Source organism: Mus caroli, unplaced genomic scaffold, assembly GCF_978045245.1.
Source record: "Mus caroli unplaced genomic scaffold, Mus_caroli_1 scaffold_15, whole genome shotgun sequence".
NCBI classification, from domain to species: Eukaryota; Metazoa; Chordata; class Mammalia; order Rodentia; family Muridae; genus Mus; species Mus caroli.
The window spans coordinates 96,410,141-96,671,614 of record NW_028227270.1 but is presented as its reverse complement, the minus strand read 5'-3'; the positions used below and the strand labels follow the sequence as shown (position 1 = coordinate 96,671,614).

Here is a 261,474-nt window from a genome sequence, read left to right as displayed (position 1 = left end):
CTTCCTTCTCTCTGGCTTAAGCAAAAGTGGAATCATATTTGGTAGGCATTTTTCATATCCTTTAATGAAGTTTAAAGGAAATGTCCCCTTTAGTAATGAGATACAGAAAGGATTGGCCAGGGCGGGAGGGCGGGAGGGAGGGAGGGAGGGAGGGAGGCCTAGGCTGGCCTTAAATTCCTGTCCTGCCTTTTCCCCAGTGCCAGATCACATGCCTGTGCTAATCATGTGCCGTTCATGTGTGCCTTTTTTAGTACAAAGAGTGACAGAGCCACAGAGAACGTACAGTCTTTAAATAAATAGCGCTGGGTGACTTGGATGATAAGGGTGGGTAGGACTAGGACTCACTCCTAACCTAGATAGAGGCAAGTAATATATATATATATATTTTAATATGAACGGAACCTGTCACTTCTAGGCAGACAAAATGACAGCATTTCTGGGACAGAGTGGAAAGGAAAAGCTCTGAGCCCTGAGAAGATGGTGCCCACCTCTGGCGGCCGTGTGTGCACAGCACAGTACCATAGTATGTCCTGGCTTCCTAGAAGAGACGCTGTGAGCAGTAGAACTCCCCACCAAGACTCTGGAAGCTTGTTTGTTTCATTGACATAACTGTCGATTTCTACCCAAAGCCCACTGTGTACATGGATTCATAGCAGGCTCTGAAATAAGATGTGTTCCTACTCTTGTTATTCTCCTTTATCCACACTTTAAGGCAGGCATTCATCTCCCATCCACCCATCCACCCATCCATTCATTCCTTCCTCTGTTTATGTAATGCAAGCTGGCCTTGAACTCCAGATCCTCCTGCCCCATCCTCTCAAGCATAGTGATTTGTGTATAGACTACTACACCCCTTTTCAAAGCTATTGCACATCTCTATAGTAACTTAAGATAGTTTGTCCTACTATGGCTTATTTTTGAATATCATGGGCTACTGGGATGGCTCAGTGAGTAAAGGCTTGCAGCCAAGTCTAATCCTCAGAACCAACATGGTGGAAGGAAAGAAACAACTCCTAAAAATTGTTGTCTGACCTCCACATGTGCATCTTGGCATGAGCAAGCACACATGTGCTCCTGCACGCGCGCGCGCGCGCGCACACACACACACCATATCAAAAATTTTAAAAGAAAATTGTAACAGAAGTTATTATTAGCAACTGTTTACCTGTTTGCATGAACCTAGATTGAGGATCTGAGAGTGGTGACAGAAGCGAGGAGGCAGGGACTTCTAGAGAGATGGCCCTGAGGAGGGCACCCACAGACATGGTGTGGGGAGTTTTAGTCAGTTTAGAGGAACAGAACCACATGCACAGGGACACATATAAATGAGCAAAACAAACAACCCTAGACACTAAGAACCCAGGAGTCAATTCCTAAGGCTGGGTAGTCACAAAACAGAAGTCTCTCACTGGAGGAATGTCCTGTCCGGTAGCTCAGTCCACATGCAGGGTGTTTCAATGGAGACCAAAGGGGTCTAGAGAGCTGCTGGTCCTAGCCCACAAGGAATGCTGGGAGAGCTGGTTCTACTGTCAGAGAAGGAATCAGAGGCAGCAACAGAGCATGTACCACTCTGCAGCAAGAGGGGAGGTCATGCGAGCAAAAGGTCACCTGACCTTCGTTCTGAAAATAGCCCCTTTTATTTAGTTTCCTTCCTAAATTGTGGCAAGTTGATACCAGAACCAACCACAACATAGGACATTCCTACAAGCACTTTGTGGAGTCTCCACAGTTCATATGCTCAGCCAATAAAGTGAATGCCATGCATACATGAAGAACCGAGTTCAGATTTCCAGCCCCCATGTAAATCCCTGCGGTTATAGTGTGTGTCCATGATCCCACCTGGAGGGAAGAAGGGATGCAGAGATGGGAGGAGTCCTGGAGCTCATTGTCAAGCCAAGCCAGCTGAAGTGATGAGCTCTAGGTTCAGTGAGGTACCCTGTCACACAAAATAAGGTAGAGAGTAATTGAGGAAGGTGCCTGACATTGACCTCTGACCTCTCAGCATACAGTCACACATCCAACACACACATACACACACACACACACACACACACACACACACACACACAGAGAGGTCAAGGAAAACCTGCAACTGAAAGTATTTACACTGATGCCCTGGCTTTCCCAGGACTCACACCTGCCATGAGCTCTGCTTCTACCAGTGGGGTCACAGCCATCGTTGTCTAGAGCAGTGGTCCTCAACCTGTGGGTCATGGCCCCTTTGGAGGTTGAATGACTGTTTTGCAGGGGTCACTTATGTCCATCAGAAAACACAAATATTTACATTATGATTCATAACAGCAGCAAAACTACAAAGATGAAGTAGCAATGAAAATAATTTCATGGTAGGGGGAGGAGTCATCACCAAATGAGGAACTGTATTAAAGGGTCCGAACATTAGGGAAGTTGAGAACCACTGCTGTAGGGAAAAATACAGGGATTTCTTCTTCTCTCCCCACCCCATCCTCTTCCTCCCCCTCCTCCTCTTCCTCCCCCTCCTCCCTCCTCCTCCTCTTCCTCCTCCTCCTCCTCTTCCTCCTCCTCCTCCTCCCCCTCCTCCTCCTCCTCCCCCTCCTCCTCCTCCCCCTCTTCCTCTTCCTTCTTCCTTCCACCTCCTTCTTTCTTCTAACTGCATTCCTGGCACATTAGAGAAATCAAACCAATCTTTTGATTTCTCTTGCAGACAAATTAGTAGCCTAGTAGACATCATTTTTGAAGTATTATACTTTAAAAACTGACATAATTTCAACTGGTAATTATCTCCGTTAAAATGTATTCCTCTTGTACAAATAAACACTGTATTGTGCCATGTAAATAATAAGTATACAAAAGTAAAATAACAAATGTCGCCACCCATGAAAACAATGTAGGGTTTTTTTGTTGTTTACTGATCCAAAAAGGTATAATGTTTATTTTTAGAAAATTATGTTATAAGAAATATAACTTTTAGGCTGGTACATGCCTTTTCTCTCAGCACTCTGGGGGCAGAAGGAGGCAAGTCTCTGTGAGTTCCAAGAACGATCTAATTTTTATGTTAAAATAAGAGAATACTTAATAGTGTGTGCACGTGGTTTGTGTGTTTATGCAAGTATATGTGAGCATGCCTTTTCTGTGTGTGTCTGTGTGCGCACGTGTGATACATTTAGATTCTTTCCATTGGCTAGAATTCCTGAGGCTGGGTAACTGCACTGTGGCTTTTGCTGACACCTGCTTAGTCTTCCAAGGCATGGACAGGCCTGCGCGTGTGACCGCCCTGGAGTCTGTATTTACATAATTTGCATATGCTCCTATGCCTTTGCTGATTTTCCATGGAGTTCCACAACACTGATTCTGCAAAGACTCCTCCCTCTGCTATTTGCAATATAGACTAAGTTCTGATCACATTCTTGCTGCGATAAAATATCCTGACAAAGGCGACTTCAGAGCAGGAGACTTGTTTGTCTACAGTCACAAGCTACAGTTCTCCGTGTTGGAACAGTGAACCCAGGAACTGGCAGCAGCCTGTCACGTCCACAGTGAGAGTAGAGCGGGAACAAATGGATGCCTGCTTTTGCTCAGCACCCTTTTAACATTTATCTGCTCCTCGCCCCAAACCCTGGGAACAGTGACACCCACAATAGGCAGATCTCCCCACATCAATTAATGGGACCAGAATGATTGCCCCCCAGATGTGCCCACAGATATGCCCACAGATATGCCAACTTCACTCTTCTGCACAGCCCCTCTCTGAGACTCTATTTCCAGGTAGATCTAGGATGTGCCAAGTTGACAAGCAGACCCGACCATCACAGACTATTTCTCTCTTAAAATTCCTTCAGAGGTTGGGATATAGTTCAACAATACTACATCAGTCTATACAAGCCCCAGGCCATCCCCCAAAACACCACCACTGTGAATACACTCTCTCGAGTGCACACACACGTGCACACATGCACACATGAATGTACCTATGATTTCCTAAATGCCTTATGGGTGATCATATTTTATGAAAAAAAAAAAACCTAACAAATGCTTTAAAATATCCAGTACTTATATCTATCACAAGGCATTAAATTACAAAAAAATATAAGACTCTGTTTGACATGTTATTTTGTTTTTAATTAATACATGTATTTCTTTTTAGATAGTATTTTTATTTATGCAGATGTGTTTGTGTGGTTGTTTGTATGTGTACCACACGCACGTGCCTGCCGAGGCCAGAAAATGGCAGCAGATCCTGTAAAGCTAGAGTTACGGGCAGGTGTGAGCAACTGGATATAGGCGCTGGGTATCAAACCTGGGGTGACTGCAAGAGCAGTGAGACTCTTAACCACTGAACCATCTCTCAAGCCTGATTTATTTACTGGGAGGAGGGGCCACACATGCCCTGCAGGGTAAGCTATGTGGCAGGCACATCTCTACTCAGCCATCTCTCCAGCAACATGTATTATTATTTTAGCAGTAGAAGACCGAAGACAATTGACAAAATAGGATAGATAGCTGTCCAGAATTTAAGGATATTTACTTTTTCCTTTGGACACGATGAACTACTCTAATTTGAGCTGGATAACACACCAAGGCCTGGGAAACTGCAATGAGCCAAAATTGTCAGTAGGTGGCGGAAGAGCACTGCACAGCACGGCTTGAGCTCTTTGAGGCTGTTGAGCTGTCTGAGGCTACTGAGCTGTTTGGTTGAGAGACTCACAGAGAAGCTATTCTCTTCAGGAGCACCTAAAGGGAGGAAGGCTTCCTTCCAGCACATTCCGTTCCTGGAATCACCTAAGACATTCAGGTTACATCTTGTAAAAGAAGCGCTCTTGTGAGAACATATGACATCTTCATTCCTTCTGCCTTTCAGATTGAGGATAATCAAATCATATATTTCTTTTCTAAAACAAGATGTTGGTATGTAACCTGGGATGCCCTCAGACTCTCAGCTCTCTTCCTCCCTCCATTTCACAATTCTGAGCTTATAAGAATTACAGGCAAGTGTCTGTAATTGTCTCTGATTGGCAAGTGTCTATTTTCCCTGCAAACTCTGAGAAACTTTGTATAGCTGTATCCAAATAAAGTGGTGTTTTCATAATGCCATAGAGAACAGTTTGAGTTTTGCTTCATTAGACAAAGCCACGTTTCTTCTTGTCTTCTGGGTTACTGCCTTCTCCTGCCTGCTCCTTTTCTAATTGTACATCTTTGGGAGACTAGGCATCAAAAGAAGCCTGACTAAGGCCTTTATTTATGGATGTGCTGTCCAGTGAATACAAAAACACTAGAGTACTAGAGTCCCTGGCTTAGTCTGTTTTTGTCAACTTGACACAAACCTAGACATTATCTGAGAAGATGAGCCTCAAATGAGAAAATGCCTCCTTCAAATTGCCTAGAGGAAACTCTAAGAACATTTTCTCCATTAAATATTGGTGTGAGAGGATGCAGCCTAGTGGGGGGCGGGGGTCCTGGGTGTGTAAGAAAGCAGACTGAGCAAGCCATGGTGGGCAAGCCAGTGAGCAATGTTCGTCCATGGCCTCTGCTTCAGTTCCTGCTTCCAGGTTCCTGCCTTCAGATCCTGTACTGATTTCCATTTATTTCCATTCCTTCTCTAGTTGCTCTTCATGGTGTCTTATAATAGGACTAGAGACCCTAAGACACAGGGTTCGAGAGATGGCTCAGTGATTAGGGGAACTGAGTATCCTTCCAGAGGACTTGGGTTCAAATCCCAACATCCACATGGCAGCTCACAGCATCTGTAACTCCAAGATCTGACATTCCCACATAGACATACAGGCAGGCAAGACACCAACACACATAAAATAAAGTAAATAAGATTTTTTTAAAAGATGAAATAGAGGAAACCAAGACACTCCTCTAATGCTGAAAACTTTTGTTTTTTTTTCTTTTTATCTTCCTCTTTTCTCTTCTCTTCTCTTCTCTTCTTTTCTTTTCTTTCTTCTGTTTTCTTTAGAAAAGAGGGCAGTGGATTCTTAGTGTGTTCCTAGCCCCAGCCCATGGATGGTCAGGAAGTGGAGTTTTTGCTCATAAACCAAGCTAGGTGGTGTGGCCACAGATATCACACTGTCAAAGGGCACAGCCCTGAGAGGCCTTGTGTGTTAGTGATCCTCTGATATGCCAAAGGATGGGCCCTGCCTAATCGACTACCACAGTGTATTTGGTTATTTGGGGATGGTCCTCTCAGTACAAATTTGTGAAGACCTTTGGTTCATTGGCACATTTATGGAGTCTTCGTTCAGTAGCTGTAATTGACTTGTGTCTCCAGGCCCTAGCCAGCAAGAGAAGAGCTTCATTTCTCTCTCTTGCATAAAAGAACCCCTAAGGCCACAGTGAGCTGCCTTCCTAAAATAGGTCAGATTCTTGCAAGGCCAGGCAGCAAAGTGATGTTTCTAAGGACTGCAGGCCAATGCTTTCCTGGAAAAATTAATTAAAATATCAGCGGCTTCACAAGCCAGGAACAAGCATCCTATTGCCCTCTGGGTAGGAAGATGCTATAAGTATTAGGTTCAACTAGACTTTGGAGTCACAGTGACCAGGACTCTGGGACCATTACATCAGTGAGTCCCCATTGTCCTCCCCCTAGCAGTTCAAGTCCTGCAAACCCTGGTGCATCTCCACGGCACTTATGGTGGATTATGGCATGTCTGTCAGGAATTATTGTCACTACGTTAGCTTTGGACACAGCACACAGAGGACTCATGAAGACAGACTGGCTCCGGCACCATTACCCAGCAAGTGTGGCATCTGTGTGCCTGTCCTAGAAGAGACCTATTCTGAGCTTAGAATTTCCTTTTCCCATCAAAAGGAGAAGGCTTCAAACTTCAGTCATGTCTCTCAAGAGTGACTTGGGACAGGAAAGAGGCAGTTGGGAGATAGTTGAGTGTCCCGAGTAAGAAGAAAAGACTGCACTGGGAAACTGAAAAAAAAAAAAAAAAAAAAAACAATAAAAGGAGGGGTCCCTCCCAGGGAATTCAGCCCAGGCTGTAAACTTCACAGAGCTTGTTAGACAAAGCAAAAACTGCATAGAAATAGAAATGCAAACCCCAACTTCAGGAGAGGAATAATTGTGGATGGCGAGGAGAAAGGAACTGGGTCTCCAGAAAAAAGCACAATCCCTAATCTGTGCACAGGAGCCCACGCTCATTGGCACAATCAGCTTGGGGGGCGGGGTCTCACTGACTTATGCTGTAATCGCTGGGCAGTTCCCGCTGGGCACTCATGGCTTCTGGAGCTTGTAATGCACAGACGATGGATTCCAACTTTAAAGGGTTTGACTTGCAATTTTTAAACTTCACAGTGGTGCATAAGTGTACTCATTCTATCTTTCCCTTTCATAATACTTTTCAATACGGACACTTTGAAGTTTGGCTTTGTATTAGGGGTTCACTCAGTTCCAGGCTAATGTAATCATTAGGGAAACTAGACCAGGCTGGGACATTCCACTTGTTAAGTTTATTTTGTTTGTACCCCTGATTGGCCTGCATATCATCATACAGCCTAGGCTGGCCTTGAACTTGCAGTGATCAGTCCTCTTGATTCATTGCCTGAGTACTGAGCTGACAGCCAACAGCCAACAGCCAACAGCCAACAGCCACACTGGACTTTGCTTTGGTTTTTTGTTTGTTTTGTTTTGTTTTGTTTTTGTTTTTGTTTTCTAATGTCTTAATAAATATATTTCCTGGGATTGCAAGCTTGTACAACCACTCTGGAAATCAGTCTGGTGGTTCCTCAGAAAATTGGACATAGTATTATCGGAGGATCCCACAATACCTCTCCTGGGCATATATCCAGAAGATGTTCCAACTAGTAAGAAAGACACATGCTCCACTATGTTCATAGCAACCTTATTTATAATAGCCAGAAGCTGGAAAGAACCCAGATGCCCCTCAACAGAGGAATGGGGAAAAATGTGGTACATTTACACAATGGAGTACTACTCAGCTATTAAAAAGATTGAGTTTATGAAATTCCTAGGCAAATGGATGGACCTGGAGGGCATCATCCTGAGTGAGGTAATCTAATCACAAAAGAACTCAAATGATATGTACTCACTGATAAGTGGATATTAGCCCAGAAACTTAGAATACTCAAGATATAAGATACAATTTGCGAAACACATGAAACTCAAGAAGAATGAAGACCAAAGTGTGGACACTGCCCTTTCTTAGAATTCGGAACAAAACACCCATGGAAGGAGTTACAGAGACAAAGTATGGAGCTGAGACAAAAGGATGGACCATCTAGAGACTGCCATATCCAAGGATCCATCCCATAATCAGCCTCCAAACACTGACACCATTGCATACACTAGCAAGATTTTGCTGAAAGGACCCTGATATAGCTGTCTCTTGTGAGGCTATGCCGGGGCCTAGCAAACACAGAAGTGTATGCTCACAGTCAGCTATTGGATGGATCACAGGGTCCCCAATGGAGGAGCTAGAGAAAGTACCCAAGGAGCTAAAGGGATCTGCAACCCTATTGGTGGAACAATATGAACTAACCAGTACCCCCCGGAGCTCTTGACTCTAGCTGCATATGTATCAAAAGATGACCTAGTCGGCCATCACTGGAAAGAGAGGCCCATTGGACATGCAAACTTTATATGCCCCAGTACAGGGAAACGCCAGGGCCAAAAAGTGGGAGTGGGTGGGTAGGGGAGTGGGGGGGGAGGGTAGGGGGGACTTTTGGGATAGCATTGGAAATGTAAATGAGGAAAATACCCAATAAAAATATTAAAATAAATAAATATATATATTTCCACGTTCATTGCATTGTAGCCCATAATAAGTGACGATACATCAAGGTAACTGGGAGGGACCTGATGCTAAGTCTCATTCCAGACATGGATTCAATTTTCTGTACTGGTTTTCATAGCTCCTGGGACCTGCCTTACCAGAGGCATGGCTGACTTTTTAGGGACAGATCAAAGGAAGGTATCCTTTCCCTCTGCATTGTTGTGTGCCTGCTTCCCAAACACTCCTGCCCCAGCCCCATCTAGTTCCCAGCACTCCTTTCTTCCTTTGCAGCCAAGGATCCCTGGCCTCTCCTTCCTGTATCTTCTGCATCCATCTCACCTCTTCTGAACCTCAGAGCACCAGGCACCTGAGCATCTACTCGGTAGCCAGGCAGGGAATGTGAATTGCTCTTGACTGTTAGCTCTGGAGATCAGGGACAGCTTGTTGTAGCCTGTGGTCACATTGCCTGATCCACCCATGCTTTCTAGGAGCTCTTATTAGTAATAACAGCTAAGACATACATAGCCCTATCATGTACTATATATTCGGCCATGCAATACAACACACATTGATTCTGTCAGAATCCAAATGTGTTTGCAATCCTATTTCAGCATCAAGGAAACAGACTGTCAGGGATCTGAACACCTTTGGATCCAGAATCTGCACTTGCATCTTTCTACATTCAAAGCAGGTGTCCCTAGTGTCCTGTCCGAGGTACAATGAAGGGATAGAGGAAGTGGACCCAGCACCTTTGCAAGGATTCTAGGCAAGTTTGTAGCTTGTACCCTGTCTGACCATGAGATCCATAGTTTGCAGGGATGAGCCCCTAGCATGCAGTCGTGGTGTAGAGAAAGTGGGGGTGGATGATCAGAAACCATCGAATGGTTCCCGCCCCTGCCCACCGTGCCTGCTGACCTCCCTGGAGAGGATGCCTTTCTCCTCTAGATGACTGTCTGGGTTTTAAGGGCACATCTGCATATTTTCCCTTCCCCGGGTGCAGCAGCGACAGCGTGGATGTTTCAGATTCTTGGTGCTTTCAAAGTTGGGTTATGTCAACAAGGCTGTCCTCTGAGGATATTAAAGAGTATGAGAGGGTTTCACTTGCCGGAGGAACATGAAACAATATGACAACTTCCAAATTATTAACATTAGGTAAAAATAATTCTGAATGTTCCAGTACCAGTATAGACACCTTACTTTTATCCACGGCTCTCCGTTAAAATGCAAAACTTTTTAAATGTTTATTTTATTTTAAAAATTATGTATGTGTGTGTGCACGTGTCTGGGTGCTCTGGGGCCATTGGAGTCCAGAGGAAGATGTTGGATGGTTTTAGAGCTGGAGTTGCAGGTGGTTGTGAGCCACCCAGTGTCAATACTGGGAAATGAACTTGGGTCCTCGGCAAGAACAGCAAGTGCCCTTAAACCACTGAGGCATATCTCCAGCTTCCAAATGCAAACTATTCTTAAAATAAAATAAGGAACACTTCATGAATTTGCATCTCGTCTTTGTTCAGGGGCCATGCTAATCTCCATATCATTCCAGCTTCAGTATGCGGTGCAGCCAAAGTAAACACAGATGTAAAAATTTTAATAATCACTATTATTTAATTGCCAGGACCAGGGGAGATGGTTTCCTTGGCAACGTGCTTGCTATGCAAGCATGAAGACCCGAGTTCAGTTCCCTAGTACTTATGTAAAAAGACAGGTGATATTGCATATCTGAACTCTCCACATCAGAGAGAGGGAGGCAGGAGAATCCGTGGGCTTGCTGAAAAGTCAGGGTATCAGGACAATGAGTGCCAGGTTTAGTGAGACACTCTTTCTCAAACACTAAAGTGGAGAGAGACAGAGGAAGACACCTAACCTTGAACTCTGGCCATACACACACACACACACACACACACACACACACACACACACACACCATTTAATCACCAGAACAGCCCCCACATAAAACACTCACTCAGATTGTCCCAGCTCATCCATGTTATTTTGTTCCACTGAGCTTCAGTGCCCTGGGCTGCAGAGTAAGATGGGGTTTCCCTGCCTCATGACATCACTACGATGAAGGCAGGAAACGATGGCAGTGCTTAGCACAGTGCCTGAAATGAGACTACAGCTCAGATAGAGCTCACTCTTATTCTGGTTTTACATGGGGGAGACCTGAAACCTGAAGAAATTGTCTTCCCCCAAGTCCCACAGTCAACACCAAAACCTCCCAGTGAAAACCATTAGCCACTTGGATTTACTCCCTTCTCTAACTGTTGGTTCAAATAAGTAAGCTGTGAATTGTTTAATCTATGGGTTTTCTTTTTCAGACTATACTGTGACAAGATAGAGCTAACTCAATTAGAGCCTAGAGTTCTGAGGATCAAAAGCTGGCTAATCCAGCCTCACCCACCCCCTTGCATCACAGAAGAGGCTGGCGGATGGAGAGGGTGTAGATGAATTTCTTTAAGCCCATCACTGCTGTTCCCTTCAAATTGAGCCTTTCTCCATTGGAAGAAGAGGGGAAGGCTCATGAGATACAGGAAATTAAGAACTGAGTCATCACCGTGCTGGGTGGGACTTTCCAGTGGTGTGCTGCCTATTAGCCAGCCACCCATGCTCCTGCATGTGACGCTAATAAACTCATTGGTTTATAAAGTGAGCCTTGGGTGAGATTACTTCAATGTCAGTCATTGGTATCCCATCTGAGGTGAAGACATTGGTTTGTGTCTTCCCAGGAAAAATCACACAAGAAGAATAAATCAGAGCACTGCTGTCAGTAGTTTCCTTAGGATAACCCCAAGTCCTCGAGTGGCTGCCCAAGCCAGTGTCTCTATGTTGTAATTCTGCTATATGATTGATTATTAACAGTGACTGCCTTAGTAGGGTTTCTGTTTCTTTGATGAAACACCATTACCAAAAAACGAATTGGGGAAGGAAAGGGTTTATTTGACTACACTTCCACATTACAGTTGATCATTGAAGGAAGTCAGGACAGGAGAGCAGGATCCTGGAGGCAGGAGCTGATGCAGAGGCCATGGAGGGGTGCTGCTCACTGGCTTGCTCTGAAATGATTGCTCAGCCTGCTTTCTTTCATCACCCCCAATGGGCTAGGCCTTGCCACATCAATCACTAATTAAGAAGTGCCCCACAGGCTTGCCTACAGCCCCATCTTATAGAGGCATTGCCTCAACCCAGGCTTCTTCCTCTATGATGATTCTAGCTGGGGTCAAGTCAACATAAAGCTATCAAGGACAGTGGCATTTCGTTTCTCAAAATGTCTTGGTCTTACATTGCTGCCTTGCCCATAGCGGCAGCAGCTTTAGCAGACAGTACATGCTTGTCTTTTAGCTTCTTGCCCTTGCACCAACAGCCATGTCTTGAACACCTGGGGTTTTCTTCATCTCTTATTGTGGATTGCTCTACAGTTCAAACATTTCTCCTTAAAGTGACTCTCTCATTCCCCCTTCCTCCAGTTTTCCTTGCAGAGAGATGCTCAGCTGGGGGACAGAGGTTGGAGATGAATGACTGGGAGTTCTGTGACCCAGTCTGCTGACTGGTTATCTCACCCACTGGCTGGTAAGTCACTGGGTCTCCCTCCAGAGCACACAGCATTCATCCGCAGATTGGAGGAGTCAGGGTTGTAATGGAATACTTGGAAAATGTCAACTGCCTCTTAGTCACATTATTCGTCCTTGATGAGAACAGCATGAAGAGATCGTAAGAGTATAGCAAACAGGACAAGGGTACTTCCTTGTTTCATTACAAGTTGTCCTTGTTAGTTACCAACATACTCCCTGAAGCATGGCTAAGAGTCCTTGCAACAATGATGCTGTTACATGCTGATGAGGAATACGACTTAAGGATGGATGCACTTCCAGTATTAGTAAAGAGAAGGCTCTCGGCATGATTGGAGAACGGCAGTGCCAGTTCCTCAGCACCTCAGGCGCTCCACTGCTTGCTGCCACATGACCTCAAAAAGTAGCTCCTACATCTCAGAGCCCTTGAGTTTTCCCCTAGCTCCTAAAGGGATCCTAAGGAGCATCCCTTCATCCCGCCTGCTTCCCAGTGTGGAACCGGTAGCCGGCTCATCTTTATCATGTCTGCTGTGCCCCCTCTTCTAGAATGCACTGCTCCACCAGTTATGATGTTGGTGGTGTAGACACTGGTATGCATGGTGAGCGGGTGTCCATTTTGCCTTTCTGACTGCCCTTTTCTCCGTGTCTTTGCTGAAAGTGTCCTTGGATGAGGCTGGCCCTTCTCCCTCCAGTCTTTGGTACCAACTGAAGCTTTATCTATCAATCACAGCGAGTGACCCATGGATGGCCACCACATGCCTCATCTGCCAAAGAGAAACTATGCCGAGATTCGGGCTGGGGTGAGAGGGAAAGAGCTGCCCTCTCCGTTGGGGCTTTGGAGGCCATCTTTGTTCCCTGGAGATGAAACCAGCTCAAAGGGAAGAGAAGCCGACAAACGAAAGAAACATTTCTGATAAGAGTGTTCCGGTACATGATCCTTCTCTGCTCCCAGCCGGTCTGTGGAGATTAGCTAGCCAACTGAAGCCTCCTTCAAGCTCCAGCTGCTTAACATTTCTGCCACTTACAGTAAAAATGAGTCCTTGTTAAAGCAACAAGAAGATGTGCTATCCTTCTTAGAAGGATTGCAGTTTAGCACTAGGTAAGCCTTTACCCAAAAGAAAAAGATGGATTCATGTGGCAGAATTCGTGGAAGAATGGTACAGCTGTCCCATTTAGGGTCAAGAACTCTACAACCTCTCACTGTCAATTTTCCCCTTGGAAATTGCAGGATTCTGCGTAAACTCTACTGTGTGTGTACATCACATTTCCATATGAACTGGACTAGAAACTAGAGATGTTCAAACCCCACCTTCCTGAGTCTCCCATCCGCCCCATTCTCAGACTAGCCCAGATCAATGACTGTCCCCATTGACCCCAAGAAGCTCCTGGCTTGATTCCAGGCCTGAGAAGGCCCGGCAGGTGAGCAGCAGTCAGAGTGCTTCTCCCTTCAGCTGCAGCCGCAGGCCCTGCAGTTAGACGTAGGAGCCTCACCAAGGGAGGATCAGCTGAGCTGGAAGCGTGTCCTAGAAACTGCCATCTCTCAGCCATCTCCCCTTACAGCCCTCTCACCCTGCCTTTCAGACAAGCGCCACCCGTGGCGGCTAGAGTCTTTGTGTGCTTGTTTTCTTCGGTGATTTAAAATGGCTTTTCAGCCATAAGCTGCTGAGTTCTGAGAATGTCATGCAGAATCTAATGCATAGCTAGCAAGAGCAGATAAATAACAATACGCTGAGCAATTAGGTCTTCAATGTTCTTATCAGCCAAAATAAAAAGGTACAGGCTGTGTTAACTAACTTAACTGATGATCTTTCCATAATATGCACGTGTCAAGTCCCATGATGCACCATAAGTTCGTAAAATTGTTCTTGGGTGTACACCTAACACAACGAAGGAGAGCATACAACAGACAAGTTGTTGACCATGTACGGGTAAACAAATAAGCCAGTGGCTGCAGAGATGTGTTTGCTAAATGACCACATCTTTGTAGACATACATGCATTAGTTACTGTCCTCTTCACTAGGACAAAACATCTGGCAGCAGCAAGTTATGGAGGAAAGGGCTGGTTTGGGCTGGTTTCAGGGGTGGCAAGGTTGGTAATGGGAGGGTAAAGTGACTGGTCACATCCCATCTGCAGCCTGGAAGCAGAGAGCAAGTGTTCTAGACCATGAAGACATTTCTCCAGCCTCTTGCCTTCTCCGTTTTCAGTCAGTGTGATACCCCAGAGGAGGATTGCTGTCATCGACATCCCGATTAGCTCTTTCCACCTTAGCCAAACCCTCCTGGAAATTACCCCTCTTCTCACCCAGAAACTTGTTTTATAGGTGATTCTAATCCCATCAGTTGACAGTGAGGATTTACTATCACAATATATAGAACATGTGTATGTGCTCATAAATACTAAGTATTTATACACACATATTCATGTGTGTGAATAGATAGAATCTAGGAATAAACATGAAAATTCTCTCCCAGCAGGAAGGGGAACCAGAGGGGAGCGGGGGCATTGACGATTCAGTCACATACCAGACAAATTAAAGCCAGACAATGGGAACAGCAGCCAGGAGAGTGGGGCTCCTCACAGCCTCTCAGTGGATGTGACCCAATGAAGATGAGAAAGAAACACAGGATCAAACTTCCAAAGATCTGTAGGTGGTTTTCTTTGGAGAATTTCCTATGTTCATTCATGGATTGCAGAGAGTTCAGGCCCAGCCAAGAACTGTAGCATTGCAGGAATGTTCCCAACAGAGATGCAGAAACCTGCTTTAAGAACAGGATCCCTGTGCAGCTCATTAAGGTGATATCGGGGAAGCATAGGTGGGAAAGAAACCAAGGTAAGTTCCAGCCAAGTCCAGGCCAAGCAAGGCAGCTTTTAAGAGCACAGTACATTTCTAATGTGCTCATGTAGGAGCAGGGCTGCCAGACTCCCTCCCTGGCAATAGGCACTCTCTCAGGAAGGCCTGCCCTGGGGGGAGGGAGGGGCCTTCTACCTCTCATGACCTGTGCTGTGGTTCTTGGAAATGGAAGGCAGAGATACAAGAGCACCGCACAAGTATGGTCTCAGAAGCTTGGAAGGCATCTCAGTTGTAGTTTAAGTGTGAGTTCCCACATCAATGCATGTAGTTGAACACCTGGTTGCCATCTTCTGGGACTCTTCTGGTGAACTATGGAAACTCTGTGAGGTGGTTCACCAGGGAAGGAGGTGAGGATGCTATCCATTTCCAGTTCCTGTCCAAGCTCTCTGCTTCATGAAGATATACCAAGTCAAGCAAAGCCCCCACCACCACCACCACCACCACTGCCGCAGGCCCAGAACCATAACTGCTGTGTCTTTACCACCATGATGGATGGACTAAAAACACAAGCCAAACTAAATCCATCTTCAAAGCACTTCTGTCAGCTCTTTCATCACAGTGACAAAGTAACTAACACACTGGGATGAGCAAAAAGAAGAAGAGCTACGCTAGTCAGGGATGGGTGGATGCAGGCAGGCAGCTAAGTAGATAAATGGCAGATGATTAGCTAAGTAGAGTGCTGACAGTCGGGTAGCCAGATAAGTTGATAGACACATAGGTGCAGGTAGATAGGTAGAAATATAGATATGTAGATGGCAGATGATGGCTAGATGACAGGTAGATAGATGATCTATACATTGTAAGGTAGATATATAGAAATAGACACATAGACATATAAAGAAGTAAATAGTTTATAATATAAATAGTTTATAATAGGAGTGCCCCACAGTCCATTACCTCTGAGCCAGAAGCTCAGGAAAGACAGAGTTGTAATGAGTGTACCGTAAAAGGCTTGGAAACCAAGAGCTGTGCTGTCTGCCTCTTTGTTCTCGTCAGGCCTGAAATGGATTGGGTGGTACCGTGTGTGCTGGATGCTGCTGTGCACGCCGGTGAGAACATATCTTCTTTAGTCTACTGACATCTGTGCTAATCTTTTCTGGAAACATCTTCACAGACACACCCAGACATCATGTTTTGAGAGCTATATGGGCAGCCCATATCAGCTTGATCAACAAAGTTGACCACCATAGTGACTACCAAACCACCACAAAACAGTGCAAACTGCACAGTTGCTGGGCTCAACCATTGCAGGAAGATTGGCCAGCCCATAAGGGCAACTGTTTTCTTTGAAGAGTCATACTATCACCTTCCCCCACCCATCACCTCCCCTATCACCTCTCAGTGCCATGTTCTTCCCTCTGCAAACACCTCCCCCACCTCCACAGCCCTCTATTACCTCTCTGCTCCCATCACCCCACTTCATTTTCCCTGAGCATACCTTCCCACCTCCACCTCCTGCCAACACTTCCCTTATCTTTTTCATCTGCTAACACTCCTGATCCATCACCACCACCTCTGAGTTTTCTACCTCTTGAAACAGCGCCCTTAAAATAAAGTATTTATTTTATTTTATTCTTTTATGTTATGAGTGTTTGTCCACATGTGTGTCTATGCAACTTGTGTGTACCTGATGCCTACAGAGACATCTCTGCAGAACTCCTGGAACTGGAGTTACAGATAGTTGTGAGCCCCCATGTAGGTGCTGAAAATTGAACCACGTCTTCTGAAAGAGCAGCCAGTGCTCCTAACAGCCAAGATATCTTTCCATCTTTGACAGTGTCCATCTTAGAAGGCATGACTCAAATGCCACATCCCCAAACCTGCCTTGATTTCCCTCCTCTCTTTCAGCCTAGTTCTCCACTTCTTTTGCTTGCAATGGACTCGCTTCTGCTCTGACAGCAGTCGGTGGACTTCTGCATCTGTCTACCTTCTCTGCATTGCCAGCCTTCTGGGGGCAAGACCATGTATTCCCGGTCTATGTATGTTCAGTGGTCACTGAATTGGATTATCCTGACACTAGAGAACGCTTCTAAGTTTCTTGGACAGCCTTTTTGGAGCAGGCTGGGAAGATAGATTCCCAGGTGTATAGAACATTTGGCAGAGACATCAGGGAGAGCAGCCCCTTTCCTGCCTTCCTTAATTCCCTGTCTTCACCTCCTCCTCTCTTTCTGGAAATGCACAAGAACATTCAGCAATCCCAACCAGACCCACACGAGGAGCAAGCAGGATGAAGCACTGAGACTCTGGTTTCATTGCACAATTTTGACGAAACAGTCCTGGCTGTGCTATATGCTCACATACAGAATGCAATGTCTAAACATTGCTGGAGAAGATAGAGATGTTACAGCCAAGGGTTGTAATGGTTTATGATACAGAAACAGTCCTGAGCAGTAAGACAAGCAGCCTCTGAGGTTGCCTTGGCAACTGGCTAGTTCTGTGATGACTGACACCCCCTTCCAGTTTCTACTTCCTCTTCTGTGAAATGGCTGTGGGTTGTGACGTCTAAGTTTGCTGGCTGTGCAGTTCTAGATAATTCAGATTTTTTTTTTTGATCCAGTAAAAAGTAAAAGGAAGGGAAGACTGACATTGAATCGTGGGACCTTTCACCATCTTGTCTTCTGGCAGTGCTGAGAGTCAAAGAAAAGCCGCTCTAAAGTAGTTAAAAGAAAATATGAGATGGCTCAGCGGTTAAGAGCGGTTGACTGCTTTTCCAGAGGTTCCTAGTTCAAGTCCCGGCAACCACATGGTGACTCACAACCACCTGTATTGGAATGCCATGCCTCCTTCTGGTGTGTCTGAAGACAGCTACAGTGTACTCCTACACATAAAACAAATAAATAAATCTTTAGAAAAAAGAAAAGAAAATATTCCCTTTTTGTGGTTTTTCTTTTTCCTCCTTCTTTCATATGTTTGAGACACAGCCTCCACTCTGTAGCACAGGCTGACTTGTAACTCACTATGTAGCCCAAGTTGATCTGGAACTCACAGCAATCCTCCTGCCAATCAGGTACTGAAATTACAGATCTGAACCACCAGACTGGACTCTGCTATGTCTTGAGATGTCTCTGGAGGGAACTTCTTACAGAGGTGAACTGTTTTAAAGTCCACTTCCCTGGTCAATCAAGGCTGTGCCCTAGAGTTGATGAAATCAGCCAAGAAAGCTGGCCTCGTCCTTTCCCCTCTATGACACACAGGACAATACCCATCCTCTGATGCCACTTGCTCTTTATTCCCATAGCAAATTAAGTTACCTGGCCCTTGTCCCAGAGGAAAATAAAATTTTCCTTAAGATCTCACAGAAATTTAGAAGACTCTCTGGGAACAAATCAGGAGTGACCTAAAGGACATGTCCACAGCCAGCTGTTCCCATAGTGTGTCTCCCTAGACAGTACCTGTCTCCCACATCTGAGAGACCAACTTGGAATTCGAGTGCCTTCTTTTGTTCTTTGGTATCCGTTCCCACTCAGTCTCATCTCCTGCACAGCTCATTGTACTCTCTCTTCCAACAGTCAACCCTGATGTATTAGGTGTGTGTGTGTGTGTGTGTGTGTGTGTGTGTGTGTGCTTCCAAGCAAAACTATATGGTCCATCTACTATAGCCATGAAGGTTCAGCAATAAAGGTTCAGCAATGAGCGTTGCCTGTGACTGAGGCTCTTATATCACCAGCAGCCAGGAAGATGGGTCAGTACAGAAGAGGGCCTACAAACTTTAAGGCCTGACTCTCTACACCCCAGCTGATCCACTTCCCCCAGGTAGATCTCACTAAAGATCTATAGCTCCCCAGAAGAGTGCCACATCTGGGGACTATGTTTCCAGATGCATCCCATCCAAACCATAAAGATCACCAGTCACACTGGGGCATCTGCCTCCTCCCTCCCACAGTGACTAGCTTGTGGTTGTAGGTAAGAGATTGGGGTTTTATTCCCAGCAATAATTCGTGTTACAGAAAGGCGCCTGGTGACCAGGAGCTCATTATTGTTACACCACTGTCACCAAATGTCTGACAGAAATAGCTTGGGGAGGAAAGGGTTATTTGGTCTCTTGTTTTCACAGGGGTTTGCTTGTCATGCTGAGAAAGCCCCAACAGGAGTCACTGGGTCCTTGGTATTGGGAGCAGAAGGTGCCTACTTGTTGATGTCAACGCAGACAGGACCAAAGAAAGGCCCAAACTAGAAACATTACCTTTTGAAGCCTGTTCCTGCTTCTCCTAAGAGGCCCCCACATTCCCAAGGTCCCACAGCCCCTGCAGGACAGCTCCATCATCTGTTCAAACCCATGGGTCCAGGGGACATGTCACACTCAGAGCTGCATTTTCACTCTGGCTATAAACACTGGTTAAGGTGACAAAACTGAGTCACGAAGACACCTATTAGGAGCCTATAGAGGGGGTGTCGGTGATGGGTGATGACGATTTGAGTCAGGTCTGTGACTGTAGGGACAGCCAGAAAGAAGAGCTGGGAGGTAACTAAGTGTAAAATCACCTGGACCCAGTGTTGGTCTGTGTGCATGTCCTGAGTTCAGGGATTAGGGAGGCCACCAAGGACTGGAGGTCTGAGAAGATGAGCTATTTACAGAGATGTGAAATGCTGGAGTCACTGGATTAGGGAAGAGACAGAGACAGGCTGTACTGGCTAGGGGCGTGTGTTAACTGTAAGCACTAACCTCTCTTTGGCCTCCTGGCTTCTTTCATGCTCCAACTCAAAGTCACCCATCTCTCTCTCACACACACACACACACACACACACACACACACCTTCCTAACATGTTCTACACCTAAAACTGCCCACAAACTCTCATCTGAATGGTGATGAGAAGAGTGAGGTGTTGAGTTTGGGAAGAGTGCGGGCTGAGACTTGGCCCCAGTCCACAGACCTGTGACAACTTGAGTGGCTCCTAATCTCTCTGCGTACCAGTCTCACTTTCTTTCCATGAAATGAAACGTTTGGACCTGCTGTCATCTAAGAAGAGCTGTCTGGTTCTCTCATTCTTTGTTCTTCATTCATTGGCTTTGTCAAATCCACAACACATATCTAAGACAAAACACTACTGCCAAACCAAAGCAGTCTTGCCCATACAGGGCACCAGAAGTGTCCTTTGCTGTGGAGCATATTCGTTTCATTTGAAGAGTTAGTAAAGATTGTAGTTTAGTACATGGGCTTTAGATTTTAGATTTATTTATTTTACTTTATGTGTATGAACGTTTTGTCTGTGTGTTTTATGTGTGCATAGACTATCAGGTCTCCTATAACTGGAGTTTCAGAAGGTTATAAGCCATGATGTATGTGCAGGAAATTGAACCTGGGTTCTCTGCAAGAGTCGCAAGTGCTCTTAACTTCTGATCCAGCTCTCCATTGTCTGGAGTACAAACTGAAGGAGGGAGTATGGAGTTATATGACCCACCCTCTGTGATGCACGTGTTATGTAATTATCATCTAAAGTAACGACTCTTTAACCTCCACCATTTTTATCAGCAGGCAACGTCTAACAACGTGTGGGAGAAAGGAAACAAGAGCTCATATCTACATAAAGCACACCCGAATGGCTCTGTAAACGTACATAGCTGGCCCAACAGCTGCGATTCACACCTGCTTTGAGGTTTTTTTTCCTACCCTACAAAGACTACGGTGAGCATCTATGCCAAGCGAGCAGTCTTTCCAACATTGATGACAGGAAAGAAGTCAGGTGGAGAGCTGCCATTTTCCCCTGGTGTTTGATAAGCTTTAATTTCACAATAATAACAAGTTTTCCACAGTGACTTTCTTTTAAAAGTCTGCCACGTGCCTTGGCCCAGCAGGCCCCCTTCTTCACCGAATAATTGAAGGTCTCTTTCTCCCCAGGGCAGTTTTCAAGGAGAAGTCTACATACTGGTGTGCCTTTTCCAGAGGCCAGCATCCAGCTTCCATTTGCTGAAAATGAGTTGGAGAGGGGAAAAAGGAAAGAATTCTACAATTATACTTTTTTCCACCCATATTGTTCTTAGCATCATCACTCCCAGCTGAGTCTATGAAGTTTTCACCATGAAATTCCATGTCTTAAGATCATGTACTAGCATTTGTGGGATGTCACGAGGGATTAAAAAAAATCAACAGCTTACACTTTATGCCTGGGGGGGGGGGGTAACATTCTGCAAGATAATTTATTTGACACATTTATGAGAATGTACACCATCAACAAGAAGATAAATGACAGAAGTTCCCAAAATGGGGCCACAGGACCCAAGCCTTGGCCCTAGAGCACTGAAGATCTGAAACAATCCAAGAAGGTTCAAGAATCCTGGACTTCATACCCTACCTCCCAGCCTTGAATGATTACAGAGAAAAACTGGTGGGTTTTGATTCAGATTCCCAAGAGAAGCTTGGCACTGCAGCTCACATCGGCAGTCCTATTACTTGAGAGGTAGGGGCAGAAGAGTCACGACTTCAAAACCAGCATTACTTACATAGAGGGTTAGAGAAAGAAAAGGAAACTTTCATTGGCCTCTCTGTAGACGACTGTGCTATCCCCTGCCAATCTTGCTCTTTGGGAGTCCTTCCTCTGCCGTTGTCAACTATGAATGTCAGAATGTGGCTGACACACACTCAGTGGAGGCTTTAGGAAATGTGTGGGTTAATTAGAGGGAAAGGAAGGAAGGTAGGAAGGAAGGGAGGGAGGGAGGGAGGGAGGGAGGGAGGGAGGGAGGGAGGGAGAAAGGAAAGTTTAGGAGTGAAAAGAAGTCTTGATCTAATACCACATTTTCATATTCTAATTTTCAGGACCCAAGAAGGGATAGAAGGCAGAAGGTAGCCCTGAGACTGACTTCTCTCGTGTCAGATTTGCATAGTTGAGCCCTGACCTCAGTCAAGTGGCACAAGATAGCAAGGTGTAGCAGAGAGAAGCTGTAGGGGATGGTGAAATGATCCACTCGAGGTAGTTATTGACAACCACACTGATTAAGCCACTTAAAATTTTTAGTCCTTTTTTAAATGGCTAGACCAAGAGTGGGTTTGTACCTCTGAAAAGTCTCTTATTTTCAAAGCTCAGGAGACCAGTATTTTAAAAGATAAAACACAATGATGTCAGTATCTGAGGCTCAGGGTGGGAGGTTATATTGGGTGAAGAGTTTGGGTGACCCAGTAACATCTGCTTTCTTTGTAAAGCTCAGCTGTATTTTCCAGATGCCACATGGTACGCTTGGACCATGGTCAAGGCCGTGCATTGACAGTCTCAAAAGTGTTGCTGCCAAGGCGAATGTGGCTATATGGGGGTGGAAGGCTGAGAAGTGACCAAACAGACACAAAATAAAGTTAGGGCAGGATGACATTACCTCAGTCACTTCACCGGAAAGGAGACTTGCAGCCACACCTAGTCCTATGTATCCTGAGCAGTTTCTGTGGGCTGAATTTGCCATCCTAGGGGATTTTGCTGATGTTATCACCAAGAAGACCTCATCTTAGAGGGATTACAGGCTACTCTTGATCTCTGACATACCCTCTGGTTCTAAAGATGGACCTTGGAGCAAAAGCACATGATGAGGCTCCAGGGTACAGATCGACTCTCTAGGCATGCTGCTACCGTTTGGGTAAAGGTTCAGAGTGGTGACTGCTCCTGCTTTCGAAGACAGACTGGGAATAGACTCAAGCTTTACCAGCTGCCACTAGAAAATGGAAAAGTCTAGAAGCAGATCCTTCTCTGGTCTGTTCAGAGAAATGCCTCTGCTGACATCACAATTTCAGATGTGGATATCTGGAAGCGTAAGGTGATAAACTAACAATACTCCAAACCACAAACCTGCAGTGGCTCTCTATGGAGGCAGAGGGAAATTAATACCTGAGACTCTTGGTTTCTTTAGTGAAGGGAGAGAGAGACAGAGACAAAGAGAGACAGAGACAGAGACACAGAGGGAGAGATAGAGACAGAGGCACAGAGATACAAAGAGAGAGATAGAGACAGAGACAGAGAGATGGAGACACAAAGAGAGAGACACAGAGAGAGGCACGCAGATGTCCATGGAGACCAGAAGAGGGCGCCTGATCTCCTGAAGCTGGAGTTAAAGGCCATTGTAAGCTGCCCCACATCAGGTGGTGGAAACCAAACTGCAGCCCTCTGCCAGAGAAACTCGTAATCACTCAGCCAACTCTCCAGCTCCCACCATCTCTATTTAGTCTATGTTAATAAATCATGGCCGCTGACAAGAGAGAGTGAGTCCTCTGTGCTGAGCACAGCTCCTCATTCTTGGTGTGAGCACCAGCATAATCCTTAGGTAACAGCTCTCATACATATCACCATTTTACAGGTGGAGAAACTGAGGCACAGGATGCTATTGTTTTGTGGCTGCTAAGTTAGCTGCTGAGAGTTTACACTGGACATGCCAGGACTGACATCCAGGGACTGTGTCAACTACATCCTAAAATGGCATCCCATTCTAGCCCAACAGCTCCAAGGGTCAACAGCTACGCTCATCTTAAGCTAAAGAAAACTTGGTACAGAGCCTGTGCTACACCTGTTCCCTGTCTCTGCCCCTCTGTTGTTTCCTCATATCTCTTCCCTGCTAGGCACCATTGTTGCCAGAGCATCTGAGATCACCCCCGGGAGGTGCTCAAGAAGTTGTGCACTCCTCTGGAGGGAAGGATACAGCTCAGAAAACCCCTTCCTTCCCAGGAGACAGGCAATGGTAAACTTGCATGCTGGGTGGACTTCTTGGTGATGTACCTATCGGAGGCCCTCATGCTCTTGAAGGTAATCTCTCACCCTCACTCCTGTAGGTTACCCCTCACTCACCTCCTGTAGGTACACTGAGTTTGATCCCCATCACCCATGTAAAAGCAGGGCAATGGGGAGACTGGAGAAAGCTGGAGAAGGCTTGGAGCTTACTGGTCAGCCAACCTATGCCTTTCAGCAATCCCAAGTCCCAGTGAGAGACCAGTCTCAAACAAACAAAGCAACATGGACAAGTGACCTCCACATACACGTGTGAGCATGCGCGCGTGCACAGACACACACACACACACACACACACACACACACACACACACACACACGGCTAAAGAGGTAGCTCAGAGAGAGAGCATTTTCCTCTTATATGCACAGCCCTGGATTCTCTGGCCAGCACTGCAGCAACAACAAATTTCAATGTGAATGGACTCTTAAGTATCGGGAAAAAGAAGAGTGAGAAGGTTCAAATACCCATATCGAGGGCAACTCTTCAGGATCCAGAGATGTGGCTCAGTTGTTAAGAGCACTGGCTGCTCTTGCATAGGACCCAGGTTCGTTCTCAACACCAGCGTGGTGGCTCACAACCATCTATAACCCCACCGAGTTGAGTTCGCATAATCCATGTATTCACTTAGCAACTATTTACTGCCCACCTACCAAGTGCCACGACTATTTCTAGGTCTTCAGAACTCTGTAGTCAATAAATTGTGTGGTTGAGTGTGAGGTGTAGTAGGGTCCCAGGAGCGAGGCCAGCCTGCGGTTGCAGTCTGCAGATCAGGTATTCCCATTTCAAGTCACTCCTGTGCCAGCAGACTCACCTGCCCTCCCCCAGCCGCTGTTGGCTCCTCTGACGCACAGCAGACAGAGGAGCTCAGGGATCGGGCTCTGCTCGAATAAATTACCACACCACAGTGTTCATGCATAAAACATGGTACAGAAGACTGAGAGAGGCTGGGCCCCAGGGAGCTCAGCCCAGCAGCCGCCTTGGGGCCAGTCGGGAGTTAAAGGAAGGGAAGTAAAGGAAAGCTAGAGATAAAATAAGCCAACGGAAACCCCAGACATTAAAAAAGAGAGAAGGGGGGAGAGCAGCTTAAAAAAAAAATTGTCATTTTTATGCATCTGGACAGACTTCCGGATTTGCTGTGAGACCTTTGGTGGCGTGGTCATGAGGTCTTAGGCCGCTGTTTGGGGACCATGGTGTTGCCTTCGCGATTGCACTGGATCAGAAACAGGCCATGGAGAGACAGGATCCGGAGGCGGCGGCTCCACCGTGAGTGTCCCCAGAAGAATGGCCCACACTTTTGTCCCCACTCGATTTGCTCTACACACTTGTCTTCTTGGGGTTTTCTCTTCTCGCCTCCCTTGTTCTTCTTGTACCTACTTCCAGGGAAATTTCTCTTTACCAGTCCGGCCTCTCTCTTCCGTTTCTTCTCCACAGCCTCATCCCTGTTAGAAGTAACTAGATACAGCTTGCGCAAAGTGGCCAGCAGGGGAGGGCCTCTTTACTCCCCCGTCTAGATGGGAAAACACACATTGTTTGTGGTGTTGTGTGAACTGATCTACATGTTAACCTGAGTACAAGAATGGAATGTCTGAATGTAGAAGGTGTCCTGGGAATGGAGCTAAATTCAAGGATCAATGAGTCCATTTCTTTACAGCGCGGTGTAGTGCGGTTTTGTGGGGTTTTTTTTGTTTTGTTTTGTTTTGTTTTTCCAGTGATCAAACTCACAGGGAGGTTCCTGTTAAGTTGGCACTAATTTTGACCAAAAATGAAATTTTAGTGTGGGAATAATCAGAGAAAGTAAAAGCAATTCAAATACACACCAAGATCATTATTGTCAACAGGTAATAGACAATAGGTTGGACAGTGTGGCAGCGTCAAGGGACAGGAGACTGTGGGTGGGGAAAAGAATGAGTCTGTTTCTATGAGGGAGAGAGCCTTTGCTTTCTACCTATCACTGACGAAACTGTGATAGCTTACAGTTGACCTTTGGCCCCTAGCATGCATCGACAGTAAAGAGCATGAGAGACTGTTGTAAGCAAGACACCATGCCTCCCTCGGAAGAGTGCCCACCAGTCAGTCTCATCATATGGTCGGCATATTTTAACAACTTTTCAAACTCAAGTAAAAGATAATAATTTCTAGGCAAAAGCTTTCAAATGTCCATGTTGACGTTTAACTCTTTAAACATAAGCATGAGAATCAACAGTGGTCTGGGATAAAATGGCATACCTGTTGACCACCAGCTACCAAGCCATTTTATCTGTGTGATGTTGTTCTCACTAGAGCTCTGACCCATCCTGTTATTTGTACCTAACAGCACGTTGATGGCTCCTTCTTGTGTGTTAAAAGGCCCTGATGCAGATAGTTAAATTAAGATGAACGAGTGCTTTAGGACAATGTCAAATACACGGTCACAGTCCGCTAGTTGAGGAGCTAACAGGGTCGGTTGGAGTCTAAATAGCATTCGCATACAAGGAAATATTTTGCACTCAGAAAAGTATTTCTTAGTATAGCTGCAGAAGCTATTAATAATTTCCCTGGCCTTCAGCCCTTGATCAGCTGCTTTTTTCAATGGAGTCTTCCTTAGGCTCAAATGAGAAAGAGAGAGAGAGAGAGAGAGAGAGAGAGAGAGAGAGAGAGAGAGAGAGAGAGAGTTAGATGCTAAGAATGGAGCCCAGGACCTTGTGCATGCTCGGTAAGCACTCTACCACTGATCGATAGCCCCAGATGTTTAAACTATGTTTTTGTTTTGCTTTATTGTTTTTCTGTTGTTGTCGTCGTCATCATCTTGCTTCATTCTGTGTGTGTTGGGAAGCAGCTGCAATCTTGCAGTTTTGAGACAATACCACGACCGGTTGTGGAGGTATGTCACTAGGAAAAGGGGGAGGCTGGACTTGCATGGTTTCATCAGTATGGGTGCAAAGTCAAGTTCACACCCTAAAAGTTGTGGCAGAAGATTGCTCTACTCCAGAGAGGATACTTGAATTGTGAAAGTGATTTCTGGGTGCTGTGCTGATATCTGCACACAGTTTCAATATGGAATGTCAGTAGACATTACATCTAAGCTCAATGCTAAGCAGTTACCAGTAAAATAAGTATACATTTACTTATTTTGTATAAGTACAGTATTACTTATGTAAGAATATATACTTTTACTGCATGAATATATACTCTCTATATATACACACACACACACACACACACACACTCTTTGGAATAAGTGTTCCGGGAATTCTGTCATTCCTTTGGGATGGTCATGAACCTTGATGTATTATAGCCCTAGAGAGAAGTGCAGAATTGAGCAACATCTTAGGAGATGTATTTTGCAATTTAGGGGAGATCCGTGCATACTGAAAGGGGTTAAACTAAAGAGGTGAAGAGAGAAGGGGTGAGAACAACTAGGGGAGAGCAACGAGGGAGCTTCTTACTGCCCACCCTGCCTACAAAACTATCCTGAGATGTTGAAACTGCTATAGCTTACCTTGATAACTTCTCTACTCTTCTGTCTGGGAGACGTTTCCTACAGCACAATGTCCCTTCCAACTGAAGACTTAAGACTTTCTGTCCTATAGTGTCACTGAGAAAAAATAAGCTAATTAAGGTCAGTTTCCTCCAACACATAAGGGACATTGAATGGTAGTAAAAGATGCATGTGCTATGACTTCCTCGTCCATGCAGACATTACTAATCAATCACATCTCCCCCTCTAGCTCCAAGAGCATCCCTAGCATCCTTTATTACACGGCACCCAAGGCTACTAGTCTAACTAATCAGTATTGGCTCATTGTTGAAACCTAGTTTAATGTCCTATTGCTTCATAAGTTGATCGATCGCCTTAGTTAGTTACCTCAGTTTCCATGAGTGAAAAGTCTGGGATAAATTAGCTGAAGCATCTGCCAATTCGTTGCCCGCCGCCCCACCCCCCATCCCCCACCCTCCAATCCTGAGATCAGCATGTGGCCATATCATCTGAGTTCTTATCTAGAAGCAGAATTGAGTTCTGTGTAGCAGTAGGTCTGAGGACTTCACTAAGCAACAGCTTCCCAGGGTTCTCTGCCCACTCCTCCGGGCGCTTTCCACTGCTTGCCCCTTGGCTTCTTCAAGGCTTAAGAGTCACCTGTTGCTGCCATGCTCTCCTTCAAAGGGCTTGACTGATCAGGTTAGATGCCAATACCCAAGATAAGTCTCCTGTTAATTAGCTCAGAGTCAGCTGACCAAGCACTTCTCAATGGCATCTCTACAGCCCCTTATCTTTGCCTTCTGGCAGAGTCTGACCACGGAGGTGAACATCATGATATCCATTCACAGATCTCACCTACACTAAAAATGAGAAAATTAAACAGGGCTTGTGTCCTAGGGATAAAAACTCAGGGCTTTCCTAGAATTTTGTTTACCAGGAAACCCAATGTCATTCTTACCGTACAACCTGGAAGGTTGTTTTGTTTTGTTTTGTTTTGCTTTTTTAGCACTGAAAAGCTTTGATTTTTTTTTACATCTTTTTTGAGAAATTTTAAATATACAGACAAGCTGATAAATGGTGTCATGCATCCCATATGCCTGTCACTTAAATGCACAGTGTTAATAATTTGTCATATTTACTTCATTTATTTCCTAGCTGAAACATTTTAAAATAAATCATAGACATTATAACATGTCAACCCTAAATATTTTGGTTAAGTGTACCCAAATAATGTCATTTTTCTGCCTTACCATCTAATAAAATTCATCATGTCCTGACAATATTGAGTGCAGGGTCAGCACTCAGATCTCCCTGGTAGGAACCTACTTTGTGCCACATGGCCATAGGCCTTAGTAAAATGTGCCTCTAGTTTGGGGACTTGTCTTTGTTAGAATTCTATTACTCTGATAAAGCACTATGACTCAAAGCAACTTGCAGAGTACAGAGTTTATTTGGCTTACAGGTCACACAGGTCACCACTGAGGGAAACCATGACTGAAAGTCAAGGCAGAAGCCTGGAGACAGGCACTGAGCCATGGAGAACCCCTGTTCACGGGCTTGCTCCTCGTGGCTGGCTCAGCTTGTTTTCTTAAACAACCCAGGACCACCTGCCCCGAAGAGGCACAGTCCAAAGTGGGCTGGGCCCTTCTACATCCATCCAGAAAAAACGCCACACAGTCTTGCCAACAAGATCTGATGGAGGCATTTTTCTTGGTTGAGGTTCCCAGAGAACTCTAGCTTGAATCAAGTTGACAAAAAGTAATAAGGCAGGATCCTAAATCTTTAATGTCATCTGTCATTGTTAGCTCCAGATTCTGAAACACATAAAGGGATTTTGGATGGCAGTGAGAAGTGCATAGCTTATGACAGCCAAGGCAATCCAAACATTGCTAGTCAGTGTCTCATGTGCTCCCCACAGGCCACAACTGGCCCAGCCTTAGGATTAGGTTTGAGTTGAATCAGAACTACATTCAGGCTGGGGCTTGTGATTCAACAGATGGGGTTGTATAGCTTAGTGGGTTCCATCTTGGCCCTGAAAATGAAAACAAAAATAATAACACAGTCAACAGCTGATGGGAGGCATGTCATAGGAAAGGCACTCTTGGCCTCTCGGGACATGCCACCTGTTCTTCTGGGAAACAGGACGTGTGTCAGCCACCACCGTAGTAGAGTGTTGGCTGCTCAGACACGTGGATGCAAGCAGGCACTGGAGCTCACCAGGAGACCTGCCGTCCCTTTCTAGAAAGGCAGAGTTTGGATGGAACAGACCACAGGGTGCTGACCTCTGTGGGCTCAGCCAAATGAAGCGGAATGGCTTCCATGTGTGCCTCCAGAAGCCAGCGACAGCCAAGCTCTGCACTGAGGTGAGGAACACAGGCATCTCAGTGACAGTTGCTGTGGCTCAGATGACTTGCTGTGCTTCGTTCATTGCCCATGCTCCTGCCTCAGCATGGCTGTAGTCTTCTTTGGGGGTGGGTAGGTGTTTTTTTATCCATGTACGTAAGGATATATGTTTACCTTAGCACCCACATGTAGAAGCCAGAGTCCAATGTTGAATGTTTTCCTACATCCCTCTCCACCTTATTTTTTGCGATGAGGTCTTTCCTCGAGCCTGGTCATTTCAGCTAGACCAGCTGGTCAATAAACCCCAGGAATACACTTCTCTCTGTCTTCCACCCCAGCCTAGGAATTACAGGTGTACCCTGTCTACCATGCCTGGCTTTATGTCAGTCCTAGAGATCCAGACACAGGTATGCAGGCTTGCATGGCAAATACTTTACACACTGACCCGTCCCCTCCGCCTTAGATAGCAGTGTTCTTAGTGTGGCTGCGTGAGAAGGGGAACTCAGCAGGCAGGGAGAGGTGTGAGTTGGATAGACTAGCCTCTGTACTGTGGCTGGGGTGCAGGCATAAGTGTGAAAGGTGAGAACACACTTTGCTCTTCCCAACCCGCACAGGGCACAGGAGCAAGGCCTAAACCAAACCTCGCGCAATTCCTCTGTCCCCAGCGACGAGCAGACCTCCAGGAGATGAAGTGGCCTGGGCAGGAGGAATTGCCTTGAGCTAGTGGCTCTCCCAGCAGCCTCTGAACCTGGGTCTACTGCTCGGACAGATGTTCCCGCTCTCTGGGAGATGCAGCATCAACTTACAGAGCAACCCAACTTACTCTTGCCTTTCTGTCTGCTGACCTGCTCCTGAGCAAGACTGGCAGGCCGACACGTTGCTTCAATCCCACTCAAGTTTCTCCCCTGACTCCTCCCCACGGGACTTGATGGGATGTGGCTGTGGCTGTAGATTTAGATTTTTCTACATGGAAGGAGAAACACACACATGCCAGACCATGGCAGAGGCTGCATGGCTGACTTTCGAGATGCTGCCCCCGGGTCTTACTGAGTTGCTTGTAGCTGGCGTATTCCTCAGGCTGCAGGTGCTGGCTTCCGGCTGGCTGCTCTGCACCACACAGGCGCACTCCTCTATTTGTCTGTTTCCTTTGAAGTCATGAGAGTGGAGATTTGGGGTGAAGTCAGAGAGGTCATTTCAGCAGGTATGAAAACAATGAGACGGACAGCCTCTCAGAGCTCTAGGGCCTTTAGTTTCCTGCATCCAGTCCCAACAACCTGCTCAATTGTTCATCAACAGCCTTTCTAGGGACTGTAGGTAGCTGGGTTCTCCTGGGTTCTCAGATCTGCATCGCCCTCTAGTTCTGTATCTGGTTTTCCAACAGCTCTGCCTGATGTAGAGATTGAGTTTTTTTCTTGTTTGTTTGTTTGTTTGATTTACACTGATGTAAGAACTCCTTCTATAGGGTCAGACTTCCTATTTTCCTATCAGCATCTTCCAAAATAATTGCCAATGGACAAGCCCTACACCCCAACCCCTCCCATTCCCAACCCCTACACACACACACACACACACACACACACACACACACACACACCAGAGCGATTGAAGACTGACTCCTGCAGTTGCCTTATGTCCAGTATCAGCTCCCACTGCCAAGGAAGACAAAAACAAACCAAGCAAACAAAAAACAATTGGAAACTCGAGAGAGGGGAGATACTTTGAATAATTCAAGGGACCTGTGGATGAGAGAGTGTCCTTTGTTGTGAACATTGATCTGCACAGATATTTTAGCTGTCTCCAGCCAAGGCCAGACAAAATGAAGGATGTGGAGGGAAAGAGAGGGAAGGGGCAAGGCTGCAGGTAAAAGCGAAGGCAAATCAAGCAGAGGCCGGCTGCGGTGGGCAGATGCTTGCTGGGATCCCAGAGCCCTTCACTCTCAGGTTGGCTGCTTATAACAGGGTTACATTCGTTACTTTTCTCGGTGCTCTGATTGGATACCTTACAACAAGCAACCTAAGGGAGAAAGGGTTCATGACGCCTCACATAGTGAAGGGATACAGTCTACGGCAGTAAGGAGTCAAGCCATAGATGAGTGCTTGTACTCTGCTGCCTTTCTGCTTGGTTCAGTGTGGGACCCCAGCCCATAGCATGGCAACCCTTACATTCAGAGGATAACTTCTCTGGAAACACGGTAACAGACAAGCGCAGGGGTGTGTCTTATGTCTCCTAAGAGAGTCTAAATCCAATCAAGCTGATGAGAAAAAACGAACCATTGATACATCAAAGAGAAAAAAAGACTAAAGAACCAGAAAGCTCGTCACCAGAATGACAACACCCCTGGTTAGAAGCAAAAGGTCAGCTGAGCTGTAAAGTTTCTTGGAGGCATAAAAATACTATGTGAAGCTGGGAGCAAGGGGCTCATCGGAAAGACAGCATCTTGATATCTGTTAGCCTCACTTCATGTCACACTGTACCAGGTTTTGTTTTGTTTTGTTTTGTTTTTCTCTAAGCTATCATCAGAATCACTTCACAGCCTACGAATATGCTAATTATATACACACAAACAAACACAGAGTTGTCAAAATTGTAAACTACAAGACTTGCACTAAGATACAAAGCCCTTGGTTTTGTTTTGATCTGACACAAAGCTAATGTCTTTGTGGCTGTGTAAAAATTAAACAATACAAAAAAATAGGAGTACAGCTTAGTGGTGGTCATATGATTAGCATATAGGAGACCCAGGGTACAATCCCCAGCAGGGAAGGGATTTCACACACACACACACACACACACACACACACACACACACACACACACAAGTACAGACCCTGTATAGTAAAGTACTCTCATTTCCTCTTCGAAATATTCAAAATTCTTTTCATATCATATTCCTACCACATCTTGCAACTTTCTCTTTCAGTTGAGAGCATAGCTTTAGCCCCTCTTCATGTTCATGGATAGATACTTTTCTCATTGCTGTGACCAAACCAGCATTAGCAACTTAAGGAAAGAAGGGTTTGTTTGGGCTCCCAGTTCCATGGCAGAGAAGCCATGCTGGCAGCGGGTCACTTTGTGTCTGCAGAGACTACTGTTCTGCCCATTGGCTCCACTTTAATCCGTGCAGGACCACAGCCTTGCTGTTCTCCACATATTTCTTTCTGCAGTTAAACCTCTCTGGAGACACCCTTATGCATACACCCAGAGGTGTGTTTTTTGGGTGCTTCCAAATCTTGTCAAACTGACCATGACCTTAGGAAACAACGACCACATCTGTACAACCAAAGGCTTGAGCATTTAACACAGTTTGAATGTTTCTAATCTGATTGACTTCAAAGGTATCAAATGAGCCTACAAGGGGGATTGCGATAGGTAGAAACAGAAGCAGCCATGAAATTATCCACACAGAGTGATACAACCTGCCCCTCCCCCATGTCGCTCCAAAGATCACGTGGCTGTTCAAAAGGCCAGGATAGTATGCAGAGGGTGTGTGGATCTACTATCAGGAACTACTGCTCCTAAACTCGTTCCAACAGGGGTAGCCTTTTACCCCTCATCACATGAAGACATTTGGAAACTCCATTTCCAATTTCTGAGGAGCAGTTGTACTGATTCCTGTCTTCTCGGGTGCTAGAGATGTCTCTGTGCTTGAGAACGGGTCTCTTGGCACCTGTTTCCATCACCAAATGGAGTGGAGAGCAGCGTGAATGTTAGTCAACTCTCCACTACTGTAACAAATACCTTCAGTAAGCCATGAGTAGAGAAAAAGACTTACTGTGGCTCACAGTGTTGGAGACTACAGCTGAGGGTAGGCTGGCCCTCTTGTTTTATGCTGTTGAGGGGCTGGGAGAGCATCGCCTGGGTAAAAACAGAACTGAGAAGGGGCTGAGAATCTGGGCTTGGTGATACATGCTTGTAATCTCAGTCGCTTGGGAAGTAGAAGCTAAAGGATCCAGAGTTTAAAGTCATCCTTAGGCATGTAACAAGTTTGGGGCCAGCCTGAGCTACATGATACCCTGTCTCAGGGGTAGCTTGATGTCCTATATACCTCTTCCAGGGCTTTTCCTTAACTATGTAAGTACCTCCCATCAGGCCTTTCCCTGGGTTCTACCATCTCCCTGAACTACCAACCCAGCAGGCCAAACCTTTAACGTTCGACTTTTAGAAATCTTCATGAACTGAACCGTAGCAGCTCAGACCTGAGCTTTGGAAGAGCCATCCAGGGCAAGGAAAGAAAAATCTGAGGTGTGACTCTGTGTGAACATTTTATTATATTTGATGTATCAAAGATATACATTCCTAGTAATCAATCTTCTGATGAATTTATTTTAATTTTTAAAATTGCATTGATTGGTTGATTGATTGATTGTGTTCAGGGGCATGTCATGATACCAATATGGAAGTCATATGACATTGTATGGAAATCAGTTCTCACCTTCCACTTTGTGAGTTCCAGGGGTCAAACTCAGGTCCCCCAGCTTAGGAGCAAGGGCTTTTACTTGCTGAGCCATTTCACAGGCCCTTATTATATTTTATTACATTTAAATTTTTCCATTAACATGTATTAATTATGCATGTTAATGTGGCTTGGCATTATATTCCCCATGTGCATGCAGTGTGTAGTGATCAAAGACCCCATCCCATCCCATCCCACCCTCTCCCACCCTTCCCAATCTCAAGTAATCAGTATTCTATTTCCAGGTAGACTTTTGTAGCTTTCATAAGTGTGAGAGGACATGTATTTCTGGGTCTGGTTTATTTTAATGGCCTCTGACCCCCTGCATTTCATAGTATATAACAACTTAACTATGTAAGTATCTCATTATTGTTTATGGCTGAATAATATTCCGCTGTACGCACGCACACTTTTAATTTGGCCTTTCATCTGCTGGTTAGACTGAGTTCACAATTTGGCTCTTTTGAGTTGTGATGTGATAACCTGAGTATATAGTATTTCCTTGCTATGCTGAGAAAACCTGGTTTTAGTGCTTTCAAAGCTGTAGATGCTTGCACACTTCTCTATTTTCCATCCAACCTTTGTGACAATCCTCTAATTTTTTTCAGCCCTATCCATGAGGTATCAGAGCAAAATTCACTTTTGAGTTTCAGCCCTGAGAACTGACAAAACATCTGTGGTCACAACAGGAAGGGTCTGGGTTCTCTCCCCTCCCCTCCATACTCCTCTGTGGCCGTCAGTGGCCACCTGTCTTCAGAGCACTCCTCAGCCGATGGTCTGTTTCCTGTGTGATACTTCTGCCTTTGTTTCATGGCTAGATTATTACAATCTATATTTTACAACAGATACCTTATTAGATAGAGTGAGAATATTGGATATGTTTTATATTGAATTAGATAGAGTGGACATATTTAATATAATTATGCGCGGGTAGTAATATCGAAGAGCACAGCTAGACAGGTACTGTCATAGTGAACACCCCCCAACATTCAGGCACCTCCATTCTACTTCTGGTTCTGGTCCTGTCCAGAGGGAGTTGTGGGCAGGTCAGTGACTAAATGTCCCTAGAGTCCCACCACCCTTCACAGATACTGTGAGGTCATCATTGAGACACATCGAGATGGTTCAGTTAATTAGTAGCAAATGACTGCAAATGACTGTGCTTCATGACGTATTGGACTTGACTCCGTGTGCATTTTTCCGTGTGACGTGATGCAGTTACATAGCAGTGCAGGAGAGAGCTGAGTAGCCTGGAGCAGGGCTGACAGAAAGGCAGAGAGGGAGGGGCACTGAGGCCCCCTCAGAGGGAGGATGCAAAGCTGAGGTGGAGGATACAAAGCAGGAAGAGTCATCCTGTACTGGAGGCTGACCTAGCCCTGAGCGTCATGGACACTCCGAGGCTGCAAAGCGTCTTCCCCCTCCATTTTCTCTCCTTAATTCCTGCTGGGATCTATTGTATGTTCTCTTCTTAAACAGTTACAGCCTGCACCCAGAACAAAAGAGCACGAGAACACCATGATTTCCTGAGGAAAGCTTGTAGCTAAGCAAATCTTTGCTTCTAACCCAATGCTCAAGTGAGGAGCCTGGCAAGGTTAGAGATGCCCAGAGGACACCTCTACTTGCTCTCTGCTATGAAAACGAAGTTGTCTGTTAATTTTAAGATGGGAGCCACCATCTTCAGGATGAGATACACAGTTCTCCTCTTTCCACAGCAGCACCTGCTTTTGCATTGCATGAGAAGGTAGGAGGAGGCTGTAAGCACACTGGTCAGAGCCCTGATCCACTCCCTGCTCTGACACTAGGCCTCTGTAGGACATCAGCCAGGGGCCTCATCCACTTAACACAGTCAACTATGTTCTTTTGGCTACAGCTAGAACGAAGCTGGATGGCTAATTTTAATTTTCTTATTAACACCGTCTAGAATCACCTAGGAAGAAAGCTCCCCAGATCAGGTGGGCATGTCATGGTGGGCAGTGTCTCTTGATTATCTTAATAGATGGTGGAAGACCTGCCCTGAAAATCATCAGCACCATTGCCTAGGTCCACACCCTGGAGTGTAAGAGTAGAGAAAAGAACTAACTATGCGTGTATTCTCTGCTCTTAACTGGTGTGACTGTTTTAGGTTTCTGCTGCCTTGACGTCCCCATATGACGGACTGTAAACTGGAATTGTGAGCTCAGCAACCTTTTTCTCTTAAGCTTCCTTGTGTTGAGGTATTTTATCACAAGGCAGTCATGAAACTAAAACATTTATCCATTTCTCTTCTGGTCAAGTCCTCTCCTGCCCCTGCTGGCTCTCGTATTAACCTGCTTCCTCTCAGTCCCGGACATCCACCCTCAGTCTTTCCATTCTTCCTCCTGCATGGGGTCAGCCTTGTTTTCCCCCCAGTTCTTGACCCCAGTGTGGACCAGATGGTGTGGCCTAATGTGTCAACCTGAAAGTAAAAATAATTAAAACTTGCTATCTCTGTCCTTCATGTGTGAACTCACAGATTACAAAGCTGGAAGTCTTGCTTGGTTGCAGCGCCTCCCTTTTCCTCATGTGAAAACTGAGGTAATTAATTAGTTAGTTAATTAGAGGCTCCACCTTCCACTCACTGGCAGAGTCCAAGAGCCCTCTGTTTTTCCCTAGGGGTGGTCCTGTGAGCAGGTCAGGAACAGATAGTGTTGTCAGACCCTAAGAACAGCATGGGGAAGACTGGCCACCGGTTTAAGTCATTTCAGAGCATCTAGTCTGAGGCCAGGGATTTCTTTTAGTGTGAGGAGTGGGGTCCACTGAGGAAAGAGCGTGGTCACTCAGCAACTCAGGCTGGGCTCAGCTAGTGCTTCCTCCTTTCCTAAGAGAGCCATCTGTGTGATCTGAGAGCAGGTGGGAAGGCTCAATCTCTGCGGAGCCAGTTTACCAAGGTCTCTGGCTAAGCTCCTTCTTGTGCCTTGGACCCATCACTTCCAAGATCTGCAAAGGCCCATCCCTCACATTGAGCAGGGACCCAGTTCAGTGTCCAACACTGCATCTGAGCTCATGGGACCTCGTGCCCAAGAGTCCACGCCTAATGTACTTTTTGTAGCTTAACCAAGGATGTGATGACCTACTTCCTTCACAACATATAACCCGGAACCGTTTCTTCTGTGATATGTTGGAGGAAATGGAAGCCCCAGCACAGTTGTCTATACTTTACTAGGCCCTGGGCCCCGACTCTCCCCAGGTAGGCCTTCCTTTCCAACTTTGGGGTTATTTGCAATTTACCCTTGAACTCTGCCCCTTTGAGACCTAGAGAAGGCTGGAGACTGCTTGTGTTCAGGGTCCTGATACTTCATGTCACTTCTCTGGGCTTCTGATGCCTTGTCAGTGCAGCCAAGCACATGGAGTAAGTCCTTGCATGAAGATAAAGCACGAGGAAATAGTTTGTCAGAGCCATTCAAATTCTTTTTAAACTTTCTACTTCAAAAGTAAAATATGGGCTGGCAGGAGGCTCAGTGGTTAGAGATGCTTGCTGGCAAGCTTGACAACCTGAATTTGAACCCTGGGACCTGAGGGACTAGGTCTTAGTTAGGGTTATTATTGCTGAGATGCAACACCATGACCAAGGCAACTTACAGAAGAAAGTATTTCAATGGGGCTTACTTAACAGTTTCAGAAAGTTAGTCTATGGTCATCGTGTGGCAGCAAGCAGGCAGGCAGGCATGGTATGGAAGCAATAGCTAAGAGCTTACATCCTCATCAGCAAGCAGGAGGCAAAGAGAGTGAGACTGGACCTGTCTTGGGTTTCCTAAACCTCAAAGCCCACCCCCAGTGACATAACTCCTCCAACGGGCCACACCCTACGCCAGCAAGGCCATGTCTCCTAACAGTGTTCAAACATTCCCACTAATTGGGAACCGAGCATTCGGCCATGAGACTATGGGACCATTCTCATTCAAACCACCACAAACTAGGCATTTGATGCCTGATAGACAGACAGATAGGGAGAGGAGCCATGACTAAGACAGATAAGTAATAAGGATAAGTCAACTTCCAAGATGGTGGCTTCTTCCTTGCCCTTCTGACCAGAGACCAAAGCCTGGCAGCTTAAAACCAAAGACTAGCAGGCTTTTTTTCTCCAGCCAGTGAGGTCAGCATGCTGAAGGACTGGTCAGACAAGTTCAAAGCCAGATGTTTACACCAAAGTTGTGGACCTCTCAGCTACCCTGTCATTTACCCTGACCATCCCTAGATTAGGAGAGGAGGGCCCATCAAAGATGCTTAAACCCCAGCCCCAGATGAGAGACTGCATCTGAGCCCCGTCCCCTCTGCTTTGCAGAGAGGTTTTTCCCTCTGTGTCTGCTGTACCTGTGAGTTTCCTCCCCCCAATAAACGTCTTTCTTTAACCGCTGACTCTGTCTGCTACTCTCTGCTGTGTTTGCAATGTCTCTACCTCTACCTACTGTGCTCAGACTTTTCCTGCCTTTTAATTCTTTATCTTGCAGAGAAAGTCAACCAGTTCAAGACTGGTTGTCCCCTGAGGGAGAATCAACTCTTACAGATTGTCCTCTAACCTTCATCCATGCAGTGACACATACACACACACACACACACACACACACACACACACACACACACACTCATGCACACACTCACGTACGCACACACAAGCTGAAAGAAAAAGAGGAAGTGTCTAATGAAACTGCCCTCCTTAACTATGGTCTCCTGGAGATTCAAACCTTAGTTGGCTCCTGCCCCCTCTAGCCTTCAGCTGCTATTCTCTGGGTCTCAGCCTCTAGACTAGCTCCTAGCCTCCAGTCTCCACCTCTAACCTTTAGCCCAGCCTCTAGGTTCCAGCCACTGGCCTCTGGCCCCTAACCTCTAATCCCTAGAATTCACCCTCTAGTCTAGAGCTTCCTGCTTCCAGTCCTGACCTTTAACCTCTATCTCCCAGCTTCCTGCCCACCAGCCTCAGCCTGCAATCTCCAGCTCCCAGCCTCCAGCCTCTTGGCTCTCGCCATCTTCATTTCAGAGGCAATCTTGTTCCATATCCTTAAGACTTTCCTCTCTCTCTATTTTTTTCTATTTGAAATTGTCCAGGGCCTTTTAAGATGAGGGCCACTGTTTTACAGGGAATGGTCACCAATTCGAAAATCACTGTGTGACAATTCATATTATAGAATTCATACAAATGAGGTTTTGAGAAGTATGCATATGTTTGGGTTTTTTTAACTTTAAAAAATGTAGCCGGGTAGTGATGGTGCACGCCTTTAATCCCAGCACTCGGGAGGCAGAGGCAGGCAGATTTCTGAGTTCAAGGCCAGCCTGGTCTACAAAGTGAGTTCCAGAACAGCCAGGGCTACACAGAGAAACCCTGTCTCGAAAAAAAAAATGTAGAGCAAAAAGAGAAGACAAATGTACAGCAACCACCATAGAATAATGAGTTTTTGAGAGGTTCTGGCAATTCTCATTTTGAAGGAAAGCCAAGGATTTATAGTGACTGCCTCGATGGCTGCCATGCTGAACTTCTAAAATCCTTCAGAACACTCATGTCTGCAATCTGCCTTCTGTCCTTTCTTTCTTCTTCTTCTTTTTCTTCTTTTCATTCCATTTTGGTTTGTTTTTATGAGACAAGGCCTAACTCTGCAGCGTTGGCTGGACTGGTCCTTACTATGCAGCCTGGGTTGACCTAAATCTTAAGATAGTCCCCTTGCGTGAGTCTCTTGGACTCAGTATTACACATGAACCTTTCACACCTAGCCCTGCGGTTGGTTTTCATTTGCTTAGCACAGATATACTCTAGATCACCCATGTACATTATCATAAGCCTTACCAAGGGAAACCCAACCCTGTCTTCTCTGCATATTGTAGCTATGCAAATATCTAACAGAAGGACCCCCATCACCATGTCAATAAATGGAAGTAAAATAATGCCCCCCTTTTCTGCACACAGTAGCCTGAAATTAAAGCTTTTATGGAGTTCTGAGTGGTTTTGTTCAGTCTGTAACTTGTAAGTAACAATCATTTATAGAACTATCTTGCTGAGTAAAAGGCTTTCAAAAGTGGCTCCCTTGGGGCTGGAGAGATGGCTCGGCTGTTAAGAGCTCTGCTGGCTGCTCCTCCAGGACCAAGGTTTGACTCCCAACACCTATATGGCAGCTCAAACCATCTGTAATTCCAGTCCCTGAAGAGACAATGCTCTCTTCCACAGGCGCTATAAACGTGTGGTACACAGACCTGCATGCAGGCAAAAATGGTTCATGTGTGGGCTGGGGATGTAACCAGTTCCTTTGGTAGAGTAGTTGTTAGCCTACTTATATATAAGGTCCTGGGTTCGATCTCAGCACTGTATAAACTGGGCATGTTGGTTGGTATATGTCTATGATATAGCACACCAGGAAATTAAGGAAAAATCAGGCTTTAGATGTTATCCTCAGCTACATAGAGAATTCAAGGCCAGCCCTGGTTACATGAAACAAACAAACAAACTTGTTATTTAGAAAAACCGAGCATCCCTGTGGCTTTTAATCCCACACAAGATAAGATGTCTACACTTAACAATTTGTTTTCTGAACGCTGGCATTGAGGGCAAATGTAGCATCCTTTGGAAACCCAGAAGCCCATGGATTGAACCAACACCTCAAAACCCACCCCTGCTTCAGTCCCCTACAAAGAAACACAACTTCCCACGTGCCGGAACTCACTAAAGGACCACAGGAACTGGGGATGACTGACGTCAAAAACCAACGTTTCCAAAGCCGGGAGGAGTTCCACAGATCACCCCCTCCCAGGCTGTCCTTCAGATGGTTTAATTTGCATAGTCTTAAGCCCAGGGTCCAGCCTTGGCTTTAATTTATTTTTAGAAGAGTGAAACAGCTTTCCAGCTCAGACATTCAGGTTAAGACATACGGACCTTTGGCTTTGACCTGCCTGGGGAGCTTGTGGGGGCTGGGGAGGGGCGGTGAACTTCCTCCTCTGTTCTCCTCCTTTTGTGATTTTCTTGTTCTGAGACAGCAATGCAAGGAAGACCTTCAAGTCCTGATCTTTGGCCTCCAACTCTCAAGTTTGGGATGACAGGCATGTACCACCAGACCAGGCTCATCTTGACAGTGGTCCCACTGTCAGTATCCTTAGTGCCCCACCCTCCACCCACCACCCCCACACCCCCTCCCCTGTTTTCCAGAGCATTCTTATTCAGTAGAGAATTTCTATAGAAACTTCAAGTACTATTTCCAGGTAGGAGAAAATGTAAATGCCAAGGGCATTTCTTTCCATTTCTTTGTCTAGAACAATTCTAAAGCTAAATAAATAGAAGCTTTTGAATCACTTTCTCATGACTGTACCTTAATCAGATCTCTTAATCAGAACTCCCACCAGCCCCAGGAACACCAGGATCTGTGAATGGGGATGGCCAGGAGGCATGGAGCATGCCCTGTGCTACTCACCACCACCCCCAACACACACACACCACACTCATACACAACACACACACATACACAAACAACACACACCCCCCACACTCATACACAACACACACACAACACACACACTCATACACAACACACACATACAAACAACACACACACACCACACTCATACACAACACACACACACACAACACACACTCATACACAACACACACACACAAACAACACACACACACACGACACTCATACACAACACACACACAAACAACACACACGACACTCATACACAACACACAAACAACACACACACCACACTCATATACAACACACACAAACACAAACAACACACCCATACCACAAACACACACACACCATACATACAAACACACACAACACACATACCATACATCACACACACATACACACCACACACACACACACAACACACACACACACACACACACACACACACACACACCCCTCCATCCCTCTTCCTGATCAAGATCTAATCTCAATGGAGATCTTACTACTAATTAAAAATTATTAGGGATACAAGTTTAAAAAAGAAGTTAAACGGCACGTGAAGAATTAATTAGCATAAGCTGACTATGGCAACTTTTGCAGAGCAGTGGCCAGTTTTATTTAAGAGACAGTGTGGACGTGCAGCCCAATGATGTTGAGGGAAATCTCGCAACGAATATCAAGTACAAACTCTAATTTTACTTTCATGGTAACTATTATGAATCCTCACTGGGTTCACTTCAGCTAAAACTTGTAAAAGCTCTCTCTAGATTTAGGATTTTCCAAGGCTGTATTTCACTTTATTTTTTAAATATAAAAATATTGATGTGAGGAGCCAAGACCTCTGTGATGGTCAAGTACAAGATTCTGTAAGCGTTTTGGGTAGTGGCCACAAGGTGGCACCACAGTGGTATTTCACAAACCTAACAAGGGGCATAGCAGTTAAGGGAAATTGATGTCATCCCCAAATACATGAATGCGATACAATGGCTTCCCTGAGTGCAATGGGAACTTTAGTCACAGACTTCTGCTTTCCAGTGACTCTCATACGTCCATGTCGAAGCAGAAATGCGAGTTCGAAAGATTCTATGACTTCCAAACCTCACAGAGAAGAGCTCTGGAGTTTTCAGAACTTTTAGACTTTCTTATTTATTATTTACTTATTCACTGTACATCCTGATTGCAGTCCCTTCTCCTCCAAGTCCCACCTTTACAGGTCCCTCCTTCCATTATCCTCCCCCCACCCCTTCTCAGAGAAGGAGAGCCTAGCTTCTGAGCAGTTTCATCCAGCAGCAGATGGACACACAGATGCAGAAGCCCACAGCCAAACATCAGGCGGAACTTGTGGAAGATTAGGGGATAGGACTGAGGAATCCAGAGGGGCTGAGGACACTGCAAGAAGATCTACAAAGTCAGTTAATCTGGGCCCATGGGGCTCACAGAGACTGGACCATCAACCATGCAGGGACTGGACCTAGGCCCCCCTACTCTTTTGGAGCAGATGTGCAGCTTGGTCTTCATGTGGGTCTCCTAACAGTTGCACAGGGGGCTGTCTCTGACTCTGTTGCCTGTCATTGGCTCCCCGTCCCCTAACTGGACTTCCTGGTTGGGCTTCAGTGACAGAAGATGTGCTTAGTCCTGCTGAGACTGGGTGCCCCAGGGCAGAGTGGTAACTTTCAGATTTTCTATTAGTGCTTGCCTGCCCATCAGTGGCTGGGTGAAACCCACTGAGCTCATACAGTGGTGTCCATTTCAGCAGATTCCAGCTCTCAGGAGTTAGCTATGTGGTAACTCTTCACACTAGATAGAGTAACACCGGAGAACAAATAATGTCTGACAGGGAAGTCATGCCCAGGTGACATGGTGTGGAGGGAATTTTGTGAAGGAAGGGCATCTGAAGACATCTTGAGAAAGGACTTGATAGATAGCTACCAGCGGAGAAAGCGATGGAGCATCTCAAATGCTCGCACTTGAACTGGCCGCAAGGTTAGGGAGCAGAGGCAGCCGCTGTTAATAGACTGTGCACACAGACGCCTTCCATTTGGTCTCCAGTACAGAATAAAACTGGGCGTGGTGTCATAACCTGAAGTTCCAGCAATTGCAGAGGTGGATCAGATATTCAAGGTCCCCGCTTAGCTGCATAGCAAGATTAAGAATAGCCTGAACTACATTAAGACCCTGTCTCAAAAACAGAACAATAATATAAACAGGGTAGATGTAATACAGAGGAGAACGGGAACCGAGACAAGCATCAGAGCTTTTTTTCTGCCTAGAAAGGGTCTGTGTCTTTTCCTCTAACACCACTCCAGGCCCTATGCTCTGCCCCAACACTTGACAGCTGGCTGGATTTCCTTTCCATTCGTCTTCTAAAGCAGGCTCCTTTAGTTCTTTCCTTGCACCATATGTATTTACCAAATCCAACTGTAACACCAGGCATACACAATGAGAGTATCTTTCTCCCTAGGTTTTAAAACTTTTTCTAGACATCCAAAATTAAAACTGGAATTAAAAATTTTGGCTAATCACAAGACTGAAAAAATAGAACTGAGGGACTGGGATCTTTAACTTCAGAGAATCTAGACTCAAATATTTATGGTCTAGAGAGGGAAAAAAAATGGGATGAATCCACTATTACCAACAGACATGGGACTTTGATTTTCGGGTTGCTTGCAACGCTGGCTCCATCTCTAGGTACAGAATGTTCCCAGCTTCAAGAAGACCTTATCATTTAAGACCCAGGTGCTTTCTCTACCTTCCTTCCTCTCAGGTGTTTAGTGCCAATTAAGTCTTGCTGTGGAGCACTCACCGCCACCGCTAATGTCACAAAAATGGAACTGGAGGCTAATTTTGCTTCTCATGAATAGGTCCCTGTGGTTTCATTTCAAGCCTAATGGAAGGGACACGCTCCACCCCTTCCCCTCTGCTGTAACCTGCTGAGGCTCACCTTCAGGAATTTAGCTTCCGTTCCGCGTGCGCTATTCTCCTGTGTGGGTTTATTGTTGGCTGTTGTTTTCACATATGAGTTCCATTCTATTGTGGATACTCCATTCCTCAGGAACTACCAGAGTGAGTGATGACTTAACTGCTCAGTTTGGGACCTTTATGTTCCAAGGAAGGCCTCCTAGTCCTGCTCAACTTCACTTCCTGCTATGGTGGGCTTCCTTCCGGCTCGTCCATGTTCCCCTTCAGTGTAGGAGAGCAATACCCCAAACCTCTGTGGAAAAGTACGGAAAACATTTTGGGAAGGAGTAGTCATTATTTTGCAATCAGACATTGCTGTTTGGCATCAATTTCACAGGGCTTGAAGGAAAACTGAGAATTTGGTGACAGTGAGCGAGCTAGACAGGGTAGCGTGCCCTGTGACACCACACCAGGGTCCTCAAGCACCGTCCCTTCTGAGCGCGTGGATAAGCCAGCTTTGCCTTCCACAGCCCATCCCGTTGGGAAGGTAGTATCATTTCAGAAGCGGGTGCGTGTGTATGTCTGTTGCCATGACAACCCAGCAGCTTTTGGTTCAGGCTTCTCAGCCAAAGCATAAATGTACTCTTGAAGTGATGCTTGTCAGAATTTGCCAGACTATTTTCCAGCACCCCTGGATTCACACAAAAGGCTTAGAAGGTTTCCAACTCCATTTAGGGGAGAGACAGGATGAAATTAGTGGTTGGCTCATAAGAGTGGCGAGGGCTGAGAAGTTCTACTCCCCTGCGGAAGGCAGCATGTTCCAGCCTGCCATTTCAATACTTTGGGCAGTTCTGCATAATTAAAGAAAAAGACCAAAATCAAATACCACAAAAAAAAAAACTAAAAAAAAAGCTAATTACCGGAACTGAGGCTTTCTGTTGACTTCTTGTGACTCATAACTATCTCTGCATTTAATAAGGGGTCATTGTTCCTGCCCGGACTTTATTCTTATTTGGGCTTGTCAAATATGTGTACGTACTACACCAAAGAAAGCAACTAAAAAGTCAATAGCAGGAGCCAAGAGCATAATCTCGCAGCCAACTCCATGGACTTGTCAGGTCCTGCTTTTGTCTTCATGCCCACTAACCTGGCTGAAAGGATTAAAGCCTGGTCATTTTGCAAGGAAATTATACAGGACATTCAGCGACTCTGGAACAGACTAGCTAGACCTGGTGGCTGCTTGGTTCTTCCATTTCTCCTCCTTCTTTCCCACCTTCTGCTGCTCCCTGCATCCCTTCCAAATGGATGCAGCAAAATACCTGTTCCCACCAGGCACTTATGAGCGGCCATCAATAGGATTCCATTACGAAGAGGGACACAAGGGGATGTGATCATGTCCCCAGGTTCACACCATGCCTGTCTCCAGGAGCGTGGGTCTCCAGCTGACTGCCATTACAGATAACTTATGTGTGTTATCTCGTTATTCTGTTAAAGTCATTCTGAAGTCAAACAAATCCCTGATCCTTTTGATTTAATTTCTCTTAGTCATCATATATCTCCAAGAACTGAATTCTGTGAGTCACATAGTCTCTCGAGTCCTGAGAAGGAATCTGGGCTGTGTTGAGATTTAGCCACAAACACTAGCTATTCCTTAATGGAATACTTCACTTAATGTAGGTCTTCACTCCGTCCTTGGTAAAAGGAGCCACTTTTGGATATAAATTCTGAGTTCTGCTCCCAGTGAGAAATTTTGTTTCCTTCAGGGAATTCTGGAAACCTTGGCTCCAACTTTGCTCATGCATTTTAACAAATTGTGTCTTTAAAAAAAAAATACTACATGGTGGGGCAGAGGTTGGGAAGATGGCGTTGCAAGGTTGGGTACAGCGAGGCTGGCGCTGCGGTCCAGCGTGGGCGCCTCCCTTGGGTGGCGGCTACCGGGAGCTCTCTGCGACCCAGGCCCCGCGGCTGCTTGGACGCAGGTTTAACTTGTTTGCTCAGCAAAAATGTGGATTTAGAAAAGCACCCAGGAAGGTTGAACCTCGAAGATCAGACACAGGGTCGAGTGGAGAAGCATATAAGAGAAGTGCCTTGATCCCGCCTCTGGAAGAAACAGTCTTTTACCCTTCCCCCTATCCTATAAGAACTCTCGTGAAGTCCTTTTTCTTCACCATTGGGTTCACAGGCTGTGCATTTGGGTCAGCTGCTATTTGGCAATATGAATCACTGAAATCCAGGGTTCAGAGTTATTTTGATGGCATAAAAGCTGACTGGTTGGATAGCATATGGCCACAAAAGGAGGGAAACCTCAGAAAGGAGATTAACAAGTGGTGGAATAGCCTAAGTGATGGCCAGCGTACTGGGACAGGCATCATAGCTGCAAATGTCCTTGTCTTCTGCTTGTGGAGAGTGCCGTCCCTGCATCGAACCATGATCAGATACTTTACATCCAACCCAGCATCCATCGAGAGCAATCATGACTGTGCTTGCAGCTGTCTATACCAAGATCCCAGAGGGGAGGCTCGCTATCATCTTCCTCCCCATCTTCACCTTCACAGCGGGCAATGCCTTAAAAGCCATCATTGCCATGGATACAGCTGGGATGATCCTGGGATGGAAATTTTTTGATCATGCAGCTCATCTTGGGGGAGCTCTCTTTGGAATATGGTATATCACGTATGGACATGAAATCATTTGGAAGAACAGGGAGCCTCTAGTGAAAATCTGGCAGGAAATAAGGACTAATGGCCCCAAGAAAGGAGGTGGCTCTAAGTGAAGCGGAGCTGGCCAGTATGATGGTGCGTCTGATCCTTGCTCTTTGGAAAGTCTCAGCATCGGTCACCCCAGTGATTTAAATGTCCTCAGTACATGTCTCCTTAGCAAATTATGGCAAAGTTGTGAAATAAATGTTTATATCTCTAAAAAAAAAAAAAAAATACTAGCGTCTCAGCAATAGAGAGCATCACTCCAGAGCAATGAAACAAGTGAGTTGCCATGGAAGTCGTTCTTGGTTCATGTCCTTAGGCACACCCCTTAATCCATCCCACCCACTGGTTCATACCCTAAGCACACCCCCTTGGTCCACCCCCTCCTCTGGTTCATATCGTAGGATCCTGGACTTGACTCATCCCATCCCCTCATCTGGATCCCCAGCCCACAAGGTTGTTTATTTGTTTGCTTATTTCCAACAAAGAAATAGTACGTTTTTGGTTTGAATTACTAACATCCTTAAATTCAGAATGTCTGTGTGTTGCAGAAGACAAGACAACGCAGGGTAGGAGCTTAAACTAGACGGATTCCAAGTATCGTCTCAACATTAACTGGGATTTTTATGTGAATTGTGCCAAAGATCCAGGGCAGAAAGCCCCTATGGCATCACTCACACACTGCAGTCTGCGGTGTGAACTCGGCCCACAGAGGTTTTGTTTAGTCCACATATATAAAATCATATTTCATATGTATATATAATTTTAACAGACAGCAAATGTCCAGTTTCCATGTCTAACATTGGGAAAGCTGGCTAAGAATTGTCATGCTTGTAATCCTAGCAATTAGAGAATCACAGTGAGATTAAGGCCAGCCCAAGCTAGAATGAATTATAGGCTAGCCTGAGCTATAGTATGAGACGAGATGGGGGGGGAGGGGAGGGAAGAGGAGAGGAGAGGAGAAGAGAAGAGAAGAGAAGAGAAGAGAAGAGAAGAGAAGAGAAGAGAAGAGAAGAGAAGAGAAGAGAAGAGAAGCCAATGGGAACAGCTGGCCTTAGGTGGTCACAGTCCCCTAATGCTGGAGGTACAGCCCTTGTGGCAGGGCAGTTGCTACCCATCCAGTCTATAGTCTACTGCTACCTCATGCATCCCCCACTCACCCTATGCACAGTGGAGTAACAGACATGTGACCTACTGGCTTCCCAAGACCACCCATTGTCTTCAGACCACCAAGGAAGAGCCTCTGAGAAAGAAATCACTAACTTACAATCAAACGTTCTGGCTTCCTTCCGGGTGTCTGTACTTATTTAGCAATTCTTAAAAAAAAAAAAAATAGAAAACAAGAAAGTAATGTGAGCGTTGCTGACAGCTCTGCAGTAAGTGGGATGTAATGTTTTTTTTTTCTGTTCTAATGAACACTTTACCCATGCCAGAGAACATACCCCAGCTGCTCACCTCTGGGGAGGAAAAGAAAAGAAAATAAATAAATAAAAAATTCTCAGTGATTGACGACAGACTGCTACTTAATTGGATCGCCCTTGGATAAGTGAGCAGCTAGCAGTCTTGAAACTTCCTCTCTGTGGATATAAGATATGGAATCTTTTAAAGAAAAAATATGGTTTTATTAAAATATAATTCAGGGACTTAGCAGTTGAGAGCACTTCCTGTTCTGCCAAAGACCCAGCAACCACCTTGGGTGGTTCATAACTGTCCCACCACCCCCATCTCCCCACAACCCCAAACTAAAGTACTAGTGAATCTAATGACCTCTTCTGGCCTCCAAAGGCACCTGCACTCAAGTGCACATGCAGACACAGACAGACAGATCGACAGGCAAACAGACAAGCACACACATAAATAAATAAAAGTTAAAAGATGAATTCAAGCACTATATAGTTTCCCTTTTAAAACTTAGTGGTTTATGCATGGCTTATATTAATATGGCTGCTAGAATTACTGAGCTGATGGTTTTTCATCACGTCCAAACTAAAAGAAGCCACACCTCTGTTTGTAGCTCCTCCCCATTCCTCCTTCCCTTCACCTCAACTGTAAACCACCATTAATCTGCTTTCTGTTTCTATAGGCTTGCATATTTTGTTCATCTCATATAAATGAAGTCATACATTTCAATAAGTGACCTTTTTGTCTGGTTTGCATAATAGTTCACTTTGCATAATATTTCAAAGGCTCCCGGTCATAACACACGGTTGATGGCTTTAGCTTTCTCCTCACTAACTAGTGCCCTATTGTATCCAAGAGATACTATGCGGTTGTTTCCATTTGAGGGAGGGCTTTTAGGAGAAATGCCCTATGACCTCAGCTTTCCCTCTTTTGTGTGAGCATGTGATTTTGTTTCTCTTGGGTACCTTTAGGGAGGGAATTGTCTGGTCCTACTGTGATGCATCTGGCAATTTTGCTCTTGAAGAAAGGTAAACTTGTTTCCCTTAGTGGCTACGTCATTTCACTTCCACTCTAGCAATACAGGCTCTTCCAATCTCCCACACCTGCTGCCGCTCGTTACTATTTCAGTCTAGCCTGGCACTGGGTGTTGACCAGCACTTTCCTGCAGACTTTGACATCAATTCAGCATCCATTCTTGCTCTTCAAGATGTCTATTCAAATTCACATTCAAGTTAAAATCGGATCACATCTTACTGATAATTACAGAGTTCTCTTTCAGATACGCAATTTGCCAATAGTATCTTTCTGCGAGCTGCCCTCTTGTTTAATAGTGTCCCTTGAACTGCACGTTTTTCACTTTGTTGACGTGTATTTGTTTTCTCTTGTTTTTCCTTTGACATGTGTTTTGGTGTCATCTTCAAGAAACACTTTGTGATCCACTCTCTCTCACAAAGACCTATCTCTCTTTCCCCTATGGCTTTGTAGCCTCAGCTTTGAGAGTCAGGTTTTCAGTTCATTTTGAGTTCATCGTTATACAGTGTGTGCAACTTTTTAAAAGGCTTGTTTTAGATCATATATGCTTTATATTGTAAGATTCCAAAGACATAAAAGTGTAATGCTCATAGAGATCTAGTCTCAGGAAACAAGGGGCTGTGCTGGATGCAGTTAAAACAGCCAGAGTACACAGTTCCTTCCCCCACAGCAGGACGCAGACCTGACGACATTCTGATGACCTGCTTTGCAGCACAGCAAATGTAGTTCTACAATGGTGATGGATGTGGTCCTAGCCACCCCTGTTTTGGGGGCCAAGTTTCCAGCATATCAGATTTGAGGACATGTTCAAACAGTAGAAGAGACCACATGTGTTCAAATATATGTATGTATATGAATACCCAATTCTTAATTTACAATTTTTTCCAGACAGGGTTTCTCTGTGTATCCCTGGCTGTGCTGAAACTTGCTTTGTAGACCAGGCTGGTCTCAAACTCAGAGATCCACCTGCCTCTTTTTCCCTAGTGTAATAATTAAAGGCATCACCATGACCAGCCTGAAATTCTTCCTTTTTAAGTCATTGTTTAAAGAGACAAATAAAAACAATAAAGCAAATTTCAGAAAACAAGGAGTGGAACTAATGGAAGTGGCTTCCAGGAACACCTGGAAAGCAAGAAGCTGACTGTAGAGAGAGCTAACCCAAGTTCCAGCCCAGCAGAGACAGCCCTCCTTTCTCTGTGTTCCTGTGCATCGTGTGCACACACCCATTCTAACGCATCTGCACCTGTGTAGACGGCCATCGTTTTGTGTGCATCAGTGTCTGCCCTCGGACCCATGTGCTCCTCAGTGGCAGGAATCCTCTTACATCCACCTCAGCCCACCCCATGTTTCTCGTAGCACTAGATAGAGACTTGGCAAGCGTTCCAAAAATGCTGGTCCAATTAATGTATAGAGAGCAAAAATGGGAGGAAATCTTCTGTTTTTACTTTCTTTCTTTCTCATTTTTGCATGATTCATACGATCTCCTCCCTCCACAGTCTAGGACATAGCATTAAATTTAAGAAGTCCAAATAAACCCTGAAACTCACATGGCCCAGACCCAGTAACAAGGTCTACCAAAAATCAATCCTCCTCAAAACCTAAAAGCTGCAGTAACAAAAATAACTTAGTCCCAACCTCCACTCGCCTCGGTTGAAAATACTGAGATTGAACTCAGAATCCCACCACCATATCTGCAAAACTTGCCTGCCTTGCTTCTTGCTCAGTTTTGACTTGAAATGTTTTGGATTTTTGATTGTTCTGTTTTAATTTGAGATAGGGTCTCTGTCTCTGTCTCTGTCTCTATCTCTGTCTCTCTCTCTCTCTCTCTCTCTCTCTCTCTCTCTCTCTCTCTCTCTCTGTGTCTCCTTCTCTCTGTGTCTCCCTCTCTCTGTCTCTGTCTGTCTATGTTTTTGTCTCTCTCTGTCTCTTTGTCTGTCTGTCTGTCTCTCTCTCTCTCACTCGCTCTCGCTCTCTCTTTCCCCACAAACTCTGGATTCTCCTGTCTCAGCCTCTTGAGTACTGGGGTAACTTACCTATCCCCTCAACCTCTCCCTTGACCTCTCTTCTCACCCCACCCCCTCTCCTGGCCTTACCTCACCACTCAGGCTTCCATGGGGAGGGGCAAGCCCCGCCTGTACATCTCCTGCCTGGTGACAGCTGGGCCCCGCCCACTCCCAGGAGCCTCTGTCTTTCTTTGCTTTGCTCCCAGGAAATAGTCTCTGGGAATTTCTGGGATTCCCTACTGTGTTAGCATTTCTTGCTATCTCACATGCTAGCCAGGCTCCTTGGGAGACCTTGATGGCTTTATCACTGTATAAAGCATGGCTTCTGTGGAAATGCCCACCATGCATTCCAAACAGTTGATTTACAAATGAACTTTGGAAGTTCAACTTACTCAGATGCTGCCGTGAACTTCCGAGCTCATTCTTTGGAACAAAGTTGAGACAAAGGGAATTGATAGTGTCCTACCAATTCACTGGGATTTTTATGAATCTGATAGCTAAGCCTGGGACTGGCTCGAATGGTGGGTCTACAGTTAAGAGCACTGGCTGCTTTTCCAAAGGACAGGGGTTCGATTCCCACACCCACATGGCAGCTCACAACTGTCTATAACTCCAGTCCCAGGCTTTCCGACACTCTTTTTTCTCATTTCCACACTCACTGTACACACGTGGTGCACTGACATACATGCAGGCAAACACCTGTACACATAACAAATAAAAAAAAAGAAAATGAAATTAAATTTAAATAAAACTGAAACAGACAAAATTGAGAGCCACTGTCCTAGGGCACTGGATGAGATGGGCATACAGAAAGTAGTTTGACAGCTGTAAATCACAGTGCAAATTAAAGAGGAAATTGCCTGTTAAGCTGAACCTCATAAAGTACTTTCTGTATGTGATGAACTATCCCAGAGGAGGTAATCCTAGATGAGACTATTTGTTTCTTTCCATCTTGCTGTGAAAAAATACACAATGAAAGGAAGGGAAGATTTATTTTAGCTCACAGCAGCAGTCCATGATGGTGGGAAGGCATGGTGACTGGCCCCTCTCTGTCAGTGGGATTTGCAGCATTGTGGTTGGAGCCTTTATCTAGCAGCGAGACCTTACAGCATGGTGGCTGGAGCCCCTGTCTGTAAATTGGAGGGCTGCCTTCTGAAGGGGAGGGGTTGCGTGTTGAGACATGGCTGCTGGGGCCATTGTCTGGCAGTGGGAAGTTGTAGAACGATTTTTTTTTTTTTTACATACTGCTGAATAAGAAAGCAGAAAGAACAAAAAGCGGGATTGGATTATAGCCCTCAAAAGCCTAGTGATCATTGTCTAACGACAACATCCTTCACCCAAATGGTCCCATAACCTTCCCCCAAATGGTGCCACCTGCTGGGGATCAAGCATTCCAATATGTAAACTGTGGGGGCATTTCACATTTAGTCCCCAAAACAGAAATTAAATCTGATCTTTGCCATCAGAATTTCCCAGACCAGCAGCTCACCATAAATAATGCCTGTGCTCTGCTATCTTTTAAGGGTGTATCATGAAGGTGTGCCAGGAGTCAGGTCATTGTGCCCCAAGGCTGCCTCTGTCATATGCTGGTATAAACCTGTATGAAGTAGGTGTCAGCTGCTTGTAGGTGTCTAGACTCAGCATTCCAAGGGTCCTCAGGCCAGATGCCACATCACTCCTCTATTGTATCCCAGCACGCAACACAGTGTCCAGCTCTGAACATGAACACACCGACAGGTCTCAAAGGAGAAAGTGAGGGAGACAAGATTTGCCCTGAAACTGGTTAGGCCTCAGAGGAACTGACACTCCCACTGGGGGCAACAGGAGGACTTCCGCAAAGACCAAGGTATGCTAAGGGAGGGGCACAGGGCAAAGGACCTGGCAGAAAAGACAGCAAAGGAACCAGGGTGGATGGCAAGTAGCAAGTGTCCAGGTGGCCAGGGTACAGGGGGCCTGGTGTGAGACACGGGGCCTGAAACTGTGACGGACCCTTTGCACCACACTGAATATCCAGACCCTCGTTCTTTAGATACCAAGGAATTTTGAGCAACACATGGGTGTTGAGGAAGAACCTTCAGTAGCCTCTGCATTGATGTTGGACTAAAGTGGCGCTATGACGACAGGGACACCCAGTATCACATTCAGTGGTGGGACCAGCAAGAGGAATGGCATGTATTCAAATGCACCTTCAATTTCTCTCTCCTGTCCGCACTCTTTTTACACTTTATCGGGAAGAAGGGCTCTTTTTCTTGTCCCTAAAGTATAGGGCCTTATAGCTTTCCCAACAGCCTTGAGGCAAATCTACTTTTTATTATAAAAACCTGCCGCGTTGAGAAATTAGAGCCATCAATGCTGTGTAATAGGCCACAGTTCATTTCACTACGGATTGCAACCCCACAGGTGCTAATGGAGCTCAGAATGGGGTTGTGCAAAGTGAAAGACTTCTGAAGGCACAAGGAACCAAAGTTAACAGCAAGTCAAAAATGAGGTGAGTGCGAGGGGTTTCTGCGTTCACCACCTTGCCTCACACGGCTTCACTGCAGCCCTGGGTCTCCACAGGGGTGGGCATACCATACAGCACCAATGCTGCTGCTAAAATATCTGGGCATTGAGACCTACTGTGTGCTATGAGTGCAGTGCTTTACTGCAACATGAGGGTCTCTGCTCTTAAAGAAACAGAGCACTTTCCTTACAGAAAATGAAGGTGTTTAATATTTCCCCGCTGACATTCCCCAACACGGACCACACTAGTGTATTTTTAGATTGTACTGTGCTAGAATGTTTAATTTGAAAGTTTGCTGCTTTAATTACTGACTTGAGTTTCATAAGTAAATAAACCAACAAACAAATAAGTACTGAGCTGAGTGGCAGCGGCCACACCTTTGGTCCCTGAGTTCTTCAGGAGGCAGAGGCAGGTGAAGTCTAAGTGTGAGGCCATCCTACTCTACAGAGTGAGTTTCAGGACATCCAGGACTACACAGAGAAACTCTGTCTTGAAAAACACAAATAAAAACAAAAGCAAACAAATTCTGTTCGAAGACTTTTGACTAAGGTAGTACAGAATTCCAATAATTTCTGAAATGGCCACAAATATACCTCTTCTGTATATAAACCTATATAAATTGGTGCTTTATCTATAAATCTCTATATAGGCTTGCTATATAAATTGGCACTCTTACATTGATGATGATAAAACCAAAATATCAATCTACTCTGAAAACTATTCAACGTCCTCTGTATGTGTAGGCTCAGGTATGTACCAAGATTTCATTTTTTCTATGAAAGTAAACAAGTACACCCTGGTCCTTAGTGTGCAACATTTCTTTTGTCTTTAATAAATAGTGAGAAACAATGGATTATTTTGAAGTAAGTTTTTTTATGTTTTATTACCAGTTAATGTTTGGTGTTTACACTTGCTTTCTATACCTATGTCCCCAAGATCAGGTAAAAACATCTTGGGAGGGAAAGGTGAGTGGAGACGTTTTAGAAGTTCTAGAATAAGCATGCCTCTGAGAGGGAAGAAGTGGAGCAGGGTCTTTCCACAGCTGGTTACGCTGCTGTAGTTGCTGTGCTTGGAGGATCTTTTTGAAGACAAGGGCTCATGTATTCCATCCAGGCCAGCCTCAAACTCACGATGTAGCTGAGGGTGACTCTGAACATCTACACAGTGAGTTTCAGAACAGCCAGAGCTACATAGGAAGACTCTATCTTGAAAAATAAATAAATAAATAAATAATAAATAATAGTATTTCTAGTTAGCTTACAAAATAATAGGCTCCACCATGAGGATTTTCATATGTATCTATCATTGTATAGTTTCCCTACTTCCCTTCTATTGGTCCATGCCTTGTTCAAAATAGTTCCCCTGCTGGTTTTATAGTACATATGCACTCATGCATACGGATAGATAGGAGATAGATAGATAGATAGATAGATAGATAGATAGAGTATATAAAATCAAGATCCTGCATATGAGATAAAACATGAAATTTTACCTCCCTTCCACTATTATCTTCTCTTGTTCCTCCCCTCCCTTTAGATCCCTTGCTCTCTTCACGTGTTCCCACTTCTACATGCATGGCATATGCATGTGTGTTTCTTATATTGGGGAAAACAAACAGGATGTTGATTTTTTTTTTTTGAGTCTGGTTTATTTTACTCAACAAAAACCCCCTGTAGTTCTATCTACTTTACTGGAAACAATGTAATTTCATCCTTCATTCTGGCTAAATAAAATTTCACTGATCCATGTACCACATTTTCCTTACCCACCCAGATCTTGATGAGTATCTCAGCTGGTTCTGCTTCCTGGCTAGTGGAATGATGGGTCACTAACTGTGGGTGTGCAAGGTTTCTGTGCGATGATGACATGGGGTATTTTGTGTGTATGCCCAGGAGTGATATAGCTGGGTCATATGTTAGTTCTATTTCTAGTATTCAGAGGCACCTCCATACTGATTTTCATAGGATGGCACCAGGTTCATATTCCCACCTCGGTGTGTGTATAAGGATCCTTTTCCCCCTCTGTCGTCACCAGCATTTGTTGTTATTTATTTTCTCTATAGCAGTCATTCTAACCTGGAAGGAATACAGGGCAGCTAGAAGAATGTGTCTAGAGTCTGAATGTAAAGCCTGGGTGTGGGTATGGATTTTAGTCCGTAGAAGATGCCATTGAAGTTATGCGTTACCTAAGACTACAAAGAAGAGAGGTGGTCTGGCCAAGAAGAAAGAGGCCATGAGGGAATAGAATTCAAAGGTGTGAAGGAAAGAATAAGACAAAAACGCAGAGGACTTGTAGAGAATCGAGAGGTCGATGAAGTTACCGTGCATCTGCTTCTTGTGTGCAGGGGAGAAGTCACAGTCACAATGCATACAGTGCCATGGTTTGAATGCAAATCATCTCTACAGGCTCCTGTGTTTGAACACTTGATCCCCAGGGGTGGCAGGTCTAGGTGGGGCCTAGCTGGGGAGAATAGGTCACTGGAAGTGGTTCTTTGAGATTCGTATCATAGCCCACATTCTGTCATCTTTCTGCTTTCCTACCACAGACATGACATGAAGCACCGCACACTGCTGCCTCCATGCCTCCCACACTCTATGACAGACTGTAGCCCCTAGCTCGCGTATACACTCAAATCTACTCTTCCCCTTTAAGTTGCTTCTTATCAAATATTGGATCGCAACAGAGACAGTACCTAAGATATCCAAAAAGGATTGTCAGACTTAAAGTGCCTGTTGTGGGTGAAACCAGTCTGAGGGTGCTGGGCCTCAGTCCTTCAACCTCCTCTGGGGAGTGGGCAAAAGACCTGCTACCGCAGGAACAGGAAAAACTAGGCCATATCTCATTTGAATTGGTAACAAAGGTTTATCAGTTTTAAGAGGGGTGGGCTGGAGAGGTGGCTCACAGGGTGGCTCGCAACCATCTGTAACCCCAGTTCCAGGGGATCCAACAGACCCACACATAGTGTGCATACATGCATGCAGGCAAAACATTCATCCGCAAAATGTAAAAATAAACAGATCTTTAAAACTATTTTAGAGTAGAGAATGTTTGGAATTTTCATGGTTAGTTGGTAACATTTGAAAGGCAGGTTGAAACCTTAGGGTCAAGGGGAAATACTATTTACTTTTGCAAAGAAAAATTAATAATTGTGTTAAGATCTTTTTTTTTTAAAGCAGTCAACATGAGGAGGCTAGGTCACATTACGACACGGTTGCTACCTCAGTACAGTCATTGACAGGGCTGTCTTGTCAATAAATGCTTAGTGGATGAATGAATGAATGAATGAATGACAAGGATAAATACAGAACGCTGAGAAGAAAATTCTTCACACACAAACACACACACACACACACACGCACACACACACACACACCCCACAGACCACACACTTGAGACAGAAGTTCATGTAGCCCAGGCCTTGAATTTGCTGTGTATCTGAGAATGGCCTTGAGCTTCTGAGCATCCTGCCCCCATATCTCAAGTGCTAAGACTGCAAATGCCAGGCTCAGAAGTTAATTCTCCTAAAACCACAGGTACATGGAGAGAGACAAAGCACTGGAGGTGTGTGTTAACGATGCTGTCTCCGTGCCCTGACCATGGCTTGTCCTAACCACGTGCCTTATACTGCCTGTTATTCTTTCATTTTTTTCTACAAGTTTTTTTTAAACATTTGTTTAACAGAAACACCTTTTGTGTGAGCATCTAACATCTTGAATGACCATAAAAGAATGTATAAACTTAATGGCAATGTTTTGCTGCTCATGAAGATATAGTTTTATTTTGTTTTCCAAATATGCTATGATTTGCAACTTCTGAAAACATTTTTGACATGAAACATTAGTTGCATCTGTCATGTTAGGATGAAGAGACATGGTCAAGTAAAGGAGAGAAGATGGAAAAGACTTGTGTCGTGACATAATTTTTAATTGGTGAACGGATGTGTCCACAGTGATCTTGTTTTTAAACTCTCCTTTGATAAGACCAGTCACATCATCAGATACTAGATCAGCCCTGCAAACATCTTCTTTAGAGAGCCTTCTGATGTTGGCTCCATGGCTGTGGCGATTACTCTTGATCAGTGACTTGTCTAGACTTCAAAAGCATATCTAGGCAGTGTGTATAAAGGTATTCCTTCTGGGCAGCACCTTCCTGTGGGGTAGGATCTTGGCCTAAATCTGGAGGAAGTGAACAGAAAGCCAGCATCCATATCTCTGTCTCTGTCTCTGTCTCTGTCTCTGTCTCTGTCTCTGTCTCTGTCTCTGTCTCTGTCTCTCCCTCCTTCCACACTGTGAACTCGACATCACCAGTTATTCACGTTCCTCACGATGTAACCTCCTTACCATGATGAACTGTAGCTTGTAACTGTGAGTCATAGTGACTGCTTTGTCAGGTATTTGTCCCTGCAGTGAGGAAAGGAACTAACTCAGTGACTAAACATAATTGTTTTTCAATGACTAAGAGTCTCTCTCTCTCTCTCTCTTTCTCTCTCTCTTTCTCCCCCTCCTCCTTCCCCTTCCCTCTCCCTGCCTTTTTTTTCTCTATATAATATTTTAATACAAAACCCAAGCTTGCCTGGCCTAGACTTGTGATTCCCAGCTTTGGTTTCCTAAGTATTAGGATTTGAGGTATGCACAAAATGACCGCCTGGGCAAACGTACAGGTTTCTTAGGCTTCATTCAAATGAAACAAATAAGAAGGCAGAAAAGCCATATGCTGTTGGATGTATGCAGTGTTTCTTATGCTTATAGGTGGATGGCGAGTCTTATCTGAGTTGATTTGCTTTGAACCATGTCTCTGCTGACTAATATGGAACCTTGTCTGAGTGTAGGGACACTGCAGTGAGACTCAGTCTTGAGAGAGAATAGGCTCAGGGCCTTCTTCAAACCTCTGGACCAGCAGAGGATGAAGGCCTTGATGGAGAAGTAGACGCTCCAGGTCCCACTAGGAAACAAGATAACAGAGAAAGACTCTAGTTTCAAAGCTGTCAGGTCCAGCTTGAGTGGAAGAACTCTCTAGTGAACTTAAGTTCATGGAATGGATGGTACAGAAACAGGGGAGGGTTATCTGTATACATCCAGAGACTCAGTTTATGACTTGATTCCTAAGATTGAGGTAGTAGTCTGTTAGTCCATTTTATGTTGCTCTAACAGAATACCTGGATATGGATGCTCCACTACAGTTTACTTAGCTCACAGCTCTGGAGGTTGCAGGGCAGGACACAGGCATCCCAGTAAGGTTGTCCTCACTGTCACCATGGCAAAGGACAGCAATGGGCATCAGGCATGTGCAGCCGATGCCAGAGTGTGGAGCAGCCTCAAGTTCTCATAACCCACTCTCAGGAGATCTCACACATCTGTGAGACCACCATTCATCCCTTTTGAGGGTGGTGTCCCACTCACCACCTCTTCAAGGTCCCCCCCCTCCTCTACACTCTCACCATTTCTCCATGGAGAATCCACAGGAGCAACAACATCTAAAAAGGACTCAAGCCACTTCTGAAACAGAAATGCCTGCAGACCACAGAAGGGGCTGGCAGCTGGCATTTCATCTTCCTCAGCTTTTCCGTGCCCAGGCAGATCCAGCAGCAGCATTCAGGGGCAGGTCTCCATGGCTCCTGGATGTGTCATTCCCCACCGACATCATGTGAGGCACAGCAGGGCCCCATCATGTTCTGATTCCTTCTCAAGAGTTCTGTGGCACAAAGTGGAATGTTATTCAGGAAAGAGTAAAATGCCATGTGCCCAGAGGACTGTTTTCAAAGAACACCATTGCGTCTCTGGGTGCTTCTATAAAAAGAAAGCACAAGCTAGGGATTAGGTTGTTAGTTTCTTTGTTTGTTTGTTTGACTGTTTTGTTTGGGGTTTTTTTATTTGCTTGTTTAAATTTTGCTGTTTTGGTTGTTCTTTTTGTATTTGTTTTTGTTTTTACATATTTTTGAGTACCAGGTGATGAAATCTAGGACCTCACACACACTAGGCCAATGCCCTACCACAGAGCTGCATACCAAACCCAGATTTCATTGCCCCTGCCTAGGAAAGCCAAAAATAAATAGATAGATGATAGATAGATAGATAGATAGATAGATAGATAGATAGATAGATAGATAAAATAAACCTTCTGAGAGCTGTGGTTCCTAGAGAGCCTATTTTCTTGACCATTTTAAACACTGTTATTATAATTGTTAAAGATGGGAAATGAAGAACATATAATATTTTGATAGGACTTTTTTTCTGACAGGTGGTTGTACTTTAGTTGTTTTTTATTTATTTATTTATTTATTTATTTATTTATTTATGTGTGTGTGTGTGTGCATGTGTGTGTGTGTTTTGTACATACACACGCATACAAACTAAATGTAATTTTAAAAATTTAAAGGCAATCCTCCAAGTAACTATATTAAATGGTTATCCTTAACTTCAGGGTAGATCTTGTGTTGGATGCTGTGTTAGTGACTTTTCTTGTTCCTGTGACACAAACAAATTAAGGAAGGCAGGGTTTACTTTGTCCCATGGTTCATCATTGTGGAAGGCACAGCATCAGGAGCATGACTGGTTACAGTGCCTACACAGCCAGGAAGCAGAGGGGCGTTTGCTGGGCTTCAGGAGCCTTTTTCTCTTGTCTCTTTGTGTTTAGTCCAGGGCACGGAGGGTGCAGCCCACACTCAGGGTGGTCTTCCCTCTTCGGTTAAACTCTCTGGAAACTCCTCACACGCACCTAGACATGTGTCTCCTGAAGACGGGCAGTGAAGCTCAGCCATTATTAAGCCAAGTGTCCCATCATACCTGCGGTCTAAGAACTGTTTCCCAAACTGAGGCTGATGGACCTAATCCAAGCCTGGCTCTGTTTTGTGAATGTTTCCCTGGAACACAGCCAACTCATAGCTATTTTAAACACAATGACACGACTGAGTCACTATATCAGTGATGACAGAGCCAGCAACACCTCCAAAACACTTGACCCTTTACAGAAGATGTCCGTTGACTCCTGACCTAAGTTATTAAGGATATTATATATCCATCTTTAGCACTGCAAGAACCAGATAGCATAAATTGTTTATAGTCTTTAAATTTAACCATGTATATATATACATTTATAAGGCTTATATTCATATGTACACATATGTAAATATATACATAAATATGTGACAGGTTTGATACACAAGAGTTCATGTGAGAGTACATGGACACTGTGCATTTATATGTATGTGCATATGTATATGTGTGCATGTCCTCAGTGTTTACTGAATTCTTTATGTAGAGCATCCCTAAGTCATGGCATCTCTGATTGTCCTGAACCAATAGAACCAGTTGCCCACTTTCTGAACTCACTAACTGGTCCCCTGCCATGGAAGTGGAAAACATTGCCTGAGGAACACAAGAACCCATACACTTTGTCTCTTTATGAAGGTGTTTATTGTCAAGAGCTGGACCTTGTGTTCCTTTGCTGCTGGTCCAGGAAGCTGGGGAACAATGGACACCTTCTTCAGGGTGCTGTGCTCATCAGTTAGGACCTGCTGCTCTCCTGCAGAGTTTCTCAAAACTATAAAGAACAAGAAAAAAATCAGCAGCAGAGAAGAAAGCAAAGGGAAAAATAACACAGGGGAAAGAAAAGAGTCTAAATATACTTTACACATAAATAATATATCCAACATTGCCCTGTGATGTGTATAGGTTAAAATACAAACTAAAGGCCCCATCATCTCTGTGTTCATGCATTCATAATTCATTTCCTAACTGACTAAGTGAACACTTGCTAAGTGTAGGCTGCCCTGGGTTTGAGGCATGTACATAGAACAATGTCCCAGACTTGAAAGATGTGACAGTCGAGGAGGACGGGAAATGAAGAGGCACCTGTATTGGGAGGGGTGACAGCTCAACATGAAGTCCTATGAATCACAGGAACCCAATCTTGAAGGCTTCCAAGGTCAGGATTGCTTCCTAGAGGAAGCAACCAATATCAAAAGTAAAAAGCTTTGCCCACTCAAGAAGACACAGTGAGAATCTTCTATTCAGAACCAACGTGTGCAAAGCTCTAGAGAGGAGTGAAGTACAGAGCAAAGGAAGTGAGGTCTGAGACCAGGATGCTCAAGTGGCAACCGTGTGAGGCAGTTACAGCCAGAAGCCGGAGGCAGCCCCTGGATCCCGTCGAGGATCCTGAATCTCTGCGATCGGTCTTCATGGGAGCTCCCAGAGCAGTTGGGAAGGCAGGACTGGCTGATGCAATGCTGTGTGTGTCCCATCCAGGAGCTGGAGGCAGAAGGAAAAGCATGTGTGTCTATATGCATGGACCACCCGTAAAGGTGAACCCAGTGGAAGACCTTAATACAATTCTGCAGTCAGAACACAGGACTTCAGATCGGACGCAGCTGGGGCCGGAGTTTTTGCCTAGCATGGCCAGCATTCTGGGTTCATTCTAGAAAAGAAGAAGGCACATGTGAACTTTGTGGAATCTGCTATAGAATAACCCAGTGTCAGAAATCAAACAACAGGCTATCTGTACTTTGTTTTTGAGACATTTATTCTGGGTTGCCCTTAAGCATGCTGTGTAGTACAGAATGCCCCTGAACTCTGAAGAGCACTGCACTGTAAGTAGCGCTATCTCACCTGGCTTATATGGTGCTGAGGCTGGAACTCAGACCTTGTGCTTGCTAGGCAGTCATTCTACCACCTGAGCTGCATCTCCAGCCATCTAGCTTTTTATTACTTTATTTGCTTTTTTTTTTTTGGTCCACATTTTAGTCTAAAGACAAAGCTGGAAAGATAAGTATGAATTTGTCAATGAAAGAAGCAAAAAGAAGGGGGGATGGAGTTTAGACTTTGCAATGGGAACACAGAGAACTACTAAAAAGCCTTAAGCAGGGAAACTTTGACCATGCCATGCGTTATAATAGAATCTCTGAGGCTGGAGAATTTATAAAGAAGAAAGGTTTATTTCTTACACTTCTGGAAATTGAGAAGCCTATGGCTGAGAGTTCTGTGTCTGGTGAGATTCTTCTTGCAGCTCATCACACAGCGGAAAACGGACAGAACGACAAAAAAGCTGATACGCGTGAGCAAGACCGTGGAAGTCACTTCTGAGATACACCTATTCTCAAGACACACGTCTGAATCACGTCGTAAAGCTCCTTCTCCTCGCCGTTGCATAGAGAATTCAGAATTTGATGCCACTATATAACGGGATCAAGTTTTACGGTTTAGAGGTACATGCTAGCTGCAAGTGCAAGTCCTGATATGAAATATTAAATATGCAATTAAAAATTGGAGTAATCATTACCAAAATACCAGAGGAATTGTTAGCAACTTTAGAAAAGGATACATAAAATCCCTGCCTGTAAATGAGAAATCTGTATGGAAGCATGTGTGTCCATGTCTGTATGGGAGCATGTGTATCTGTGTCTGTATGGGAGCATGTGCATCCGTGTCTGTATGGGAGCATGTGTATCCGTGTCTGTATGGGAGCATGTGTATCCGTGTCTGTATGGGAGCATGTGTATCCGTGTCTGTATGGGAGCATGTGTATCCGTGTCTGTATGGGAGCATGTGTATCCGTGTCTGTATGGGAGCATGTGTATCCGTGTCTGGTATGGGAGCATGTGTATCCGTGTCTGTATGGGAGCATGTGTATCCGTGTCTGGTATGGGAGCATGTGTATCCGTGTCTGTATGGGAGCATGTGTATCCGTGTCTGGTATGGGAGCATGTGTATCCGTGTCTGTATGGGAGCATGTGTATCCGTGTCTGGTATGGGAGCATGTGTATCCGTGTCTGGTATGGAAGCATGTGTATCCGTGTCTGTATAAAAGCATGTGCGTATTTCTACATGTCTGGTGGTAAACTTTGCATTCTTCTTTGCATTCTTTGCATTTGAGTTTGCATTCTTCAAAAACATACTCTTGTAATTTTGCTAGCATTACCCGTTTTCTTTTTCTTTTTCTTTTTTCTTTTTTTATTAGATATTTTCTTTTATTAGATATTTTCTTCCTTTACATTTCAAATGCTATCCCCAAAGCCCCTTATACTCTCCCCCCACACTGATCCCCAGCCCACCCACTCCCACTTCCTGGCCCTGGTATTCCCCTGTACTGGGGCATATGATCTTCCCAATACCAAGGGCCCCTCCTCCCATTGATGGCTGACTAGGCCATCCTCTGCTACATATGCAACTAGAGACATAGCTCTGGGGGTACTGATTAGTTCATATTGCTGTTCCTCATATAGGGTTGCCGACCCCTTTAGAACCTTGGATACTTTCTCTAGCTCCTTCTTTAGGAGCCCTGTGTTCCATCCAATAGCTGACTGTGAGTATCCACTTCTGTATGCCAGGCACTGGCATAGCCTCACAAGAGACAGCTATATCAAAGTTCTGTCAGCAAAATCTTGCTGGCATCTGCAATAGTGTCTGGGTTTGGTGGTTGTATATGGGATGGATCCCCAGATAGGGCAGTCTCTGGATGGTCCATCCTTTCATCTCAGCCCTGAACTTTGTCTTTGTAACTCCTTCCATGGGTATTTTGTTCCCCATTCTAAGAAGGATTAAAGTATCCACACCTTGGTTTTCCTTCTTCTTGAGTTTCATGTGTTTTGCAAATTGTATCTTGGGTATTCTAAGTTTCTACGCTAATATTGCTTATCAGTGAGTGCATATCATGTGTGTTCTTTTGGATTGGGTTACCTCACTCAGGATAATGCCCTCCAGGTCCATCCATTTGCCTAGGAATTTCATAAATTCATTCTTTTTAATAGCTGAGTAGTACTCCATTGTGTAAATGTACCACATTTTCTGTATCCATTCCTCTGTTGAGGGATATCTGGATTCTTTCCAGCTCCTGGCTATTATAAATAAGGCTGCTATGAACATAGTGGAACACATGTGTCCTTATTACAAGTTGGAACATCTTCTGGGTATATGCCCAGAAGAGGAATTGCTGGATCTTCTGGTAGTACTATGTCCAATTTTCTGAGGAACTGCCAGACTGATTTCCAGAGTGGTTGTACAAGCTTGCAATCCCACCAACAATGGAGGAGTGTCCCTCTTTCTCCACATCCTTGCCAGCATCTGCTGTCACCTGAATTTTTGATCTTAGCCATTCTGACTGGTGTGAGGTGGAATCTCAGGGTTGTTTTGATTTGCATTTCCCTGATGTTTAAGGATGTTGAACATTTTTTCAGGTGCTTCTCGGCCATTTGGTTTTCCTCAGTTGAGAATTCTTTGTTTAGCTCTGTACCCCCTTTTTAATAGGGTTATTTGATTTTCTGGAGTCCATCTTCTTTAGCTCTTTGTATATAATGGATATTAGCCCCCTATCAGATTTAGGATTGTAAAGATCCTTTCCCAATCTGTTGGTGGCCTTTTTGTCTTATTGACAGTGTCTTTTGCCTTGCAGAAGCTTTGCAATTTTATGGGGTCCCATTTGTCAATTCTCGAACTTATAGCACAAGCCATTGGTGTTCTGTTCAGGAATTTTTCCCCTGTGCCTGATTTAACTTTGGTACCTGGTATCTGTTTAGAAATTTGTCCACTTCATCCAGGTTTTCCAGTTTTGTTGAGTATAGCCTTTTGTAGAAGGATCTGATGGTGTTGTGGATTTCTTCAGGATCTGTTGTTATGTCTCCCTTTTCATTCCTGATTTTGTTAATTAGGATGCTGTCCCTGTGCCCTCTAGTTAGTCTGGCTAAGGGTTTATCAATCTTGTTGATTTTCTCAAAGAACCAACTCCTGGTTTGGTTGATTTTTTTGAATAGTTCTTTTTATTTCCATCACCCGTTTTCTTAAGATTCAAACAAATGTGCTCAAAGAGTTGTTTGAGCACATTGATGGCTGTCAATCACCACAGGGCACAAGTTACAGAGGACATTGTTTTTCTATCCAAAGCACAGGAAAACAGATTGAGAAAATTAAGAGAAACAATTAAGCAAGAAAAGAAAGAGACTTGGCTGCCTAGGAGGGCATGCTACTTTCCATCTGGAAGTTTTTCCTTCCATACAGGGCCCACTGCTTCTGGGACAGCCTGTGGGTAGCTTGTGTATTGTCAGAACCCAGAGCCAGCTCTGCTGAGACCTTTCTCATTGCCCCCACGCATGCCACCTCCCTTTCCCCACTACATCAGTTGGTGGCCCTGCAACTTGAGCCCATTTGCAAACCACTCAAAAAATGTCTTTAAAAAAAAAGGTAGATTCAAAGAGGCCTGGAGCAGGCCCTCCAGCTGCCACAGATGCTGGCTATAGGGCCCGCACTCTGAGAGCACTGCTCTAGGGCAAGGTTTGTTTTGAGACTCAAATGTGGAAGTAGATTGCCCTAGAGTCTTGCTAAGAAACACTGTTACCTACCTAGCCTGTTGTTCTCCAAGGAGGTTGCTTTACCCCAAAAGCATATTAGGACATATCTGAACGTATTCAGTTGTAAAATTGTGCGTGTGTGTGCACTATAGATTGCCATTGTCATCTGCTGAACTGAGACCAGAGATTCTTTGAAACATCCTACAGTGAAGATGTAGGCCTTCATGAGTAGATGGACTCAGAAACAAAAAATGACAGCTTTGTGACACTGTCTTAGTTAGGGTTTTACTTCTGTGGACAGACACCATGACTAAGGCAAGTCTTATAAAGGACAACATTTAATTGGACTGGCTTACAGGTTCAGAGGTTCAGCTCAGTATTATCAAAGTGGGAACATGGCAGCATCTAGGCAGGCATGGTGCAGAAGGAGCTGAAAGTTCTACTTCTTCATCTGAAGGCAGCTAGTGGAAGACTGACTTCCAGGCAGTTAGAGTGAGGGTCTTAAGCCCACGCCCACGCCCACAGTGACACATCTACTCCAACAAGGCCACACCTCCTAATAGGGCCACTCCCAGGGTCAAGAATATACAAACCACCACAGACACTCTGATCTAAACCAACCAATTTGGAGACCATGATCATTTACACTGTGTGGAGTCTACAGTTTCTTGAGAACCAAGACTCTATCTACACAAAATACTATTCCCTTCTCACCACTTCCCAGTGCCCAGCTCAGTGTTTACTGTACAGTGGGTACACAAGAAAAGCTGTTTATAGTCAACACTTGGGTCATTTAAACTCCAGGGTCTCAGTATTCACCACGAATTAGAATGACCAGGTAGTTAAAAAGCAGCAGGGATGGATTCTGAGTTCATTGATCTGTATTCCTACCAGAGCTAGCAACCCTCACAGTGGGAGCCTGGAGGCTCCTCATGTGAGAATGCAGTGAGCAGAGAAGACTGGACACCCCTGCAACCCGAGCCTGCTAGTCACTCGTCTAGAGCAGAAGATACAGATTGTGACACACATGACTGCAGCTGAAGAAAGCCTGCTCTAAAGTAAGCTAGGCATGTGTAGTTCCAGTCACCCCTGTGCCACCGTGAGTTGTGGATTATGTAATGGACCAAGAACAAAGTTGAGAAGCTGAAAGACTGCACCTTCCAGAGCGCCGCAGTACAAGGAAGAAGTCAGTTGTGAATGGCACAGTGAGGTGCTGTGATGGACACATGTATAGCATACCAGGGTCACACAGAGGAAGTGTCACAAGAGAGGAAAAGAATTACCCTGGGTGGGGGTGGGGGAGGACAGTTAGGTAAGGGTTCCTGGAGGTGACATTCTCTCAGCTGGGTGTTGCTGGGTAAAGTCAAGTGTGCAGGCATGGGTTGGATTGGCTAGTGTTAAAAGAGTCAGAAAAAGTCGGGGAGGGGTGAGCAGGATACTGGTGAAGCCATTCATGAAGGGTTTTGTGCATTAAGTTTGAATGTTATGGGATGGGAAGGCCTACCCACAATGCTTGCCTATTATAAACGATGTTTAAGCGGAGAACTGATTGGCATTTACTGGATACCCTCACCCTGGCCATGCTTGAGTCATAACCAAGCAATGAACAGGGACACTTTCAGTTACAGTCTAGGTCTCCTGGCTGTGCCAAGCCAGTGCCTGTGACAAGCACCCTCAGCTGGCTTCCCTCCTGCTCCAGGGCTCCAGAGTTCAGAGAATAATGAATTATACGGAAGAATGCAGTGGGCTCCAGAGATTGGCCTGGCTGGACAGAGCCTGCCCTGAGGTCCTCTCTGTCCTCCTGAAATACCACCACTGGCTACAGCAAGACTGACCCCACTAGACCGTTTCTTTCCTACCATTTCTCCATTCCTGGAGATGGGCCCTTTGGATCAATTTGTTGTCTCTTTGACAACCCTCACTACTTTGGCCCTACCTCCTATGCAGCCACATCTACCTCCTTGAGTACCTTTCTCTGCACCCTGCCCCATAGATGGTAAGTGACAGCAGGGCAGGAGCTGTGGAGCTGGAAACCCCATCTGCAAGCTCAAAGGCCAGTCCATAGAAACCATGCAGAGAACAAGTTGGAAAGATAGGAAAGAGAGAAAGGGGAGCCCCCTCCCCTGCATTCTGAGGTAAGGATTTCAGTTCAGGTGAGATGAGGAAGTGTGGCCGCGGTTGGGTTGGGATCATTCGTTCATCTGGGGTCAGGGCCATTGGTCATTAGCACTGGCCTAGAACTCAATGCTCTACCCCAGGCTCCAGAACCGACAGCATTTTAGTTAGTGCCTGTCCTATCATGCTCACGAGTCCCCTCAGTGTGTCTCTTCTCCCCCTTCCTTCAGTTCTCCTGTTCTTCCCTACTCTACAGTAGAAAGTGTAAGAAAGACAGTGGGGATAGCGAGTCGCTGTGGTGAGTGGACCAGAACATGTCTAACCTTTACCTTAAAACCAAGTTGTTACATAGGGAAAGTTTGAAACCAGAAAAGAGTAGGGATGTCCACTGCTGATGAAACTAAGCTTACTCTATGCTGCTCAACGTGTGATTCATCTGCCTTTGAATAGAAATGTGACAGATAACCATTGGTGTTCTTAACCTTTAATCCCGCGCTGAGCCAGACAAAAGGCACGGGCACAGAGATGTCCTTGGGGCATTATCTCAGGCACTAAGTACAGACAAGTTAAATCCTAATAGCAGAAGTGCTTGCTTAAATTGGGGCATGTCAACAGAACTCAGCATTAAGACCCATTGATGCGTTTTATAAAGCCAAGGATATGTTTTGTAGAGCATCGTATGGTGGGTTGGGAGAGGGCACCTCAGCGGGCCCATGCTGAGGCATCCCTTCCCCCTAAGGTACCAGCTCCAAGATAGGTCTAGTATAGAATAGAGTTTATTTGGGGGTGGGAAAGGGCGATGAGAAGGGAGTAGAAGCAGAGAAAGGGAGGGGACAGAGAAGGACAGAGAAAAAGAGAAGAGGCCAGTTGGGAACTCATGGAGAGATGGAGAGAAAGGAGAGAGAGAGAAAGAGGTCAGAGAGAGTAAGGGGAGAAAGGGGAGAGAGGAAACAAAGGAAGGGAGGGGGAGGAGGAGGGGAGAGGGGAGGGGGGAGGGAGAGGGAGGCCAAACCTTTTTATAGCAAGCCAGGCCTACCTAGCTGTTGCTAGGTAACTGTGGGGTGGAGCCCAGAAAGAATGCTAACATCCTTGCAGGGTGTTACACTTAAGTAGAAACTAAATTTCTTAATCAACTAAGACTGTATTCCCCTGCAAGTGGCAATCTGACCACAGGGATGCTAACTGAAAGAGGTTATTTTCCCATAAAATAAGAAACCTGGTTTATAATGTTGGCCAAGGGCCAATAGCCCTGCCATTCTCTTGAGAGCTCCATTTTAGCTACAGAAAACTTCATTGTGTCTAGGTGCCACAAAAGATGGCAGAGCAAGAGGCAAAGGCGAGAAGGCTTTCCCAGAAGCCCCTTGCAGACACCCTTCTGTCCTGCCACAGTAAACAGATACCAGCCAAAACCCACCCCCAGCTGTAAGGGACAACAAGCAACAGGATAAGCCAATCAGTTTGCTACCTTAGGTTCACCGCTTGGCACAGGGCACATTGCCCTTGGAACAAAAATAGGCAAGAAAGAAGAAATGGAGAAAAGAACCATATTTCACACAAGACAAAATTAGGTTACAGCTCAGATCTGGAGTGTGTGTTCTGAAAGCCTCATGGTTTAAAGATTTGGTCATCTGTCTGGACACTATGGGGAAGTGGTGAAGACATCAGGAGGTGGGGTATTCTCTCCCTCCCTACCTACCTCCTTCCTTCCCTCCTTCTCCTCTTCCTCCTCTTCCTCCTCTTCCTCCTCCTCCTCTTCTTCTTCTTCTTCTCTCTCTCTCTCTCTCTCTCTCTCTCTCTCTCTCTCTCTCTCTCTCTTTCCTCTTCCTCATTCCTTCTCAGTACCATGAGATGAAACAGCTTTTGCCCTACCACACACTCCACAGCAAGACATCCTGCCTAGCCACAGCCCCCAAACCTATCGATCCAACCATAGACCAAAACCTTGGAAACCCTGAGCCAAAGTCAATCTTCACTTACTGTTTTTATCCCCAACATTTTGTCACACCAGTGCAAGCTGACTGATCCCAGCACCTAGGACCACTGCTGTGTGAGGTTTGGTCAGGATCGATGCTACATAAGTGTGTTGTCCTGTAGGGTGGCCTGTTTTCCCCCACATTTTCTCTGGTGTTTCCAATAGAGCTTCTAAAAGGGAGCGAGGCCTTTGGTTTGGAATCAAACACAGGGGATTTCTTTTATATATGTTCACCATAACAGAGAGGGAGGGAGGAAGAAAGGAAGGGAGGGAGGGAGGGAGCGAGAGAGAGGGAGAGTTCATTTCTCAAAGCTAGCAGTTGATTCCCCTCTCCCCCATAAAGTAACTGTTCTTTACAACCTGGAAAAAAAACTATATTTATATAACTAATTATATTTGCTCTCCAGATCCCTGTTTTGCAGTTGTGGCTCTTTAGTTGTGGTCTTAGAGCTCCCATTTGCATTCTTCTTCATAGGATGGTGGCCAAACTCTCCTCTTAACATCTGTCTCCGTCTTGCCAGTCAGAATGTGGATGTGAAAATATTGGTCAGGCTTACTGCAGGTCTCTAGGAGAGCTGTAGCCCGGAGCCCCGCTAGTCTCTAGCCAAGGGTTTTGCTGTTGATGGTGTTTGTTTTGTTTTGTTTTTTGTTTGTTTGTTTGTTTTGAGGCAAGGTCTCACTGTGTAGTTCTGACTGACCCAGAACTCACTCTGCAGAGCAGTCTGGTCTTGAACTCACAAATCTTCCCAGCTGCAACCAAAAGTTTTGAGGAGATTCCTGACTTGGCTGGGGGATGAGCTGAGTGGTCCTAGAACTTCTTCTAGCCCAGAGTTCTCACTTCTCTGGGTTGAGGTTGCTGCTATTTAAATGCAAATTCAAACAAATACAGAGGGGTTTTTTCCCCTTCTGTTGATACTAAGGGATGGTTCTAACAATCTGAGGACTGGGCTGTAGGGCTAGAGAGACAGTTGAGACAGAAAACTACTTGCAAACATGAGGACTGAGTTTAATCTCCAAAACCCAGGTATAGTGGTATATGCCTGTGATTTATTGGGGATGGACACAGGTGGATCCCTGGGGAATCACTAGCTGCCAGACCATCCCAGTTGCCAAGTTCTCCAAGTGGAGACCCATGGCTTCAATGCATGCATATGCACCCTTCAACACACACACACATGCACACACACACACACACACACACACACACACAAGTATGTGTGCACACACGGACAGAGAGAGAGAGAGAGAGGGAGGGAGAGGGAGAGGGAGAGGGAGAGGAAGATGGGGAGAGAGAGAGAATAAATTTGAGTGTGGTTTGCCAAGTTTGTGGATAAGCAGAAGCATTCAGAGGCTCTGCATTTGGCTTGATAAGCACAAGACAGCTTAGGAACCCTGTGCCCGCGCGCGCGCAAACACACACACACACACACACACACACACACACACACACACACGCACCCAGACACAGCAGAGGAAGCCTGCTTTTTTTCTGTCTCTCACTCCTCCCTGCTCTGCCTTCCCATCGGGTGGCTGCTGGTGAAACCCCATCCCTGCAGCCTTCATGGTACCTCTGACAGCACTTTAGTTATCTTCCGTGCCTTCTTTCATAGCAGCATGTGCTGGCTAACTATCTCCCCGCCCTTTCAAATTCCTTTCTTCCACCTGACATCTAGCTAAGGTGAAGATAATTAATCCGTGCTGCACAGCTGTTCAGACAACCCACAGGCATTCAACCTGGAAACTGTCTTCCATAATGAATTCCTTCAGATGGAGGCACAGTAATGGGAATCTTAAGTCTGCTTTGCAGGAAACTAAGGTGGCAGGGTGGGGAGACATCTCCCACTTCCTAGTTCTGATGTGCTGACAGCAACCCTCAGGACCACATCTGCAGGTGTTTTAAAATAATGCCTCTGACCTAGTGGTGGTTTAGTTGGCTCACAGAAAATTGAAATTTGAGCTATTGCTGTTGTCTTTAAACTATGAGGCTTCACATGTAAACGCAGCTTTCAGAGATCTCTTAAAGATGTGGCAAGCCCAGACCAGCATTTCTGTGAGATGCCTTTTGTAAAGTGGAATAGGGATTAACCTCTCTATTTTATCATTGACTGACTGGTTGGCTGGTTGATTGATTGGACCTGTAGATAAACCAGGGCCTTGTGCAAACTAGGCAAGTGCTTTTCTGCTGAACTACCCTCAGCCGTAGCACACCGAACATACACAAGAAGAGATGTCAGAAGCACATCTCCTCGTCCGTCCCCTGAAGACTGAGGGATTGCGGCCACATGTCCTGACACTCCACCTTGGTTCATTCATCTTACCCTCCTGGCTCCTGAGTGCATTTGAGCTTTGCAACTCTGCTTTAAAGAGGACACACATCACTCCTGTTTCGAGATGGCATGGGATCATAAAAATAACAGTGCGAACTAAACCACACTGAGCAGTTCCAACATCAGTAGGAAACTGGTCTCGCTGGGTCATGCTTCATTGCCCAGGGGATGAAGGAAGAATTCCTCTAATATGAGGCCAGCCTGGACTACACAGTGAGTTCCAGGCCAGCCTGCTCAGCATGAGGTAACTCTCAAACTCCACTGTTCAGAATAGAAAGATGATGACTGACCCACAAACTTTAAAAACATTCACCACAATATCGGAAGCCCTTTCTGAGCTATCAATGTCTGGAGTAACAGACGTAATTAACACTAATTTACTATCTTGTAGTTTAAGATATTTAAAACTTGTAATTTAGAATCGTTCTGAGTTGGCACTGGAGCGTGGCTCAGCAGTTAGGAGCATCGGCTGTTCTTCCAGAGGAACTGGGTTTGATTCCCAACCCTAATGGTGGTTTACAACTGTGACTTCAGGGGATCCCACACCCTGTTCTGAGCCTCTGGGAGCACCAGGCATGCACGTGGTGCATACATGTAGACAAAACACCCAGTACATAATTTTTTTAAATTTCATAGTTGAATTGATCAGAAGTAGGCTAGACTCTCCTTGACCTCCCTGTACAATTTACAATGTAGCTAGCATCTTTTCTATGCCTGTATAAACAATAATTATTTTCTTTAAAAACAATAATTATTAGTTTGTGGGGCTGGGCTGCACATTTGTCACAGCATGCTTATGGAGGTGAGGACAGCTTTTGGGAGTCTGTGCCCTCCCTCTACCCTGGGCACAGGGGCCCCACTCAGGCTGGCAGGCTCAGCAGCAGGTGCCTTTACCCACAGAGCCATCTTCTCAGCCTATTTCCTCCTTCTTAAGTGAGGATCAGCTTCCAACTCACTGTTCAGTGGGCTTCCAATGCCACAAAATATACCCGAAAGGGCTTTCTGAGGGTTGTCAAGCTGTCTGTCAGGTTTTGCATTGTCCAGTGGCAAGTACTTTATCCACTCAGCCACCTTCCGAGCTCTGAATGTTTGTTTACTTAGTCATTCACCCATCCATTCATTCTTTTTGGCATTGGGACAGGGTCTTGCTGAGTAGGTCTGATTGAACTTGAACTCACAATCCTCCTGCCTTAGTCTCCTGATTGCTGAGATGTAGGCATGCACCAATACACCCATCCTGAGTTTGTAGGATAAGGATTTTCCTCTGAGATGTCTTCATCCTTTTCCTCACTGGTAGCTGTGTGGGTTTAACTGCCTCTGACTATATGGCCAGAGTCTCACCCCGTAGCCAGCCAAGACTGCTGGAACTCCACAGGTGTTCAGTTCAAAGCCCATCTTCCAGAACTGTCCCCAGTGGCTCTGCCTCTGCACCAGGTCACCTTGGCTGGCCTGCTTCCTCTTTTTTATTTTTAAGTTTCTTTAAAAAAAAATCTCTTGGTTATTCTTTCAAATTTTTCATACATGTATACACTGGTCATGTCCTGAGTTTTCTCTATCATTCTTCTCCTTTTCGCTGTAAGCTAGTCTCTTACTGAACCAGAACCTCACTGTTTTGAATAAGCTGACTGGCCAGAAAGCTCTTAGGATCAGCCTGTATCTGTTCCCTAATACCGGGATTATAAGCACATGCCGCCATGTCTGTCTTCCTTCCTTCCTTCCTTCCTTCCTTCCTTCCTTCCTTCCTTCCTTCCTTCCTTCCTTTCTTTCTTTCTTTCTTTCTTTCTTTCTTTCTTTCTTTCTTTCTTTCTTTCTTTCTTTCTTTCTTTCTTTGTTGGGTTTTGTTTGTTTGTTTGTTTGTTTGTTGTTTTCTTTTTTTTTTAACATGGGTGCCAGGCAATCAAACTCAGGTCCTTGTGATTACAAAGCAAGGGCTCTATCAACCCCACCAAGCCATCTTCCTAGCCCCCACATAAAAAATTTAAATCAATTAAGAAGTAACTAGGAGACCTAGTGACAAATCTCACAATAGTGTACAGGTGGGAAGGAAGGTCTGTGCTAACTGAAGTCAAAAGTGTTCAAAGCTCACTCTCTTCAGTCTTTACCCTCTGTTCTACCCCAACAGCAACATCCACGATGCTAGGGCGTTAACAGCCAAATGAGCCTTGGGCAAGGTCTCCATGGGCAGAAAGTACCAGAGGTTGATGGCATCAAGGACAGAGCCAAGCTTGGCCTTGCCAGAGCCTTAGATCAGTGATTAGACTTAGTACATCACATCAGCCACATTGGGCAGCACCACTGATTGGCGAGCTATAATGCCCTATGACACTGAGTGAGCGCTATATTATTACTACTGTCTCTTTGCTATGACTAAATAGCTTGACAAAGGTGATTTAAAGAGGATGGTTTATTTTAGCTCAGAGCTTGAGGGGGTCTAGTTCCTCACGGCTGGAAGTCATGGCAGTAGAAACGGGACCAGGAGCCTGGCCACACTAAATTTGAGGTCAGGAAGCAGAGAAAGATGAATTCTGGTGTTCAGTTCACTTTCTCCTTTTTACTCAATCCAGGACTTGCAGCCCAAGGGATGCTGACGCCCACATTCATGGTGGGCCTTCCCTGATCAGTTTCAGTTTTCTGGAGGCACACTCAACAGACATGGCCAGAAGTATATTCCCATGGTGATTCTAGATGCAGTGGAATTACAGTGAAAATTAACTGTCAAAAATGTATGTTTTGGGTGCTCTGAGTTTTTGTGCATGTTTGATGTTTTATATGCATCGTGCATATTTACTTCCAAAGTGCATCATATATATTCATGATTTCATGAATACTGCTGTTCTCCAGGCATACCCTTTCCTTTCTATCTTTTTAGTATGCATATTAGATTCTCTACTTATGTTTATCTTTACTTAATATACATTATTAATTTTATTCTCCAAACTCATTTTTTCTACAAATAACACCAAATGTTCTCATGTACAGTGAAACAAGTGTTCAGAAGTTAGAATACTCAAATTTTGCCTTCTAACAAACTATTCAGATAAGTTTAAACTATAAACTATCAAGGTAGGAGTGGCAGCATGCACTTGCAACCCCAACACTCAGTTGACAGAGACAGGAAGACTGCAACAAGTTTGAATCTAACCTGGGCTACATAGAGAGTTCCAGTATAGCCATGCTACATCAGAGACCCTATTCAAAAGACGAAACAAAAATGACCAGACTGTAAACTGTGATTATCATAGAAAACAGAATGGGAATAGCATCTTTGAAGGAGTCTACTCACATCCACAGGAATGTGAAGCACTCAAGTCACAACTATCTACTTAGATAGATACAAGGACAATGAGCCCAGTCGTAACAGAAGCTTCAAGGGTGTGCATCCACTCCTGTTCTCTAGACCATGAGCCTTAGAAATGCCCCAATCCAGGAAGCACATGCATGTTGATGGTGTTTCATGTCTTTGAGGATAAGGTATCCTTTTGGTGTTGACTGCTCTTGTTGATTTATCTTTTGGTCATTTTTATCAGAAATGTTTGACGTTTTGGGAAAATATTAACCTGTTAGAATTGATTTAGTCTTGTTTGCTGGTAGGACTAGAAGTTAAGACCTTTGTCTTTTCAGGATGGTAAAGAAAATTGCTATCTAATGCTACATATTACAACTTGGATGAGTGTATCCATGACTGAACATGGGCCTAGTATGTGTGACATTCTGAGTTTGATGTTCAACACCAAGAAAGATAAACCTGAACCAGAAAGTAGTATGTCTACAGACATAATTCATCATGCTCTCTCTCTCTCTCTCTCTCTCTCTCTCTCTCTCTCTCTCTCTCTCTTTCTCTCTCTCTCTGTGTGTGCGTGTGTATGTGTGTGTGTGTGTGTTACCAGAGACTGAACTCAAGACCTCTTGCATCCTAGGCAAGTCCTTTACCACTTACCACTTACCAGTGCCCCCTGCACTGACACCATTACTTTTGATACAACCTTTCACTGTAAGAAAATGTCCTGTAGCCACAAGTGAGGATTTCATCTCTGACACAGAATGCTTTGTTGTATTTAGCCTGTTTCATGGGTATCAAGACAATAACAGGAATGGGCAAAGAACTATGATAAAAAAAAAAAAGCTACAGTTCTAAGCAGAAATGGCAATCAATGGATTGTAGATTTTTCTGTATAATCTTTTATTCTTTGAGTTTCCATGAGAACTTTCCAAATTTCTTTCCAAGGTATTTTTCTGAAATCAGAGGGGTCAGTTGGGACAAGATGCCGGTAGGAATCATGTTCACTTGAGGGACAGAGGTAGGGAGAACCTCGATGGGGAAGCCTATGACAGCCAATCATAGGTGTGTGTGTGTGTGTGTGTGTGTGTGTGTGTGTGTGTGTGTGTGTGTGTGAGAGACTGCTCCAGGCTTGAGCTCTGTGTTGATGTCTGTTCCCTGAAAGCCCCAGCTGAGTTCTGAGTAGAGTGTGGCAGGGGTAGGGATCCCCTCTATGGAGATTCTTTGATGCTTCTTTTAACACCTAATTTGAGAGACACTGTCTGAAGCAGGGACCCTTAGGTGATTATGAGGGAGAACGTCTGACATTGAGAAGATGGTTTGGGACTGGTTAGATTTTTACATTGATCAACATTATCAATATGGAATATAGCATCTTCTGTTTAGCTGCACTCTTGTCTCTGGCACCTTCTGGTTTATCCAACAAGATACATGCTATACTTGCTCCTGAATGAGAAGGCCAGGGACAAAGTGAATTTGGGAACAATCTAATGTGAATCTTGTCTTGTAAACATTGCATACACCAGATTATTGATAACATTATATGCCTTACATTAGCCCTGACCTAGGAAGACTAAGGTCTCCCCTAGCTTTTTTGCCAAATTCTTTGCCTTTTACTAGAGGTTCTTTACTCCCTGTGTGAGTTAAGCATTTTCATGTGACTGGTAAGCCTCAGTGTTCTGTGACCTCTGGGCTGGCTTGCCTAGTGGCATTTACAGCCACCATTCTGTGTCCACCATTTTGTATCTGAGGATTCAGACCACCTCAGATGGAGAGTATCTGCCTCTGCACTGAGTGTGTCACCATCCCTAACAAAATACTCTAACCGATTTCATAGTTTGTTTGTATTGCAAACTACGTAGACATCATGTTGAGCATATGGAAGGGTATGCACACGTTCTGGGCAACACCCCCACTTTATAGAGAGGATTTGTGTATCTGTGAGTTTGAGGACCAGGGAACTTCAGAGGACCTCTGTGATCCAGCTGTCGGGAATGTCCATGCTATTGAGGTGCTGCCCCAGAATTTGAAAATGGTATGTCTCTCCTGGTCTCCATGTCATGTTATGATTTCATCCCAGGCATAAAAGAGTCATCAGTCCTATTGATGCTTCTAAAGGAATTTCAGAACACCATCCAAATATTTGAAGAAGTGTATTCGTTATCTGTTTGTTGCTGTTACCAAAATGTCTGACAGGAAGAACTGATGGAAGGAATGATTTATTCTGCTGATGGGTCAGGAGAGGCAGCCCATCATGGTGCAGAAAGTGTGAAGGTGACCAGCTCCTGCACTGGGAACTTGAGGAAGCCGGATACCCAGGGTTTGTCAGCCAGCAAGCAGAGAGCAGACGAGCGGGGTCCAGTGAGCTATAAACCTCAAGGCCTTTTCTTCTTCCTCTAAGTAGCTCAGTTCCTCCAGTGAGGCTTCACTTTCCAAAGGTTTTACTACATCCCCAGATGGCACTGCCAGCTGGGGACCAAGTGTTCAAACACAGGAGCCAGGAGGCATTTCTGTCCAAACCATTGTATGAAGCTGCTGTCTTCTCGCTTCTTCTTCAAACTTAAGCCAGCAACAGCACATGTAGCTCACAGATTCCTGATTGGGGTGGAAACATATTCCCCAGGTACAGTGTTCCAGTGTAAGACTCCAAGCACACGGTAGGACCAGCTTAGCCTCTTAAATTTTATACTCCTTCTGTTGCTGGGCAACAATTTTTAGCTGGCAACATCATTGTTCTATTAGTCTTTATGGAAGCCAACCAACTTGCTTTGCACTAGTTTCCAAGTTGTAATTGGGATGGCTTTTCAAAAAGTGTTCAGTGTTTAAATATGCAAAACTTCAGTCTGAAGCTGAACTATTTTCTCCACTCAGAGTGTCCTGAGAGACGCTGTGACACAGTTGTTTAAAACATAGGCAGTGGTGGGGTCTGCAGCTGTGTGACCCTGGGCAAGGTACTCAACCATTCTGGACTTCAGTTTTTCGTAGGTGAGACAAAAACAATAATACCCATTCAAATGTGATCACAAACACTATATGAATGGATATACTTGAAAGCCTGTGCAAGGCCTGCCATGTAATACATAGTCCTTGGGAAAATACAGATGATTCTCTTGCAACATACTCTTTTGAAAGGGTGATCTCTGGAAGGTTTGGACAGGGCTCTATCTATTAAGATTTTTCCCTTTGGGTGGTGTTGGCTGGTGCCTTTAATGCCAGCATTCAGAAGGCAGAGGCAGGCAGATCTCTGTGGGTTCAAAGACAGCCTGACTTACAGAGCTACTTCTTGTTTAGCCAGATCTATACAGAGAAACCCTGACTCAGAGAGAAAGTGACAATAGTGAGAGTGAATCAGTTCTCTGCTTAGCAGTTGGCATCCAGACTCAAGTGCAACATGCTGTTGTTTTCCGGTATTTTCACTACATTCGATTAACCTTTCTACCCCTTTGTATGTTGATTCCACAATAGGTAGTATTAACCATCTCTTTAATGCCTTTAAAGCTGGGCGGTGGTGGCGCATGCCTTTAATCCCAGCACTAGGGAGGCAGAGGCAGGCTGATTTCTGAGTTTGAGGCCAGCCTGGTCTACAAAGTGAGTTCCAGGACAGCCACGGCTATACAGAGAAACCCTGTCTCAAAAAAAACATTAAAAAAAAAAAAGCCTTTAAAGTATATGTTTTCAGAGCCACTTCCTCCTGTCAGTGAGAACAGAGTGTAGGAACCTTCTACCCCCAGCTGGGGTTCTTCTTCCTCACAAATCATGGACAGTTACTGGTTTTCTGTTATCCAAGGATTCAGTGCTCCCAGAATTCCCATCTCATTCCCCAGATGTCTGTAATGGGAAGAGTGAGGGGGATAGGTTCACAAGGTAGAGTTCTTTCATTACCTAGTGAGGAATTTGTCAGGGGAGGTGCCGGGTGCTCTTTACTCCCAGGTAGGTCTTTAACACAGTGGCTTTGGATTTCCTGGGGACAACGCGCCTTGACAAGAAGTGAAGGGCCAGCCAGTCAGCAGCCTTCCCTTCCATGTTGACCTCATTTTGAAATTCTGCTTATCCTGTGCATCCCCTGTGTGTCCTCATGCAGTCCAGTACCCTACACACACACCCTCTGCCTTCTGGTGTCCAGGTCACCTGTTGCTGACTCTGGCTTTTCCTGGAACGTGCTGAAGATGAGCCCCTGGGATTCTAAGTAGTAACTGACTCCCTTCTCCTTGTTTGTTCATGACATGGTCTCACTGTGTAGCCCAGGCTGGCCTGAAACTCAGTAGGTGGCTCAGGCTAAGCTCAAACTCACAGTGATCCTCCTGACTCAGCCTCCCGAGTGCTGAAATTATAGGCATGTGCCACCATGTAGAACATAGAAAAATGGCTTTCCATCTCGTGGAAGAGGCACAACCAAGACCCCTGACCTGAAGATGAACAACCTGCCCATGAAATCAATGCCTCTGCTGATAACAAAAAGGGCTCCAAGCACCAAGGACCACTGGCTGTGAGGAAAATGAGACTCCTCCCACCTGGAATCATTCTTCATGAGGAACACTGTATCCTGTCACATCTGCCCTGGGTGGACCATTTCTGAGAAAGAGCTCTGTGTCCAGGGTTCACCCATCTCCTACAGGAGCTATGTCTGTACTGATGAACAGCAGGTGGCAATGTGTCTGTCTGGGCTCCAGGGCTGGCCTCAGCAGCAGCACTGGGACCCACAGAGAATCAAAAGGAACTCTGGTTGGTGGCTTCCTCAGGGCACCAGGTTACCGGGGATCCCAGTGCTCTGTACAGAATGACCTTGGAGCTCTTGGGCTGGTTTTTCTTTCTATATCACAGATAGTCTATTCATGTAAATAATTGTGGGGGTCGATGCTCATGTTTAGTGGAGCATTTGCTGTGGGGTCCAAGTGCTTTGAATGCATTCTTTATTCAGTCCTCTTTAAGATAAGAGTTATTATCCCACTTCTATAGATAACCGTCATTTGTCTAACATATCTGAAGTAGGCATGTATGTGTAGGGGCAAACAGAGAGAGGAAATGTAGAACTTTCTTGTTCTGTCTCATAGCAGAAGGCTGCAGGCAAATGGTGCAGGAGTGGGAGTTCTCCCAGGACTCAAGGCCCAGGCTCCTTCTATATCCTCACCATCAATTGTCCACATTTGGCTTGTTTCTCATTGCCTGTCAGGGCCACTGCAGTTCCAGCTATCTTGCCTTAATTCAAACCAGCGGAGGGGAAGAGAACCAAAGAACTATGTGTTTTACACTTTTAGGACAGTTAGCAATCACAAGAACTAGTCTTTATATCCTATTGGATAGAACTCCACCAGACCATTATTAGCTGTAGAAAACTACAATAGGCAGGCCCATCGACACCACCACCACCACCATCATTACCACCACCATCATTCCCATCCCCATCCCCATCCCCATCCCCATCCCCATCCCCATCCCCATCATCAGTGATGCTTTGCATATTATGTGGGTTTGTTTTTTATAGACAAGTCAAAAAAGCTATGGATTACTCATTGTTGTGATCAACTGCACAAGAACAACCTAAGACAGGAAGGACTTACATTGGCTGGGGTTTGAGGAGTATCATCCGTAGTGATAGGGAAAGGCTAGTGAAGGAAATGTGATGTCACATCTCATCCATGATCAGGGAGTAGAGAAGGATGAACGCTGGCACTCAGCTTACTCTTGTCTGGGGTCTAACCCACTGCATGGTATATCCTGCACTCAGGGTGCTCCTCCAACCCACTGGATAGTATATCTTGCACTTCAGGTTGCTACTCTAACCCACTGCACTCAGGATGCTCCTTCCCTCCTCAGTTAGATCTTTCTGGAAACACCTTCACAGATAGCCCCAAAGGTGTTTTTTCTTTCATGATGATTTTAAATCTGGTCAAGTTGACAATGAAGATAAACCATTGTAAGCTATTTCTATCTCAGGTAGCTGTCTCCACCATATTAAAATGCAGGGGATCACATTTGAAAGCTTACAGGCAGGATATATGTCTCTAGCTAACCAACTCTACCTCAGTAAATTTATTTTAAAAGATGAGGTAGTTCTGGGAAAAGATCTTCAATAATGATAACACACACACTTACTCACCTAGCTTTGAATGGTGGTATTTCCTACTTATTAAGACCTTATTAGAAGCATCTAACAAACTGACTTGCACCATTCATAAAGAGAGAAGAGGGTAATACCCTATGCAGATACCCCTGTGCCCCTCTCTGTATAAAATGAGTATAGTAGATAGTTTGTCATATGGTCTTTAAAAAAATCTTTTTCTCTTGCAAGGAATGTGTGGTACATATACATTACGTTCATGTGTTTGTGCACCTGTGTTCACCTGTGTGTGAGCACATGGGTGTAGAAATTTGAAGCAGAGCTTGAGAGTTTTCCTCAGTCTCTCTAAACTTTGTTTATGGTGGCAGGATCTCTTGCTGAACCTGGAGCTCACCAATTCTGGTAAGTCTTGCCCTGGGATCCTTTGATTCTGCCTCTGGAGTGCTGGGATTTCAGCAGGCTGCTGCAGCTGCCAAGCTTCTCACTTTGGATGTTGGACATCCAAGTTCCAGCCCTCAAGAGGCAAGCACTTTATCTACTGAGCCATCTCTCCAGCACCTACAGAGGGCTTACCAAGTAGGGGATGCCTTATTCAAAGGCTTATTCAAAGGTAGTTCTCGCTCCCACTCCCTCCCTACCTCCCTCTCTCCCTCCCTCCTTCCCCCTCCTTCTGTGTGTATGTGTGTGTGTGTGTGTGTGTGTGTGTGTGTGTGTGAGAGAGAGAGAGAGAGAGAGAGAGAGAGAGAGAGAGAAGAATTGATGGACAGAAAGAGAAATACAGAGAGAGAGAGAGATTTCACTACTGAAACTCTCTTTCCATCCTTTTAGATTTTACTGAGCTACAGTTGATTATTTAGGAAGACATATTATGTGCATATATTTTAGAATCTGACTCCCAGGGTCCTGTGTGGCAGACATAGCTCCCTGGCTAACTGCAGATCCTCCTCAAGCAGTAGTAAGCAAGTAGGCAGAGTAGACAGGAATCCCTCCCTCCGTACGTCTCCCTGGCATCTGGACGCAGCAAGTGCCCACTGCTCGCCGCCACCACTCGATAATTCCTTTTGCTCCAGTAGACAGCAGAGCGCAAAGAATCTGGGTCCTGGAAGGAACAGCAACACACAAACCCATAACCTTTTATTTTTCTCTGTACAAAGCCAGCCTTCAGGGCATTTTGTCTTAATTTTGTAAATGTTAGTAAGTAGTGCATGAATTTTTTCATGAGTATATTTTCCTTTTGTTACCAAAAAAAAAAAATCTTTTTGGAAGTTAGAAACTGCTAAAGCCCTCTTAATCTTGGAAAGGGAGAGACTGAGCCAAAGCCTTGGGCTGGGGCTCTTTTCACCAGGTCCTGCATTCCATGGTGGAGGCTGAGCCACAGGCTGGAGATAGCTCTGTCCAGCTCCTTGCTCCAGGAATGCTGAGGGGCAAAGGAATCCCCTTCCATGCTTGGGCTTGAGCTACAAGGGAAAAAGTTCCATTTGCTGAGCATTTACTGGGTGCCAGAAATGCCTCTAAGCCTCTTACAAATTCCATCTCATTGAATGATTCCAACAAGCCAATGAAGTGGCTGCTTCTGCATGCTATAGTTTACAGATTACCAATCTGTGGTGCAGAGCTCAAGTGACTTACCCAGGGTTGCACAATTAGTGAGCACAATTAGTGGTGGGGGTTGGACCCTAAGGAATATGACTCAGTGTCTATGGTATTATCACAAAGTCCAAACATTCCAGAGTGTGTGACACAAAGCAAAACCGGGCAGGCCAGGGACATAGCCCAGTCGCTCTGGATGGATATGCGTCACTCCACAACCACTGCAGGGACAGTGACGATCCAGCTAGGGTGTCTGCGGACAATAGCAGCAGAGTGATAGCCTTTCTCTGCGTTTGGTTTTATTCTTATCTATTTCCTTCCTAAAGGCAGAGGGTGTGCAGGGTAAGCAAGCATCTATGGGGGCTTTCGTGGTAGACTCCATTGTGGCTCCACTGGCAGGGAAGCTGGGAAAAATATTTGTTTGGCTGATAAGTGCTTTCTGCTTTCTCAGAAGCCACTGGGCCCCCAGGATTCAGAGAGCAGTCATTGAGAGCCTTATCCCAAGATAAAATTCTTTATAACCTTCTTGGGACGCGTCCAAATCCTACGCCCTTTTGTTCAAACAGAGCGGAGCTAAGTCAGTGCAACTCAGAGAAAAGAATTCCAACTATTTGGGAGTCGGCCCTGGTTTTGTATCTCATAGGGAGGTGGGGAAAGTTATTCCACAGGGAAGGGAAGTGGAGCTATCTGCGATAGAGGCCTGGAACAGTGAATGAATGAGGCCATTCAGAGGCCCTGGGAAAGGCTGTATGCCTGCTCTCCACACCTCTGGGCCTGGCCAGTTCACTCTGCTTCTCTCTCCCACACTGGCTGGCCCAGTGATATGCACTCTGGTGTGATTTGAAGTCAGGAGGTAGGCTAAAGTATGGAAGGAAGTGTCAGGGCAGAGGCACTGTAATGGGTCACACCTGAAATCCCAGCATATCAGAAGCTAAGGCAAGACTGTTGTGAGTTTAAGTCTAACCTATATTACATAGTCAGTACTAAGCTAGCCTGGGCTACTGAGTGAGACCCTATTTCAAGACACCATGGACTGGAAAGATGGTTTTGTCAATAAAGATGTCTGCCACCAAGCCTGATGACCTGAGTTCCATTATAGGAGACTTGCATGGTACTAGAATAGAAATGACTCTGGAAAATTGTCCTCTGATCTCTATACATGTGCCAGGGCACATATATGTGCTCATTCCCACAATTCATGCACACATACATACATACATACATACATGCATACATAAGTAAATGTAACTTTAAAATATTAAATACAGAATTTAAAGGTACATCCATAGCATCCAGTGACTCTTGTGACCAGCTCTTAGTCCTGCTTGTTCCCCTGTGTGGCAGGTGCTCTCTGTGCTCCAATAGGCTTGACTCAGGTTGTGTTCCTACCACTCCTTGTTAGGCTGTACCTCATAGGTGTGAAGAGCTGATTATTTTCCTAACTCATAACCAATAGTCGCATTTGTGTCGCATGGCAAGAGGAGAAGGGAGGGAAGATAACCACAGGCTTCGATAGACCCTTATTTTCACACACCAGGGAGGTATATAATGCTTTTTTTTTTTAAATCAATTTATGGGCTAATGAGGTGATTTGTCAGGCAAGAGCTCTTGCCAAGCCTGACAGCCCGAGTTCTATCCATGGGATTCGCATGGGAGAAGAAAAGAGCTAACTCCTGCAAATCATCCTTTGACCTCCACACGTGCTGTGCGCTACAGCAGGAGCCCACGCACATGCAAACTAAATGTATACGTGGACAGATTCATGGTCACAAAACTGTGCGTATGTGGTAAATTAGAGCGCTGTCGGATTGTAATTACTACAAGCGGGTGCTTTCACTTTGGGTCAGTGTTAGTAAGAGAAAGTAGAGCTTAGGAAACACAAACCCCTGCATGGAGGCAGAGTGGATGGGAGGGACTTCAAAGTGCTCTTAGCAGCTCCCAAGTGTCAGTACCAGCAGCAACAGCAAAGGCACGCTTGGGTTTCACCGATTCCTGGCGGCCAAGGAACTATTTGGGACAGGATTCCCCAGAATCTCCTCTCCAAACGTTTGCTCTCAGAGCACTTGTTGTGGGTCTGGGCTGCCTCCCCCACTTCTTCCCTCTCCTTATAGTATTGTACCAGTGGCCAAAACATGGCCTCATGCTAGACAACAGCAGCCTGGTTTGTTGAGGTCCTACTACGTGCCAGATGCTTCAATTGCACACCTTCATTTAGTTTCTGTGATGTATCTATTTTTGCTCCCATCATGAGAGGAAGAATGGTGGCCAAGTGTGGGGGTCACTTACACAGCTGGCCCATAGCTACATGGTCATTAGAGTTGCATTATCTGATTATAAAACCTGTGTTTCTTATCTTCATGCTATATTGACAACTTGTCTTCACACTAGACTTGAGACTCTCAGAACTAAAACTCATCATATAGATGACAGATAGACTCATTCCTTTGGGTCTGGTCCAATCATGATGCTGGAATTAAAGGCGTGCAGCCACCACTGCCCATAGGGAAGTCATAAGAGCTAGCCTTTCCCTTCTTCAGCTAAGCAGAGCCTGAGGAATTCCCACCCACTAGTATTAATTCTTACCCAGTTCTGCCACCTGATTACAGGAAGAAAATTCCATTCACATTAACCCTCTTGGACCTTTTCAAAACAGAAGACCCAAGTGTAAGGTAGACGCAGTTCTACCTGATGGTGTAGGCATACTGACGTGGCCTGGGAGAGACTTGGGAGTGAGCACGGTCTCTCCTATAGGATAATATACATACAGTGTGCCTTTTGAACGCATAAGAAACAAGGTCATCTATGGCCTAAAAGCCAGGGAAAACGCTGTCTCATTCCACACACAGTCAGCCCTTTGTAGGCTGCTTCTTTGGGTCTTTGGTTTCCCAAAGCATAGATTGTGTCGTGTGGGAAAGGAGAAAACCAAAGGTCTCAGCAACATATGGATAAGGTGTAAGACAGTGGGAAAAACAAGACCTGGTTATATCTGGCTATTAACATTTAAAAGTTAATCTAAGCATGCTTACACACCTATAATTCTTAGGAAGCAAAACCAGGAAGACTGAAAAGTCAAGGACTCAGTGGGTTATAGAGCAAGAATTTTTTAAATAAAAAAATAGACAAAATGACAACAAATATGTAATTTTGCGGGTTTGTTTCTTTGTTTTGAGATAGGGTCTCTCAACATTGTCCTGGTTGTCTTGGGATTCATTGTGTGGACCAGGCTGACCTTAAACTCAGAGATTCATCTTCCTCTGCCTCCCCAGTGCTAGGATTAGAGATATGCACTACTAAGTCCAGTCATTCTGTGGGCCTTAATTACCATTTTACAATTCTAGAATCAGACAGCAATCTGAACCTCAGGTAGTTGAGCATGCTGCCTCCGCACATGGGTGGGAAATATTTATAGCCAGAGCAAAAATGAAGTAAGCAGCAGAGCCCGGAAGCAGCGAGCAGAGTCAACGGGGCTGGGTACACTCATATCTGTCTTGTGTGAACGTGGTTTCAGCATTCGGTCACTTCACTTGTTCAAGGCTCATCCCCTTGTCGCAAGAGCATGTCACACACAGTCTCCTTACACATATGTTACGATAAAGTTCATTCTGTACAGAAAAACCAGGCCAGAGTTTAGAAGAGTACAGGGCAGAAAAGATGAAGCTTCAATTCAATAAATCACTACCCCCTAAAGAGTGATAGAGAATGTGGGAAGGCCAATTACACAAAAGAGCTGGTGATGGGACAGTACTCACAAACAGGGAAATCCTTTGTTAAGCACACAGATCTCTCTACAGCTGGCACTTTCCCCCAGCAGGTGCCAGTCATGTCAGCTCCCAACTGTCACCATTCCCACTGGGACCTCCTCATGTCATCCATCCCTGAGAGGCAGGTATTGCTGTGAAATTCTTGAACCAGAAGTAACTGCAGCACTTACTGGGCATTTACATGTCATCCTAGATCATTTAAAAATATTTTTCTTTACGCTTTAAAATTAATTTTTAGTTAGCATAAACAGAAATGTTTCATTGTGACATTTAAATCCAGATATAGCATTATTCTTTGTTCTTACTGTTTCCCCATCGCCCTCCCCTTCCCCTCTCATCTCGTTTCTCCTTTTTTCCTCCTCCAATCAGTATCCCTCGTTTTTCATAGCACATATCTCCCATCAGCCTCTCCTGCTCCCCTCTCCCCCACTTAGATGAAAAATACCAGACTCAGAAAAACAAATATTACAATTTTCTCCCATATGTGGAATTTAGATTTTTTATACAAATATTAAGATAGAGGAGGAAAGGGGAAGGCATGTAATTATGGCCAGAACATGCTGCACACATATAAAAATGTCATGATGAATCCCGGTGCACTACACAATTGATGTATGACAACTAGGATTTTTTCAAAAGCAAAAGTGAATTTAAAACTCTGAAACTTGTTGACCTCTTGTTGAAAGCAAGGGAACTGGAGCTCAGAGTAAGGGCCTGACACCACAGTATGAGCTTACAGATTAACAACAGCATCTTTGCTGTAAGTCTGAGAACCAGCCACACCTTCACTGTGCTCTCTGTAGGCCAGTACAGTGGTTCATAAGGCATCATTGAACTGAGACGTTCTTCTTGTCCTAGCAATGAGAAGGCTGAGGCTCTGTGCTTGGTGTAGGCACATTGAGCCCTGCCTTTCCCTCACAGGCTTGTCTAAAAGTAACCGGCCAAGCCCACTGTCCATAGAGTCATGATTGACACCCAGGGTGGTTACCCCAAACCGATTGTGCATCTCATGATTCTAGATTAGTAAATGGGGTGAGGAAGGTTACCTCTGGGGCAGTCAACGAGCATGTCTACTTTTCTTTTGCACGCTGATGACTTGACTCCTCAGAACTGAGTAAGTGGGCTCTCAACAGCAAGCAGATTGTAAAATTCCAAGGCACCCTCTCAACCTGATGATGGCTGCCCTCCCTCCAAGATGCACAGGCAGCTGTGTCTTGCTTTGTTTTTCTATTGAGTTTTTGTTTGTTTGCTTAGTTTGGTTTTTTTTGGGGGGGGGGGTTGTTTGTTTTGTTTGTCAAAAGTGTTCTTCTTTATAGTTTCCGAATATTTATGTCCTGCCCAGTGCACAGTTGGCCAAAATTTTTCTCCCATTCTGTAAACAGCCTCTTCACCTTACTGATGCTTTCCTTTGCTGTGTAAAAGCTTTTAAATTTCATACACTCTGTTTGCCAATTTGAGCAATTGTTTCCTGTGCTGTTGAAGCCTCAGAAAGTCCTGGAATGCTCCTATATCTTGGAATGTTTGGCTTTATTTTCCCATAGTAGTTTCAAAGCTTCAGGTCGTATCTTTGTGCTAAATAATGCACATTCAGAAAGACAAATATCACTGTTTCATAGTGTGTGTGTGTGTGTGTGTGTGTGTGTGTGTGTGTAAGTGCGAGAGCACGCGCACACAGGATGTGAAAGTGGAAAGGGGACTATACAGAGGGAGAAAAGGCTTTAAGACAGAGGGACGTGAGAGGACTGTGGAATGCATATGACAAAAGAGTAGTAGAGAGTAATTGAGGGGGAAGAAACCAGCTATATAAGGAGATGAGGGGCACCATTATGAGACCCATTTCTTTGAAAAACAAAAAAATCTTAATTAAAGAAAATTGTTCCATGCTAGTGGATAAGGACTTTTTTTTTAAAAAAATGGAAGGTGTCTATACAATTTTTCTGAGTTTTCTTACATTAGAACATTAAATGTGAAAAGATTGTGCTTCATTTCCATACTGGAGATATATTTCTGGTCTTAGTGTTCAGTGTTTCAGCTAGACCTGTCTTTTGAAAGAAGATGCACGTGGGTCCCGTATCCTCATTTTAAATGAAACATTTACCTTTTTTTACAATTAAAATGACACCCACACACAAAGGAATACATGTTTATTGTAGATGTTATTTGAGACAAGATTTCACTCTGTAGCTCAGGCTGGCCCAGTCCCAGTTCATAGCCCAGTAGCTTCTTGAACTCACGATAGTCCTAACCAGTCTTCCCAATGCTGGGATTATAGACCTGAGCTGCCATTCCCAGTTCACTGTAGACTTCTTTACTGTCCACAGAGCTGCTATCACACAGGATCCATAAGGGCTTCTTAAGATTATTTTTTCTAGTAATGTTTAGTAACAATGCTTAAATCTTTAAAAACATCCATTACATGACTGCATCATATTTTAATGTGTATATGAGCCATAATATGTAACTCTTTCCTGTTGTCATACTTGGTTGCTGACAGAGTGTGTGCCCATTCCCTGAGACAGTCTGGAATCTCAGGCTTAGTAGAGTTGGATTCTTCTGAGAGCTAAGTGAATGTATCTGGTCCATTCCTCTTTGGTGGCTTCTAGCAATGCCCACCAAGCCTTAATATTCGCAGCCTTGTAGACATGTGTGTAATTCATCTCTGTGTTTAATGTTCCAATAGCATTCTCCTTTTGTCTCAGTGTTGTCTTGTGAAGATGTCAGCCATATTTGAGTAGGAAGACAGTTTATTCCAGTAAGATTTCATTTGAATCTGCAGTTATCTATTTGCAAATGTGGTTCCCCTCTGAGTGCCTTTGGATTAGTTTCAGAACAAAAATCTCTGCTTCTCATGACAGATTGTAGAAATATCCGTACATGGGCTGTAGAGTTGGCTCAGTCGTTAAGAGCACTTGTTGCTCTTGTGACTATCTGGGCTTTATTCCCAGCACCTATGTGGTGGCTCACAACTTTCTGAACTCTAGCTCTAGGGGATCTGACATTGGTCTCTGAGGGCCATCATGCGTGCTCGTGGTGCTCAAACAAACATACATATAGGCAAAACATTCACACATTCAGAATTATAACATAAATCCAAAAAATTAAAGTAAGACAAACATCGTACAGAAAAAGGTTGCTGACAGGGCAGCAGTCCCATATATGTCACAGAAAATACTTAAAATACTAGCCCGGGTTTTCTATCCCACCTTTGGTTATTGAGTTCCCAGATGAAAAACACACTCACAGCCTTTATATTTTCAGTAAGCCTTAAACAGCACAATGGTTGGGCAACTGCCTCCCCTCCATGGTGTTAGAATCTATTTTCCTATCGATAACCCTGAGTTATCACTTATTATTTACTATGTTCCACCTGGGCTGCTCTTAGCTCCAGTTGGGCAGCCCTCAGGGCCACACTCTCTTAACCCTTAACCCATGACGCCTTCTCCTTCCTCCTCTTCCTGCACATTCTTCTCCTCCTCCTTCTTCCAACCCAAATCTGCAAAACCTCTGTCTCTTCTGCCTAGCTATTAGCTTTTGACATCTTTATTTAGCAATCACAGTTAACTGGGGCAAGGTCACTTAACTACCAACTGCATGCAGACCCTCCTGTCTCTGGGGCAACCAGTTTGGGGGGACCAAATTAACATTAGAATCCAAACAGCATCAGACCTACCCACTACATTATAGACTAAGTAGGATTGCTTTCTTTCTCTCTGGGAGTGTGCCTGGAGATCATGTTTGACCATGGACCTGTTGGTAACCCAAGGACAATGCTTCATGGGGAAGGCCTGTTCCTGCCAAGTACTACCTTTCCATGGATGACTCTGACTAGTTCTGGAAGCTTAAGGTTAGTGTTTCACAAGATTAACTGGTGTAGGCTGCCTTCCAGCCTAAGTTTATCTCTGTTGGAATTGTGTCTCTGTGCTCACTTTTCTTCTGCCCACCTCCTGGTTTAAGACTTGGTTCCAAGTTTGGGGAGGAAAGGGGCGATATGACTCTAGGTTTCCTTGAATGTACAGGAGAGAATAGAGTTAGCTCAGTTTTAGATACTCTCTCCACCCTGCAGAAACCAAGTGTGGAGTCGACAGTACGAAAGGTCTGGGGATGAGTGTTGTCTGAGTGTGTTTGTGTTGCAACAACAAAATACAGGAGACTGGATAATAAATAATAATTTATTTAGAAGTCCAATGACAAGGTATTGGCAAGTTGACATCTGGTAAAGGCCTGGTCTATGATTCCAAAATGGCACACCGTGCTATGGTAGTCTCGTTAGCTGTCCCCGTGCTTCTGGTAGCCTCATTAGTTCCCCGTCCCTCTTGTGAGTTCTTTTATAAGTCACTATGCAGAAGCTTTCGTGGCTGGATAACCTTATCAAGGCCCCACTCCTTGACAATGTTACACTGGGGGCTGAGTTATAACAGGAATTTTGGAGAATGTGAACACTCAGCCCTCAGCTTGTGCTACCTCCAGCTCCCAAGAGGCTCCCTGAAGTGATGAAAGTATAAGACAGAGTTACCCTGTCCATTTCCAGCTGCTTCTATTCCTGTTTGTCAGGCAGCAGACATTTGAGGAAAATCAGCTCTGGGCAAAGAGCATTCCATACTCCCTGCAGTGAACATGGAGGACCGTTAAGGCAGGCGCCATCTGCCCACAATAGATGGACAGCTTTGCTGGCAAAACAGCACATAAAAAAGACAAGCTACAGTATAAGACAGAATATGACCAGCACCAGTGAGTTTCATAGGCAGTTAAAGTGTCATAAAAATTTAGGAAAGTAATTTGGAACAGTTTTCACTGATAAGAAATTTGGAGGGATACTGGTTGAAAGAGAAACTATTCCAGCTCAGGGAGCAGTGTATGGAAAGAAAGTCTACGACTAGTACAATATATTTTAGCAAACAAATTCAGTATTTATGGAGTCCCTAGTGGGTGAAAAAGCAAGAGAGGGGCCAGAAGGATGGTTCATCAAATAAAGCATTTGTTCACTGTGATGGTTTGTACATGCTTGGCCCAGGGAGTAGCACTATTAGGAGGTGTGGCCTTGTTGGAGTAGGTGTGTCACTGTGGGCATGGGCTTAAGACCCTCACCCTAGCTGCCTGGAAGTCAGTCTTCCACTAGCAGCCTTCAGATGAAGATGTAGAACTCTCAGCTCCTCCTGTACCATGCCTGCTCGGATGCTGCCATGTCCCCGCCTTGATGATTATGGGCTGAACCACTGAACCTGTAAGCCAGCTCCAATTAAATGTTGTCCTTTATAAGACTTGCCTTGGTCATGGTTTCTGTTCACCGAAGTAAAACCCTAAGACAATCACTATGCAAGCATGAGGACCTGAGTTCAAATCCTCAGGGTTCATGTAAAGCTGTTCATAGCAGCAAGCTCTATAATCCTGGCCTTCCTATAAGACATGGGAAGCAGAGACAGGGGAATCCCTGAAAGCTCACAGGTTGGCCAGCCTGGTGTACACAGCTGTAAGCACCAAGAGACTCTGCCCAGGCCAGACATGATGGCACTGGCCTTTAATCCCAGCATTCTGGAGACAGAGCCCTCTGGATCTCTATGCAGTCCAGCACATCCAGGGCTATCTCAGAAAGACAGAGACAGCCAGATGGACAGACAGACAGGGACCCTGACTCTACCTCAACCAAGGTTGGGTGTAAGGACTGAAACTTCAGATTCTCCTCTGTAATGGGCTTTCATGCTCACGCTCACATACACGGGTTGATTTAGCAAAGAGGGTATGGTGATGGTGGGTCATGCCTATAGTCCCAGAACTAAGGGGGCCACAGTAGGAAGATTACTGCAAGTTGGTGGCCCTCCTGGGCCACAAAGAGTCCACTTGAAGCCAAACATGCAGACTTTAATTCTAACTTGGGCTGTTCTCATAGCCAAGGTCTGCAGGCTCACATGAACTTCCCAAACCTCAAAAGCCTTCCTGTCATTTTATGCTGTCAGCACAGGTGTTGTCTTAGCACTTACATGATAGCATTCCCACAGAACAACCAAGCGAAGCACCACTAAGAGAATCTCACTGTGCCAGTAAAATGGGAAGTCCAAAGAGGCAAAGTCCCAGCCCTCAGCCTCCAGCCCTGGAGCTGGCTGCCCTTGGGTGTGGCAGAAGGAAACCTGATCTGAGGGCAAGATGACCTTGACCATCATCAGCAGAAGGACAGCAAGAACATCTTGCAAGTGGAGGTTTTAGTTTACTGCTTTGTTGCCTGTACTTAAAATTATAGGTTGTGTGTGGCCGGGAAAGGCCTTCCAGAAGAGATAAGTAACAAGCTATTTTAGGATGACTCTTCCCATGACATAAATTATGGTTTGGAGAGGAGAGAGTTTGGAGGTACCAGAGGCTAATTAGAAAGAGACAGCCCAGTCTGCATGGAGGCCAGGGAGAGTAGGAACGAGAGGCCACAGACCGGAGAGACCAGCTCCTTTCAATCATATAATATCACCGTCTAGCCTGGCATTCAGGGCCGTGGACCGAAGAGTTTTCATGGTTAAAGGTAATATTCACAATTCGGGAGAAGTGGGAGAAAAGAAGTGTTTCAACTGTTTGCTAGGATAGGTTCTGAGTGGGTAAGGAGCTGAGGGCCCAGCCCAGGGAAACACACTTGCTTTGTGTGTAGGAAGCCCTCAGCTCCACCCAACTTCTGCAAAACAGGGGTTTTGGGGGGCTTGCTAAAATGGGTTCTATAACTGCAGCTCTGGAGTAAAAACCTTGGCTCCAGCTCTCTCACCAGGTAAGGCTTGTCCAGCCATCCCAACAGCCAATTAAAGAGACATGGAATGGAGACAAGTAGAGATCAGGTGACATTGGGAAGAACAGAAAGGGGCAGTCACTCAAGTCCATCTCTGGGTACAGAACGGACGAGGGCGGGGAGTAGAGGTCGAGTCAATCACCCAGCCCTGCTCAAGGTCTCCTCATTGTCTCAGTTCTACGTCTGAAGAGTGGTCCAAAGAAGTTCTTATTGCTTGAGGGGGGGACAAGCAGGGTCTCAGGAGGTGGTCACTTGTTGTGGTTGTGGATAACCGCTCTCATCTGGGGCAGGGGAAGGCTGAGGGCTATGTCCTGTCCTGACTTTGTTCTTCCTTGAATCCAAGGTGATTTTAAGCGATTTAATCTCAATACCTTCATTCTTGAAACAGCACTGAGCTAGCTTTGGCAGACATACACGTGTTAGTGATTCTCATGCTTATGTGTGTGTGGGGTGAGGGGATGTCAATCAAAAGCCTGAACCAAGGTTAGGGAATGGACACAGAATGAAGGCATAGGTGACAGGCTTTTAGTGACACTGTGGGTGAGCAAAACCAGCTGCTGAGTGTCTGTTACTGCACCATCTGGTCAAGACAGGAGATTATGAGCAGGCAGATGTAAAAGGGTGATGTCACTCTTCCTGGCCATGGGAGTGCTGTGAGAACCTAATGCTGTGGAGAGTGATGCCGAAGGGTTAGGGAGCCTGAAGTTGCACTTGGCTAGACGTTTTCACTTGGAGTCTGAAGAATGAAAGAGGAAGGACCTCCATCAGTCTTGCTCTGGTGGAGGCAGACTGGGAGAACTGGAGCTCCCAAGCCCCACTGGGCAGGCTTCTCTACTCCTGCCTTGCAGCCATCCTTTGGTTGCCATGGTGACCACAGCAGACAGTGTGCAGATTCTCTCCAGTTCTCAAACCCCTCCCACAGACTACCATGTGTAGCCAATATGCCTCATGTAGCAATTAAAAGGAAAGATGATACCCACGCCTTCTCTAAAATGGTGGTAGTCTCAACTCTCCAGATAACTACCAAGTGGGCTGAGATAAACACAGAATTCTCTGCATCCCTTTATGGAGCTGACACCCGTGTGCATGAGTGCAGATGTGGATTTACACACTGATATGAGCATGCCAACTCAGAAGATATGTTTCTGAGAAGACAAAAATAAAAAACAAACGACCTGTATGGAACTGTCACCATTAAGAGAAAGAAGCAAGTTGAAGAAAGGACATAGACTACAATCCCATCCATATGTGTTAATTCATCCAAGGATTCCTGTGTCCTTGGGTAACATGTGTCCTTCATCTGTAGTACAAATTCTCTTACCTTCTGTTGTCCTTTCTGGTTTTGTTTAAGATGATGTTTTAGGTAGGGTTACCAAAAGCAACTTGGGGAGGGGAGGGTTTATTTGGCTTACATATCCCCAAGTCACAGTTCACTGAGGGAAGCCAGGGCAGGAACTCAAACAGGGCAGGATCCTGGAGGCAGGAGCTGATGCAGAGGCCATGGAGGGGCACTGCTTACTGGCTTGCTCCTCATGGTTTGTTCAGCCCAGTTTCCTCTAGAACCCAGGACCACCTGCCCAGAGATTTCAATGAGTACAATGTACAAAGTACTTCCAATAAATCATTAATTAATTGTAGCAATTAGAAGGAAAATACACAATTGCCTGCCTACAGCCATATCCTACTTACAAAGGCTTTTTTTTTCCAGTTGAGATTCCCTCTTCTCAGATGACTTTAGCTTAGGTCAAGTTGACATTAACCTATCCAGGATAAACAAGGGCCTCCTGTAGCTCAGGCCAGTCTCCAACTCAACACATGGCTGAGGATGACTGAATTTCTGATTCTTCTGCCTCTACTTCCCAAGTGCAAAGCCATGCACAGTTCCCTTATGCTTGCTTGCTTTTTTTAAAAGATTTATTTATTTAATGTATATGAGTACACTGTAGCTGTACAGATGGTTGTGAGCCTTCATGTGGTTGTTGCCAATTAAATTTTTAGGACCTCTGCTCACTCTGGTCAACCCTGCTTGCTCCGGTCAGCCCCGCTCACTCAGACCCAAAGGTTTATTTATCATTATACATAAGTACACTGTAGCTGTCTTCAGACTCACCAGAAGAGGGTTTCAGATGTCATTATGGGTGGTTTTCAAGCCACCATGTGGTTGCTGGGATTTGAACTCAGGACCTCCGAAAGAGCAATCAGTGCTCTTAACCATTGAGCCATCTTGCCAGCCTGCCCCTTATGCTTTCTTTTTCTAACTTTTATTTTGTAAAATTTATACATTCACAGAAAGTTGCACAAACAGCGCAGAGATCTCATGAGCCTTTTATCACATGGTCATATTTTATATATCTATGAAAAAACTAAAAACCAACACTGATCCAAAGTGTCTATGTGTATGTACATCTGTGTAGAAGTGGAAGAAAGGCTAGGTGGGTGTACGGGTATAGGTGTGTGTGTGTGTGTGTGTGTGTGTGTGTGTGTGTGTGTATGCAGGTATGGCTATCTCTGTGCATTTATGTCTGTGGGGGTATAGGTGTGGGTGTGTCTATGTTGGGGGGTGTGTGTATGTGTATAGATATAAGTATAGATATACATAGCAGGATACTGTTTCATAGATGTGCTGATGTCAGCCTGTACCCACCACCACAAATAAAATACAGAGTATTACCAAGAAATCCTTTCTGGGACACCTTCAGAGTGTCTCTTCCCCTAGCCTCATTCATTGTCCTCATCTCCGATCAGTTTAAGATTGTCTTGTATGTGAGGCTATGGTGTAAGTCTATGGTACTGCAGATGTCCTTTTGAGCATGGCTTTTTTTCACTCAGTGTGTGGCTCTCAGGATCTGTCTGCTTTATTTGGTATCCAGATTCCCTCCTTCCACATCCACTGTCTGGTTGGATATATCTTGTTTAGCAATTCGCCGACCATAGGACATTGCTGTATCATCAGTGTTCATGTATGGGTGGTAAGTGAATGTTTAGTTTGAGGGGAGCAGCCATGTATGCTGCCATTCCCACCAGCAGTGCCTTTGTGCTTTTATCAACACTTAATACTGATGGTAGTTTTTATTTCTGTTGTATTGGATTTTATCTCAACTCTGTTTCCAAATAATAACAGTGATAAATTCATTTGTGTGTCTGTACGGTATATGTACATGTTTGTATGTGCTCTTGTATGTGCATGTGTGCACATATGTATACACGTATGTGGAGGCCAAAGGTCAGTGTCCTTGTCTTTTTTGATTACTCTCTACCTTTGAGGAAAAGTTCTTAGTGAACCCAGAGCTCACCACTAAACTGTCCAGTGAGTTCCTATTGCCACCTCCCAGAACTGGAACTGTAGACACATGCTATCACAGTCAGCTTTTTAAGACCCTGGAGCCCAAGATATATTCTGAACTGTTTTGCCCTGTTCCCCAACTATTTTGCCCTGTTCCCCAACTCCAGCCTCTTCTCAGAAATTTACTAAGCTGGTTTGAATCGATCATGCTCCTACCTCAACCATCATACCCAGCTCTTTTCTTTTTCTTTACCTTCCATATCTTTAAGCTTTTCCTTTTATCTTTTCTTCCTTTGTCTCCCTTTGCTAAGGTGGACAGTGTGCTCCGTTTACTTTGATTTCACTAGTTTGATTTTCTCCTCAGTGTTTAATTTGTCGGCAATCAAATATTCATATGACTTTCACTTTTGCTATTTTCTTATGCAGAAGTGCTCCTTTCCAAACTTGCTTAGTTATTTTATGAATGTTAGTTCTAATTTTCTGCACATATTTTCAAACTTGCTTTCTCTCAGTTTATTAGCTCTGATCATTTTCAAGTTTGTGTCTCATGATTTTATTGTATGAAGAATGGGATCTTTCTCTACTTTTCTAAAATATTGTTGGTGGGCCATTGATGTTCTTATTTTTAAGAATGTTTTATTATAAAATAAAACATAGCTAAAGAACTGTAAACTAATAAAAGATGGCTACTGAATTATTGGAAGGCAAACACTGTTGTCACTGCCATCTGAATGTAGAATTTGGACTTGGTAGGAAACCCCTGCATTGGCAGTAAGTACCACAGAAACCCCTCCATTTGGCCTGTCTCAGTTCCAATTAGTAACTTTCAAAACTACTTATCCTGTGGATGAAATAATGTTTTTGAGAATTCAGGATTTCTGGTTTCTTTAAAAAACACAGAACTATAATATATTTTTGTTTTAATCCCATGTATGGGGATGTGGGGCTGCTTTGTGGCCACTGATAATCATTTGCCTTATATTCTAGAGGCAAAGACTTGCTGGGTGCAAATGGCTTCTGAGATTGTATGGCTTTTGGCATTCTGAGAAACTTTGTAGAGGGTTTATAAATGCTAAGACCCCAGTAAATGGTGAGTGGGTACTTGTTTGTCGTTGAAGGGAGTCGGCTTATTAGTAGTCATGCTCAAAGAAGAAACAAGGAGAAAGATTCTCTTCCATCCTTCTTTCTGTCCTATCCAGTGATAAGGGGTAAAACCAGGGGGATAAAGGGTGGGAAAAAAGAAGAACCCACAATGTAGCAAAGACCAGCTACAAGTAACGAAGCAACAAGAGGAAAACTTAGGTTCAGAGATCTCTATCCCCCCCCCCCCCCCGCCCTTTATTCTTCTTTCTCTCCTATCTACTGGCAGGGGATGAAACCAGGGGGATAAATGTTGGTAAAAAATAAATAAATAACCCACAAAATAGTAAAAGAATAGCTACACACGGACACACTAATTTTCCTGTGTCTTGCGAGAATTTCCAACTCTAGAAATTTCCAGAATCTCAGATGATCACAACTGAAGATGAGCACTCTGAAACACGTACTAAGTCAGCCGCAGCTAAAACTAGAAGACTGTCTCCCACGGGCATGGGGTACAACTGACTCACACAGATACAGTTGCCCCGCCCCCAGTCCCTCCCCCCCCCCCCCGCCCCCAGAGATACAGCTGCCTCCCACAGGTGTGGCCTGCAACTGGGCCAAAGTATGAGAAGGAAGGTGTCACCCATCCCCCTGTTTGACTCCAGTGCAACTTCTCAACTAAACAGAAGTAGAGGCTCTGAGACCAAGCTTCATGTGTCAAGTCACGATTCTTACTACCAAGATAAAATGCCTGACAAAGGCATCATCAGACATGTAGAATGAGTTCTGGCTCACTGTCTGAGGGTACACTCCATCATCATGGGGGAAGCATGATGGCAGAACAGTGAGACAGCTGTCATATTGCACCTACAGTCAGGAAGGAGAGAGAGTGGGGAAGGTGAATGTTGGTGCTCAGCTTATTTCCTTAGTCTAGGATCCAATGTCGCGGATGGTGCTGCCCACATTCACGGTGGATCCTCCTCCTTCAGTCAGTTCAACCTTTCTGGAAACACCCTCAGGGACACACACACAGCAGCCATGTGTGTCATAGTGATTCTAAGTCTAGTCAAGTTGACAGTGAAGGCTGTCATATTTCCCACCAAAAGCTCCCCTCTCTCTATGCCCATCAGGTGCCAAGATCTGACATGGGAGCCCTGTAGCATCAGTCAACTAGATTCACATACAGCTCTCTGCAGCCTCACTGTGGAGACATCTCGAAAACCCCTTCTTTAACTGCAGTTGTACATCGTCTATGTTATTACCTCAGTGCCTTCAGAGAACACCATTTAACAGTGACTTTCTCAGCTGACAAAAATCGTCCCTGATACAATAACAATAAAACAGCTATTGAACAGAATAGAGTGAGTACATTTTTCATGGGTGAACTACTAAAGTCAGTCACCAGGAATTATAAATGAGTTATTCCACTGTCATTAAACTAAATTTTCACGGAGCCTTATTGAGCCTCCTTATTCTTATTAACATGGAAGTACATTTTTGAAACCTTTAACCCTCCCCCACAAATGTTTTGTTTAATGCTGTTTTTGATTCCTGTATGAGACAGCTGGGTTGGCACATGTCATGTCGGGGGCTCCCGTGGAGTTGAGAATGCTCCATTGGATGATTATGAAATTGGATTTGATTGATTTAATCACTGTAATCACTAGCATTGTTCAGCTACGAGACCAGGAGGTTTTCCTTCCAGCAATTATGCAGGATGGAGTCACATTATGTAAGGAGCTTACCCTGTGTTTATTTTTCCTTAAATGGGAGATGGAGACCTCGCCATGAGCACTGCCAGGTGAACCTGTGTGATCCAGCCAGAAGAAGAGGGCCAAGTGGTGAGCCCAGTGAACGCTTTGCTGTACCTGACTCCCAGTAGGTAGAGTTGGCTATGGAATGAATTTATGTCTAAGTCATTATATCCCTGTATCATCCTTCAGAGAGGGCAAAGAGGCAGAATACCGGTCCAGGTAAGAGCTCTCTATATGTACTGCTTGTTCTTCATGATGAAGCTTTGAGCAGCTCTCAGAACTCATCACTCTCCCCATGACTGTCATCCTCCATCCTCAATATGTGCCTTCTGTGCTTGTGGCTTAAGTACTCATTTAAATTACTGACTGCCCAAAGGCATATCTCCCTAGTGGGAAGGGAAACCTCAACAGGATGGCTCTGCAGTCTTTGAAGAACCCCAGCAGAGTCTGGACTGTTGTTCTTCTATTGGTGCTGATGTTAGTGTTGGTGTTGGTGTTGGTGCTTTGGTTTGGTTTGGTTTACTTGGGTATATTTATTTATTATTTTTGAGGCAGAACCTTGCAGCTAAGCACAGGCTAGGCTGGAACTTCTGGCAATCTTCCTGTCTTTGTGTTGGGTTAGTTCTGTGTGTAGAGTGCACCAGGCTGGAGCAGCTGGGTTTCAGGTGTCAGCGCCATGGCTGTGGAGGCGCTCCTCTGGCTTGAGAAACTTAGGCAAGCCCGTTTTCCAGAGCCATGAGGTGCACACCGGAAGGAGGCTGTGTACTGTGAGGAAGTAGAGAACAAGGATTCTGAGAAGTTTGCACATCCTGTCAGAGTGCAGCATGGCGAGCTCTCTGCAGCCATGTGCTGTCCGGTGGATGGAAACAGGACCCTGGAGACCACCTGCCCCAAACCCTCATTTGCTGATGAGGAACTGAGACTGACACAGAGTGTCAGGATCACTAGTGGTCCTGCAGACTCAGGCCTGCTGACAGACTGCAGGGATAATTGCAGCCAAGAAATCTGTTTACAGCCGTTAATTGGTCCCTTTTCTCGCCGATATAAAAGTGTTTATGGGCAGCAGTTACAAAACTCATTAAAAAATATATTAGTTGCTGCTAAGATAAAAATGTGACCTAACTTTATTCTCAAAATAGTCATAGAGGAGGCTGTGTGTGTGTGTGCGCGCACACACACACACACACACACACACACACACACACACACATATGCATTCCTGCTCTCCTGGTGTCTAGAATCCTGCTGCACATAGTAGGTGTTTAATAAAAATAAGACAATTTGGTTTGGGGATGATTGGAGGGGAGAACACAGTTCAACTGTTCTCCATTGGCAAGGTAAGAAGATTGTGATGTTGAGGGGATGTCTGAGGATGGCAAGAAAGGACCGATCACTGTGGAGGAGAAATAAGATCTGTTCCCCATGCAGGCTGGTACAAGGCTGAATGGGCTCAGTTTAGAAAGCAAGGGTGGGTTCTGCAATCTGAGGAAGGCCCACCCATACATTGTCACTTCTCACATACAAATGTCTGCACTGCTCACTGCTCTGGGTCCTCAGAGCTGGAACCCCCTGGGATACAGCCCAAGAAAACCCCTGACTCAAAGCTGAGGACATTGGGGAAACCCCAGGTCAGTCAACTAGCAAACGACAGGCCTCCATAAATAACATTCAAGTGTTTCAAGTGGAAGAGAGACCAATAAATGCCCATGGGTGTACAGGGATTGAGAAGGGTAGACTCTCACTGATTTCCAGGGAAGGGGGAGGGCAAATCAAAGGAAGAGAGAAGGAGGAAGGGAGGGAGCGAGGGAGGGAGGGGGAATATTAGTAGGGAAAGAGAAGAGAGGAGAAGAGAAATGGAAAGAGCATGGATGGGAAGGAGAGAAGAGAGATAGGAAGAGAAGAAAGAAGAGTGGTTGGGAGGGGAGCAGAGAGGAGCGGAGGGGAAGGGAGAGAAGAGAGGAAAGAAAAAGAGAGGAGAGGAGAAGAGAGAGGGGATGAGAAGGGAGGGAAGGAGAGGAGACACTGATTCCAGTGCCATTCCTCAGCCCTGTGGCCTGGGGTGATCTTTGGGAAAAAAAATCGCAGAGCATCTCTAAGCCCATTTCCTGACCTGGAAATAGGGAAATGACTGTACTGGTTTCCCAAATGAGCTACTCCATGTTGAACACCTATAACAGCACCAGAGCTCAGTCAAGCTGGCTCTGGAAGTGTTGTTGTTATTGTAGTGGTTAAACAAAATGCTGCAACAGACTGCTACTGGGACTGTTCAGAAGGCCGTGGAAGAGGCTGACAAGACCTTCAGCGGGGGCAGCGTTCCCATGATTAGCAACCGCTTCGCACAGACTGGTCACCAGAGTGAACCCTGGACTTAGTCACAGTCTGAGTTCATGACTGCCGAGCTAGCCACCATCCTTGGTTATATCTGGAAGGTGAGACTGACAGTCACTGGATGAAAGCCAGCTGTTGTCAAATACCTTTAAGCTCTCCCCATGGACAAGAGAAGAATTCATGTTGGATACAGGACCAAACTGCACTGGAAAGTACTAGCTGAATACCTGCCCACGAGGCACTCACCTGCAGACAGGCTCTGAAATCGATGTGTAGTTTAGGACGGGTGTTTTTGCAAAGTTACTTGGGGCTTCGGTATTTTTTCTTCCCATACAGTAATAAAGTAGCCCAGGGTAGAACACAAATAAGGCAGAGTGCCAAGAGACACTGAAGCAGCCCTGGAGACTTCAGGACACTGCGACTGGAAACCTTCCATGCTGTAGGCAACTGCAAAGGCCACACTCACCAGAACAGCAGACTGGAAGCCAAAGCCAGTGACCCAGGGGCCGTGCACACCCAGCTCAGTCTCAAAGGAGCACGCCACTTGGCAGGTGGCCTATGCCTTTAAAGTTAGCAAATATGGGTGTAACTCTGAGCAACGTAATGAACCTTGCCAGGTCTCAACTCTTCAGCTATAAAGTAAGAGAAGTAATTGTCTCTGTGTCTCAGGGTGTTTGTGAAGTTCAAAGGGGAAGGCTAAGGAACCACAGCTTTGGACATCTTACTATTAATATTATTAACAATAATTACATTACTTGCTGGAACTAAATTCAGTGCGATGACATGTGGAAGGGTGAAACAAAGTCCTTCGTGTAAGACTGTAGCGATACGCAGAGACAGAGACTGGGTTTACTTGGAGTTCCTGGGGAGGGATGGTAGACATGGTGTGTCTGCAACAACCGTGAACAGGGTCAGTGCAGCCTGAAGCTCTCATAACGTGTTCATCTTAGCTGCTTCTGCCTCAAGTGTCACCTCTTAGGGAGAGGAGAGGGAGAGGAAGGGGGAGAATTGGATCCCTCAGAGAAGGCTGGCGCTGGTGGCCGTATGTAGGAACTATCCTGTCTTCCTGTCTGAGGAATGGAACAGTTAGATGCACTGCATGATTTACCTTTAAAGAGTGGTAATCTCAGAGGTTGGTAATAGGATGGAAGTGTTCAGGTATACCTGGAGGCTTCCTGTGTATTATAACGTCTCAAAGGTGTGTGAGAATTCTCTGTGGGGTACTGCTAAGATGTGGAACTTCAGAGAGACACTTAGCAAAGAACTCTCCATGGAAAAAGCAGTTAGTCCTGAAAGCACAGCACACTGCCCAGGAAGGTCAGCCCCCCCCCCACACACACACACACACGGAATGTGTATAGTATTGTGCTTTTGCTCTTTTTGCAGCACTGAGCATTATGTCAGCCTAGAGCCTCATATACAAGGCAAGTGTTCGACCCATGAGCTAGATCTCTGACCCTCTTTGATGGTGATGGTGGTGTCTGTTTGCTTTTCAAGAAAGGGTTTCTTTGTGTATCCCTGGCTGTCCCTGGAAGTCATTCTGTAGACTAGGCTGGCCTTCAACTCACAAAGATCTGCCTTCCTCTGTCTCCCAAGTGATGGGATTAAAGGTGTGAGCCACCACTGCCTGGCTGACCCTTTTCTTTTTATTTTATCTTTCATTTTTAGACAAAGTCACCCTAGTTAATTGTTAAGGAGGTCCTTGATCTTGCTATATAGCCCAGACAGGTCTGTAACATGCCATCCTCCTGTCTCAGTCTTTTGAGTAGCTGGAATTACAGGCCAGAACCTGACTTAACTGTTTGTTGCAGAAAAACTTAGATGGGAGGTTAGTCCTTGGTCATCTCTAGAAGCTCTTTGAACCTCAGGAAAAATTATGTTTCCATGAGATGCTGCATTTTATGAATGAAGGTGAGAGAATTTCTTCCTGGAAAACTCTATTCATGTAAATTCTCTGCCTGAACTTTTACTACAAATGCACTCACCTCACTATTCAGTAGCAAAGGTTTAAGGAGTACAGCTTAAGGAGAGAGAGGAGGGGAGACAAAGAAGACAAACTACGTCAGTATTTATTCATTTGATCTATATTGACAACTTCTCCAGAAGGAAATTGTTAAATAGCCAATTAGCACATGAAAAGATGTTCTGAGTCATTAGTCATCAGGAAAAGTGGAAATCAAAATCATAAGACATACTTCACACCCACCAGGATGGCCGCATCCAACAGACAGGCAATATCAGGATTGAGGGAGCTGCAGAGTCCCCTGCACACTGCTGGTGGGAGTGTAGACTAGGGCAGCAGACCATTGTGAGGTGCTCAAAGGTCACAGGGGCATGACTATTTCATTTCAGGATCTGTGCCCCAAGGAGAAGAAAACGTCATTTCACTTCCTGTTACCATGTCCCTTTGAGATGTCTGCACAGAAATTTGTATGCAAGGGTTCATAGTGACATTATTCATGATTGCTCAAAATGGAAGCCATGTCTGTGTCTATCATCTAATGAATGGTTGCATAAAACGAACAGTGCAAGATTATTTGAGAGGAAGGTAGAAGGCAGTGCTTACCCATCCAACAATGGGGCTAAGCCTTCCAAATAGCAGCAAAGCAAAGGAAGCCCCACGCAAAAGGCTACATTTTTCTAGGTTCTCCTGATACAAAGAGTGAAAAAACTGGGCAAATCTATAAAGACATATTCCACTATCAATGATCAAAGAAGAAAGGCAGTGAAATGCATGAACATCAAATAGACACATGGCAGCACCCAACATCATCAGTCATTAGAAACTCATTGAAAAGCACAGTGAGAGAGCACGTCACACCTGCTCGAACAGCTGCGGGGTGGTAAGGAGAAACCACTGGTGAGCATTGCTGGTAGGAATACGAAGCCGTGCGACACTTTTCAAACCATGAACCCATGAAAAAGTCTACATGAATCTTCGAGGAGTGCTGTTAATGAAGACAAAGGAAGAAACAACCCAAAGGTCCGTCAACTGACCAACGTGTAAATGAAATACATCACAGTCATACAGTGGAGATCGTTCAGCTACTAAAAGGCATGAAGTACTGTCGGATGCTGAGCCTTGGAGAAGACGTTATTGATGAAAAGCCCCCAGATGAAAAGACAAAGTAGATTTACATCAACCTGATACTGAAGTGAGTCGGTGGAAGAAGATTATGCAGTGACTGAATAGCACAGAGTTTATTTGTGGGGCACTAAAAGAGTCCTGTGTGTGTGTATGTAAGTCACAGGTCAAGTTTGGGGAAATCTGTTCTCTCCCTCCATCATGAAGGGCCAGGGATTAAACTCAACATCATTAGGATTGATCGTAAGCACCTTAACATGCTGGACCATCTCCCTGGCTCACGTGATGTATTAAAGGGTAATTTCACTGTCAGAGATAACATTGCAAACATCCAACCTGTGTATAAACTTTGTAGACCCACCTTAATGACGGATCAGCAACTGGGGAAGGTATAGTTAGAGGAATTGAAGGGACTTGGATCGGCTTAAGACACCTCAGAACCAGGTTCTCAGCACAAAGAAGATGTATTCACCCCAGAGAGACAAAAGGTCGAGAATAAGAAACAAAGACAGTAGATAGAGGAAGAGGGAGGAGGGGAAGGGATCTTTGTTTGGAGGGAGTGGTGGGGAAGACAGGCTCTGGATGGACAGGAGGAAAACATGGCAAATGGCAACTTATAAAGGTAGAAGGGGAAACGCCCATATTGGGATGAGGTCTTTAATTTTGATTGGGCATGTTAATTAGGGTAGCCAAAGTGGGGTTTTATATGCCTCAGTACAGGGGAACGCCAGGGCCAAGAAGTGGGAGTGGGGGGAGGGCATGGAGGGAGGGTATGGGGGACTTTGGGGATAGGATTGGAAATGTAAATGAAGAAAATACCTAATTTTTAAAAATGTAATAAAAAAAAAAAAAAAAAAAGAATATGCACCACAGGCTTGGTCACAGGCCTATCTAGTGGCGCCATCTTCTTAATTAAGCTTTCCTCTTCCAAAATGACTCCAGTTTGTGTCAGGTTGCTATAAAACTGACCTCTTGTCAACTTGACACACGCACACATCACTGTTAAACTATAACCTTTCCTTTCTTGTTGTTCGCAAGATTAATATCAATATCACAATATAAAACATATTTCAAATTTTAAAATTCCCACAGACTTAAAAAAAAAAAAGCAAACCCTTTAAAATCTCAGCCTTTTCAAAATACACAGTCTCTTTAAAATATCCAAAGTCTAATAACTCTGGGTTCCTGTAAAATCAAAAATAAATCGAGACTTTGTTCAGGAATGAAGAGCCAAGACACAATCACAGTCTGAACAAAGCAAAACTAAACCCCAGCAGGGTAAATAACACAGTGTACAATGTCTGCAGTACATTTAGGATCTTCTGGACTCCCAAGGGCTTGGCAAGTTGTACTTCTCTGTTCTGACATTCACAGAACAAAAACCTTGTTTCCTCGGCTCAGGCTAACTCCACCCACAGCTGCTGCCACCCTTGGTTGTCCATCCCACAGCACTGTCATCTCTGAAATGCTGGGTTTCCCTGCTGCAATTGGCCTGCACTTTCACCAATAGCTTCTCTTGAGCTCTCCACAAAGATCCTGACCCTGACATATGGTACCAGACCTCAGTTTCTCTCCATGACCCCTTCAAGGCTGGACCCTCAAAACCAGTTCCATTTGGGAGACTAAGGACAAGACCAAGTTTGGCTAACAGCACAAGGACAACCTTGGCCACTGCTAGACCATGGTCAGCTTCTGTGTGCTGACTGTGAGGAAAAACTTCCCAGATGATTTTGCCTCTCTGACACTGGTCTCTTCTTAATCGCAACTGATTCTTCATCCTCAGCTGACCAGTATCGATCGTTCCCACTAAGCAAAATTATCACTTTAATGGTTCTGCTTTCTTGTTGACCATAGCCAGTTCTTCAACCCTGCATAGCCTAAGCTCAAATTTTCAAACGGCCTCCATAGAGTGTTTAAGGAACTCTTAAGCATCCCTCTGAAACTGCACAAGCCCAACTCCATCATCTGCTTGCCCTCAGCATCACTAAGTTTCCACAACAGCTCATTAAGCTCTGGCTCTAAATGGCTTTTCTAGCCCAAAGCTCCAGAGTCCTTCAACAATCCTCCCCAAAACACAGGGTCAGGTCTGTCACAGTAATACTCCATACCTGATACCAGTTTCTGTCTTAGTTGGGGATTTTTATTGCTGTGATAAAGTACCCTAAACACAGCAACTTAGGGAGAAAAGGGGTTGTATTTGGTTGGTTGGTTGGTTGGTTGGTTGGTTGGTTGGTTGGTTGGTTGGGCTGTTTTGTTTTGTTTTGCTTTGTTGCTTATATTTCTATATCAGCAATTTCTTCTTGCAGGAAGTCAGGGCATCAGGGCAGGAACTCAAGCAGGACAAGAACCTAGAGACAGGAGTGGATGCAGAGGCTAGGGAAGAGTGCTGCTTACTGGCTTTCTCCTCTTGGATTGCTCAACCTGCTTTGTCTTAGCAGCCAGGACCACTAGTCCAAGGTGGCACCACCCACAGTGAGATGGGCCCTCCTACAATAACCATCATTAAGAAAATGTGCCATAGGCTTGCCCACTTGCCAATCTAATGGGGGCATCTTCTCTAGGTTCTCTCTTCCAAAATGATTCTGGTTTGTGTCAAGTTGTCCTAAAACTATGCAGCACACATGCTAAGCCTAAGCCACTGACCATCAAAGCCGTGGGTGTTGATACAGTCTTACCAACTACTGATCAAGGGCATCTAGCACACCCAACTCCATGCCTACTGCTCTAGTGAAAGGCAACCTCACTCCTTCCTGTGGCAGGAGGTCCCCAACATTTGCTTTGTCTATACTGTTGCTGCAATGACATTCAGCCTTCACATACCAGCTAGAGGAATGTCACTTCTGGTTCAACTAGCTCCATGTCTCACAAGGCTGGGTGTAATGTTGACCATCCCAGAACAAGCATCTTCCTGGCCTGCTCCCTCCCACCCAACCCTGGACTCAAAGGCTTCATTTCTCAATGTCTAGGGTGCAGTATTCTCTTTGCTTCTGTTTTTGTTTGTTTTGCTTTGTCTTTAATTTTTCTTGCTGTTGTGTTGCTTTTGGTTTGGTTCGGTTTGGTTTGAGTTTTTTGACACAGGGTCTTATGTAATCCATGCTGGCTTCTGATTTTCCATCAGCTGAGGCTGGCCTTGTATTCTGGGTCCTCCAGTCTCTACATCCCAAGTGCTACCATCGCAGATGTGTACTACCATACCCATCTCTGGACCTTTGAACTATGTCATCTCCTGCTGAAATCTCTTCATCCACCCTCCTCTCTCTCCATGCCATCCTCTCTCTTGTCTGTGCCAGCCGAATCACTATTTTTGCCTTCACCCCACATTCATCTGAGCAAGACTAATCACGATATTTTAGGGATCGTGGGGAAATCACTTTCTCCACAAGTCCTTCCTGGTTCTCATGGTCTCATCAAATGCTCTTTCGAAGGGCAGAACCCTGGGCTTCCCCTATGATAAATAGCATCTGTTGCATCAACTTGGAATTGCCTTATAACTTTTCCCGACTCACCCCAAAGCTGAGCTGTGTGCCATGAAGCATAGCCCACATGAGCAATGGAGATAAAAATAGGACCCGCAGCTCTAGGCTGCTGGGATGGTCAGGTGAGACAGCATTTGCGTAAGAAAAGCGCTGGAGCATCACAGGAATGGCACCCATGCCTGTTTAAAACATTGTGTTCCTTTGTAGATTCTAAGTCCTAAGGGACAACTTCCATTTTTTGTCACAGCTATATCGTCTGTAAATGTTACTGAGGGAAGATTTTGGTCAGTTAATTAACCAGTCAAGTGTACAGATGCCTCAAAGCTATCTCAGGCATCAGAGATCCAGGATAGGTAGTGGGTAATAAATAAAAATAGTTTCCAAACAAGATGAGAGAAGACAGAAGCAGAAGCAGAAGACAGAAGCAGAAGCAGTTACACTGGGCTGTTCTTGGTGAAGCATGCCTGTGGCCCTACCACACTAGAGGTGGAGGCTGGAAGATCATGGGTTCAAGACCAATCCTGTCTACATAGTGAGTTTAAGGTCAATATGGACTATAAGTAACTCTGTCTCCAAAATTTTTGTTTTTAAGAAGAAAATAAAATAAATAGAGGTGGCTTTTTAAATTAGTAGAGAAAAGTGTGGCTTGTTGGTTTATACCTGTAATCCCAGTACTGGTGAGTCTGTCACCACAAGAAAGCCAGCCTGAGTTACTTCATGAGTTCCAGACCAGCCTGGGAAACAGTGAGAAATATTATCCCTAAATAAATGATAACTAATAAATAAATAGCAAGGCAATAACTTGTTTACAATGAAATTTGGATCATTTCCATTAGACTTTTGAAAAAAAAAAACAAAAAACCTGAAGTGAGAATCCATTCACAGCATAAACAAAAGTAGTTCCATGGGCAGCTAGGTTCAGAAAAGAAAACAAAAATTTTTAAAGTCAAAACACAAGAAAGCAAAACTCTGGGCTGGCAAGATGGCTCAGTGGTTAAGAGCACTGACTGCTCTTCCGAAGGCCCTAAGTTCAAATCCCAGCAACCACATGGTGGCTCACAACCATTTGTAATGAGATCTGATGTCCTCTTCTGGTGTGTCTTAAGACAGCTACAGTGTACATAGATATAATAATAAATAAATCTTTGGCCAGGAGCAAGCAGGACTGAAGCAAATGGGACCCAAGTGAGTGGGGCCGGAGCCAGCAGGGCCAGGAGTGAGCAAAGGTCCTGAGTTCTATTCCCAGCAACCACATGCTGGCTCACAACCATCTGTACAGCTACAGTGTATTCATATACATAAATAAATAAATCTAGGAAGGAAGGAAGGAAGGAAGGAAGGAAGGAAGGAAGGAAGGAAGGAAGGAAGGAAGAAGATGGAAAGCAAGCAAAGCTCCCTATCTGACCTGGGGCAGCTGCGAGAGCTATGCTCTTTCATCAGTGTGGGAAGATGCTCTCTTGGAACAGTGAGTCAGGAAGCAGCCTCACAGTGGTACTGCCTCTTGAAGTCCCAGGCTGAGCAGGGCACCTGGCTTCTCTGGACTTTATTTCCACACCAGTAAATGCAGATTCTTACTCTGGGGATGATGGTCTAGCCTATAATACCTGTACTCTGGAGGCTGAGGCAGGAGTTGAATATAAGGCTAGCCTGAACTACACAAAGAGAGCTTGTCTCAAATAAATAAACTAACTAAATAAATAAATAAATAACATTTAAAAGGAGGTATGTTATGAGGACTAAATGATATAATGCTTGTATATCACAGATTTTATGGAATACCTAACTGCATATGTTTTTAGAGGTTTATATTAAAAAGATGACAGCCAATTATATCTCAGAGGTAAGGGCTTTAGCGTTTTCCCTTTTAACTGTAGGTTCTAATAACTCTGCAATGGCATGCTCTGTTTTTAAAAATAAAATGGAAAACAAGCTATTTTTAAGTTTAAAATACTTAAAAATCTCACCACTGGGGAATATTTTTGGTCATACAAAAATATCCATGATCTACTATTAAGAATTTTCTAAGCAGGATAATTTAGATTATGAAAATATTTATTATTCCTGTATCGATAACCTCAAGGGAAGAATGAAAAACTTGCAGTAGCCACAGCCCCTGTCTCAGGTCTGTGTTACATGTGATTTTGACTTTATTTCTTGTCATCTTCTGTTTCCTAAATTCTTCACAAAGATGTGATTCTTAGCAATTACAGGGGGAAGTATTTTTTTTTAAAAAAAGGAGAAAACAGTAGGATTTTTAACAAGATCAAACAGAGCTTTTCATCTCAAACATAGGGGAAGAAAGGATTGTTCCAGATGAAAAGGTAAAAAGAATAAAGTGAGTCCCAGCTAAGGTCCTATATTTTTCTTGGCAAGAGAAGGCAAGGGAGAGAATGGTTTAGGCTTTGGAACAGTTGTAAGAAATGAAAAGGTCTAATTAGAGATTTTTTTTCTTTTAAGGGAGCACAGATGAAGGCCTTCTGAGTTGAAAACCTAACTAACCTCATAGTGTGAACAAGAGCCATGTGCTCCCAGCATGCATCAGCACAAGGCTGGGAATAGGGAGTTTCATCTAAGGCTGATGAGAGACCACACAGGAAACACCACACACAGCACATCTGGAGGGCTTGCCGTCAGAACACTGGCAGTGGTTCTCATCTGACTTGACTTTCAGAGAGTTGGCAGATGCCAGCCACACACACACATGGCCATACTTGTAATCCTAGTCCTCAAGAGGCTGCCGCAGGAGAATTATGATTATGTCTGGATTATGTAATGAGACCCTGAGTCAAACAAATAAACAAGCAAATAAAACAAACAATAAAGATGGAAGAACAGACTAGCATAGACGGATGTTATAGTTGACCATAGCATGGTATCTCCAAAGGGTTATGTATTAAATCCTTGGTCCTATCACCAATCACACTATTGAGAGACGGTGGAGTCTTTAATACATGGGGGCTAGCGGGATGTGTGTGAGGTGCCAGGTATCAAACTCAGAGTATTGTGATTTGAATGTGCAATGTCCCCATCTGTTCATGGTTCCAACACTTGGTCCTCAGCCGATGGACATGTTTTAGGTCTTAGAAGCTTTAAGGGTGAAAGCTTGCTGATGGAAGTAGGTCTGAGTGAGTGGGTCAGGGGGAGTGGGCTTTAATATTTGAGAGCAGGTCCCACATCCTATCCACTCTGCTTCTTAACTGTAGTTACCATATGATCATCCACCTCCTGTAACCAAGTCCTTCAATGATAGACTGTATCTCTTCAAACTGTGAGCCAAAATAAAAACCATCCCCTCCCCCCTTAAATTGCTTTGTGTCAGGTCTTTGGTCACAGCAATAAGAAAAGTAACTAACACACCAGACAAGCACCCCACCATGGAGCTACACCCTAGGCCTCATGTAGGCTTTTAGATTGTGGGGAGTGTGTCGTTGAAGAGACTGTGAGACCCAAACTTCTTTCTTCCTCTCTTTTGCTTTCCAGCTATCTGATACACAGGCTTGCTCTGGGAACGTGCTCCCACCATATGCCGCGCATTATCACAGGCCCAAATGCAATACAACTCAGCATGGACCTGGGTCTGTAAAACTAAAATCCAAAATAGTCCTTTCCTTTTTACAAGCTAATTATCTCAAGTATAGTGGCGAAAAGATAACAAACTCAGCTGGAACTGGTTATTGATTAACCTTTTTGGCAACAAAATACATGGAGTTTTTAAGAATGCAACCAACCCAGGCAAATGAAGTGAACTCTCCTCCCAGGATTTACCTGGAGCTGCCCTTGGTTGACATTTTAGCCAACACTATCTGGTAGATATGACATTACCCATCTTACCAACCAGACTGGGAGTGATCAAACTCAATAATATTTTACTACTTGGTTAAATATGTCTCCATTAGGAAGATTTCAATGTGTCCACAGTCACTCAAAGGCATCCCAAAGACATTCTCAGGCTTTGTCCTTGTTCTCAATGTCGTGATCCCTGGGCATGTCACTACTCTAACTTATTCTATTCATTTCATTGCCAAAGGAAATCACTGAGAAGAACTGGACCTGCATCGTTCAGTATGTTGCATGGAACAGCTCCATTCTCCTGATCCTTGCCTCCTCTGGGTTGCTGACTCTGGGTTATGATGTAAGACTTCTCTTTTGCCCACTCTGCCAAGGATGCAATTATACCAGATGTTAGTAGCTTCAGATGCAAAATGTAAATTAAAAAAAAAAAAAAAAGCTTGAATAGGGAGGAACTACCTGCCGAGTGCAGAGCAGCCACTCTGTGTTAGCTGGTATTTGATCTAACTTGTCAGGCTTTCCTCAAGGGCATTTCATTCTGGCACTATCTTAACAATATGTTAAGATAACATATTGTTAACAATAAGATGCTAATGCTATCTTAACAATATAACCACTGCCCAGGCAACTTAGACAGCAAAGGTTTATTCCTTCATGATGCTTAATATTCTAATCCAAGATCAAGGCTTCAGATGGACAGGACAATATCCTTCCCCCCCCTCCCATCTTGTTTAAGTTCATAGCTGAGACCCCTGTATACAGAGACAGAAGAACTAGAGAAAAACACTCAAATGAACTTAATATAAGCCCTACAGGACACAAGGGTTTTCAGGAATGAAAACTCTTTGTTCTAAAACAGAGAAACCAAAAAAAAAAAAGAAAGAAAAAAGAAAAAAAATAAAAATAAACAAAGAAAAAAAAACAAAACAAAACAAAATAAAATAAAACAGAGAAACCTGTGCATACTTATGCTATGGACTGATGAAGAGCTGAACAGAGAGGTGATTGGGTAAGAGAAGTCTGATTTACACTGGGAGCTGGGGTAGCTGAGTGTTGAGTTTCTCTGTGTCTGTAAAAAAATAAGAGCATTCAGACTGGAGAGATGGCTCAGTGGTTAAGAGCACTGACTGCTCTTCCAGAGGTCCTGAGTTCAATTCCCAGCAACCACACGGTGGCTCACAGCCATTTGTAATAGGATCTGATGCCCTCTTCTGGTTTGTCTGAAGACAGCTACAGTATATTCCTATAAATAAAATAAATAGATCTTCCTTATAAATAGAAGAACATTCCTTCTTGTGCAGAGAATGGACTTCTCAGCGGGGGTTTTATGTTGGCTTTGGAGAAGGATAAAACCAACCCAGTTCACCTTTGTTGTTGCTGATTTTATTTTTCAGTACTGAGGGGCTGTAGCTAGAGCTTTCGTACAAGCCGGGCAGTCCCTGTCACAGGCTATTTTCCCAGCCAGAACTCATCTTCCTCAGACTGAGCTGTTTCCTTAAATACCACAGTGCCATATTTTGGCATTGCATGAACTGAAACACATCACAGCGGATTCTGTGAGGGCTCCCTTCTTGCCCTCAGCTGCCCTACTTCCTGGTGTATGCTTTTAAAGATGGAGCTCTCTGGCATATCCTTATACAAGGACACTAACTGCATTAGATCAGGGACCCGGTCTTAGGACTTCATTTACCTTTACTTTCATATTCCAGATATAGCTATAACTAGGGGACTAGAGCTTTCAGTATGACATGAAGAATGTCAACCAACGAATGTGCCCAGCACTTCCTTCTATGGCACACCCACATCAACTCTATGACTACTACCATTCACCTGGGTCATGTGTCTTCTTAAAGCTTTCAGGGAGCAGACCTCATGCTCAAGTTTTGTCCACTACAATGCTGGAATTCTGTCCAGACCTACTTATAAGGGGCAATTGGTTTTTTTTTTAAATCAATTTACTTATTTTATGTATATGAGTACACTGTGGCTATACAGATGGTTATGAGCCTTCATGTGGTTGTTGGGAATCAAATTTTGGGACCTCTACTTGCTCTGGTCAGCCCAAAAATTTATTGATTATTATATATGAATACACTGTAGCTGTCTTCAGACACACCAGAAGAAGGCATCAGATCTCATTTACGATAGTTGTGAACCACCATGTGGTTGCTGGGATTTGAATTCAGGATCTTCGGAAGAGCAATCAGTGTCAGTGCTCTTACCCTTTGAGCCATCTTGCCAGCCATGTTGTTTGTTTGTTTGGTTGGTTTTTGGTTTTGGATTTTTGTTGTTGTTGTTGTTGTTTTCGGTTTTTTTTTCTTTTTTTTTTTTTTTTACAAGTCCCATCTTTATTCACTTCTTCCTAAAATAAGTAAGGTAACATTCACTTTAGGGAAGAGACAGAGAACCAACCACAAAATCAAATGACATTTGCTTCCAAAATGTAATTGCCACTACTGCAGAATGTATCTCTCTTGCTGTCATGGTCCTGGATGTTCCACACTTAACTGGTGCTTCTCACAGAACTGCTGGGGCTTCACTTAGTGGTTAACAGAGTCTCAGTCTCAACTGTAACAAACAAAGTAAAGAGAAAGGAGCTGCACTGACGACTACTACTGTCTTCTTAGCATGGCTGATGCCCTTTTCCCTGTGCATCCTATGTGTGAGCTTCAGATGCTTTCTTCAGAGTGGTCAAGGATCAGGGACTGAAGGTACCTTTCAACATCAGATACATCTTGCTCTTGAGTTTCCATGGTAACTCTGCCCTGTAACTTGAAGATTTCCTTCTCCACATTTGTTTGCTGACCACCAATAAGGGGTCTGCGATGTTTACTCAAGTTGTTGGCTTTCTTCAAGAATGTGTCACACGTATCTTCAGCATTTTCAAGCTTGTTTTCATGATCTGTCTGTAAAATCTTCATTTGCTGCTGTTATAAAACCGAGGTGTTCTTCTTGGCCCCTTGTGCTGCCCACCTCATCTAGCCACTTCTAGTACAGAGACCCATACCTTTCACAGTACACAGACTCAAGCTCCTGCCTTGACTTCTGCTGAGCTTTCAGAATACCCTGGAGGCTTTCATTCAGGTTTCTGAAAGAGGCATTTACATCCTTTTCAAACTGCTTCCTCTTTTCCATAAGAAACTGAGTAACATCACCTTAGAAATCCTGCATCCTCTTCTGAACAGGCTCCCTGGCCTCTTGCACATCTGAATCTGAGCAATGACTGCCCATCTCACTGGTACCAACTACTGGATTGTCCGCAGGGTTGACTGCATCTCGGTTCTTGGAGTCTTCTGATGGAGGGTCCTATCTACCCTCGGGCACTTGGCACTTTACTTCATGGCCTTCTGTTCCTTGCTTGACATGGCTGGAACCTTCCTGGGTCAGACAGAACTCCATTCAGGGTGGGCACGGCTATTTGGGGCAATTGTAAAAATTATAGAAATAGTGTGAGCTCTTTTGTTAAAATAACCATGATTGAAAATTAAATTTGTAAATGTAGAAATGAATAAATAAGATTTAAAACAATGCTACATAATGTCTGACACCCATCAGTCTCCACTTACTACACTGGAACCTAAAAACCAAGAGATGGATATTCCTGTTTCTCACACAAAAGTGCGCCTTCATTAGCATTAATATTGTATTGTAAAGTGCAATGGTAGAGACACCATCAAGTGGTGAGCTACTGTACACCCAGTACAGTAACCCTACCCAGATTTGTGTTCAGCAAGGCTGGGTTACTTTGAAATTAATGGAGAGAGTATGCATTCTGTAAACATCAGTCCACACTGCAAATCAGGGCCCCTGGTCAGAACTCCTTTAGTGTTCATCAGCATGTCACTCTGAGTCTGTATTGTCATCAGAATCCAGGGCTGGGTGCCCAGTGAATGCTGAAAGGATGGTGGGGAGAAAAGACTAATGCAGGGTTGAAGAGGCTGAGAGCGACAACAGGAGGATGCTGGAAGGGTGGGGCATCACTCCTGCCCGCACCTTTCCAACCACACAGCCTGCAGCCTCAGCTGTGCTGTTTCCTCTGCTGTAGCTTTCTCATGTTGGCTCCTGCACATTGTGCAAAAGAGCACAATGTGGTCCAGCGACTGTGTGCTTCCTATTTCTGAACTCTGTTGCTTCATCGCATTTCAAAAGAGGTGTAAATTTTACAATCCGGTTCATTCCATTAGAGATAGCGATGTGGCAATGCCCACTGCAGAATCTGTATTTACCATACACGACTATTTACTACTAGATCCAGAGGAAGGTAGGCAGGGCGGGGTCACTCTGTGGCAAGGTGGCCTTCACCACAAGTTCCGTTCCCATGTGCCCTCTTTCCAGTGCTATGCAGAAAAGAGAACTAGATTGTGCCCTCCAAGATGGCTACTGTGCACAGAAGACCAGTGGAAATTATGCTCAGAAACTGCCAAAGCCAATGCTGGAAATAGCTACCACCAAAATATTGTATGAGTGCTTATGGGCAGTATTTTCTCAGAGCATTTGTAATGTATATGTCTGTCTATTAAGCATTTTACAGTTTTCAGGGCTAGGAACGTGGCTCAGTGGTAGAATACTCACCTAGCATGCATAAAGCTCTAGTTTTTATCCCCATCATTGAAAACAATGTATATATGTATGTGTGTGTATGTATGTATATATGTGTGTATATATATACATATATATAACTATATACATATATGTACATGTAGGCATATGTGTATATTAAACAGCTTTTGGTTTTGTTGTTTTCTTTTTTTTTTAAGGAGATTTTGTTATGTAGCCAAGGCTAGCCTAAAAACTCAATGTGTAGCCCAGGCTGTCCTTGAACACATGACAATCCTCCTGCTTCAGCCCCCTAAGTGTTGGGATTATAGACATGAGCCACTATAAGCAGCCAAAATAGATTTTGAAACAGGGTCTCACTGTGTAGCCCAGGACAGCCTCACACTCAAGATTCACTTACCACAGTCTGCCAGCTGGTGGAAATGCAGGTTTGTGCTACTACACTTGGCCTAGTTCCCTTTTGTTACATCAAAATGGGGGAATAACTAGGAAAATCAAAAGTGAGGCAGAATCCCCAAACAACAGCAAGGGGTGGAAAGAAAATGGCAGAGAAGAGTGTATTATCACTACAAACACGTTTAGAATTCGTTAGTAAGCTGCTTTCAATGGCACCCTTTCTTGGGAGAAATATCTTTGTCAATAAAATTGGAGGTTCCTAGTCCCATGTTTGGCAGACAAAATCATGTCAACTCATGTGCTGAATGATGGATTAGAAGAGAACATGTCTGTTCAGCCCTCTTGCACTGGGACCTGGGGTGGCACAATGTATGTCCTCTGTATCCTATATGCATGCTCTGATTCTTAGACAGTAGATAGATAGATAGATAGATAGATAGATAGATAGATAGATAAGATACTTGTGAGACTGGAGAACTGCTCCCATGGTTAAACACTTGCCAGCAAATTCTGTGTGTGAGAATGGGAATTTAGATCCCCAGAAACCCATGTAAATGCCATGTGGGTGTGGTGGCCTGACTGTGATTTCAGCCTCAGAAGGTAGAGACGGGAAAGTCCCAGAGCAACCTGGCTCCCAACAGTAGACGTATCCACAAGCTCTGGGTTTCCCTGAGAGCCTGGGTTTGACTGAAAGACCTTTCCCCAGTGAGTAAGGTGGAGGAGCCAACAAGGATGATTCCCTACACCAATCTCTGCTATCCACATGCACACACACATACATCTGTACACATGGACACACATATACACATGTGCATGCAACACACACACACACACATACACACACACTGGAGAAAGAAATATACTTGAAATGCAAACTGAACATGGGAAGTCTTTTCTTGTTATTCTTCCCCAAAGCAATATGACATTCGCATAGCATTTTTGTTACTCAGTGTTATAAGTGACTTAGGGATGGTTATGCCTTAGAGAAGCTGGTGCTGGTTATATGTGATTAATATATAGAAGCCATGAGCACTCATGGGTTTTGGTTTCCCAGAAGGTCCAGGATCCAGTTACTGTGGACACTGAGGATGACCAGTCAGAAGTACATCTTTCCACTGGGACTCTCTGTAATGATATACCTTTCACACAAGGTTGGACAGTGTAATCAAGTTTACTGCATGTAAAGAATGTTACCAACCCTCCTGACCTATGCTTTGGTAGCCACTGCTCTCTTAGATGTCATTCCTCCTTGATGTGACCCTCCTAAGTGTCTGGTGATCCTCAGAGAATGTCTGAGAACTGATGGCTTATTCATCTGGAAAATGTCCAAAATGTCTGTGAAGACTGATTGGCATCAGGCCTCCAGTGAGCGTCTCAAATAGTCTTTGTCTTATAGGCCTCACACTAGAGTGGGTAGACTGCCTTATGAACTGAGAGATGAGACCTGGACTTTTGGGTCCAGTGTCATGGCTAGGCTATGAGACTTAGTTCCAAGACTGCAGGGATCAGCAAAGAAAGTAGGAAATTTGAGACCCCAGAACCAAGCATGAAGCCCTGCGCCCCGAGCTGTGCCTGCTCTGACATGGAATGCCTGTCCTTCAGGCTTTGCACCTGAATTTATTTTCCTTTCATGTAGATGGAATGGTTCCGTCATGTCTGTAGGAAACCTCTACAGTTGTAGTCACTAGCCCTGGGAAATGTACCAGCTCATTTCAATGACACTGCCACATGACATGTACCCTGTCACCCAGTTAGTTTCCTTGTCCTGAATGTCCTATCAGTAAAATGAGTTTCCTTCCTTACCTCAGAAGAAGCTGGAAAATCAAGGACTATGCATCCCTGAGTCCTTAGGAAAGCATGCTCCATTATCCTCTTTAATATTATCGTCATACCTAGGACCCAGGAGTGCACCATCAAATGCAAGATCCACGTTTTCCCAAGAGGGTTTCAGGACCTAGAGACTGACATCAACAGGAGGGTGTTTGCCTTGTATGCAGGCATGAGGCCGTGGGTCAACCCCGAGCACAACAAAAAACAAACAAAAACCCAAACAAATTATTTGGGCTAGCACAGTGGTGCAATCCTGTACTCTCAGCATTTAAGGAGGCTGAGGCAGGAAGATTGCTATAAGTTCAAGGCTAGCCTGGTCTATCCAGACAATACTAATTCAGCCAGAAGTACAAGGTAGGACCCTGTATTTAAAGCCAAAACGAAACCAAGCAGAAAGTATTTCTCTTCTAAGGCAGGCCTTGTCAACACACCCCTTCACAGCCATCCAGTCAGAACAAGAACTGCCCAGGCCTGTCTTCAGATGAGATCTGCAGTCTACACAAGTCACTTTAGCACAAAGTCTTTATCAGATACCACCCAGTGAGAGACAAGCTTTCAGTGCCATTCCAAGAACAACTGGCACTCAGCACCCTGGTTCTAACATCAGGGAAGTTGTGCCAGCCTATAAATAACAGCCCTCAGCCACAGAGTGCTGCCGGAAGCAGGCTGTTTGGCATCGACATGGGGTCATATCTCAATTGTGCAGCATCGAGTACAAAGACTGGCTGCACATCGGCCCAGCCACTGCCTCCTTCTCTTCATCCAAGAGGTTTGAAGCCTTCCCCTCTTTTTGCAGTACTCTATAAGAATCTCTGGGTAACCCCAGAAAATGCAGCCACCCTTATAGGCTGTGGACGCCACCTCCTGAGCTTGCCCCCAAGAGCATGAGAGCTTAGGAACAGTGGCTAAGTGATGTGGGTCTCTGCCGGACCTCTCTCCTTCACCTCGGATGCTTTGTGACACCCCAACCCTCCTCACCCCCTCGGGGTGCTCCTGCAACAAGTCTCTAGGATGTTAGAAAGTGCGCAACTGGTGTCTGACAAGTCCCTGCTGGAGGCACACCACCTCCTCTCCATGCATGCCAGCTCCTTCTTCTCCTGCTTTCCTTGTTTATTTCTTGGCAGAACCTAATCCTCAGGAAGCCGCCCAATCTACTCCAACAAACCTTACTCTAAGGTTTCCTGAAAAGCACTGAGGCCCTCCCGAGCAGACACGCGGAGGAGTGTCTCGCACCTTCCAGGGACAACAACCTCCCCTCCGCCCCTGGCACTGCAAAAAGTGAGGCTTATAGCCAGGTTTAAAACCCTCGGGTGTTGTGTTTTATAAAAAGATAAGAAGAGGAGGGATATGTTTAGTGGAGGTGCACTCAGGTTTGGGTGGAGGTGGGGGCTCTAAGGCATCCCTTCCCCGAGGGACCAGCAACAAAGTATGGGGAGGGGAGATGAGAGAGTAGAGGAGTAGGGGCCGGCCAGGAGCACAGTGGGAGGGGGGGTGGAATGCGGAGAAACGGAGAGCAGGATCAAGAAGACAGAGCAAGAGCAAGTAAGCAAGAGAGGAGGGGGCAAGCAGCCCCTGTTTAGTGTGTCAGGCACACCTGACTGTTGCCAGGTAACTGTGGGACGGAGCCTAAACAAGTAGCTAACTTCAGGTACCTCAGGGATTTGGGGAGAATTCTAAACTCTAGTCAATCCATATGGCTATGATGGCTTACATTTGTGATCCCTGTCCTTGGAAGACTGAGGCAGGAGGCTTCCATCCTAGTCTATTTAGTGGGTTTCAGGCCATCCTAGGAATGAGAACATGTCTGAAAGAAAGAAAGAAAGAAAGAAAGAAAGAAAGAAAGAAAGAAAGAAAGACAGAAAGAAAGAAAGAAAGAAAGAAAGAAAGAGAAAGAAAGAAAGAAAGAAAAAGAAAGAGAGAAAGAGAGAAAGAGAGGAAAAGAAAAGAAAAGGAAAGAAAAGAAAAGAAAAGAAAAGAAAAGAGAAAAGAAATCTACAATAGCAATACCTCCCACCTTGTGATGGTGTTGTTAGAGTTTTGATTTTTGCAGTCTTGGTTTCTACCGCCTTCTGCCCTCTCCCACTTTACAACGCAGTGGCCTTTCCTTCTTGTTTTTTGTTTTTAAATCCCTCCTGCCTCAGCGCCCCCGGCTGTTCTTAGGTTTACACCCTTGTTTATGAACCTGGGTTCAGTGCGCTCAGCTGTTTGTGGCCTCCTGGAGGATGGGTGGCACTCCTCAGTCTACACACAGGACACGCTTCGCTTCTCGGAAGCAGAGGTTTTGTTTCCGCAGAGCTGAAACCACCTTTGTTGTGTTGATTCCTGTCAGCTGTCAGAAATCAGAGGCCACCCTTGGAAGGAGCCTGGGGCAGGGCCAGAGCGGCAGCCACACGGCAAAGGCTTCAGCAGAATAAAGTTTTCCATAGCAACCTGAGCTCATATTTAAAAGGAGAATTTTCTTCTAAATGGTAGAAGTGAAAATAGACTCCCTCCTGCGCCTAACCTGAGGACAAGGAGAGCAAGAGAGGAAGTAACAAGGCCTGGCAGGGATCTAACCAGCTGGCACTGTGTCCACACTTCCCCACCACCCCATTCCCTCCTCTCTTCCCTCTCCATCCCCTCTCCCACCCCTCCCCTTCCTCCCTCCCCTCCCCATTTCCCTCTCCTATCCCTCCCCTTCCTCCCTCCCCTCCCCCTTTCCCTCTCCCTTCTCTCTCCCCCTTCCTCAGTTAGTTCGTTCTTTTGTTAGTGTAATTCGAAGCAGCATCTTTCTTTGCTAAAGTTGCTGGCTGGCACAGGAAGAGCGGGAGAACAGAGCAACTGTCCACCCCACCAGCCTGGTGGATTGGCACTGACTCTATTTTCTGAGAGGAGACCAGCTTTTGTTGCTCTGCTTCTTAGAAGCTACAAACTTGCTGCCTTCCTAAGGCAAGGCAGGGGATATTAAGAGGCCAGAGTCAGGGGTCACGGGCCTCTTTCCTCAGGGCTAGGCCTTCATAATGCTGGGACACAGTCTCTTTAGTTTGGTGTTTAGCCTTTCATTGCTGCTTTCTTTTTATTTTGTTCTGTTTTTCAAACCAGCCTCATGTATCCCAGGTTGGCCTAGAACACTGTTGTGTAGTTGAGATAACCTGATACTTTTGAGTGCTGGGATTACAGCGGTACAGCTACCCCAAGGCGCCTGGTTTATGTGTGCTGGGTATTGATTGTCCAGGGCTTCTCCAGCTGAGCCACATCTGAAGCCTTCACCACTGTCCCCTTCAGCCTAACAATGCACAAGGTCAGGGAGAATGGGGGTTTCTCGGTCTGCAATGCTCTGTTTTCTCCAAAGCACCCCGCCTTCTCAGCTGTCTGCATGGGGCTGGATGTAGCAGGTTTAGGGCTCATCCAATAAGCAGGAAGCCCAAGAGTGACAGCTTGAGTGTGGCAGGAGGGGTGGGTGTTGTCTACAGCATCCTCCTCTGCCCACAGCAATGACAGGCACGGAGAACTGGGGATTCTGAAGTGGCGGCTCTTTCAAATAAAGGAGTGTTTCGAGACCTCCTCCAACAGAATCTTTGAAATAACCAGATGCAATGTGTTTCTCTTTCAAAAGAGGAATATTGTTTTCTTCCGTGGGATCTGGGTGTGGGGTGGGGTGCTGTTATGCTGTTACATTTATTTTTTATTCGTGTGTGCATGTGTGTGTGTGTGTGTGTGAGAGAGAGAGAGAGAGAGAGAGAGAGAGAGAGCGCTATGGGTGAGCAGTGCTTTGGGAAACCAAGAGAGAGTGTTGGATCTCCTGGAGCTGGAACTACAAGGGGAACCACTCTGTGTGGGTGCTGGGGACAAACCTGGGTCCTCCTGTGCGAGCAGGATGACCTTAACTGCTGCACCACCTCTCAAGGCCCTTCTTTGGAGTCTTTGAAAAACTTTTCCTTCAGGTTATTGTTCTGTCCTCAGCATGTCACTTAGTGACTGAGAGGTCAGTAAGATGCAAATATTGAGGAAAGGTCGCACAAGTCACACAAGGAAGATGTTTCCTTGCGCTGGTGAAGTGGCTTAAGAGATAACAGTGCTTGCTGCCTACAGTGAGGACCTGGGCTTCATCCCCAGGACCCACGTGGTGGTGGAAGGAGAGAACCGACTCTGACAGTTGCCCTTTGACCTCCGTGCAAACACTTTGGTCCCCTCCCACCACCCATACCTTACCTGTCCCTGCACAAGCAAAGACATACATGTAAACAAAAATTAGAGTTTTCAAAGTATTATTATGTTCAAATCCTTAATTCTGAATTCTTGTGTCTTTGCTTCTCAGTGAAGGAAGTTTGGGGTTTGGGGAGATTTCAGATCTGTGATTTTTCAATTATGGATGTTCAATCTGTGGGCAGAAATGAAATTACTAAGCCCAAATCTGCAGACCCTCATGTCTTCAGGGCTCCTGATGTCACTTTCTGGCCTGCAGAGCGCACTGGGCATCCTCCTGCCCAGTGTAAGGGCTGCAGTAATATCTGTAAGTGTCTCATTTTTGTTATTGTTGTTGTTGGTTTGTTTGGTTTTGTTGTTGTTGTTGTGTTTGTTTGTTTTTTGTTTTGATTTGGTTTTGGTTTTTCGAGACAGGGTTTATCTGTAGTCCTGGCTGTCCTGGAACTCACTCTGTAGACCAGGCTGGCACGGGGAAACAATGTATCAAAACAAAATAAAACAACTTCCTCTCCCGCCACCACCCCCCACAAAAAAGAAACAACCCACAAACGAAAAGTCGCTAACCACTCACTCCAAACAATCAAACCCTGAGCCCACAGCTCTGAGGTCACCGACCATATCCAATGTCAGTCTTTCCTGAGGGGCTTTTATGGGTTGTTCTCCTTTCTAGGGAACAAATAGATTTGTTCAATGAGCAATCGCCTTGTAATCTTACTGAAGAAAATCCATTGTTGACCAAAAAAGAAAAAGGAAGGAAGGAAGTATATTCAGGAGAAAATGTGGGTGATCATGGCCTGGCAACAGAGACTTAGGTTCCCCCAAACTGCATATACAATGTGAAAGCAATATCATAAAGTTTTTATAGTAACGGAATCAAGAAAGATATACATCAAGACACTTTGAATTCTTTGGTGGGATCAATCGTCATGGAGACAGGTTTACAACCAAGTGGAGAAGCATCAGCTCCAGCCTCAAATACTATGTGATGACTCTTTGCTTTTGGACTGGGAGAAGCCAAAGATCTGCTCAGTTAATACATTCCTAAGGAAAACAAGTGCTTCGTATGTACCTTCCAATGATTCTCCTAGTGCTCACAAAGGCTCTAGGTCAGGAAGAGAGACGGCAACAAATGGCTATTAAGAGGACTGAAGATGGCCCAAGATAATTTGACTCTGGACCTGCTATATTCCAAACTCTCCACAATAATTGAAGCTCTAATCTGCCGAAAGTCCAGATACCCTGAAGTTGGAACAATAAGCAAGAAGCCTGAAAGGCCTGGGGAGGGCTGTTATCATCTCTTTGAATCACTGGCACAGCCGTACTGTTGGTGGCCATGATCACAGCCCTTTGCAATTAGACACATCGTATGTGTATCTTTACTGACAAAGTCACCCAAAGAAAAGGTTATTTCTAGCTTTGCCATCGTTTCAGTATTCCCCCGTGATTCCAGCTACTCCACAGTTTCAGTTCCTCTCTCCTACCTTGTTCTTCTTTCTACTTCTTTTACATCTCTTTAGTTCAGCTTCTTTCCCCTGTTCTTAAGTTGGTAAATCTGAAAAAAAAAAAATTGTTGAAAAAATTGCTGGAGAGATGGCTCAGCAGTTAAGAGCACTGGCTGCTCTTGTAGAGGACCTGGGTTTGGTTCCCTGCAGCCACACAGGAACTTACAACTATCCTTAAGTCTAGTTCCAGGGAATCTGATGCCCTCTTCTGATCTCCATAGGTACTAGGCATGCACATGGCATTTATACATAATACGGGCAAAATACATGTGCACACATATACACACACATGCACAAAATATACATAATTACACACTGAGATTACTGCAACCTAATTCTTCATACCAAAAAATAATAATCTTTGGTAATATTCCTGGTCATGCATAGATACACCAAGCACAAATACTTTTACCTCAGAGCTTCCCACTGCACCTAAGCTCTGGTAGATATATCATTATTATTTTCCAAATGAATGAATGAGTGAATGAATGAATGAATGAATGAATGCAAGAAGGAAGCAGTTTCTCAGGGCAAGAGGCAGGCCTTGCACAATTGCCATCAGACTTACATAACAGGAAGAGTTTAGAGTACCCAAATGTTGCCCATCTCTAAGCTTATGGCTTTGTGAAGGTCTACAGTAAGACTTATGATGTGACCAATCAGCCTTTGGTCCAGAAGACTGAGGTGCATCCTCACATTGATTGGAAGCAAATTATGTTATTCTCCTCTTAAACTGCTTTTACTGTTGTCTGCCTCACCGAGAAGCTTGGGCTTCTGCTTTCCCTTTCAGATGTATCCCTTCCTTCTTAGTCACAGCTCCCTCTGCACAAAGAAGTGACGAATGTCTGAGACGATAAAGGGCAATTACTTCAATCTGATCACTGCATGTTGGATACATGTATTTAAATGTCACTGTGCACTCCATAAAATACATAATTGCAATATGTCAAGTATGATAAAAAGTGTATTGAAAAATAAGAGTGATTAGCACTGTGGGTTGGGGATATGGTTCTGAGCAGCTAAAATGCTTACCACGCAAGCATGGGGGCCAGAGTACAGCTCCCTAAACCCTCGCAACTGGGTTTCTGCCCTGAAAAGGCAAACCCATGGGATCCCCAGAGAAAGGTGGCTAGAGAAACTAGCCATGTAACTGAGAGATGCTGGCTTAAAAGGAAAAGTGGAAGATTTCTAACATCAAATTTAGGTTTCCAAACATGTACACACACACTCACCACAGAGCGACAGGAAAAAAATGAAACACATAAAATAAATAAATAATGTCAGTTTGGGTCCTCAACCTGCCACAGTCTAGAATCACCTGGGAAGAGAGCCCCAATGCAGGCCTATCTAGATCGGGTTGGCGCATGGTCATGCCTGTGACAGTTCTTCCTGATTGTGTTAAGTTAGGTGGGAAGGCCACCGCTATAGGTGGTGCTGTTCCTCTGGTTTGGGTCTTGGACTGTGTACTGGTGGAGAGGAAGGAGCCTGAACAAAAGCAAGCATACATGCCTTCATTCTCTCTCTGCTCTTCACAGTGGCTGTGAAGTCCAGCCTTGACTTCCTGGAGATGATGGCCTGCATGCACAATGATCATTCCTCCCTTAGGGCTACTTTTGTCGAGTGTTCAACAAAAACAAGCACACTCCTGAATCTCTCTCCTTCCCATCTCCCTGTCCCTTCCTCTCTGCTTCCTGGGCCACGGAGATGTGGCCCAAGCAGCTGCCTCGTACTCCTGCTGCCTTGCAGCCAGTAATCACAATACCCTCCCTGCTGTGATGAACTATAACTCACAAACCATGAACCCAGACATGCCTCCCCTCTCTGACTTTGCCTTTTATCTGGTATTTTGGTCGAAGCAATGAAAAAAAAATGTAACTAATTCAGGGCTTCATGAAAGAGATAGCTCTTGAACTAAGCTCCAAAGATAAGTAGACATTTCCCAAGTTGGGAGACCAGACCAGAGGGGCCTTCTGAGTAAGGAAGTCATGTGAGCAAAGACTTGCAATGGGGAGCTGAAAACTAAGCCCATTACCCTTATTTATTCCTTACAGATATTCTGGTCAGCATGGTGTAGTACTGAAGGATGTGGACTCTGAGGCCTGGATCAAATGTCAGCCTCTGTATCACTTACCAGACTCAAGATTTGGGCAAGCCACTTTACTCTTTGGACCTTAAATTGCAGATAATAATTATACCTCTATATAGGCTTGGTGTAAAAATTCCAGAAACCAATAAGTTTAGAACTATATGCAGCATTATATAGATGTTAGCTATTACTTACACATGTTCTTTTTCCATTTTGCCCACTTGGGGATTTTTATATAAATTCAATCATACTATTTGTGTTGTGTAAGATTTCTTAGTTTGTATAATATTCAGGAAATTCTTACATATAAATACATTATCTAATTCCGTTAACTTTTCTCCTCACCTAATCATCAAACATGCACAGCTTCTTTCTCAGGTGATTGTAAAATCTGGAGACAAAGGCTGTATTTTCTGTATCTCTGCATTCAAGAGAGTCTTCGTAGCATCTGTCCTGATTTTGTTAGCTATTTTTAAGACATCTCAATTGGAGCGAAGGAGACTAGAGGAGAGATGATTTGGATATAAAATATCTCCCATGGGCTCATGTGTTTGAGTAGTTGGTCTCCATCTGGTAATACCATTTGGGGGGATTGTGAGGCCTTTAGGAAGTGTGTCTTCAGAGGAAGACGTGGATCAGTGAGTCCGGTTATGAGATATACACCAGCTGTTCCCTCTGCTTCCTCACAGCTGATACAACACTCTCTCACTGCTGATACAGCATACTCAGCTGCCACAAATATAAGCCATTCCCAACCATGGCTTCTGACCTCCTCTGGGATGAACTGTATCCTCTTGAACTGTGAGAGCCAAAATGGACATTTCCTCCTTCACCGTGTTTCTGTCCTTGTCTCTGCCTGATATCACATTCTATTATGGCAGCAAGAAAAGTAACCGACCTGAGCACTGAGGGTTACTGAGACTTTATATAGGACATGTGTCTTAGTCACTGTTCTACTGCTGTGAGGAGACAACATGCCCCGGCAACGCTTATAAAAGAAAGCATTTCCTCGAGGCGGGCTTACAGTTTCAGAGATTTACTCCATTATCATCATGGCAGGAAGCATGGGGGGGGGGCATGCAGGTAGACGTGGTGCTGGAGAGGTAGCTGAGAGTTCGTATCAAGATCTACAAGCAGCAGGAAGAGAGAGTCACTGGGCCTGGCCTAGGCTTTTGAAACTTCAAAGCCTACCCTCTAATCCTTTCAAATAATGCTGTGCCCTGAGCATTCAAATAGATGAGCATATGGGAGTCTTTTTACCAAAACCACCACAGCGTAGGGAAGGTGCATTCTCCATCCCCATAGGGACTTTGAAATGTGCTCTAAGATGCCCCATGGGGCTTTTAGGTGGGATGATTAGAACAGAAACTTACTGTGCACTGTTGTCTTAGAGTTTTATTTCTGTGAAGAGACACCACGCTCACAGCAACACTTCTAAAAGAAAACTTTTAACTGGGGCTGGCTTACAGTTCAGAAATCCCTCAGCCCATTTTCCTCACAGCGCAAAGCAGGGTGGCATGCAGGCGGATGTGGTGCTGGAGAGGTAGCTGAGAGTTCTACATCTGGATTGGCAGGCAGCAGGAAGAGAGAGACACTGGGCCTGGCTTGGACCTTTGAGACCTCAAAGCCCACCCCTGTGACACACTTCATCCCACAAATTCACACGTACTCCATCAAGGCCATACTTCCTAGTAGGGCCACTCCCCATGGGCCTATTGGGGTCATTTGTATTCAAACCACTACAACTTGTGTGATCCTGATTTAGTTAAATTATTCTACTTAATCCTCAAGACAAGCCCACCACGTGAGCACAGTTGTTTGCTGGGCCTGTCATGACAGTATACCATGAACTAGGTGGGTTACAACAGTGGTACTCACTACTGCATAGTTCTAGAGCCTGGAAACCAGAGGTCAAGTGTCGTTAGAGATGATGCCTTCTAAGGGATGAGAGAGAAAGCCCACTCATGCCTCTTCCGTAACTTCTTGTGCTTTATTGGCCGTCTATGGTATTGTTCATAGATCTCTGCCTTTGTCCTCAAGTGGTGTTCTCTTCTTCCCATGTCTGTCTTTAAATGTCCTCATTATATAAGAGACCTGTTCATATTGGATTAAAGATCCCTGTTCCATTATGATAATGAACTCAGGATCCCCCTAATGAATTGTGATGTGTGCTCATGTTCACCACTTATAGTCATCAGAAGCCCTATTCCCAAGTAAGGTCACATGACGACTCCAGCGCCTGGTTCTGCAGGGACACAGTTTCACTTATTCAGAGGTAGGGAAACAGACCTGAAAAGGTTATGTTGAAAGGAAGGAAGGAAGGTTGGTTATTTGGCTAAAGGGTTTTAGGGTCTAGTCCACCGTGGCTGGGAAGCACAGCAATGGAAATGCGAGGCAGCTGGTCACATTGTGTCTGCAGTCAGGAAGCTGGGAGATGAATGCTGGTGTGCAGTTCCCTCTCTCCTTTTTATTCAGCCCACTGGATGGTGGTCGGTGGGACACACTTGACGAGGCTACGAACACAGGGCGATGGCTGAGAACAACTCGGCTCCCATCCTCTCTTTTGTCTCAACTGCGCAAGATAAAACTCTATACCACAGCCAGGTTCTGACATCTGGACCTAATTCACTCAGCTTATGCTATTAACTCACCAGAAATAGCATTTTCATAGGAACTGGGGTAAGGAGGTGGGTGGCCAGAAGCAACGGAGATCTAGGGCAAGCTGTCTGCCTCTTGCTGTTTTTCGAGTGAACACTACTGGCTTTTGGGACAAGACAGTTCCTCCTGCCCTAATGGTCAGTTCCTTTCCATTTGCAGGAAGCTTCCTGCCCTAAGGGGCAAGACCCATGTACCATAAATGATCCCCAGCCATTGCTCAATCCCAGCACACAGCATTTCTAGGCTTTCTCTGAAGGGCGGTCTCTGCCCTGGTTGAGATGACCAGTGATCCCAGCAGGATTCAGCATGTCCCTACTTTTGGGGGAACCTCCCCATAGGAACTGGTTCATAGATAGACCCTCGATAGTGCTGCTGGTCCATCCTAAACAACTCTTGACCCCTGGGTTAACTGCTTGACTTGCTTAGCTCTATCATCAAGATTCCCCTTGGGAAACAACTGGCATGATTCCAACTGGCATAATTACAGAAGAGAGGAACAGGCTCTCATCACAAAGGTAACACTGGGAGTCTTCAAAAACACACGGTAAACAAGACTAAAAATAAACACTTGGGGCAAACCATAGCTCAACTGACACCTTCATTTGCATCTTCTGACTCTAGAAAAGCCCCAGATGGGGTTGTAGTATCTATCTGTCACACACTGATGGAATCTGTTGGGTAGTTCTGGGTGGTGGTACAAACCACTGGTGGTCACGTGAAAGCTGGGCTTTAACTCCTCCCTTTTGGAGGGACTGCTGGGTTGGGTTGTTTTTTGTTTGTTTTTTAAGCTACATTTTCTTTGTCTTTTTTTCTTCTTCTTCTTCTTCCTCTTTACTGATGAAAGTCCTAAGTATCGGAATGAGTAAACGTTGTGCAATGGACGTTGTCTGACACAGGCTGATTATCTGCTCACTGATGTGGGTTGGTTAGAACCAGGAAAAGCCCAGGGGAATGGTACGGTTGCTTTAAGTGTTACTCTAAAGTTGCCCTCAAATGAAAGAGGTTCACAAAGGAGGAAAACGCAACTGTTGCTGAGGGAAACAAACAAACAAAAAAAGCTCATGTCTTCCAAATGCAGGCTTTGGTGTAGCACAAGGCTTGCTTTACTTTCAGATAAACTGCCATTGAAGCAAAAGCAAGATATGAGAAATGTGAGCCTCTCTCTTTCAACACTACCCATTGTGTTGATATTCATAGGCAGGAAAGCTAAGAGCCCACCGTCCTCTCAAAGAAATATGAAAGTTGGTGCTTTGAAATAGAACTTATCAAACTCTGCCGGAGTGATATCTATGCTGGAATCCCACTGGACCTGCATCCCCTTCCGAACAAGTCTTTCTTCTCAGTGGTGAGAATTACCTCACCTGGAGTTCACACTGCAAAAAGTTTCAGAAGGCTTTTCATATGAATGAAGCTGCTTTCTTCACGGCAGATGCGGAAGCTGCCCTCCCCAGGGCTTGGGCAATCCACTGTGGGGAAGGAAATCGCCTCCCAGGCAGTGTGGCTGCTCAGAGCTAAGGTGGCTCCGTGTGTCCTAGGTTGTGAGTGCCTCCAGCTCCCAGTCTTCCCACAATGCAGTTCCTTGACCCTGAGGATCTTCTGGATGAAGAGGATGACATTTTTGGAGAAGGTAAAGCCATCTCTCCGGCAGGAGCCAGCCTGCGCTGCTCTACTGTGGGAACCTTTCAAGTGCTTTGTATGAAGGACTTAAGGATTGTAGAACTGGAGAAGACAGTTGTTCTGTATGAGGCGATCTTAATGGGGTGCAAGGCAAGGCAAGGACATTGAAGTTGAGCGATTGTTCCGAAGGTTTTGTTTTTAAAGGATGACAGCTAAGTAAAGATCTGCTTTAGGCCAGAAAAATCGAACCGAGATTTTATACTTTGTCCTTTATATGTGTGCTCTTTGATGACATCCAAAGGGAAGGCTGTCACAGTACTTTGTGTGTGCCAGGCCCTGGGGTAGGAACTGAATGAATGGGGCCAGATGACTTCTCCTGGTGACCAGCCAGCCCTCCTCTCCTCCCACCTCTCACCCCCTTCTCTTCCTAGATCCTTCTCCTCCCTCCATCCCTCCTTCGATTTGGCTGTCCCTGTCCCTTTGTTCTATCACATTCATTTGTTACCAGGCTCTTCATTTTTCTTTTCCTTGTGTGTGTAGGGGGTGGGGGTTGAATCCTGGGCACACCCGACGCAACGCCCTCTGGCTCTGCTTAGCTTTCCATCTCAATTCTCAGATCTTCAGTTAACCATGCAGTTAGGCTTAGTGTTTTAAACAGGTAGGCAGTAACCTCCAGATGTCTTATTCTAATGCTGCAACCAGATGGGCCATAGGCAAAAACCTTTCTAGAATTTGGAATTGCCTAAATGGATGGGAATTGGGACTGGGGGAACCTCGGATTTTTCATAAAATACCTTGTTTGGGATTTTTTTTAAAGTCTGTTAAGTAGTATAAAAGGGATACTGGGAGTGTGGGAGTGTACCCTGTCTCCTAAATCTTACAAGTTCAACCAGGTAAGAATCAAGTGTGTGTACTGAGAAGCCCTGTGCTCCAGCCATCTAGGCTATGCCTGCTATCTACACTTACTTTGTTTTAGCCATAGAAATATTTAAAAATTAGAGTTTATGTTTGTAGCACGGTGACACGTCCTTGTAATTCCAGCACTGGTGTGTGGAGACAGGAGGATCAGGAGTCAAGGGCATCCTCGCTATGTAGTATAGTACATTGAGTCCAGCCTGAGCTACGAGAGACATTGTGTCAAAAGAAAATGTAAATGACATCATACAATAATAATGCAGGCCAGGTCTGGTGGCACACGCCTGTAATCTCAAGACTTAGGAGGCAAAGGTGAGGAGTTCAAGGCCAGCTTGGGCTACACAGTGTGATCTTGTTAGAAAAAAAAATAAGTAAAAACAAAAATAAGATAAGATCATGATTGGGGTTTTTATCGCAGTGTCTATCAGTGTGAGGGATTCCTGTTGAGCTTTACTGCTGGTGACTAAGGCTTCCAACTGATGCTTTGCTTGACTGATGGGCACTGAGAACTGCGGGTGTCTTCAAGTCTTAGGCTTGGGCTCTGTTCTTTGACTTCCCCTCCTGGAGTTGGTGGTTACTTACTTAGAAACCAGGTTAACAATTACAACTAGAAAGATTCACCAACTTTGGATAATCGCCTACTTTGCAGCCACTTTTCCCTCCAGGTGTGACATTCTAAAATGTCCAGTCCACAGTTTTCTATCCAGAGGGATTTTTCTTTGTATCTGAGTCCGGTGCCGAAGAGCGCCATCTACAGGCCAGTGCACATGCCTGGATCAGGCATGGGACCATCCTGAAAGGAAGGATCACAAAGCAGGGCTCCGCCAACCTGCTGACAGACCTTCCTGCTGAGCACCCATAGCTATCAAGGTCATTGTTTTCAATTATTGTTTTATATGTACGGGTTGCTTGCCTGCATCTATGTCTATGTGCCACGTGCCTGACGTCTGTGGAGACCAGAAGAGAGTGTCTGATGCCCTGGGATAGGCTTAACAGACAGTTGTGAGATGTCAGTCGGTGCGGGGAATCAAACCCAGGTCCTCTAGAAGATCAGCCCATGCTCTTAACCACTTATCCTCCTCAACGCCATTATTTTATCCTCAGTGACCGGAGTCATTTCAGAGCAGCTTTAGACTTGAATTCTAGCTCTGTCTTGCACAGGTTTTGCCATGTAACTTCTGTTTCCCCAATGGCAATGTGAGATTGCAGCATCCATTTGGCTGTATAGCTTAGCTTTCATCGAAGGGTCCTAACTATTTGTCTTGCTCTTCCGTGGAGCATATTGGTTAACTTACTCCTTAGCCCCAGAGTGAATCCTTCGAGAACACCAATCAGTACGCTTTCATTGGTTTTCACAGTCATGGCTCACTGCTAGTTCATGTGGGACCTGGGTTTTAAGTGGTATCTCACTTTAAGAAGGGCTGTGTAGACTCTGCCTGAGTTTTGCCCATTAATCTGCTTTGTGACCTCAAACAGATTGTCTAACCTCTTGTCCTCCAGTTTACTCACTTGGGAAATGGAGCACAAACCTCCTGGGACTGTGTGCAGATTAAATCCTGTTCCAGGGAAGTACTTAGACTAGTACTCCGTGAACAGTAATGTATTTATTGCCGTGCTTGCAAACATAGACTCATGTCATAGAATGGGGATTCTGTTTTTCCCTGCCATGTAGAGTTGCTGGAATATGGGCAGGTCATTGATCCCCTCTGAGCCTCATCCTGTATTGAAAGCACAAGACTTATACAGTGTTTGAGAACTCTGTTTTGTTTTGTTTCCATTTTGCTGTTAAATTATTTCAGCTAGCATACAAAATGATGGGTTTTATTTTCACACACTTGGATGTACTGTACTTTGCTCATACGAATCCCTCCACTCCCACTCATCCCCCCACTTTGACTCTCTTTGCTGAGACATCATTTCTAAAAACCCAGGCTCTCTGCCTGACCTCACCATCAGGACATTTGCACCCGGAGTGGATGACCACCCAGGTTTCCCTGGGCTTTCTGCTCTCTGACCTGCTGGAGAAAGCAGTGCAGTCCCCACACAGTGAGTCTCTTCCCACACACAGAAGGGAACCACTCGGGAAGCTTGTTGTTAGGGCAACCCTGTTACTTTACAGCTGACACATATTTTTTTTAAAGGAACCATCTTTCCCCTCTCACAGGTTTTGTACAGATGCAGAAAGAGCTGGAAAGGAAAAGAAAGCAAGCAGTGCTTACAAGGTGTTCGCTCACCACCTCTCTGAGATCCTGTTTGTTCTCTGTGGTTAGAGAAAATGTTAAGGTTCACAGAGCTAAGAAGCATGGGGTGCCACTCTGTTGTTAGAGAGAAAGAGAGAGAGAGAGAGAGAGAGAGAGAGAGAGAGAGAGAGAGAGAGAGAGAGGGGATGTTTACCTACCCATAACACTCTAATTCTCTCTCCTTCCTCCCTCTCCCTTCCTCCCCCTCCCTCCCTCTCTTTCCTCCCCTCCACACCCCCACTCACACCCACAGCCTTAAGCATGCTTTCTAGACATCCACAACCTCACTGTGTCATTGGAAAACAGTTACTATCAAGTAGCCATGAACTTTTCATAGAAAAGTGGGTGATTTGATTATCAAGGCATTGAAAAATTGAAAATCCAACTGCTGGCACTATGGGCTGTTTCTTTTTGTGGTTTCACGCTTATCAAATTAAAGGGCGTTCATCCATGTCATTGCTAGGCAACCTTGACAGTGGTGGACACACCGCTGTATGGATCGTCTTTCAGAGAAGAGAACACCAATCCTGAGGGAAGACTCAGTTCTCAGGTGGCCGTCAGTCAGTCTGTTAGCGTGGAAATTGCACCTTAGCAGCCATTAGTTGCCTCTTGGTTTGGAAGCCCCAGCCTGGCTGCTTCCATTTTCAGAACTGCTCAGTGGCTGCAGTCCAGTGCAATGATTGGGACAGTAAAACCCCACGAGTTCACAATGTATGTGCAAAGTATCGCTTGGGCTCTTGTGTTCCCATAGCTCTTAAGATCTTACTTCAAGACCTCACTCAACTGCAAATGTTTTGCCCACTCTCTCTGTTCCCAGAGCTGGTAGGCCACATGGTAGCAGGGACACACACTCTTATATCCTGGAGTCGCTTCTTTGGTCTCCTCAAAGAAGGCTTCTAGGTGTGCCAGGGTAGGGTGCCAGGGTAGGTGGTACCCAAGGGGTACCTCCCCCTTCTCAAAGGAGGAAAGGGGAGAGGGGCTGTGTGAGGAGGGATGGGAGCTTTGATCAGAATGTAAAGTGAATACACAAATTAAGGAGGGGAAAGGCTTCTATATGGAGAGGAACTAGATGCCTTTAGTGCTTAAGACTGAAGAGACTAGCAGGTGTTTAGAATAAATTCACTCATTTTTTAAAAACTAAGTATCATCTTTCCCCAGGGCAGTCAGTCTTGGGCTGGAGAGATGGCTCAGGGGTTAGGGACACTTGCTGTTCTTGCAAAGAACCCAGGTTCAATTCCCAGCACCCATATGTTGTCTCACAACCATCTGTAACTCCAGTACCAGAGGTTTTGACACCCTCTTCTGGCAGGCACACATGTGGTGTGTAGACAAAATACCCATATCATTAAAATAAACATTAAAAAGAAAAAAGAAAGAAAGTTGGTCAATGTGCTTTCCTTTCCAAAGGAAACTTTACCTCAGAGCAAAAGGCTCTCAAAATGTATCAAGAAATTGTTAATTAGGATGCAAGCCAAGCTCTGCCTCTCTATGTAGACTGTTTATAAAACTACATGTTTCCCCACATCAGGAAAAGGAGCCTACCCCTAACACTACGTGGCGCTCCAAGACTCAAGACTGGATAGCCCAGAGACCTAGGATAGAACCAAAGATGCCCAGAAAAAAAAAAAGTTACTGAAGTGATTCCTAGTGCTATTCTGTAAAACTCATAGATTGGTGCCTACCCCATTAGCCATCAGAGAGGCTTCATCCAGCAGCTGATGGAAACAGATGCAGAGACCCACAGCCACATATTAGACGGAGCTCAGAGAATCCTGCAGAAGATGGGGAGAAAGGATTGTAGGAGCTAGAAGGCTCATGAACACCACAAGAAAACCCACCGAATCAGCCAACCTGGGCTCACAGAGACCGAATCACCAACCAGGAAGCATGCATAGGACTGACCTAGGCCCTCTGCACATATGTTACAATTGTGTAGCTTGACCTTCTTGTGGGACTCCTAACAGTGGGAGAAGGGGCTGTCTTTGACTCCTTTCTTGTCTTTTCGGACCCTTTTCCTCATGCTGGATGGTCTTATCCAGTCTTACTACACGGGGAGGTGCCTAGTTTTACTGCTACATGATATGCCATGCTCGGTTGCCCAAGAGGGGCAGGAGAAATGGAGGAGGAGTGGAGAGTGGTGGCAAAGGGGAGGTGGGAGCAGGGGCTGAGAGGAGAGGAGGGAGGGAAAACTGAGGTTGAGATAGAAAATTAATGATGATGACGATGATGAGCCAAGATGGTTTGTGAATTACATTTGCCCCTTGCAAAATTAAAACATGACAGGAGGGAGGAAGAGGGAGGGAGGGAGGGAAGGAAGGAAGGAAGGAAGGAAAACTAAATTAAGATTATATATAAAAGCAATAAATCCAGGAAACTCAGACTGGTTGAAACTTCACAGAAAAAGTAAAGGAAACAAAACACAAGCCTTGGAAGAGTGTTGTGTGGGGGGGGAGCTCTATGATTATTCTACATTTCCTTTTATATAAAAACATACGATAATTGGTACTTAACTGTATTTGATCTTTCTCAAAAATATCTGGGGTGCTCAAGTGGACCCACACGGGATTGGAAAGCAGACAGGAAGAGGCTGTCCTAGTTTGACAGAGTGAGAAGAATTGGTTACTCTCTGCTTTCACCGTTTGCCAAGACTGTTTGGATCCGTTTGTTTCCAGCCTGGGTTCCTGGATAAACAGTTTGGATGGAAATCATTTCCCTGCTCTCTCACAGGGTCCGGAGCAGACACAGACCTCCCCACAGTTATTCATGCCTGTGTGACCTCGGCCTTGGATTACTGAACATTCCCTTCCCATGGATGTCTAGGAAGCTTTCTTTGGCTGGTGCCAGCAAGATGGTGTCACTTCAGGGACACAGACCAAAATAGCACTCTGAACTAAAGCTATGCAGGCCAGAGCAGCCACCGGTCTACCCTCTGATTTATGGCCTCCAGTGACCTCACAGTGACCTATTTAGATCTGCCCATGCTAAAAGGGGGTTGATAGTACAAGATGGGCAGGCCAGATGTTTATTTTAATATTTTGTGAACAGTCAGAAAAGTCTGAACATTTTAGGAAGACTGGAAGATATATTTGAGCACTTATTTACAGAACTTGTCTTGAAAACTAAACTTCTGTACATACCCACTACAGACAAGAGAGGACAAAGGAGTGAGAAAGTAGGGAGGGAGGGAGGGAGGAGAGGAGGGAGGGGAAGGAAAAGAGAAACTAGTAGTTATTAGTTAAATAGTTACTATGACTAAGATGTTGAAATAAATTGAGTCTAGCCTTTCCTTCCTCTTTGATAAATGCTATTTACTCAAGTCCATGTATCTACTGAGTGGTATGATTTCTAGAGCTAACTATGCCTAGTTTGTTTAATCCTAAAGCACAAAATGTTTCTTAAAAAAAAAAAAAAACCAACACTGCTATTCTGAGAGTGTGGGACATCATGCGCCCATCAGCAAATGGCTTCGAGAGGAAGCACTTTTGCAGATATAGTGCTGCAGAAAGTACTGTGCACACAGAGAGTCTGATGCCAGGGCTGTTCCTAGACTGTGGACTTTTTAGCACTCAGCCTTAAAACTCAGGTAAGGCAGCAGTAAGCTGCTCCCTGTGTGAATGATGACAATACTGACGTCAGTGGTAATGATGATGACTTGAAGGATGGTGATGATGGTGACATCATCACTTGGTGACGATGAGGACAGCGGCGATGACAATAGTGGGGGTAGTGGTGCTGATGGCGCTGATGGTGGTAATCATGATGGTAATGGAGTCATGATGTTGGTGCAGGCGACAGTGGTGGCAATGATGTTAGTGGGGTTTATGATGATAGTGAAAAGGAAGGTGGTAGTGGTTCTAGTGATGATGGTGGTGATGCTATTTAATGGTTGTAGTTATTACGGTGATCATGGTGGTAATGATGGTGATGGTGGTGGTGGTACTGTTGATAATGGTAGTCATGATAATGACAGTGGTAGACTGTATGTTGGTGATAATGATTACTGTGAGGGTGATGATGGTTGTTTTCATAATGGTCATGATGGTGTGGTAATGGTGATGACCATGGTGGTGGTGGTAATGGTGATAGTGGTGATAGTCATAATGGTAGTGGTAGTCAGGATGATGACAGCGGTTAGCCATGATGGTGGTGGTAGTGATGGTGGTGGTGGTGGTGGTTACGATGATGTTTGTCTATCAAAAACTTTTGTCTAGGATAAAAGAAAGAATATGTAGGATAACTCAAGTCCTTAAGGGCTTCCTACCTAGAAGTTGCTCATTATCTCTCTGATATTCTCAGCTGTTCCAGCATACCAGGTCTGTTCAGTTCCTCTCTTCCCCTCTTGGCCTTTGTCACAAATCACTAAGGCCTGGCTTAGCGAGGGCCATGGTCTGATGAGAGCAGAGCCATGGAGACTGCTGCCCTCAGAAGCTTCCTTGGACTACAGGGTACCCTCGGGCTCCAAAGCTGAAGCCTGGCTGCTACCCAGGTTTCGCCATGTGGCTGAAGTAGGGCTCAGAATAACCCAATGCTCAGCACAGAATACGTTTGTGATTGCTTCTCTATTTTTCTCTTGCTTTCATTCATCTGGCCTCCCTTTGAAAATGCTTTCCTTGTCCAAAGCAATGTATACTGTGACAGCACTGTAAGCAGATTATTAATATCCTATATATCAATTAATGTTAAGAATTAATATAACAGTGATTACTCCTTATCCAGCTAGTTCCTCAAATAACCACACAGAAAACTTTAAGATTTCAAAGCTTAGGCCTTAGCTGGGTAGACTCTCACTAGCTAATCTAAGGTAACCCAACTACCCAGCTTCATCCAGTCATCGCTAGCTATACATGCCAGGCCCCCAAGCACATCATCTCTTCTTATGTCTCTTCTTGAAAGGCCATCTTCTTTCTTCTCCCTCCCAGGAAGCCCCACCTTCTATTTCCTACCCATCAGATTTTTATTAAAGCTAATCAGAGAATACCTTAGGTATATGAAGAAAGACAGAGACACAACTTCACACAGTGTACCCCAACATTCCACCACTGTGGAGAGGCCCTAATTTCCTTCAGAAATGCCAACAGCAAGGAATCCCATCTTCAACAGTATTCTTAACAGTGTTTGGACCTATTTCCCTGGTAAATATTTCCTTGGTTCACATCACAATGACTGCCTTTCCCGTCACCACTCAACTAAGTGCTTTTATAAAAGTAACTTGAGAAAGGCTAAACTTTACATATTTATTCAAAACACCTCTTATACAAAGCTGGTGCACATTTAAAACATATATGTGTGTGTATGTATATATATATATATGTATATATGTATATATACATATTTTTTCCTCTAGGTGGGAACTAACCAACAGAGGTTTACAAAGCATCACCCAGCAGTCTGACCAGAACAGCAGGCTATGAGATTGATCTTCTTCGTGTAGAAAGACAGTGTGAATTGAACTGTATGGGACAGAAAAGGGCCCATGAGGGGTGAGGAAGATAGCTCTAGTGCTCACCATGCAAGCACCACAACCTGAATTTTGATCCCTAGAACACATATACAAAGCCCAGGCACAGTGCTTCATGCTTAGAATCCCAACAATAGGGAGGCAGAGACAGAGGCACCCCTAGGGTTTATTGCCCACCCAGCCTTGACAAATTGGTAATTGCAAGGTTGAGTGATAGATTATCTAAAAATTAAGGTAGAGGAAAACATTCAATACTGACATCTGGTCCCTGCACACACATACACACACACAAATACTTGTACGTGCATTTATACACGCACACTCAAAAAAAAATAAAAATAAAAAAAACAATGAGTCATCAGAACTACTCACAGTGATTCAGTGGATTTCTGCAGTGCTCTTGGTCTAGCCAGGGGTTGCTAAGCCATAGCCTTCAGGCCAGAGGTAGCCTATTGCCTGCTTCTGCATCTGCTTCTGCTTCTGTAAGATGGGAATGGCTTTCACAGATTAACATCTATAGCTGATGTGATGACAAGAGTCACCCGTCTTGAACTCAAAGAAGCAAAACATTATCCCAAAGAATTCTATTCTTGTCTTAGGAGAACGCTATTACTAGAAAATGTTACTACCATATTTTCAATTTGTCAGTAAGAACTATGTGAACTGCTGTTTTCTTTATCAGTGTGTGGTTTCTGGATCATTTTCTCATTTTTAACCTCTCCAACCCACAACGCCTAAAATATTTACTAACTTCTTCTGTAGAGAAAAAGCCTGCTGGTCTCTGGTTTATGTAGGCCATTAATTTCAAAGTCATTTTAGACTTATCTTTTATGTATGTGCATTTGTCTGGAAGACGATATGTACACAGTGCGTGCAGGTGCCCTCGGAGGTCAGGGGGTGCTGGATTTCCTGGAACTGGAGTTAAAGGTGGTTGTGAGCGCCCAAAAATGGATGATGAGAACTACTCTGGTCTTCTGCAAGAGCAGCAAGTCCTCTACACAGCTGAGCTGACCCCAAGCCCATTTCAAGTCATTCTGCCTCTCTTTGGGTCACTGAGTTTCTTAAGGACTTTTTTTTTTTCTGTAGCTCTGGTATTACATCTGTGCCTTCTCTCTAGGAGGTTCCCATGTGAGGAGGATTTATCCACTGGGCTTAATTATATTTTCTCTTAGAGGGAACATGTGTCATCATATTGTGTTGCTTTTTAGTACCACTTGGAAAGGCGATTTTTAAAAAGTTAGTGCTTCGATACAGACTGTTCTGGATAGGGGAGGAAAGAGAAGTCAATATTGTGAAAGAGAAGGAACACGGGAGGACCAGTGCTCTCTTCTCCCACAACAGCGATAAAGTAGCTGGAAGGAGATATCACATATGAGGGGCTCGGGGTTTTTCCTGATTGCGCCCCTTAGATTTCTCTCTCCCCTTGACTCTGGGTTCATCGGTCCCTGGGACCTCCTCATGGTGAAGGGCTGATGTGCAGGAACAGCTCCAAGCTCTCTTCCTCTGTGCTTTCCCACACTGAGATGCCCCAGCTTACCAAGGAGCAGTGTGCTGGATCCCATGCAACATCTTCCAAAGAAATAAGACTGAACCCACAGTATCTTTCTGTTAAAGGATTACACGGAGGTGGCCCTGTCTTTATCATCCCCACAGAGTACCAGTTCTCTTCCACTACCCCCATTCTATGAGGCAGAGCCATATATGTCTGTTCACGTGCATGTTAATTTGAGAATGAAGAAGCCTTTGCAAAATAGACATGACAAGAGAAAGCTAACATAAGCACACACACACATATAGAGAGAATTACAGGCTCCCTGTTGCTAAGTGCTGGAAGAATCAGGAATGTCTAGTTCTATTAAGCATCTTTGGGCAGTTCTCACAGGCTACAGGGGAAGAAAACATTGCTACTAAAAAGACAGGAAACTCTCTTGTGCACTGTTGGTGGGAATCCAAGTGATCCAAGTGGCACCACAGCTGTGGGCAACAGAGTAACAGCTCTTCAAAGCGTTAGAAATGGAGTGACCATATGATCTGGGCACCCCACTTCTGCGTATACAGGAATTGAAAGTGGGGTCTCGAGATGTTTGTGCATTTGCACTCGTGAATAACCATGTTATTCACGATGTGCAAAGGATACTAAGGAGCTCAAGCACCCATTGAGGGAAAATGGAGATATAAGGTGTAGTGTGCGCAGACAACGGAATATTAGCTGGTCTTCAAAAAGAATGGAGCCCAGTGTGCATAACTCTTAAGGACATTAAATTAATCAAAGTAAATCAATCTCAGCAAATGTAAATGTCGCATGATTCCATTTATATGATGAATTTACAGTCATCAAGTCTATTGAAAACAATAAGTCATAGTTCCTAGGGCTGGAATAAAAAGTGAATTATTAAAAGATGTAAGATATATATTAAAAGATGTAAAAAGATAAAAAGTGAATAATATTGCTTAAAAGGCTTACAGTTTTGGTTTTACAAAGCAAATGAGCTCTGGAGATTGGATGCAGGATACTGGAAACAAACATACTGAACTATGCATTGAAAATTGATAATTATGTGTGTACATGCCTCAAGAGGCTAGAAGAGGGTGTCAGGTCCCCTAAAGTTGGAGTTACAGGCAGTTGTAAGCTGCCCAGCATATCTACTGGAGCCCCAACTCTGGTCTTCTGAAAGACCATCAAGTGTTCTTCACTTCTGGACTGAGATGCTAAATGTTATGTTATGCAAGTTTTACCACAACTATTTATGTGTACATATATAGGCAAATATGTATATACATATCAGTATTTGAAAAGTTAGTTCAAATTTTTGTGCAGCCTTTCTCTTGAACCTTATAGCTCTAACATAAGAGAACCAAATTCTCACAAAAAACAAATTTGATTCTAGGGAGTTAGCCCTAATCAAGGTGGACTCTATCCAACACAATTTTAGAACAATATCATTCTTCCTGGTGTTACTGAAGTTTTAGGATCAAAGTCTTGGGTCTGGCAGCCTACACCACCACGGTAGTCATGGCCATCAATCCTCAATATTTACAAAGACAAGCAAGAGCAAAAAGCAGAGAAACAATATTGATTCAATATAGCCACACTGGGAGCAGGAACAAACAAAGAGGTCCAACGGAGTCTATCTTCAGGGGCACAGACATGGGGTTTCTGATTAAACAGGAGTATAAGCTGTTTATCAGTCCTGGTCAAGGACTGATCCAGCCTATCACTGACCCATCTTGTCTCTAATGCTGTCTGTTGTGCAAAGTAGTTTAGCAAATTGTCGAAACTGTGTAGAATGTCTTCTTGGGAGGCAAGTGCATCCTGTAGCTGAGGTCAAGCCTTCAGCCCTTCCCTTCCCTCAGCATGGGATTCCTGAGACCCATCTTTTCAACAGCCCAATGGCTGAAGGGTGGGACACAAGTGTTTCTCTTTAGAATAACTTTGCTCTTGCCAGAACTTTGGCATGTGCAGGCTTTAGAGAATGGGAATTCTTTCTATGAATTCCTGCCTAATTGGGAACAGGTCTAAGGATCACTGCATAAATGTTTTGTGATTAGCCCTCATGGAGGCTCCTGAGAGGAATGCCACCCACGGCAGATGTGGTCTCCCGAAGAACTTATGAACTATTTTCCACCAATGAAAGACTGTCATTGGAAGCCTGCCACATGCTGGGCTCAGTTCTATTCTGGCTCCCAGGATCCAGCAGTGACTACAAACTTCCTAAAGTCCCAGGTCTGGTGAAGTCACACAGCGTTAGAGAGGGGGGACACAGACAGGAAAAGATGCAGAAATGCCCAGAGCTGGGGGAGAGATGTGTTGTTGACAAATGAGGTGCAGGATGGGAAGGATCAGACATGGCCGCCCAGGAGGGATTGGCTGACAAATGCCTGAAGCCTAAAGGAAGTCAAAGTCTGGCCCTGTGGATGTCTAAAGGGAGAGTGTTCCAGGAATAGCAAAGAGGCCACTGTGTCTGCAGCACAGCAGGAACGGCAGAGAGTGGTAGATGAGATCCAAGAACTTGGGGCCCCTCACCACTTGTAGAGTCCCATAGAGTGTGTGCAGACTCGGGTTTTGACTTTGTATGAGACAGGGCTCATTGGCCAGTGCTCAGTTGAATGATGCTATATTACCTACCTTCTAGCATTCTGGCTGTTCCCTTGACAGTAAAGTAAAGGGTTCAGCATATACCTCAGTTGGTGGAGTGCCTGCTTAGCATGCTGGAAGCCCTGCGTTTGGTAAACGTCACATGGTAATACATGTCTGTAATTCTAGCAATCAGGTGATAGAAACCAGAGAATCAGAAGTTTAAGGTCATCCTTGGCTACATAATGAGCTCTGGGTCAGCCTGGGACCTGGAACACACAGGGTCTGACCCAAAAAAAGTAGAATACAAAGGCAAGCAACCAATTGGAGCACCATTAGAGGAACCCAGATGACAGCTGGCAGAAACTCTATGAGACCCTACTGTGCTTGAGCCAGGGATATGTGGCGTGGGATGAGTAGGCAAGAATGAGACCAAGTTGGGCTTGAATATCTTGGAAGGTATCATTGTTCTTTGTTTCTTGAGATGATGGTGGCTGTTGAGAGAGCTGGTGGGGGCTAGGGGAGCCAGTGTGGGCTGAGGAGACCGGAATCAGGTACGGACAGTCAAGCTTATAGAAATTGGGATGGCTTTGGGAAGTCCTCTATGTACTCAAAATAGTGAGACTCAAGAAATGTCTGTTGAAATGTTGACTGTAAAGCAGCATAAATATACATAAAGATCATCCATAGATGTAGCCCTAGTTTGTGGGAATTGAAGCTATAGAAATCTCTATAGACTATTCCAGAAGACCATGAGTTCAGCAATGCAATGTTAACTGTTGGAAACTCTCAAGGGAGGGTCAGGGAAAGGCGAGGGAGAAAGGGCTAAAATACCTTGTGCAGGTATAGGAGTTTTCACCTGCAGACGTGAGAGCGTTGTATCACTGGGAGCTGTGTGTCATACCCTTGCTAATTGTAGAAGTGTGTATGCAAACTGCCTCTGAACACTCTCAGTCTTGATGCTCTACATACTCAGTTCTAGTGCTTGCTCTTCCAAGGCTGTACCTCACAGGCTCTCTGCTGGAGGAGACCTACAGGGGTTATTGATTTATTCTACCTCAAAGAAGGGAGCAGGGGTGTCTCCCCGTTCTTGAACTCCCCTTTTTCTCTTCCCTAAGTCACCCATCCATTTAACAGTCAAGAGGCAGCAACCAGCTTATTCAGTCTTGTTTCAACTCAAACCCCACGTGCTGTTTTCAATTTCTCTTTATTGTAATCTTTCTGTAAGATGGTCCTTTGCAGCGGGGCTTTGTATTGGAGCATGTTACTTCTTCAGTGCTAGGGATCAAACTGAGGACCTTAAGGAGAAGTCTAGGCAGGTACTTTATCACTGAGCTATAGCCCCCTTCCTCTTTGTAGCCTAGAAAAAAATTAAAAGAACCTATTACCATACCAGGAACTCTCCCAAATTCTGAAATAGACAGTCCAGTATTTTTCCATCACCAAGCACTTGAGTTGAATAATGTATCTACTGGGGGACAAAAGGCCAGTGCATTCTGGTTCCGGAAGAGGCCCATATGTCTGAGAATCAGACCTGAATGTCCAGGACACCAGGTCTTCAGCTGTGGGAGTTGAATTCCTCTGTAAATTCGGCCTCCAAGGCTGAAAGGTTGACTATTTAGAACCTGCCAAGGGCTGGTCCTTAATTCTGGTTTAGCATCATCTGTGTGTGCAGGGAGCAAACTGGAGCAGGTGTTCACATTTATCTTTCTCAAGTAGCCTCTTGAGGCTCTTTGGAACAGAGTCTACAAAAGAAGAGGCTGAAATAGAGCCTTCCAGCCATCCCCAGCTTTGGCCCTGCCAGGAGACAGCTGTTTCTCAGCCTCTCCCTACTGCCTAATGAAAATAGCTGGGTTCAGTAGGAGATTCTTGCTACATTGCTGGCAGAAGCCACTTTCTTTGGAGATTTGCTTAAACCAAAGTCCTTGGCTTTATTACTGTTGCTGTGAAATTTTCAGCTTTAACAGCTCAAGCATGAATGACCTATTTTGAACGTGACAGGCATTGCACTTCAGCTGTGTGAATAATTTATGAGCTGAGAGCGCTGTCATCACTCTGATAGTACAGCTCTCTCCTTTGCCTGGCTAATTATGGAGGGCAATGATGTTCCGTCCTGTTGTCACAGCTCCTATGCGAAGCCACCAGGGACTTGTGTGTGAGCAACGCAGGGAAGGGAAGAGGGGAACTGGGCCAGGGCCTCCTCTCTCCCACTGCTAAACAAAGAAGTCTCCAAAGGGGATAGATTTCCACCTGAACCTCTGCAAAGTGAAGCTGGGAGGAGCCCTTGGGACAGATCTGATATCCAGCATCCTGGTTTTGCATCATGTGTGTTAGCTGGGAGAGGTGTGAGCTGTGAAAGGGACTTAGGAAGGAAAGAGATGCTAGATCTTGGAGTTAGTTAGGATTCCTAATGGTTCCAATCCTCCAGGACAAGAGCAGACATCTGGGTTCAGAGGTTCACTTTCCTATGAGAATGGAGGCACAGACGAGGGATGGGGGACTTGAGGGGAGACCGGGGAGCCTCAGTGGGCACCTCTCTATGGGTACCCCTGTGTCTTAAGCCATTTTGAGGTACTTCTAGCTCTCTTGAGCTGTTCTGGAGTAGTGACAACTCACTTAACTACCATGCGACCAAATGGAAATCACACTTCTAAGTAAGATCCACGACGACAGGAAGATTAGCCACTAGAGGTAAAGGTCTCATCAGTAGGCTCCTGTCCCTATCATTCCTCCAAAATCCACCTCTGGCGTTAAAGAGCTCAAATTCAGGAATTAGAAAGGACCTGGCCTTTGGGGAGACCTCTGCCAAACTGGATAAGGGATTAAACAAGATTACAAGGAACAACAGCTCTGATTTGAAGTGAAAAAGAAGAGGAACGTCCATTTACAGTGAAGGGCCACCTGAGTGAGAAATAGTTAAAATATGAAAGATTAGAGAAGAGATTTTAAAGTAACAAGTGTATTTTTTTTAATTGATCTCAGATGCAAAGTACTCAGAGAAGGTCACTCAGCAATCACTTTGGTCCCTAATCTCTTGGAGTCAGCCTTCCCCTGGAGAGGCCTGAGGGACAGGATTAACTGGTTATTCTTCCTCCTAGTCAAATATCACCCACAGAATGGGGGGTGGGGAGGAGAGCTTTGTATCAGTTGAAATACATGGCTGACAGGCAAATCCCATCTTTTATCGGTCCGGTTTTCTCTTTAGCGCTTCTTCTTATCTATGTAGATTTCACATAGACCTCCGAAATCTCTTTCAGCTGATACCAGGCCTTGTGCTCAACCCAGCTCTGAGCTCCGCCAACCTAAGCTGTTCTGTGCCAGTGGCTAAGGGTCTCTGTTACCCACACTCACCTGTCTGCAATGGCCGTGGACAAATGGTGTCTCACCAGCCACTAGCATAGACTTGGGGTTCCTCAGGCTTTCCAAGCACTGAGTAGGCTGGCCCCAGAATACGCCTGTCTCGGCATCCACAGCAGTGGGATTGCAAGTGTGTCCCACCACACTATGCTTCTTCATGAGGGTTCCTCAGTCTGAGCTTCGTCCCTCGGGCTTTTGGAACAAGTACTTCTAGCCAGCCCGGGAGGTAATTCTTAATGAGATTCCACCAGGAAAGCCAACATTTGCACTAACCAGAAGTTTCATTTAATAAAGACATGAATTCCAGAGGCAGGGAGGGTACAGGTATTTAGGAACCAGCAACAGCATTATGGAGGACGTAGATAGAGGCCATTCTCCACCGGGGTGGGAGGAGGTTACTCTTTATATAGGGACACAGCCAGCCCAAGATGACCTTATGAGGAAGAGTCTGGGACTCATACCTTGAAGGAGGCCATTCACGATGAGCCCCAGGGCAGAGAGAGGAGTGAGAGGAAGGAGACTAAACAGGAAGTGGCCAAACTGAAAGCCTGGGACTAACAGCATCCTTCTAGGAGCACTAAATGCATCACCTTGGAGGAGCTGATGGTTTCCTTTTTACTTTTTACTGTGCTTCCTACGGCTCCATATAAGGAAGGGGCTTATTAAGAAGTAAAAGTTAATTTTCAACCTTAGAAACAAAAGTGCCTGCCTGCCTAGTTCTTAGCACTCTGATTACAGATATCAATAGTTTCTACCTGCATTTTGCAATCTTTTATACCCATTTTGTGTGTGTGTGTGTGTGTCCTAACACTTTTCAATTAAAAGTATAGTCTTCACTTTGTACCTCTTGGGATTCAGAACTGAAAAGAACTGTCGATTTGACATACTGTCGAAATCTTTGTCAATCTCCATTGCTGGCTCCAAAAATGAGATCTGAGGACCCTTGAGGTTGACCAAAGCTCTTTCAAGTTCTGCAACTTGAAAGCCTCAATGTGTGTGTGTGCGTGCATGCATGCGTGCATGTATGTGTGCATGCGTGTTCTCTCCAGACCATGCACATGTGAAGGCCAGAGGTTAATAACAACTTTCTTTCTCTTTTCCTCTCCTTATTTTTAAGACACAGGCTCTCACTGAAGCTGCAGCTCAGTGCTTCAGATAGACAGCTAGCCAGTGAGTCCCCTGTCTCTGCCTCCTAAGCACTGGGGTTACAGGGGTGTGCTGCCACATCTAGATTTTACACGTGCTGGAATCCAAATTCACTCCCTCACGTTTGCATAGCAAGCTTTTACTCACAGAGCCACCTCCATACTTCCTGTCTATTTGTTTGTTATTGAGATATCTCTGGCTAGCTGGAAACTCCAGTGTGACTTTAAACTTATGGAAATCCACCTGCCTTGGGCTCCTGTGTACTGTGTGCACCCCTCATGCTTGGCTTCAGTATTATGAAAAAGCATAAAATGGTCGAATGATCTTGGGACCATTATGCTGTATTTTTTTAAATGTTAAAGCATTCTCTTAGAAAGTAGAGGATAGAATGAATATTGGTCAAGATTATACTATATAATACAAGACATATATATTTGTGTATATATACATATCAGAAAAAGACCTCAAGGTGTTATGTAATAATCATGTATAAGAAATATGATGTAAAGTTTCTGAAGAGGAAATTTTTGTACTTGAAGCACATTTTCTTCCCCATCAGCTCTGAGTATCCAGTTGTTTGTGCCTCTGAAGCCTTCTAGTCACTCAGTGCAGAAGCTAGACCTGTAGATGGGGCTTAGGCTTAGGGTCATTTGCCTGAACTCATTGGTTCTGTACCTTTTCTGTACCTTTGAGCAACTTGTTTCTAGGACATACTAAAATGACAACAGCATTGACCAAAAATGTTCCCATTGCAAAAGCAAATATGTGTGACAATGGGAAGGAAATGCCTGAGTGTCTGCTTCTGTGAGGATCTTATCAGAGGCACCAGACATGCATAGGAGGTCTGGCTCCCTGCAGTTCCATTAGTGATGACACTTCCATGGGAGCTGCTCCAGTGCCCATAAATGCTGGCTTGGGGGGAGGGGGGCTCTTCAGGGGAAGGTGGCAGAAGTCAGCAGGGAAGCGCATGCTCACCTTTCTCACTGAGCCAATTGACTCCCTTCCTCTAGACTCATTAATACTAATACAGAGCTTATTACACTGTTCATGGCACAAAGCATAGCTCCCGACACACAGCTTATTGATAGTGAGAAGTGTGCTAACCAGCTCTCCCAGAAGGCAGGGATGTACATGGATCTGTGTTCAGGGGACAAAGCTCCTATTAAAAAAAAAAAAAAAAAAAAGACCAGTGTCATGTTTTCATCATGGCTGGAACAGGGCTTTCGAAACCAGGGGTGATTTTAGAGATAAACCTCAATAGTAGGAGGAAGTGTGATAGACAGAGAATCAGTTAAGAATTTCTAGGCAATGGATTGGCCTGAGCAAAACAACAGTAAACAAACAAACAAACAAACCAGGAAGTGTGGTGACCTGGCTATCCAGACATCTGGCTATGACAGATGAGACACAGAGGCCGAGATTGGCCAAGTTCCTCCTCAGCAACATTGAGACAGAACTAAAGTCTCTCAACTTCAAATCCTTCTAGGGACTGCCCCCTGCCTGTGAGGGTGGCAGCAAGGTGGGGACCCATTTGGGAAGGCTTCTGAAGCCACACCCCTGATGCCTCAGGAGGCTGGGTGATAAAGGAGCTCAAGAGTCTCCAAACCAAAGAGACAGGCATGGTGTGCACCTCTAATCCCAGCACTCAGAAGACAGAGACAGGAGGATCTCTGAGTTCGAGGCCAGCCTAACCTATAAATTGAGAGCGAGGACAGTCATGGAAACCCTGTCTCAATAAAACAAAACAGTGTCAGACCCAGAGCTGGGATTGTGGCTTGCCTAGCTAGTATTCTTGCCTAGCATTCACGAAACCCTGCATTCAAACCCCAGCACTGCATAAAATGTGCATGATGGCCCATGCCCGTGGTTCTAGCACTCAGGAAGATTGAAGCAGGATATGAAGTTCATGGTCAGGTTTGGGAATATTGGAAATTCAAGGCCAACTTTGACTACTTGAGTAAGAACCTATCTCAACTAAAGTAAAAATCTCAAAACCAGCAGCATTTCAAGCTACCCCATAGCCAAGCACTGGGACAGCTGAATGTCTCTAAGGTAGGGTCATGTAATTACAGACAGGCCTTCAACATGAGGTCCTGAACTCTTCTCCTCTCGTGGACGTGAGGCATCCCAGTTAGAAAGGAAGCCTAGATCTCAGGCTAGATCTGACCACCTCTCCAGGAACTGTCAGCGAAGGCCAGGAGTAGAAACCAGAAGTCACCAGTGTCCTAGGCACAGGATACACAGAGAAATTAAACACAGAAGGATCTGATAGATCCCAGGGAGAACATCAGCTTCACTTGGCAATGCTGGGCATTCCTCGGGCACATGCTGAGTTCTGAGTTACAGGGATGAAGTTCTAAATTGGGAAATCAAATCAAGCTTTTCTTGATTCCTCTGATGAACGGTGTATTTATCAATCTCCACCAGGCTCACTGGGCTGATTCTGTCAGCCAAACATCGGCTCAAAAATTCTCCGGAAGCAGAATGACACAGCCTTACTGTTTCGGAAAGAGAAACTTGTCGGTACTGCTGAAGTTAAAACACAGTTTCATGCTACCAAAAATAAAGCCGTTCCCATAGCACCCAGAGCACTTCCTCTTTCCTATGGCACACCTCACTTGTTCATCTCCAAGACCACCCCACCAAGCAGGTCAGGTTGCTGCAGTGGCCTTCCCTAGCCCACGACCTGATACTGTCCTCACCCAACGGTCCACTGATAGTAGCTGCCATTTTTATTTGTGAGTATTCTTGATGAGGAATGACATGAGGGGGTGGGCTGAACTATGCTCTAAGGAACTATTCTTTTCTTTTTTAAGTCAACAAATTTTTACATAAGGGATTTTGCATGTCACTCTCTCGCTGCCTATTGAGGTCACTTGGCTCCTTCAAAGCAGAATTCAACATGTTAAGACAGCCCTGTTCTAAAAGCACTGATGCTCAATCCAGGCATGCAGTCAGCCCACATTTCCCTCATTTGAGCTTCTTCTGTTTCTACATGAGTGGAGAACATATTCATGAATTCGGAGTTCTCCATCTGAGATAAAAGAGACACCCATGACAGTGTGACAGTGCTAAGTGGTGACAGTATTCATGACAAGGCTCCTACTTTGAAGGTGAAGCCTGGAGCTGAAGGCACAAGTCTTATTATAAATGGATGGAGTTTGTTTGGTTTGCTTTGTTTTACCAATATAGCATTGGCACAACCTACATACAGATCTGTGTGCAATATCATGGGAATGAGTGTGGTCTAGATTCCTTCGTGTTAAGAGAAGTGGAGTCTCAGAAATTGAGGGGGCAGATCATGTATCCTAAAGTGGACCATAAAGCAAATTGTTTCAGGAACCATTCCTTTCTGCCGGCATGAGGAAATGTAGCTGTCTCCTAGTGAGGAGGGTCCCATAGTACCCCTGCTTCCATGAACAGAACAGATCCATGCTTCATTATTTCCCTGGGTAAAGTCACAAGAATGCCCTTGGCGGATAGGAATGCTCTGAATTCTGCTTAGGGAGCGGTAAATACACCACAAGAGAAAGTAGAAATAAGGAGAAATCCATCCCTTCAAGAATGGGAACTCTGGAGATCTGAGCAGAGACAGTAAGTGGAAATGCCTGCTGTAGAGCTTGGACTAGCTTCTGCTGTGAACTCGTAATTTGGTTGCCCTGGTGGACAAATCACTTAACTTCTCTGGCATGTGAACCACGGGGCCCTATCAGGAACGAATTCTGTCTCGTTAGACCTATGATGTTCTGTCCATCCGTAACTCATGCTTGTACCTGCTGTCTGAGTAGGATTTGTGCTAGGACCCATAGCGGCTACAGACATCCAGGACAGATCCCAGTCCAAAGAGGAAACTGACCTGGGTTCAGGATCTACCCTTCTGCCATATACACACTGCCTGGGGAGCCAGCTCAAAGCGGCACTTTGCTCAACCCACTTCCTATTTATTTGCAATTTCAGTTCTGCCCCAGGTTGAGGAGTTGAACGTCCCCAAGATAAAGCTAAACACAATGCCTTGGAGACTCCCATCGTGCAGTGTTCACTCTTTTAGCCTCTTTTTCCAGAGCCCAGGAAATGTAACACTGTTTGGAACAATCACACTTCAGTGCCTGCAATATTACTCAAGGTAGAGGTTCTAGGCATCTTGAGATCTGGCTGTTAGGAAGTTCAGAAGTGAGAGGACAGGAAAGGGGCAAGGGGCTGGAGGGAATGGAGATAGCGGGGGGGGGGGGCTTTTTAACTGAGTGTGAATAAATGGCTGCTGCTATCTGGATGTGGGCAAAGGCTCTCCCGACGGAGATAAGCCAGGCTGACAAGGGAAAGGAAATGATTGAAGACTCAGGAACTGTTTCAGAATGCAGTTATCCATCTTCCATCTGTTAGGCCTGGGACACAGTGGGTAAGGCAAAAATGGTCCCTGCCCCGTGAACTCACAGATTAGTGACGGGCAAAGAATGGTCAGCGCTTTGGAAGACAAGTGGGGATGGACATGATCACTGGGGACATGGATGTACTAAAGATGCCAGTGGTCAGCGATGACCCAGGAAAAGGCTGCGAAGGTTTGAGGAACCAGAGAGAGGCCCTGGAGATAGCGGAGATCTATAAAGGGTTGGCTCACCAGGATCTTGTTAGCAGTGGTGCTGAGGTTATGTTTCTTGTTGCTATCAAATACCTGGCTCCATTCGAGAGGATATTGACCATCATGGCCAGGAAGTGCTGGTGGCAAGTACCTTCTCTCCTTGTATTCGGACCAGAGCCCCAGCCCAGGAATGGAAGGTGCTGTCCACATCTAAGGCTGGCCTTTCCACTTCAATTAACTTACCTAGGGAACCCTTTACAGACTGGTCCAAGGGTCTACTGCTTAGGTGAGTTTAGATCCTACCAACCTGATGATGAAGATTAACCATCACCAGCAGTGTGGACTTTGGGTTTTATTCTGTATTCCATATAGGGAACTGAAGCAGGATTTAAAGCCACAGAAGAGTCACATTGTGGTTTACAGGTTTTTTTTTTAAAGGCCACTGTTTCTGCAATGCAAATAGACTATTGTGTATCACTGCCTAAGAAATCAACATACCAAAAAAAAAAAAAAGAAGAAGAAAAGAAATCAACATACAGTCATTTAAAAGAACACACAGCATTAACTCACAATTTCCACTCGTCAGGAATCCAAGCCCAGCTTTGCTGTGTCCTCCAAAGGATGGGTGTGCCATGAAGAATGTCTCCCCACAAGCCATGTCTCTTTTTTGCACGAGCATCTAAAGCTGATGAGGCTGAGTCATCTTGGACAAGTTAGGCTAACTCTCTGTAACCTTAGTTTGCCTGTCTATAAAGTGGAAATCAAAATACTGAAAGATTATAGCCAGGTGTAAACAGTCTAATGTCAGGGGACAAGAAGATCACCTTAAACTTACATTTAGTTCTGTACGGATTGATGCATTAGGGACTTGCGTGTTGAGCAGAACACCCACGAGGAAACACACAGAGAGCTTGCCCTCTGTGTGCTAAGCTGTCTCGTGTGTGATCGTAGTTGATGCTTTCCTCCTAGGAAGGAATGTCCACATGGGAAGGTGGCTTGCTGATGGGGAGTGTGTTGAGTTGAGAGAAGGGCATTGGAGAATGCAGCTGGAAAGGGCAGCCTGTCTGAGCTCCTCTCAAGCCATGGCCTCATGGCCCAGGTGAGAGGCCTGTACAGTGTTCCTCCTTGAGTGATCCCTGAAGTCCGGCTGTATCCTTAGATGGGGTGTGATTCAGCTGCTTGCGTTTTCCAGGTCTAAGGATGTCCAGGTTTCCTGGTGCTGCCATAGACTCCTCTCCTAGCCTTTGTTGGTCAAGGTTTATACTTCTTGATTCCAATGCCCTCACAAAGTGACTAGGTCTCAGCTTGGAATGTGATGGATGAATTTGTGGGACACTTCGATTTTACATATTGTATGTACACAATTGTATGAGTAAGACAGTTTCACAGAGGAGGAAACTGAGGCCTGGAAGACTGCCAACCTAAGGATGGACGCAGAGTCCACTCTTGGGCTCCAGGTCCTTAGAATACCCAATCTCATATTCTTCACTCACACACAGATTTTTTTTTTTAATTGGAGCCAGGGTCTCATATAATAGCCTAGTTACCAATGTTGACCTGGGATTTACTATATATAACCCAGGCTGGCATCGAACTTACAGCAGTCTTCCTGCCTTAGCCTCTTGAGTGCCACCACACTCAGCTTCAAAAGGTCCTTTTTTATGGAATGTTTCTGTCTGTCAGACCCACCTACATTTTAAAGCTTTATGTATAATTCAAACTCACACCAAAAGAGGGGTTTCAAAGTCAAACAAAAGTCTTGCTTCTCCCTATCATAGTGAAACCTCTGTCGAAACAAGCCCTGGGTACTTGTACTCAGCGGCCCTCTCCAACCGGGCTTTTCATCATAACTCCTGCCTTGAGCCTTGAACTTCACTCTTCACCAGTGCACACAACCCTCCCCCATCTCATCATTTGCAATGCACGGCCCTTTTTGAGATCCCCAAAGGGCTGGCTGCACAGGCACTCTTGTCTTAGCTGAGATCGCCTCTAATGCTCCGTGTCCGGCTGGTCTCACTCAACTCCCCTGCGGCGGAGTCCTCCTAAGCTGCGCCACAAGCTAGTGTCCCAGAGCCTGGTGTGCAGGCAGACGATCAGCTGGAGGCAAGCACCCAAGCGCACCCTGAAGGAGTCGGGCTGAAGGGACCATCAAGCAGCTGTCTCCACCCGCCCTCCTCCCTCGCCGCCCCCCCCCCGCACCGGTGACGCGCCAGCCCCCGCGTGCGCGCCTCCCCACCGCCCTCTCCGCTACCGCGCTCGCTCCGCGGTCTGCCACCCGCGCGTCCTCTGGCCCCGCAACTTCACCCGGCGCGGCGGCAGCTGGTGCGACGCCCGAGCACTGGAGCCAGGACTGTTACCCTTGGACCTTTCCCTGTTGGCTGGGAGGAACGAGCACCGGTTGTCCGCGGAGCCGGAGGTGCACGGCAGCGAGGGGCGGTGCGTGGGTGCCGAAGTGGTACATGCCACCCGGTACTAAGCGTCTCCGGGCACTAGGAGCGTTCTCGGCAGGTAGGTGCATGCGCCTCTTAAAGACATTCTCTGCGGCTGATTTTGGTTTCCACCGGCATGAGGTGGGTGTATGGAGGAGTGTCCTGGGCTTGAATGAGCCTGGCATATTAAGAAGAACCCTTGGGTGTCCGGGCTTCCTAGGTCCTGGCGAATCCGGGGAGCCTGATGTGGGCTGGGACGAGAAGGGAAGTTATTAAGGGAGAGGGGCCGTGCACTTAGCGCAGGCAGACCCAAAGGATGTCCCGCACTGTGGAAGGACCGATTGAGAAGGCTAGAGAAGCCTGTGGCACTACCTAAGGTAGGGGCTTGTCAGGGACAGGGAATCCCGCGGGTGGGGTCGTGGGTGAACCCTGGCTACCGAAAGACTTCCGGGCACCCAGCAGCGATGGGTGATCCAGCTCAGAGGAAGGATCGCAATTTCCAAGGGCTTCGTGTGCCTCCAGACTGAGCAATTGAGCTTGGCTGGGACCCAGCTGTTCCAAATTGGCCACGTGAAACCGGTGAGAATGGGGAAGAGGGCAAGCCAGAAGAAATGTGTTGTTTTTGATGCCAACCTGTGTTTGGAAAGACTGGGCTACGGGGTCACACTTGGGGGACACTCCAGCCCTAGCAGGTGTCTGTGATATTGAACGTGCGCGCGGAGGCGCGGGGGGGGGGGCGGGGGGGGGCGGTTTCTGTAATTCTCCCTCAGGCTATTTATTACCTCATAGCTCCCTCCCACAGTTTCCTGGATAGGGATGCAGACCCCTCGCTGTAGAAGAGGGCAGGCGTTGGAATTCGCTAAGCAGAGCCATTCAGGTGTGAGAATGACAGGACTGTGGACATTCAGGTGTGAGAATGACAGGACTGTGGACAGTCACAGCTCCTGAGTGAGAAAACAAGACAAAATCCTAGAGAAGCTGGTGGTGTTTTTTGTGGAGGTGGGACAGAGTGGGATCCACAGCCCATGGGCTCTGGTCTGGGGGGGACACCTATATGTTGCATGAGTGACTGTGAAGAAATGTCAACACTTCAGCTGGGGGAACAATGTGATTGTCTTTAAAGCACAAGCGCGCACGAGCACACACACACACACACACACACACACACACACAAGCTGCCTTTCCTCTCAGCTCCCCTTGCAAATATGAGCACCCGCCCATTGTTTCCTGACACAGTCATTTCTTCCTTCTTCTGTTTTGTCGTTTTTGATGATTGGTTGGTTGGTTTTGTTTTGTTTTGTTTTGTTTTGTTTTGGGAGAGCTTTCTGGGTCAGGTTTGCCTCGCTCCACCTTCCCACCATCACCCAGTATTCCTACTAGCCTACTTCTCTTAGAGCAGGCTCTGAGAGTCCCATTCATAAGGTTTAGCTCCACTAGAGCCTTCTATCTGCTGTTACAGCAAGAGAGGTCAGGGCACAACTCCTGCAAAGAACCAGCACCCTCCATCCAATCTCCAGCAGTTACCGTAAGTAGGCACCCTCGCTTTGTGGCAATTTTTAGGGCAGCAAGGGGGGTGTCTACCCAGTCCAACCTCCAACAACATCAGAGCTCCTGCTGACGTCCCAAGAGTGGAGATCCAGCCACAAGGTGGCCTTTGCCCTAGAAGTTAATGCGTTTGCCTGTCTAAAAGCTGACTGCACCCAACCATCTGAAAAAGAACATTGGAGAATCTGTTTAGTCAAAACATAGCATATTGTTGCTTTTCCAAAAGCCCCCTGATGTGTGTTGTTGCTCTCTTCCTCTGACACTCTGATGTGAGATGTTTTCACTAGGAATATTTTGTCCTCAATATAAATATAGAGACTGCCAAACTCGAGAGAGGGGAGGCTGTTAGCCCGGCCAGAGGACTTGCCTGGAAGCCTGATTACCAAAATGCAGGTTCTCTGACTCCTTTCCTTTTGTTGATTACAAAATAGAGCTATTTCCAGCAGAGAAGGGACTTGTCCCCTTTCAGGAGTGAATGTCCCAAGGAGGAGGTTTTTATGCCTATTGTTTGGATCTGGGGAACTACACCTATATAAGTGTCCAGGCTTTGGAATGGGGTCATGACAGGAGTGCTGACTAAATCTTCTTTCACTAACAAGAAACTATCCCCACCAGGATAGACCCTAGGACTCAGCTACATTATCAACCACATGCCTTCTTCTAAACGAACCCAACCACTTCTGTTATTCTTTGTCCCTCCCTCCCTTCCTGCCCCTCCCCCATTCTGTGTGAATGTGTGTGTGTGTGTGTGTGAGTGTGTGTGAGTATGTGTGTGTGGGGGGGGTGCGCGCATGCGCGCTTGTGAGCTCCTGTGTGTGTGTGTGTGTGTGTGTGTGTGTGTGTGTGTGTTCAGGTGTCTTCTTCTGTCAGTCCTCATCTTATTATTTAAGACAGTCTCACTGAACCTGGAGCTTATCAATTCAGCAAGATTAAGTGGCTCTAGGGATTAAGAGAGCAAGATTAAAAGAGCTCTAGGGATTTCCCAGTCCCTGCTTTCTTGGCCCCAAGATTACAGGTATGCACTGCCATGTCCAGCTTTTTACGTGGGTACTGGGCATCAAATTGAGGTCCCCATGCTTGTGTGACAAGTACTTTACTGAATGAGCCATCTCCCCAGTCCCTCTTGTTACGTTTTGAGCTCATTTTATTACACCCCACTTCTGTTAAGAGGACTCAAACAGAGAAGGGTAGCTATAGAGAGTAGACAATATCCCCTTCAGATTTCATAGTTAATGATCAGAGCTTTCTTACAAGGGTCCTCCGGGGTTAAAGAGTTTACAAACAAGTGCTTTATTCTAACATCAGTGCATTCAAGGGCTGGAAAAAATTAAAATGCAGTTTTATTTTTATTCTGAAAAGAATCAACAAGTCTGAAACCAGCCTCTTGCTTTCCTTGAGAGGAAGTAGGAGTGGAAGTGAAAGTCATTTAATCTGCACAATGGGTGATCCCCGGGCAATGGCAGACTTGGCTTTCCATCTGGGCTTCCCTTGCCTGGTTCTGAGCAGGAGCTTCATGCTTGCAAACAGATCTTTTACCAGGGCTAGCCTCATCTACCAAGAGAAGCTCCTGGATGGTGAGGGGTGGGGGTGCACTGCTTGTGTTTGAGGCCATTCAACCAGAAAAGAATACCAACTGAAATCAGACAATGGGGCGAGGGAGTTGGGTGGGGGTGTGGGGAGGAGCTACAGATAGGCAAGTGATTGGCTCCACAAAGGCAGACCTCAGTGTGGAATGGTGTCTTCCATCAGTCCTCATGTAAACAACCCATAGTGGGACTGTTGGGAAGATGTGTTCAGAAAGGGGCAAGGATTATGAAACTGTACCTCTATGTCCCAGCAGAGCCCCGCTGTGAGCCTCATTCCTCTAAGCTGTCATATTGTATTCAGTTTCTCCAGGCAGCATCCCTCCTGAGAAAACCTCACTGTAACAGGCATGGGAGCCTTCTCAGGCACTCCATGGAACAGTCCATTCCATATCTTGCATGAGCTAATTCAGAAATACCCACGTTTTTTGGTCCTCCTTTAGCGCCTCCCCTCTGAAGCCACAGGCTTCCTCTCTGGGCTAACGGTCCAGGTCTCTGTTTGGTTGATTTGGTCAAGTAAGCTTATCCCTTACTTACTTAGATTGGAAACATTCCCTGGAAATAATAGGTGTTTTTCTGAGTGTGGCGGCTATCTAGTCAGGATTTGTTAGTCATGGGTCCTCGAGGGGTTTCCTTAGAAGGAGGAAAGACTGCCTCGAAGAGAGGAAGCTAGTCCAGCTTATTTTATTGTTCTTTGTTTATAAGATACTGATGGGGAGACACTGAATGTTTTTATGTTCATTACACTAATGAAAAAAGAAATTGGAATTTTTTTTCATAGTGAAAGAAAATGAGATGCAGTATTTTTATGTTGTCTTCCGTAAGACCAACTTGAGCTTCTAGCCAGAGCAAGAAGCAAGCCTTAAACAAAGGGAATTGTTTAATCTCATTATTTTAAAATGGCATACAGATTTTACACTATTCTAAAATACATATAAAAAATTGATTACCAATCACTTTTAATTCTGACGTGGATTTTTAATGTCCATTGTTAGGTAATGTGGGTAATATTACTTTTTCTTTTCCTCCTGCTTACGCATGTGTCCCCTGAGCAAGTTCTTGGGATTTTTGCCAGAGTTGGATTTCTCCTTCATAGTAAAAACATAAAATATGAATTATAACTTCCAGGAAGTTCAATCCAGCAGAGAAGAAGGAAGAGGCAACTGGATGACTACATAGCCTGTGTGTTAGTCAGTTCTTTGTCATAATAGCAAAATGCCTGATGCAGGGTGCTTAGGAAGTAAGGAGACACTTATGTATCTAGCTCACTGTTTGGATAGTGGCCTGGTGAGAGCCACCTCTTGACTGCATCACCTCCTAGCAGGTAACTATTAAATGAGCAAGTATGAAGCAAACAATGACATCTTAAACCAGGGACAGGGAGAGACTAGAATCCCACACCCCCTTCCATACTCTCTGTATGCTCCCAATTCACCTGGGGATCAGTTCCACCCCTTTCCAATACTTCCATTGTGCAACTCTTGGAAGACATGGGAGCCACACTCAAAGCACAGCCCTGCATTTACACATGCCGTCGTAAGATCATTGTTGATACCAAACACACCCCTTCACTCAGAAGCATTTGGGGTTTGGACAGTACGAGGATGATCACCCCAGGCAAAGAGCTAAGGTAGGTCAGAGAGCGCTACACCTTTTAGGAGAGGTGAGTGGAAGGGGAAAGAGAAACTACCAGATGAAAAGACTAGTGGGCTCCCAGGCTCCTGAGGGCTCAGAGGGGCTAAACAGCCTCTTCCTTCTTCCTGGGGCCCCTGTGGTTTGTGCCTAGCCAAGAGAAGACATCGACTCCTGATCAACAACTTGTGAACCAGAATTTAAGAGCAGGAACCTAAAAGAAGATAGTGAAGATCAGGACATAGAGAGGACAAGCCTGGCCCGGAAGGTCACCTGTGAAGGTCACCTAAGAACAGTAGTGAAATAAGCTGTTGCTAATGATAGTCACGTCAGAGAAAGATTGGCCATGGCCACACTACAAAGCACCTTACATATACACAAACAGTGTCTTTTAACAGTTTCTTGTGTTTGTGCTTCCTTTTGGGCTTAGTGTTACTGGCTTTCCCTTGAAGCCCTGGAAGAGCTCTCTTCCTTCACAAGCTGATTGTTCTGAAAGGAATCTAAGAAACAATGAGTACATTCTCTTCAGCTTGTCTGTGCAGTGCTTCATTCACCCTTCAGGGAGGGCAAGGGCAGAAGGAGACAGAGCATTGGGGATCGATACACAGTCCAGGACAGATTCCTGGATCTAGACCAACTCCCAAGAGATTATTCCTCACATGACATTTAATTTCGTTGCTCTTTGCAACACATCAAGTTCAAGAATAACCTTGACCTTAACTGTTTCCCTTCCAACCCTGGGGGCCCTGCTGACCGACAGGCTCAAGGCTGATCCTTGAAGGGCAGAACGGCACCAGTACTATTAGTTCAGAAGGCAGCATTGGCCTTGTGGATATGACCCATGTTCTTCATTGGCTGAAATGGAACTTAAACTTGTCTTAGTGAGGCTGCATTCTTGGGAACAACTGGGGCTTGGAAAAGAAAAAGAGAGGTGGATCTCAGGTGACAGACAGCACTCAGGGGAATCCAGCATTCACCAGGCTTCAGTTGTAGAGTGGAGAATCTGATCAGCAGAAAGGACAAGTCAAGATGGCTTGCAAAATTATGTGCTACACTGAAGAGGGCTAAGCAAGCACACACAGCGTAAACCTCATTTGTAATTGAACTATGAATGTCCCTACTGTCTGATTTGGTATCCAGAAGCTGCCTGATGATCTGAGAAGCTATTGGCATGGCCAGGAAACAAAACAACTACCAGGAAGCTACTGCAGGAAAAACCAGATACTTAGTATGGTGGCTCGTCCTCTCAAGAAGTCCATGCCAAATCTCTGAGAGCTAAAATTCCAATTTCCTTTATGACAAAGGAGACTTTGCCCATATGATTATGTCAAGGATTTAGCAATATCCTAGATTACCTACCACCTGGGCCGAGTCTAGTACATTTCATCCTTAAAAGCAAAGGAAACAAATGGCTCTCCAAAAGGACCGGCAGAGCCAAAGAAAGTTATCACCTTTGAAATTGAGGGACAGAGACCCAGGAGAAGGAATGTTGGAATCTAGAAGAGATTAGGAAACAGGTTTTCCTATATAGGCTCCAGAAGGAAACATAGGCTTGCGAGTTTCCAGATTTGAATCTAGTAAGACCTATTTCAGATCTCAGTCTGCTAGAGCTATAAGCTCATAAGTGTATGCTGGTGTTTGATACCACTAGCTTTATGGTCATTCATTACAACGGCCATAGAAAAGCAACACTTTCACCCTCCCACTCACAGCTGCCTTTAGAGCTCAGGAGAGTCTGGGGGAGGCTCCTCCTCCTTGGGGGTGGGACGGATCTAGCTGTAGAGATTCTGGCAAATGGTATTTCAATACAGGGAAGCACCCTAAAGGCTGGGGGCAGTAGTCAATGTGACATTGAATGCCAAGAGAGCATAACCCCTGCAGCTGCCACAGGAAGTCGTGAGGCTTTCAAGGACCACAGGTGGATGTGTCCAACACCCTCACGGTCCTTCTGTGAGGGGTGGTAGCATTTGGCAGAACAGAAATGGATGCCTGAGTTTTTAGATAGTTTAACAAATGTTGCTATGTCATGAAGATACAACAGGGAGAGGGGAGGAAGGAGGCTTCGAATAGCTGCCTACTTCAGCTCGGTAGTAGTTATTGTCCAGAGAGTGAGCACATTGCACAAAAAGCATCATTATTAGAGCCAAGTGCTGACTTACTGCAGCTCTACCCTGAGCCACACAGCGCAATGTTGCCCTCAGCATTATCTCCTTTCCCATGTGATCTTCCTACAAGGGAGACTCTGATCCCCCTCTGATGGAGAGATGAAGGTCTGTGTCCGTTCCTTCAAAATTGCAACATTCCTGATCAATAGAGAATACGGCCTTTGGGTGTCAGTTGTTGTTACTGTTGTTATCATCGTCGCCATTGTCATCATCATCATTGTTGCTGTGTGATATTTCACTGAGCATCCCAGGGTAGCCTAGAACTTGTTCAGGGCTCTGAACTCACAATTATCCTGCCACACGCCAGATGGAAAAACAGGAATATACTGTTAGGCCTAGTTTAAGCATATATCTTCAGGTTGGAGAGATGGCTCAGTGGTTAGGAGCACTATCTGCTCTTCCAGAGGTCATAAGTTCAATTCCCAGCAACCACATGGTGGCTCATAAACATCTGTAATTGGATCTGATGCCCTTTTCTGGTGTGTCAGTGGCAGAATGCTCATATAACATTAAATAAATAAATTTTTTTTAAAGGATATATCTTCTAAGCCCAGGTCACAAAATGCAATTTTATTTGTTTGCTTCTTGACAGAGTGTCTTACTTACTATATAACCCAGGCTGGCCTTGAGCTTACAATGTAGCCTAGTGGCCTAAAATTTGTGGCAGCCCTCTTATTCCAGTTTCCTGAGTGTTGGCATTACAAATGGCACCACACTTCTCCCTGAGAGGTTATTTAGCTTCCACTCTTGTCGGCTGGAGCAAAGCTCTTGAAGCTGGGATCCAGCATTGTAAGTGTCTCAGCTGAGACCACTATGATGTGAGGAAACCCAAGCTAGCTGACCACAAAGACAGACCCGAGACTTTGAGAAAAGAGAATGGGTCACTGTCATCTGTTGGCAACACTGGTTCCTGACGTTTCACCACCTACTGCCCTCTGACTGGTAGGAGACATGGATCCAAAGCTGTCTGAAGTTTGTGACTCATTGTGGTTGTTGCAGGCCACTGTATGTATGGAATGATGGATCACCTAACAATAAGTAACCCACTTGGTTCTAACAAATGTAGAATGAAGTCAGTGAAGAGCAAGTTTTGTTGTCCTCGAGTGTCTTTACTGAGGTAGATAACAAGTCAGTGGTCCATTGTAGAAACCAGCCCAGATCTGACTCCCATCTCTTCCTCCAGTTAATTTTGGCTAAGAAACTGAACCCTACCACCATCACCCCATTCCCCCATCTCTTTCTCTTGGCATAAGATATTACTCTGAAGTCCAGCTGGTCTCAAATCCACATTAATCATCCTTCCTCAGCCTCCAAAGTTCTGAGATTACTGGTCTGAGCAAGGATGCTGGACTTCCGTTCCATGAAAGATGGAAGAAGTGTCAGGAACTGCTCCTATTCAGACTCCCATGACGTTCCAAGGGAAAAAAGAAAGTTTGTCCCTTGTATCACGTCATTTTGATCCTTGCCCTAAAATAGGACAGCAATGACACGTGGTGTTCTTTCCTTTGAGGGTCACTTTCTTTTTTGGGATCTTCGGTGTGTGTTTCTCCATGGCGAGATGTTTTCCAGATGTTTCCTTATTTATTTATTCATTTATTTATTTACTTACTTACTTTTTTTGCTTTCTGCTGCAAAAATGTCTCTTCCCTGCTAATGGAAGAAAATAGTCCTAGAAGAACTTAAGGGCAGTATCAAGCTGTTTCCCTAAGTGTGAACATAGTCGTCAGACTGGGGACTAAGTGAAAGATGGAGCAAGGGGGACAACAGTCCCTCCTGCAGGACACTGACTGACCTCACTCCCTAGTGATCTACCTGGAGAGAATAAGTAAGACTAAACCATGAATGCAAATTTTCATTTAAAGAATATTTTATGTATTAAGTTATGTGTGTGTGTTGGAGGGTACATTAATGAGCATTGGAGAGGTGGAAGATGCCCCTGGAGCTGGCAGCACAGGCTGTTGTGAGCCACCCCAGGTGGTGCTGGGATCCTCTGTTCTTCCGCAAGAGCAGTGTGCACTTCCAACTGCTGTGTCATCTCTCTAGTACCCATGTAAGTTCCTAGATACAAAAGAAGAAGGGGAAAAAGCCATTCAAGTTGCAGAGGTGGTAGGATTGCATCAGATCTGACGTTCAGCTTGGACTATGTAGCAAAACCTTGTCTTAAAATACACTATGCCCCATCCCAAAGAAAGAAAGATGGGGAGGGAAAAGGGGGAAGACACAAGAAGAAAAAAAGAGAAAAAGGAGCAATAAATACAAATCTTGAGTGACAACTTTGTGAATATATATATCGTGTTGAATGTTGACATAAATCTTCCATTGTTGAAACAGCCAATCTAAATTTAAAAAACTAATCTATAGTACCAATAATAATATAGCTCTTGTTCAAAAGCATTTCTGATGCCGCACATATGTGTAACTCACCAAGTTTTTGTGATAACCTGTAAGAATTAATTGCACCATCTCATAGATGATAAAATTGTGGCACAAAACCATTAAAATGCAGGAGGCCCAGCTTTAAATCTAGGCCAGGTGGGATCCAAGTCCAGGCGATGGCAATGAATATAAATACACAGAGACTCCAAAAGCAGAGCTACAGTTCCCACAGCAACTAGCAGTCAGCAGCAAGCTGAGAAAGCCAGAGTTCTCCCACATAACTCAACTGGGTTGTGGCTGCCGGGTCTTTTGGCTTGGCAAGTAAAATCTCAGACCGTCCATGTGGGCTGAGGTTTTCTGCTGATAGCGAGACAATTAACAGGGCTCTTCGAGAGTCTATAGCAACCACGGGAGAGGCATTTTCACATTATCTAGGGGAATGGATCATCATTCCAGCCAAGGGCCTGCCAAGGTACACCCATTGGGGTGAAATGGACACTTTCTCTGTTGCATCGTTGGCAGTATACATCCTGACAAACAATGCCATATTGGTAGAACTGGCTGTCAAATAACCAGCGCAGAGCAAGAGAGGGCAATGGAGAGAAAAAAACAAAACAAAAGGAATCAGTGCTTCAATGAGGAGGTTTTTTTATCAGCTCCATGTCCACACATAAAATATCCCTTGATCAATCTCATCTTAATTACTGAATGTAGGAAAACAAGACCATTGCTAATTGATGTGGCTTTAATTTATGCATCAGAGAATTATACAGGATAATTACCTGCAGTTGAAGAAAAATGAATACTGTCAAATCTGGCTAATACATGCGCAATTCACCCTTCTGCGTCTTTATCTGAAAAGATTTAAAGTGGTAACCAACCTAAATGATATGCATAATGGCACTGGCTTGCAAGCAGAAGTATTTTCGGGTGTATACCCTTTGATTTGCATCACAAATAGAGTTCTCAGATTGAGACTGATGAGATTTGAATATTATTTCTAGAACAATAGCTGTGATTCACCAATTTAATGTGTATTTGATCTGTTCCAGAAGTTCCCATTTTCCAACTCAGTGAAAGAGAAGTTGTCTTCATAGCCCCATGTCAGCCCAGGCGTGATTTCTCTTCTGAGGATAACTTGGTGGGGTTGATGATGGTCTCCCTAATCAAGATTCATGGGAGAGTTCCAGTTTCCATCAGTAACTGCTTCCCACGTTGTCCCAGAACCTCCACAAAGCAGTGGCTTCCAAAAATCTGAAACTCAAACAAGCAGCTGGAAAGAATTATGGGTCCACAAAAGAACACCAATGGACATTTCCTGATGACTTGAGTCAGGCTGACAAAGCCTCTGGGAACTCTCTCACTGTGTCGAGGGGAGACTAAGGCTTGGATAAAGTTGACTTAAAAATCGGGTTACACCTGTCATCACAGCACTTAGTAGAAGAAGGGGGTTGGCTGTGAATTTGAAGCCAGCCCACTCTGTCTTACAAGTTCCTGGCCAGCTAGAATAAATAACAAAAACCCTCTAGGCTGCAGAGGTAGCTTGGTATAGAACCCTTGTCTGGGACTGCTCTGATCACCAGCGCAAAGGTCTTGCCGTATTCATGCCATATTCATATTCCATATTGTCATATTCATGCCATATTGGTAGCAGTGGCAGACTTTGTTCTAAGCTTTCTTACAGCCAGGCAAAAAAGGCAACATAGCAAGTTATTACTTAAGTTGTTGTGATCAGAAATGTATATGTGTGTGTGTGTATATATATATATGCATATACCTTTGTGTGTGTGTGTGTACATGTACACATGTACACACGTACACATATATGTATACATATACATGCATGTATGTATATAAGCTGGCCAGGAATATATACAGACAGGGCTGGCCTCAATTGTGATGGCAGGTGTGTATCCCTAGTTTTTAAGTCAACTTTATTTAAGCCTTAGTCTTCTCTCAATATGAGAGAGCTTGTATATATGTTATGGTATAGGATATATATATGTGATATATATATTAGTTAATATATATTTTATCTAATAACATATATATTAGTTCCTTGGAGGGCAAACCTTTCAAAGTGAGGAATTATGAAGAGGTGTCTTAATGAGGGAAATGAATGGAACCAAAGCACCACACAAGGCTCAAAGACAACAGCCCTGTGCTCGTTGATCTTCACTCCTGTTTCCTTATCTCTCCTTGAAGCTCTTCCCAAGGCCTAAAAATGGCAAGGGAAAGAAATACTTAAAAAAAAGAAAAGAAAAAGAAATGTCTATATTTGGTTATCAATTGCTTCTTTCTGGGAAAAGCAATATAATTTAATCTAGGCCAAAATTATACACCATAATAAGATCTTGTTTTCAGCAAATATTAGCAAGAGGTGTTAAAGATGGTTGACCCTAGCCCTACAGTCCTTCATAGAGAACCCAACCTGGACGTGGGGCCACAGCTGCTCAATGGTCTCATGACTGGGCCAGAATTCGTCATTTGACACTTTAATGTTCTGAGAAGACTAAAGTGATTAGCAAAACTGAGAAGTGTCAAAGCACACAATTTTCATTGCTAGGCAAGGTCCTTTGTCTCTGCAGCCTTGACTTTGGTGACTGTGTGGATGTGAACAGCAGGCCTTAGTTTATATGAGCATCTATTTGGTGGAACTTTCCACTTGGCAGGCCTGATGCCTTTTAATCCTCAGAAATTAAGATGCAAATGTTACACTCAACATCTTACAGAAGAGGAGGCCAAGTAAGGGGCACTTGTCCAAAGAGGACTCATAGCAATAGGGTGACTGCAAAGTGATGCCTCACATGCTATGTGTGTGTTCTTAACCTTGCAGAGCCGTCTACTTCCTTGTTTGTGCTCCTTACCTCTCTTGACCTGCTATTAAGGACATTGGCTGGGGCCGTCTCTAAGTCTGTGTAAGGCAAGGCCTCTCTCTTCCTGAGAGCTGTGGTTAGTCTGGAGAGAGGTACTGGACTCATGTGGAAGGCCAAGCTGCCTTTGCACACTCTCAGACTAACACTTTGCTTCAGTGCTTTGTGCTGACTCTGGAAGTGCTAAGGAAAGTGAAGTGGGTAGATACTTGCCCTTTCCTGCTGTGAATATTAATTGTGTCACCCTGTAATCCCCTCTCCGACACCCCTCCTCCAGAGCTACTCTGGAGAATGGCAGAAGTGGGGGGGGGGGGTTGAAGTGACTGGCTGCGTCCAGCCACCTGTTCAAGTGGTGGCCTCTTCTCTCTTGGCCCCAAATACCCAAGTCTGAACAGTTGGAGGGCATCTGCTCTCTAAGCTGGAACACCCGCACTGCTGACTCTCGAAAACAATAGGCCCAGCCTGCCAAACAATGTATTTTTGGTACAGAGAAAAATCCTGTCCCTCCTAGGGATCAAAATACATTCTTACTCGAATGTGTGTCATTTTTTTTTTTTTTTAAAGAAAGTTGCCTGGTTCACATTCTGAATTCTACTCCTCCCATTTGACTGTCATCAAGGCCTACATTTCAATGCCCTCAGTACTTCTGATTCCAAAGTCTGGGTTGAGCTTTCAGAAGCATGCAAGATGAATGTGCCTGAGTGTGGTTCACTGAAGACCTGACAAATGGCGCCTGGGAACAGGGACTCTGAAAGCTTCCCCACCCACAGTCCCTCTTTGCCAGAGGAAGATTTATGCATTCTCAAGCATCTAGATATACAAAATAAGAATAGAGATCAGACATTCGCTGATAACAAGTCATAAAGAAATTAATTTTAAAACAACTCCTTTAAGGGCTGGAGAAGTAACTCAGTGGTTAAGAGCACAAAGTGTTCTTGCAAAGGCCCTTACTTCTTGGCACCCACATCTGGCTGCTCACAACCACCTGTAACTCCAGCTCCAGCAGATCCAACACTGGCCTCTAAGGGCACATGCCTTGTGTGTATATACCACATCCATGACACATACAAGGATATATAATTAAAAATACTAAGACAATAAATCTTGAAAAAAAAAGTTCCTTCATATGCATGTAATTTTTGCCATTTCTTGGTGAAAAACTTGCATGCACAGAAACTGGCTAAGTTTATTTATTCGCAGAAGGAGTTTAACATTGGCAGAATATTTGATTCTGTAAAACAGAGAGTCTTCAGTGATTCTGAGCTGACCAAAATTCTGATTTTATAATCATTAGTGCTGAGAATGCAACTTTAAATACTTACATAATACGGAAGGGCAGAAGTATTCTTAGCGCCATTTCAGAAATTGCTAGAATCCTAGTAAAGACTTGCAAATAAACACTTGTTAAGCATCTTGAGTGAAGTTGGAATCAGATGACCAGTCACTATTAAGCACCCAGAGGTCAAATGTGACTCTGCTTACTGTAGCCTGTGTGCATGAAGAAAACCTAAGCCCTAGGAAGAGGTTTTTCAAATCTTATGCCGGAGTCCCAGTCCAGATCACCTAAGTTGGACAATCAGGGAATGAGTCTTAAACTACAACATTTTAAAAAAGAATCTCCCCAGGAAATCCTAATTGCAGGCAGTCTGAAGAATGCTCTTTTGGCTCTTGTGTTTGCTGGTGACATCAAGGGACAGTGGCTAAGATATAGGGGCCTTATTTTAGTGCAGGAAAATCCAGTAATTCAGTTCCTAAGAATGCATCTGACTTTCTGGATTTAACACAAGAGATAAGATGCAGGGCATTGCCCCTTGAGCAGTAGAGACTGCCTGATCATTTTTGCTGAATCTACAATGTTGTCATCACCATACCGGGGCCATCCATACCTAATAGGCAACCTCATGGTGGGGAATGGTTGAAGAATAAAAGAGTAAAGTCTATGGGAGCCGTATGAGACCCGCCTAGTCTTCTCCAACCATCAAAGCAATGGCTTAGTAGAGACTGATGAAGTTTATAGGCTGACAGCCCTATGGTTCAGGTTGGCAGAGAGTCTCCTTAAGGATCAGGAAAATAAAACTCAGCATGGTGGCACACACCTGTAATCCCAGCTCTCCAGAGGTGGAGACAGGAAGGTCAGGAGGTCAAGGTCATCTTTGGTTATGTAGGAAATTCAAAGCCAGCTTGGACTACAGAAGACCCTTTCTGGGTCAGGGATGCGGGAGAGAAGAAACAACGAAACCATGAAATCTGTAGTAGGATTTGTACATCTCAGCTAAGGGACAGTGGACATGAAGGGTGGCAGGATGGGCTTATTCTGGTTTTAGTTTTGCCATCCATCTTATTAGAACAGTTGCCTGAAGACCAGTTTTCATATGTGTAAAGGAATGCTAATAACTGACACTCCCAATTCACATGCTGCTATGATGCCTAAGTACTTGGGAACATGCAGTCTATACTCATGAGCTATGGTGAAGAACTAGGCTCACTGATGAGACCCTTTCCTGATATGTGAGATATGAGCAGCCTTGTAGCCACCAAGACAGAATCCATCTTTCTGTTGATTTTGATACCTGCTGGGCTATCTGCTCCTAAAAGTATTTGGTTCCAGGTGTTTTACAAATTCAATACAGTGGAGAATGCCTCTGTCAGGTAGTATCAATGAGTTCCCTACACAGAAACATCATTTCATTTTTGCAGGGCTGATGTTATCTAGCCTAATATTGCCAGCCTGCTCAAAACATGTGTGTTTCTGCAAGTTCTGTCAACATGAGACTTCTGTGTTCTCTTAGCCGTGACTAAAGTCCTAGAAAGCTCCCACATGCTTCTGGAGGGCCAGAACAGAGTCAGGGGCTCCCTAAAGGCCGCTCCCATTCTTCTGTTGGTCTCTTCCAAGTCCAAGAGCCATGGTCCCAAGCTTGGGCTTTCTATGTTTATACAGATGTCCACCCACGTGGAGTGGAAAGTTACATGGATATGGAAATCATTAAAGCCAGCTAATTTTACCACCCGTGTGGCTTCTTGTTTTCTTTGAAGTTGTATAGGGTTGATCCATCAATTTAAAAGGCCAAACCAATTCTCCTTCCTCTCCTAGAGAAAATAGACAAATTCCTCCTCTCTGTGGACTCATCTTCACCTGCTTCACATCTGGGGGTGCAGGTTTTCATGTGTTACTATTATCTTTGGTCCCCCGCAGGGTTCACTGTGCCCTGATGAGCTCATAAGGACTGTAAAGGTTTTGTAGAGGAGACATAGCTTAGGTGGGGGGTTCCTGAGAAGTGACACCAAGTCAGACCTCTGCCCCCCCCCACACACACACACATTGGAGAATGCAAATGATTAAATAAATAAAATTAATTATTCAAACATGCATATACATAGGATGCATAAGGCAAATCCCTAAATATCCATCATCCAGTTGTAAAAATTGTCCAAGATTTTCTATATTTACTTGATAGATCATTTTAGTTTTCGTAACTGCAGAAGCCAAACCAGACCTCATGTCATTTCCCTGGTACACACTTCAGTGTGCATTTTGAAACTATGGTTGTTTTTTTCTTGGATAATTCCAATGTCATTTCATACCAATGAAATAAGTAAACTTTCCCGCCTATTGTTTAATATCTAAACTATATTAAATGCTCAAGCATCTCAGAAATGACTCCTCATTAGCTTGTCATGATGAGAAGAAGGGACAAGCATTGCAGAGTGAGGGCTGAGTTCCCAAACAGCAAAAGCAGTCCTTCACATGGCCTGATGTGGTCCAGAGGGCTGAGAGCATGCCTTGATGGTGGCATGGGTGTAGGAGAGACCAGCACCTGAAGACAGTGACAGGGAGGTAGCCAAGCTACACACCAGGGCTTCCAGAACACTTAGGAAAAGCCATCCTCAATTTCTTACTCCATAAAAATAGATGTGGCTCCCATCTAGGTAAATTGGCTGAAGACAACAACCGGGCAAGGCAGGCATCCCAGTGCTTGAGAGTCTGAGACAGGAGGATCACAGCATGTTCCAAACCACTCTGCCTCCTCTGTCTCTCTGTCTGTCTCTGTCTCTGTCTCTGTCTCTCTCTCTCTCTCTCCTCTCTCTCTGTGTGTGTGTGTGTGTGTGTGTGTGTGTGTGTGTGTGTGTGTGTGTGTGTGTATGAGAAGCAGGGAAGAAAGCAGCTTATGCTTGCCCAGGTGTCAGCCTGATATAACTGACTAGGAGTTCCATAGGCTCACAAAACACAATGTGACAAGGCCTTCTGAGCTCAACGTGCAAGAAATATGGCTTCCACGTGTGCACTAGTTATGCTCTCGTATCTTCTTTTGTCTCTGGTGCTGGGGATTTTCCCTGTGTCGTTAAATCCAGTGCTGGGTTCCTTCTTTACACTGCACTGTTCTCAAAGCTTAAGAAAGAGATGGGTTTCTGCCTTGTTACTGTTTTACAGCTTCATATCCTTTGAACAAGGTATAGGATACTAAGAAATCATTGGAAACCTCACTGTCCAGTGGGAAGGCACATTATTCTGCTGTGGGTCATCCGTGCTCGGGCACATAGCTGTTCTGCATTTCGATGATAAACAATTTGGCTTTGGCAGCCAAGAATAACTGTGCAGATGTTCTGCACCCGGCCACTTCTTGGTATGCAGCAGCAAGGACCAGCAGAAACCACCCCAATTATAGCAGATTAATGTGCTAAAATTACCACAAAGAGAGCATGCGTATGAGCCTCTGGAAAGCCACTTTGAACCTGCTGGCATATGATGGGACATACACACCACACTCCTGCCTCAGACTAACTAGTTGGGCATAGATGCACATACCTTTAATCCCAGCTCTCAGAAGGCAGATCAGTAGATCTCTGTGAGTTCAAGGCCAACCTGGCCTACATAATGAGTTCCATGGTGAACTACATAGTGAGACCCTGTCTCCAAGAGAAAAAAAAAAAAGACTAATTCTGAAGCCAGGTTTTTCTGCAATTAAGCAGTTTGTTGGCATTAAAATGCTGCTTTTGAAGTGTTGTCATAACAACAAGAGTAAAATGATGGGTTAACCTCAGTTTGAAAGGAATGGCTTTCGAGTACTGTTACAGCCTAGCTGAGACGTAGGCATTATCAGTTCTTATTACCATGCCCACAGTTGTGACTGTGTTTACATCACAGATGCCCCGGTCCATCCTCTGTCAACTCAGTACCTCACAGATGCCTTGTAACACTGACTCCAAGGGACCCGATGTCCTCTGCAGACTTTTATGGGCACCTACAAATGTGTGAATATACATTCACACACATAAATCATACAATAAATCTCCAGAAAAAAAAGGACAATAATGAGGTTGCAAGGGGGACCTGTTGTAGGGTGGCTGGTGCATTTGGGGAGAGGAGGTATGTACAATCGTAATACATTTGTATACATATGTAAAATTCTCTAAGAATAAATATATAACATAACATATGAAAAAAAAATATGGCCACAGAAAAATTAGTGGGTCCTGCAAAAAAAATCTATCAGTTTGATTTTATACACCTACTCTAAGAAGATTTTAATAACCTATCCATTCTCTAACATGAATGCAGCATATAGCTTTATGTATAAGAACCCAGACTCATTTTCTACCTGACTCTTGTCCTATTAAAGAATGCCGGTGTTTGTCAAGCCTACAGTATGCAAAAGCAATCCCTAGCACACTGCTGGGCATGGTCTCCCAGAACCCAACAGCTGTTTCTACCTAATGACTCAAAGATGGAGCTCAGTTCTGTTGAGAACAATAAAACACAGGCATTCGTTTAAAAAAAAAAAAGTGACAATTTTAGAAAAGCCAAATAGGATGGAAGAGAACCTGTCAGTATCATTTTGAGGTTGTTATAAAGAAACCACGACTAGGGGAGTGGCCAGGCCCTAGGGATGATCAGTCTGAATTCAGAGTCTCTGGGAGGAGCTCACTTTCTTCTACACCACAGTGATGTTTTTTCAATCTGATGATCAAAAAGGGGAGGGGGCATGGTGGGTGTGTTTTTCTCTCAGCAGGATCAGCCAAGCTGTCTCCAAAACCATGTTCCCAAGACACATTCCCCTTTTGAAACTCACAGTTAAAAAAAAAAAAAGGTGGAGGGAGGAGGGGGGGGCAAAATTACTTATTATTACAAACAGCCTGAGCCTCCTTTAAGCGCAAAACGCTCTTGCCTTCTAACCCACTTTGATGTGTAGTGTGTGCTCTGAAGTCCTGTGAGTGTTCTAGGCTTTGCATTTTAAAATGAGTAATGCCAACATTAGTCAAAATCAACCCAACCCCTCTAGAGATTTAAGTGGGTTTTGTGTCCTGAATCATTTCTCGTCTAATTATCCTGAGGCCAGCTGCTACTCCCTGCATTTATTTAATCCACCAGAACGGAAGAAGGAGCAGAATTGTCATTTTCCCCAGGGCTGAAGCACGGCCAATTATCTAGAAGTTCGTACAATTGACTAGCCCGATGAATAGATGAGCTGTTAACATTTCTTCTTTACTCTTCACATGACTCAGGCAGACACTTAAAATAGCATCCACATACTGTACTGTGCTGTCACCTTTGGGGAGGGGACTTAGGAGAGAGACTGGGGGCAGCACAGTACTTCCTCACTGTGTGTTTTCTCAGCTATCAAATGATTAAGGCTTATAATTCACATGCTCCATTTGATTGATGAAACTCAAGTGTGTCTTCAAACTGCAATTCTAGGTAATGGGAAAGAACATCATTGCCCCACACTAGGCTATGCTTTTCTCCTTGAAGCAACCTTGATAACTTAGGACAAGAAAGAGTAGGGCTTACAGAAGTAAACTGGGTGGAATGCTTCAACCTGGCCCCAAAGCCAAGCTTTTGTTTGTCTGTGGATTTCTGATTTATTTCTTGGGTCTTGCCCTGTACTGACTATCTTAGAAGCCTTAAAAGACCGCTGGTAAACCTCAAAAAAGATGGGGCTTGGTTAAAGACATAAGACATTTGGAAAAATAATGATGAAGGGAATCCCTAAAGAGGCTAAGTTATGGCTGGGCTACCCAGAAAATGCTTCCAGAAACAGCTGAGCCAGGCATGACGGCACATGCTTTTAATTCCTGCATTTGGAATCTGAAACAGGACTGTAGATTCAGGACCAGCCCAGGGTACACACTGAGACACTGTCTCAAAAAAAAAAAAAAAATTAATAGAAAAACAAGCAAGCAAACAAACAAAAAACAGTTGCTTCTTTCTTAAGATGATAATAGTAGATTATAGCCCACTGAAAACAAAGATCCATGAGTTCATATTAACAATAAACTGATTAATGATTATAAGCAGTAGTAGGAAAAGCCCCTTCTTACATACCAAAGAATGATAGGATTCAAAGATGGCCATGATGCCACCATCATGGTTATAACTGACTGGGACAATAGTCAGAAAATGGCTTACCAGTTCAGCTGGGCTGACTGGAGAGTGAGCCCCAAGAATTCACCTGCCTCTGTTTCCTCAGCACTTTGATTATTAAAGTATATACCAAGTACCTCAAGCCAAGTATGTACCTCAAGCACTTTACCAACTGTGTTATCTCTCCACCTTTCTCTGTATTTCTAAACGAAAGCCTTCCCCTCTGTGTGGGGAAAAGAGCCAAGCAGTCTTGAGATTGACTTCAAGATTGAAGGAAGTTTCAGTCTCAGTTGAAATGCTTGCATTAAAATGGAGACTACTGGCTAACAAGATGGATCAGATGGATACTTGCTACAAAGCCTAATGACTTGAGTTAGATTCCCAGGGCCCACATGGTAGGAGAGAGTCTACTCTTACAAGTTGGCCTAAGACTTTCTCATACATGTACCATGGAAAGTACATACATAGGAGTGCACACGCACACACACGAATGGATATATTGATGAATGAATGAATGAATGAATGAATGAGAAAAATAAATAATGAAATGAAGAATTGCTTTCTCTGTTTCACAAAGACAGACTCCATAGCTGCTCGTTACACTTGCTTAAGAGGCCTATGGGACCTACCTTGGTCCCTCCATCTGCTTGCTAAGGAGTGAGATTATAGGAAGTCATTTATAGATTTTTTTCCATCCATTTGTATCACTTATCTTAGTTGGAGTTGGTTATCTGCTTGACAATGTTGACATTTGAGAAACAATTATCAACACTGCCTTGGTTTACTTTAGAGCATCAATACTTTAAAGAAGTAGGCAATGGGAGCTGGAGAGATGGTTGCTCTTCCAGATGACCCAAGGTCTCCCAGAAGCCACAAGCAGCTCACAACCATCTGTAATTCCAATTACAGGGGATTCAAAGCCCCCTTCTGTCCTCCACAGGCATATGCACAGACCCACATTTAGGCAAAACACCCAAACACATAATAAAAATAAAATAAATCTAAAAATGTAGGCAAGGACTTAAATACATCTCCTTTTTCTAAAAGATTAGTCAACTCTGTAATAGGTGCCTTGTAGATGTATAATAAGCAGATACCTATTTTTAGGATTCATTTCACATAATCATTTAGCATAGCAGGCTATTTACATTGGGCTCACATGCTCATTGAGACAACTGAATTATACTTCTGCTCTTGACCAAGATGTGGAGGAACATAAACAGAAGGGCACACTGTTAGGGAAGGAGGGACCTGTCAGGCATGGAGAAATGACTCAGAGATCAGTGGGCCCAGTGCTGCCTGGGACTTGGCCTTACTACAAGGATCAATTTACTAGGGTTATTCTGTACTCAGAGGGGGGCATCCAGCCATCTCACCCAAGGGTTTTCTTCCCTTATCTTGATTTCTTGGGTCTTTCTCTTGTAGAAGGAATAATGATTTTTTTTTTCTGGAAACCGATGATCTTTAAATCAGCTTTATTGAGCTCCAGTTCCTCTGCCATGACATTCACTCATTTTGTGTTTCCAGTGTGAGTCTTAATAAATATCTATAATCCCATATTTTAAAGTTGTTATTAATCTATTTAATTACCTGTATTTATCTTCCTTTACATTTCCCTACACTGTAGGGTGTGGAACCTGAGGCTTTGCACATTCTAGGCAAGAGCTCCATGATCAGCCATACACCAACCTATCACAATAGAATTCTAGCTTCTACCATACCCTAGAAGTTCTCTGGACTTCGCTGAGTGTTTCTAGCCCTGACCTCCAGAAATCAGTTGAACTGACCATGGAATTGTTTAGTGTTGTTGGCTTGTCGGCTGTGTTCTCTCCAAGGGCTGGTTTCAGTCTGATTTGTGGAACTCCTGTAGCTTCAGAACTTTGAAGGATTAGTTTCTGATTGGTCCTTTGCCCCTGAGCAATCAATGCTTTGATAGCGGGAGCAGAGCTGTCCTTCCTCATCTCACTTGGACATCATAAATGTCCATTTTCTCTCATTGCAAATGTTTCGTGATAGCCTGTTTATGGTCCTTGGAGAATTTTTTTACAGAAGAGAAGGACAACCCCACGAGGGTCAAGGTGATCGGGTTCATCACCTGCCACTTCTCAGATTCCATGATGTGCTTACGTGATGTTCTTACAGCTGAGGCATGTACACATGTGATGCACTCCTAATTTCCATGGAACCTCACCCCACCCCTGACCCCACCAATTATCCTTGCAAGGATCACCTTTGCCTTTGGCCAAATCCTCTCCATCTTAAAGTCAGAAGTAGAAACATATGCAATACAGTCTAGGAGGCTTTCCCATTATTGACAAAGGAGAGTATGGAATATAGGGGTTAGCCTTTTAAGATGGTATAAGACAAACGTTAATTATGAAACTCAGACCCCAAAGAACTTAAAAAAAAAATGCTTGTTGAGGAAAGCAGAGTGCAGAAGTTAGCATGCAGTCTGCACCACAGGCATGCTTGCAGGGAAGGGGAAAGTGGAAAAGTAAAGAAATTCCACTGTGGCCCTGTGGGTGTGTGAAGAGCATGGTTCTCCTTCTCTTTCCCTTCCCCGCCCCTTTTCTGCCTTTCTGCATTTTCCTGATGTTGGAGACAGTTTTGATGCCTCTGAAACTTTAAAAAAAAAAAAGCAAAAAACCTAACTATTCCTGTTTTTCCTTCCTGAATCTCATTGAGTGTTGTGGCATCAACAAGGCCTTCCTTCTGGCTGGCTGGTTGGTTTGCTGCTTGCTCTCGTTCAGCAAAGCCTTTAAGCACTTCTGCTTTGTGCTCCTCCTCGGGGTGTAGATCCAGGCCTGGGAAGTGTGAGCGAGTCTGTTGGAGATCTGCCCCTTGTCATACCTGACCCTGCTAGTCCTCAAGGAGCTGTTGATATTTGAAGAGAGAAATATGTAAACACAAGCTAACCTAACCACCGTATGTGGAATGCCGGCTAATAAAAGCACAATAAAAGTAGACCTGTCATCCAGACTGGAATCCCATTCATTTTCCCATCACTTCTGGTGGCTTTAGTGAGCTACTGCTGGGGCTACACTGTATAGGCAACTTTGACAGGCATTCTTCATAGTCAGTCTCCAAGCAGGCAGCCTTCCAACAGAGTTTCCCATAACTGGCTCTTTGACATCAGGTTATTTCTAAGTTCTCCACGTAGCCCTAACTTTCATTGGTTTTCTTCCCTGTCCTTTCTGGACCAGTCACAATGTGAGACTGTGTGGGGTGAGGGGAAATCATCCAGTCACTTTCATCTCTTTTCATCTACCTCAACTTCTCCTCCACCTTCTGGCCTAGTGCTCTTGTCCCAAACCCGACTGATGAGTCTCCTTCTGACATGATGTCTAGGTTGAGGAATGGCCAGTTGTGTCATTTAGGAGACAGACATACATGTATGTGTACAACATACATGCAATGTTCAAAGGGGCCAGAAGAGGGAATCCAATTATGTCATATAGGAGAATGTGCAAAATCTTATTATTTTCATTTCAAAAGATCTGTGTGTGTGTGTGTGTGTGTGTGTGTGTGTGTGTATGTGTGTGTTGATACCAAAAGAAAACACCAGGTACCCTGGAGCTGGAGATACAGATGGTTGTAAGCCGTGTAAGTACAGGTGCTAGGAACCAAACTAAAGTCCTTTGGAAGAAAATCAATTGCCCTTAGCTGCTGCTAAGCCATCTCTCCACATACACAAACCCTTCTCTGGGTTTTAATGCAGAAGGATGAATATTGATTCAGCTGTAGTTCTCAGAAAGACCAGTCTTTAACATTTTTTTATTATTTTTATGTGTATAAGTGTTTTGCCTGCCTGTATGTATATGCATCACAGACATACATGTATGTGTACCATATACATGCAATGTTCAAAGGGGCTAGAAGAGGGAATCCAATCCCTGGTACTGGAGTTATGATTGTGGCTACTGGAGCTTAAACCCTGGTCCTCTTGAAGAGTGGCCAGTGTTCGGAACAGCTGAGACATCCCTCCAGCCCCAAGATGCCTTTTTGCAAACCCCAGCAGTCTTGAAGATGAATAACAGCATCCAAAAGCGAATCTGTTAATCTGCTGATGATTTGTGTGCATAAAAGGAGCTCTGCTTGCTGGAAATGCTTTTGATGAAGCTTAGAAATGTAGATCTGGTATAATCTCTGCTGGTCTTTGAGTGAAAGCCAGGAAATTGTTACCTAATTCAAAATAAGGACATCAGGGGGATTGCGACTTGCTTGAATCTATTCAAAATTTATGAAATCTACTGCATTGTTTCTGAGAAATCTCATTTCTTCTTTATATGGCATAAGTAAATAAAGTTGGCACCCAACAGCTATCTTACATGATCTCTGAGATAAGCTGTCCTCTCTTCACTCTCAACCCCAATGGTCCGCAATCCCAGGAAACCTCAAGAAAAGGAATTCTGCATCCATGAATAATACATGTATTAATCTCTGTAAGAATAAAATGCAGACATACCAAAATGTTGCCGACTACCACGCAATCCTGCCTGTCCATAGACAACTGTCTATGCCTCCGTAACTTTTCCATCAATGGACATAGTGTCCTATGGTTTTGTTTTCACCATTCCTGGGATTATACTGTGCCTACTATGTCCTAGAAGTCTTTCTTTAGGAGAACTATATGACAGCTTAGTATTATTATTTACTATTATTACTGGGTTTGAGACAGGATCTTACTATAGAACCCAAGGTAGGCCTTGAATTCTCTCCTCCTGCTCCAGCCTCCCCAGTGCTGGGATGACTTGCATGGACCACTCAGCCTGACATTGTCTTCACTGTCATAGTTTTCTACCTTGGTGGTTACTCCACAGTGCACTCGCCATTTCCGTGGTGATTTGTGTGCATGTGTGATGCTGAGCATTGAACTCGGGGTCTTGTGAATGATAAGCAAGCACTCCACCAGGCCTAGTAGTTACCATGGATACTATTTCTCAGTGTGACAAACATAGCCTGGAATGCACGCCTCTTAGGTGCCTCTCTGTGCTCTTAGGTACCCCCTCAAGCCACACGAAACGATGAGTATGTTTTACATTTCCACAGGACAAGTGTCCCTTCCAACAGTGGCCCCACAATTCTGTTAGTACTTTTTTTAAGTTAAGACATTTGGCCTAATGGACTATCTGCTATCAAAATACAAATTACTCCAGGTGGGTAGTTAAATGCTCAGTACCCTATACTATGTTGGGTAGTAGAGAGGGTACTGTGGAGAGCAGCTTTAGAAACTGAATAAACTTGCAGGCTTTGTAGGAGGGCAGCAAGCTATCTGAAGGCAGAGGACCCTAAAAAGTAGATAGGTCGGTGGTCACACTTCTTCCACTGACCAAATACCTGACAACAAAGCAACTTACAGAAGTTTATCCTAGCTTGTAGTTCAAAGAAATACAGTTCATCAGGGCAGGGTAGAGCCATAGTGACAGTCACATGTACCTGGGGTCTGGAAGCCAAACCTACCAGGAAGCGGAGAGCCAAGCTATCAAATCCCAAGATGCTCTTCATTTCTTCCAGTGAAGTGCCATCTCCTGAAAGTTCCAAAACTGTGCCACCAGCTGGAGACCAAGTTTCAAGGCCATTTGTCCATGGGGGACATTTCACATTCAGATGTGACATTCAAATATCCAGAGTAGGAGTAGAGTGATTTAAAAAGATGCTCAAAGATGCAGATTGCAAGGTCATTTCCACGGACTAAAGGCTGTAGAAGCTGAAAGAAATGCAACAAAGAATGGTCCCCCTAGATGGGCATGCTGGTACCCACCTGTAACCCTGGAGCTGCTGGAGAGGTAGCTGGAGAAGGACCAGGAAGTCAAAGTCAGCCTCTACTTCATAGCAAGTGTGAGGCCCTCTCTCAAAAACAAACAAACAAAAAGATTTGTCACTGTCCATTCTGAGTCTGGAGACCTGACTCCAGGGGTTGAGGGACAGTGTTTTGTTCCCTCTAACCTGGTCAGTTGCTCCCCACCCTGCACAACCCACTCCATTCCTTTAAGAATTTGGTGTGTGTCCATGTGAATGTGCGAGCATGTGTGTGTGCACATGGGTGTGTGCATGTGGGGGCAGTCAGGGAATGGATAGGAGGATAGAGATTTCAGCCTAAACCAGCTCACAAAGTCTTTCCTGGCAGATGATGATCATTGCTGGGATAGGAGAGATGGGTCAGAGTTAACCCCTCGCCAGCCACACCCCTAACAGTCACACAACCCCCATGGGAAGTTAGGAAAAAGATTCTGAGTAACACTTCATCTTCCAACGCATGTCTATCCTAAAATCCTTCATAAGCACCTGCTCCGAGATGCTTTTGTCCCCATGACAAGCGAGGAGAAATGAGCAGATTACACAGTCTTGGGACACAACTTTTGTAAGGTACCATTTCATTCACCTAATGTGACACCAGGATTTTGCAGACAGGGGCTTAAGACTGAATAACAAGCCAGGCATGGTGTTAAATGATCTCAGCATTCAGGAGTCTGAGGCCAAGTCTGGGTCACCGAGAGAGTTACAGGACAGCCTGAGTTATATAGCAATATCCGGCCTCAAAATAAGTAAGTGAATATAAAATAAAAATAAAATGAAGAATAAAATACAAGAACACATTTTGGTTTTGTTTAATTGTAACACTGATGTAAGTTTGACATTTTGCCCAGCAGGGTGGATTTCCCCTGCTCTCTTGTTCTTTTTGTTGCAAGCCTATCTTTGTGCAACTGACTGTGCAATTGTAACTTCTAAGGCAGTGTCTTCACAACTCTGCTAGACATCAGAATCACCTGAGGGACATTTGGAACACTCATATAAACAGGTCATTGCCTGTATTAATTATCCTAGAATGCCTGAGGCTTAAAGCCAGGCGACTGCAGCTTAATCTACTGATGCAAAGAATAAGAGAGAAAAAAATCTTTGGGTTTAAAAGAAAAAAAGTAAAACATACCGTTTCATCATACTTAAATCCTAGCACACGGAGCAATGGTGCCAGGTTCATCCAGGTGTGAGCCCAACTTTCTCTGTGCAGCAAGTTCTAGACCAGCCAGGACTGCATGGTGAGACCCTGCCAACAATTCCAATTGCTAAGGCAGGGGAATTGCTATGAGTTCAAAGTCACCCTGGGTGGCTTAGTGAGTTCTAGGCCAGTCTGGGCTACATAGTGAGACTCCCTCTCAAAACACTCACACTAAAAAACCTGAAAATACATGCATACATACATACATACATAACTATAATTTCTAGAAGCTCTGGGACACTTTTAAGTAGCTTTAGTGTTTGTTTGTTTTTAATCAAATGACTGCTTCATTAGACCTGTTGAACAATTTACAGATGAGACACAATAAGACTGTCAACTTGGGGCTACAGAGGAAGCTCAGCTGTTAAGAGCACTGGTTGCTCTTCCAGAGGGCCTGGGTTCAATTCCCAGCATTCATAAGGCAGCTTACAACCATCTGTAACTCCAGTTCCAGGGGATCTGGCTCTCTCTTCTGACAAAAAGACATAAAATAACATAAAATGTAAAAGATTTGTCAAGTTGAAACGTATTCAGATGAGTGTTTATCAAATTACTGCACACAGCACTGGGTAGAGCCCCTGACGTGAGTGTGGGGCCCTGGGTTCAGTGCCTAGTACCAAAGGAAAACAAACAAACAAAACCCGATGAAGTGAAGACAGAACACAGGCCATGGGGTCTTCCTGACGACTCTTGCAAGCTTGTAGGTGACATCATGCTGCACAGCACTGTCACCGTGAGCCCAAGGACCATGTTCTCACTGAAATGTAGACAGACACCTAAGGGCCATCAAGAGCAATTGTGAGAATTTGTTGAGGGATTCAAGAACTGGGTTTTTTTGTGAGCCTTGGGGCTGATATGGAGTTAACCAGGAACCGCCTCATTTCTCTGCATCGTCTGACAAACAAACAAACAAACAAACAAACAAACATTAAAGCTATTTGTATTAGGGTTCACAGAACGTATGGAATGTCTGTCTGTATTGAGAGACTTTATTATGACGACTTACAGTCTGTAGTCAACTCCCAAACAATGGTCAGCTGTGAATGGGAAGTCTAGGAATCTAGTAGTTGCTCAGTCCCACAAGGCTAGTTGTTTCAGCTGGTCTTCTGTAGAAGTAGAGTCCAACAGATGTGCTGGCAAGTCAATGCAAGTTGCGAAAAAAAGCAAATCTTTCTTCTTCCAATGTCCTTCTGCAGGCCTCCAGCAGAAGGTGTGGCCCAAATGAAAGGTATATGCCACCACACCTGGATCTAGGACTTGTTTTGTCGCAGGCTGACCTTGAACTCAGAGATCTCCTTGCCTCGGTCTCCTGGGATTAAAGGCATGTACTCCTTGCCTGGTCATAAGCTTTTCATGGCCACTATGCCTCAAGATCTCCATGCCAAGATCCAGGTGTCTTCCCGCCTTAAGATCTAGATCATGGGGCTCATGAGATGGCTCAGTGGGTAAGAACATCGACTGCTCTTCCAAAGGTCCTGAGTTCAAATCCCAGCACTATATGGTGGCTCACAATCATCTGTAAGGAGATCTGACTCCCTCTTCTGGAGTGTCTGAAGACAGACACAGTGTACTTACATAGAATGACTGAATGAATGAATAAATAAATAGATAAATCTTTAAAAAAAAAAAAAGATCTAGATCACAGGTGAGCCCTCCAATTCTGGATTGTAGTTCATTCCAGATATAGTCAAGTTGACAACCAGGAATAGCCATTACACTATTTAAAATAATTAAGTGTCTCAGAGTTTCTAGAAATTATGTATGTATGTATGTATGTATGTATGTATGTATGTATTTTTGTTTTGTCTTGGTGTGGGTGTTTTGAGAGGGAGTCTCACTATGTAGCCCAGACTTGCCTAGAACTCACTAAGCCACCCAGGGTGACTTTGAACTCATAGCAATTCTCCTGCCTTAGCAGTTGGAATTGTAGGCAGGGTCTCACCATGCAGTCCCTGCTAGCCTAGAACTTGCTGCACAGAGGTTGGGCTCACACTTGGACGAGCCTGGCACCTTTGTACTAGGATTTATGTACGATGAAATTGTGTGGTTTGCTTGTTTCTTTTAAACCCAAACTTTACATAGTTCTAGCCCATTATATTTAAAATTCGAGAGAATCTCTCCTGTCTTTGGCAGCTATGAGGTTTTTGTCCCATCCCATGGAGAAGCCAGCCTACTGCTACCTGTCCCCAGATTGACCTCCTTGCAAGTGAGCACCTTGCCCGGGAATAAGGCACATTTCTCCCAAGGGTGTAGAGACTTAAACTCCTGTGACAGTGTGGAGAGGAGTCTGCCCTCTGAGGGCTTAGCTGTTCTCTCTTTCTCCTACGGTCCTTAAAGAACAGTGGGTGACAATTCCCAAACACACTAATTGGTGTGTGTGTGTGTGTCTGCCTTTTGAGGTTTTAATGTGGACACTCTCCTATCCTGTGAGCTCAGCCCCTGCCTGGGATGACATCACCCACTGAGACAATGGTGCATGCTTTGAGGCTGTCTGCTTGACAGTGGGTAGGGTTACCTCACAGTTCTAGGGCAGTCCCTTGGGGGACTAACCTTGGGCTTCTGTCCAGCTGAAGTTGCACTTGACACGGCATCTTGGTCTGTCACAGGGAATGTTCACAAAGCCAAACAGAGAACTGAAGAAGAGATCAAAAGGGAGCCCTCCGTGGGCCTCCTACCTCTCTTGTGTTCTCACCTAACCCAGATTATCATTTCTTTTGTGGGCTCTCCTTCTGTCCTTTCTTATTTTCCCAGACAATGCAGTGACACAACCATACCTTTCAAGATAAGGAGAGAAAGGGGGAAGAGTTTAAATAAGTTCATCTTTAAAGAAACCTCGTAATTTCAGCCTTACACATAAAAAAAACCCCATCTGCAGGCCTGAGTATGTTTTGAATTTCAGGTTGGACTATCTGAAACTTTGATGGTGGCTCATTTGTGCAGTGCTGTTGTCATTGAATGGACTGAACTATCACACAAGTTCTCATCTTTAGTAAACCTTGGTTGAGCCTAAGAAAGAAGAGGGAGGGGAGAAGAGGAAGGAAGGAAGGGAGGGAGGGAGGGAGGGAGGGAGGGAGGGAGGAAGGAAGGAAGGAAGGAAGGAAGGAAGGAAGGAAGGAAGGAAGGAAGGAAGGAAGGAAGGAAGGAAGGAAAAGAACTATTAAAGGAAATATACATTGGGCTTGGGAGATGCAGAACAGCTCAGTGGATAAAACACTGACAATGCAGGCTTGCAGATAAAGTGTCAGTCACCAGAACCCACGTAAATGCTGGGCAGGCATAGCAGCTGGCCTGGCAGAGCATCTGGCCTATAATCCCAGCACTGGGAAGTTAGAAGTGGGATCCTTGAAGCAAGATGGCTAAGTACACTAGCCATATAGTCAATTTCTACATTCATCTGAAAGACAAAGAGGAAAATGAACACAATCTTGGAAGATTCCCACAGTCAACCTTGAGTGTCTACATGCCTATACATACGCGCCCACACACATGCAAACATATGTGCTTCACATAAACGTACGTGCCCCCGACTCCAAAGGAAACCTAAGTGGCAGCAATTTTGTGTTTGTATTTATTGTGGTCTAAATGGATGAGTATCCTTTTAGGAACATCTCAGAAGCATTTCATGACCAGGGTCTTGTGAGACATTTCACCTTGTCACGCCCCTGAATGTTGACAAGCCTGACAGTCACCATGATTTTCCCTCTGTCTACAGGACTGCCAACCAGACTCCCAGAAATCATGCTGGTGGGATCCCAGTCCTTCTCTCCTGGCGGGCCCAATGGCATCATCCGGAGCCAGTCCTTCGCAGGTTTCAGTGGGCTGCAGGAAAGGCGGTCCAGGCAAGTGCCGGGTGCTCCTCCTGGGATGCAGCAGAAAGGGACTGTGTGTGTCTTGCTGATGTGCATGTGTGTGGCAGCTAATGTCTTCATGGAAAGGATAACACATCCCTATTAAGTATGATCTTTCCTATCATTTACAATTCCTTGTGTAAAGATACCTGAGCATTTAGGATGAGCTACCTATATATATATATATATATATATATATATATATATATATATATACACACACATACATATATACACACACATACATGTACACAAGTATACATACACATTTGGCTGGCTTATCCTAGCTATTATGAGAGACTATGCCCTCACTATTGAGTATGTGATCACTCCAAGTTATGGTTGAGGGGAAGGTTTTTAATGTAGATGTGAGGGAGAGATCAGCAGTACAGCCAAGGCATCTGGAAGAGTCCAGAGCCAGGAGAGAAAATAACACACTGAACATGGCCAGCAGAGTGAACTGAGCCATGAAATGGGGTGGGGAGTGGGGGGAGTAAGAGAGGGCGCTGAGAGAGGGGGGGTGCAAAAAGAGGATCAAGAGAGCACATGTCTGAAGCAGCAGGGTTATATAGGTTATATAGGAATCAGAGGCTAGGGGAAGGGAAGCCCAGCAGTGCAAAAGTTTAGGCTTAGGAGCCCTGTGAATCCAGCCAGGATTCTGATCTGAGGAGGCCTGGAGGCCAGCATGCGCTTGGTTATGCTAATAGGCACCACAGTTGTAGACTCCTTCCTGTCTCGCTCCCCAGTCCCTTTAAAGCACACTTTCCTTTACCCTCCTGTTTCAGAGACTGGATTGGTATGAAATTATGCAGTGGGTGAATACTATGCCTCACAGACTGCCTCTGGAGAGCTGATATCATTTGGGTGGGGGTTGGGAAATTAGTGGGGGTTGGGAAATTAGGCTCTAATTTCCCTGGAATCTCCTCCTCTCATAAAACCAAGGAAGGTCAGAGAGTGAATGGGTAACATGCATAAGAAGTCGCCCTCGTGGATGAAGTTCTCCAAGGGGAGCTCCAGACTCAGAGAGAGACTCTGTCTTTAATAAACAAAGAAACAAATAAATAAATAAATAAATAAATGTGAAGAGTGACAAAGGACGATACCCAAAAGTCATCTCCAGACGCATGAGTACACACATGCACTAGCAGACCCTGACACACAAAAATAACTAAAGTAAAATAAGATAACTAAGACTTCAAGGACAGCTCTAACTCTAAGCTCAGTGTTTTACTTTAATGCCCTAGAAAGTTAGCTATTTGCGGGGCTTTGGGCACTTTACCCAAAAGGTATCACTCATATCCTAGCAAGACATAAGTTTGTATCTGATATTATGCAATGGCTTTTCTTTTCCTTTGGTTGGATATAACTCCTACCTGTTTCTTGTTTCCACCTTGAACCATTTATCCCTGGCTCTCTATGAGCTAGACCACAAGAGCATCCTCAAAAGGCATACACTGCAAGCCAGGCTATGCCTGGCAGGGTAGAGCTTGTGCTCTGCACAGCTTTCAGCAAACAAATGTCAAGAAACAAAATGTGGCTCTGTTTGGTTCTGTGCTGTTCAAGGCCACGTCTCATTCCTCCAGGCACTCGGATGAAGGCAAGATGGTTTAAAGGCATCTCTCCAGTGGGTCTTTTGATGTCTGAGGCTCACAGTTTCCTTTCTCATCTCTGTCGTTAGGTGTAACTCCTTCATTGAAAATGCCTCGGCTCTCAAGAAGCCTCAGGCCAAGCTGAAGAAAATGCATAATCTAGGACACAAAAATAACAACACTCCCAAGGAGCCTCAGCCGAAGAGAGTGGAGGAGGTCTACCGGGCCTTGAAGAACGGGCTTGAGTAAGAACTGTGCCTTTAGGAAAGATCTTCTTCCCTAAAATGACCTTCCTAAAAACCAGTCATAGAAAATCAGTTTTGAAAGGACCATGTGAGCCATTGCTGCTTTATTCTTTGGTTTGTTTTTGAGGCAGGATAACATGGAGCTCAGGCTGGCCTTGAACTCCCTATGTAGACTTTGCAGTTCTGATCCCATCTCCATCTATCAGACGCTGGTATTGCAGGGGGAAATAAAGTGTGCCAGCACACGTTCCTGGGTGTTTCCTTCTTGCTCTATCATTGAGGCAGCTTTTTATGTCTCACAGATGGGAGACAGGTTGTATTTGCACGTGGAATCGTGACCCTGAAGTAGGCTTGATGCAGTATTGTGTCTATAGCTAACTCCCTGAACTGTTGGACTTCACTTAGACAATAGCTGAACTAGATAGAGATTGCTAAAGAAGGGTTCTGAGCCAGGCGTGGTGTGGGTCACACTTGTAATTCTACCTAGAGCTCAGGAGGCCAAGGCAGGAGGATCATCAAAAGTTCAAGGTCAACCTGGGTGATTTAGTATACAATCTGCCTCAAACGGACAGACATGCTGTTTAAAGTTTGTACAGGGTTCTGAAACCTTCCTGAATGTGTTTTAAGGACAGCTTGTCCTGAAGAAAACTTGCCTAGCATTTGGTAAGGCACCTACAGTAACTACCAGGTTTAACTTGACAAAACTGTGTGTGACCCAGGTCCTGTCTAACTCTTCCCTCCCCGTGGACTTTTCTCTTCTGGATTTTCAGCCTCAAAGGGGCACTCCGGCTACCTCTGTATCCTTTCTTCAAACTAGACAGGCTCAGATGCAGCTACTAGACTCTCAAAATGCTCCAGAACCACAAGTCAAAGTTTTGATTCTTTTTCAAGAGAGAGGCAGGGTCTCACTCTAGAACCCAGGTTAGCCAGAGAGTTACTATGAAGCCCAGGCTGGCCTAGAATGCATAATAGCCCTGCTTCAGTCTCCCAAGGGCTGGGCTGAGCTGAGCTTACAGGTGTGACAGTGATCACTATTCTTAACCCCCAGTAGTCAGCGACTGCCCAGATCGCTCCTGAAGTGAGCGCTCACTATGATGTCTTACCTTTGCAGTGAGTACCTGGAGTTTCACCAGACGGAGCTGGACAAATTGACTGCTCAATTAAAAGATATGAAGAGAAACTCTCGCCTGGTAGGTATCTCTCTGGTCATGAGGATGTTAACACAGGGTAGAGGGTGTGGAGTTCCTCTCCTCACTTACTGGAGGGTGAGGGGGCAGAAGGAGAGGAACATTAAAGAAAACAGATACAAGGAGCAAAGCTATTGCCTCCTGGTGTGTATTTTAGAAGGAAGAATTGCTGAGCCTAGTGGCTCACACCTGGATCCCCAGAAGGAGGGAGACTGAGGCAGGAAGATAGCCAGCCTCATATAGGGAAGCCTTGTCTCAAAAAACAAACAGATAAACACACATACACATAATAATAATAAGAAGAAGAAGAAGGAGAAGGAGAAGGAGAAGGAGAAGGAGAAGGAGAAGGAGAAGGAGAAGGAGAAGGAGAAGAAGAAGAAGAAGAAGAAGAAGAAGAAGAAGAAGAAGAAGAAGAAGAAGAAGAAGAAGAAGAAGAAGAAGATGTTTTTCTTTTAAATGTTTTATTAATACTTCCAAAAGTCCTAAGTTCAATTCCTGCACCCATTTGGCAGCTCGTGATCTGAGGCCTTCTTCTGGCGTACAGCCATACATGCAGATGAACACTCATATACTAAGATACATAATTACATCTTTAAAAGAAAACTCTAAATAATATAACAAAATGATCTGTTGCCGTTTTCCTAGCATCTCCTTAGTACATTCAGAAAGGAGAACATGCGCTTTATCTTCCATTTGTAAATGTAGGCCAGTGTCCTCGTTTGCTTTCTGTTGCTGTAGCAAACACCACAGCCAAATGCAATTTACAGGAAAAAAAAAAAGTTTATTTCAGCTCACAGGCTGTGTACTCCATCATAGAGGGGAAGTAGGGGCAGGAACCTGGAGGCAGGACCATTAGCTGAGGCCAAGGAGGGGTACTCCTTACTGGCTTGCTCCCCATGGCTTGCTCAGCCTCCTTTCTTACATCCTTGGGACCATGTGCTTAGGAGTGGCACCACCCAAAATGGACAGGACCCACCCATATTAATCATTAGTTAAGAATATGCCCCCACAGACTTGCCTACCTGCCAATCTAATGGTATTTCCTTAATTGATGGTCCCTCTTTGCAGATGAGGCTGACTTGTGTCAACCTGACTGAAAGTTAACCACCACAGTCAGTGGAGGCAGACAGGGAAGGTAGGGAGGAAGGTCACTAAGAGGCCAGTGTGAAAGCACCCTTGAGCCCCCTTAGAACCCATGCTGTATGGCTAATGTCTTCTCTTCTGATGAGTTTGTGAGCACTGATTTTGTTCATTTCACAGTGTTCCTTATTGCACCTTAACTTTTCAAGGCAGCAGGAAAGCCCAGGGGAGTCTGCATCTGTAGACCTGGCAGCTGTGGTTAGCATGTGTGTTTGCCTTTCATTTCACTGGCCTGTAAACTAAAATGCTTTTTGGGTTTTGTTTATGAACCCTTCAAGCTGCCAAGAGGCCAACAAGAACAGGGTGCAACTGTAGAATCACAGAGGCCATGTGACGCTGGCTCCTGAGAGCACCCCAAATAACCCAGAGTGTTACTCATTAAAAGTGAATGCCAAAAATCCAGTAGAATTTAGTGGGGCTGGTGATTCCTTCAGGCAATGTATAGATGGGAGCTGAGTCGTTGATTAGAGTGGGCAATATCTCCAAGGAGGATGTGTCATAACCAAGAAATCTTCTTTTCATTTCAGGGTGTGCTGTATGACCTAGACAAGGTAGGCTAGCGTCCTTTGTTGGGGTGCTACTGAAAAATGACGCTCTGCGCCTGGAGCAGATGTCCAAACATTTGTAGAGGCCCTTTGGGGCACAGTAAGATTCCTGATAAAGGGTGATTGGAGGAGGGTTCCAGGAGCGTCAGGGCCCACAGAACCAAAGAGCTGAGGGGGAAACAAGGCCTCCAGGATGTAGGTTTGCTCTGGTGTCTGAGTCTGGACCTTAGATTTGGAGATCCTCACCGTGTAGCTGCTGCCCTTTTCATCAAATCTGAGGCATCTCTGATTAGAAAATACCACAGTTGGTTATGTGCCAGTAAAATGACCCCTATGCATAACATAATGTTTCAAAAATATAAAAGTAGAAAGGAATGATTCCAGTTATATCTAGTTCTTCCTTTTCATGAAAAGTATCTATTCTTATTGAGAGAATTTCTCCAGGCCTTTTAGAAGGGAGATTTTTGAGTCTTCCTTTTTAGTCGTATACAATGTCACTCTCCATGCTATTCTATATACATAGCTTTATTTATTTCAGTGCCTAACCTAATCATGGCATTCCCCACAGAGATAGTTTAAAGGCCAAGTAAATCAAATGCATGTTACAATATTTATAACTCACAGGAATGGCATAACCAGCTGTATCTGTGAGCTCAAACGGACAGCTGTCACAATGCACAAATAACAATTATAAAGCATACCCCAGCTCTAGATTCAATTGTATAATTCAGTGTGCAGAAGTTCATTTTAGAACATGCAAAATATGAAGACACTTAGATACAGTCCAAATGATACTGCTCCACCAGACATCAAACAGACTGGCCACCTTGGTGTTTACCATGGGATGACCATAATTAATTAGTTCAAGCTCATCTCTCAGGCTAGTCAGTGTTTTGAAAAATATTTTTCAAATTAACATTAGGACACCTCTAAAATAGTGGGCAAGGCAGAAGGAAAAGGGAAGCAGGAAGTGCTTGTGGGCCTTGTGTGGAAGGCAGGCTGGTGCAGGTTCTCCAAGGAGCCTAATCAATCGCACTGTGAATGGCTGCTCGTTCTTCAAGCTTCTCCTTTTAATTCCAGCAAATTAAAACGATTGAGAGATACATGCGACGCCTGGAGTTTCACATTAGTAAGGTAACCAGTGCTGTTCTTGTCTCTGCTTCTGTATTTCTGCTCTTAGTTACTGCCCAGTGTGTGCCCACCCTGAGTATAACATGGGTACTGGATGGCTTTAACTAGATGCCTCCACTGAACATAGAAATGAAAGTCTTGGGGCTGGAGAAATGGCACCATACTTAAGAGCATTGACTGCTCATGCTGCGGACCCAGGTTCAGTTCCCAGCCCTGACAGGCTGGCTCACAAACAATTGTAACTCCAGTTCCAGGGGATCTGACACCTTCTTCTGGCTTCCATAAATACCAGGCATGTATGTAGTACACAGGTATACATGCAAGCAAAACACCTAGTCACATAAAATATAGATAAATAAAATCTAGAAAAAAGAGAGGAATTAAGTAAGGAAGGGGAAGGGGGAAGAGAGATGGGGAGAAACGAGAACATGAAGTCTGATTAACTGGCACTGTTGGACTTCAATCTTACAAGTGTGAACAACTTTCCTGAATTTTCTCTACTCTTGATCCATGCATTCTCAAAATTGTTTTCAGTAAATAACCTCATTTTTTAAATTTTTTTTTAAATGCTTAATCCTGGGGCTATAAAGATGACTCGGTGGTTAAAAGCACATACTATTCTTGAAGAATTCACATCCCTTGCTTCACAACTACCTGTAACTCTAGCACTAGGGGATTTGATGCTGCCTTCTAGCTTCCAAGGGCACCTGCACTCAAGTACACATGCTGACACATAGATATACACATTAGACACATGATTAAAAAGAAAGCCATCTTTAACAGAACAAGAGCAGGCTGAGGCTAGGCTTAGGAGGATGTTCTGTGGTTCAGAGCACTTGCTGCACAATTACAAATCATGAGGACCAGAGTTGATATCCCACCACCCATGCCACAAGCTGGGTATTCCGAAAATACTTGTAACCCAGCTCCACTTGGGGCAAAGACAAAAGGATGGGTGAGGCTTGCTGGCTTTCTGCTTATGGAAAATCTGAGCTACTGGTTCAGGGAGCAACCCCTCCTGCCTCAAAGGAATAGATTGAGAGTAATAGATGAAGACAGCCAACGCCATCTTCTGGCTCCTGCACACACACTCGCGCGCGCACACACACACACACTCTCTCTCTCTCTCTCTCTCTCACACACACACACACACACACACACACACATTCACACAGGCACTCACACACCCTACACACACTCACACACAGTCACACTCACACACTCACATTTACACAGGCACTCACACACTCACACATATACTCACACACACTCACCCATACTCAACACGTACACTCACATACACTCACACACTCACAGACACATGCACAAATGCATAGATAAAATACCGACTCCAAAGTTGTAGGTATCATCTATTGATAATGCCTCTTAAAGTGATAATAGTTTTGCATACTACACATTTTCTCTTTGATGTAAAATTAGAACCTTTCCAATGCTTAATCCACATGTAGGGGACTCCTGTCCTCATTGTCTAACCCCACAGTCCAGCACAAACCTACACATTTTCCAAAGTATGTCCCCACTTCTCTGTGTCTCCCCTTAACCCCTCTCTATCCCCCCCATCCCTCTGAGGCAGGATCTCAATGGCCAGGAACCGACAACCCTCCTCTCAAGTGCTGGGATTATAGGCGTGTGCTAGGCTAGCTGCTTAAGCCAATTTAAACAATCCCGGTGGTAGCCTCAAAGACATGAATGGGCATTTTCAACTTGTATAATTTGGAAACAGGATTCAAGCAAAATCTGCTTTGAAACAAACAAACAAACAAACAGTTCTCAGCTTCTCCAGAACAGAAATACAGTGTATCTTTAAAGGCATGACAACAGCCTATTGGGCTTCTCTCAAGCAGGACGGCTATTTATCTGTTTCCTGTTTGGGTTCTGGCAGGTAGACGAGCTCTATGAAGCCTATTGTATCCAACGGCGTCTCCAAGATGGTGCCAGCAAAATGAAGCAAGCCTTCGGGACGTCCCCTGCCAGCAAGGCTGCCCGGGAGAGTCTGTCTGAGATCAACCGCAGCTACAAGGAATACACGGAGGTAAATCCTGCAGTCTCGTTCCATGACACAGGCCATGCTTGAGACTATGGCTCAAAATGTAAACAAGAACAACAAAGTAAAAGAAGAGCTGGGAAAGTAGGTCAGTGGGCAAGCATTTATTTACCTGGCAGACACGAGGCCCCGCCCCTCATATATGAAAAAAAAAAAAAAAGCCCCAAGCAAGGCAATGGTGGAACTGTCGAAACTAAGCCATGAAGCCCAATATTTCATCATTTAAATTCACTTCTAAATACTGTAGTGTGCCCTGAAGGAAGAGTAGACTACATGATAAGATGACTGGCTAGCCCACATACAGTTTTGATATTGGACTCCATTCTGCCTACAGTTCTGTGCCTATGCGTGTTTGCGTGGGGGGGGGGGGGAGAGGGAGAGAGAGAGAGATTGATTTATCCAAGATATAGAGCCATGAACAGAAATGTTATCTTCCAGGTTTCTGACAGTCTCTGGGGTCTAAGTGTCATCAGACAGGGAGGGTTTCACCCCCTAGGGGTCACCTAACACTAATGCATGCCCTTCATGTAGAGGCTGAATTGTTAGAGCTGCCCTTCTCACAGTCCCTGGAGACTTCATTCAGAGATCAGATGTCATCAGTGAAGTCATGACTCAAGCAGGGTCTAAGTGGGCAATTCACCGAGCCAAGCATCTGTCTTGGGATCCCTTTATGTTTGCACCACGGGCTGCTTGAACCAAATAAGTCTTTCTCTTTTCATGATTTAGCATTAGGCCCTTCTTTGCCTACTTTCCAAAGCATATTTTTAAATTTATAAAATAAGCTGGGCTTAGTGTAACCCCAACACTCGGAGGCTGAAGCAGGAGAATTACTGCAAGGTTGAGCTCATCCTGGACCAAACAGTAGTGGCTACCAGGCCAGCTAGGACTACATAGCAAGAACATGTCTCAAAATAAATGAGAGCTGTGGCGATAACATAACGGTAGTAACGAGTCACAGGACAGGTGCTGGAAACTCACCGTGGGTCCTCAGGAAGAGCAGCCTGTGCTCTTGACCACTGAGTCATCTCTCCAGCCCTATGACCTGCTTTTTGAGCAGGCTCAAATTACAGGCTCCAGCATAGCCCTAATAAGCATTACAGTTTCGAAGCACTGAAACCCCTAAGTGATTTTATCCACCCTGCATCCCCAGTAGCGGGTCTCCAAGTATTTTCTCATTTGGAACAGTGTTCATCCCCAGCTGCATCCATGGGTGACTTCAGCCATTAATCTAGTGACTCCTGAGTTCTTAAGACAGTAGGAGCATTCCCAACATGCCTAATGACACATCTGGTACGTCTCGAAACTGGTCCCTTGCAGAGAGGCCCCAGGCTCTGAGGAAACAAACTACTTGCAGTGCTGAGATTCTCCTTTCAATGCTTTCAAGCTACTCAGAGCTCAGACCTGAGCAAATGCTCCCCTGCTTTGCCCAGCTCTCTGAAGGACTGAGGACTTCTTACAGGAAAGAGAATGCCATTCTTCCCATGTCCCACAAGAATGACAGTGCTGAGCGAACAAAGAATCAAATAAGAAGCGGAGCCTGCGGACTTCCTAGAGCTCCCTGAACAGGCTTGAGCCTGTTGGTGTTCACTAGGTGGCCTCACTTTTGTCGGAATGGCAACTTGCCCAGGCCTGAGCCTCAGCGAAGCTGGCCGTGAGGAAGAGGTTTGCAGAAGCAGAGATGCCCAGTGCTGCTTACTACAGTAGAGAGGCTTGCAAGGCTCACCCCAGCTGAGCTGCAGGGAGCTCTCACTGGAGAGAGATTGACACTGGCTATGACACTTGAAGTCCACCTCTAACTGCTCTCATTAGGTCCTCTGATACTGGGGCGGTAGAATGGGTATTGTAACCTTGAGTGTCTCGTTCCTTTAACACCACAGTGAGGAGGGGACCCTTACTCAACCTAGGGGCTCATTCTGGGGCTTCATATCATCACATTGAAAGTCTGCCTTACTTGGGTAGACTCAAACTCCTACGCTCCTCACCCCCCCTCCCCCTCCCCAAAATTTTGTGTGTGTATGTACACATGTCTGTGTGTGATATAGAGAGGCAGGTATAGAAACCTGAGGAAGACCTCAACTCTCATCCTCTCGGGCGCTACCATCCATTTTGTTGGGGTTTGTTTGTTTAGAGAACAGGGTCTCTCACTGGTCTGGAACTCTCTAAGTAGGCTAGGCTTGCAGGCACAAGCCCCAGAGGGTGACATCTCTGCCTTCCTGCCACTGAGATTGCAAGTACATACCACCAAGCCTGATTACTGTTTTCTTAATTGTTTTTAATTTGGCAAGTAAAAGATACATATGAATGCAGAGTATATAACATGATATTATGAAACAGGCACACACTAGAGAGTAGCTGACCCAGCATGTTTAACCTGGAGCGTGGATCTCTTCCTATTTAGTGTGCATGGCTGATTCTCTGTCACAATAGTACCGCCTTTTTGTACAGTCCCAAGTCTGTTCTTAGAACATCCACACTCTAGAGATGTCTGACTACTTTGATATCATCTAACTTGTCCACCTAAGCCCCAGCTATCCCATGCACCGGGAGCGGTATGTCGTGCTGCCTGTCCTGCAGCGGGTACTGTGTACTCATGGAAGACAGGAACATGCCTCTCATTCAATGCTATCATTGCCGAGACGCCTTGTGCCACCGTGCAAAGGAATGCAGATCTGACATCATTTCCTATGCTCTTTGCAGAACATGTGTGCCATTGAAGCAGAGTTGGAGAGTCTGCTGGGAGAATTCTCCATCAAGATGAAAGGTAATCTGTCCTTGTTCAGAGAGGGATAAAGGTGCCATGTCGTCCACAGAGCTTCATGAGAAGGCATGTCATTGCAAAGACATGGGGTCGCCTGCCCTTGGGCCTTCCATTCATGCTGATTTCTTGATAGGTCTCTTCTTGAACCTTGCCTTCACATTTGAAAATGGTGTCTATTAGATGAGTGAAACAACAAACCTCAGAATCCATCCCTCGACTCAGTAATCACCAAGGCTTTGCCACTTTTTCTTTTCCCTTTGATGAACTAGAAAACTCCAGAGGAGGAAAAGCCAAGTATGTCACTCCACTGATCAGCACCTGTAAACTTCAGTGCAGTTCTGAAAGAATAGGGCCATCTTACGTAATGTAACCGCAGTGCCTCAGCCCGTTGTCCCATTATCGCATCTAATGAAATTAGCAAGTCTTTGTTATTAACCTAGTTCGTTGGCAGATATCCCCAGCTGTCTCACGAGTGCTTCCTAGAGTTGGGTTGCTTCAATTAGGACCCACACAAGGTCCATGTGTTATAATTAGCTGGCAGTTGGGCTCCCTTTAATCTAACACAGACCCCCATCCAGCCTTCTAGATTACCTGGCAGCCTCTTTACATTGTCATTTCGCCATCTGTTTATTTATCTACTTTGGATATCTTCTTTTTAGTTTGAAGACAAAATCTTTCTGTGTAATTGAAGCTGGTTTCAAACTCACAGCAATCAATCCTCCTACTATGATGGGCCAAGCACTGAGATTATAGGACCGCCTCACCATACCCGTCTCACCATACCTGCCTCACCATACCTGCCTCACCATACCCATCTCACCATACCCGTCTCACCATACCCGTTTCACCATACCCATCTCACCATACCTGTCTCACCATACCCATCTCACTATACCTGTCTCACCATACCCATCTCACCATACCTGTCTCACCAGACCCATCTCACCACGGCTTGCTGCCACATCAATCATTTCATTTGTCCTTCCACTCCCATGTTGCTGCTGTGAGTCTGTTCTAATCCCAGCTTTAGACTACAGCACCTGCAGCCCAAAAGAAAAAAAGGAGAATTCTATCTAGACGTGGTGAGACTCACACTGCAGTGTCCACAGTGCCCATCAGGGCCGTGGGACAGTGGCCTCACAGCCAGCCCTTTTCTCTCCCATGTTTGGCTCATTTAACTGTAGCTGAGCAGCTGGGCCCCTGCAGTCCTCTCTCTGGGTTGATTTGCTTGTTTAACAGTTTGATCCTTAAGTCGCTAATGGGGATTATTACCTTACCCACTCTCTGTGATAAGAAGAGTCAAAAGGGGAAACCCCCTCTAAAAGCAGTTCTGGGTGGAGCTGGAGAGATGACATAGTAGTTAAGAACACCAGTGGTTCTTGAAGAGGATGTGGGTTCAGTTCCCAGTGCCTACACGGCAGCTTAAACTGGTAACTCCAGTCCCCGGGGATCTGGTACCCTCTCTGACCTCCTCAGGCAGCCGGCAAGTATGTGAAGCACATACATAACGCCTTGCCCGTGTTGGACATCTGCATCTTTCTAACTTTCCAGGTCCATTTGCTTCCATTTAGGTCTCTACCTGAGTTCGTGGTTCAAAACCACTCTGGACCATGCTCCCTATCAGCAGTTCAGAATCTGCACAGCCAGGACGGAGGTTCTAGAGGTCTCTCTGAACTTTCAGGATGGTTCTGTCAGCAGCCCGGTTCATTGCAGTCAAGCATACAGAGCAGAGTTTCTTTGCCAGTGTTAACACAAGGATTGCCCACGTCCCAGGCAGGGCATGTAGGCCAGCACACGGAGACTGCGGTCACCACGTGTGTTAACACAGGGCTGCTGAGGTCATTTCTGATGTTCACTGTTATCAGATGCTTCCGTTTTTGATGAGAGGGATAATTTCTTCCATTTCATGTGTGGACACCAGTAGCCAAAAAGCATTAGATGACATCTCCGAGGCCACACAGTAAGCTGACATCAGACTTAAAGCTGAATCCTGGGGTCCTGGCTCCTACATTAAGTTACTTTTCCCATCTCTATGACAAATACCTGATTCAAAAGGGAACTTTGGGACGAAAGGATTTGTTGTAGTTTATGGCTTGAGTGGGGGACACTTAGTCATGGTGGGAGGGTATAAAAGAGCTCATGGCTGTGGGGATCTACAGCTGAGATGCCTCAAATTTCCCAGGACCAGGAGCAGAAAAAGGACAATGCTGGTGCTCACCTCACCACCACTCCTGTTTGTTTGTTTGTTTGTTTGTTTGTTTGTTTGTTTGTTTTATTCAGTTTAATATCCAAGCCTGCATTCAGGATGTGTCTTAACTTCTAAAGATCTTGGAAACACCCTCATGGACATGTCCAAAGGGTTAAACCTCATTAATTCTCAGAGTCTCTCCCTTCCCTTCCCTCCCCTCCCCCTCCCCTCCCCTCCCCTTCCCTTCCCTCCCCTCCCCTCCCCTCCCCTCCCCTTCCCTTTCCTTCTTTCTGGATGGGGTCTCATGGAGTATTTGTTACATAGCTGAAGCTGGCCTTGAACTCTTGATATTCTTACCACTCACTACCCACTGAGTGCTAGGGTTATAGTCACTGTCTCGAGCAATAAGGTAGGCATACACAGTTTGCATGACAAACGTTGTATTTTATTATGCTGAGGGTCATCACACAAGGTTCACACTCTAAATTCTTAACTATGGTTCTTAGCCTAGCTCCCCAAATCTGCTCACCTGTGACATATTTTAGCTAAAGGTCTGGTTTCCGTCTCCAACAGTAGTCCTGGCTCAGGAAACTCCCCAGTCTTGTGGGATCCTGACTATTTTTACATGTCTAAAAGACATTTCTTACTCTGCTCATTATAGTCAGCCACCACCATACCCACTTCTAGGCAATTTATTCAAACAGTTTGACCATGGAAATTAACCATTACCACTGCCAGTACACGACCACCTCAATGCCACATTATGAAGAAGTCCTAATAATTGAGCCGACACTATCAACCATCAAATGCCAGTTTTCACTAGAGAAGGGATTCCCATCAGCCTAAAACATAAGCACCTGAAAGGTATGGCATGGGGAAGGGACTACCCACCCACCCACATAATCCAAATCTCAGACCTGGAGGGAGTAAGCTTCTGTCATGGGTGGATGCCCTGGTCACCAACTGTGAACTGAGTGACTTGGGCTGAGACAGTGAATGCCTGAGCCATATGCTCTGCTGTCCCTCTGCCCACTTTTCTCTTATGCTTCCTTGGTTGCCCTAAACTCAACTTTTATCACCTCTACCCTCCTAAAGTAAAAAAACCTAGAAACTATAGCTCTGATTAAACACACAAACACAAACACACACACATGCACACACATGCCCCGTCCTTTTCTCCCTCCACAGAAGGAGTGAGAAGACATCCCAGATTCTCATGAGCTACTGCTGTCCATTATGTTTGATTAGTAGACACCTCAACCTCTCCCCCCACTCCTGTTCCCAAAACCAAGCACTTGCATCACCTTCTCAGATCTGACAACCCCCAAGTTCCTCCTGCCACACCCTCCCACACTTCCCTTTTGCTCAACCCCACAACTAACTACAATCCGAAAGGCAGTTGTCCTCGAGATGGTGATGATAAAGACATGGGGACAAGAGCTGCTAAGCTATGCACACCAGCCTTTGCCACTTCATGACCCCAGGACACCACAGTTGTCTGGAGATGCAGGGTGGAGGGGAACCTTTGAGTAGCACATCCTCACGCAGTGGGCATACATGAGCAAACACATGACCAGACTGTTGTAGATGCTTGAGCCCAGGATGGGTGGAGGGGTTGCTAGGGCAGAGGCAGGAGGATTTGAGTACAAAGCTAGCTGTAAACTGTCTCAGAAGAAAACAGAAAATTAAGTTGGGTCTGCTGGTCCATGCCTATAATCTTAGCACTCTTGAGGCTGAGGCAGGAGGATTGTGAGGTTGTGGCCAGCCTAGGCTTCACAGTGAGACACTGTCAAGAAAGAATGAAAAAGAAAGAGAGAGAGAGAGAGAAAGAGAGAGAGAGAGAGAGAGAGAGAGAGAGAGAGAGAGAAAGAGAGAGAGAAAGAGAGAGAGAGAAGAAAGAAAGAAAGAAAGAAAGAAAGAAAGAAAGAAAGAAAGAAAGAAAGAAAGAAAGAAAGAGGGGGACTGGCGGGTTAGCTCAGTGGGTAAGAGCACTGACTGCTCTTCCGAAGGTCCTGAGTTCAAATCCCAGCAACCACATGGTGGCTCACAACCACCCGTAGTGAGATCTGATGCCCTCTTCTGGCGCTATCTGAAGACAGCTACAGTATACTTAGATATAATAATAAATAAATCTTTGGGCCGAAGCAAGTAGAATTGATTGACCAGAGTGAACAGAGGTCCTAAAAATTCAATTCCCAACAACTACATGAAGGCTCACAACCATCTGTTCAGCAACTGTGTACTCACCATACATAGAAAAAATAAATAAATAAATTTTTAAAAAAGAAAAAGAGAAAGAGAGAGAAGGAAAGAAAGGCAAGAAGGAGAGAAGGAAGGAAAGAAGAGGAAGGAAGGAAGAGGGGCAGAGGGACAGACAGAAAGAAGAAAAGAAAAAATAAAAACGTTAAACAAAGGTTCCCACTGAGGAGAGGATGAGGGGGGGTGTAGAGAGCGTCCTGAATAACCTCTGGCTAGAACAGCTAAACTGAAAGTCCCTCCTGAAGGCAGGGATGCTGCCCAAAGCTGTCGGGGGGCTGCTGTGATCTCTGTGCTCTGTAAAAGTGCTGTGGGGAGCGGTTGAGGCCAGATTCCAAAAACCTGGACGGGCCCAGCTGGATTCAGGACCCCAAATCAGAAAAGAAGCTAAGAACTGCGTGACTTACAGAAAAGTGCTTTTCTCCCCAACGATGACCTCATTCAAATGAGTTCCAGGAGGACACATGTCCAGAGGTCAGTGCTAGCTGGTCACCATGGCCTTTAGGATGAACTGGGAAACCTCCCCAGGAAGCAGGAAGGCCAGTACTAAGACACAGTCTGAGGTACACTCTTAGGAAGGTCATGGCAAAACTGGGAAACAATGGAGTACTTCTCTGACCAGAACCGAGTCTGAGCAAAGGCAGCCAGTGGCACAGGGAGCCAGGTGAGCAGCTGTGTGGCTGTAGGTAGCTGGGAGGCTCTATAGCTGTGTGGCTGTAGGTAGCTGGGAGGCTCTATAGCTGTGTGGCTGTAGGTAGCTATGAGGTTGTATCTGCAACCTCTCTCCACTGTGATAAATTCTCTGAAACAACTTAAGAGGAAAACGATCCGTGGCGGCTTAAGATTTGGAGGGATTTAGTCCACTATGGGAAGGGGAGCTATGGTAGTCAGAGAGGCTGGCAGCTGAGGCAGGGGTTAGAATGGATCAGAAAGCCAGACACAGGCTGGAAGCAAAGCAGAGTTATAAACCGCAAGAACCCACTCTCCAGTGTCTGATTCCCTCCAGCTAGGCCCTAACTCTTAAAGACTCCATAACCTCCCACAACAGAGCTACCCAACTGGTGGCCAAATGTTCAGCCATGAGCCGGGGGACATCATTTATCCACAGTCACACTGGGGGCAGCACCCTGTCCTCCATTTCTGTGTCAGGCTGTGGAAGAGCTGTTGGATCATTAACACGGGAGCAAGGTAAAAGATCAAAAGAGACCCACCTGAGGGAACTCAGGGATGGTTTCTGAGTGGCCATCATGAAAACCTAGCTGATACAACAGTTACCACCAAGCAGCTGAGAAAACACTGGGCTTTTTGCAGCTATAGAAATGCCAGCAGGGCCTCGGGCCAGAATTGGCAGAACCCAGCCAGGCCCCAAAGTCCATGATAGCTGGTGCTCCAGCAGAAGTGCTTACCCCGCCTGGGGAGCTTTGGCTGAAACTGACTCCTCCTACCTGCTGCCATTCTGCTGTTATCACTGTCACCAGAGGCTGGGAGATGCCTTATAAGGAATGCCAATAAGGTGCTTTCATTCCATGGACAGTGAGACCCAAAACTCATCACGACCACAGCCCTCCTTCTCCCGTGATAAGAAATTTCTGGTGATTTTGAGAAGGGAGATCGTCAACTTATCCATCATGGTACATAGTCAGCTTCCCCCGAAGCGGGGTCCCTATTGTCACCTCAACATGTAAACAGGTAGTGGATTAACCAGGAGCTGATAATTTGTATGTATTCAAAGGGTAAATGGGGTTTTGTTAGAATTAGCACATTGGACTTCAGATTCATAAGAGCCAGCCAGCAGGGCTTTCTTTCCCATGTGTTTTTGTGGAGGTGGGGGGAAAAAACCTAAATGCTCCAGTACTATTCATGAAAATCGCTTCCTCCAATCCTGCTTTTATTACAGTGGGTCCTCCTGAGTGGCTCATTAGCTTCTAATTGTTAGGGAGAGCTGCTTCTAAATGCATGGGCTCGCCAACTAAAAGGCATGCCAACTTGGTGAACTGCTGCCATCTAGTGTCGAATGATGGTAAGAGGTGAGTCCATTTTGAAGCTTCCCTGGATTTGTCTTATTCATCACCATGCCCATGGGTCAATGAGAAGCAGATTTGTCCCTTTGAGATAAATTGAGCCATTCACTGAAGGTAAAACACACGGTGGGACATCATCCTTGTTATGTCTACGTGAGTAAAATCTTGTTTGCTAGAAACACAACCCAGGGCAGGGAAGACAGCATAAAGCGAGCAAAAGGATATGGGTTTGGAGCTGCAGAGCCCACATAAAAAGCTGGGCATCGTGTCATGTGATTATAATCCCAACTTGGCCTCTAAAGGAAGAGGGAATTGAGATGGGTAGTAGGTCCCTGTGCTTTCTGGCCAGCCAATCTAAGCAAACAGCAACTTCCAGGTTCAGTAAGAGATCCCATCTCAAAAAGAAAAAAAAAAAAAAGGTCTATGAAGCATCTGCAAGCATAGGCATAAAGCATAGGCATCCATGTGCCCGTGCATACATGAGGCACACATGTGCCTGTGCATACATGCACAAGCACGTACAAGCACGGGAGAAACTTGCCCCAGGACTCAAAGATTAGAAGTGGAAAACGTCTGTCCTGAATTTTTCACTGCAATTATGTCATAGATTTTTTTTCAGTGAGCAATTCTAAAGTGTACATTAATATTTTCACCCTCACACAGTGGGCTTTTGGTAAATATCAATAGGAAGGTGGAAAGGGTAATGGAAGCTGGGACTCTGGAGCTGTCCCAGGGCAGCGGCCGTGTATTCTGACAAGGTGTTGCTGCTGCTGAAGCGGTAGGCCTCAAGTGGAACCATCCACTCCACAGTGACCTGCAGATGACACAGGGGAAGAAAAGCCACCTTGTGCTAACAGGGTCTGTCAATCAACGCAGGCTACAGGCACCTGAGAGGAGGGCACCTCATTTGAGAAAATGCCTCCATAAGATCCAGCCATAGAACATGTTCTTAATTTGTGATTGATGGGGAAGGGCCCAGCCCATCATGGGTGGTACCATCCCTGGACTGGGAGTCCTGGGTGCTATAAGAGAGCAGGCTGAAAAAGTCAATAAGCAGAAACCCTCCATAGCCTCTGTATCCCATGACCTTCGTATCAGCTCCTGACTCTAGGTTCCTGCTCTGTTTGGGCTCCTGTCCTGACTTCCATTCACTGATGAATGTTGACAGTGACACTTCAGCTAAATAATCGCTTTCCTCCCCCAGTTGCTTTGGCCATGGTGTTTCATCGCAGCATTGATCATCCTAAGACACACTTCTTCTTTTGAAGGAACAGGCTATTGGCAGTTGGTTGATTGGATTTAGTTTGTTTTCTTTTATTTATTTATATTTATTTTTATGTGCAGTTGAGTTCTGCCCTCACGTATGTCTGTGTCAGATCCTGGAGCTGCAGACAGTTGTGAGCTGCCACGTGGGTGCTGGGAATTGAACCCAGGCACTCTAGAAGAACAGTCGGTGCTCACAACTGCTTAACCATCTTTCTAGCCCCTCGGTTTGTTTTCTTAATCACCAGTGTGGGGTACATGACAGTCTACTTCTAGCAAGTTCATAAGCATCAACAGTGGCATCTCTGTGCTGTATAAGTAGAATGAGAGAAACAGGAATGAGTGTGCTGCAGACAAGCGACAGGTGTGGGGACAAGGACTCACAGGAAGGTATCTAGTGTCACAGATCTTGGGAGACAGGAAAACCAAGAAGCCAGTTTATTTGCATGGGAATATTTTGGTCACTGAAAGAATAGGTCTTTTTGGTCCTGCTGCCCTGATCCTGAAATCTGCCAAAGGTACAGAGTTCTCACCACCCAACAGACTCCCCTTGAAACCTCCTCCCACCACCCTATGGGGCACGTCCTGCTAGCTGTATCTCCCCACAAAGGCTATTCTCTGAAGATGCTCCTACACCTGTTACCTGAGGCTTCTCCAGTTTCACATTATTACATGAGTTTTTAATCCATGACAAATTGTGTCTCTAAAGAAAGGAAATGTGTTCTCCAACTCACAGAACGATCTCTTGTTTACAGGTCTGGCTGGCTTTGCCCGCCTCTGTCCTGGAGATCAATATGAAGTAAGTAATGTGTTGGTCTGCATGTTGGCATTGAAGGCTTGAAGGGCTATAGTTATGATTGCTGCTGTTGTTGTTGTTGCTGCTGCTGCTGCTGCTGCTGCTGCTGCCGCCGCCACCACTGCTGCTGCTGTTCTGGTACTATTAACCAAGGAACTTGTGCATGCTAAGCAAATGCTCTACCATTGAGCTACATCTTCAGTCAATGTTTTACTTTTTTAAAAAGTGTGTGTGTGTGTGTGTGTGTGTGTGTGTGTGTATGTGTGTGTAGGGGGTGCCTATATGTGTTTGTGTAGGTATGTGCACGGGATGCAGGTGCCTACAGAGACCAAAGCTTGAGTTTGGGGCAGTTGTGCTTCCTGTAGATGCTAGAAACTGAACTTGGGCTATCTGCAGGAACAGTATGTGCTCTTAATGCTGAGCCATTTCCCCACTTCTACTTTTTATTACTGAAACCGCAGTTCATAAAGTTGCTCAAGCTAAAACCTGAACTTGTGATCCTCCTGCCTCAGTTTGGATGTCAGGCATGTACCATCAGGCCTGGGTCCAGTTGTTATTTTTCCTTTGTTTGTCTTTTAACATTTTGAGCCAGTGAGAAAGTCTGGAGGGTAGTCTGAGAACTGACTCCCACATGTGGAACATGGCAGTTCCATACACCCCACTATTACCATCCTCATATGTCGCTCACTACCAATTATGACCCTTCATCCCTCAGTTCCTCTCCCAACACTGAAAGGACAATCTTTCACATAAGACCCAGACAATTCTTTATTATTATTATTATTAGATATTTTCTTTATTTACAATTCAAATGCTATCCTGAAAGTTCCCTATACTCCCCCCACTCCCCTACCCACTCACTCCCACTTCTTGGCCCTGGCATTCCCCTGCACTGGGGCATATAAAGTTTGCAAGACCTATTGGCCTCTCTTCCCAATGATGGCCAACTAGGCCATCTTCTGCTACATATGCAGCTAGAGACACGAGCTCTGGGGGTACTGGTTAGTTCATATTGTTGTTCCACCTATAGGGTTGCAGACTCCTTCAGCTCCTTGGGAACTTTCTCTAGCTCCTCCATTGGGGGCCATGTGTTCCATCCTATAGATGACTGTGAGCATCCACTTCTGTATTTGCCAGGCACTGGCATAGCCTCACAAGAGACAGCTATATCAGGGTCCTTTCAGAAAATCTTGCTAGTGTATGCAATGATGTCAGCGTTTGGAGGCTGATTATGGGATGGATCCCTGGATATGGTAGTCTCTAGGTGGTCCATCCTTTTGTCTCAGCTCCAAACTTTGTCTCTGTAACTCTTTCCATGGGTGTTTTGTTCCCTATTCTAAGGAGGAATGAAGTATCCACACTTTGGTCTTCCTTCTTGATTTTCTTGTGTTTTGCAAATGTATCTTAGGTATTCTAAGTTTCTGGGCTAATATCCACTTATCAGTGAGTGCATATCAAGTGACTTCTTTTGTGATTGGGTTACCTCACTAAGGATGATATCCTCCAGATACATCCATTTGCCCAAGAATTTCATAAATTCATTGTTTTTAATAGCTGAGTAAGTACTCCATTGTGTAAATGTACCACATTTTCTATATCCATTCCTCTGTTGAGGGACATCTGGGTTCTTTCCAGCTTCTGGCTATTATAAATAAGGCTGCTATGAACATAGTGGAGCATGTGTCCTTCTTACCAGTTGGAACATCTTCTAGGTATATACCCAGGAGAGGTATTGCTGGATCTTCCGGTAGTACTATGTCCAATTTTCTGAGGAACTGCCAGACTGATTTCCAGAGTGGTTGTACCAGCTTGCAATCCCACCAACAATGGAGGAGTGTTCCTCTTTCTCCACATCCTCGCCATCATCTGCTGTCACCTGAATTTTTGATCTTAGCCATTCTGACTGGAGTGAGGTGGAATGTCAAGGTTGTTTTGATTTGCATTTCCCTAATGATTAAGGATGTTGAACATTTTTTCAGGTGCTTCTCAGCCCTTCGGTATTCCTCACTTGAGAATTCTTTGTTTAGCTCTGTACCTCCTTTTTTTTTTTTTGGTTTTTCGAGCAGGGTTTCTCTGTATAGCCCTGGCTGTCCTGGAATTCACTTTGTAGACCAGGCTAGCCTCGAACTCAGAAATCCGCCTGCCTCTTGTACCCCATTTTTAATGGGGTTATTTGAATTTCTGGAGTCCAGCTTCTTGAGCTCTTTGTATATATTGGATATTAGTCCCCTATCAGATTTAGTATTGGTAAAAATCCTTTCCCAATCTGTTGGTGACCTTTTTGTCTTATTGACAGTGTCTTTTGCCTTACAGAAGCTTTGCAATTTCATGAGGTCCCATTTGTCAATTCTTGATCTTACAGCACAAGCCATTGCTGTTCTGTTTAGGAATTTTTCCCCAGTGCCCATATCTTTGAGGCTTTTCTCCACTTTCTCCTCTATAAATTTCAGTGTCTCTGGTTTTATGTGGAGTTCTTTGATCCACTTAGACTTGAGCATTGTACAAGGAGATAAGAATGGATCAATTCGCATTCTTCTACATGATAACCGCCAGTTGTGCCAGCACCATTTGTTGAACATGCTGTCTTTTTTTCCACTGGATGGAGACCCAGACAATTCTTAACACCTACAACCTTTATCATTGCCTCTTAGTTAGTTATTCTCTCTCTTGAGGACACAAATACAGGTCAGGTTAGACCTAGTTAAAAGCAGATAAATGCAGGTTTATTAGATACTGCTCCTTGGTGTGTTTATCTGTTCCAAAGACTAGGACTAAGGAAGTCACAACTGGGCTAAGGCAAGGGGTTTTATGGATCTTAGGCAAGGGGTAATGACATGTCAGCCAGGGGACTGCATGCAGCCAAGAATATAAATGTGGCCTGACACAAAATTAAAAGCTTCACACATTAGATGTTTTTGTGTATGTGAAAATTTTGGGTCACTCAATTGCACAGTTCTTGAGTGTGAACTTTCTGTATGACAGTGTCATCTGCTTGTACTCAAAGGTTGGACATAACGAACACCTGATTATAGAGTTTTCTTTGTAAAAAAAAAAATGTACTCATAAAGTGCACTGTAGCTCAGATCTGAAGGGATTATTATTTATGACATCCTGACCCTGTCTCAGAAACAAAATAACCAAAACTTTCTCAAAATCAAAAGGCCATTTGTCTCTTCCTTCTTCAAAAGAGCATGCATGTAATAATTTCCTCTCCTGGCAGAGGCTCTGAGGCCATTCACACCAACTGCCCTCCTCTGCCCAGAGTCTGGAAGGTTCCGACCCTTACCAGCATCACCAGAGACAGGTCTTTATTCTTCTCTAACGGAGCTGGGGTCAGCAGAGCTCCAGTTCCGATGGCTGATGGACTGATGTAGGGGGGGAAAAAAAAGACAAGTTTTATGTGAGTGGACAGATTGACACAGAGCTATGACCGCCATTGAAAATACCTATGTAGATTTATTTTGTATTTGAGAGTGCTTACCTTCATGTATGTCTTTACACCGTGTGTGTGTGTGTGTGTGTGTGTGAGAGAGAGAGAGAGAGAGATGCCTGAAGAAGACGGAAGAGGGTGTTGGATCTCCCTGGAACTGGAATTAAAGTGGCTATAAGCCATAATGTGGGTCCTGAGAACCAACCCTCAGTCCTCCACAAGAGCAGCAAATGCTCTTGGCCTCTGAGCCAATGATCCAGCCCCTGCTCTAACCTTTTACTAAAGAAACATCCACACCCTCAGCTAGAGAACCAGAATGCACTCCTTAACTGGTCCAGATTTGTTACAACACAGCTTGAATACTAGCACTCAGGAGGCAGAGGCAGGTAGAGTGCTGTGAGTTGGAAACCAGCCAGGTCTATTTAGTGAGTTCCAGGGTAAACCAGTGCTATATAGTGAGACTCTGTTTCAAGTCAACAAATTAAACTCCTCTACACTCCTCATGCGCTCCACTGAGAACCCAGACTGGATGGGCAGGGGAATGAAGAGTGTGGGCCAGATTCCTGGCTCTTGGATCTGGGCAATTGGGAGGGAAGGTGGAGTCTGGTGAAACAGGAGGCTCCCTAATGTCTTCACCCCAGATTTTCATGAAGTATGGTCGGCAGAGGTGGAAACTGAAGGGCAAAATAGAAGTGAATGGTAAACAGAGCTGGGATGGAGAAGAAACCGTCTTCCTGCCCCTCATAGTTGGGTTCATTTCGATCAAGGTACAGTGTGTCCCTGCTTTTTGTTGTCTTTCCTTCCTTCCTGGTGTCCTGGCCCGATGATCCCTTGGTGAGGACCCTCCATCCCATAGGCCTCTTTGTGAGCAAAGCTTCTTTTAGTTGAGATGCTCTCAGAGCCCGGAGACAAGGTAACTATAACGAAGTAACATTTAAAAAACAACTGACAGATGTATTTCTAGAATAAGGAATCAACTGACTAAGAAACAAAGGAAGATAAGACATTCCTTTTTTTCTCCCCTCACTTTCTCTACCAGGTCACAGAACTCAAAGGACTGGCGACTCACATCCTGGTAGGCAGTGTGACCTGCGAGACCAAAGAGCTGTTTGCAGCCCGACCCCAGGTGGTGGCTGTTGACATCAATGACCTTGGTACCATCAAACTGAACCTGGAAATCACCTGGTAGTAAGTTCCTTGTTTTTCAAGTTCATCATGGAAAGGCAAGGGCCGATGGCTAGTGTTGTTCCGGGCTAGTGCTGGAACCACAGTGTCAGCGTGGGGCAGTGGTCACACCTGAACTGCTCACTCAGAATCATTTAAGCTCACCAGGTAGCATGCCTAGGTATCTCTCCTTTTCCACTGCCTACTTTTAAACGTTTTATTATAACCTGGTGTGGGGGCACATGTCTGTAACCCCAGCATGTGGGAGGTGGAAGCAGGTGGGCCAGAATTTTAAGGCTAACCTCAGTTTCATAGCAAATGTTGGACCAGCCTGAGTCATAGGAGACCTGTCTCCAAAAGTAAAATAAAATAGGGCCTGGGGAGATAGCTTTGTGATACCGCTTGCCCCACAAGTGTGAGGAGCTGAGTTTAGATCTCTACAACCCATGTAAAGCCAGACTCAGTCGCATACGTCTGTAAGCCCGGAACTCCTGCAGTGTGACAGGAGAATCACATGAAGCCAGCTAGCCTGCTAGACACAGCAGTGAACAAGAAACACCATCTCAGACAAGATTCAAGAGGAAGACTGAGACCAGTGGTTGTCCTGTGAGCTTTACATGCACACTGTAACCCCCTACACACACACACACACGATTCTTATCTTCTTTTTAAAAGTCACCTGATGAAAAAGACACAGCCCTTGGCTTGTGAGTGAACACGCCATGTTGCTATTTGTGTTGGAAGGCTCCCTTACAAATCAAAGTCAGCTGTGGCGACAGCCAAGGCGCCGCTGTTCTGTCACAGAAACATCACCCCGTGTCTGGCTTTTTCTGGGCTCACAATCTATGGTGGTTCATGAACATGCCAAAGGTCACTGTCCCCGATGGGTGATGGGATGTCAGTGAGCAGCAACCAGTCCATCTGAAACCCCAGCGACTGTGTTTTCCTTAGTGCTGAATGACAGTCTGCTAGTCACTTACCTGCCTAGAGTCCATCCAGACGAAGTTCTGAGGAGTGTTTACAGGTTCTCCCAACATCCAGCAGCTAATCCACTCGTGTCTCTTAACACTCTTGGGGAAACAGACACACCCAAAGCTTCTTTGTGGCCCCACAGCAGGTCCAGAGTCAGTCTTCTGCTGCACATTTGTTTATTTTCTGATAACCCAGGCTGGTCCAAAGTAGCCCATTCTCACTGGACTAAGTCGATACTGTCATAATGAGAGACCATATTTCCCCATTCTAGGATGACAGGTGATTTTAATAGATATGCTGACCTAAGTACCTATTGTCCTACAGTCCCTTTGACGTGGAGGACACAACCCCATCGTCGGGCCCTGGGAACAAGACAACTGCTCTCCAGCGAAGGATGTCCATGTACAGCCAGGGCACCCCAGAAACACCTACCTTCAAAGACCAGTCCTTCTTTGTAAGTTCAGTGTGATTTCTGGCATAAAAATGATAACACTGGGATGTTCCAGTAGAATTTGAAGTTGTGTATCACCCACATCCGAGACTTTCAAGAACAGGGGTGATGGCTCTGCAGTTAAAGTGCTTGCTTGCTATGCAAGCTTGAGGGCTAGAATTTGGATCAACAAAACACTCGTAAGCGCTGGGTGGGTGTGCTGGCCAACCTGTGACTCAAGCCTGGTACGGCTCAGATGGGAATCTCTAGAGCGGGCTACCTTGTAAGGCATAGAGCTCTGGGTTTGATTGAGAGAACCTGCCTCTGTGACACTAGCCATATCATAGAGCTCTGGGTTTGAATGAGGGAACCTGCCTCAGTGAATAAGATGGGAGAATAATTGAAAGAGTCCTGATGGATTCCTCGCCTATGCATATGCACATGCACTTACATATCTGCACCTGCATGCATACCACACTCATAAACACATGGAAAGAACTGAAGCCTAGAGATCACCCTAATAGTGTGGTGTCTAAGGATGCCACGTTCTGAGACACTTGGGCCCTCTGAGAACAGGGCTGACTTCCTCTGCCTGACTCTTCCCCCACTTGACTTCACTTTTGGAAAGATGGGAAACGGCACGTAGGTTTTCCGAGCATTCTACGACATGAATCTTTTCGAGTGTATTTGAATGAAGCCTGCTTGACCCTGTGGAGCCCTGCTAACTACCAAGGGGAACCCATTAACCTGCTTCTTTCCACTAACTTGCCCTTCTCGCCCTGACTTCTGAAGAGATGGTTGCGGCTGTCTGTCTTGAGTGCCTTGCGAGACACTTTCTTTGCCACGTTGCACCACAACCACTCTGTCGGTGACCTGCCTTCCCTCAGCCTGAACCCCAAGGCCCTGCTAGAATTCTATGTGAGTGTGGGCCGCCTGGAGTGAGGTGCTTGACACCAGGGAGCCTGTGCATGCAGCCCAGCATGTCTCTTGTGTCTTGCCTGTCTGTCTTGCTTGCTGGGTTATGAGAACTGTCCTGTCCTTGGGGTGGGAAGCATGGTCTTGCATGCAACTTCTTTTGCCCTCCTTTGCCAACAATTCCTGGGTTTATGCTGTGATTTTTTTTTCTCTGTGGTAACAAGATTTTCACTCTTAAAAACAAACAATTGTTTTTAAACAATTGTATTGGGGCTGGGGATATAGCTCAGTTTGGTAGAGTGCTTGAGGCCTGGATTCTAAACTCAGCACCACCTGAACCAGATGTGCTGGTACACCTATAACCTTGTACTCCGGAAGTTGAGGCAAGGGGACAGGGAGTTCAAGGTCATCCTCCACTCTATGTTAGCTCCGGGGGCTGAGCTCCTATGGGAACAAAGAAAACAGAAAGGAAAGATGGTGCTTTCAGTTTACCACTGACCTCAGACTTGCAAAAGCCAGCACTCAGCAACTCAGAAGGATTTGAGCCAACGTCGTTGCCATAGCTGCTTCTTTTTGTCCATTCTGCCCTGCTCTAGTAAAAGAAGCCCTGGAATTCATAGAAATGTCCTAGGCAACCTATTTTTATGAATTACATATTATATTTAAGAGAATACACAGACAAGTACACATACATATGAGGGATCCTCTGCTCTTCGTCTGAAAAATAAATGTCACCTTTAATTATCTTGAGAGGAGAGTAAAGAAGTTCTGGCTAATACATTAATAACAACAATAATTGTATGTCATTCATGAAGGTAAAAAGGACAACGAAAATACTCATGGACTTTCTGGGGAAAATAGGAAGAATGTATGGAACAATGTGTTAAAATAAAAATAATACCAAAACCCAATAGTCTGATACACTTGTACAAGTAACCATTTGTGGATTTGATGGCTATCCACGCTCACATGGTATACCTTGGAGGGCTACAGGAATGCTGATGTTACTTGCCACTTGTGACGAAATACCTGACAAGAGTCAATTTAAGGAGGCCACATCGGGGAAGGCAGGGTGGTGAGCCTCTGACACAGCTGATCAGCGAGTGTTAGCAGTCCAGAAACAGGTGAACCCGGGCGCTCAACTCCCTCCCTCCTCTTATTCAGTCTGAGCCCTGTCCTGTGGAATGCTGCCACCCACGTTCAGGGTGGGTCTTCTCACCTCAATTAAACCTCTCTGCCAATGTCCTCATAGGCAAATGTTTCCACAGTGATTCTAGTTTACTCAAGTTGACATTGAAGATCAGCCATCATGGAGAATCAATCGCTAGAAGTTGAACAGCATAATTTAAACAAGATTAGAAAACACTGGATCACTTCCTGTAGTATTTGGGAAAACATAAAGGCCCTCCGGGTAGCCATTCCCATTTGCTCAAAGCCCATTGCACCAGGCCCACTTCTCCCTTTCCACTCCACCCTTTCTGTATGTTCCACGGCTCTGCAAATACCCCACATTCTTTTCAGAACTCCTCCTCCTGTCCTCTACCTCACCAATCTCCATGGCAGGGTTCTAGAACCGTCTTTTCACTTGCTAGGACCTTGGTCTCATGGCATACTTCCAAATACATCCTTTGTGAACCAAGGTAAAAATCAACCTAGTCAAGGGGTAAGGACTTCTATGCCTCTGTCCCTGATGATTACGATACCTGAAGGCCAAAGTGCAAGGTGTTGTGAGACTGTGACTGTTTGTAGTTTAAGCTTCAAAGAGAGGTTACATCTCTGTGATTGGTGCCATAAAAGCCGACTGTTTTGAGAGAAAGGAGGTAAGCAATCTTGGGGAGCCAGTGGAATGGTTTTGCTGTTACACAGGGTAGTGAATTTTTTTCCAAACAGTGTGGAAAGTTTGCAAGGTCATCCATCACCTAGCCAGGTAGATTTGCACACACAGCTCTGTTGGAACATTTGGCTGTATGCAAATCTCCCTTCACAGGTGTGCATTCTTCATAGACTGTGAGCAGGGCATCTGAACGTAGTACAACTTAGTATTTGTCACTTAAGTGCGAATTGACCCTGGCCACCCAGCCCTCTGTACAGTCAGCAGCTCCACCCCTGATGCAGCCAAGAGGTGTATACAGGCGAGACTACACAGGCCCTTCTGAGGAACTTGTGCCTTCCGTAAAGGGCCTAAGGGTTGTTCAGAGATGGCCCAACAGTTAGTACTCCGATCCTTTGACCATCAGCTCCCCAAACTTTCCCATTTATCTTTACTCGGGGTGTAAGGGTATAACCGAATGTGAAAGTTGAGGGAGGAACTCAGACTGGAGAGGAGGAAGTGTCCAGGAGCCTGTAGCCTGGGAGAGCTCAGCAGAAAGCAGCCTCTGTCCTTCGGCTTCCCTCTATTCACTTGCTGGGATTGTTCATGGGGGCCATTTCTACCATGGTTGTGAAAACTCTTGATTTTTATATATAATCAAAACAGGCATTAGCTTAACACTTACCATGTATCCTTTAGTGTCTATAGGGAATTGATGCTGGGACCCAATCAGATACCCAAATCCCCAGAGGATCAAGCCCCTTATATCAAATGGCGCCATGATTGAATGGACCCTATATATACCCCACATCCCCTGTACTTAATCATCTCCTTATGAGCTAACGTATGAATTCTAACACAGGGTAACTGATGAGGAGATAGTTATTCTGCCATAGTGGATAATGGCAAGGAAAAAGTCTGTATGTGTTCCAAGGATTTCCCATCTGAGGTTGGTTGACTCTGCAATGTTTAGAATCAAAGGACACAGAGGAATGGCTGTTCTTCAAAAGTCCGATATGGAGGACCAAGGAGGTGGCTCAGTGGGTAAAAGTGCTTCCACCACAAGCCTAGCCACCTTAGATCAGTCACTGGTGTCCCTTAACCTCCACACGAATACCTTAGCATACACACAAGCACAGACAGACAGACAGACACAGACACACAGAGCACTTGTCATGCAAGCATGAGAGACTAAGCTTGGTTATCCAGAACTCACAGAAAGCTGGACATGGTGGTGCACATGTTTGTAATCCCAATGGTGTTTCTGTAGTGAGATGGGGGACTGAGGCAGAAGAATTATGAAAAGCTCACATTGTCAGCTATCCTGCCATGCTCAGTGATGAACTAGAGACCATAGCTCAAACAAAGTAGAAGACAGTGACCAGTACCCAGGGTTGTCCTCTGACCTCCACACCCACGTTTATCCCCATCCATACAGACACAAACAAAACACAATAAAATAAAACTTACAATTTCAACCTGGAATATACCAAGAAAAAAAAAAACAGTTTCTAAGAGGCTAATTTCAAAGACCTAGAAAGCCTTGTCTATAGGCAACATACTTATAAACACAACACAACATGAAACTGTAAACTTAGTTAAGGCATCATCAGATTTTTTTTTTGCAATTTTAAAGACTCAGCTGGGAAGTTCAAGATATGAATTTTGTAAAGTTTGTAGATGACAATGTCATACAATGGTGTCAAAAGTTTGGACACACCAGCCTGAAGAAAGACAGTGCAAGGGGTGCTTGCTTTGAAGTTGCTCTGCTCATGAGAGCAAACTGGTTGTCTTAATTATCTGGAAATCTCTTCCTGTGTGAGCATTAAACCCAGGGGCTCACACATGCTGGGCAGACTGTCTACCCACTGAGGTATCGCCCTAGCTCAGTTGCCTGCTTGTCTCTCTTCAGAGCTTCCTGAAGCACAAAGTCAACCAGAGGCAGGCCTTACTTGACAGAGAGCTGTATTTCCAGAGACTTCGACTTAGAGACTTAGACCCCACCACACCTTCCACCTCCACCTCCACCTCCTCCTCCCCTCCCCCCAGGGCTTGCCTTCTATGGAACAGATGTCCCACCCTTCAGTGTCTTTCTTTTATTTCCACAGAAGCTAAACGAATTTCAAAAGTCCAAACTTTGTCAATAGATATTTTTCAAAAGATAATTGTTGTGAACTGAAGCCAAACAAATATCCTTGGAGCAAAAGAACATGGGATTCCAAAGTCTTTTAAGATACACACACACACACACACACACTGTACACACACAAAAATAATAATAAAGAAAAAGATGGGTAGTGTTATTCTTAATGATGGCTGCCAAGTACTGTGAGATCCTGGAATTCATAAAAACAAGCAGCGAGCGTCCCCACTCATCCTCAAAGTGCATGGGAAAAATGTCAAACCTAAGAATAGCACTGTGACCTTTCACCTAGGTCCAACAATGGAAACCATTTTTAATGGCTTGTTTTCCCTTTGCCTGCATACACACACATATCAAATAAATTGGTAACATTAAAGCATTTTCGTCTTAATTGCCTCCCCTCTTGACTAGAGATGAACCATGCCAAATGTATCATGTCCTATCTTTCTCCACAGTCAAATCTGCCAGATGACATCTTTGAGAGTGGAAAGGCGGCAGAGGAGAAAAGGCCACTGTCCCTCAGCTTCAGTGACCTGCAGGATGGAGACTGTGTCTTCACCTCCAGCTCAGCCACCTCCCCCTCCAGTTCACACTCAACCCATCCAGAGATTACCATCACCCCCGCAGAGCTTACCCACAGCAGCCTGTCCTCACAAAATGAGGGCACTGAGGACAGCAGCTCAGCGTCTTCCAGCAATTCTTTGGGTGAGGACCATGAGCCCAAGTCCCACCCAAAGAGTGATACGGTAGAGCCCGGGAAGCCGGGTGTGGCTACAAGGTCTGGTACCGAGAGCCTGTTTCTGGAGAATGGTGTGGCCGAGGCTCTCCTGCAGGAATCAGATGAGGCCTCTGAGCTCAAGCCCGTGGAGCTGGACACTTTTGAAGGAAACATCACAAAGCAACTGGTGAAGAGGCTCACTTCGGCTGAGGGGCCCATCACTACTGACAAGCTTTTCTTTGAAGGCTCTGTTGGTAGCGAGTCTGAGGCTGGCCGGTCCTTTCTGGATGGCAGCCTGGAAGATGCCTTCAATGGACTCTTCCTTGCATTAGACCCACACAAGAAGCAGTACAAAGAGTTCCAGGATCTGAACCAAGAAGTCACTCACTTGGATGATGTTCTCAAAGTAAGTACCTTTCTGGAGAAAAAAAAAAACCAAAATCTGATTTAGTTTGGAAAAATGCATCCTAAACCAACATTGCATTTAAGATAACAAATCTTGTCCTGTCACAGGACCAGTGTATACCTGCTACGTAAGTGGAGGTAATATTTTAATTCCAGTTATATCTATCAATTTTTATTTTTCTGACAATAAATCAGCTTAGCTAAATGGATTAGGAGTTGGTTTATAAACTCTAAAAAGAGGATCTAGGAATAGGGTGATGGCTCAGTGGCCTAGTGATCTGACCGTTAGTCATGCTTTAGTGACAGGTTCCCGAGAGGAAGGACCTGGGGGATGATAAGATAAAGAAGGTAGGAAAAGTTGAGGTCAAGAGGTCTCACACAAGCTGTGTCTTATGCCAAGTACATTTTTAAAGAAGCACAGCATCTCATATACAATTTTCAGAGGGAAAAAAAAATGGAACAGAGTTAGAGGAAAACTCTAATACAATGAGGCAAAGTCAGCAGGAAGCTAACCAAGCAATGTTGCATGAAGGGAACACAGGATATGTCAAGTGAGTCACAGGCTGAGCACACAGCAAGCGGCCTTAGGACTGATACCCATAATCCTTTAGTAGGGAAGCGTTGGAGTCTCAGGATCTGAAGCTCCAGCTCCCTCAAGGCCCAGGCCATTGCTGGCCCTGCCAAGTGCTTCCTGCTTTTAGACAAGGAAACTATATTCCTTCTTCATACATCAGAGCCTCAAGGAAAGCCTTATGTCAGTATGGCCCTGCACCCCAACTGGGAAGAGTTTACCATAAAACCAGGAGGACCTGAGTTCAGCCTCCAGAACCCACATAGAAAAAGCCAGGCATGGCTTGAAATGCCAGAAATTCCAGAAGCCAGTGGACTCCTGTAGTTTGCTAGCCAGCCAGTCTGGTCAACTCAGTGAGTTCCATGCCAGGCAAAGACCCTGACTCAAAACAAGTTGGAACTTCAAAAAGCAACACTAGAGGTTGACCTCTGCCTTGTGTGTCACACACACACACACACACACACACACAGACGCACACACACACACCACATGCATGTATTTCTTCATGTAGTACATACATATCCCCAACCCGACCCCAGAATCTCCAGACACGTATGAAGTCTAAATGTGAAATACTGGTATTTGTTCATCATGGTCTCAAAGATGCTACTGGTTAGGATCTTTCTGTGGGTACCATGGAAACTGGGGAAGTTAGCCCCAAGGTGAGGAGTCATCCTCTCTTCTCACCATGCCACCAGCTAAGGGTAGCTCCTTGTGAATTTAACCTAAGTCAGCAAACTTTTGAGACCTCAAAACAATCAGCAACAACTCACCTTTGCTCATGTACTAGAAGTCAGGGAACCAAAAAGAAAAAAAATCCAACAAAGACAGTTTCCTCTGTCCCTGGTGGCCAGATAAGGCGTAGGTGTAAAGGCAGGAGGGAGAGTTAATGCCCACTCAAGGAGGATATCATAATGACGGTGTCACCATGGCTACATCAGAATGCAGCTGTCTATACCTGACATACAGGTAGAAACTCTTCTTAAATGCAGCATGGGGAGACAAGATGACAGGGCCATTGACCTTTGTGTCCCTGCTCTAAGTATTTGGTCACTTACCTTCAGCAACTGAGAGCCAGTCCATAAGAGGCCCCTTGTCCCTTTGTAAGATGGTTGTCTGTGGCCTTTGCAGTGACATCTGGAGCTATACTCTCAAGACTTTCTGACCATCTCCTTTCTCTCCGTTTGCTCATACTGACCTAGCTACAGACAAGGTTTGTGTCTGAGGAAATGATGAATTATGTCTCTGACACTCTATGCCCTCTGGCTTCACCAGAGTTCCGTTCTAAAGAGAACCTCTGAGAAGCAGGAGAGGGCGCTGTGAATCTGCTCTCTGTAGTACACAGCCCAAAAATATACACCTAGAGCCCAAACATGGAGAACACTTGGATGGCACTCCGTTGTGCATCTCATCTGCATGATTGACCCCCTGTCAATCAAAAGGTGTTCATCTCAAAAAGCTGAAGCACACACTTGACCCTTCTAAAGAAGGTGCCCTGAGAAAAGGCAGTGATTGGGTTTAGTCTTCATTCCGAGGGGTAAGGGTCCAACCCAGTCTAAGGTACTGATTAGGAGCTCAGCTCATTAGGATACTTTGAGCTCATTATCCATCCATCTTGTAAAACCTTGGTGATCCCAGAATCTTTTCTGGCTCAGCTTGCCCTTGTCCAGTACTATCCCAACACCATTCTAGTGAAATCCTCAACCACTTGTCTTTTTGCTGTGACCAGTTTTTGAAGTCATCACTGAGCTGTGTACAAGATCTTCTTACACAGAGGGCTGACTTAAGAAAGGAGACTTAAGGGCTGGAGAGACGGTTCAGTGGTTAGGAACACTGACTACTCTTCCAGAGGTTCTGAGTTCAATTCCCAGCAACCACATGGTGGCTCACAATCATCTGTTAAAATATATATATATATATATATATATATATATATATATATATATATATATATATATATATATATATAGAGAGAGAGAGAGAGAGAGAGAGAGAGAGAGAGAGAGATACCAGCACTCGGGAAGCAGAGGCAGTCAGATTTCTGAGTTCGAGGCCAGCCTGGTCTACAGAGTGAGTTCCAGGACAGCCAGGGCTACACAGAGAAACCCTGTCTCGAAAAAAAAACAATAAAACAACAACAACAAAATCAGTAATGGGATGGGATGCCCTCTTCTGTTGTGTCTGAAGACAGCTACAGTATTGTTATATAATTACAATAAGTAAATAATATTTTTAAAAAAGAAAAGAAAGGAGACTCAAAAGACAGGCCTAATAAGCACCAGTTTCCCTTTTCTCCCTGACGATGATCACCAGCATCAATTGGCAGCTAGGTCTGGGGCAAGTGGCTTTCGCCAGACACAGCTCTCTCTTTTTCTTCCTCCTTCGCATTCCTAGGATGCTAAACATCTTAAGGATCAGAGACTCAATGATGCTGCTTCCCGGATGGAGATCACAGAGGGTGAATGAGACAACCGTGATCTAAAAGACTGAAGGACATTTTCCCATGTGCTTCTGTGTCATCCCAAGTGTCTGGGACAGATCCCCGCAAGGCCCTTCCTACCTTGTGCTAAGAATCTGCAAGGGGATCCTCCTAGCCAGACAGAGGACACGCAGTGTGTCTTCTTTGTAAGATGTGTCCTGTTCAACCTACCTCACGTCCTCTTGAATATGTGGATATGCTTTTCTTTCTCCAGGCTAAAGCCACTGGCATAGCAGCCACATAGCAGGCTTCTGTGTTGGCTTCTGTCCTGGAACCTGCTGTAGAAGGAACTTGTCCCCATAATTCCAGGGCTTGCCCGGAGGGGTGATGGGACTTGTGCCTTTCACCTCCAGAGCAATCAGGATCATGGTCCCATCATGCCCAAGTCACCCATTTGCCTCTCCGTGCTCAGAAAAAGAAGCATCCTTGAATGGAACATGGTGATGCAGGGCTCCCTGCCAAAGCAGCCTAGGGCAGATGTATTTGAGCAGTTTCCTTTTCTGGAATTCATTTTTGTCAATTCTTTAGGGCCTACTTTAGACAGAGAGCTCCAGGCATGGCACTTTGTCACTTGGTAGCAGAGACTGGTTCTGGTTAAGAGTCAGCAGTGACTCCGTGGCTTTTAAAATTTGTCTGCTGGGTTGGTTTGAAGAAGAATTTTTTTCTAAGAATATATTATATTATATTCACTAGGCTGGTCTTGAATGCATGAGATCAAATGGAGCTCTCAGCTCAACCTCCTGCATGCCTGGGGCTGCTAAGTGCTGTGGTACCCAGCTTGCTCATTCTGTTTGATTTGGTGGTGAGCTCTACACCAAAGGAACATGTCACTTCTGTTTCCCAAGACTTTCAGGTTGTCATTTTTTTTTAAAGTTGTTTTATAGTCATTTCAGGATGTCATTTTTTTATAGTAATGCAACTTCAAACAGAGGTAGATCTGTCAGTCTGCCAAAACCCCCAGTGATACTCAGTGACTCTCAGTGATCCCCCCCCCCCCCCAGTGACCGACTTAACCTTCAGTCCTGCATCTTCTATCCTTCCTTCTCAATTCTGTTAGAACAATTCACAAATGTTGTGCCATTGTTTCTGTGGTTGTAATTCTTTTGTCTCAAGATGAAAACTAAACGCCAATGAAAAATAAAGCCTTGGAAAACTGTAAGAAAGTGTCACGTTTCCCACGGGTGCCATGAGTCCTGCCAGTGCCCCTGGTGTGTTGATTGGTCTCCTTGGTACCTTCTGCCTTTGCAGTGCAAGCCGGCTGGCAGCCGCAGCAGGTCTTCCAGCCTAAGTCTGACGGTTGAGAGTGCTTTAGAAAGCTTTGATTTCCTCAACACCTCTGACTTTGACGAAGAGGAAGAGGATGGCGATGACGTCTGCCACGTTGGAGGAGGCGCAGACTCCGTGTTTTCAGATACTGAGACTGAGAAGAGTAGGTAAGTGTGAAGGCAGCGTGTGCTTGTGTTCCTGCCCACCCCCATCACAGTTGGTGCGGTCACCCTTTGCTACTGGCAGGGCTGGCCCAGTGCACATCTGCAAGAGGGTGCAGTCCTTGCTGTCCTGTCCAACCACATATGGCCCAAGACAGCCATGAGTGCTGCCCAACACCAAATCATAAACTTACTTAAGACACTACAGCATGCTGTGTGGGGTTTGTTGGTATCAAGATTGCATGGTTCTTGGGCATGGACTTTGTAGGGTGCAATATTGAGCCAAAAATGTCAAAAGGTTGAGCACACCTGCGGATGACTTGATACGCACTTCCTTTTAATGGTTAAGTACAGCTTCTAATTATCTGTGACCTATTGGAGGTTATGTAGGGAACACCAACATCTCTTGTTTCCGAGAAGCATCTGTGTGATTCGTGTACACAGGCATGTGTGGGGTGGGGTGAAGAGTCTACACGGCAGGTGGCCGGACTTTGACACCCTGTCCCTGCTGTGTAATTTCTGTTCTTCCAAAGCCCTCAGTTTGCTGAGCTCTGTTTTCCCAGCATCCTTCCCTCTTTCATTACAACTCATCTCTGCATGAGGCTGAAATCATTGGTGCACATCCCAAAGCCAAGCTTATGTTTCCCTATAATGTAAGATGGAGGCTTGGCACTCCTTTTGACCTATGTCTCTCCTGGTAGAAAAATGTGTCACCTTCTCCATATGGTGTCTCTTGCAGCCAAGCCAACGTTCTTTTTTGGGTTTTTTGTTTTTGTTTTTGTTTTTTTGTATTTTTGTTTGTTTGGTTTTTTTCCTTCCGAGACAGAGTTTCTCTGTGTAGCCCTGGCTGTCCTAGAACTCACTTTGTAGACCAGCCTGGCCTCAAACTCAGAAATCTGCCTGCCTCCGCCTCCCAAGTGCTGGAACTAAAGGAGTGCGCCACCACTGCCCAGCCAAGCCATCGTTTTTAGAGCCAGATCCTGAGCCCACTTTGTGATTTCAAATGAAACAAAAGAAGCTTGATGGCAAGTGCCCGCCTTCTAGGAAACAAACACCTTTGCTACAACAGAAGTGACATATGAAGGTTTTCAGATCACAGCAAACTTGCCTGTCCAGCCTTATAGAACCAGCAGTGAAGGGCTATTGTTTTTGGGTTGGCTGCTATTATTGTTGCTGGAGAGGGTTCCTTTTCCAAAGTAAGACCAAGTTTACAGTATGTGTGTGCGTGTGTGCGTGTGCATGCGTGTAAACAAAAGCATGAGGACAAAAATATATTCCTTGAACAAACTGTAAAAAGAAATGAAGTGTAGAAAATATAATATTTAATGTATAGTTAGTTCTGCATGCTATATTGAGATTCTTTTGGCTTGGCTGAATTTGCAAAATATTTCTTCTCTTAAACTTTTCCATACACATGTTAGCTTTTGCTATAAAATATCACCTCTTTTATACATTCTATGTATGGCAGCCTAAATTGGATCCCTGGCACCCAAATGTGGAAGGGGAGATCTAACTGGACAGAGATGTCCTCTGACCTCCAGGTGCACATGCGCCCCTCTCTCACAAACACAAAATGATAATAAGTAGGTTTTTTTTTTATTTCAGCAGAATTAACGTATAGAAGAGGCATGCCAAATAATTCTAAAGTATAAAAATAAGTGACAGCTATGCAGTGGAGGCATTTGCCTTAATTCCTGCACTCAAGGGGCAGAGGCAGACAGATCTCAGTGAGTTCAAGGCCAACCTAGTCTACAGAGTGTGTTCCAGGACAGTCAGGGGAACACAGAGAGAATCTGTCTCAAAAAACAAACAACCAAAAAGTTCCTTTTCCCCCAAATTCTATTTTTACTATTTTTCTTGAATGGAGAATATTCTACTCTTTTGACTATTAGAACATCTTATAATGACTACAACATCATGATGTAAACATTGAATACATTGAAAAGACAGATACAGTGTGGCGGTTTCATCCCTTCAGTCATGACAGATTATTTCATTGACATTCAAGAATGTCACTTTCGGAGCTAGAAAAGCCATTGGCTTTGTGTCCTCTTTCAAAGCTGTGTCCATCACCTGTACCCGGTCCTTCCTTATATCTATGTATATATTATTGGCTAGGTTCTGCATATGAAGATCATGTGAGTTTCTTTTCTTTCTGAGACTGTATGAACTTGCTTAGTATTATATATTCATTGTCTAAGTCCATCCATTTTTCTGCAAATATTGTGATTATATCTTTCTTCAGAGTTGAAATATGCATATATGTATATAACATATGCTATTTTTATGGCCCATTCATCTACTGATGGTCAACTAGTTTGGTGCCAGTCCTTTGCTATAACAGATAAGGCAGTAGGTGTTTGTAGTTCTACCTCTCTTACGGATTTTTCAGTTTGGGTGATGGATAGGTGCATACAAAAATGCATTCAATAGTAAACAATAGTTGCATTGTGTGTAAAGCCCACAGCACCTGGATTCCTATTCTACTTCATTGAGATAGATAGACTTTAGGTCTGGTTAATTTTGGTGTATAATGGTTTAATTTACAAGGCTCTTATAATGAAGTTTATATTTAAAAAGAAAGGAATTCACTGGGTAGTGGTGGCACATGCTGCTGTCACTCAGAAGGCAGAGGCAGGCTGATTTCTGTGTGGTAGAGGCCAGCCCGGACTACAGTGCAAGTTCCAGGACAGCCAGAGATACACAAGGAAACCATGTCACAAAAATAAATAAATAAATAAATAAATAAATAAATAAATAAGAAAAGAAATTCATTTTTAAAAATCTATGTACCCAGATCATACAATAATCAAATAACCCAAATAAATAAAAGACTTATTTGTAAACTTGAAAACATAAAATATAACAAAATATATGTCAATTGGAAAAAGAATAAACTGGCCATAGTGAAATCCAGCTGTAATCCCAGCACTTAGAAGGTGGGGCCGAGGCAACTCAGGGCCATGTCTCAGAAAGAGAAGGGAAGAAAGAAAATTAGATAACACTTTATAATGAAACTTTATAATGTGAGTGTCCGTGATGGTATGACTTCACAGTGTGACAGTGGGTAATTTCAGACAATGTGACAGTAGGTTTAAAGAGAGCAGGAGAAACAGGACAGAGCCGAGAGGTGCACAGCCACACTCCCCTCCTGGTGTCTGCCTGTCACAGCACTGTCACCCAGCAGCAGCCCTCTGCAGCTTTTTTTCCCCTTGTCTTAGAGTAGCAGTTGGTATGAGGCCATGGCAAGGCCTGCGAGATTACTTTTTTTTTTTAATTTACTTTTATTATTATACATAAGTACACTGTAGCTGACTTCAGACACACCAGAAGAGGGCGTTAGATCTCATTAAGGGTGGTTGTGAGCCACCATGTGGTTGCTGGGATTTGAACTCGGAACCTTCAGGAGAGCAGTCAGTGCTCTTACCCGCTGAGCCAGCCTTCGAGATTACTCTTTAATGGGATCACTCATAGAAGCCCACAAACAGGACTGTTGATTCCCAGGGAAGCTGGCAGAACCCCTGCCCACAGGGTGGGCAAGCACAGCAGGTGCAGAATGAGGGCACAGTTCAAAGCCTTCTCAGGGAAGCTACTTCACAAAGAGCTCATTGTGCTCAGAAGGCAAACAGCAGCCTTTGTTTGCCTGGTCTTTTGATACTTAGGCAAATTGGCAACTGAGCTGAAATAAGTTATTTAGAAAGGTATCCCTGCTTTTGAGAGCAAACCAGGGAAGGACAGATTTCAGTGGGGACCACGTTAAACTTGGCCTGTGGTTTGTGCACAGAAAAAAAAGAGCTCGTGTTTCACCTACCTTCCTGTTTCAGTTACAGGTCAGTTCACCCGGAAGCCAGGGGTCACCTTAGCGAAGCTCTGACTGAAGACACAGGTGTAGGGACCAGTGTGGCAGGAAGCCCACTCCCGCTCACCACAGGAAATGAGAGCCTGGACATCACCATAGTCAAACATCTACAATACTGCACCCAGCTCATCCAGGTAGGATGTGTAACGTGGGGGAGGTGGGGCGCTGACGTGACAGAAAGGTGTGCATAGTGTGTGTTTTAGCTTTGCCAAGGAAATGAGAGTTCAGAAGTAAGAGCATGCGGCTGTTTTGATTTGAACCAAGTCAAAACCTTGATGTCCATCTAAACCTTTCTTAAGCCTGGGTTTTCAATTTCAAGTTAAACCTAGATGTGCAGACTATGGGGGTACCAGGCAGAGGATGGTCAGTGTTCACATCCAAAGCACCAGGCAGTAAAGGAGAGGGATTCAACAGAGGAAGACGAAGGTGCCATCCATAGGCAGAGCTGGAGAACAGTGTTAACTAGATAGATAGTATGGGATGTCTAGTTCATGTCCCACCACATGTTGCACTAACAGCAATGTACTAACAGAAGCAGATTATGGCTCCCCAAATGGTAAGTGAGAAAGTTTCTTCTGTTTAAAACAGGGTCTTATGCAAGCCAAACTGTTTCTCGAACCCACTGTATAGCTGAGGCTAGTCTTGAACTCTTGACCCTCCTGCTCTACCTCCCAAGAGCCAGGGTTGCAGGCCGGCTTGGACTAGTAATTTTAAAGAGCAACGGGAAAGATCATTCCTCCAGGTTATCTATCCCCTCACCACTCAGTGCTCACACTGGAACACCATGGGTAAATCTGTTTACCACCTGAGGTGTACAAGTAGCCCCAGAAGCAAAAGTGTAGAAGGCCTTTCACAGGCAGGAAAGTTCTCAGCTGTCCCGAATGGGGCACTTTCCCAGAGGCCTGGACTTAAGTGCTTCTTCCTTGCCTGGCTGCTTGTCTTCTCTCCCTGCTGTGATCTGTTCCCAGATGGCTTGAGTGTACATGAAGCAGGAAGGAACACACAAGTTGTAATCGCAGCTTTACAGAAATCGGCCCCTGAGACAGGCTGCGGTGAGAAGAGGAAGGGTGTCCCTGTGCCAGCCAAAACCCAGGAGGCAGGGAGAGAACAGAGGGAGGGTCCAGGGCTGGGCTTCCCAGGGGCTGGACAGCATTAGGCACACAGTTATAGAAAACATAGAAGAAGATGACTTTCTCCAGCAAGCAAATAGCTTTCTGAGCATAGTGGAACACACGTATAAGCCCAGGACTGGGCAGATAGACATAGGAGGATCCAGAGTTCAAGACAAAGCCTGGACTACATAGCAAGACATTGCCTCAAAGAAAGGAACCACCTGATGGGAAAACTGAGGCATGGAGGTGCTGTGGGAAATGGGCTGGCTGTCAAAATCCTTGCCTCTGGCCAGACCTGAGCCCTGTCTATGTGCAGAGCTGTTGAGTATTTCTGCTATAGCCAGATTATCCTCGAGCAGCCTCTCGCACGCAGTTTTCCCTGCTGAGCAAATGGACCCAGATGTGGTGCTCATGCCTACAGTCCCAGTACTGGCAAGGCTAAGATAAGAGGATCGCTACTACACGTCTGAGAGGCCAGCCTGGGCTACAGAAGCAGATGCTGTATCAAGCCAAGAAAGAAAGGATTTTTGTTTCCTTCCAGCTATTCACTGCTTACAGTCACCTGAGTAAAACCCTTTTAGGTCTCTAATTATCTTCTCTGACTCTGATAATGTGCTAGGAAAACCGCCAGCCTCTGAGAGGTAAATAGCTTTCTTGTAAGACCTATGAGAGGTGTCTTCCATGGAGCGGGGAAATCAGTCAGTCAGGATGCTGCTCCTCTAGCAGGGCCATGAGGGACAGTCCAACTTTCTTGTGGAGCAGATCTGTTCTAGGAAAAACAATTTTATAGGTAATCTTTCCTTTTTTTGTTTTTTGGTTTTTTTGTTTGTTTGTTTGTTTGTTTTTTTTTGGGGGGGGGGGGACAGGGTTTCTCTGTATAGCCCTGGCTGTCCTGGAACTCACTCTGTAGACCAGGCAGGCCTCGAACTCAGAAATCCACCTGCCTCTGCCTCCGGAGTGCTGGGATTAAAGGTGTGCGCCACCATGCCTGGCACTATGGGTAATCTTATGGAGAAAAGATATAGGCTGAAGGAGTGAGAATTATAAACCCACTTCCCACTTGTTATCACCCTACAATCCTAGTGTTTCCTACCACTTGGTATATATAATTGCAGGAAGTTAAAATAAATAAATAAATAAATAACCGGCATTCTGTGAGCTCACTGTACTTCTACTTTAGAAACAAGGTTTGTGTCCACTGTGCCTGCTCACAGGAAAGACATCAGTGTGTAATTGATACTTTTACTTTGTTTTGATTTTTATTTTGTAGCCCAAGCTGGTTTAGAACTTAACTGTGGAGCTGAGGCTGGCCTTGACCTGATCTTCCTGCCTCTACTTCCCGAGTTTTGGGACTACGGGCATACACCACCACACTTGGGTACTTGTTAGACTTTGGAGTTTGAGAATTCCATTTATCTTTAGGGTTTGAGTGGTCTAGACAGCGTGGCATGGCAGTGTCATTATCACCCAGGGGTCACACCTGCCATCCCTGCCTACCAGGTAACCTGGGCAGGTTCCCAAGGGTCACAGAAGGAGCAGAGCCTTGGAGCAACGAGTTGCTTAGGTCCTTTCCTGTCTGAGAGCTCCTTTTCCTTGCCCCCTGCACACAAGTGAAGCCAATCTCTGTTTCTGTGGCACTGGGCCAGTTATTTACCCTGGGGTGTGCCTCAGTCACAAAGTGTTTCCTGTCAACAACATAGGACTCAGCTCATCAGGTCACCATGAGACATGTGTGAACTAGCACGTGTATAGGGCTCAGAACGGCACCAGGAATACTGGCAGCAGTCTTGGATTACACTGGGATAGCTCTAACCACAAGAATGACCATATAATATCCTCTTAACTTTCAGCCTGGAAACAGGGAAATTAAACCACGCAGTGAAAAACCCAAGCACTCATAAAAACAAATCCTATACTGCTCATCCCTAGGTCACAGCCTAAATGCCCTCTGCTATCTTCAAGGAGATGGAACTTTACATAGAACGAAGGACAGGGCTGAGTGTGGAGTTTATAGCACGCATTTGGGAAGCTAAGGCAGGGGAGTTATGAGTTTGAGGGCAGAGTGAGCTAAATAGTTTCAGGCCAGTCTGAAGCACATGGTAGACCCTGTCTGAAAGAAAAAGAGAGGCGGGGGAGAAGAAAGGAGAAGAGAGAGAAGAAAATGGAAAATTCACAATAAATTGAAGCTCTGCCAGTGAGAAATCTCCAGAACATAAACATATGTGAAAAGCTTGAAAGTAACAAAACCAGGTGTGATTTTCTGACCTGAGGAACGCTGACAGGCTGGACTAAAAGTGCAGCAGAGCTCTGCCTCTGCAACCTCTTCGGGAAGGGTGCAGAGGGGAAGGTCACTGCCCTCGTCGTCATTAAAAGGGCTTTAATTTGTATTGTCAGCAAATCGTCTTCTCTAGCAAAACTCCCTTTGTGGCAAGAAGTCTCTTGGAGAAGCTGTCGAGGCAGGTCCTTGTGATGCAGAAGCTGGCAGCTGTGAGTGACGAGAACCTCGGGAACATCACCTCTGTGGTGGAAGGTAAGCCTGCCACCTGCAGGCCATCCCTGGAACCAAAGCACGCCCGAGCACGCATGCTCACTGGAACTCAGTGGCGAGGCAGCTGAGTATACTCCAGCCTCAGTCTGGCTCCAAGCATGTGTCTGGTGCAGAACTTTGGGGACGGTTCAATGTGTGCAAAGATCAGACCTCATTCCTTAGTAGCCATCTACCTTGGTTTTTGAAACAGGATCTCTCACTAGCCTGAAGCTCACTAGGCTAGCTGGCCAGCAAGCCCCAGGATCCTCTTGTTTCTCTCTCACCCCTCCCCAGCACTGAGGTTACAGCACTATCTAACCAGCTTTTTAACTGTGGGTCCCAGTGTTCAAACCCGGGTCCTTGTGCTTTCAAGGCAAACATTTTACCAATTGAGCCATTCTTCAGCTTCACAGCAGAACAGGCCATGGAGTAGATACCCATGACTTTTTGTGATCTGGCCACTGGACTCTCATAAAGGCAAGGGTTTGTCTTTTTCACATCAGATATAAATGGAAAAAGAGACTTCTGGGTAATCTGTAACTGAGCCTAAACTCACCCTGAAGTTCTCCCGATGCATTTCTGCCTCTCTTTTCTATTCCTGCTAAGAGCAGTGACTTTGGCAGGTAACTAAAAGGTGGGAGAAATGGCAGACATTCGGGCTGCAAATGAGTTGTGTCCCATGCTCTACTACAGCCTCGTCCTAATCACAGGCACCCACAAGTGTGATTGTGAGCATGAGCCACCTGCCCGTGCTGTTTGCTTGGACTGACCTGGGAGCCACAGGGCAGAGGAAAGGCTCTTCCAGCAAACCCTGCCGTGTTCCGGCCCCTCCGAGGGCTTATTCTGTATGGCTTTTTTGCTATAAAGTCACAGGAGTTTAGTGTGGTCTCCCCAAGGCTGAGCAGCTGTGCCTTGTCTTTGAGAACAAACAGCTGAGTATTCACTGAGTTCTCTTTGCTCCAGGGAGGAGGGTTTTTTTTCTCTGGACCACCTACCAATCCACAAAGACTGTAGTAGTTCCGATAGAAAAGCACAGTCCTAGTGGCTGTGGGGGCATATCTAATCTCATCTACTCAGGACACTGAGACAGAAGGATGACCACTTCAAGGTCAGCCTGTGCTATAGAGTGAGATCAAGGTTACCCTAGGCAAGACATATTTCAAAATCAATAGTAAAAAGAAGGCTAGAGATGTAACTCAGTGGTAGTGCATTCCTGAGATCCTAGGATCAATCCCCAGTACCACACACACACACACACACACACAATGAAAAAAAAAAGGAAAGAAGGGAAATTTGCCTGGGGTGGGGGGTGGATAGACAAGAAGATTAGGAATTCAAGGTTATCCCTTTGTTTGAGGATAAACTGGGTTACATGAGACCTAGTCTTAGCTAATGAATGAATGAATGAATGAAAATAATGTTAAAAATAAAACAAAGTAAAGGTTTTTAAAAACACAAAAGACAGGCTCTAATGTCCCTGGGACACCTTACCACCAGACCCAGGTCGCCATCATCCTCTCTTCATTAACATCCCTCTTCTCTTCCAGCCATACCAGAATTTCACAAAAAGCTCTCCTTGCTGGCCTTCTGGACCAAATGCTGCAGCCCCAGTGGGGTCTACCACAGCTCCGCTGCCCACCTAATCAAGCAGCTGGAGGCCAGCTTCGCCAGAAGCATCAACAAAGACTATCCAGGACTGGCAGAGCCAGGTACATACCGCTGTGAGAGGCTGTCCTCCTGCAGCCCCGGGGGGGGGGGGGGGGGGGGGGCGGCGGCGGGGGGATGAGGCCAGCCTCAAAAGAGAATTACACGCTCTCCAGGGGAAAGATGGGATAGCCAGCTTGACTACAAAAAAGATGTTGAGCATGGAGAATACCAGCGGTCATGTCTTTTAAAGTACTGTATCCATCATCCCCCACCTCCCACTCGGCTGTGGCAAACTGCCTGACAGAAACGGCTTCTAAAGGAGGGGTAGACTTTGGCTCACATCTCAGGAGGTACTGCCCATCCTGTCAGGGAAGGCATGGCAGCTGAAGCAGGTTGGTGCAAGATGCTGGGAGCATGTGGCTGGTCACATCAGAGATAGCACACAGAAAACAGAAGTGAGCCGAGTGTTAACCCCAATTGCTCACCCCATGGCCTATGTCAGCCAGTTAACCCCCGAGTTCCGATGTGTCCACAGCCTCCCAAACAGGACCACTGGCTGAGGACTAGATAACATCTGAGCCCATGAGAGAAATTTCCCAGTCAGTCCACAAGTACTTCATGTCTGTATTGTTTGTACAGTTGTCCCTCGGTGTCTGTGGGTGAACAGTGCCGGAGCCTGCCATGCATGGCTGAGTCTGTTTGCTTACTTACATCCCTTGCTTACACCAAGCATGGGTTTGTATACAAGCTCCACACTTCCTCCTCCGTACCCCAGACCACTTAGAAGGCTTGGCTAGACAAACACCAAGTAAATGGTTGCTGCATTATATTGCCTGGGGAGTGGCAGCATTTACATGTTCAGTATAGATGTGCTTTTCCTTGGGTTCTTGGCCTGCAGTTGCTTACATTCATAGATGTGCGAACTCAGGGGTACAGGGGGCTTTTTCCTGAATGTACCTCCAATGAGAGGATGTCAGACAGTACAGTGACTTTTGAAGATGGAATCCTAGTCTATGCCTACAACGTGAGCCAGCAATTCTACTCGTAAATACACAAAGAGAAATGTACTCCTGTCTGTGTAAGACATGCATAAGAAGATTCACAGCCCGAGACACAACAGACAGAATTCGGTGACAACTAAAATGCCATGGGCAAAGGGCGACTCCGCAGAGACTGTGTTGAGTAAAATAAACCAGACATAGGAAGCGCATGCTGTACATTCTGTTGACACAAAAGTTCAAGAACAGGAAAAGCTAGCTTATGCCAGAGATAAAGCTTGGGTTATGAAGGGGGCGTGGTAAAGACCTATCAATCAGGAGTCTAAGGCCAGCCTTGGGTGTATGGCACACTGGACATCCACGTGGACTGCGTGATGCTGTGCCTCAAAAACAACACGAAAATGGACTTGAGGTTATTTGTTCCCTGTTGAGAGGCTGAGTGGCTACCAACAGGAAAGACCCCGAGAACTCCTGGAAGGATGTTGCTCATCTTTCACTTCCTGACTTAGATGCTATCATGTGAGTGTGGGAAACAGTGACACTGTCTAGCTGTACACTGCGCAGGTTAACTCACTTTCAGTGCTGTACCTTATACTTCTGTGATAAACATGAATTAATGAGTGTCAGTACCACAAGGAAAGGGTGATAAAAGGTGAGTGAATGAATGAATACAAGTACCAAAATAAAAGGTGAATGCCCTCTGGCGTGATGGCTCAGCAGTTAAAAATCACTGGCTGCTCTTCCTGAGTTCAGTTCCCAGTACTCACATGACAGCTCACAACTGTCTGTAACTCCAGTCCGAGGGGATCCAATTCCCTCTTGTAGCCTTCTTGGGCATCAGGCACACACAGGTTACATGGATATACATATATGCAGGTGAGACACCCATACACATGAAAATGAATAAATAATAAAAAGTTTAAGTGAGTGCATGAACACAAGTACTATGTTAAAGATGAATGTACATAAGTGCCATAATAAAAGGCTAATGAATATTATTAGTATGGTGATAAACAAATGAATATATAAGTTCTATGATATTCACATCTGCTTCCACAAGTGTAGTGGTTATCACATTCATCATGAATAGCATGCAAAAAGATGAATGAATGGATGAGTGAATGAATGAAGGAGTGAATGAATGGCCTTGTTTCTTAAGCCACCTTGTCTCTTCCTTTCCAGTGTTTAGAACCCTGGTGTCCCAAATCCTGGACCGAGCTGAACCTCTCCTTTCCTCCAGCCTCTCGTCGGAAGTCATCACTGTCTTCCAGTACTACAGCTTCTTCACCAGCCATGGTGTGAGTGACCTGGAGACTTACCTGGGCCAGCTAACCAGGCAAGGTAGGCTGTGGTCTCCCGTCCTGTTGCACTAGTGTCTCAGCCTGGGTCAGCTTGGGTCTTCCTCGTCCGTCCGGGTCGTTAGTGAAGGTCGTCCTCCACTGCTGAGCTGAGGCTTGCCTTTTTAATGACTTCTGTGGGCTTTTAACTTCAGTAAACTTCCTGGTGTTGGAGCTGGAGCTCACTAAGCACACTGTTCCCCAGCAGGAGTTCACTGTGAACAGGAAACTGGCAAGGGAATGGAAATCTCAGGGCTTTCCTTCCTTTCTCAACTTGTTTGCTGTGCTGTTTGATGCTGTGTTTTGTGGTAGAATTCCCATTCGGAATAGACAGAAATGGACTTCAAATGAAGGCTCACGTGAGACAGCAGGAAGGGAAATGAGAAAAGAAAGTCTGAGGTTATCCGTTCAAGAAAGGCAGAGGTGGTAGGGGTATGGTAAGCTCAGTCCACCCTGTAACATGGCCCTTTGAAGGCTGTACACATTGTATCTGACTATACTTTAGGGATGCAGCAGGCACTGGCGAGGGCCTGAAGGAGCAGGGGGAATGGGAAGTGCTCTCTGAAACCAGGTAGTATCTGGTATAGCACCACACAGCAGCAACTTGTCGGGTTCAGATCCAGGTTAGCATTAAATCCTGCTGCAGTGTGGATTTTGTTTGGCATCATAAAGAGGTGACAGTTCTGTCCGCCGTGGGACACAGGAGCTCTGGAGAAAGCCTTGTAGCTGGTCTGCCTGGCACAGAAGAGTGGGACAGGGAGACTCTGACTTACAGATGCAGAACCTCACGGTATAGGCATGACACTGGGCTTATCCGGTGTGGATCCGTTTTCCAGGCAGACGTCTGAATTATTCAGAGTCTGGTGTGGCAGTTCACGTTCCTCAGCCTCTTAATGAGGAGGCTTGACAAAGTTCACTCATTCAGCAGGAATGTGGAATGACGGTGGGGAAAATTCCGTCTAACCTTTGAAGGATTTTGTGTTTGTTTTCCTGATCTTGTCTTTGGTTTGTTTTATTTAAATCTTGATTTTCATCTTAAATTGTGTGTGTGTGTGTGTGTGTGTGTGTGTGTGTGTGTGTATGTGTGCCTGTGAGTGCAGTACCTTCAGAGATCAGAAGCTGGTGTTTGTTATAAAGGGTTGGGAGCCATTTCACCTGGGTTCTGGGAACCTCTGGTCCAATGCACGAGTTAGTATGTGTTCTTAAGTCATCTCTCTGGCTCCTCAGCTTTGTTTTTGTTTTGAGACAGAATCTCTAGCCCAGACTGGCCTCAAACTTACTATGTAGCCAAAAATGATCTTCACAGAAGGTAATGGGGCACCTAAGCTAAAGGAAGATTTAGAGATGTGGAGCTAGGAGTAAAGGGAAGGACCCGTTAGCTGTGGGAGGCTTGAAGAGTCCTGGAGAGATGGCTCAGTGGTTAAGAACACCTACCGCTCTACCAAAGGTCCTGAGTTCAATTCCCAGCAACCACATGATGGCTCATAGCCATGTTTTGGGAAGGCGGGGGATGGGATGGGGGTTTCTGAAAGAGAAACCTGGAAAGGGGAAAACATTTGAAATGTAAATAAAGAAAAATATTCAGGGCTGGAGAGATGGCTCAGGGGTTAAGAGTACTGACTGCCCAGAGGTCCTGAGTTCAATTCACAGCACCCATATATATGGTGGCTCACAACCATCTGTAACAGGATCTGATGATCTGATGCCTTCTTCTGATGTGTCTAAAGACAGCTACAGTGTACTCTTATACATTAAATAAATAAATAAATCTTTAAAAAAAAAAAACTAAAAAGAAAAAAAATCCAAAAAAAAAAAAGAGGAAGAAGAGTCCAGCCACTGAGCCAATAAGGCAGGTTAAAATTTTGTGTGTGTGTGTGTGTGTGTGTGTGTGTGTGTGTGTGTGTGTCTTTCATCCGTGGATAGGAGCTAGCTCCTGGGTGGGTACACACCTGCAACTCACTTCGAGCTCAAAGCAGTACAGCAAAAACTACTGCTTACACTTGTGTGTGCCACCAAGCCCATTTACGTGAGAAATTGAACACATTTACTTGTGTGTGCTAGTCTCTACCAACAGAGCTGCATCCCCAGACCTTCCCTTATCTCTAAGCGCCTTTTTTTGTTTCTTTCTTTCCTTATAAAATGGATAGTTTTACATTACAAAAAGGTTGGGAAACAGATCAAATCTCTTTCCCCCATTTGTAAACTTTAATTTTCCATTGAACATGCACTGTTTTAGATTTTAAAATTATATCTTGTTTGGGCTGGGTAAGTTTGTTTATTTGTCTGTCTGTCTGTCATGTGTACTTGTCTGTTTTTGCAGTAATAGGGTCTTAAACTCAGGATCCCATGGTGGACAAGCATTGTACTCACAGCTGATGTCCCCAGTGTGATTATGCCTTATAAATTATTATATCTTATTTTTAACTTAATATGCTTTGTGCTGTAAAATATTAAACATTTAAAGCATTTTATTAGTTTTTTTTATTGCCCTTATATTTGGATCCTGTGTTTTTATAGTGTCAAATGTTTTCTGTGATTTGTTTGTTTAACTGTTATTTAATCCTCCCCTGGGGATTTTTATTGGTATCCTTACTTACAAAGCAGTAGAACTAACAGACATCCACAGCAAAGAAAACAGGAAATTAAAGCAAAAATATCTACAGGATTCTCACCTGTATTCACTATGGGAAAGGCATGACTGATACAAGAGGCAAACTTGGGCTTTTCCTTTCCCATCTATCTCCGGTGTCCCTGGATAGACACGATCTCATCGTTATGTTTTAGAAACCAAGAGATATCTATCCAGTTAGATAGCTGCATATCTAGTTAGGGTTTATTCACAGAATATGGCCAGTTTGTCCCAGTGGAACTCAGATTCCTGTAGCTCATCACATTGTCTCTAAATTCCAATCGAGTAAGTGACATTCCCCACCTAGGCCTGACCCCTCACCTAGGATTAGGATTTTGGCATAGAGACAGTTGTGTTTTCTATGAATATTAATGAGGTGGCAGATAATGTTTCTTTATATTTCTTCATTGTATATCCACATTTGACTGTTTAACTCATTTGTATGCTACTAGAGGATGAATGCCTAGAAGTGCAGCTCTTGGGAGTGAGAGGCAGCAGGGTCAATAGTTTCAGGTTGTCTTTGTTCTTGGCTGGCATAGACTATTGTAAAATCCTATCTTAAATTTAAAAAAGAAAAGGAAAGGAAAGGAAAGGAAAGGAAAGGAAAGGAAAGGAAAGGAAAGGAAAGGAAAGGAAAGAAAAGAGAAAAGAAAAGAAAAGAAAAGAAAAGAAAAGAAAAGAAAAGGCTGGGCTGTGGTGGCGCACACCTTTAATCCCAGCACTCGGGAGGCAGAGGCAGGCAGATTTCTGAGTTCGAGGCCAGCCTGGTCTACAAAGTGAGTTCCAGGACAGCCAGGGCTACACAGAGAAGCCCTGTCTCGAAAAAAAAATAATAATAATAACAAAAAAGAAAAGAGAAACAAACAAAAAAACTATATATTTCTGCCACCATTTCTTTTTTTTAAATTTTATTAGGTATTTTTCTCATTTACATTTCCAGTGCTATCCCAAAAGTCCCCCATACCCTCCCCCCCACTCCCCTACCCCCCCACTCCCACTTTTTGGCCCTGGCATTCCCCTGTACTGGGGCATATAAAGTTTGCAAGTCCAATGGGCCTCTCTTTCCACTGATGGCCAACTAGGCCATCTTTTGATACATATGCAGCTAGAGTCAAGAGCTCAGGAGTACTGGTTAGTTCATATTGTTCCACCTATAGGGTTGCAGATCCCTTTAGCTCCTTGGGTACTTTCTCTAGCTCCTCCATTGGGGGCTTTGTGATCCATCCAATAGCTGACTGTGAGTATCCACTTCTGCCACCATTTCAAAGTAGAAGTTTAACTTTACATTTTTCTTACAATTTTCCCTCATTATAATTATTTAAACTCTTGACATTTTACAGTCATTTGAAATACCGCCTTTATCATAGACTAAGTTTTTACACACACTTGGGTCTGCTTTCACGGAAAACATACATGAAATACTTGTGTTCCCAACAATCGCGCCACTGTGCTATCAGAACATGAGCTATGGCTCCTCCCCTTCCAGTTGCCATGGTTCAGACTCTGCAGTCACTGAGAGATGAGAAACTGCTGCAGACTATGAGTGACCTTGCACCCAGCAACCTCCCCGCTCAACAGGAAGTCCTCAGGACGCTGGCCCTGCTGCTCACCAGGGATGACAATGAGGTCAGCGAGGCTGTGACACTCTACTTGGCAGCAGCCTCCAAAAATGAGCACTTCAGAGAAAAGGTAGGATGCTAAACGGTGGGTATCAAGGCTTAACTTTACTGTTAGCTGGGCTCTAATCCTGGCTAAAGCAGGAGGATTGCTGAGAATTCAAGGTGGGCTTAGAATGGAGCTACTTACCTTATAGGATTATACTAGGGTTATCACATAATTTTTTAAAGATTTATTTATTTATTTATTTATTTATTTTATGCATATGAATACACTGTAGCTCTCATCAGACAAACCAGAAGAGGGCGTCAGATCCCCTTACAGATGGTTGTGAGCCACCATGTGGTTGCTGGGATTTGAACTCAGGACCTCCAGAAGATCAATCAGTGCTCTTAACTGCTGAGCCATCTCTCCAGCCACCAATTTTTAAAAGTATATTTCAAAGTGACTAGAGAGGAAGAATTCAAAGCTTCCCAACCCGTAGATATGATGAGTGTGAGGAGGCAGTGGGAGCCATGAGCAGAGTGTTGCACCTCGTCTTCAGTTACTGCCCTCTAATCTACATAAAGCTACATAGCTCTGTTTTTAAAGGCAAAAGTGGTATGGTTTTTAGAATAAAATTTATTATTTTAGAATACAGAAATGGGTAACTTTTTTTTTTTACTTTTTTTTGCTAAGTTTGTTCTTTGGTAATTTAGTGTGCATGTACAGTGCATGCTGAGTATACTCACCCCCACCTTCTCTTGTCTCCTCCCACCTTGGTCATATCCACCTCCACCCACTGGTCACTTCCTCTATGGCTTTTTTCCTTGACCCTTTGAATTTTAACCAGGGTTGTATGTGTACCCACGGCCTTGGAACTGCAAACTACTGAACAGATACACCATTCAGAACACAGCTGAAAATAATAACCCTCCCCAGAATCCATCGATAACCAACATCAGGAGCTAGAACCTCCTACGAGCCCCTCCCAGATCTAAACCTGGCAGACCAGTCTTGTGCAGGCCTAGCACCCAGCTGCTGCGAGATCATGTCTGCAATAGTTAGGTGATGCCCTGACGATAGCGTTTTAAAGCCACCTCCCTGACTCCCAATGCTTACGTTCTTTTCTGCCCCGCTGTCCATGGCATTTCCACCCCCACTTTGGTGCGGGTCACTAGATTCCTTGAGACTGAAGTTACAGCTGATTGTGAACTGCTATGTAGATGGTGAGAACCAAACCTGGGTCCCCTGGAAGAGCAATCAACGTTCTTCTGGGACGCCTCTCACTGGATACCCCTGCCTAGCTTGGAACTTCTGATAGAGTCCATGCTGGCTTGGAACTCACCATGCAGATTAGATTGTCCTTCATTCTCTGCATGCACATGGTGCCCAGACATATACACAGGCAGAACACCATACCCATAAAATAAAACTGACGCGGGTTTTTAAAAATTAAAAATCTACATAGCACATATGGGAGAAGATATTCCATATCCCCCTACCCCAATTACCTCCTTTGTTCTTACATACTATATTAGTGACAAACAGTTCAAAATGTCTCACAGTATCTCTTCTTCCCCTTCAGGCCTTGCTCTATTATTGCGAAGCACTAACGAAGACCAATCTCCAGCTACAGAAGGCAGCATGTCTGGCCCTAAAGAGCCTAGAGGTAAAGCTCTACAGCCCCACCCCTGTCCAGACTCAGAGCCCCCATCCCTGGTCAACCCTAGAGAAACACATGTCTGTGAAGCTTAGAGGCCACACCATGTGGACATATCCAGTGCTTTCCATATTCAAAGCCATATTCACATTCTCTAGTAGTGTAGCAGTGTCTCTCGTCTCCCTGGAGCCACCTAGTCAGGGTCCTTTTTCCTCTTGAACATGGACTACATATGACTTTTGTTAAATTCACCAAATAGGAAATAATTACTGTTTAGCCTTGCCACACTCTGACTGCATGGTGATTGTACCTGGCTGTTCTGCAGTGGTCAATGCGCTAGAGGAGGGAGGCCTTGGTGAGCAGGGAGAGACGAGCAAAGGCTACAGATCTCCAACAGAAGTGTGGCTCCCCACAAGATCTCATGTGTGACCGTCTTTACCACAGGAACACTAGGAGAGGTGCCAGGAAAAACAACGAGAGGGTCACCCCGTAGTGCTTACTAAAACCTTAGATGGGCACAAGGGACTGATGTCATAAAAGGAAAAGCTAATGACCTGTGAAGGAAAACAACCATGGGAAATTTTGCCTTCCTTGTTACTTGGTCAAAAAAAAAAAATACCTGCCAGTGAGCTCCCCCCTCTCCCCCCCGCCCCCCCAAAAAAGTCCCCATTGGTTAAGAATTTATTTGGGCACTCTCCTGGTGTGCTGTGACTCATCGCTGCTGAGCGTCTCCCTGTCTCTGCTACAGACTTCACATGGGTAGACACGTAGAGTACAGCAGCCTATCTGGGTTCCACTGGACTTGTGTGCTGTGAAGGATGAAGCAAGAGCCCTGGTTTTAACCCTGGCGTAGCTCCAGCTGAGAGCACCTCGTCTTGTCCCTACTCTATCCTTTTTCTCCTCCCACTCCTCCCCCCAACCCCCCAAATGCAGTCCCTGTGGAAACAGAAGACTTCTTTGTGAACCAATTCCTCACCTGTCCCGCCCCCAGCTCAAAAAGAATTCCACACCACATGTTGTTTCAATCCAAGCACACGAGTTCTAAACTGAGGGTTATTTTAGAATCGATGGGATCGAGCATAAAGAATTAGCTGTTTAGTCTCCTGGAAGACTGAAGGTCTAAGTGTCAGGCACTGATCTGTTTTCCCTGGCAGGCCACCGAAAGCATTAAAATGCTAGTGACGTTGTGTCAGTCTGACACTGAAGAAATCAGAACCGTGGCCTCGGAAACCCTCCTCTCTCTTGGTGAGTTCGTTTTTGTGTGCTCATTTACTTCTGATATTCTCCCTGGAACCTAAGGGAAGGTTCATGTCATCTGCTTTAATGGCTTCCTCCTTGCCTGTGTACTCCCTGCTCCTAGAAGAGGAGGCAGGAGAATCACCTCAAGTTCAATGACAGTTTAGACTACACAGTGAGACCCTTTCATGAAAGCCAAAGTGTTAGGACCTGGAGCACAGAAGACAAAGAGGAGCTGTAGAGATCCCAGCATGGCTGCCAGTGTGGAGATGGTATGCCCAAGTCAATGGCCTGAGCTCTGCAGTGCATACTGGGTACCAGAATGCCTCGGCCTCACTGTGACCTCTTCCTGCCTACTGGCATCTCATTCTGGAATATCCAGATAGCCCTCCCCTTCACACTGTAAAGGTTCATGCCTTTTGTTGTTGTTGTTGTTGTTGTTGTTATTCCGTTTGGGTAGACACTCGAGAGAAGGATATCAAAGACTTGCTTTCCTTTTTCCTGTTTTTAAAGGCAGGTGTGCCCTAAAAAAAATAGGCCTGAACTTCTGATCCTCCTGCCTCCACTTCCCAAGAGCCAACCATACATGTGTGTGACATGGCCTCTGATTTATTTGGTGCTAGTGATCAAATCCAGGATTTTGTGCCTGTTAGGCTAATACTCCATCAACCTAGCCCCATCCCCAGCCATCAGGAAAATCTCTCAATCTCAATCAATCTCTCTCTCTCTCTCTCTCTCTCTCTCTCTCTCTCTCTCTCGGTTTTTTTCGAGACAGGGTTTCTCTGTATAGCCCTGGCTGTCCTAGAACTCACTCTGTAGACCAGGGTGGCCTCGAACCCAGAAATCTGCCTGCCTCTGCCTCTCAAGTGCTGGGATTAAAGGCATGCTGGGATTAACACCACCACTGCCTGCCATGGAAAATCTCTCTTAACTCTGTATCAAATAGACAATTGTTGTCGGTAGCTCACACCTGTAATCCAAGCTCTTTGGAGGTAGAGACAGGAGGCTTGCCACAAGTTTGGGGCTAGCCTGGGCTACCAGTGTGGGCTACAAAGTCCCTATCCTCACATATACACACAGAGAGAGGAATGGGAAGGGAGGGAGGAAGAGGAAGGAGAGAAGAAAAGGAAGGGAGGAGAAAGTTATAGAAAATGTTACTATGGTCATATGCTCTAAATTCTAAAAGTCTTTAAACCTAACCCTGCCAATGTCACTAGGAAAAAAGCCACTCTGGTTTGACAATACATCTTAACCACGTGAAGAAGATTTATGGTTATTATAACCACCATGAAAATCCCATTATTTCGAGCCCTTCTTTTTTACAGGGATGGGATTAATAAGACTTGGCGCTGCTGTTAAATACACCATTCTTTGTAGAGGAAGCTTAGCCAGCCCATGTTTGTTTAAAGGATAAAATAGTTATTCTCTATGGCTGTTTTAGATAAAGAAGTTATTTAATTCTCTAAAATGTACCCAGGGTATTAGTGGCGTAATGTCTTTTTAATCCCCCAGGGTTCTGAAATAACAGTGAAGATTTAAAACAATAAACAATAGCTAGATGTTTATAAAACCAGCATCTCTCTTCCCATGGTAAACTGAGGAGGGGTACCTTGTGGCCTGTACTGCAAACTCATTTAGCTGCACTCCAAGATGCACCCCAGGAATGACCAACACATCTGCTTCACCACCACCCTTTCCATGATGCTCATACCATCCAGGCCTCCCTGCCCTCTTCAGACTCCTCCACTTGCTGCATCCCCAAGTCTCCAGGGAAGCCTAATGTCACTGTGCCTCTGTTCCACCTCATAAGGCTGCTCCCTGAGGTCTCCAGGGCACCTCTGCATGGGGACTTTAAAACCTTCTAATATGGAGTAGAGTTGGAAGACCCCACCCCACCCCAAATAGTGTTGACTCTTCCTTGACCCCTGATGCATGGCTACTGCTGCACTTTTCCCACAGAAGCCTGAATTCATACAGGGCTTGAGTATTCCCAATGGCAATAGAGAGGACACCTTATGACAAAGGGCTAGAGTCATGACAAGCACTGAGAGGGACAAACAGCAGCTCCTCACCAACTAGTGCATACTTGCTTCAACCTTATAACCTTCTTGATATCTGAGAGACCCTCTGTGCAATGTGCAATGAGAGAGGTTTTTTGTTTGTTTTTTGTTTTGTTTTGTTTTGTTTTGTGTGGGGTTTTTTTTTGGGGGGGGTTGTTTGTTTGGTTGGTTGGTTTTAGTTTTTTTGGTTTTTCGAGACAGCCTTGGCTGTCCTGGAACTCACTTTGTAGACCAGGCTGGCCTCAAACTCAGAAATCTGCCTGCCTCTGCCTCTGCCTCTGCCTCTGCCTCCCAAGTTCTTAACATCTACCATCCAAAATAGCACCTAGTAACAGCACCATGTGCTTGCTCAGCTCAACTAAAAACTCAGGTTCCAACTTTTGAGCGGCAGATGTAACTCAGTGGTGAGCACCTGTCACCATGGGCAAGGCCCTAGCTTTGATCCCAGCACCCTGCTCCCTCCAAAGTCTTTATTTAATTCTATTTCCATTTTTTGAAACACTGATCTGTGGTATTTTGCATGGGAGAGTGTGTACGTGTTGGGGGCATGCCTGCCAGGGCACCTATGTGAAGGTCCTTCCAGTATGTAAATCCAAGGAGTTGAACTCAGGTCCCCAAGCTTGGTGGCAAACATCTTCACCCATAGCCTTGGCTATGCCAGAACAGCTAGCAAGATGCCCTGGGGGACAGCTCTGGTTGTGCCACTGTATCAGTAAAGGTTGACTATCCCTGGTCCCAGATGAGTTCCATCCAAAGAGCTTCAGATTGTATTGCCTTTTTTTTTAAGTTTAGAATATTAGTATATACATGAGATACCTTAGAAATAAAACTTAAGTTTAAAGATGAAAATTGTGTGTTATATAAGTGTTTATGCCTACGTTGAAGGAATTTTTATGTAACATTTTACATTTATATACATTTAACTACAAACCTATACTGTCCAAGGTGTTGGGGTCTAGGAGTCACCACACAAACACTGATCTCAGTTAGACAGGGATGGTTTATTGAACACACATCTAAAGACTGATTGATCAGGGCAACAGCTAAGGCTCTAGAGCTCAAAGCTGTGTGCTGGACATTTCTCAGGGCCAGCTTATGCAAAAACCACAATGAGGTCATACGCAGGGGATGGAAGTGTTGCCTGGTGGTCAGCCCTGGCTCAAGACATTTTAGACATAAACGTTCATACTGGCCTTTAATTTGATAGATCCTATGTGAAGTTTATAGTTGTGCAATTTCTTAAGATTAACAAACCTCATAATATATAGAACATAACAGGACATGTGGTCAGCATGACCCTGTTCTGAGTCAAGTTATTTTTCTGTGTCAGTGACTGGCAGGCATGTTACAGTAACAATATGAAGTAGCTGGTGGGCATAGAACAAAATGTCTGTGGCTAGGGGGACGGGCTTCAGGACAAGGGGAGCAAAGGCTCTCACCTGTGGGGTCTTCCCAGGGCTCACGGATTTGAATGCTGAAGCATTTAGACTTGAGGTTTTGGGGTTCCAGGTGCTTGGTGGCACATGTAGAGAACTTCGGGATCTATTTTGAGGGTTTGTCCTTCTCCAAAGTCACTCATGTCGGTATATTCCCAGCATTGTGTTAACCAGTGTTTCCCTTCACATGACGGACTAGTTCTGCACAGCTGAGCCTTCTCTCTGGCCCAATAGCAACATCTGATATAGCTAACATATTTCGCAAATATATTTTGTTACTATTTAAAAAAACTGATTAAAATGTAGGCATATGAGGGCTGGGCGTGAACCAGGGATAACGTTCATATTACAGAGTGAGCCAGAGACTGCCTTCGCAACACTGAAAGTGGGTTAAATCCCACTTTGTCTCTCTAAGAAAGCTGCATTCTATCTATCTCTATGCTTCACTTTCCCCGTTGACCTAAAAGAACACTGGGGACTTATTGTCTAAAATACTGTGCTAGGGCTGGGCTTAGTAGTGCCTGCCTATGATCCCAGCACTTGGGAGGCAGAGGCAGATGGATCTCTAAGTTCAATATAGCTTGATCTACAGAACAAGGTCCAGGACAGCCAGGACTACATTCTTTTTTTTTTTTTTTTTTTTTAAGAGAACTGTGGATTGAACCCAAGGTCTCCTGCTTGCTAGGCGAGTGTACTACAACTGAGCCTGATAAATCACCCCCCTTTTAAACATTTCATTCTGAGACAGGGTTTCACTAAATGGTCCAGGTTTTGATTGAACTGGTAGTGATTCTCCTGCCTCAGGCTCTTGTGTAGGTAGGATTACAGGTCTGTGCCACCACACCTGGCTTTTATTTGTTTTCTTATGACAGCCTTCCAGTGTCACCAAGGCAGTCTTTGGCTCACTCTGTAATATGAACGTTGTCCCTGGTTTATCCCCAGCCCTCATATGCTTACTTTTTTTTTTTCTTTTCTTTTGGTTTTTCGAGACAGGGTTTCTCTGTGTAGCCCTGGCTGTCCTGGAACTCACTTTGTAGACCAGGCTGGCCTCGAACTCAGAAATCCGCCTGCCTCTGCCTCCCCAGTGCTGGGATTAAAGGCGTACACCACCACACCCGGCTCCTCATATGCTTACATTTTAATCAGTTTTTTAAAATAGTAGCAAAATATATTTGCAAAATATGTTAGCTATATCAGATGTTGCTCCGAGGGTCAGAGAGAAGGCTCAGAGGGTAAGATGATAGCTGCACACATCTGACAACATGAGTTCAGTCCTCAGAACCCATTCAAGAAAGAAGCACGCACATCTGCAATAACAGCATCCCAAGAGTAAGATGGGAGATGGAGGCAAGAGACTCACTCAGAAGCCCATGGACCAGCTGCTGTGACGTATGCAGAGTAGCAGCAGAAACATGAGGGACCTTGCCTCAGTGTGGAAGGAGAGACCTGATGCCAGCATGTTGTCTCTGACCTCCACATGCATGCAGTAGTGGACATGCACACATGCACAATACGTAAATAAACAAAGGAGGTGGCTATAAACAAGACTGAATGATCTACTGTGTGTTTAGGGGGGGTATTAGTCAGCGGTCTCTAGAGTCACAGAATTTACAGGTAGTCTCTATATAGTAAGGAAATTTGTTGATGCCTTACAGTCTATAGTCTAACTCCCCAACAATGGTCAGCAGCAGCTGTGAATGGAAGTCCAAGGATCTAGCAGTTGCTCAGTCCCACAAGGCAAGCAAGTGAAGAAGAGAGAATCTTCCTTCTTCCAATGTTCTTATGTAGGTCTTCAGCAGAAGGTTAAAAATCTGGCCCAGATTAAAGGTGTGTGCTTTGTCCCAGATGACCTTGAATTTAGAGATCTCCTTGCCTTAGTCTTCTGGGATTCATAGTCACTATGCCTCGAGATCTCCATGCCAAGATCCAGGTCAGAAACATATATCTCCCAGCCTCAAGAACAGGATCACAGATGAGCCTTCCAACTCTAGATTGTAGTTCATTCCACATATAGTCCAGTTGACAACCAGGAATAGCCACTACAAGGGGTAAAGACTATAGCTGAAACTTGAAAGCCTAACTTTTCCCATTAGTCACATGGATGTACATAATGATATGATGTAAAATGTTGTGTGTATATGATATAATGTAACTAAGCCAATATAGACTGTATTCAAGTTACTTACATAAAGATTCAATACAATGAGGTCAAGGATTAAGCCTTACTAAAGTCCCTAAAACACTAGACAAAACTTAGCCTGGCATGCACACTTGGTAGCAGTCGGCACAGGCTTGTGCTTTGTCATCTGGTCTCTGATGTTAACTCAGAGGTTCTTGGTTGTTCAAAGCATTGCCTAGAAACCCACAATCTAGTTAAGAACAATGGAAAACCACTTCTCCTTAACATAGTACCTAGCTAAGACAGCAATACAACGCTGAAGGTGCAGCTCAGTGGGAAAGTGTTTGGTCTAGCATACATGAGGGTCTGGGTTCAATCCCCAGGAACGGTGCAAAACGTCTCCAAAGCACAGTTCCATTTCATTCTGTGTGATGCATACGTAATGTAGTCATGTTTAATGTTCCCTATCCAGGAGAAGACGGGCGACTGGCGTACGAACAATTAGACAAATTCCCTCGAGATTGTGTTAAAGTGGGAGGTCGTCATGGAACTGAAGTTGCCACAGCCTTTTAAATTTCACGTTAACCCCTGCCTGACTGCTATTCCGATGATACCTGGCCTCAAGAGGGTGCTGTGATGTGGCCAGACAGCAGAGAGCTGCTGCCGCTGCCAAGACGGAGATGTCCAAGTCCAATGGCACTGTACTGTCTACTTTTCCTTAGCCCACAGAACAGGGCTGTGTATAATTCACTGGACTGCATCGTAGTTTTGACTGACAGCACTTCAAAGTAGAGTTTGAAAGTAGTCATCTTAATGCCTTTGTGGAAGTTCATCTGTAAGCTTGAACTCTTCATGTGCTATTTGGATACATACATATAGTATGCCTTGCCATCTTTCTGCTGTGTTCTCAGGGTTGAGTGGCCCCTTAGTTACCGAATTTTATTAAATAGACAAAGCACAAAAAGAATGTACTGCAAATAAAAGTTGGTTTTTTTTATTTTTACAGAGCCTGGCAAAAGTGATCAGTTATAAGACAGTAAGTTTTGGAGCTGAGGATGTGGCTCCCTTGGTAGAGTGCTAGCCTAGGGAGCAGGAAGCTTGGGTCTATCCCCAGCACTGCATAAGCTGGCTATGCTGCCCATATAAAATCAGTGCTCAGAAGGAAGAAGGATCAGAATAAGTTCAAGGTCATCTTTAGCTACCTAGGGAGTTCCCAGGGCAACCCCGGATACATGAAGCTATGGGGGTTGAGGAGACCTAAGATTTTTGTTTTTGTTTTTGTTTTTGCTTTTTTGAGACAGGGTTTCTCTGTATAGCCCTGGCTGTCCTGGAACTCACTCTGTAGACCAGGCTGGCCTCGAACTCAGAAATCTGCCTGCCTCTGCCTCCCAAGTGCTGGGATCAAAGGCTGGGACCTAAGTTTTATAGCTTAGTTTTTTTTTATAGTTCCTACTATTTGTTTCTATTTCCATCCTGAGAATTCCATATCATCTATCCATGTGGTTTAAGAGAGGGACGGAAGACTTCTGCTTCGTTGAGGTTGTACCATACTATTAAAAGCAAACAAAACCTCAAAGCTTAAGCTTTCGTTCTTTAACCAGAGCCATCTTTATCACACTCTTGGTTTTTGTTGTTTGGCTTTTGTTTTGTCTTGAAACAGAGTCTTCCTATTGTAGTCCTGACCAACCTGGAACTCAGTATACAGTCCAGCCTGACCTTGAACTTGCAAGAGTTCTCTAGCCTCTGCCTCCAGAGCTGGGGTTATAGGCACAAGCCACTAGGCCTGGTTCTACATGTGTAATTTTTTTTTCTAAGACAAATACACACCCCTAAGTTGTAGATTCAGAAAGATGTATTTCTCTTTTAAGAGAACCTGGACTTTGGATGAATCCTAAGTCACTGGACTACATTGTAGTTGTGACTGACAGCACTTCAAAGTCCATCTTACCTTACCGTAGAATTTGACACTGGATAGAATATTGGGGTACTGAAAGTGGTTCCTGCTTCTATAGAATAGCCATGAGCCTTGGAAGCAGGATGCCCTGAGAGATGGAAACTGCCCCATAGTTTCCACAGCAGCTCAGTACCAGCGTAGAGATTCAGTCTCTTACAAAGTGTACAAGGGGTGGGGATGCCAAGACATCACAACAATATGTGTGGGTGCAATGTGAACTGTATTCTGGATGTGTTTGTATAAAATACCAATTAGATATTAGTTCCAATATTTACATTTTAGCAAGACTTTTAAAAGTTCCTTTCATTTTAAAGTGAAAATTGTTTGTCGGGCTTCTTGCAACACATCCTTCCAACTGTGAAGTCCCACTGTACATATCTGTATTTTTGTAAATGTTATATATATGCATATATCCCTCATTTTAAAGGTATGTTGTACAGTTATAGTATGTATAGGCTACAGTCTTTGTTAAATGGTTGAAATGTCTCTTTTGTAGAAAGTGAAATCACAGCTATTACAGGGCTTTTGTTTGGTTTATTTGTGGATTTGAAACAGTTTTGAATATTGCATGGATAATTAATTTCACATCTTTTGTATCCACCTCTGTGTCTGGCTTTTGGTTGGGAAGTGCTTTTAGGTTTGTGATATTTGTATTCATCCCTCTTTCAATCATGTAAGTCAAAATAAAAATTATTTTTAATTACTAGTCTAGTGTAGAATCTGATATATACTTATCATTTTTATCTGTTACTATGTGTGTGTATAACGTGGTGGAGGAGGGGTATACATGGTGCACCTGTGGAGGTCAGCGGACAACCCTGTGGTGTCCATTCTCTCCTTCCACCATTACATGGGACCCCAGAATCAAGCTCAGATTGTTTTCAGGTTTACACAGCAAGGGCCTCACGCACCGAGCCACCTCATGGTCCTTCTCTGTTTTCCAGTCCCTTCCGGAGTTAGTATTTATACAACACACTACTCCTCATTGTCTACTAGAGCTTCTATCCTGAAGTGAAAAGCATAGGGGAATTTTGTATCCCAACAAAGTAGCAGACTAGAGTCCACAGGAGGAAAGCAACCACTTAAAACACCTTCAGACTGAGCCAGCAGCCTTCCCTGCCTTGCCTGAGTGATGATATCCCACCAAAACGAGCCTTCCAGTAAGTATCAAGGTCTTTACTTAGTGAACGTTCTAGCTAGGCCTTTGCCCACTTTGTATTGGTCTGTGCCTCTCATCTATACCCAATATAGGTTCACTGAATACACTCGGAGTTTCTTCTCCCAATTTTTAAAAAGATGTCTTGATTTAGTTGCATATGTGTGTGAATATGTACATGTGTATGTTGGGCTTTGCACTTGTACACACATGAAAGCCAGGAGAAGTCAGATGTCCTCTGTCCCTCACTGCCTATTCTTTTGAGGCTCTCTTTGAATCCAGGGTTTTGATCATTTGTCTAACCTAGGATCCAACGAGACCCAGCAATCCCTGTCTCCTCACCCCTCCTCAGACCTGAGGTTATAGGCAAATATACAGTGTCCACCTGGGATCCAAAGCAAGTGCTCTTAACAGCTGAGCCACCTCTCTAGCCTGTTCTCTGCCCACCCTACCCTGGTTTGGACAAGGTCTTTATAACTGAGGCTGCCCTTGAACTCATTATGCAGCAGAGAATGACCTCAGCGGGAGCTTCCATTGAGATTTCAGATGAAAAAACTGAAGCATGCATGTGTGACAGTGTAGGAGTCCTGTGAGGGGTACCCACCCACCCCACTCCACCCCACCCCAGGACGACAACTCATGAAACTGCACCGAATGAATCCAAGTCTGCAGAGGAAGAAGTTATGGCCTGAATGTAGCGTGTCTGCCCAAGAAGCCGCAAGCAGTAGGCAGAGCCAGGCTGAGGGAGCAGCCACCTGGTTGGCAAGGCTTTTGGAGCCCACATTGCTGTGTCCTATATGCTGGCCACGAAGCTGGAAGACATCATGTTTTCTCTGCTGGGGTTTTACCTTCACCTTTGATCCTTTCTTTTGGTACCATAGTCCTCCCTTCTGGAAGGGGAATGTATATCCGGTACCACTGTAGTTTGGATTTGCAATGAAGTTTGGCTGGCGTCTCAGATTTTTAACTTGGACATCTGAGCAGTAGAAGAACTGGGGAGTCTTGGAGATGACTAGATGCCTATTTTATGAGGAGAGTGAGAATGGAGGTTCCCAGAAAAGAAGCTGCACTGTACATTAAACATCCATCAAAGGCTGACCAACTAATTAGGACTTTAATGATCGTGGGTGCTGGGATTCAGGGGATTGCCCCGCACACACACCACATCCATCAATCTCAGTCAAGCAAAAATAATTTACTGAACGCTCACCATAATAAATGGACTGGACGTTCAAGATCACAAAAAGAGTTGGGAGCCTAATTGCTGTATACTAGTCTGCTCTCAGGGTAGGCTTTTTATAGGACCAACCAGGTTCAAAAGTTCAAAGGGCGAGGAGGTGAACAGTTGGCTTGTGGGGCACAGTATTATCAGCTAACCTTTAAGCTGATTGGTCCTGAGTAAGGTAAGGGGGTTGGACACAGGAGTTTCAGAACACTGAGATAACAAGCATGAGTATTATAATCATGAACACTGAGATAACAAGCATGAGTATTATAATCATGAACACTGAGATAACAAAGCATGAGTATTATAATCATGAACACTGAGATAACAAGCATGAGTATTATAATCATAACTTTTTGACTTATTAGTCGCATTCTTCAGTGTCAGCCACAAAACAACAGTGAGCTCATTCATAGGTGCAGGAAGGGCTGCTTGGTGGTCAGCTCTGACTCAAGATATTTTAGACAAAATAGTTCATATTGACCTTTGATTTGATGGGCCGTACATAAAGCTTTGTGGAATTTCTTAAGATTAGCAAACCTCATACAGAACATACAGAACAAAACGGGGTGTGTGGTCACCATGTCCTTGAGCCAAGTCACTTCTCTGTCCCAATGACTGGCAGGCATGTTACAGCAACAACAAGAAATAGCTGGCAGGCACCGAAAAAATGGCTAAAGATATTCTAGGGGTGCGTGTCAGATCATAACAGTGGGGACATTGGAATGTTGTAGGTCTAGAACCTAATTACAAAGTATCTAGTGCTAGCTTTAGCCCCCTTGATAGCCATTTATTGTTAGCTCTGTGTATGAGCTAACATGTTTGTGACTAGTAGATAAGTCTTTTTAGAATGTACGAACAAATCCCTAGCTTCCACCAACCCCAAAACTAAGGATGTCATCAGAAATACCTGAGGCTACACAGAGGGACTATAATCCACCCTCCCAGATGTTCCAACCAAGTTATTCAGAAAGCACGCTGATATATGACTTAATCTGCTCTGTTACTATAAAACGTTTGTAGGACTGTTATGTTGGAACCTGGTATTTGAGATAACCTAAATCCGTGTGTCCAGCACATGGTCATTCATATTTATCCCCCAAATAAACTCTTTTGTCCCCTTTGAGATGAGAGCTTGTGGTTTTTGTTCTGTTTGTTGTTGTTGTTGTTGTTGTTGCCATTTTCATTAATATGATGTATGAGCATTTGGGGATACAAGTTACATTTGCTTGTTTGTTTGGTTGGTTGGTTTTGGTTACAGGGTCTCTTTATATGGCCCTGTCTGCCCTCAAACGCAAAAGATCCGCATGACTCTGCCTTCCAAGTTCTGGAATTAAGTGTGTACCACCATGTCCTGTTAGTTTGTACCTTAAATACACCCCAAAGGCTCATGTGCTAAAGGCTTGGTCTTTAACCTCTGGTGCTACTGGGAAGTAATAGATTTAGAACTGTATTCTAGCAGGGATATGTTAGGTCACTGAGTGTGGCCCATCCTGTGTCTCTTTGCCTCCTGGCCACCATAAAATAAACAGCTTCACTCTACCACATGCTACATGCTCCCTGCCAGCCCCAAGGTCTACCTTTCTCTAGGATCAAAAGCAAGGGGCTGGGCCTCATGGCCCACACCTTTAATCCAAGTATTCAAGAGGGAGAGCCAGGTGGATCTCTATGAGTTTGAGGCCAGTCTGATCTACATAGTGACAGACATGGTGATTTTCAGGTCAGCCAGGGCTGTATAGAAAGACCCTGTATCAAACAAACAAACAAACAAACAAACAAAGGCAAGGAAGCTAGCTGACTCAGCTGACTGTAGACCTAGCCTCTCAAACTGTGAATTAGCATTTCTGCCTTGTTGATTGTTCATCTCAGATATTTTATCACACGAGGAGCTTAAAAACCAGATCCTCTAACTTCTCTCTTGTTCAACAGCACTTGCTACATCGTCGCTGCTATGACTGGCACCAGGGACTGGGCACCAGATGTGCAGCTGTGAGGGCAAAAGACATAACAATAGCTGCCCTTGCAAGACACATTGTCTGGCCAAGAAAAGAAAATGAAACCAAGAAAGAAAAACCAATGGCTGTAAAACATTAGGTTGAAAATGGGGACTGTCTTAGGGTTTCACTGTTGTGAAGAGACACCATGACCAAGGCAACTCTCATAAAGAACAACATTCAATTGGGGCTGGCTTACAGTTTCAGAGGTTCAGTCCATTATTGTCATGACAGGAAGCATGGCCCCATCCAGACAGACATGGTGCTCTAGAAGGAGATGAGATTTCTACATTTTGACCTGAAGGCAGCCAGGAGGAGACTCTTTTGCAGGCAGCCAAGAGGAGGGTCTCTCCACTCTGGGTGCAGTCTGAGCACTAGGAGACCTCAAAGCCTTCCTAAACAGGGATACACTTCCTCTAACAAGGCTACCCCTCCTGGTAGTGCCACTTCCCATGGGCCAAGCATATTCAAACCACCACAAGGATATAACCGAGCATTAAAACAAATGTTTCGCAAGCTTGAAGCTCTGAGTTTGAACTCTGGTTCCAAAGTGGGATTGGAGGAAGGGAGGTTGCAGAGGAAGAGGCAAGGTGTAAGGTCAAAGGTCATAAATTTAAAGACCAGAAAAGGCATACAAAAAAGTATGGTTGAAAACTGAACAGAGAAAGCATGTAGATTATCTCTGGAAAGAATATTCCAGGATGCTGGAGAGATGGCTCAAGAGTTAAGAGCACTGCTGCTCTTCCAGAGGACCTGGATTCAATTTCCAGCACCTACAAGGCAGCTCACAAGTATCTCACACCCTCTTCTGTCCTTTGGGGGTACCAGGAATACATACGGTATACAAACACACTCAGGAAAAACACACATACACATAAAATAAAAATAAATGTTAAAAAATAATATTCCAGAGGCAAGAAATACAAAGGCTTTGAAAAAGTACCATGGTTGATGTTTTAAATTTTCTATACTCCTTATATCCTTATACTTTTATGTAACAGAAGTACATAGTCAAGGACATTTTCTGATTTATGGGATATAGATGATAGATAGATAGATAGATAGATAGATAGATAGATAGATAGATAGATGATAGAACTGTGAGAGGCTGAGGCAAGTGGATAAGCAGATCTCTATGCATTCAAGGCCTGCCTGTCTACATAGCAACTCCCAGGCCACCCAAGGCTACAGAGTGAGACTCTGTCTCAACAAATAAACAAAATCACACACACACACACACACACCCCACAAAACTGAGCCTCAGAGCACAGTCACAGTGCCTGATTTACTAAGACAGTAAAATCAAGGTCTCAGGGGTTAGGCTGCAGAAATCGCTCAGTAGTTAAGAGAACTTTACTACCTTCCAGATCGGACCCCAGTTCACCCAAGTCAGACAACTCACACCCATCTGTAAAGTTCAGCTTCAGGGGGATCCAGGGTCCTCTTTTGGCCTCCTAAAGCCCTTGTACTCATGTATGGACACACACACACATCCACTACATCAAGTTCAATTACACAAGGACATACACCTTGCCTCTAAGTATTTGTATATATTGGAGTTGGGGATTTGGAGTGTGTGTGTGTTTTGAGACAAGGTTTCAGTTAGTTAAGTCTGCTTCAAACTCACTACTTTTGCAGTATGTGGTATAGGTATGGGGTGAGGCTTATGTGAATGTACCTCTGGGTGCCGGCAGAGTGTTACCAAAAAGAAAAAAAAAATCTTTAGGGGCTGGAGAGATTCCTCAGTGCTTAAGAAAACTCCGTGTTCTTGCGAAGGAGCTTGGTTCACTCTATAGACGTCCATGGCAGCCCATAATCAATCCATAACTGCAGGGAATCCAATGCCCTCTTCCAACTTCCAAGTCAGAAGGCATACACGTGGTATTTAGACATACATACTGGCAAAGCTTATACACATAAAAACAAAAAACAAGACAAATCTTTTAGTTTAAAAAAAAAAAAAAAAAAAGATGGAACTTGCCTAGGGTTCCAGATCTACTTCTGGCCAGTGACTGCACATGCATGTGTATAACCCCAACTCATAGCCACACTTGTAGAGACCTTGTCTTCAAATGTGCGTTTGTGTATGCGAGCGTGTGTGTGTGTGTGTGTGTGTGTGTGTGTGTGTGTGTTTGATAGGGGCTGAGGGAGTATGTCCTTGTGTGACCCTAATGCAGTGCTGTACACTTATGGTCCCAGATAACTGGGGAGGCTGATACCGGAGAATCACTTGAGCTTGGGAATTTAAGATCATTATAGTCAAATGGCAATGTCCGGTCTGAAGACAATCTAAACACATGAAATTGAGTGTTCAGGATGTAGACGTTATTTAAAGCTGCCATGTGAGCTCAGCTGATCTATCCAGAGGAAAGATGGAGTACACAGAATCAAGAATGGTTTGGGGGCTGGAGAGATGGCTCAGCGGTTAACAGCACTGACAGATCTTCCAGAGGTCCTGAGTTCAACTCCCAGCAACCACATGGTGGCTCATTACCATCTATAATGAGATCTGGTGCCCTCTTCTGGTGTGTCTGAAGTCAGCTACAGTGCACTCATGTACATAAAATGAATAAATAATTCTTTAAAAGAAAGAAAGAAAGAAAGAAAGAAAGAAAGAAAGAAAGAAAGAAAGAAAGAAAGAAAGAAAGAAAAGAAGAGTTGAGTTGTTTTGGCTTTTTGGGACAGGATCTTGCTATGTATGGCCCAGGTTAGCGTCATCGTACTCAAAGGCCTGCTGCAGAAGTTTCCCAAATGCTTGAATGATAGGTGGATACCACCACACCCAGCTGAAAGGCTTGACTTAAAGCCCAGGTCCTTGTATACACACCTTTAGGGATCCAGTTGGCGATGTACTAAGGGAAAAATAGAGGAGTAGTGTCTTTTAGGGGATTGGGAGAAGTTAGCTACCGCCACAGGCACAGGAGGAAAGAAGACATGGGCAGACAGGTGGGTAGATACAATGGAAGGGACAGATGGTTCTCTTGATGGCTTCAGCTCTGTCATCAAAACAGGGGAAATCTACGATGTAAACAAAAACAAGCACCACATCCTTGCAATCGCCTATGCAGGTTCCAGAAAAAGCCACTCAGAAGCTAGTGGATAGGTCAAGGAGAAGAAAGTCCCCAGTGAGCCAGCATAAGACAAGACAGTTGTGAGCTATGTGTTGGGGGAAACACTTAAACTTAAGAGTATGTGGTCCCAGAGACGCTCAGCTTGCTTTTGTTCTAGTCCTAAGGGGCCTGGAATGCCAGGCTAGGCATTATTGCTTCTGGCCCCTCTCTTCTTTGTGTTCTACCATGTTGCCAGGCAGTGCCCTAAATTCCGTTCTATCTCCTTGTGGGGCAGTGTGCTCCAGTGCTACTGACTGAACTCCAGCCCCGCCTACGCACAGAAACACCAATGTCCTATGAGAATCGGGGTATTTGTGGACGGATTTGCAGTATTTGCAGTCAGACATGTCAACTCTTCAGAAACCTGTCGGCGAGCCTCAGAAGTTTCTGGGATAATAAGGTGAAGAGACGGTTTTTTGCTTCACCGCAAAAGGAAGAGACACCAACCACCACGACTGACTACATTTTTCACAGAGAAAAGATTCTGGAGCTTGGCAGCATCCTGAAGAATACAAGACTATCCCTCGATAAGAGAGCTCAGGCTGCCCAGAAAATCGGACTACTGTCTTTCACAGGTACTGCTTCTGAACCACTGTGCTAACACTATAGGTGCTTCAGTCTGCTTCTGCTAGTTAGAGCCCAGCAGTTTAGTGGGGATTATTAGTGTTGTTTAACATCATCATCATCATCACCATCACCATCACCATCACCATCACCACCACCATCACCATCACTATCATCATCAAGATGTAATTGTTTTGTTTGGTTTGGTTTGGTTTGGTTTGGTTTGGTTTGGTTTGGTTTGGTTTGGTTTTTGAGACAGGGTTTCTCTGTGTGGCCCTGGCTGTCCTGTAGCTCCTGCTGTAGGCTAGGCTGGCCTTGAACTCAGAGATCTAGCTGCTTCTGCTTCCCCCATGCTGAGACTAAAGGCATGCACTACCATGCCTAGCTTTGTGATAGAATTTTGATGACATATATAAGTGCCAAATATTTTATTGTTATAGTTTGTAAAGTAGACAGACAGACAGGCATGGCAGTATGCATCTATAATCACAGGGCCAGGAGTGGCGTTACACAACTGTTATCACACAGCCAGGCATGGTGGTACACATATATATTCACAAAGCCAGATGTGGTAGTACACATCTGTATTTCCCAGTTTGGGAGGAAGAAGCAGAAAAGTTTCTGCAGGTCTGAGGATAACCTGGTCTACACAAGGTCAGCCAAGGCTACAGAAAAAAAGAAAGAAAGAAAGAAAGAAAGAAAGAAAGAAAGAAAGAAAGAAAGAAAGAAAGAAAGAAAGAAAGAAAGAAAGAGGAAGGAAGGAAGGAAGAAGGAAGGAAGGAAGGAAGGAAGGAAGGAAGGAAGGAAGGAAGAAAGAAAGAGAGAAAGAAAGAAAGAAAGAAAGAAAGAAAGAAAGAAAGAAAGGAAGGAAGGAAGGAAGGAAGAGAGAGAGAAAGAAAGAAAGAAAGAAAGAAAGAAAGAAAGAAAGAAAGAAAGAAAGAAAGAAAGAAAGAAAGGAAGAGAGATAGAAAAGGGGAAAAAAAAGACTCTTGTCTCAAACCCTTTGTTCAAATAAGACAAAGCATTACATAGAAAAAGTGTCTTTGATCTCCCCACCCTCTTATATAGTCCTCAAGGCACAGGGAGCAGAGGTGTTGAACAGGTTGACTTTACTTAGGGTTATTCAAGGCTTATAAAGTTTTGGGGGTCTGAGGGTAGAAACATCCAGGATGAACAAAGGCTGGGGTCAGGGTCCCTGGAAAGCCTCATTAGCATAGCGAAGCATTTCAGGAATCTCGGACTGGCTGAACAGGTTTTATCAGGAGAAAGGAAACCCATCGCATAAACTGAGGTTAGGTGACATTCCTCAGGTAGAAGCAGATGTGTAGTGTAGGCTTCCCCAGACAAGGTCAGAGAAAGAGAAGCCCTGCTAAGAGGAGTCTCCCATATTGCTCCAAGCCCAGAGGCTATCCTATCGTGGTGGACTTCTACCTTAATTAGTAGTATTTAATCCTTATGATCATCTTTTAATAAAATAATTGTTGGCATCCTGCTAGAATGGAAAGATATCCTGAGACACCGGAGACCAAAAAGCCACATAGGTCTGAGGTGGGACAATATCCCAATGGAAAGGTATCCTGAGACAGAAGAGCCCAGGAACCACGCAGCTCTGAAAGGAAGCCTTGCAGCCCTAAGGATACCCCAGCCTAAGCTGGACTGCTACCGTGTGACAACTCTGTTTCACTGCTCTGGCTTTAGAGCCCCCAGGGGAGGGCACTGCCAGCTGAGGCTCAGCAGCTCAGGAGCCCAGGAGCCTCAGTCTGGCTCCACTTCTTGGTTTCTTGGTTTCTGCAGATGTCTCACACCAGGGAGCAAAGGAAAGAGGTTGTATCGGGAGACCAGAATTCAAGAGCAGCTGCCCCTGCTCCAGGGAGAAGACAGCAGGAAGCCAAATAGGCAGGGTTTATACGGGATTTCTCGGGGTGGGGGTGGGGGGTGGGGCTTTCCAGGTGGAGATTTCCAGGGCGAGGATTGGTCAGATTTCAAGTCCTGAGCTTGGGGGAGCTCAAGGATTGGTGGGTCTTCCTATTCAAGGATTAGTGGGGTTTTTTTTCCATATAAGATGTTGGGGTCTGGGTATTCTCTCGCCTTGGGACTGGAAATGATAGTAACACCCATAGAAAATGACCGTTAGTGCCTTTAGGGGCATCTGGAGGGGGGCAGGACCTGGCTGCAGAAGCTCTCAGTCAAGGGCCTGGCCACTTTCCTGCCTTTGAGGGTTTACAAAGCTTACAAACCCTTCTCTGCTGCTTGAGTTGGCAAGAAGAACCAACAATGATATGATCTGAGGTTGGGAATAGCACAGTACTTGCCTAGCATGCATGAGACCTTGGATTTAATCCCCAGGACCAGCTCTAACCCAGATGGAGGTAGAAAGATACAAAGTTTAAGGTCATCCTTGACAACACCTGTAGCGGTGAGTTTGTGCTACAGGGTTTTGTGTTCCCGGTGGGCCTGCGTCTCCAGCCACAGGCCCAGGAACTCTTTGGATTTGTGAATGGATCTCTCTCTCTCTCTCTCTCTCTCTCTCTCTCTCTCTCTCTCTCTCTCTCTCTCTCCCTCCCTCCCTCCCTCCCTCCCTCCCTCCTTCCCTCCCTCCCTCCCTCCCTCTCCCCTCCCCCCTCCTTTTCTCTCTCTCTCCCCTGCAGCTCCTGAATCCCATCCTTCTTCCCCTGTGTCCTAGCCCTCAGAACTCTCAGGTTCCCACCCCATCTCCCTTTGTCCAGCCATTAGCCAATGGTATCTTAATTGATCGATCAAAAACTAATTGAGAACAAATGAAAGACCCACAACGTGAGGACTCCCTCACGTTCTGACTCAGGAGAGGCGACACCCCAAAATCACCCACAAGAAACGATCTTGCTGCAACTGCAAGAGGATTTTTATTCGAGAGCGTTCTCGGGCCCATGGTCATACACCACGCAGGGGTAGAGGACCATGGCGCCCCGAGTAGCTGAGTAAGGGGGTATTTAAAGGAAGAAACCACAATTCATGGAGGTGGGGAGGGCGTTGTTGGAAAATACCAAAAATACCAGTTAAGAGTCACAAGGAAGTGTAAAGTCACAGGTGTCAGGTTATCTCTCAAGACAGTTTCTAAGAGCCCCTAACAATCTAAGAGCCCCTAAAGATAGCACATTTGCATTGCAGGTTCCAGTAATGGTCAGGGTGCCATTCTTTGAATTGAACCCAGGAAGCGGGTAGGTGGAGGAATGTCGCTATCTGTTTTATGACCAGTACCTGGAGCACTAAGCCACAAAGGCTACACTCCCAAGCCTGGGCCCAAAAGCCTCGAATTTTGTTTTTACTTTGCTATACTTTTTTAATACTTCTTCACAAGTACCTTTAGCATTTGGACACTCAGATTCCCCACTGAATCAAAGCATTAGAACCAACCTCCAACAAACAGATTTAGAGGCCCACCTAGACTACCCGAGACCCTTCCTTTACAAGAAAACTTTCTAGCTAGGTCTGAGTGTTTTAATTTTAGGTGGGAAAATAAATTACTTAGATGTAGCTTGAGGGGCCAAATCTTCAAATAATGATATCCATGAGGGGAAATATAGAACTCCTCACCCTCACCCTCACCCCCATCCTCATCCACTGAATGGCCAAAGCTAGAGTCAGGAACCTCAGAAATCATCCCTAGCCCTGTGGAGGAATGGTTTCTGCTATGCATCAGATGAAGAGGGAAGGCTCAGCTCCCTGCATAGTTATGTTCAATTTCTGAGGGAAGAGGGCCAGAAATGCTTTAGCTTGGGCTTAGTCTTAGCTAGGCTGGTGGGAAGCAAGGGTTTTCATGCAGCTTCCACTAAAGCTTTAACATCAAATGGAATACTCTTAGCAAGTTAGAGAAATCTAAGAACAGAGCTCTAATCGCTAGAATCGACTCCAAAGTATTCTATCCTGTGTACATTTTAGTTAGTGCCTTGTTGGAATTTGAAATGGAACTAGAAAAGATCCTGGGCAGAATCTGCCAGGCAGTGGTAGTGCACACTTTGCCACTCTGGTGGCAAAGGCAGGCAGATGTCTGAGTTGGAGGCCAGCCTGGCTGGCCTACAGAGTGAGGTCCAGGATAGCCAGGGTTACACAGAGAAACCATGTCTCAAAAGAAAAACAAAAACAAAAAAACCCATAGAATCTAGGACCAGGCTGGGTCGATGGCCAAAGGAAGAAAAATCTTATATGGAAACATTGGACTTGGGTCTGGGAAATAGTTGGGAGTAAGAAATGTACAAGAAGCTCTCAGCCACTAGTGACTTCCAAAACCCTTTCCTTCCCCCAGCCGAGGTGTGTCTGCTCAGCCTTTACACTTCCTCTGTGCTCTGACAGGTTCAGGTCTACAGACTTTCCTCCAGTACAAAGACAGAATTCTGCTTAGTAAAAGACAGCCAGATTATACCACCTGCGTATATTCCACTCTCAGTCCACATAACAGAAACAGGGGAGGAAGGAGCCTCTGCAGGCAGTGACATTCCCACGAATCCCGCATGACTCCTCATCAAGTTCCCAATGTCCACAGCCACACAGGAAAAGTTAACACATGTAAAATGTCACCTACGGTTAACAGAATATGACCTGGGTCTGGGGGTGTGGCGACAAGGTCTTGAATTCAATCCCAAAAACAACAGAGAAAATGGAGGCTGGAGAGAGAGAGCTCCCCCAGTCAGGTGCTTACCTTGTAAACATGACAACATGCGTTTGAGCACTAGAACCCACATAGAAAGCCGGATGTAATCTCTGCACGGGAGAAGTGAAGATAGGTGGGTTGCCAGCCAGTCAGGCTAGCAGTCTATTCGTAGAGTTCCAGGCCAGAGAGAAACCTGATTGCAAAAATTTTAAAGCTATTTAGTTAAGAGCCCAGTGTGGTGATGCACACCTTTAATCCCAGCACTAAGGAGGCAGTAGCAGGTGGATCTTTGAGTTGGAAGCTAGCTTAGTCTACAGAGACAAGAGACAGCCAGAGAAATCCTGTCTCAGAAAACCAAAATAATGATAATAATAATAATTTAAATGTAGATGTTGTCTGAGGCTGTGTCCTAACCTCAAATATGTACATACATATAGTAGCCATCCCCATATATACATATGCACACACACAGACACACAGACACACACAGAATAAGAATGCACGGGGCCTCTGAATGGTTACCAGCCACCTTGACCATACACTTCTGGAAACACAAATGTTTGTCTTCCAGGAGGCATGAGTGCCGCGCAGTTCGCCAGC

The 261,474-nt window shown here is 44.9% G+C and overlaps 2 protein-coding genes, 1 long non-coding RNA gene, 1 other non-coding gene and 2 pseudogenes across 11 annotated transcripts in view; 3 read left to right on the top strand and 3 right to left on the bottom strand.

Annotated features, from left to right (window-relative positions):
* Nucleotides 1-10,189: 10,189 nt before the first annotated feature.
* Nucleotides 10,190-10,292, bottom strand: LOC115029196 (U6 spliceosomal RNA). Its single transcript, XR_003834750.1, has one exon. It is a non-coding gene; the product is annotated as a U6 spliceosomal RNA (small nuclear RNA).
* Nucleotides 10,293-25,035: 14,743 nt separating this feature from the next.
* Nucleotides 25,036-248,874, top strand: Ripor2 (RHO family interacting cell polarization regulator 2). 7 transcript variants are annotated; one of them, XM_029468441.2, is made up of 23 exons: nt 25,036-25,101; nt 186,242-186,368; nt 188,056-188,211; nt 189,323-189,401; nt 191,066-191,089; nt 192,164-192,217; nt 194,118-194,267; nt 196,977-197,040; nt 205,521-205,564; nt 209,633-209,758; nt 210,031-210,179; nt 211,452-211,581; nt 212,350-212,475; nt 216,881-217,549; nt 221,847-222,031; nt 225,850-226,018; nt 229,391-229,526; nt 231,071-231,232; nt 233,351-233,509; nt 237,621-237,823; nt 239,319-239,402; nt 240,548-240,638; nt 246,717-248,874. In XM_029468441.2, exons 2-23 carry the CDS (start codon nt 186,268-186,270, stop codon nt 246,815-246,817), a joined length of 3,162 nt encoding a protein of 1,053 aa, XP_029324301.1. In that variant the 5' UTR covers nt 25,036-25,101; nt 186,242-186,267; the 3' UTR covers nt 246,818-248,874. The 7 variants fall into 7 exon arrangements, with proteins under 7 accessions (XP_029324301.1, XP_021035844.1, XP_029324299.1 ...); XM_021180185.2 differs by lacking the exon at nt 25,036-25,101 and adding an exon at nt 100,456-100,512; XM_029468439.2 differs by lacking the exon at nt 25,036-25,101 and adding an exon at nt 131,689-131,812.
* On the top strand, nt 46,244-47,319 carry LOC110308566 (presenilin-associated rhomboid-like protein, mitochondrial pseudogene; annotated as a pseudogene).
* LOC110307916 (X-linked lymphocyte-regulated protein 5C pseudogene) lies at nt 115,573-116,336 on the bottom strand (annotated as a pseudogene).
* LOC147001041 (uncharacterized) lies at nt 206,430-233,722 on the bottom strand. 2 transcript variants are annotated; one of them, XR_015045457.1, is made up of 4 exons: nt 233,488-233,722; nt 217,060-217,561; nt 208,848-208,926; nt 206,430-208,258 (listed from the first exon to the last, which is right to left on the bottom strand). It is a non-coding gene; the product is annotated as an uncharacterized LOC147001041 (long non-coding RNA). The 2 variants fall into 2 exon arrangements; XR_015045458.1 differs by lacking the exons at nt 206,430-208,258; nt 208,848-208,926 and adding an exon at nt 213,184-213,796 and having other exon boundaries at nt 233,488-233,719.
* Nucleotides 248,875-255,913: 7,039 nt separating the features above from the next.
* Nucleotides 255,914-261,474, top strand: part of Armh2 (armadillo like helical domain containing 2) — a 6,041-nt gene continuing 480 nt past the window's right edge. Inside the window, exons 1-2 of the mRNA XM_021180922.2 lie at nt 255,914-256,258; nt 261,446-261,474. The exon at nt 261,446-261,474 is cut by the window's right edge and continues 480 nt beyond it. Of these exons, the coding sequence (XP_021036581.1) occupies nt 255,973-256,258; nt 261,446-261,474 (315 nt within the window). The 5' untranslated portion in view covers nt 255,914-255,972. The remainder of the gene's footprint in view (nt 256,259-261,445) is intronic.

Bases quoted from the DNA above. Each gene is read 5' to 3' on its own strand.
- Ripor2 (XM_029468439.2), top strand. From the start codon at position 131,755: ATGCAGTTCCTTGACCCTGAGGATCTTCTGGATGAAGAGGATGACATT. The intron at 186,369-188,055 runs GCAAGTGCCGGG...CTCTGTCGTTAG, and splicing joins CTGCAGGAAAGGCGGTCCAG to GTGTAACTCCTTCATTGAAA. The intron at 192,218-194,117 runs GTAACCAGTGCT...GGGTTCTGGCAG, and splicing joins TGGAGTTTCACATTAGTAAG to GTAGACGAGCTCTATGAAGC.